At 44.7% G+C, this 286,435-nt stretch overlaps 1 long non-coding RNA gene and 61 other non-coding genes across 64 annotated transcripts; 61 read left to right on the top strand and 1 right to left on the bottom strand.

Moving 5' to 3' along the window:
• The first annotated feature begins 56,516 nt into the window (after positions 1-56,516).
• On the top strand, positions 56,517-56,590 carry trnai-aau (transfer RNA isoleucine (anticodon AAU)). Its single transcript has one exon. It is a non-coding gene; the product is annotated as a tRNA-Ile (tRNA).
• A 2,011-nt stretch (positions 56,591-58,601) lies between these two features.
• trnai-aau (transfer RNA isoleucine (anticodon AAU)) lies at positions 58,602-58,675 on the top strand. Its single transcript has one exon. It is a non-coding gene; the product is annotated as a tRNA-Ile (tRNA).
• A 2,011-nt stretch (positions 58,676-60,686) lies between these two features.
• trnai-aau (transfer RNA isoleucine (anticodon AAU)) lies at positions 60,687-60,760 on the top strand. Its single transcript has one exon. It is a non-coding gene; the product is annotated as a tRNA-Ile (tRNA).
• Positions 60,761-62,771: 2,011 nt separating this feature from the next.
• On the top strand, positions 62,772-62,845 carry trnai-aau (transfer RNA isoleucine (anticodon AAU)). The gene has a single exon. It is a non-coding gene; the product is annotated as a tRNA-Ile (tRNA).
• Positions 62,846-64,856: 2,011 nt separating this feature from the next.
• Positions 64,857-64,930, top strand: trnai-aau (transfer RNA isoleucine (anticodon AAU)). Its single transcript has one exon. It is a non-coding gene; the product is annotated as a tRNA-Ile (tRNA).
• Positions 64,931-66,941: 2,011 nt separating this feature from the next.
• On the top strand, positions 66,942-67,015 carry trnai-aau (transfer RNA isoleucine (anticodon AAU)). Its single transcript has one exon. It is a non-coding gene; the product is annotated as a tRNA-Ile (tRNA).
• Positions 67,016-69,026: 2,011 nt separating this feature from the next.
• trnai-aau (transfer RNA isoleucine (anticodon AAU)) lies at positions 69,027-69,100 on the top strand. The gene has a single exon. It is a non-coding gene; the product is annotated as a tRNA-Ile (tRNA).
• Positions 69,101-71,111: 2,011 nt separating this feature from the next.
• Positions 71,112-71,185, top strand: trnai-aau (transfer RNA isoleucine (anticodon AAU)). The gene has a single exon. It is a non-coding gene; the product is annotated as a tRNA-Ile (tRNA).
• A 2,013-nt stretch (positions 71,186-73,198) lies between these two features.
• trnai-aau (transfer RNA isoleucine (anticodon AAU)) lies at positions 73,199-73,272 on the top strand. Its single transcript has one exon. It is a non-coding gene; the product is annotated as a tRNA-Ile (tRNA).
• Positions 73,273-75,283: 2,011 nt separating this feature from the next.
• trnai-aau (transfer RNA isoleucine (anticodon AAU)) lies at positions 75,284-75,357 on the top strand. Its single transcript has one exon. It is a non-coding gene; the product is annotated as a tRNA-Ile (tRNA).
• A 2,013-nt stretch (positions 75,358-77,370) lies between these two features.
• trnai-aau (transfer RNA isoleucine (anticodon AAU)) lies at positions 77,371-77,444 on the top strand. The gene has a single exon. It is a non-coding gene; the product is annotated as a tRNA-Ile (tRNA).
• A 2,011-nt stretch (positions 77,445-79,455) lies between these two features.
• On the top strand, positions 79,456-79,529 carry trnai-aau (transfer RNA isoleucine (anticodon AAU)). Its single transcript has one exon. It is a non-coding gene; the product is annotated as a tRNA-Ile (tRNA).
• A 2,011-nt stretch (positions 79,530-81,540) lies between these two features.
• Positions 81,541-81,614, top strand: trnai-aau (transfer RNA isoleucine (anticodon AAU)). Its single transcript has one exon. It is a non-coding gene; the product is annotated as a tRNA-Ile (tRNA).
• Positions 81,615-83,627: 2,013 nt separating this feature from the next.
• Positions 83,628-83,701, top strand: trnai-aau (transfer RNA isoleucine (anticodon AAU)). Its single transcript has one exon. It is a non-coding gene; the product is annotated as a tRNA-Ile (tRNA).
• A 2,011-nt stretch (positions 83,702-85,712) lies between these two features.
• Positions 85,713-85,786, top strand: trnai-aau (transfer RNA isoleucine (anticodon AAU)). Its single transcript has one exon. It is a non-coding gene; the product is annotated as a tRNA-Ile (tRNA).
• Positions 85,787-87,799: 2,013 nt separating this feature from the next.
• trnai-aau (transfer RNA isoleucine (anticodon AAU)) lies at positions 87,800-87,873 on the top strand. Its single transcript has one exon. It is a non-coding gene; the product is annotated as a tRNA-Ile (tRNA).
• A 2,011-nt stretch (positions 87,874-89,884) lies between these two features.
• trnai-aau (transfer RNA isoleucine (anticodon AAU)) lies at positions 89,885-89,958 on the top strand. The gene has a single exon. It is a non-coding gene; the product is annotated as a tRNA-Ile (tRNA).
• A 2,011-nt stretch (positions 89,959-91,969) lies between these two features.
• trnai-aau (transfer RNA isoleucine (anticodon AAU)) lies at positions 91,970-92,043 on the top strand. Its single transcript has one exon. It is a non-coding gene; the product is annotated as a tRNA-Ile (tRNA).
• A 2,011-nt stretch (positions 92,044-94,054) lies between these two features.
• On the top strand, positions 94,055-94,128 carry trnai-aau (transfer RNA isoleucine (anticodon AAU)). Its single transcript has one exon. It is a non-coding gene; the product is annotated as a tRNA-Ile (tRNA).
• Positions 94,129-96,142: 2,014 nt separating this feature from the next.
• On the top strand, positions 96,143-96,216 carry trnai-aau (transfer RNA isoleucine (anticodon AAU)). The gene has a single exon. It is a non-coding gene; the product is annotated as a tRNA-Ile (tRNA).
• Positions 96,217-98,227: 2,011 nt separating this feature from the next.
• trnai-aau (transfer RNA isoleucine (anticodon AAU)) lies at positions 98,228-98,301 on the top strand. The gene has a single exon. It is a non-coding gene; the product is annotated as a tRNA-Ile (tRNA).
• A 2,011-nt stretch (positions 98,302-100,312) lies between these two features.
• On the top strand, positions 100,313-100,386 carry trnai-aau (transfer RNA isoleucine (anticodon AAU)). The gene has a single exon. It is a non-coding gene; the product is annotated as a tRNA-Ile (tRNA).
• A 2,014-nt stretch (positions 100,387-102,400) lies between these two features.
• trnai-aau (transfer RNA isoleucine (anticodon AAU)) lies at positions 102,401-102,474 on the top strand. The gene has a single exon. It is a non-coding gene; the product is annotated as a tRNA-Ile (tRNA).
• A 2,011-nt stretch (positions 102,475-104,485) lies between these two features.
• On the top strand, positions 104,486-104,559 carry trnai-aau (transfer RNA isoleucine (anticodon AAU)). The gene has a single exon. It is a non-coding gene; the product is annotated as a tRNA-Ile (tRNA).
• Positions 104,560-106,572: 2,013 nt separating this feature from the next.
• On the top strand, positions 106,573-106,646 carry trnai-aau (transfer RNA isoleucine (anticodon AAU)). The gene has a single exon. It is a non-coding gene; the product is annotated as a tRNA-Ile (tRNA).
• A 2,011-nt stretch (positions 106,647-108,657) lies between these two features.
• Positions 108,658-108,731, top strand: trnai-aau (transfer RNA isoleucine (anticodon AAU)). Its single transcript has one exon. It is a non-coding gene; the product is annotated as a tRNA-Ile (tRNA).
• A 2,011-nt stretch (positions 108,732-110,742) lies between these two features.
• On the top strand, positions 110,743-110,816 carry trnai-aau (transfer RNA isoleucine (anticodon AAU)). Its single transcript has one exon. It is a non-coding gene; the product is annotated as a tRNA-Ile (tRNA).
• A 2,011-nt stretch (positions 110,817-112,827) lies between these two features.
• On the top strand, positions 112,828-112,901 carry trnai-aau (transfer RNA isoleucine (anticodon AAU)). Its single transcript has one exon. It is a non-coding gene; the product is annotated as a tRNA-Ile (tRNA).
• Positions 112,902-114,912: 2,011 nt separating this feature from the next.
• trnai-aau (transfer RNA isoleucine (anticodon AAU)) lies at positions 114,913-114,986 on the top strand. The gene has a single exon. It is a non-coding gene; the product is annotated as a tRNA-Ile (tRNA).
• A 2,011-nt stretch (positions 114,987-116,997) lies between these two features.
• Positions 116,998-117,071, top strand: trnai-aau (transfer RNA isoleucine (anticodon AAU)). The gene has a single exon. It is a non-coding gene; the product is annotated as a tRNA-Ile (tRNA).
• A 2,011-nt stretch (positions 117,072-119,082) lies between these two features.
• On the top strand, positions 119,083-119,156 carry trnai-aau (transfer RNA isoleucine (anticodon AAU)). Its single transcript has one exon. It is a non-coding gene; the product is annotated as a tRNA-Ile (tRNA).
• Positions 119,157-121,167: 2,011 nt separating this feature from the next.
• On the top strand, positions 121,168-121,241 carry trnai-aau (transfer RNA isoleucine (anticodon AAU)). Its single transcript has one exon. It is a non-coding gene; the product is annotated as a tRNA-Ile (tRNA).
• Positions 121,242-123,253: 2,012 nt separating this feature from the next.
• Positions 123,254-123,327, top strand: trnai-aau (transfer RNA isoleucine (anticodon AAU)). The gene has a single exon. It is a non-coding gene; the product is annotated as a tRNA-Ile (tRNA).
• A 2,011-nt stretch (positions 123,328-125,338) lies between these two features.
• trnai-aau (transfer RNA isoleucine (anticodon AAU)) lies at positions 125,339-125,412 on the top strand. Its single transcript has one exon. It is a non-coding gene; the product is annotated as a tRNA-Ile (tRNA).
• Positions 125,413-127,423: 2,011 nt separating this feature from the next.
• trnai-aau (transfer RNA isoleucine (anticodon AAU)) lies at positions 127,424-127,497 on the top strand. Its single transcript has one exon. It is a non-coding gene; the product is annotated as a tRNA-Ile (tRNA).
• A 2,011-nt stretch (positions 127,498-129,508) lies between these two features.
• Positions 129,509-129,582, top strand: trnai-aau (transfer RNA isoleucine (anticodon AAU)). Its single transcript has one exon. It is a non-coding gene; the product is annotated as a tRNA-Ile (tRNA).
• Positions 129,583-131,593: 2,011 nt separating this feature from the next.
• Positions 131,594-131,667, top strand: trnai-aau (transfer RNA isoleucine (anticodon AAU)). The gene has a single exon. It is a non-coding gene; the product is annotated as a tRNA-Ile (tRNA).
• A 2,011-nt stretch (positions 131,668-133,678) lies between these two features.
• trnai-aau (transfer RNA isoleucine (anticodon AAU)) lies at positions 133,679-133,752 on the top strand. Its single transcript has one exon. It is a non-coding gene; the product is annotated as a tRNA-Ile (tRNA).
• Positions 133,753-135,762: 2,010 nt separating this feature from the next.
• trnai-aau (transfer RNA isoleucine (anticodon AAU)) lies at positions 135,763-135,836 on the top strand. Its single transcript has one exon. It is a non-coding gene; the product is annotated as a tRNA-Ile (tRNA).
• A 4,095-nt stretch (positions 135,837-139,931) lies between these two features.
• Positions 139,932-140,005, top strand: trnai-aau (transfer RNA isoleucine (anticodon AAU)). The gene has a single exon. It is a non-coding gene; the product is annotated as a tRNA-Ile (tRNA).
• A 2,010-nt stretch (positions 140,006-142,015) lies between these two features.
• trnai-aau (transfer RNA isoleucine (anticodon AAU)) lies at positions 142,016-142,089 on the top strand. Its single transcript has one exon. It is a non-coding gene; the product is annotated as a tRNA-Ile (tRNA).
• A 4,095-nt stretch (positions 142,090-146,184) lies between these two features.
• trnai-aau (transfer RNA isoleucine (anticodon AAU)) lies at positions 146,185-146,258 on the top strand. Its single transcript has one exon. It is a non-coding gene; the product is annotated as a tRNA-Ile (tRNA).
• Positions 146,259-148,270: 2,012 nt separating this feature from the next.
• On the top strand, positions 148,271-148,344 carry trnai-aau (transfer RNA isoleucine (anticodon AAU)). The gene has a single exon. It is a non-coding gene; the product is annotated as a tRNA-Ile (tRNA).
• A 2,011-nt stretch (positions 148,345-150,355) lies between these two features.
• Positions 150,356-150,429, top strand: trnai-aau (transfer RNA isoleucine (anticodon AAU)). The gene has a single exon. It is a non-coding gene; the product is annotated as a tRNA-Ile (tRNA).
• Positions 150,430-152,440: 2,011 nt separating this feature from the next.
• On the top strand, positions 152,441-152,514 carry trnai-aau (transfer RNA isoleucine (anticodon AAU)). The gene has a single exon. It is a non-coding gene; the product is annotated as a tRNA-Ile (tRNA).
• A 2,010-nt stretch (positions 152,515-154,524) lies between these two features.
• Positions 154,525-154,598, top strand: trnai-aau (transfer RNA isoleucine (anticodon AAU)). The gene has a single exon. It is a non-coding gene; the product is annotated as a tRNA-Ile (tRNA).
• Positions 154,599-156,468: 1,870 nt separating this feature from the next.
• On the top strand, positions 156,469-156,542 carry trnai-aau (transfer RNA isoleucine (anticodon AAU)). Its single transcript has one exon. It is a non-coding gene; the product is annotated as a tRNA-Ile (tRNA).
• Positions 156,543-158,412: 1,870 nt separating this feature from the next.
• On the top strand, positions 158,413-158,486 carry trnai-aau (transfer RNA isoleucine (anticodon AAU)). The gene has a single exon. It is a non-coding gene; the product is annotated as a tRNA-Ile (tRNA).
• Positions 158,487-160,500: 2,014 nt separating this feature from the next.
• On the top strand, positions 160,501-160,574 carry trnav-aac (transfer RNA valine (anticodon AAC)). Its single transcript has one exon. It is a non-coding gene; the product is annotated as a tRNA-Val (tRNA).
• Positions 160,575-162,586: 2,012 nt separating this feature from the next.
• trnav-aac (transfer RNA valine (anticodon AAC)) lies at positions 162,587-162,660 on the top strand. Its single transcript has one exon. It is a non-coding gene; the product is annotated as a tRNA-Val (tRNA).
• A 2,013-nt stretch (positions 162,661-164,673) lies between these two features.
• On the top strand, positions 164,674-164,747 carry trnav-aac (transfer RNA valine (anticodon AAC)). The gene has a single exon. It is a non-coding gene; the product is annotated as a tRNA-Val (tRNA).
• A 2,013-nt stretch (positions 164,748-166,760) lies between these two features.
• Positions 166,761-166,834, top strand: trnav-aac (transfer RNA valine (anticodon AAC)). The gene has a single exon. It is a non-coding gene; the product is annotated as a tRNA-Val (tRNA).
• Positions 166,835-168,847: 2,013 nt separating this feature from the next.
• Positions 168,848-168,921, top strand: trnav-aac (transfer RNA valine (anticodon AAC)). Its single transcript has one exon. It is a non-coding gene; the product is annotated as a tRNA-Val (tRNA).
• Positions 168,922-170,933: 2,012 nt separating this feature from the next.
• trnai-aau (transfer RNA isoleucine (anticodon AAU)) lies at positions 170,934-171,007 on the top strand. The gene has a single exon. It is a non-coding gene; the product is annotated as a tRNA-Ile (tRNA).
• A 2,012-nt stretch (positions 171,008-173,019) lies between these two features.
• On the top strand, positions 173,020-173,093 carry trnai-aau (transfer RNA isoleucine (anticodon AAU)). Its single transcript has one exon. It is a non-coding gene; the product is annotated as a tRNA-Ile (tRNA).
• Positions 173,094-175,104: 2,011 nt separating this feature from the next.
• trnai-aau (transfer RNA isoleucine (anticodon AAU)) lies at positions 175,105-175,178 on the top strand. Its single transcript has one exon. It is a non-coding gene; the product is annotated as a tRNA-Ile (tRNA).
• Positions 175,179-177,190: 2,012 nt separating this feature from the next.
• On the top strand, positions 177,191-177,264 carry trnai-aau (transfer RNA isoleucine (anticodon AAU)). Its single transcript has one exon. It is a non-coding gene; the product is annotated as a tRNA-Ile (tRNA).
• A 2,013-nt stretch (positions 177,265-179,277) lies between these two features.
• trnai-aau (transfer RNA isoleucine (anticodon AAU)) lies at positions 179,278-179,351 on the top strand. The gene has a single exon. It is a non-coding gene; the product is annotated as a tRNA-Ile (tRNA).
• A 2,012-nt stretch (positions 179,352-181,363) lies between these two features.
• Positions 181,364-181,437, top strand: trnai-aau (transfer RNA isoleucine (anticodon AAU)). Its single transcript has one exon. It is a non-coding gene; the product is annotated as a tRNA-Ile (tRNA).
• Positions 181,438-183,439: 2,002 nt separating this feature from the next.
• Positions 183,440-183,513, top strand: trnai-aau (transfer RNA isoleucine (anticodon AAU)). The gene has a single exon. It is a non-coding gene; the product is annotated as a tRNA-Ile (tRNA).
• A 2,014-nt stretch (positions 183,514-185,527) lies between these two features.
• trnai-aau (transfer RNA isoleucine (anticodon AAU)) lies at positions 185,528-185,601 on the top strand. The gene has a single exon. It is a non-coding gene; the product is annotated as a tRNA-Ile (tRNA).
• Positions 185,602-200,870: 15,269 nt separating this feature from the next.
• On the bottom strand, positions 200,871-229,698 carry LOC140487757 (uncharacterized). Of its 3 annotated transcripts, XR_011962937.1 has the most exons (7): positions 229,467-229,698; positions 229,252-229,358; positions 226,429-226,511; positions 224,234-224,335; positions 210,334-210,441; positions 205,935-206,052; positions 200,871-201,950 (listed from the first exon to the last, which is right to left on the bottom strand). It is a non-coding gene; the product is annotated as an uncharacterized lncRNA (long non-coding RNA). The 3 variants fall into 3 exon arrangements; XR_011962935.1 differs by lacking the exon at positions 200,871-201,950 and having other exon boundaries at positions 203,337-206,052; XR_011962936.1 differs by lacking the exons at positions 200,871-201,950; positions 224,234-224,335 and having other exon boundaries at positions 203,337-206,052.
• Positions 229,699-286,435: the final 56,737 nt, after the last annotated feature.

The following is a 286,435-nucleotide window of genomic DNA, read 5'->3' as shown; positions in this document are numbered from 1 at the left end:
GGCGTCCTTTGAAAGTGAGATACTGGAGTTCAAGGTCTATTTGTTACTGTGGGGGTGAAAGGAACGTTTTAAGGAATGGGGAACCCTGGATGACAAGAGATTCTTAGGCTTTCACCAGAAAAAAAAAGCAGCTCCATTACAGGCAGCTGAGATCAAGTGAATCCCTGGAGGTATAAAAGGGATACAGGAATTTACTGAAGAAGAAAATCAGAAGGGCGAATAGGGGGCATGAAAGGGGGCTGAGAAGATTGAGATGAATCCAAAGTGGTACCTTCAGTACATTAAAGGAAAAACGATAACTAGTGAGAAAATAGGGCCCCTCAAAGACCAAAGTGACATGTATGTGCGGAACCATAACAGATGGGCGAGATCATCAACAGATATTTCTACTCTATATTTAACATGGAGAAAGACACGAACACTTAGGAACTTGGCGAATTTCGTGTTGATTTCTTAAGGACAGTCCATATCACCGTATAGGAGGTACTGGACGTACTAGAATGCTTGAGGTTGGATAAATCTCGCTTTCCTTACCAGATATATCCAAGAACACTGTAAGGAGCTAGAGAAACATTTGCGGGGAACCTAGCTAATGGTTGTGATCATCATTAACCAGAGTTCAGATCCTGGGAAGCTGGAGGTTATCAAATATTGTGCCCTTACTTAAGAAGGACTGAAAAAAGAGCCTTGAAACTATGGAGCAGTTTATTTTAACATCTGTGGTAGGTACGTTACTTGAGAAAACTCTGAAAGATAAAATGTACATTAATTTGGAAATACATGGTTTGATTAGGAATATTAAGAATGGCTACGTGCTTGAATAATTGTTTAAAGTGATTTGATGATGTGACCAGGAAGGTTGTTAGGTCGGGGCGGCAGATGTCAAAAAGTGTGGATTTGGAAAAAGCACAGCAGGTCAGGCAGGAACAATAGAATCGATATTTCAGGCATAAGCCTTTCATCAGGAATGTCCAAAACATCGAATATCCTGTTCCTCGGATGTTGCCTGACCTGCCATACTTTTTCAGTACCACACTTGTGGACTCTGATCTCCAGCATCTGCAGTGCTCATTTTCTGCTAGAGTGGTAGATTTAAACAAAATTGATTTCAGTTACACCAGGACAAGATAAGGCTTTTCAATCCCTGGAGCCAGATATACAGTTACAGGAGGAGACCAATCGGCCCACTGAACCTATACAATTGTACCGAGATTATATCATGCAGCACCAGTATCCTGTTATGCAGCGACAGGATCAGTCTATTCAGCTACTTCAGGTCAGTAACACAGGAAATGGAAGAGACCACAAACTGACTGGACTCTGGGGAATGCTGGAATATAGCGAGGCTTTTTGACTCCTCAAATCTGCCCTTCCCTTCAGTAAGGACAGGGCTGATATGCTCTTGGCAGCAATTTCTCTTCAATGCCATAATCTTTGTAGCCCTCGACTCTCTCAAAATCAATTGACACCCTCCTCACCCCCTCCAAATCATTTCAGGGATGCAACTGTCTGGGATAGAGAGGTCCCAACAATTACTATCCTCTGAGAGAAGGAAAGAACCCTCACACATATACCTTGGCCTATTGACATGAACAAAAGATATGAACACAGCGTCAGAGTGACTGGCCGTGACATTACATCAAGATTTGAATGAGCAAGGTTTCAAAGGGTCGGAACAAGATTGCACTTAATAGGAATCAGTTGGAAACTCCCCACTGTTTGGGTCATTCAGAACATGATGTGGCTGGTGGACATCAATCCTCTCACTCCCTGGATATCTCTGTGTCTGATCCACAGGGTAGCTTCCTCAGCACAAATATCTTCAGCTGTTAATGTGCAGGTAACATTCGTGTGTCACCACTGCTGGACCCTGAACTTATCCACAGTATGGAAAGAGGAGCTCATTCAGCATCTCAACCTAGTTCCATTGGAATGTGAGAAAGCCATTCAGCCCATCGAAACTATTCGATAAGAAGAGACACAGCCCATTCACTGTTGTTTCTTACACAAGAAGAGATTTTTTTTTAAATCTGGAAAAGTTGAAAATCAAAGTAGATAGTCAGGACGCCCAAACAACACAACAAGATGGGCGGCTTCAGGAGGTGAGAAGTCAATGACATGAGTAAAAGCCTTCTTCAGGACTGGGGTGTGGCGCTGGGGGTTTAAGGGGGTCTACAATTAAAGAGGCGGGGTGGGGTTAATGTTTCAGGAATACAAGGAGGGATTCTGATCAAAAATATATTGAGTTTGAAAGGATCAAACAAAGTAATTTTGATAGCTGGAAAAGAGCTTTACAATGCTCTGAGAGAGACAATTACTTTGGAGGAGTTCAAAGATTCACTGCCTGACATAGTACAAGCACATTTGGAAGAGCAGAGAGTTAAAACGGCAAGGCTGGCAGTTTCAGTGGCTGATGATTATGAATTGGTCCATAAAACATGGTTTGGCTTCTAGAATCAATTTCAGTCCATGAGGGATAGAAACTGGGGCAAAGAGAAATCCTCACGTGGAAGGGAAAGGCAGATCTCGAAGAAGGTCATAAGGATAATTTCTCACCCAGGCTAAAAAGGAAACACTTGAAGGAAACAAAGAAGTTAAAAAGTTCCGGTGTTTTCATTGCAATAAATTAGGTCACATGAAATCACTGTGCTGGAGGGTTCTGGGAAAAAAATACAGATGCTGGAAAACAGGATACGCTTGGAATCTTTGTTGGGGTGGTAACAGAAAACACAGTGGAAGCTAGAAAGCTGCATCAGAATGTATAAGCTGATCAGAGGTTTGTTAAAGAGGAAGTGGCAGATCTGCTTAGAAAATATACCTGCAAAGGGAAAGTTTACAGACACAGAGCTTGTAAAGAGGATGCAATATTAAGGGACACAGGACTCTCTTCGTCTGTGATGCTGAAAGATCAGGAGATACATATTCCAGAAGGAGTATTTCCAGAAAAGGTACTGCTAAAGAGAATTCACCTTGAGACAAAAAGTGCATATTGATGTAAAGCGAGGATAGAGTGTCGAGAAAAGTGTGGAGAAATTGTGGTAGGAGTATTGGACAAACTCTCAGCTCCAGGAATACAATCTATCTTTGCAAAGCTTACAGCTGATTCACCGGTAGGAATACTGCCTACACTGGTTGAAAATCCAGTGGAGATGCAGGTAACTGAAGTAATGCAGAAGTCTAATCCTGAAAGTTTCCTGAGTGTGGGTAATGAAGCCAGTTGAAACAGGAGATATCAAAAATGTAAAGATAAGGAAGCGGAAGTGGCATTTAACGAGACTTCGTTCCATCGCATAGTTGTGAAAAAACTATTGAGCAAACAGGGCTATATTTTAGATCATTTAAACTAATTGAGTTACAGCAGAAAGATCAAAAGGTTAAAGCAATTTTATCAAAAAGCGCATACGTTAGAAATTTTGAATGTATCCCTGAGTGTTATTAACCTAGAAATGATATCCAAATGAGGAAATGTAGACTATCACATTCAAAGGAGATGATAATTGGGCAGAAGTTCATCAAATCGCATTGCCAATGGGATACAGAAAAGAGGTGATGTGAATGGCGCATGAGCTACCACTTAGAAGTCATTTAGGAGTGAGGGAAACACAGGGTGAAACACAGAGACACTTTTACTGGCCTGGACTGCAACAGAATTTAATTGAATTTTGCCAGACATGTCATTCATGTCAGGTAATTGGAAAAAAAACACAAGCGATAATAAAGCCTGATCCTTTCTAAACTATTTCTGCATTTGAAGAACCTTTTACAAGAGTCTTAATTAATTGGCTAGGTCGCCAACATCAAACAAAAAGGTGGGCACCAGTATTTGTTAACAATAATGGATGTATCGACGAGATTTCCAGAGGCCATCCCAAGATGCAGTATCACAGCTAAAAGACTTGCAAAGGAATTATTCTGTTTTTAAAAAATAGACACAGACAACCGATAGAGATACATTGAGGTCAAGGTTTAAACTTCACATTTAATTTATTCACTATGATGTCTTTGGAATAAAGCAATTCAAATAGACTGCATACGATCCAAAATTGCAGGGAGCGCTAGGAAGGTGACATTAAACATGAAAGACCATGTGAGGGCTTATGATCAGGATTATCCAGATGAGTTTTGTGATCAGTGATGCACCAAATTAACAGAGCAAATTCAATCCATTTGAATTATTTTTTGACATTATGTAATAGGACAATTAACATTGATTAAGGAGAAAATACTAAATCAGAATTCAAAGGCCACGCATTTGGACTAGGTCTCAAACTTTAGGGAACGATTAATAGTGCTGGGGAGTTGGCTGGACAGCATTTAAAAGTACTGCAGCATGCAATAAAGCAGGAAGCGGACAGGAAATCAAAAAATGCAATTTTACGATCGGGGATAAGGTATTACTGTTACTTCCAGTTATAGGTGAACCATGAAAAGCAAGGTTTGTGGACCTTATCAAAGACAACGGATATAGAGTAAGGATAACTACTTGATAGGGATTCCAGAAAGAAAGAAATCTCACAGCGTATGTCATATGAATATGCTCAAAATCTACTTTGATGGGGAAGGAAAGCCAGAGGACAAGGTGGTAATGATTACGGCTCCGAAGTATGAACCAAGTTCAGAGGATTTGAATCGGACATTCCTCAAATTAAAGTGGATAATGAGATACTTGTCTAAAATTGGGATGATTGATTGATTTACCTTCATGAGAAAAATTGAAATGATCAGAAAGAGTTATTACGATCACATGTGGAATTAGTCAGATATGAATTTGGAAGTACTCACCTAATTGTGCACAATGTAGCTATAGGAGATGTCGTTACGATTAACCAACATCCTTACAGGCATAATCCTCTCAAGGTGGCACAGACTGAGAAGGAGACTGAATGCAAACTCTAAGATGAAATAATCAAATGTGTTACAGTGACTGGAAATCACCCACAGTCATGGTGCCAAAACCAAATGGTACACAACGATTATGTGTGAACTATTGTAACGTCAATGCAGTTGAAAAGGTTGAAGTATACCCAGTTCCACAGTTGGAAAACTGTGTTGAAAATGTGGGACACGCAACTTACATTTGGTATGAAAAATGTGCCAACCACATTTCAGGGACTAACCAATAAGTAGCCGGATTATCCAACCTGTGATTTACAGTGATGACCTTGTGATCTTTAGTGACTCATGAAAAGAACACTACAGCATCTATCAAACTTGTTTGATCGACTTTGGAATGCAGACTTGGTGGTAAACCGAGCGAAAAGTGAATTTGCCAAAGCAAAAGTCACCTTCCTTGGCCATGCTATTGGCCATAGATAAATGGCATGAGATTTAAAAGTGACAGTAATTGGGGAATTTCGCATCCTGTTGACAAAAGGAGCAGTTCCTGGAATTAAGTCGATTTTATCAAATGTTTGTGCCTCATTTTCACAGTGTGACTTCTCCACTCACTGAATTGTTAAAGAAAGGCAAGAAGTTTCATTGGACAGAGGACTGTCAGAAGGCATTTGACGGCATTTGAAATATGTGTTAACCACTACCCACGATTAGACACCTGAATATGCAAAACCATTCAAGGTGGATGTAAATGCGACTGATGTGGATTTCGGTGTTGGACTCCTGCAGGAAGATGACGAGAAGACAGAGAGACCTCCTGGGTATTCCTCCAAGAAGTTTAATGCTCATTAGTAGAAATATTCAACAGTTGAGAAAGAGACAGTGAGCTTTGTGTTGGTATGACATTTTAATGTTTATATTAACAGCAACATATCGGAGACAACCATTTACACTGATCATAACTCAATGAAGTCTTTTTGAGAAATGTTAGGACAAAAATGCGAGACTGCTTATCTGGAGCCTGTTGTTACAGCCATTCAATTTGAAAAGTGTACACGTGGCAGGTCTTGAAAACATGATTTCCAATGCATTGCTGAGACTTGAGTGCCAAATGGAGGCACTCAATGATGGAAGTACCACGCACTGAATGTGGACGTAATTGTGCATGTTTGCACGTTTATAGTAAACGAATGTAGATGCTCATTGTAGAGTACAAACTACCATTTTTGGGAGTTTTGAAAACTGAAGCCATTTTGGATATTGAAGATTCAGTTTTATACTGGGGGAGTTGTCACACAGGTGGTAGCTTTACAAGGTTATGTTGTCCGTGATTTTTTTTCAGGGAGGTTCTAAATGACCCAAAGTTCCAACGTGTCTCAATTTTGAATGCTTCATTAGGGTGCTTTTTTTTACGTAACAGATAATGCCTCGGACAGAAGGCTTTCAAGCCTTTTAAATAAACTGGTGTAATCGAGGGGATGTAGCCATCTCTCCAGCTGCACAGGTCAGTTCAGTTCGAGGGTCAGTTGAGTCAGGTTCACTGTTGAAATTGGACGCTGTCCCCCTCCTTCAGTCCTCTAACTTCGTAAACTATCAGCTTTATTGTGTAATTTTTACTCTTTGTGCTCGTGGGTTTGTTTATTGGGATTGTTGCAAGTAATTTGGATCAGCATCCTTAATTCGAGGTAGCCTGTCAGTTTTGGATAGAATGAATTATTCAGGTATGGTGTTTTCGGCTCGTTGTGTTACATTCCTTATTTTTGCAAATACATTCTGTTTGTTTAAAAGTCAGCAGTCGGACCAACTAATTCACTCTGGGAATATCCACTATACAGTTACCTTCAACAAATGGCAACATTACGTGCTTAAGAATGTTGTGACGGGTCGGGCCTGGTCCATAACAATGTGTAATAACCTTGTTTATTAAAAGTCATGAATTAATGAGTAAGGAATGGAATTAATATGATAATGGCTATGAGACAGAAATGGCTGCGGCCAGTGACTGAGGAGACCTGAGGGGAGTGCAGTAATATCTCCCAGTCACTAGTATTCAGCCATCACTGATTCTGACAAATGGAATGAAATGCAGTGCAGAGCAAGATTACAGATGACCTTTGGTACACAGAATGTTGAACGACAATGTGAATGGAATAGGACAATTTTAAATGTGATGTATATAATTATATTTTATACATAGACCGTTTAATCACAGGTTATATGGGTTGTTAAGATTGTTTATATCAAGACGGGATATACAGAAATAAAAACAGAAACAGATTACAAAATGTGTTGATTTACAGTGAGTTCCAGCGGAGTAAGAGTAAAGACACAGCTCATACTGAGCTGGTACAGAGATGATGGGCTGCTTGACAACCATCATGGTTTTAATTATTCAGAGAAACGTATTGAAAATGTGCAGAGACTGATGAGACAAGTCTAGTCATAAAACGCACAGGTAATATCGTAATTAATAAACTATTCCTACTTTTCATCAAGTGTAGCTGTCTCTAAAAGGCCTTTAAATCAAAATCACATTGGTGAGATCCGCGTATTTATTTTCAGAACTTAAAGAAGAAACAGACTGCAGTGTAATATATGTGTCACTGGCAAGAGTGATAGGAACAGGAATGGAGCATATTGTCCAACATCCAGACCAATCAAGAAAAAGCAAAATATGAGAGAGAGTGGAAATCTGAAATGCAAATTCAAAATGATGGAGATAAGCAACAGATGATACAGGATCTGGGCAGAGAAACAGAGTTATCAAGTCTTATATGAAACTATCTTGAACAAGTTATGTTGGACTCAAAAAAAGTTAAATCCATTTTTCTCTGCTCCGAAACTGGCTAAACTGTCGGGTTTCTCTCCAGCACTTTCAATTGGGTGCAATGACAGGAAACAGAGTAATGGTGGGCGGTTGCTTTTCGAACTGAAGGCTTGTGTCCAGCAGTGTTCCACAGAAGTTGGTTCTGAGTTTTCTTTGTTTGTCATTTATGTAAATGATTTGCGTGAGAATATCGGTGTGGATGACACCAAAACTGGTGGCACAGTGGACAGTGAAGAATGTTGAATAAGAATACAAAAGGATCTTGATGAAATGGGTCAAAAGACTGACAGATAGCAGATAGAGTTCAAGCTGGGTGAATGTGAGGTGCATGCAATAGTGTGTGTTTGTTGCTGTCTGTTGCACCGGGAATGGGATGATTTTATGTCCCATCTCCTGGGTTCAAAACATCGATATCCTTCATGATCTTTGAGAGGCCTAATCCTCTCTAAGGTTACCCTCTTGCTGTTAATGTAGTTGCACAATATGTTTGGATTATCCTGAACCTTATCTGCCCATGCTATCTCATATCTCCTTTTTGCTTTCCTGATATCCCTCGAAATAATGCCCCACATTCTTTATATTGTCTAAGAGATTAAATTGAATAAAGTTGTCTATATCTAAAGTAAGGTTTTCTTTGATTCTTGAATAAAAGCTCAATAACTGTAGTTGTCCATTGTTCCTTAATCTTCCCTTCACTCTAACAGGTATATAATGCCTCTCAACTCCCGTCGTCACACTGTTGAATGCCTCCCACTTGTCAGACATTGTTTAACCTGCTGACAGTCTACTCCAATCAAACTTGATAAGTCCTTGTCCCATGCCATTAAAATTTATGGTACTGCAATTTAAAAAAAAGTAATGAAAGGCTTATTCTTTTCCATAACCATTATGAAACTAATAGAATTATGACTGCAATGCCCAAAACATTCCCTCACTTTTACCTCTGTCACTTGCCCTGCTTTTGCACAAAAGAAGGCTAGTTTTGCTCCTTCTCTGATAGAATCATCCGGATATTTATGAAGAAAAATTTTGTGAACATATTTGACAAATTCTTCACCATCCAACCCTTTAACGCTGTGGTAGTCCCAATCAGTTTTAAGAAAATTAAAAGCCCCCATTATTACAACCTTATTAAGCTTATATATATCCGAGATTTCCCAACATGTTTGCTTCTCAATTTCGTTCTTACTGTAGGAGAGCATATGGTACAATACAATCAATGAGTTCTTTCCTTTCTTCTTTTTAATTTCGACAAATATATTTTCACTGGACGGTTTTTCACAAAAGAACATTTAGTGTTATCTGTTCAAAGTGAACTTAATTTTCTTATTTTTAATATTACCTGCATATTTAACTGGATAATGTTTCAGAAATGTCTTCCCCAGATCCAGCAATAATTTATTCCTTAATCAAAAATGGCAAACCGCCCCCTCCCTGCCCTCCGCATATATTTTCCACCTTTTCTATGACGCTTAACAGCTGTAACATTGAATTGCCATCTCTCGGCTTGAACATCTCTCAGGCGAAAGTGAGGACTGCAGATGCTGGAAGTTAGAGTGGAGAGTGTGGTGCCGGAAAAGCACAGCAGGTCAGGTAGATTCCAAGGAGCAGGAAAATCGACATTTCAAGCAAAAGCCCTTCATCAGCCCATTCCGGATCAAGGGCTTTTGCCCAAAACGATGATTGCCCTGCGCCTCACATGCTGCCTGACCTGCTGTGCTTTCCCAGCACTGCATTTCCGAGTTGATCGTCTCTCAACCAATTTTCTGTAATACATATGATGTCCCAATCCCATGTTCTTAAACATGCCCCGAGTTCATTAGCCTCCCCTGTAAGACCCCTCACATTGAAATAAATGCAATATCGTGCTTCAGATTTACTATATACTTTTGATTCTCTCGTTTTTCTTATCTAATTGATGTGCACTCCTCACATTCATAAACTTCTCCATCTATCCTACCATTTGTAATTCTACTTGGAATATCCCCCTTGTCAACTCTATCAACATAAAGTCTCCCTACAAAGAAGGAGCAAATTTCCCTGCTAAGATATTGGTTGCTTTCCAGTTTAGATTAGACGAATCCTTTCTGTACAGGTCAGTTCTATTCTAAAATAGATTCCAATTTCCCCAAAATCGAAATCCCTCAATAACATAGTAGCTCTTCAGCCGTTGTTTTTACTCTGTTAATCTTTTGTTCTTTCCCAGTTGGGTTTTGCATTGGGAGTAAACCAGAAAGTATTGCTTTAAAGGTTTTATTATTAATATTCTACCTCACCTCTTAAGTTCACTCTGTACTGCTTTAATTTTTCCCTAAAAAAGACATTCCTGCCAATATCTACAAAATGATTGGCTACTCAATCTCACCTTTAACAACGTGCTTGAAATGTTTCAAGACGTTCTTAATCCTAGCACAGGGAAAGCAACAAACCCTCCTCAATTACCAGACACTGCCCCAGAATCTCCTGTTAATGCCCCTGATAGAAAAGTCCACTGAAGCAATAATTCTACTAAATCTCCTCGAACGCTGCTGAACATAAGAATCATTCCAAGTGTCCAATAATTGACTGCTCTTCCATTTTCCAGAGAGAGACAATCCCCTTCAGCTGTTCTAAAAGCTGAAAAGCATTTTGATAGAGGAATAGCCACCGGAGAATTTTGAAATACTTTCTTATCTTTCCTGAATGCCACACTTCTATATGACTGATATGCTGGATAATATTTTTTTTCTAAATCTTCCAGCCATCCTCTCTGTGCCTTATATTAGACCTTAATAATATTATGCCTAAATGCAGAATTTTTACGACACCTTCTGTTACCTTTCATTACCTACAGACAATAATGTTAAAATTGAAAAATATATGCATATAGGTATCAAACAGAAAAATTAAACAAAATCAACCATTTAGCTAATTAAATTAATAAAAATCTTCCTCTTCAATAAATTCCGAGAAAAAAAATAGTCTTCTCCAGAGCTGAAAATGTGTAGGATTCTCCGGAAGGAAGGTACACCTCCTTATTTTAATTAATTAATTTTACAAAACAAAAAAACTTCTGCAGTGTAATAAAAGAAACCATTTAAAACAAAAATGGACATTTTGTTTTTTTTGGTAAACCATCCTTAAAAAACTCTTTTAAAAAAAGTTCGGTTGAAAGAAAATCGTGAGTTTTTTGCTGTTTTGTTTGTTTTTGAATGTTAATAAAACAAATAGAAATAATTACTTTAAATTAATAAACTATAATATCAACTGCAAAAAGGCTATATTAAATATTCAACTGCCTGCAATCCCAGGAGCATCAATATGAAGAAGAGTGGGCATATGATTTAATAATTTGTTTCCAGTTCAAGGTAGACTTGACGATATGATTTGATCTCCTACTGCGATTCTATATATAGAATTTAGTTGAATCTTTATCCTCATCACTCCAACTCTTTCAAACAAAATTATGAATCTGTCTCTATCGTAGAGACGGAAACTTCCTTCAGCTCTGACTATTGCAGAGAACGATACAAAGAACATTATCCAGTCCACATGGAACACAAATGCTGCAATGAAAGCCATCTAAACTTAATCCAATACTAATTACGTACAAGCTAAATTAATAAAAAATACAGAGGAGCATAGTATAAAAGTAGAATTCAGGTGCATGTTCAAAATAAAATTTGTGGCTCCCTCATTAAAAAAAGAACTCAACTGCATTACGCTGTAAATTCACCAAAATAGGGAAAAAACAAGAGAATGGAATTCTCAATGCTTTCCCTGAAAACAACGTCGGCAGAACAGGAGAAAATCAGGGCTTAGTTGTGAACTACATAAACGATGATGATGAGAATGGGAGGGAATGATAAATTATTTTGTGAGTGACAGAAAGATGAGCTGGTGGTTCACAGTGAGGAGGAACGTGTGAGGGGACAGGATAATATAACCCGGTTGTTCAGGTGGACAGATCAATCGCTAATGAAATTTAACACTGATACCTTTCAGAAGTAAGAAGACAATTGTGTACTCAAACTGAAGAGAGGCTAAATTTACTTGATTTTACTTTTAAACAAAGAAGGCTGAGAGGTGCTCCTGATGGAGGTGTTTCACAACATGAGGGGTCTAGACAAGGAAAACAAAGAGTAGCTCTTCCCCTTTCTCGAAGGCTCAATAATAAGGAAATAATTCATTGAAATAATACATTGTTTTTTTTTCCATTCAACTCGTCATTGTGCTCAAACACAGGCACATTCTCCTAATATGATCCAAAGACCAATGTTTGCCCGTTCCTTGTCTTGCCTAGACCTATATAAAGATTTAAAAGCGACTTACCTCGGGAGTTGGGCCTCCATTTGCTGAGAGGTGTGAGGGAGGAGCTAACGACTTCTGGGAAGTCATATATTTGTGTGGTTGCATTACCTGAAACACTACTCCGGTAGTGTCTCCCACACATCTCCTCCTCTGACCGAAAAAAAGCTTCTGTCCGTAGCGAGTTTATTATTTATTCCATATTTTTCAACAGTCTCTTTGGGAAATTAGAATCATGAGAATGGAGGTCAGGCCAGTTGAATGTTCCTCTTGCAGATTGTGGGAGGTAAGGGACACCACTAGTGTCCCTGCTGACTACATCTGCGGTAAGTGCACCCAACTCCAGCTCCTTGAAAACCGCATTAGGGAACTGGAGCTGGAGCTGCATGAACTTCGGATCATTAGGGACGCAGAGGGGGTTATTGAGAGGAGGTACAGGGAGGTAGTCACTCCTCAGGTACAAGAAAAAGGCAAATGCGTTACAATCAGGGGATGGAAAGGGAACCGGCAGGCAGTGCAGGGATCCCCCGTGGCCATTCCCCTCAACAATAAGTATACTGTTTTAGATACTGTTGGGGGGGGGGGGTACTAACCAGGGGAAAGCAGTGGGGCACATGGCTCTGGCACAGAGTCTGTCCCTGCTGCTCAGAAGGGATGGGGAAGAGGAGCTGAGCAGTAGTCACTGGGAACTCCATAGTTAGGGGGACAGATAGGATGTTCTGTGGGGACTAGAGATACTGACAGTTGGTGTGTTGCCTCCCAGGTACCAGGGTTCGCGATGTCTCTGATCGAGCTTTGGGATCCTTAAAGGGGAGGGCGAGCAGCCCCAAGTAGTGGTCCACATAGAGACCAACGACATAGGTAGGAAGCAAGATGGAGATTTAAGGCAGAAATATAGGGAGCTACGATGGAAGCTTAGAGCTAGGACGAACAGTGTTGTTGTCTCTGGTTTGTTGCCCGTGCCACGTGCTAGTGAGTCTCGGAACAGGGAGAGAGAGGAATTGAACACGTGGCTACAGGGATGTTGCAGGATGGAGGGTTTTAGTTTCTTGGATAATTGGGGCTCTTTCTAGGGTAGGTGGGACCTCTACAAGCAGGATGATCTTCATCTGAATCAGAAAGGTACCAATATCCTGTGGAGGGGTGGTGGAATTCGCTAAGGCTATTCGGGTGGGATTAAACTAATCCAGCAGGCGGATGGGAAGCAAGATAGTTGAGAGTAGGGAGGTCCGAAATCAAGTTTCAGGGACGCAAGATGACACCAGCAAGCAAGAGGTTGGTTTGAAGTGTGTCAAATTTGTAGGGCGGCACGGTGGCACAGTGGCACAGTGGTTAGCACTGCTGCCTCACAGCACTAGAGACCCGGGTTCAATTCCTGCCTGAGGCGACTGACTGTGTGGAGTTTGCACGTTCTCCCCGTGTCTGCGTGCGTTTCCTCCGGGTGCTCCGGTTTCCTCCCACAGTCCAAAGATGTGCAGGCCAGGTGAATTGGCCATGCTAAATTGCCCGTAGGTAAAGGGTAGATGTAGGGGAAGGGTGGGTTGCGCTTCGGCGGGGCGGTGTGGACTTGTTGGGCGGAAGGGCCTGTTTCCACTATTGTAAGTAATCTAACTTCAACGCCAGGAGCATCCAGAATAAGTTGGGTGAACTTGCAGCATGGTGTGGTACCTGGGACTTCGAGAGACATTTCAGAGACATGGTTAGAGCAGGGACAGGAATGGTTGTTGCAGGTTCCAGGGTTTAGATTTTTCAGTAAGAACAGAGAAGATGGTAAAAGAGGGGAGGTGTGGCATTGTTAGTCAAGGACAGTATTACAGTTGCGGAAAGGATGTTTGGGGACTCGTCAACTGATGTAGAATGGGCTGAGGTTAGAAACAGGAAAGGAGATGCCATCCTGTTGGGAGTTTTCTATAGGCCTCCGAACAGTTCCAGAGATGTAGAGGACAGGATAGTAAAGATGACTCTCAATAGGATTGAGAGAGACAGGGTAGTTGTCATGGGGGACTTCAACTTTCTAAATATTGACTGGGAACACGATAGTACGAGCAATATAGATGGGTCAGTTTTTGTCCAGTGTGGGCAGGAGGGCTTTTTGCCACTGTATGTTGACAGGCCAACAAGGGACAAAGCCACATTAGATTTGGTACTGGGTAATGTGCCCGGCCAGGTGTTAGAAAAGGAAGTAGGTGAGCACTTTGGTGATAGTGATCGCAATTCTGTTATATTTACTTTAGTGATAGAAAGGGATAGGTGGAGACCACTGGGTAAGAGTTACAACTGGGAGAAAGGCAATTACGATGCGATAAGGCAAGATTTAGGAAGCATACGATGGAGAAGGAAACTGCCGGGGATGGGCACATTAGAAAAAATGAGCTTATTCAAGGAAAAGCTCCTGAGTGTCCGAGATAAGTATGTAGCTGTCAGGCAGGAAGGAAGCTGTAGTGCGTGGGAGCCGTGGTTTATGAGGGGAGTGTAATGTCTTGTCAAGAGGAAGAAGAAGGCTTATGTTCGGATGAGATGTGAAGGCTCAGTGAGGGCGCTTGAGGGAGACTAGTTAGCCAGGAAAGACCTAACGAGAGAGCTCAGAAGAGCTGGGAGGAGACATGAGAAGTTGTTGGCGGATAGGATCAGGGTAAACCCTAAGGCTTTTTCTAAGTATTTAAGGAAATAAAGAATAAAGAGAGGAAGATTAAGGAGGTAAAAACAATAACTGCAGATGCTGGAAACCAGATTCTGGATCAGTGGTGCTGGGAGAGCACAGCAAGGTTTCGCTGCTCATTGGATGCTGCCTGAATTGCTGTTTTCTTCCAGCACCACTGATCCAGAGTAAGATTAAGACCAATCAAGGATAGTGGAGGGAAGTTGTGTGTGGATTCAGAGTAAATAGAGGAAGCACTAAATGAATATTTTTCGACAGTATTCACTCTAGAAAACGACAATGTTGTCGAGGAGAATACAGAGGTACAGGCTACTAGACAAGATGTGATTGAGGTTCACAAGGAAAAGGTATCAGAAATCCTGCAGAGTGTGAAAATAGATAAGTTCCCTGGGCAGGATGGGATTTATCCTAGGATCCTCTGGGAAGCCAGGGAGGAGATTCCGAGCCTTTGACATTGATCCTTCAATCGTCATTGTCTACAGGAATAGTGCCAGAAGACTGGAGGATAGTAAATGTGGTGCCCCTGTTCAAGAAGGGGAGTAGAGACAACCCTGGTAATTATAGACCAGTAAGCCTTACTTCAGTTGTTGGAAAAGTGTCGGAAAAGGTTATAAGAGATAGGATTTATAATCATCCAGAAAAGAATAATTTGATTAGGGATAGTCGGCACGGTTTTGTGAAGGGTAGCTCGTGCCTCACAAACCCTATTGAGTTCTTTGAGAAGGTGGCCAGACAGGGAGATGAAAGCAAACCGGTTTATGTGGTGTATATGGATTTCAGCAAGGCGTTCGATAAGGTTCCCCACACTAGGCTGTTATACAAAATGCGGAGGAATGGGATTGTGGGAGATAAATCAGTTTGGTTCAGTAATTAGCTTGCTGAAATAAGACAGAGGGTGGTGGCTGATGGGAAATGTTCATCCTGGAGTCCAGTTACTAGTGGTGTACCGCAAGGGTCCGTGTTGGGTCCACTGCTGTTCGTCATTTTTATAAACGACCTGGATGAGGGCATAGAAGGGTGGGTTAGTACATTTGCAGATGACACTAAGGTCAGTGAAGTTGTGGATAGTGACAAAGGATGTTATAGGTTACAGAGAGACATAGATAAGCTGCAGAGCTGGGCTGAGAGGTGGAAAATGGAGTTTAGTGTGAGGTGATTCACCTTGGTTCGAGTAAACGGAATGCAAAGTAATGGTAAGATTCTTGGTACAAAGTTAAAAATCACACAACACTAGGTTATAGTCCAACAGGTTTAATTCGAAGCACACTAGCTTTCGGAGCGAAGCTCCTTCATCAGGACAATCACCTGATGAAGGAGCGGTGCTCCAAAAGCTAGTGTGCTTCCAATTAAACCTGTTGGACTATAACCTGGTTTTGTGTCATTTTTAACTTTGTACACCCTAGTCCAACACTGGCATCTCCGAATCATGAGGTAAGATTCTTGGTCGTGTAGATGAGTAGAGAGATCTCGGTGTCCAGGTACACAGATCCTTGAAAGTTGCCACCCAGGTTGACAGGGTTGTAAAGAAGGCAAACAGTGTTTTAGCTTTCATTAATAGAGGATCGAGGTCTGGAGCCATGAGGTTATGCTACAGCTGTACAAAACTTTCGTGCAGCCGCACTTGGAGTATTGCATACAGTTCTAATCACCACATTATAAGAAGGATGTGGAAGCTTTGGAAAGGCTGCAGAGGAGAGTTACTCGGATGTTGCCTGGTATGGAGGGTAGTTCTTACGAAGAAAGGCTGAGGGACTTGAGGCTGTTCTTATTGGCGAGAAGAAGGTTGAGAGGAGACTTAATAGAGACATATAAAATAATCAGAGGGTTAGATAGGGTGGACAGTGAGCGCCTTTTTCCAAGTATGATGACAGCCAGCACGAGGGGGCATAGTTTTAAATTGAGGGATGATAGATATAGGACAGATGTCAGAGGTAGTTTCTTTCCTCAGAGAGTAGAAAATTATGGAATGCTTACCTCCAACTGTAGTAGGTTCGCCAACTTTAAGTACATTTAAGTCGTCATTGGACAAGCATATGGACGTACATGAATAGTGTAGGTTAGATGGGCTTCAGATTGGTATGACAGGTCGGCGCAACATCGAGGGCCGAAGGGCCTGTACTGCAATAATGTTCTATGTTCTCTGACTTATATCCACTTCACATATTCCTTTTCTAACCAATTCAATGTTTGTATTCTCCCACAATACCTTCAACACATTTTTCATAAGATATAGATTAATGGACACTTTCTAACAAAATTAATGAAATAATATTTTTGCTCAATATCTAACCTATAAATTTGCAACAATGCTGAACTGTTTTGTTGTCCTACCACCCAGTTCCCAGACTGCAGTTGCAGCAAATAGTCATTAAATCTCAAAAGAATTGCCAAGTCTTTACTTCTGATCTAAGTGGCCACTTGTCCCTTTATTATGAAATGGGCATATTAATTATGGACTGTCTGTCTGACTGTAACATTTTGATGTGGATTACTCCAGGCAATTAAACATCAGGAGGTAAGAACAGGGATAGGCCATCTGTTTGCCAGGCCTGCTGTGGGAATCAACAAGGCCTCCACATTAGTGTCTTGCTCCAGACACACAGAGCAACCTGCATCTCCCTCAACCAAACCTCTCGACTCCTGCAACCCCAGCCACCAGCGGTGAATAAAATTCAAAGAACTGTAGGTGCTGCAACACAAGAAAATAGAAATTATGAGTGGCGGTAGGAAATTCAACTGTGCAGTTATCCACATTAAACACCATCAGCCAGATATAGCAATCTGCCCCATTTTCTAACCCTACCATTATTCATCTGTAAACTCTTTAGCTCCTCATTACAGCCTGTTTTACCACCTAGTTTAATACCATTTGTGAATGTAGTTGCTACACTCTGTGTCTCCTTCCAGGTCAGTTGGACAGATTCTAAACAATTGAGGGCTGAGAACTGAACTTGCAGCACCTCACGACTTTCAGTTCACCAGGGAAAGACCATTTATCGCAATGCTCTGCTTTCTGTTAGTCAGTCAATCTTCTATCCAATTCAATACTCTACCCTTAACCCCTCGGTTCTAACCACCTAGATCAGTCCTTTATGCAGCACCTTGTCAAATGCCTTCTGAAGTTCAGATGTCCAGCAGTTACTGCATCCCCACTATCCACCTTGCTGGTTGTATTCTCAAAGAACTCCAGCAGGTTTGTCAAGCACAACCTGCCCATCATGAAACTGTTCTGCTGAATTGAGCTTTGTTTTTCCAAGTGTTCAGTTATTTCATACTTGTCGGTTACTGAAGAAATTTCCCCACTACAGAGGTTAAACTCACTGGTCTGCAGTTTGTGAATTTTTGCCTATCTCCTGTTTTGGGAACGAGTACTACAGTATTAATTTTCCAACACACCGGTACCGTTCCAGAATTCAAGGATGTTTTGAATATCCTAACTAACACATCCACTATCTGTGCTTTATATCCTTTAATATAATATACTGCAGGCCGAGAGTCTGACCTGTCTATAATCCCATCAATGTATTTAATATCTTCTTCCTCGTCATCGTGCTTCCATCATGATCCTTTGCAGTTGTTTTAAATTTTGGGATGAAATTATCTTGCACTGTGAAAACAGAAAGTGTTGGTTTTGCCGCTGCCATTTCGGAGTTTCCCATTATTACCTCGCCATTTTCATCCTCCCAGAGGCCAACATTTACTTTCAGCATTTTAAAACTTTTTGTCTACTCAGAGAAGTGTTCTTTATCATTTCTTATGTTTTCTCCTCATTTTCCTTCATAGCCATTTTGATTATGTTTTTAGTATCTGTTTGCTGACAATTAAAGTGTTTTTCTTTAATTCCTTAAATGATGAGGGTAACGCTGGTTAGACAGCACTCATTGTCTGTCTCTAATTGCCCAGAGGGCAGTTAAGCGTCAACCAAATATGTTGAAGTCACATGTCGGTCAGACCAGGTAAGGGTGGTGTTTTCCAGTCCTAAAGGATATTCATGAAACATATACGTGTTTCCAACCATGACCGATGGATTCATTGCCACCAATAGACTCTTAATTCCACGTTCATATTGGATTTAAATTCGACCATCTGCCATGGCGGCATTTGAAGCCATGTCCCCAGAACATTATCTGGATTAGCTATCAGCGATAATGCCACCAGACAAGAACCTTCATGCTATTGTTGACTTCCTTGTTAAGACATGGATCGCTTTTCACCTTTTTACAATTCCTCTTCCACTCAGGATTACACTTTATTTGAGGGAGTTGGACTATCTTCCTAAGAAGTTGCCACTGTTCTTCAAATGTCTTGCACTTTAATCTTTTTGACATGTCCACTCAGGCCAAGCTATTCCTCAGGCCAGTAAAACTATCATTGTCCAACACTTAACCTCTCCTATGTGACTCTGCCTTCGCTGTTACAGTCTGAATGTGAAACTCCAACATGTTGTGGTCACTCTTTCTAAGATGATCCTGTACTAGAATATGATTTATCACTCCTTCCTCATTACATAATGCCAAAGCCAGTTCTCTGTTTGGTTCCATGACATGTTACTCGAAGAAATAATCCATCGTATATTCGACGAATCGTTCTTTGAGACTCCCCTTGCCAAATTGATTAATCCAAGCAAATTGCATGCTTACATTACCATAATCACTCTTGTGCTCTTGTCTCAAGCCATCGTTATTTCCTGGTTCATGCTATTCCCTACTTTGAAAATAATTTGTCGGGGGAGGGGTGGGAGGTAGTTTGTGGGCTGGAAATGCTCCTACCAATAGGTTTCTTTCAACGTGTTTTATTTCAAACCAGACTGATTCATCAGATTTGTCCCACGTGCTAATATCATTTCTTAATAAAACCTTGACATAATCCTTAACGAATACAGGCACTCCACCTGCTGTTCCTTCTTGTCTGAATACTGAGTAGCCTTGGACATTTAACACCCTAGTCCTGACCTTCATGTAACCACATTTCAGTCATGCCCACCATGCCATACCTATTTATACCTGTTAGCGCTATCAGCTCATTCATTTTATTCCAAATACTGCACACATTTAGTTAGAAAACATTTAACATAAGTTCTATCGATTTGTCTTTCTCTTTTAATACTTGTGTGCACAGGCGCTCCATCCTTACTTATTGATCCCTGATAATAGTGAGCCTATCATTTACTCCAACTTGCAACTCACATTTTTAAAATTGTGATTATTTCCCTCAGCATGGTCATTAAAATGGCTCTGCATGTTTATTTGACAAACCTTTACTTTCTGCTCATTTTCAGACCTGCTCTTTTGTATCCCATCCTTCTCTATCATTACCTTAAATCTGCATGATCACACCTCCCTTCCAGGATGTTGGGACCCCTCCAGTTAAAGTGTACACTTTCCTTTCTGTACAGTTCCCACCTGCACTAAACGCGATCCGAATCATCCAAAAAATCAGAAACCCTCCTCCCAAACTAGCTCTTTGCCACGTATTCAACTCGACTATCTTCCTCTTCCATGTCTCACTTCCAGATGCCGAGAGTAATCCCAAGAACATAATCCTGAAGATCCTGCTTTTAAACTCACTCCTAACTCCCCGAACTTCCTTTGTAGGACCTTTTGCTCTTCTTACATATATCATTGGTGTCAATGTGAACCACGACCGCTGGCTGTTTACCCTCCCACTTCAATATGCCCTGAGCGTGCTCGGAGACATTCTTGATCCTGGCACCGACCCCCTTCTTATGAACAAATCATTGAATCATAGAATCCCTACTTTGGGAAAACAGGCCATTTCAAACAGCACGTCCACGCTGACACTTTGGAAAGTATATGGACCGGAAAGCTGGACAATCTGTCAGTGCTTAGAGAGACAGGAACAGCAATAGAGCCTGGAGACACTAATACAGATAGGGAGTATTGCAGACACTGGAGGAGATTCCTGCTTTAGGGATGGTTGTAGGGGAGTGTGACGTTGACACAGTTAGGGGTGTAAGAGCTAAAGAAGGTTATGGAGATGATTAGATTGGTGGGGAGACTGGAGGAGCTTACATTGACAAGGCTGGTGATAGCGATGGGAAGATGTTACATAGATAGTAAGTCTTGTAGAAACTGATCGGGAGAGTCACAAGCATTGGATCGGGGTTTTACAGGGTCCTGAGAGGATTACACAGATAGGGAGGTTTGTAGGATGTCTACATTTTCAGAGTGTTTCAGGAATGGAAAATGTTACACAGTTAAGGAGGGATGTTGGAGCTGTGGGAGTTCACAGAGACTCGGAAGTTTGAAGAGTTTGGGGCTGATTATGGATTGAGGGATATATTTACGCAGAGGGATAGTTTAGATTAGATTCCCGACAGCATGGGAACAGGTATTCTGCCCAACAAGTCTACACCAACTCTCCAAAGAGTAACCCACCCACACCCACTTCTCTCCGACAATGCACCTAACACTATGGGCAATTTAGCATGGCTGATTCACCTGACCTGCACATCTTTGGACTGTGGGAGGAAACTGGATCACCCGGAGGAAACCCACGCAGACACGGGGAGAATGTGCAAACTCCACACAGACAGTCACCAAATGCTGGAATCAAACTTGGGTCCCTGGCGCTGTGAAGAACCATTGCTCACCACTGAGCCACTGTGATGCCCAAATTGTAGAATTACATAAAGAGAGAGAGTTTGAGGAGCTGGGGGGACTGCAGGGAGTGGATTAGCAAACAGAGATGTGGAGTGCTGTTGTGGCTTGAAAAGGGTCTGGAGGTGTTTGCATCCGTAAGGAGGTCGGTAAGAATGGGAGAAGTTTACTGAGGTCGTGTGGTGCTATTGGCCAGGAGGCAGGTTTGTTATCGAGCCTGCAGAAGGTTACAGTGATATCATGTTCTCTTGAGGTTTGAGGAAGGTACACAGGTGGATAATTTGGTACAGACTGGATGATTTTACAGAGACGGGGGCACTGTAAGTATTGTGCAAAACGACAGAAATAGGGATCATTGTACAGAGTGCAGGATGCAATTATTGAGATTGGGCATGTTATCGACACTGGAGCAATTTACGCTTAGGGATAGTCGTCAGCATTGGAGTAGGTTTCAAATATACAGCAGGAATATGGGAGGCTGGAGGTTACAGAAATAGGAAAATTTCTGGGAATTACAAGCATTCAAGACATTGGCACAAACAAGTTGGACCAAAAGGCATGTTCCCTTGCTGTATGACTGTATCACATGACAATAGACAGTGTGAGGAGGGAATACAGAACAGAAAGATCCAAGGATTAAATGCGATCTCCTTGAGGGAGTCATGATTTGGAGATGCCAGTGTTGGACTGGGGTGTACAAAGTTAAAAATCACACAACACTCGGTTACAGTCCAACAGGTTCAATGGGAAGCACACTAGCTTTCGGAGCAATGCTCCTTCATCAGGTGATAGTGGAGGGCTCGATTCTAACACACAAAATTTATAGCAAAAAATTAAAGTGTGATGTAACTGAAATTATACATTGAAAAATTGATTGTCTGTTAAGCCTTTCATCTGTTAGAATACACTGATAGTTTCACTTCTTTCATGTGTAAATCACAAAAGCTTTTTTTAAAACAAAGTTACATTCTCGGGTTAGCTGTTAACAATGGTGACAGCTAGACAATATGTTGAAGGTGTTGGCCCCCTGTATTCTCTGTCTATGCCATAATGCTTACATTGATTCTAATCTAAAAAGTGAGATAATGGAGTTTTACATAAATTCATGCAGTTTTTGAGCTCAGAGTTCTACATGAATGCATGCAGTTTTTGAGTAAAGTACAATGTAACCCTGAAAGTTCAAATTCACCCCACAAAATATATGTGTGCATGTGGGTCTTTGTCTGTCTGTGTGCATGTGTCTGCCTGGCTTGGGGGTTGTGAGTGTGAGAAAGTGTATGTGTGTGTAGTGAGTGCAGAGTGTCTTAAGTCTGTGAGGGGATGCATGTGTGAGTGTGGAAGTATGTGTGTCTGTAAGGGTTTGTGTGGGTATCTGTGTGCGCGTCTGTGTGTACGTGTGTCCGTGTGTATGTGTGAGAGCGTGTGTGTAGGAGTATCTGTGTGTGTGTGTGTGTACAGTGCAATGGTGGTCACCTAAAATGTGACATGAACCCAAGGTCCCGGTTGAGGCCCTCTATATGGGTACCGAACTTAGCTATCAGTCTCTGCTCGGCCACTTTTCTCTGCTGCCTGTCTCGAAGTCCACCTTGGAGGATGGTCACCCGAAGGTCCGAGGCTGAATGTCCTGGACCACTGAAGTGTTCCCCAACTGGAAAGGAACCCTCATATCTGTTGATTTTTGTGCGGTGCCCATTCATCAGTTGTCGTAGCCTTTGCTCGGTTTCCCCAATGTACCTTGCCTGCAACGTATAAGATAGACAACGTTGGCTGAGTGACATGAGTACCTGCCATGTACAAGGTGGGAGGTGTCCCGACGTGTAATGGTAGTATCTATGTCCACACTCTGACACGTCTTTCAGTGTCCAACGTGACAAAAAGGTTTTGTGATTTACACATGAAAGAAGTGAAACTATCACTGTATTCTAACAGATGAAAGGCTTAACAGACAATCAATTTTTCAATGTATAATTTCAGTTATATCACACCGTAAATATTTGCTATATATTCTGTGTGTTAGGATTGAGCCCTCCACTATCACCTGATGAAGGAGCATCGCTCCGAAAGCTAGTGTGCTTCCAATTAAACCTGTTGGACTATAACCTGGTGTTGTGTGATTTTTTTATCCTTGCGGGAGGCCTGCTTTCCCCCCTGTTGTACTGATCCTCAGTAAGACAGTACAGGCCTGGATTGATGACTGTCAACTTCCTCTATTGACATAGGAAGGCTCAGTACAGCAGATATGAAAATTAACAAAAGGGTGTGGAATGAGCCTGGGACAAATCGTGCTCTGTGTTCGTTCTTCAACACTGTATCTATGTCATGCCTTCTGGAACAAATTTCAATCCCTAAAATACACTCTGCTCTGTTCACTGTGAGTGATCTTACCGATCTGCAGGATTTACTGAAGGCTCCAGATCTAACTGTCCATCTCTCTGTCTGACCAACTGTCTTCAGTGTGATGATGGACGAAACAGGAATTGGGAATTCTGCTGAGTCAGGAGCATCCTGATTACCTACAGGAGACAGAGGATCAGACTGAATGGGAAATTAGACTGATGCAGCGAGGGTTACACATGAAAAAAGCCACCAAGTCCCAAGATCTGAAAAATCCCAATCTCCCTCCCTGGTCTGTGATGCTGTGTCTCCCTGGAGTGGATAATTCTGTTGGCTCAGGATCTGGAGTAGCTGCAAAAGGTGCAGTCAGCGGTAGCAATTAAACCCTCACGGTGACAGATACCACATGGAGTGAGACTGTGTGATATCACCAGAGTGCAGGAAAGCATCACGATCAATCCACGGTCAGGAAGGAGGTGGACTGGGATCGCACGGTACGCACGGATGAGGGAGCTATCAGTGGGCCAGGCAATGGCCTAGTGTTACTCTCACTCAACTGTTCATCTAGAATTCAATGCTGGTAGCATCTGACTGCTTAATACCCTTTAAGTAAGGAAATCTGTTATAGGCTGCCGGTCTGGCCTACATATGAATCCAGACCCAGAGCAAGGAAGTTGACTCAACTGCCCCCAGGAATGACCTGGAAAGCCACTCAGCTCAAGGGACGCTCTGGGGTGGACATGAAATGCTGGCCAGCCAGAGACAGCAACATCCCACGAGTGAATTAAAAACAACTCTGCTGGGAGCAGTGTCCTGGCCAATCATATCGTCAGGTTTATGGACAGGGCTTTGAACTGACAGAGAGGATGCAGGGACAGGGTTCAGGTGAAAGGAGCTTTCCAAATCCAAATATAAAAAAGGTGACGCATCAGAACAGCATGGGGATGTGACTGAAGACAAGCAGAAAGGAACGGGAAGGCACAGAGTTTAAATAAAACTGTACATAAGTGAATTAGGCTGTGACAGGACATTCTGGGAAAAAGTCAATTACAGTTTTTTTTGGAATAGTCAAACTATCAGCAATAACTTGTGACACAGGGATAAATATTATTTGGTCACCAGAAAGATGTGGTTACAGGAGAAACTATGCTGTACTGTTCTGTGTTCTAAACAGAGAGGGTTACAACAGCAGGAAGAGGTTTCAGGACGCTGGAGAGGATGGGATCTGAATGAATAGACACAATTAGGATGGTTTTCTTGGAGTGCCAAAGGTAACAGAAACACCAATGGCCTGATCTGAAGCAGATGACCCAGACTGGGATGGGTGTGGGGATTGGAGGTGGTTTCACAGGGAGGGAGGACGATAGAGGCCACAGGAAGTTACAGAAATGCAGAGAGCTGTATGGCCTGCAGGAGTTCATGGAGGTGGGGAGGTTGGGAGGGATGGTCCAGTTTACAGGGATAAGGATGTTGGTCGAATGGAGTAGTTTACACAGTCAGGAATGTTTTAGGCGATTCGAGCAGATTACAGCGATAAAGTGGGTTGTATCGACTGGAGGAACAAACAGAGATATGGAGGGTAGTCATGGCTGAAGATGTTTATAGATACAGGAAGGTTTAGACTCTGCAGATTATTTAGATATGGAGGGTGTGGAGTCTGACAGATTTTCCAGAATGGCACTAATTTTAGTTGTAGACAGTTTCACAGATGAGGGAGCATTTGTAACTATCTCCAGAATGGTCAAAATGGGAAGGGTTGTAGGGGATTTTCCCTTCACACTAACGGGGACATACTATTGAGATCACACTTTTAAAAACCTCCCATTTGCCAGTAATTCATTTTCATTCAAAAATACCAACCCATGATTTGGACGTGCCGGTTCTGGACTGGGATGGGCAAAGTTAAAAACTACACAACACCAGCTTAAAGGAGCAATAGGTCTATTTAGAGGCACTAACTTTCGAAGTGCTGTTTCTTCATCAGGTGGTTGTGGAGCACAGTCATAGGACACATAATTGATAGCAACAGGATGGCAGTGTCATGGAATGAAATATTAAACAGGTTTTGATTAATTCTTTCATCTTTTAGAATGATCACCAGCGCTTGTAAATCTAGCGCTTCCAAACACAGAGGGTCCTCGATTATCCAAATATCAATTAGCTGAATATCGGATTATCCAAAGGAGATCTCGAGGTCCCGATAGAAATATTACATCAAAGAGCTGATTCAACCGTGATTGTGTTTGTTTTGTTCGCACGGATTAAAACCGATCTCGGCTCACAGAAATCCTGCTGAGAACAGTCCTGGACATTGAGCCCAGGTACCGTCTCCAAATGACTGACGTCCTACCATCTCTGGCTCTCCCCACACTTAGCCTGGAGTTCTACATAGAGGTAAATCCTAAACCACCCCCCCCCCCCCACTTCCCTAGATATTCTCTCGAACATTGTCCTGTATAGTGCAGAGGTGGAACGTTTCGAAATGTTGCAGTAAAAAGTTGTGTGCGCGACTGTGTGTGCGTGTGTATGTGTGCATGCGCTATTTAGAGATTTAACCACCAAAGGCAGCAGCTGTCTTACTGTTGGTGTCCACTCCGGCTACCCAGGAGGGGGAGGAGATGACGGGGGCAGGGGCGCACAAGGGGTGGGACAGCCGGGGGTATGGGCGCAAACGGCGGGTGAGGCGGGCGGGGGTGCAGTGTTGGACGGGTTTGGGACTGGAGCGGCATTGTTGGAGGCAGACGTGGGCAGTGTTTGACAGGTTTTGGGCGGGCTGAGGGTGACGTTGGATGGGTTTGGGGGTGGGCGGGGAGCAATGTTGGAGGTGGGCAGAGGATGGTGTTGGATGGGTTTGGGGGCAGGGGCGGGTGGCGAGTGGAGGGTGGCGTTGGACGGTTTTGGTGACGGGGGCAGGCGTGGGTCTCTGTTGGATGAGTTTGGGTCTGGCGGGGAGGGCGACGTTGAGGGGTGGGTGGTGATGGTGTTGAAGGGTTTGGGGGCAAGCAGCGGGGTGTTTTTGGGGGCTGGCTGGGCGTAAAGGTTCACACATGGTTTGGTGCTGCCGAGTCACCTCAACGGGGACTAGATATTACCGAAAACCCCGAGCCAAAGTGGAAAGGCATTGAATTGAGTAATTGAATCATCAATTGTCTGAATGAACAATTGCCTGCCCATCTCGTACAGATAATCGAGGTTCCTGTGTACACCAGCTGGATGATAGCCTGGTGTTGTGTGACTGTTACCTTCACCATGCTCGATCCTACTGAATGTCCCCAATATTGGCCCTGTTCCAGTTTTCCTCTTCAATCTGTGGACCTGTCTGATCTTTTTCCATAACTATGTTAAAACAAAGACAGTTGTGGTCACTGGACCCAAAGCGCTCTCTGACTGATACTTCAGTTACTTGCCCGACCTCGGTTTCTGAGGGGAGTTCCAGTGTTGCATCCGTCTGAGTAGCGTAGAGCTCTCTACATTTTGGTTTAGGAAACTTTCTTCGACATATTTGACAGATTCCACCCCATATGGTCCTTTCACACTCTGGGTGATCCAGTCAATCCAGGGGAAGTTACAATCTCCAACCAATGCTACTCAATTATTGTTATAGGTACCTGCAATCTCACTACACATTTTCTCCTCTCGTACCCGCTGGCTATTTGGGGGTCTAAAACACGATCCCAGCAGACTGACCAACCCTTTTTGTTTCTAACTTTTAAATATATGGCCTCATTTGAGGACCGCTTAACAATATTGTCTCTAAGCACTGTTGTAATGTCCACCCTAATCAAAGGGACAACTCCCCCTCCTCACCTACTTGTCCTTCTGTGACGCCTGTAGCTTCTGTATCCTGGAACACTGAGCTGCCAGTCCTGTCCTTCTCTCAGACATGTTTCTGTTATGCCTATAGTATCCCAGTCCCCAGAGCTAATCCATGGTCTGAACTTGTCTGCCTTACCAGTCAGGCCTCGTGCATTGTAATTAATGCCCTTTGAAGTCGAAGTCTTTTCCCTCCCTATACTGTGCCCCGGATATCCTGGATAGGAAACGTGTTCTTGATGGCTGATGCATTTTCCCCTGACGAGTTGATGGCCCCTGTCTTATTCAGAGTCTCAACTCCTTGCCAAACTAGTTTAAAGCCTGCCTGGGTAACACGAGCAAATCTCCTCCCAGGGATACTGGTGCCCCTCTGCATCCAGTGCCATCCATCCCCCTGGTACAGGTCCCCTCTATCCCAGAAGAGATCCCAATGACCCATGAACTGAAAACCCTGCCCCCTATCCCAGCTCCTCAGGCACACATCCATCCGGCCTACCTTTCTATTTCTATCCTCACTGGCACTTGGCACTGGGAGTAATCTGGAGATCATTAAGGTCAATATTCTGCTTTTTAAACTTCTTACCTAACTCCCTGTACTCATTTTACAGGACGCCATCCTTTTGTCTACCTCTGTCATACGGGCCGATGTGCACAATGACCTCTGGCTATTTCCCCTCCACCTTCAGAATGTTCATTAACCGCTCAGAGCCATCCTTGACCCTGGTACCCGGGAGGTAGCACACCATCCTGGGGTCTCTTCTGCAGCCACACAGTCTCCTGTCTGTCCCCCTCACAACTGAGTCTCTTATCAGTATCACTATCATTAGACAGGATCTGGAAAACAGAGACAGGGAGGAACTCCCTGCAGTTGGGTCCATATTAGGAAAGTGGAGTATTTTAAATTGATGCAGTGAGAACGCAAGGCCAGTGTGCTCCTTGAAGAGTGAATAGTAAAGGCAGCCATTCCAGGGAATACTGATCAAGTGATATCGTCAGTTTGATAAAGAAAATACAGTGCAATAAAATCAGGTGAAGCCCTTCACAAGTATAGAGAGTGCAAGGGGATTGTGGAAAATGAGGGACAAATAATAGTCGTAAAATATATTTGGCAGATACGATTGTGGAAAAGCCACAGGTATTTTATCAGCATTGTGAGAGTAAGAGGATTCCCAGCGAAAGAGGGAGGCCTGTGAGAAACCAGAGGGACATTCTGTGCATGGAACCAGAGGAAGTAGGTGAGGTCTTCAATGAATACTTCCCACCTGTATTCACACAGGAGAAAGGCATCGTAGCGAGGGATTTCAGTCAGGATGGTGAGGTTCTAGAACATGTTAAGATCAGTAAGGAGGAGGTATTAAATGTTTTCACAGGCATAAAGGTGGAGAAATCCTCAGTACCCAATAAAATGTATCCCAGTCTGCTATGGGAGGTAAGGGAGGAGATTGATGGGGCCCTGGTGGATATATTTAATACTCTGCTGGCCATAGGTGAAGTGCCGATTGACTGGAGGATCGCTAATGTGATTCCTTTATTCAGGAAGGGCAGCAGGGATACGCCAGGTAATTACAGAGCAGATAGTCTGACAGCAGGGAGAGGGATATTGGGAACAATTCTGAGGGACAGTTTGAATCAATAACTGGAAAGGCAGGGATCGATTAGTGATAGTCAGCATGGATTTGGAAGAGGAAGATAATGTCTGATGAAATCAGCTGAGGTTTCTTTGAAATTACGCTTGAAGATATTGATGAGGGCAGTGCAGATGTTGTGGTTTACATGGAGTTCATTTAGGCCTTTGACAAGGTCCCAAGTGGAAGGCTGGTCCAGAAGGGAAGAGCCCATGGGATCCAAGGAATGTTGGCAAATTGGATCCGAAATTGTTGGACGGTTGTTTTTGTGATTGAAAGCCTTTGCCCAGCGGGTGTAAAACAGGGATCTTTGCAGGAACCGTTGCTGTTTCTTATGGGCATTAGTCACTTGGATGTGAAAGCAGAAGGTATCACGAGTGGGTTTGTAGATGACATGAACGGTGAGGGTGTTGTTCACAGTGAGGGGGGTGGTCTTAGGTTACAGTCTGAAGGTTGGGGCTGGGACAGAATTTCAAGTGAGTCATTTCAATTGACAAGGCAGGCAAGACCACAGCAGGCAATTAAGGAAACCAGATCAATTAAACTTTATTTACTTTGATGTAAAAGATCTAACAGGTCATACAGATGAACACACGGCATGGATTGGAGCATGGGACAGGGTTATCACAGGAATTACGGAAATATAGCTGAGGGAGGGGCAGGACAGGCAGCTCAATGTTCCAGGGACAGATGCTTTAGGAAGGATAGAAGGGGAGGCAAGAGAGGAAGGGGATTGGTGTGTTTTGATCAGTGAAAACATCACTGAGGCACTGAGAGAGGATATTACTGGGGATCGTCCAGCGAAGCTATGTTAGTGGAACTGAGAAATTACACTTGATGACCAGTTTGATCTGACGGTACTACAGTCAGTGGGAAATTGAGCAGCAAATATGTTGGGGATATCAGATATCTGTAATAATGATAGGGCTGTAATGGTCAGGGATTTTAACTTTCTAAACCGAGACTGGTATTGCCAGAATGTTCACAGCTTGGATAGAAGAAAATTGTTCAGTGTGTTCAAGAAAACCGTCTCAGTCAGTCTGTAACTGGTCCGACTGGAGAAAGGGATAAAACCTGACCTCCCTTCGGGAAAGGGACTGAAGTGTTTATGGGGGAGCACTTTGGCAAAGTCACCACAATTCTATTAGTTTAGAAATAGCGATGGAAAAGGACAGGTCTGGTCCACAAGTTAAAGATCAAAAGTGGCCTTGCCCCAGTCTAGAAGGTATAAGGCAAGACTGTTCAAAAGTTGATTCGTGGAGGCTATATGAAAGTAAAGAGACGTCGGGCAAGTGGGATTCTTTCAAAAGAGAGATAAATTAAGATTTCAGGGGCAGCATATTCCTATTCGTAAGAAGGACAATGCTGACACAAATGGGAAACACTGGATGACTTGGGATATTGAGGTTCTGGTCCACACAAAAGGGGGCACATGTCCTATATAGCCAGCTGGATTAAGTCAATCCCTGAAAGAACATTGTGGGTGTAGTAATACTCTTAAGAGGGAAACCATGAGGGCCTAAAGGGGAACTGACAGAGCTTTGGCAGATAAGGTTCAGGAAATTCCAGAGATTCTCCAAGTATATTAACAACAGAAGATTGACTCGAGACAAAATGTGACCCCTGAAAGATCAATGAAGCCATCTGTGTCTGAACCAACAGGAAATGGACAAGATTTGAAACAAAAATTTCACGTCAGAACTTACTGTTGAAAACACACTGGGGAAGCAGGGAAATAAACAGTGATGTATTCAAAAGAGTCCACATTGGAGAACAGGAGGTGCTGAACGTTTTAAAATGTATTAACGTCAAACAACTCCCAGGGAACTAATCAAGTACATCCCAGGACATTGGGGTAAGTTAGGGAAGAAACTTACAAAGATATTTCCATCACTGACAGCCACGGGTGGTGCGATGGGAGCCTGGAGGGTGGCTAATGTTGTGCCAGCATTTAGGAAAGGCTGCGAGGGAAAGCCAGGGACATCAACACCAATTAGCTTGATGTCAGTGGTGCCAATGTTGTTGGAAGCGATTCTGCGGGACAGGAGTCACATGCATTTGGAAAGGCAATGATTGATTAGGGATAGTCAGCATAGTTTTGTGCGTACAAAGGGGTGTCTCTCAAAATTGATAGAGTTTGTTGAAGAGGTGACCAAGGAGATGGATGAAGACAGAGCAGTAGACGTTGTCTATCCTGACTTCAGCAATGCCTTAGACAGGGTTTATCGTGGTGCACTGGTTAGTAAGATTAGATCGCATGGGATCAGGGAAAGCAAGCCAAACAAACACAAAATGGGCTTGACAGTCGGAGACAGAGGATGGTGGGAGATGGTTGTTGTGCAGACTGGGGGCCTCGGACCAGCGGTGTGCCATGAGGATTGGTGCAGCGTCCATAAATGTGTATTATTGACATAAACGAGAATATATGAATTAGTGTTAGCATGTTTGTGGATAGTAAAATAGGTGTTATAGTGGGCAATGAATATAGTTATCAAAGGTGATCTTAACCAACTGAGCCGTGGGTCAAGAAATGAAAGGTGGAGTTGAATTCAGGTGTTGGATTTTGTTAAGACAAACCAGGGAGGACTAACACAGTTAATGGCAGTGCTCTGTTCAGTGTTGTCTAACGGAGAGAGACCAAGGTGTGCAGTTACATTGTTCCTTGGATGCTGCCTGACCTGCTGCGCTTTTCCAGCAACATATTTTCAGCTCTGAGGGGTGACCTTATAAAGATTTATGAAACCATGAGGGGTATATTTAATGTGAATAGTAAAGGTTTCTATCCCAGGGTAGAGGAATCCATTACTAGAGGGCAGAAATATGACGTGAGAGAAGAAATACTTAAAAGTGACCAGAGGAGAACATTTCCACATAGAGAATGGTGCATGTATGGAATGAGCGTCTGGGGAAGGGGTAGAGAAAAGTAAAGTTACAACATGGAAAAGACATTTGGGCAGATATAGGGAGAAGAGAATGTTTGAAGGGATATGGAGCAAACACATGCAAATGCGACTTGTTCATGAACAGTAGTCAGCATGGACTAGTTGCATGGAAGGATAGTAAATGCAGTACATTTCAAATATGGGGAGGGACAATAGGGAATGTGGACGTTACAGGGACAGGCACTGTTGTAGGAGTTACAAATTATTGAAGACACTGGTCCACGAGACATGGAATATGTACAGTGTTGGAGGAGGAACACAGAACAGAAAGATCCCAGGCAGCTTTCCCACCCACTCATGGGAAGCCTGCTTTCCCCTCTGTTGTCCTGATCCTCACTAAGACATCACAGGCATGGATTGATAACCGTGACACTCCTGATACTGTCTCAGAACAACAAAACTTACAGTAGACGTGGCGATTGAGCCTGGGGTGTGTCTGTACACTGCTCCCCCTCCAGCAACGTCAGCTGATGTTTGGAGCCCTCTCGCTGCTCTCTGCACGGTGAGTGATCTTACCTCAGTGCAGGGTTTACTGAAGGCTCCAGATCTCCCTGCCCTTTGACTCTCTGCCTGACCAACCATCTACAACGTGGTGATGGATGGGACACCCAGCAGCTGGGAAATCTATTGAGTCAGGAACTTCCTGAGTACCTACAGGAGACAGAGAAATAGACAGAATGGGAAATTAGACTGATGTAGTGAGGGTTACACATGGACAATAGTACTGTGTCCTATGGAGATCTGGAAAATCCCAGTCTCCATCCCTGGCCTGTGCAGAATTCTGCTGGTTCAGAATCTGGAGCAGCTGTAAGAGTTGATAGACATTGACAGAGGCAGCATTTAGACCCACACATTGAGGGATACCACATGGAGAGAGGCTGAGTGATATCACCAGAGTGCAGGAAGGTATCAGGAACAAACAATCATGAAGGAAAACAGGTTTAGCTCCATGATACACTGGTATCAGTATTTAGGGATAAATAGCCTGTGAGCAGACAAAGTAATGGCCTGTTGATATTGTTGCTAGAGCATGTATCCCAAACCTCAGCTAATGTTCAGGAGAGGCAGGTTTGAACCACATTTTCTGAAATGGTGGAATTTGAAATAAATTATTTTAAAAATAGTAATTGACCATCTATAAATACCATTACTGATGTACAATAAATCCAAACACTTATCATTCAGAGAAGGACATCTGCCCACCCTCACGTGGTCTGCACGACATAGCCACAGCAAAGTGTTTGCCTCCAAATTACCCTCTGAAATGGCCGAGCAAGCTACTCAGCTCAAGGGCAGCTAGGGCTGGGCAAGAAAGGCTGGTCAGCCAGAGACACCCACATCCCATACCTGATTTTAAAAATAATCCATTAGGATGGGGTCTCACTGGAACTGAGCTGGGACCAGTGTCCTGGCCAATCATGTCGGTAGGTTTGTGGACAGGTAAACCGAGAGGGTTCAGGTGAAAGGAGCTTTCCAAGTCCAAATAGAAAAGTGATGCATATGAACATCACGGGGATGTGGCCGAAGACAAGCAGAAAGGAACAGGAAGGGACAAATTTTAACTAAAACTGTATATCAGTGAATCGATTTGTGACAGGAAATTGTGGGAAAGAGTAAATTATCTTTTTTTTTGGAATGGAAAACGTCTCTGCAGCAAGGTAGACTGATTTGTGACAAAGAGATAAAAGAGATTTAGACACCAGGGAGACATTGTTACAGGACGAACAACAGTTGGAACATCAATATTCAATGGTTCACAACCTTGTGGAAACTCAGGCAAAATGGGTAACACTAACAATAATGGAGAACAAAGGTATTACAGAGAATGCATTTGGCATCAGATCATGAAGTAGAGTCAGTGTGAATGTAAATTCTGGCTACTACTTGGCAAGGACACAAGCGGCAGAACAGTTTTTGGCTACTTAACAACATTTCATTGCTCATCATTTGCATTAAAGAAGAACTCATTGGCATTTTTAATAAAGGCATTGTGATAATTTAGTGAAACTTGAATATTCATATAATCTTGGCAATCATACTGGCATCAGTGATATTCGAAGAACAGATTGTGGAATTTTTTTTCAGTGTTTCTTTGAATAACACATTATGCAACTGGCTAGGGACGTCACGATCTCAGTGCGACCATTGTGTCATGAAACTTAGTGAGTAATGTCACCTGGGGAGATCCTCTGGGAAATTGTGTAAAGTGCAGTTTAAAGAAATACAAAGTTTTAAAGTGAATCACAGAAAGGACAAGCTACATCAGGAAACAAAAACAGCCAATTACATGATTTTGAGAGAACTGACCAAGGTAAACAGGCTAAACAGACTGAAACATGTGTCTGCAAATGAACAGTGGAAAACATTTGAAGAAATAGTGTAAAACATTCAACAAAAGGACGTTCCATTGAAATAGAAAATCCTCAGCAAGAAATTCCCACCCATCCCTCACTCAGGACAAAATGGATCATATCAGATTATGGGGCTTAGGCGATTACCACAAAGTACTTAAAATCCTGAAATGAGAGAAAGTTTAAGCAGTAGGTTTTAAAGGAATTGCAAAGGGTCTGCTAGCAGGGAGGAGGACAATGGAAAGGCGAATCATTGTCAGGGTTTAATGACAGAATAGGAACAGGGAGAGGTGAAGATGCTGGTGGTGGTGAGAGAGTGGTCCGGGCCTGAAGAGTGTGACAAAGCCAGCTGCAGCTGGAGGGGTTTGCAAAGGTAGGGAGGGACGTATGTATTTTTATTTATTCATTCATTCATGGCATGAGGGTGATTGGACCAGCATTCTTTGCCCCACTGCTAATTACCCAGAGGGTAGCTCAGAGTCAACCATATTGCTGTGGGTCTGGAGTCACATGTCAGCCAGACCAGGTTGGAATGTCAGATGTCCTTCCCTAAAAGAAGCTCAGTGAACCAGATGAGTTCTTCCTACAGATCAACAATGCTTTTATGGAGGCCGCACTCATGTGCTGTACAGCCACAACATGACCTCTCAACTCCTACTCTCAATGCTTTACTCTATGAAGGTAACCATCCCAAACACCTGCTTCACCAGCCTGTATACCAGTATTGCCAATCTCAAGGAAGTGTGTACTTGCATCCCTGGGTGTCTGACTGATAACACAGGGCCCGAACATTAACTGGACAAGTCCCACCCTGGTTTGTTTCACCAAAATGGAACACCTTACCTTTATCTAATTAAACTCCATCTGCTATTCTTCAGCCCACTATCCCAGCAGTATTGTCCATCCTGTTGTTTCATAGATAACCTTCTTCACCGTCCACTTTACCACCAATTTCAATGTCACCCAAAAGACTTACTTACCAGGAAATCAATATTCCCATCCAAACCATTTATCCAAATGGCAAACAACAGTGGACCCACTCCACCGCTGGTCACATGCCTCCAGTCAGAAAAACAACATGTCTCCCATCACCCTCTGTCTCCTACCATCAAGCCCAATTTTGTATCCAGTTTCCTCGCTCCTCCTGAATGCCGTATCCTTTTACAATGGTCTAGGCTTCTTACCCAGTTTACCACACGGAACGTAGAACACAGAACAGTGCAGTACAAAACTCTTCGGCCATGATGCCATGCCAACCTTTTATCCGTCTGTTAGATCAAACTAACCTACATACCCTTCATTTTACTGCCATCCGTGTGCCTATTCAAGAGTCTATTAAATGTCCCTCATGTATCTGACGCTCCTACCACTGCTGGCAGTGCTTTCCAACTACGAAACACTCTTTGTGTAAAGAACCTTTTTGTGAATTTTCTCCTTACCCATCCAACAAGCACCTTAAAATTATTTATGCCCACTGACAATAGCCATTTATGCCATGGTATAAAGAAGTCTCTCACTATTCACTCTATCTATGTCTCACATCATCTTGATCACCTCTAACAATCGCCCCTCACCCTTCTTCACTTCAATGATCAAACGCTTACCTCCCTGAACCTTTCTTCATAAGACATGCTCTCCAGTACAGGCAGCATTCTGGTAAACCTCCAATTTACCCTCCATAAAGCTTCCACTGCCTTCCTGTAATGAGGGGATCAGAACTGAACACAATATTCCAAGTGGGGTCTAACCATGGCTCTATAGAGCTGCAGCATAGGCTCTATAGAGCTGCAGCACAGGCTCTATAGAGCTGCAGCATAACCTCACGGCTTGAAAACCCAATCCCCCAGCAATTGAAAGGCAACACAACATATTCCTTCTCAACAACCCTGTCAGCTTGGATGGCAACTTTGAAGGATAGATAGATGTGGAACCCAAGATCTCTCTGTTCCACAACACTACCAAGTATTCTGCCTTTAACCCTGTATTCTGCATTCAGGTTTGACATTCCAAAATGAATCATTTCACACTTTTCCAGATTAAACTCCATCTGTCACTTCTCAGCCCAGCTCCACATTCTGTCAAAATCCTGCTGCAACCTACAACAGACCTCCACACTATCCACCACTCCACCAACCTCCATGTCATGGGCAAAATTACTAACCCATTCTTCCACAACCACATTCAAGTAGTTTATAAAAAAGAATCAAAAAGAGCAGAGTTCCTGCAACTGATCCCTGCAGAACACCACTGGTCACCGAGCTCCATGCTGAATGCTTTCCATCTATCATCACCCTCTGTCTTCTGTGAGGCAGGACTTCCATATCCAGACAGACAGGTTTCCTGTATCCCATGCCTCTGTATTTTCTGAATGAGCCATAAATGCGTTTTGTCAGATTCTCGAAGGATTCAATAAGATTTGTAAGGCATGACCTGTTCCTTACAAAGCCATGCTGACTATCTCTAATCAAACTATGGTTTTCTACGGAGTCATAAAGCCGCTCTCTCAGAGTACACTCCAATAAGTTGCATACCACAGACATAAGAAAGTGGAGGTCTGTAATTCCCAGGATTAGCCCTATTCCCTTTCTTGAACAAGGGAGCAACATTTGCCGCCCTGCAATCATCTGGTATGACTCTGGTGGACAGTGTGGGTGCAAAGTTGAAAAATGTGTTGATGGAAAAATACAGCAGGCCAGGCAGCATCCAAGGAATTGGAGAATCGACGTTTCTGGCATAAGCTCTTCTTCAAGCCCTTTCTCCTAGTGTGGGTCCAAAGGTCATCGCCAAAGGCAATCCCTTCTCTTGCAGTAACTTTGGGCATATCTGGTCTGGTCCAATAGACTTATCTATCTTTATGTTTTACACAATCCTCAGCATATCCTCCTTCTCAACATCAACCTATTCACATATATCAGTCCTTTACACGCTGTCTTCACAAATGACAAAGTCTCTCTTAGAAGTGAATACTGAAGCAAAGTATTCATTAAGGTCCTCCCCTACCTCCTGTGACTCCAGGCACACGTTCCCTCCACTATGCCTGACTGGCCCTACCCTCACACTGACCATCCTCTTGTTCCTCACATAAGTGGAAAATGCCTTACGGTTTTCCTTAGTCCTTCCCAAAAAGGATTTTTCATGTCCCATTCTAGCTGTCCTAAGTCCATTCTTCAGTTCCTTCCTGGCTACCTTTAGTGAGTCCCCAGGTTGTGGAAACAGATCATTTGGCCCAAAAACTCCATACGGACCCTCTGAAGAACATCCCGACCAAAACCATTCCCCCACCCTATTACTCTCCATTTACTCTAACTAATGTGTCAATCCTGCACATCTCTGAACACTATGGGTAATTTACCATGGCTGATTAACCTAATCTGCACATCTTTGGGTGGAAACTGGAGTACCTGGAGGAACCCTATGCAGACATAGGGAGAACGTGTAAACTCCACACAGACAGTCGCCCAGGACTGGAATCGAAATCGGGTCCCTGGTGCTTTCAGGCAGCCGTGCTAACCACTGAGCCATCGTGCCGCCCTCATATAACCCTGTAGAGGTCTAACGATCCTAGCGTCCTCAACCTGAAGTAAGCTTCCTTCTTCCTCTTGACGAGATGTTCTACATCCCTTTGAACATTGTTAAATGCTTTGCTGAAGTTCATGTAGACAACGCTGACTGCTCTGCCTTCATCTATCGCTTGGTCAACTCCTCGAAGTGTCAATCCGGTTTGTGAAACACAGTTTCCCACTCACAAAGCCATGGTGACTATCTCTAATCAGCCCTTGACTTTGTAAATATAAGGAGCTCCTTTCTCTCAGAATCCCCTCCAACAACTTCCCCATCACTGGGCTCACGGGGCTTTAATTTCCTGGCTTTTCCCTGCAGTCCTTTAGTGATGGAGCAGCATTAGCCGATATCCAGTCTTTCGGCACATCACTGCGTCTGTTGATAATATAAATTAAAATATCTCTGTTAGGGACACTGCAATCTTTTCCCTAGCTTCCCACAATATTCTCAGATCGACCTAGTTAGCTACTAAGAATATATCTACATTTACTTGTTTTAATATTCCAGCACTTTCTCTTCTCTGTTGAGGATTCTTTCCAACACATCGCAATTTATTTCCCAACTTTCCGGAGCTTTCATGTCTTTCTCCAGAGTAAATACTGACAAGACTTTTTTTTTTGTTTAATATCTCACCCACCTACTCTGGTTCCACACATAGGTGACCTTATTGATATGTAAGGGGCCCTATTCTCTATCAAGTTACTCCTTAGCCCTTATTGAAACTTGCACAAAGGCTTCTGAAAATTCAAATAAACAATATTCTCCATACCATCACACCCCCCCCCCCCCCCACCCCACCAAGACCCTTATCTATTCTGCCATTTATATTCACACCAACAAATAAATCCAACAGGCTCAAAAACAAATTATCTTTTATAAAATGCGTTTCTAAGGGTCCAGTTATTTTTTATTGATATGCCGTTTCTTACTCATTTCAGAATGCTCCTGACTTACTGTCAGGCTAACAGTATTTGGTTTTAGACTGGAAACATAAAGGGTTGTGGGAGTTCTTGTTTATCAATCTGAAAAGTAGCAGCTTACAGGGTCGTCAAGTAATAGAGAAGGCAAATCAAATGCTGCCATTTATTACAAAGGGACTGGAGTCTAAATATAGGGAGGTCTTTCTAAAACGATGCAAGGTACAAGTCAGACTACACCTAGAATATTATGAACAGTGTGTGTGCCCGAAGGAAAGATATTCTCGTATCAGAGGCAGGCCAGAGAAGGTCCACTCGGCTGATGTTGGAAATGGAGGGATTATATAATAAGAGGTGGAATAGATTGAGAATGAACCCATTGATGTTGAGAAAAATTAGAGAGAAACTGAACTGAATGAAATAGGCAAGATTCTGAAGTGCTTTGATCGGTTAAATGATGGGAAGTTAGAAACTAGAACAGTGCAGCAATAGGCCCTTCGGCCCACCTTGATATCATTCTCAACTCATCCCATCTGTATGTACATGGTCCATGTCCCTCTATTCTCTGCCCGTTCATGTTTCTGTCTAAATGTCACTTCAAAACTTTACTCACTTTTCTGTTTCTATGACCCCACTTGGCAACTTCCACTCTCCTCCAACCCCAACCTCACTATCAAATCGGCAGACAAGGAAGGTGCAGTGGTACTTCGGCGCACCGACCTTTACACCGCTGAGGCTCAACGCCAGCTCGCAGACACCTCCTCCTACTGCCCCTTGACCATGACCCCACCTCCCACCACCTCCGCCTAGGAACCCTCCAACCACAAGGGATAAACTCAAATTTCTCCAGTTTCCTCATTTCCCCTCTCTCCACCTTGTCTCAGTCAAATCCCTCAAACTCAGCACCGCCTTCCTAACCTGCAATCTTCTTCCAGACCTCTCCACCCCCGCCCCCACTCCGGCCTATCACCCTCACCTTGACCTCCTTCCACCTATCGCATTTCCAATGCCCCTCCCCCAAGACCCTCCTCCCTACCTTTTATTTTAGCCTGCTGGACACACTTTACTCATTCCTGAAGAAGGGCTCATGCCCGTAATGTCGATTCTCCTGCTCATTGGATGCTGCCTGACCTGCTGCGCTTTTCCAGTAAACACATTTTCAGCTTTGATCTCCAGCATCTGAAGTCCTCACTTTCTCCTCGAAAACTTCCACTCTCTGTAAAGAAAAAAAACTTGCCTCATTTAAACGCACCTCATTTAAACTTTCTTTCTCACCTTAAACCTCTGCACTCTAGTATTTGAAACTTACACACTGGAAAAGTGATTCTGACTATCCACATTATCTGTCCCTGTCCTAATGTTATATCCCTGTACCTGGTCGCCTGTCAGCCTCTGATACTCTCACAAAGCAATCCAACTTTGTTTAATTTCCTCTTAACACCTAAAACATCCTTAAAAACCCTAACACAGGTAACATGCTGATAAACCCCTTTTGTACCCTCTCCAAACTTCCACATCCTCCCTATTGTGTGGAGATGAGAACTGCACACAGTACTCCAAATGTGGCTAAACAGACGTTTTGTACAATTACAACATCAGATGTAACCCACTATACCCAACTTTGTGACCGATGAAGGCCAGTGTTCCATTTGCTTTCTTTCCCATCTGAAACATTTCTGTTGCCATTTTCAGGGAGTTACTGACTTGCACCAAGATCCTTCTGTATATCAATGTCCCTCAGTATCTTAACTTTCATCTTGAATTTGACATCATCTCACACTTGTCCAGATTGAACTCAATTTGTCATTTCTCTGCACATCGTTCCAACTGATCAGTAACCTCCTGCAGCCTTGGATCACCTTATTAAACCCAACTCCACCAATTTTCATTTCACCTGCAATAATTATATTTGTCACTACCTTTCATTTCAATTGTGTGAGAATCTGTAACCAGATGGCAGAAAATCCCAGCAATGGCTCACCCATTTAAGATGGAGATGAGGAGGAATGTCTTCACTCAGAGGATAGTGACTCTGTGGGAATTCCTGACTGCAGGGGGCTGCCAATGCTGCGTCCTTAAGAATATTTACAGCAGAGATGGTCAGATTTTAATTAAACAGAGAAACAAGATTTTTGTAGAAAAGGCAAGTAAATAGAGTAGAGGATCATCAGATCAACCATGATCTGTCTGAAGGGCAGAGCATATGCAGTGGGCCAAATGGCCTGATTCCGCTCCTACATCTCGTGGTCTGAACTCAAACTCAGTATGTCTTGCATAACATTATGGGTCTCTGCTCACAAAACTCCTTTATAATGGCATTATTGGATATTTATTATTACACAGCATTTAATCTACACAAGACAATTTTGTTGATGGTTCCTTGATATTATGTTATAGAAAACCATCTCGTATACAATTCAGGAATCTATCCATTCCAGCCCTGATACTCATTAGTTATCCAGTTGGGATGGACACCACTGTCACACACAGTCACTGTACTGCCTTTGCTACAAGTACATTCAGTGTCCTGACTGTAATCACATTGACATTACCATCACTGGTTGGTGCATATAAAAGAATTCCTGCTAATGATTGTTGCTGCTTGCTTATTCTCAGCTCCACTCAACTGGACTCCAACTTTACATCTTCAGATCCACGTAACTGTCTCATTAATGCATTAACCTCATCCTTTCTTCACAACTTGTTGATGTTTTGCCTAGTCTGCCTCTCGGGACTAGATTGGGTGGGGATATCTGGTTGGCATGGATGGGTTGGACTGAAGGATCTGTTTCCATGCTGTACATCTCATTGACTCTATGACTCAACCCCACAACACTTCAATATTCCCTTCCCAGCGATGGTGATTCTGCAGCTACATCTCCGGAATGACAGTTCCATCATATCTGTTCACGGTCATTCCACCTGCCTTGTGGCGAATACAGGGAGTCATTCCTCAGTAGTGGGGGGTTGAACAGATGGGTAGAGGTTCCAGAGATAGGGAGGCTTACAGGGGCTCGAGGCTGTTAGAGTTAAACAGAGTTACATCTGGTCAAGAAGGTCAGTGGGACAAAGGGATTTGGGGATTGGAGAAATTTACAGAGATAGAGGGAGCTGGATTAGATTCTGGAGATAGAGATAGGGATGGATGTAGGGAGAGGCAGGCAGTCTGAAAGGCAGAGACTGTGGGTGTTTCAGGGAGAAGTGTATTGTATATACTATCAGAGATATGGAACGTTGTAGTGACGGAACACATTGACAGCTATAAGGCAGCTTCCAGGTTCTGAAGGCTACATAGATAGGAAGGCAATGGAGAATGCCAGGTTACTGGGTTGGAGAGAGTTACACAGATAGGGAAGATTGCACAAACTGAAAGAGGTTCCTGTGGTCAGGAGGGTTGAGGGATGGGGGTGGGGGGGGGAAGGTTTAAATAGATTAAGATCAAAAAATTAGAGAAGGATAAGGAGGTTACAGATGTATGGATTGGGTGAGCTGACATTGAAAGTGAGTCTCATGAGAACTGGAGAGTCACAAAGATTAGGGTTTGTGCTAAGATCGGGAAATTGTCAGGGATTCCAAGGGATTACCCAACAAGTGAAGATTAAAGGGGCTGCATAGATTGGGGTGTTGTCAGGATTAGACGAGGTTACACAGAAAGGGAGGGCTTTAAGTGTTGTAGATGTTTATGGAGATAGTGGCATGGCTGAAGCAGTTTGCAGTGACATGAAAACTTTTAGGACAGTTCTAAGATATACAGGCTTTAGTTAGTGCAAGAATGGGAAACTTAATGGGACTGGAGGAGCGACGAAAGGTACAGACCGCAGTGGTGGCTGCAGATGTTAACGGATTATAGAGAGAGTTCCAGGTTAGAGAGAGTGTGGGCTTCAGATTATGATAGACATTGTTCGAAGTGGAGTAGCCTTGGAAAATGGCGAGTTTGCAACTATAAAAGGTGCTGAAGGAACTGGAAGTTGTAAAAAATGTAGTGATAGTTGGGGAAGCAGTTGGTGGTTAGAGATAGGGAGCATTGCAGAGACTGTAGGGGATCATACAGACAGGGGGGATTTCAAAGAGCAGGGGAAAATAACAGAAATAGACGAAGTGCAGTGCCTGAAGAGGGTTCAGCAACCAGGAGGTTTCAAGGTGCAGGACAAAGTTACAAAGACTGGGACAGCTCTAGGGATTGGAGGAGCAAAGATAGGGAGGGCTTTCAACCCTGTACGACGGTATGTTACAGACATGGGGAGAGTTTCACAACTAAAGGGAGTTAGAAAGGTAAGGAGGATTTGAGGTTATTGCAGCAGCTTTAACTATATAGTTTCTCCAGAGATAGGGAGGGTTGTGGAGACTTGAACAGGTGACATAGAGACGGAGGGTTTTAAGAATAATAAGGACTTTTCAGAGAAACGGAAGGATGTAGGGATGGAACATGGTGAGAGTCACAGTGACAATTACAGCAGCTCATGAAGGTAACAGAAATAACTAGTGTAGTGATAAGGGGAGCACATTAAAGGCATAAAGATTTGTAATGTCTGAAGGAGATTACATGCACAGCAAGGCGAGTAGGGACTACTAGAGTTTAGAGAGACTGATTCTGATTGAGAGAGGAAGAGTTTATTGGCATCATTAGGATTGTAGAGACTAAATCCATGATAGGGATGGTAGAACTGCCATGGAGGATATTAACAGGTGGAGGAGGTTCCTAAGGTCAGGATTCCTTTGGAGATTTCACATATAGTGAGATTCTCAGGTAGGAGCCTGACATAGTTATAAAGACAGGGAGGTATTTCAGGTCTGGAAGGGATTACAGAGTTCTGGACAGCTCAATGGACTGAATAATTTTTCACAGATAAGGAAGGGTTGGAGGAGCTGGCGAAGTTTACCCAGATAGGGACGGATGGAGAGGTTAAAGGCAAATGCATTGACATGGGGGGTGGTATTGGTAGGAGGAGCTTACAGGGATAGACAGGACTGTCAGGGTTTACAGGGATGAGGAATTTAGTATCTACTGGAGGAGTTTAGGGATTAGGGTTTTAGGGGTTAAAGAACCTGACAGAGACAGAAAGCAGTGTATGGACTAGAGGAGATTCCAAACACAGGAAGGATTATCGGGACTGGAGAATATTACAGAGATCACTAATGCAGCATGGACTAGGATTAATGCCTGGACCCTCCTGTGCTGTCTCAGTGAGGACCGTACAGCAGAGGGGAAAGCAGGACCCTCACAAGATGGTGGGATTGAAGCCTTGAATGTAGCTGTTCCTTGCCCAGCATTGTATCTATGTCCTATATCTGTCAGCCATGTTTCTGTTTCGCTAGAATATCCCAGTCCACAGAGCCAATCCATGCTCTGAGCTCATCTGCCTTACCAGTCAGGTCTCGTGCGTTGCCAGTCAGCCAACCTTACCCCCACCCCCAACCAAGGGATACTGATTTCCCTCTGGTTCAAGTCCAACCCGCACCCCCCGTTGACAGGTCACCTCTACCCCAGAAGAGATCCCAATGATCCAAGAACTGAAAATCCTGACCCCGACATCTGTTCCTCATCCACACATCCATCCGTCCTATCTTTCTATGTCTATCCTCACTGGTACGTGGCACTGGGAGTAATCTGGAGATCACTACACTTGAGGTCCTGCTTTTCAACTTCTTACCAAACACCCAATACTCATTGCACAGTACCCCATCACTTTGTCTACCTCTGTCATGTGGACCGATGTGCACAATGACCTCTGGCTGTTCACCCTCCCCTTCAGAATGTTCAGTAACCGCTCAGAGACATCCTTGACCCTGGTACCCGGGAGGCAGCACACCACCCTGGGGTCTCTTCTGCAGCCACACAGTCTCCTGTCTGTCCCGCTCACAACTGAGTCTCCGATAATGAAACAGGATGTGGCAAACAGAGACTGGCTTGAACTATTTGCAGTTACGGCTATATGTGGAAAGCGGAATATGTTAAAGTGAAACAGTGAGAATCCATGGCCAGTGTGCTAATAAAATGGGAATGACAAAGGCAGCAAGTCCAGTGAATACTGATCAAGTGATATCGTGAGTTTGATAAAGAACATACAGTGCAATAAAATCAGGTGAAGTCATTCACAAGTATAGAGAGTGCAAGAGGTCCTTAAAAAATAAGGGGCAAGCAATGGCCATGAAATATCCCTGGTAGACAGTATTAAGGAAAAGCTACAGGATATTTTGTGACTATAGACAGAAGATTCCCAGGTAAAGACTGCATCTTGCTGGAAACCAAAGGGACAATCTGTGCATGGAGCCAACGGAAGTAGGTGATGTTCTTCAATGAATACTTCCCATCTGTGTTCACACCGGAGAAAGGCATTGTAGCCGGGGATTTCTGTTGATATGGTGAGGTTCGAGAATATGTTTAAGATCAATAAGGAGGAGGTATTAAATGTTTTCTCAGGTATAAAGGCGGAGAAATCACCAGAGCCCAATGAAATGTATCCCAGTCTGCTATGGGAGGTAAGGGAGGAGATCGCTGGGGCCCTGGCGGATATATTTAACACTTTGCTGGCCACAGGTGAAGTGCTGAATGACTGGAGGATCGCTAATGTGGTTCCTTTGTTCAAGAAGGGCAGGAGGGATAGGCCAGGTAATTACAGAGCAGATAATCTGACAGCAGGGGGAGGGATATTATTGGAAACAATTGTGAGGGACAGAATGAATCAATAATTGGAAAGGCAGGAAACAATTAGGGATAGTCAGCACGGATTTGGTAAAGGAAGATCCTGTCTGATAAATTCAGCTGAGTTTTCTTTGAAATCACGAATAAAAATATTGATGAGGGCTGTGCAGATGATGTGGATTCCTTGGAGTTCACTATGGCCTTTGACAAGGTTCCACATGGAAGGCTGGTCCAACAGACCAATGGGATCCAAGGCAAGTTGGTAAATTGGATCCACAATTGGTGGAGTGTTGGTTTTATGTCTGAAATTCTTTCATCAGTGGGTATACCACAGGGATCTGTGCAGGAGCCATTGCTGTTTGTATGTACATGAATACCTTGGATGTGAAAACAGAAGGTATCATTATCAGGTTTGCAGATGATATGAAAGGTGAGTGTGTTGCCCACAGTGAAGGGGATGGTTTCAAGCTACAATCTGAAGGTTGAGGCTGGGACAGAATTTCAAAAGAGACATTTAAATAGACAAGGCAGGCAAGAGCACAGCAGGCAATGAGAGAAAACTGATCAATTAAACTACTTTATTTCAACATAACAGGCCTAACAGGAAAGGCAGATGAACTTGGTGCATGGACGAGTACATGGGCCTGAGACACCATAGATATTACAGAAATAAAGCTGAGGGAGGGACAGGACTGACAGGTCTATGTTCCAGGGTACAGATTCTACAGGATGGAAGGAACAGGAGGTGAGAGCGGAGGAGGAGTGCAGTTTTTGATCAGTGAAGCATCTCTGCAGCACTTAGAGAGGATATTCCTGGGGATCGCCCAGTGATGCTGTAATGGTGGAAATGAGAAATTAAAAATTGGTCATCACTTTGGTATGACTGCACTACAGGCTCTCAATGGTCAGTGGGAAAATTGAGCAGCAAATATGTCGGGAGATCTCAGATATCTGTAAGAATGATAGGGTTGTAATGGTCGGGGATTTTAACTTTCCAAACTTAGACTGGGACTGCCAGAGTGTTCAGAGCTTGGATGGGAGGGATTTGTTAGGCATGTTCAACCAAACTGTCCCAGTCAGAATGTCAATGGTCGGACTGCAGGAAGGGGTATAACCTGACCTTCGCTTGGGAAACAAGGTAGAGAAAGGGACTGAGGTGTTCGTGGGGAAACACTTTGGCAAGTCACAACAATCATATTAGTTTGAAAATAGCAATGGAAAAGAACATGCCTGGTTCACAAGTTAATGATCAGAACTGGCCTTGCCTGAATCTAGAAGGTACTAGTCAAGAGCATTTAACAATTGATTGTGGAGTCTATTTGCTAGTAAAGGGACGTCAGGCAGATGGGAAGCTTTCAAAATTGAGATAAAATGAGAGAGTTCAGGCCAGCATATTCCTGTTAGTGTGAAGGGTAATGTTGATACAAGTGAGAAACACTGAATGACTGGAGATATTGAGGTTCTCATCAAGAGAAAGGGAGCACGTGCCACATATAGCCAGCTGGATTAAGGGAATCCATTGAAGAACATTGCGGTGGAGTAATACACTTAAGTGGGAAATCAGGAGGGCCCAAAGGGAACCACAGAAAGCTCTCGCAGATCAAACTGAGGAAAATTAAGTATATTAACAACAGAAGATTAAATACGGATGGAATATGGTTCCTTAATGATCAATGGGGCCAAACCAGAGGAGATGGCTGAGATCCTAAACGAACATTTCACGTTTCAACTTACTGTGAAGAAAGACTGGCAAAGTCAGGGAAATAAGCAATGATGTCTTCAAAAGCGTCCACATTACAGAACAGGAGGTACTGGAGGTTTTAAAATGCATAAAAGGTAGACAAATCCCTGGGAATTAATCAAGTACATCCCTGGATATTGTAGGAAGCTCAGGAAGAAATTGTGTGGTCCCATAAAGAGATTTTTCTATCACTGACAGCCAGGGGTGATGAGCTGGAAGCCTGGAGGGTGGCTGATGTGCCAATATTTAGAAAGGTCTGCGAGGGAAAGCCAAGGACATAAACACCAATTAGCTTGATGTCAGTGGTGCGTAAGTTGTTGGGAGTGATTCTGCTGAACAGGAGATACATGCATTTGCAAAGCAAGGATTAATTGGGGGTAGTCAGCACAGCTTTGGAGTATTAGATAGAATTCTGATCATCCTGATTTAGGAAGCATTATCTGAAATTGTAATTGGAGCAAAGATTGACGAAGATGTTACTGATGCTGGAGAGTTTGACAGAATCCGAGAATCTGGATAAGCTGGAAAGCAACATGGGGTAATGTGATAGCTTTGGCAGAAAAGATTAAGGAGAATGCAAAGAGTTTTCTATAGCATACAAGGACAAAAAAAAACAAATGGAGAGACAATAGGGCCACTCAAAGATCAGTGAGGCCACCCATATGTGGAACCACAGGAGATGGCGCGATCCTAAATGAATATTTCATATCAGAACGCACTGTGGACAAAGACTAAGAAACAAAGGGAAAGAAACAGTGATGTCTTGAAAAGAGACGCCATTACAGAAGAGGGGGTGCTGGCGGTCTTATAACACAAAGGTAGAAAAAGCCCTAGGTCCTGAACAGGTGTACCCCAGAACATTGTGGCAAAGTCGTGGCAGGGACACGAGCAGAGATATTTCTATCATTGTCCTTTGTATTTCCATTGGGTGTAGGTGGCTGAGGGGTAATCATATAAAGGTTTAGAAAACCATGAGGGATAAAGGTAATTTGATTAGCCAACACCTTTACCCCAGGCTAGATGGGAGTCTATAACTAGATGGGATTGAAGTGCAGAAGGAGGAGATGTTAGCAATTCTGCAAAGTGTAAAGCCAGCTAAGTCCCCTGGGCTGGGTAGGATTTATCCTCGTATTCTCTGCGAAGCCAGGAAGGAGGTTGCCGAGCCTTTGGCTTTGATCTTTATGTTGTCATTGTCTATAGGAATAGTGCCAGAAGGCTGGAGGATAGCAAATGTTGTCCCCTTGTCCATGAAAGGAAGCAGAGAAAACCCTGGTAATTATACGAGCTGTGAGCCTTACTTTGATTCTGGGTGAAGTGTTGGAAAGGCTTATAAGAGATAGGATTTATCACCATCTGGAGATGAATATGTTGATGAGGGATAGTCAACACGGTTTTTTGAAGGATAGGTCGTGCATCGCAAACCGCTGAGTTCTTTGAGAAGGTGAGCAATGAGGTGGATCAGGGTAAAGCAGTTGATGTAGTGTTTTTGGATTACAGTAAGGCTTGTTTGATAAGTTTGTTAAGGCTCCCCATGGTAAGTTATTGCAGACAATACAGAGGCATGGAATTGTTGGTAATTTCGCAGTTGGGATCGAAATTGGCTCGATGAATGTTGACAGAGAGTAGTGGTTGATGGGAAATATACATCCTGGAATTCAGTTACTCGTGGGGAAACACCACGATGTGTTTTGGATCCACTGTTGCTTGTCATTTATATAAATGACCTGAATGAGAGCATTGAAGGATGGATGAGTGAAGTTGCGGATTACACTAAAGTTGGTAGTTTTGTGGATAGTGATGCAGGATGTTGTAGGTTACAGAGAGGCATAGATAAACTGCCGAGCTAAACTGAGAGTTCGCAAATGGAGTTTAATACGGAAAAGTGTTAGGTGATTCACTTTGGAAGGAGTAACAGGAGCACGGAGTACTGGGCTAACGGTAAGAGTCTTGGTCGTGTCGGTGAACAGAGAGATCTCAGTGTCTATGTACATTGATCCCTGAAAATTGACACTCAGGTTGATAAGTTTGTTCAGAAGGCATTCGGTAGGTTAGCTTTTATTGGTAGAGGGATTGTGTTTCGGAACAATGAGATCATGCTGCAGCTGTACAAAACTAGTGGGTGGCCACATCTGGGGTATTGATTCCAGTTCAGGTCACTACATTACAGCAAGGATGTGAGAGCTTTGGAAAGGGTTCAGAGGAGATTTACTAGGATGTCACTTGGTCTGGAGGGAAGGTCTGACAAGGAAAGGCTGAGGGACTTGAAGCTGTTTTCGTTCGAGAGAAAATGTTTGAGGCGAATTAATTGAGGCATATAAGATAAGCACAGGGTGAGATGGGTTAAGAGGCTTTTCCCTCGGATGGCAATGCCTTGCATGAGGGGAGATAGGTGTAGGACAGATATCAGAGGTAGATTATTAATTCAGAGAGTAGTAGGGGGCATGGAACGCACTGTCTGCAACAGTAGTAGACTCACCAACTTTAAGGGTATTTAAATGGTCATTGTATAGGCATATGGACGATAATGGAATACTGTTGGTTAGATGGGCTTCAGATTGGTTCCAGAAGTTGGCACAATATTGAGGGCCGAAGGGCATGTAGTGTGCTGTCATGTTCTATGGTCTAGAGGGCATAAATATAAGGTGAGAGAGGAAAGACTTTAAAGGAACGGGAGAACATTTTTCACACAGAGAATGGTGCAGGTGTGGAATGAACTTCCGGGGGAAATGGTAGAGAAAAGTAGAATAGCAACATGTAAACGACATTTGGGCAGGTACATGGAGAGGAGAAGGTTTGAAGGTATATGGGTCAAATGTAGAGAAACGCGTCTCATTCAGGGACTCTTGTTAGCATGGAGTGGTTGGATCAAAAGAACTGTTTCCGTGCTGCATGCCTCTGTCTCCAGTTATTGGAGGAGGAGACTACCGAGATAAAGCATGTTGTAGACACTGAAGCAAGTTACAGAGAAAGGGATGGTAGGTTGGAATGCAGTGTGTTTCAAATATGTGGAGGGACTATTGGGAAGGAGGAGGTTACAGAGATAGGAAATGGCATACGAATTAAAAATTATTAAAGACACTGGACCACAAGACATGCCACAGATACAGTGTTGCAGAGTAGTGAGTCTTAATACAACAGAACTTACAGTAGGGGTGGTGATTGAGCCTGGGGTGTGCGTGTACTGTGCTCCCCTCCAACACTGTATCAATGTCATGTCTTGTTCACAGATGTTTGGAGCCCTCTCATTGTTCTTTGCTCTGTGCACTGTGAGCGATCTTACCTCACTACAAGATTTATTGAAGGCTCCAAATCTCTTTTCCCTTTGTCTGTCTCTGGCTGACTAACTGTGATCAATGTGGTGATGGACGATTCACCCCGCAGTTGGGAAGACTATTGAGTCAGGATCTTCCTGAATACATACAGGAGACAGAGGAATAGACACAATGGGGAATTAGACTGATGTAGTGAGGGTTACACAGGGAGAATGGCATTGAGTCCCACAGAGATCTGGAAAATGGAGCGATATTAAGTAAGAGCACCAGATTGCTGGAAGATGTCAGGATCACGCAATTATGTCAGGAGAATGGGTTTAGCTTCATGATGCCCTGGTATCAGTGCTCAGGGATGAGCACCCAGTGAGCAGGTGAAGTGATGGCCGTGTGGTATTATTGCTACAGGATGTATCCAAAACCTCAGCTAATGTTCAGGGAGGCAGGTTTAAATCCCACCATCTGAAATTGAGACATTTGAAATCAATAGTTATAAAACTAATAATAATCCATAAATAAGTATGAGCCCATTGCTGATGGACAAAAAAACCCAAACGCTTGTCCTTTCGAGAAGGACATCTTCCCATCCTCACGTGGTCTGCACGACATCCCCAAAGCAAAGTGTTTGCCTCTCAATGACCCTCTGAAATGGCCGAGCAAGTTACTCAGTTCAAGGGCAGCTAGGGCTGGGCAAGAAAGGCTGGTCAGCCAGGGACACCCATATCCCAGACCTGATTTACAAAATAATCCATTAGGATGGTCCCACTGGAATATGCTGGGAGCAGTGTCCCGGCTAATCATGTCGGGAGGTTTATGGACAGAGCTTTAAACTGACAGAGAGGATGCAGGGACAGGGTCCAGGTGAAAGGAGCTTTCCAAATCCAAAGAGAAAAGGTGAAGCATCAGAACAGCACAGGGATGTGGCTGAAGACAAGCAGAAAGGAACAGGATAGGACAAAGTTTAACTAAAACTGTACATCAGTGAATAGATTTGTGACAGAAAATTGTAGGAAAGAGTAGGTTATGTTATTTTTTTAAATGGATAATGTCGTTGTAATCAGGTAGATGGATTTAAGACTCAGAGATAAAAGAGATTTAGACACCAGAGAGACATGCTTCCAGGGCGATCAAAAGTATTGAATGGTTCACAACCTTGTGCAAACTCAGGCAAAATGGGCAATGCTAACAATAATGGGTAACAAAGGCATTACAGAGAAAGCATTTGACCTCAGATGATGAAGTAGAGTCAGTCTGAATGCAAATACTGGCTACTACTTGCCAAGAACTCAAGCAGCAGAACAGTTTTAGCCACCGAACAGCATTCCATTTTTCATCACTGCATTACACAGGAGCTCATTGGAATTTTTGATAAAGGCATAATGATAATTCAGTGAAACTTCAAAATTCATATAATCTGGGACAATCACCCTGACAAGAGTGATATTGGAAGAGGAGTTCAGAGAATTTTTTCAGTATTTCTTTGAATAAAACATTGTACAACCGGGTCGGGATGTCACTATCTCAGACCCACCGTTGCGCGATGAAACTGAGTGAATGCTTAATTTCACCTGGAGAGCTCCTCCACCAAATTGTGATAAAGTGCAGTTTTAAGGAATATAACATCTTAAAGTAAATCACAGAAAGGACAAGCTGCATCTGAAAACAAAAACAACCAATTACATGAGTTTGAGAGGATAACTGACCAAGGTAAACAGGCTAAATAGACCGAAATATGTGTCTGTAAATGAATAATGGAAAACATTTGAAGGAATAGTGTAAAACACTCAACAAAAGGAAATTCCATTGAAACAGACAAAACCTCAGCAAGAAATCCCCACTGGCCCCTCATTCAGGACAAAGTGGAACATACTAGATTATGAGGCTGACAATGTCACCAAAAATACTTAAAATCGTGAACTGACAGAGTGTTTTAGGAGTAAGTATTAAAGGGATTACAAAGGGTCTGCTAGCAGGAGGAGGGCAGTGGCAAGGGGAATCATTGTCACAGTTTATTGGCACAATAGGAACAGGGAGAGGTGAAGATGCTGTAGGTGGTGAGAATGTTACAGAGAGTGGTCAGGGCCTGAACACAGCTAGTACGGATCGCTGCAGCTGGAGGGGTTTGCAGAGGTAGGGATGGACATAATCATTTTATTTATTCATTCATGCAATGTGGGTGTCACTGCCTGGACCAGCATACATTGCCCCACTGGTAATTATCCAGAGGGTAGCTCAGAGTCAGACATATTGCTGTGGGTCTGGAGTCACATGTTAGCCACACCAGGTTGGAAGTTCAGATGTCCTTCCCGAAAGGAGGTAAGTGAACCAGATGAGTACTTCCTACTGATCAACAATGTTTTTATGGTGGCTGCACCAATGTCTTGTACAGCCACAACATAACATCCCAACTCCCACTCTCAATGCTCTACCCAATGAAGGTAACCATCCCAAACGTCTGCTTCACCAGCCTGTCTACCTGTGACACCACTTTCAAAGAACTGTGTACCTGCATCCCTGGGTCTCTACCAGACAACACTACCAGGGTCCGAGCATTAACTGTACAAGTCCCATCCTGGTTTGTTTCAATAAAATAGAACACTTCACCTTTATCTAATTAAACTCCATCTGCTATTCTTCAGCCCACTATCCCAGCAGTACTGTCCATCCTGTTGTTTCATAGATAACCTTCTTCACTATCCACTTTCCCACCAATGTCAGTGTCACCCAAAAAAAGCTTACTTACCTGGAATCAAATACTCCCATCAAAACCATTTATCCAAATGACAAACAACAGGGGACCCACTCCACCGCTGGTCACATGCCTCCAGTCAGAAAAACAACATGTCTCCCATCACCCTCTGTCTCCTACCATCAATCCCAATTTTGTATCCAGTTTCCTAGCTCCTCCTGAATGTCATAACCTTTTACATTGATCAGAGCTTATTACCCAGTTTACCACATGGAAAGTAGAACACAGAACAGTACAGCACAAGACCCTTCGGCCACGATGCCACGTCAATCTTTTATCTGACTGTAAGATCAAACTAACCTACATATTCTTCATTTTACTGCCATTCATGTGCCTATCCAGAAGTATATTAAATGTTCCAAATGCATCTAATTTTACTGCCACTGCTGGCAGTGCATTCCACTCACCCACCACGCTGTATGTAACGAACCTACCTCGGAAATCTCCCCTTAACCACTGGCTAATCACCTTAACATTGGACTCCCTTGTAATAGCTAGTTATGTCAAGGTGAAAAATGTCTCTCAATATTCACTCTCTCTGTGCCTCTCATCACCTTGTTCACCTCTACCAAGTCATCCCTCACCCATCTTCACTCCAATGAGAAAAGCCTTAGCTCCCTCAACCTTTCTTCATAGGACATGCCCTCCAGTACAGGCAGCAACCTGGTAAATCTCCTCTTTACCCTCTCTAAAGCTTCCACATCCTTCCTGTAATGAGGGGACCTGAACTGAATACAATATTCCAAGAGTGGTCTGACCAGAGTTCTATAGAGCTGCAGCATAACCTCACAGCTTTAAAACTCAATCCCCAAACTAATGAAATCCCACACAATATATTCCTTCTTAACAAGGCTCTCAGCTTGGGTGGCAACTTTAAGGGATCTAGGGACTTGGAACCCAAGATCCCTCTGTTCCTCCACACTGCCAAGGATCCTGCCTTTAACCCTGCATTCTGCATTCAAATTCAACCTTCCAAAATGAAGGACTTCACACTTTTCCAGATTGAACTCCATCTGCCACTTCTCAGCCCGGCTCTACATCCTGTCAATGCCCCGTTGCAACCTACAACAGCCCTCCACAGTATCAACCACTCCACCAACCCTCGTGTGATTGGCAAAATTTCTAACCCACTCTTCCACTCACACATTCACGTAATTCCTAACCTCACAAAGTGATGAGGTCCTGTAACCTCTCCCTGCAGAAAACCACGAGTCACTGAGCTGCAGAATGAATGCTTTCCATCTATCATCACCCTCTGTCTTCTGTGAGCCAGTAATTCCGTATCCAGACAGACAGGTTCCCCTGTATTCCATGCTTCCGTACTTTCTGAATAAGCCATAAAAGTGTTTGTCATATTCTCAAGATATTCAATAAGATTTGTGGTGAATCTCCTCCAACAACTTCTCCATCACTGGGCTCACGGGTGATGACTGGTGGATGTTGTCGGCAGCAAAACAACCAGTCTCAGTTGTTTTCGCCAACAAATGCAAAACATGAAATATGGCCAGTATTCGGCAGACCTGGCACAGTCTCGGAGGAGAACCAGAGTTCAGGCTTCAATTCAATCAAAGATTCGTTCGTGTTATTTTCCTGGATCTCTGTTAATACTCGTCACACGACTTCCAGAGGCAATTCGTTCGCTTGCTCACCTCTCATGCATCGACACTGGAGTTATCATATCACCAGCAATACCATAGAGCCATTAATAAAAGCAAATTACTGCGGATGCTGGAATCTGAAACCAAAAGAGAAAATGCTGGAAAATCTCAGCAGGTCTGGCACCATCTGCAAGGAGAGAAAAGAGCTGACGTTTCGAGTCTAACGGATTTAAGGTAAAGATAAAAACAAAGGGGGAGTATTATGGAGCTGTTTCTACCACGCTGAGAGGAGGTGAGTCAAGGCTCCAGATGCAAAGGTGATAATGACAGTGCATGGAGAGATTAAAGGGAGATTAAGAGGCGTGAATGACCCAGGCTGAAGCCAGCGCTATGTGACAAAATAAGTGAGGGATGGGTGAAGCAGAGACAAAATGGAAAACAGGGGAGAAGGGTAGCAAAGCGGGAAGAGGAGAGGAAAAAGGTATTGAGAGAGTGGGGAGCGAGAGAAAGAGAGACAGTCAAGAAATAAGAGATACACAACAGTGGCAAAAAAACACAACTAAAAAAGATAAATAAAATAATTGAAATAAAATTACCTGAAGTTATTTGAATTCAACAACTTCAGACAATTTTACTTCGTTTTTTTATTTATCTTTTTTATCATTTCACCTGCACTATCATAGAGCCATTAGATGTGGACAGCACTGAAAACACAGTCTTCGGTCGCACTCGTCCATTCCGAACAGATATCCTCAACTCATCCAGTCGCGATTGCATGCACTTGACCCATTTCTCTCTCAACCCTTCCTATTCAAGTACACGTCCAGATTCCTTAACAGTATTGGAATTATACCATCCATCACCAGCTCGACTGGTAACTTATTCCAGAAACGCACCACCCTCTGCGTGCAGCCGTTGCCCCTCACTGCCTTTCGAATTCTCACCCTCCCACACCAGATTTATACCCTCTAGTTCTGAACTGCCCCACCTGAGCGAAAGGAACTTGTCTATTTACCCGATTCATTCCCCTCATGATTGAAAAACCTCCGTAAGATCAGCTCCCAGCCTCTGACGCGCCAGGCGAAATCGTGAGCGAGTGTTCAGCCTGTAAACGTTTGCACCTTTTCCATTTTCAAATGTAGATGGTAGCATGCTGTCTGAAGCAGTCGTTTTAGCAGCTGACCTGTGGCTGACAAACTCTGCAGGAAGGCCTGATAACTTGCTGTCAAACGAAGATTGCATAAGCAACATGAGTCATTGAGCAAAACGTGCAGTTGACTTCTGAGCTGTTGCTGACACCAAAGCAACTGCGTCGTTTGGAAGCAGAAAGAACCTCACTGATAGATTACAATTCCAATGCCTTTCGCATAAGGTGCGTAGTAGTTAATCAGCAGCACATAACCCTGACTCCAAAGGTCTGTGAGTATCCAGAAGAACAGTGAGCGATCGGTGAAGGTACGGTTCTCCAGACGAAATTTGTCAACGTGAGAAGCTGCAGCTGAGCTGGTGGCGTTGCGATTGAAATTGCATGCGTCGGGACATTGTGCTTCATTTTAGATATCAGAGCAAATGTTTAACTCGAGTATGCGCGTTCGGAAAAGTAAATGTTTTTTTTTGTTGAAAAGCTTTGCAACGAAAGGAAATACTTCAGACTATCGTGCGATCGATGAGAAGCAGAAAATGCAGAGCAGCCGTGGTTGTGGGCACCGGCAATATAGGCATTTGCTCTCGCTGAGCTGCCAGCGTTGGTCGGTTAGCTCAGCTGGTTAGAGCGTGGTGCTAATAACGCCAAGGTCGTGGGTTCGATCCCCACACTGACCACATGCAGCGCTTGTGCGGTTGCTGTGTTTCCAAACGACGTGCTCCACCAAGCCGGAAGCGCCACCTTCGCAATAAAACATTTGACACGGATAGACGCACGACTTGATCGCCTGACTGGGTGGATGTGTCGGCCGCAAAACAACCAGTCTCAGTTGTTTTGGCCAACAAATGCAAAACATTGTGCAGTATTAGGCAGACCTGGCACAGTCTCGGAGGAGAACCAGAGTTCAGGCTTCAATTCGTTCGTGTTATTTTCCTGGATCTCTGTTAATACTCGTCACACGACTTCCAGAGGCAATTCGTTCGCTTGCTCACCTCTCATGCATCGACACTGGAGTTATCATATCACCAGCAATACCATAGAGCCATTAATAAAAGCAAATTACTGCGGATGCTGGAATCTGAAACCAAAAGAGAAAATGCTGGAAAATCTCAGCAGGTCTGGCACCATCTGCAAGGAGAGAAAAGAGCTGACGTTTCGAGTCTAACGGATTTAAGGTAAAGATAAAAACAAAGGGGGAGTATTATCGAGCTGTTTCTACCACGCTGAGAGGAGGTGAGTCAAGGCTCCAGATGCAAAGGTGATAATGACAGTGCATGGAGAGATTAAAGGGAGATTAAGAGGCGTGATTGACCCAGGCTGAAGCCAGCGCTATGTGACAAAATAAGTGAGGGATGGGTGAAGCAGAGACAAAATGGAAAACAGGGGAGAAGGGTAGCAAAGCGGGAAGAGGAGAGGAAAAAGGTATTGAGAGAGTGGGGAGCGAGAGAAAGAGAGACAGTCAAGAAATAAGAGGTACAGAACAGTGGCAAAAAAACACAACTAAAAAAGATAAATAAAATAATTGAAATAAAATTACCTGAAGTTATTTGAATTCAACAACTTCAGACAATTTTACTTCGTTTTTTTATTTATCTTTTTTATCATTTCACCTGCACTATCATAGAGCCATTAGATGTGGACAGCACTGAAAACACAGTCTTCGGTCGCACTCGTCCATTCCGAACAGATATCCTCAACTCATCCAGTCGCGATTGCATGCACTTGACCCATTTCTCTCTCAACCCTTCCTATTCAAGTACACGTCCAGATTCCTTAACAGTATTGGAATTATACCATCCATCACCAGCTCGACTGGTAACTTATTCCAGAAACGCACCACCCTCTGCGTGCAGCCGTTGCCCCTCACTGCCTTTCGAATTCTCACCCTCCCACACCAGATTTATACCCTCCAGTTCTGAACTGCCCCACCTGAGCGAAAGGAACTTGTCTATTTACCCGATTCATTCCCCTCATGATTGAAAAACCTCCGTAAGATCAGCTCCCAGCCTCTGACGCGCCAGGCGAAATCGTGAGCGAGTGTTCAGCCTGTAAACGTTTGCACCTTTTCCATTTTCAAATGTAGATGGTAGCATGCTGTCTGAAGCAGTCGTTTTAGCAGCTGACCTGTGGCTGACAAACTCTGCAGGAAGGCCTGATAACTTGCTGTCAAACGAAGATTGCATAAGCAACATGAGTCATTGAGCAAAACGTGCAGTTGACTTCTGAGCTGTTGCTGACACCAAAGCAACTGCGTCGTTTGGAAGCAGAAAGAACCTCACTGATAGATTACAATTCCAATGCCTTTCGCATAAGGTGCGTAGTAGTTAATCAGCAGCACATAACCCTGACTCCAAAGGTCTGTGAGTATCCAGAAGAACAGTGAGCGATCGTTGAAGGTACGGTTCTCCAGACGAAATTTGTCAACGTGAGAAGCTGCAGCTGAGCTGGTGGCGTTGCGATTGAAATTGCATGCGTCGGGACATTGTGCTTCATTTTAGATATCAGAGCAAATGTTTAACTCGAGTATGCGCGTTCGGAAAAGTAAATGTTTTTTTTTGTTGAAAAGCTTTGCAACGAAAGGAAATACTTCAGACTATCGTGCGATCGATGAGAAGCAGAAAATGCAGAGCAGCCGTGGTTGTGGGCACCGGCAATATAGGCATTTGCTCTCGCTGAGCTGCCAGCGTTGGTCGGTTAGCTCAGCTGGTTAGAGCGTGGTGCTAATAACGCCAAGGTCGTGGGTTCGATCCCCACACTGACCACATGCAGCGCTTGTGCGGTTGCTGTGTTTCCAAACGACGTGCTCCACCAAGCCGGAAGCGCCACCTTCGCAAAAAAACATTTGACACGGATAGACGCACGACTTGATCGCCTGACTGGGTGGATGTGTCGGCCGCAAAACAACCAGTCTCAGTTGTTTTGGCCAACAAATGCAAAACATTGTGCAGTATTAGGCAGACCTGGCACAGTCTCGGAGGAGAACCAGAGTTCAGGCTTCAATTCGTTCGTGTTATTTTCCTGGATCTCTGTTAATACTCGTCACACGACTTCCAGAGGCAATTCGTTCGCTTGCTCACCTCTCATGCATCGACACTGGAGTTATCATATCACCAGCAATACCATAGAGCCATTAATAAAAGCAAATTACTGCGGATGCTGGAATCTGAAACCAAAAGAGAAAATGCTGGAAAATCTCAGCAGGTCTGGCACCATCTGCAAGGAGAGAAAAGAGCTGACGTTTCGAGTCTAACGGATTTAAGGTAAAGATAAAAACAAAGGGGGAGTATTATCGAGCTGTTTCTACCACGCTGAGAGGAGGTGAGTCAAGGCTCCAGATGCAAAGGTGATAATGACAGTGCATGGAGAGATTAAAGGGAGATTAAGAGGCGTGATTGACCCAGGCTGAAGCCAGCGCTATGTGACAAAATAAGTGAGGGATGGGTGAAGCAGAGACAAAATGGAAAACAGGGGAGAAGGGTAGCAAAGCGGGAAGAGGAGAGGAAAAAGGTATTGAGAGAGTGGGGAGCGAGAGAAAGAGAGACAGTCAAGAAATAAGAGGTACAGAACAGTGGCAAAAAAACACAACTAAAAAAGATAAATAAAATAATTGAAATAAAATTACCTGAAGTTATTTGAATTCAACAACTTCAGACAATTTTACTTCGTTTTTTTATTTATCTTTTTTATCATTTCACCTGCACTATCATAGAGCCATTAGATGTGGACAGCACTGAAAACACAGTCTTCGGTCGCACTCGTCCATTCCGAACAGATATCCTCAACTCATCCAGTCGCGATTGCATGCACTTGACCCATTTCTCTCTCAACCCTTCCTATTCAAGTACACGTCCAGATTCCTTAACAGTATTGGAATTATACCATCCATCACCAGCTCGACTGGTAACTTATTCCAGAAACGCACCACCCTCTGCGTGCAGCCGTTGCCCCTCACTGCCTTTCGAATTCTCACCCTCCCACACCAGATTTATACCCTCCAGTTCTGAACTGCCCCACCTGAGCGAAAGGAACTTGTCTATTTACCCGATTCATTCCCCTCATGATTGAAAAACCTCCGTAAGATCAGCTCCCAGCCTCTGACGCGCCAGGCGAAATCGTGAGCGAGTGTTCAGCCTGTAAACGTTTGCACCTTTTCCATTTTCAAATGTAGATGGTAGCATGCTGTCTGAAGCAGTCGTTTTAGCAGCTGACCTGTGGCTGACAAACTCTGCAGGAAGGCCTGATAACTTGCTGTCAAACGAAGATTGCATAAGCAACATGAGTCATTGAGCAAAACGTGCAGTTGACTTCTGAGCTGTTGCTGACACCAAAGCAACTGCGTCGTTTGGAAGCAGAAAGAACCTCACTGATAGATTACAATTCCAATGCCTTTCGCATAAGGTGCGTAGTAGTTAATCAGCAGCACATAACCCTGACTCCAAAGGTCTGTGAGTATCCAGAAGAACAGTGAGCGATCGTTGAAGGTACGGTTCTCCAGACGAAATTTGTCAACGTGAGAAGCTGCAGCTGAGCTGGTGGCGTTGCGATTGAAATTGCATGCGTCGGGACATTGTGCTTCATTTTAGATATCAGAGCAAATGTTTAACTCGAGTATGCGCGTTCGGAAAAGTAAATGTTTTTTTTTGTTGAAAAGCTTTGCAACGAAAGGAAATACTTCAGACTATCGTGCGATCGATGAGAAGCAGAAAATGCAGAGCAGCCGTGGTTGTGGGCACCGGCAATATAGGCATTTGCTCTCGCTGAGCTGCCAGCGTTGGTCGGTTAGCTCAGCTGGTTAGAGCGTGGTGCTAATAACGCCAAGGTCGTGGGTTCGATCCCCACACTGACCACATGCAGCGCTTGTGCGGTTGCTGTGTTTCCAAACGACGTGCTCCACCAAGCCGGAAGCGCCACCTTCGCAAAAAAACATTTGACACGGATAGACGCACGACTTGATCGCCTGACTGGGTGGATGTGTCGGCCGCAAAACAACCAGTCTCAGTTGTTTTGGCCAACAAATGCAAAACATTGTGCAGTATTAGGCAGACCTGGCACAGTCTCGGAGGAGAACCAGAGTTCAGGCTTCAATTCGTTCGTGTTATTTTCCTGGATCTCTGTTAATACTCGTCACACGACTTCCAGAGGCAATTCGTTCGCTTGCTCACCTCTCATGCATCGACACTGGAGTTATCATATCACCAGCAATACCATAGAGCCATTAATAAAAGCAAATTACTGCGGATGCTGGAATCTGAAACCAAAAGAGAAAATGCTGGAAAATCTCAGCAGGTCTGGCACCATCTGCAAGGAGAGAAAAGAGCTGACGTTTCGAGTCTAACGGATTTAAGGTAAAGATAAAAACAAAGGGGGAGTATTATCGAGCTGTTTCTACCACGCTGAGAGGAGGTGAGTCAAGGCTCCAGATGCAAAGGTGATAATGACAGTGCATGGAGAGATTAAAGGGAGATTAAGAGGCGTGAATGACCCAGGCTGAAGCCAGCGCTATGTGACAAAATAAGTGAGGGATGGGTGAAGCAGAGACAAAATGGAAAACAGGGGAGAAGGGTAGCAAAGCGGGAAGAGGAGAGGAAAAAGGTATTGAGAGAGTGGGGAGCGAGAGAAAGAGAGACAGTCAAGAAATAAGAGGTACAGAACAGTGGCAAAAAAACACAACTAAAAAAGATAAATAAAATAATTGAAATAAAATTACCTGAAGTTATTTGAATTCAACAACTTCAGACAATTTTACTTCGTTTTTTTATTTATCTTTTTTATCATTTCACCTGCACTATCATAGAGCCATTAGATGTGGACAGCACTGAAAACACAGTCTTCGGTCGCACTCGTCCATTCCGAACAGATATCCTCAACTCATCCAGTCGCGATTGCATGCACTTGACCCATTTCTCTCTCAACCCTTCCTATTCAAGTACACGTCCAGATTCCTTAACAGTATTGGAATTATACCATCCATCACCAGCTCGACTGGTAACTTATTCCAGAAACGCACCACCCTCTGCGTGCAGCCGTTGCCCCTCACTGCCTTTCGAATTCTCACCCTCCCACACCAGATTTATACCCTCCAGTTCTGAACTGCCCCACCTGAGCGAAAGGAACTTGTCTATTTACCCGATTCATTCCCCTCATGATTGAAAAACCTCCGTAAGATCAGCTCCCAGCCTCTGACGCGCCAGGCGAAATCGTGAGCGAGTGTTCAGCCTGTAAACGTTTGCACCTTTTCCATTTTCAAATGTAGATGGTAGCATGCTGTCTGAAGCAGTCGTTTTAGCAGCTGACCTGTGGCTGACAAACTCTGCAGGAAGGCCTGATAACTTGCTGTCAAACGAAGATTGCATAAGCAACATGAGTCATTGAGCAAAACGTGCAGTTGACTTCTGAGCTGTTGCTGACACCAAAGCAACTGCGTCGTTTGGAAGCAGAAAGAACCTCACTGATAGATTACAATTCCAATGCCTTTCGCATAAGGTGCGTAGTAGTTAATCAGCAGCACATAACCCTGACTCCAAAGGTCTGTGAGTATCCAGAAGAACAGTGAGCGATCGTTGAAGGTACGGTTCTCCAGACGAAATTTGTCAACGTGAGAAGCTGCAGCTGAGCTGGTGGCGTTGCGATTGAAATTGCATGCGTCGGGACATTGTGCTTCATTTTAGATATCAGAGCAAATGTTTAACTCGAGTATGCGCGTTCGGAAAAGTAAATGTTTTTTTTTGTTGAAAAGCTTTGCAACGAAAGGAAATACTTCAGACTATCGTGCGATCGATGAGAAGCAGAAAATGCAGAGCAGCCGTGGTTGTGGGCACCGGCAATATAGGCATTTGCTCTCGCTGAGCTGCCAGCGTTGGTCGGTTAGCTCAGCTGGTTAGAGCGTGGTGCTAATAACGCCAAGGTCGTGGGTTCGATCCCCACACTGACCACATGCAGCGCTTGTGCGGTTGCTGTGTTTCCAAACGACGTGCTCCACCAAGCCGGAAGCGCCACCTTCGCAAAAAAACATTTGACACGGATAGACGCACGACTTGATCGCCTGACTGGGTGGATGTGTCGGCCGCAAAACAACCAGTCTCAGTTGTTTTGGCCAACAAATGCAAAACATTGTGCAGTATTAGGCAGACCTGGCACAGTCTCGGAGGAGAACCAGAGTTCAGGCTTCAATTCGTTCGTGTTATTTTCCTGGATCTCTGTTAATACTCGTCACACGACTTCCAGAGGCAATTCGTTCGCTTGCTCACCTCTCATGCATCGACACTGGAGTTATCATATCACCAGCAATACCATAGAGCCATTAATAAAAGCAAATTACTGCGGATGCTGGAATCTGAAACCAAAAGAGAAAATGCTGGAAAATCTCAGCAGGTCTGGCACCATCTGCAAGGAGAGAAAAGAGCTGACGTTTCGAGTCTAACGGATTTAAGGTAAAGATAAAAACAAAGGGGGAGTATTATCGAGCTGTTTCTACCACGCTGAGAGGAGGTGAGTCAAGGCTCCAGATGCAAAGGTGATAATGACAGTGCATGGAGAGATTAAAGGGAGATTAAGAGGCGTGATTGACCCAGGCTGAAGCCAGCGCTATGTGACAAAATAAGTGAGGGATGGGTGAAGCAGAGACAAAATGGAAAACAGGGGAGAAGGGTAGCAAAGCGGGAAGAGGAGAGGAAAAAGGTATTGAGAGAGTGGGGAGCGAGAGAAAGAGAGACAGTCAAGAAATAAGAGGTACAGAACAGTGGCAAAAAAACACAACTAAAAAAGATAAATAAAATAATTGAAATAAAATTACCTGAAGTTATTTGAATTCAACAACTTCAGACAATTTTACTTCGTTTTTTTATTTATCTTTTTTATCATTTCACCTGCACTATCATAGAGCCATTAGATGTGGACAGCACTGAAAACACAGTCTTCGGTCGCACTCGTCCATTCCGAACAGATATCCTCAACTCATCCAGTCGCGATTGCATGCACTTGACCCATTTCTCTCTCAACCCTTCCTATTCAAGTACACGTCCAGATTCCTTAACAGTATTGGAATTATACCATCCATCACCAGCTCGACTGGTAACTTATTCCAGAAACGCACCACCCTCTGCGTGCAGCCGTTGCCCCTCACTGCCTTTCGAATTCTCACCCTCCCACACCAGATTTATACCCTCCAGTTCTGAACTGCCCCACCTGAGCGAAAGGAACTTGTCTATTTACCCGATTCATTCCCCTCATGATTGAAAAACCTCCGTAAGATCAGCTCCCAGCCTCTGACGCGCCAGGCGAAATCGTGAGCGAGTGTTCAGCCTGTAAACGTTTGCACCTTTTCCATTTTCAAATGTAGATGGTAGCATGCTGTCTGAAGCAGTCGTTTTAGCAGCTGACCTGTGGCTGACAAACTCTGCAGGAAGGCCTGATAACTTGCTGTCAAACGAAGATTGCATAAGCAACATGAGTCATTGAGCAAAACGTGCAGTTGACTTCTGAGCTGTTGCTGACACCAAAGCAACTGCGTCGTTTGGAAGCAGAAAGAACCTCACTGATAGATTACAATTCCAATGCCTTTCGCATAAGGTGCGTAGTAGTTAATCAGCAGCACATAACCCTGACTCCAAAGGTCTGTGAGTATCCAGAAGAACAGTGAGCGATCGTTGAAGGTACGGTTCTCCAGACGAAATTTGTCAACGTGAGAAGCTGCAGCTGAGCTGGTGGCGTTGCGATTGAAATTGCATGCGTCGGGACATTGTGCTTCATTTTAGATATCAGAGCAAATGTTTAACTCGAGTATGCGCGTTCGGAAAAGTAAATGTTTTTTTTTGTTGAAAAGCTTTGCAACGAAAGGAAATACTTCAGACTATCGTGCGATCGATGAGAAGCAGAAAATGCAGAGCAGCCGTGGTTGTGGGCACCGGCAATATAGGCATTTGCTCTCGCTGAGCTGCCAGCGTTGGTCGGTTAGCTCAGCTGGTTAGAGCGTGGTGCTAATAACGCCAAGGTCGTGGGTTCGATCCCCACACTGACCACATGCAGCGCTTGTGCGGTTGCTGTGTTTCCAAACGACGTGCTCCACCAAGCCGGAAGCGCCACCTTCGCAAAAAAACATTTGACACGGATAGACGCACGACTTGATCGCCTGACTGGGTGGATGTGTCGGCCGCAAAACAACCAGTCTCAGTTGTTTTGGCCAACAAATGCAAAACATTGTGCAGTATTAGGCAGACCTGGCACAGTCTCGGAGGAGAACCAGAGTTCAGGCTTCAATTCGTTCGTGTTATTTTCCTGGATCTCTGTTAATACTCGTCACACGACTTCCAGAGGCAATTCGTTCGCTTGCTCACCTCTCATGCATCGACACTGGAGTTATCATATCACCAGCAATACCATAGAGCCATTAATAAAAGCAAATTACTGCGGATGCTGGAATCTGAAACCAAAAGAGAAAATGCTGGAAAATCTCAGCAGGTCTGGCACCATCTGCAAGGAGAGAAAAGAGCTGACGTTTCGAGTCTAACGGATTTAAGGTAAAGATAAAAACAAAGGGGGAGTATTATCGAGCTGTTTCTACCACGCTGAGAGGAGGTGAGTCAAGGCTCCAGATGCAAAGGTGATAATGACAGTGCATGGAGAGATTAAAGGGAGATTAAGAGGCGTGAATGACCCAGGCTGAAGCCAGCGCTATGTGACAAAATAAGTGAGGGATGGGTGAAGCAGAGACAAAATGGAAAACAGGGGAGAAGGGTAGCAAAGCGGGAAGAGGAGAGGAAAAAGGTATTGAGAGAGTGGGGAGCGAGAGAAAGAGAGACAGTCAAGAAATAAGAGGTACAGAACAGTGGCAAAAAAACACAACTAAAAAAGATAAATAAAATAATTGAAATAAAATTACCTGAAGTTATTTGAATTCAACAACTTCAGACAATTTTACTTCGTTTTTTTATTTATCTTTTTTATCATTTCACCTGCACTATCATAGAGCCATTAGATGTGGACAGCACTGAAAACACAGTCTTCGGTCGCACTCGTCCATTCCGAACAGATATCCTCAACTCATCCAGTCGCGATTGCATGCACTTGACCCATTTCTCTCTCAACCCTTCCTATTCAAGTACACGTCCAGATTCCTTAACAGTATTGGAATTATACCATCCATCACCAGCTCGACTGGTAACTTATTCCAGAAACGCACCACCCTCTGCGTGCAGCCGTTGCCCCTCACTGCCTTTCGAATTCTCACCCTCCCACACCAGATTTATACCCTCCAGTTCTGAACTGCCCCACCTGAGCGAAAGGAACTTGTCTATTTACCCGATTCATTCCCCTCATGATTGAAAAACCTCCGTAAGATCAGCTCCCAGCCTCTGACGCGCCAGGCGAAATCGTGAGCGAGTGTTCAGCCTGTAAACGTTTGCACCTTTTCCATTTTCAAATGTAGATGGTAGCATGCTGTCTGAAGCAGTCGTTTTAGCAGCTGACCTGTGGCTGACAAACTCTGCAGGAAGGCCTGATAACTTGCTGTCAAACGAAGATTGCATAAGCAACATGAGTCATTGAGCAAAACGTGCAGTTGACTTCTGAGCTGTTGCTGACACCAAAGCAACTGCGTCGTTTGGAAGCAGAAAGAACCTCACTGATAGATTACAATTCCAATGCCTTTCGCATAAGGTGCGTAGTAGTTAATCAGCAGCACATAACCCTGACTCCAAAGGTCTGTGAGTATCCAGAAGAACAGTGAGCGATCGGTGAAGGTACGGTTCTCCAGACGAAATTTGTCAACGTGAGAAGCTGCAGCTGAGCTGGTGGCGTTGCGATTGAAATTGCATGCGTCGGGACATTGTGCTTCATTTTAGATATCAGAGCAAATGTTTAACTCGAGTATGCGCGTTCGGAAAAGTAAATGTTTTTTTTTGTTGAAAAGCTTTGCAACGAAAGGAAATACTTCAGACTATCGTGCGATCGATGAGAAGCAGAAAATGCAGAGCAGCCGTGGTTGTGGGCACCGGCAATATAGGCATTTGCTCTCGCTGAGCTGCCAGCGTTGGTCGGTTAGCTCAGCTGGTTAGAGCGTGGTGCTAATAACGCCAAGGTCGTGGGTTCGATCCCCACACTGACCACATGCAGCGCTTGTGCGGTTGCTGTGTTTCCAAACGACGTGCTCCACCAAGCCGGAAGCGCCACCTTCGCAAAAAAACATTTGACACGGATAGACGCACGACTTGATCGCCTGACTGGGTGGATGTGTCGGCCGCAAAACAACCAGTCTCAGTTGTTTTGGCCAACAAATGCAAAACATTGTGCAGTATTAGGCAGACCTGGCACAGTCTCGGAGGAGAACCAGAGTTCAGGCTTCAATTCGTTCGTGTTATTTTCCTGGATCTCTGTTAATACTCGTCACACGACTTCCAGAGGCAATTCGTTCGCTTGCTCACCTCTCATGCATCGACACTGGAGTTATCATATCACCAGCAATACCATAGAGCCATTAATAAAAGCAAATTACTGCGGATGCTGGAATCTGAAACCAAAAGAGAAAATGCTGGAAAATCTCAGCAGGTCTGGCACCATCTGCAAGGAGAGAAAAGAGCTGACGTTTCGAGTCTAACGGATTTAAGGTAAAGATAAAAACAAAGGGGGAGTATTATCGAGCTGTTTCTACCACGCTGAGAGGAGGTGAGTCAAGGCTCCAGATGCAAAGGTGATAATGACAGTGCATGGAGAGATTAAAGGGAGATTAAGAGGCGTGATTGACCCAGGCTGAAGCCAGCGCTATGTGACAAAATAAGTGAGGGATGGGTGAAGCAGAGACAAAATGGAAAACAGGGGAGAAGGGTAGCAAAGCGGGAAGAGGAGAGGAAAAAGGTATTGAGAGAGTGGGGAGCGAGAGAAAGAGAGACAGTCAAGAAATAAGAGGTACAGAACAGTGGCAAAAAAACACAACTAAAAAAGATAAATAAAATAATTGAAATAAAATTACCTGAAGTTATTTGAATTCAACAACTTCAGACAATTTTACTTCGTTTTTTTATTTATCTTTTTTATCATTTCACCTGCACTATCATAGAGCCATTAGATGTGGACAGCACTGAAAACACAGTCTTCGGTCGCACTCGTCCATTCCGAACAGATATCCTCAACTCATCCAGTCGCGATTGCATGCACTTGACCCATTTCTCTCTCAACCCTTCCTATTCAAGTACACGTCCAGATTCCTTAACAGTATTGGAATTATACCATCCATCACCAGCTCGACTGGTAACTTATTCCAGAAACGCACCACCCTCTGCGTGCAGCCGTTGCCCCTCACTGCCTTTCGAATTCTCACCCTCCCACACCAGATTTATACCCTCCAGTTCTGAACTGCCCCACCTGAGCGAAAGGAACTTGTCTATTTACCCGATTCATTCCCCTCATGATTGAAAAACCTCCGTAAGATCAGCTCCCAGCCTCTGACGCGCCAGGCGAAATCGTGAGCGAGTGTTCAGCCTGTAAACGTTTGCACCTTTTCCATTTTCAAATGTAGATGGTAGCATGCTGTCTGAAGCAGTCGTTTTAGCAGCTGACCTGTGGCTGACAAACTCTGCAGGAAGGCCTGATAACTTGCTGTCAAACGAAGATTGCATAAGCAACATGAGTCATTGAGCAAAACGTGCAGTTGACTTCTGAGCTGTTGCTGACACCAAAGCAACTGCGTCGTTTGGAAGCAGAAAGAACCTCACTGATAGATTACAATTCCAATGCCTTTCGCATAAGGTGCGTAGTAGTTAATCAGCAGCACATAACCCTGACTCCAAAGGTCTGTGAGTATCCAGAAGAACAGTGAGCGATCGTTGAAGGTACGGTTCTCCAGACGAAATTTGTCAACGTGAGAAGCTGCAGCTGAGCTGGTGGCGTTGCGATTGAAATTGCATGCGTCGGGACATTGTGCTTCATTTTAGATATCAGAGCAAATGTTTAACTCGAGTATGCGCGTTCGGAAAAGTAAATGTTTTTTTTTGTTGAAAAGCTTTGCAACGAAAGGAAATACTTCAGACTATCGTGCGATCGATGAGAAGCAGAAAATGCAGAGCAGCCGTGGTTGTGGGCACCGGCAATATAGGCATTTGCTCTCGCTGAGCTGCCAGCGTTGGTCGGTTAGCTCAGCTGGTTAGAGCGTGGTGCTAATAACGCCAAGGTCGTGGGTTCGATCCCCACACTGACCACATGCAGCGCTTGTGCGGTTGCTGTGTTTCCAAACGACGTGCTCCACCAAGCCGGAAGCGCCACCTTCGCAAAAAAACATTTGACACGGATAGACGCACGACTTGATCGCCTGACTGGGTGGATGTGTCGGCCGCAAAACAACCAGTCTCAGTTGTTTTGGCCAACAAATGCAAAACATTGTGCAGTATTAGGCAGACCTGGCACAGTCTCGGAGGAGAACCAGAGTTCAGGCTTCAATTCGTTCGTGTTATTTTCCTGGATCTCTGTTAATACTCGTCACACGACTTCCAGAGGCAATTCGTTCGCTTGCTCACCTCTCATGCATCGACACTGGAGTTATCATATCACCAGCAATACCATAGAGCCATTAATAAAAGCAAATTACTGCGGATGCTGGAATCTGAAACCAAAAGAGAAAATGCTGGAAAATCTCAGCAGGTCTGGCACCATCTGCAAGGAGAGAAAAGAGCTGACGTTTCGAGTCTAACGGATTTAAGGTAAAGATAAAAACAAAGGGGGAGTATTATCGAGCTGTTTCTACCACGCTGAGAGGAGGTGAGTCAAGGCTCCAGATGCAAAGGTGATAATGACAGTGCATGGAGAGATTAAAGGGAGATTAAGAGGCGTGAATGACCCAGGCTGAAGCCAGCGCTATGTGACAAAATAAGTGAGGGATGGGTGAAGCAGAGACAAAATGGAAAACAGGGGAGAAGGGTAGCAAAGCGGGAAGAGGAGAGGAAAAAGGTATTGAGAGAGTGGGGAGCGAGAGAAAGAGAGACAGTCAAGAAATAAGAGGTACAGAACAGTGGCAAAAAAACACAACTAAAAAAGATAAATAAAATAATTGAAATAAAATTACCTGAAGTTATTTGAATTCAACAACTTCAGACAATTTTACTTCGTTTTTTTATTTATCTTTTTTATCATTTCACCTGCACTATCATAGAGCCATTAGATGTGGACAGCACTGAAAACACAGTCTTCGGTCGCACTCGTCCATTCCGAACAGATATCCTCAACTCATCCAGTCGCGATTGCATGCACTTGACCCATTTCTCTCTCAACCCTTCCTATTCAAGTACACGTCCAGATTCCTTAACAGTATTGGAATTATACCATCCATCACCAGCTCGACTGGTAACTTATTCCAGAAACGCACCACCCTCTGCGTGCAGCCGTTGCCCCTCACTGCCTTTCGAATTCTCACCCTCCCACACCAGATTTATACCCTCCAGTTCTGAACTGCCCCACCTGAGCGAAAGGAACTTGTCTATTTACCCGATTCATTCCCCTCATGATTGAAAAACCTCCGTAAGATCAGCTCCCAGCCTCTGACGCGCCAGGCGAAATCGTGAGCGAGTGTTCAGCCTGTAAACGTTTGCACCTTTTCCATTTTCAAATGTAGATGGTAGCATGCTGTCTGAAGCAGTCGTTTTAGCAGCTGACCTGTGGCTGACAAACTCTGCAGGAAGGCCTGATAACTTGCTGTCAAACGAAGATTGCATAAGCAACATGAGTCATTGAGCAAAACGTGCAGTTGACTTCTGAGCTGTTGCTGACACCAAAGCAACTGCGTCGTTTGGAAGCAGAAAGAACCTCACTGATAGATTACAATTCCAATGCCTTTCGCATAAGGTGCGTAGTAGTTAATCAGCAGCACATAACCCTGACTCCAAAGGTCTGTGAGTATCCAGAAGAACAGTGAGCGATCGGTGAAGGTACGGTTCTCCAGACGAAATTTGTCAACGTGAGAAGCTGCAGCTGAGCTGGTGGCGTTGCGATTGAAATTGCATGCGTCGGGACATTGTGCTTCATTTTAGATATCAGAGCAAATGTTTAACTCGAGTATGCGCGTTCGGAAAAGTAAATGTTTTTTTTTGTTGAAAAGCTTTGCAACGAAAGGAAATACTTCAGACTATCGTGCGATCGACGAGAAGCAGAAAATGCAGAGCAGCCGTGGTTGTGGGCACCGGCAATATAGGCATTTGCTCTCGCTGAGCTGCCAGCGTTGGTCGGTTAGCTCAGCTGATTAGAGCGTGGTGCTAATAACGCCAAGGTCGTGGGTTCGATCCCCACACTGACCACATGCAGCGCTTGTGTGGTTGCTGTGTTTCCAAACGACGTGCTCCACCAAGCCGGAAGCGCCACCTTCGCAATAAAACATTTGACACGGAGAGAGGCACGACTTGATCGCCTGACTGGGTGGATGTGTCGGCCGCAAAACAACCAGTCTCAGTTGTTTTGGCCAACAAATGCAAAACATTGTGCAGTATTAGGCAGACCTGGCACAGTCTCGGAGGAGAACCAGAGTTCAGGCTTCAATTCGTTCGTGTTATTTTCCTGGATCTCTGTTAATACTCGTCACACGACTTCCAGAGGCAATTCGTTCGCTTGCTCACCTCTCATGCATCGACACTGGAGTTATCATATCACCAGCAATACCATAGAGCCATTAATAAAAGCAAATTACTGCGGATGCTGGAATCTGAAACCAAAAGAGAAAATGCTGGAAAATCTCAGCAGGTCTGGCACCATCTGCAAGGAGAGAAAAGAGCTGACGTTTCGAGTCTAACGGATTTAAGGTAAAGATAAAAACAAAGGGGGAGTATTATGGAGCTGTTTCTACCACGCTGAGAGGAGGTGAGTCAAGGCTCCAGATGCAAAGGTGATAATGACAGTGCATGGAGAGATTAAAGGGAGATTAAGAGGCGTGAATGACCCAGGCTGAAGCCAGCGCTATGTGACAAAATAAGTGAGGGATGGGTGAAGCAGAGACAAAATGGAAAACAGGGGAGAAGGGTAGCAAAGCGGGAAGAGGAGAGGAAAAAGGTATTGAGAGAGTGGGGAGCGAGAGAAAGAGAGACAGTCAAGAAATAAGAGGTACAGAACAGTGGCAAAAAAAACACAACTAAAAAAGATAAATAAAATAATTGAAATAAAATTACCTGAAGTTATTTGAATTCAACAACTTCAGACAATTTTACTTCGTTTTTTTATTTATCTTTTTTATCATTTCACCTGCACTATCATAGAGCCATTAGATGTGGACAGCACTGAAAACACAGTCTTCGGTCGCACTCGTCCATTCCGAACAGATATCCTCAACTCATCCAGTCGCGATTGCATGCACTTGACCCATTTCTCTCTCAACCCTTCCTATTCAAGTACACGTCCAGATTCCTTAACAGTATTGGAATTATACCATCCATCACCAGCTCGACTGGTAACTTATTCCAGAAACGCACCACCCTCTGCGTGCAGCCGTTGCCCCTCACTGCCTTTCGAATTCTCACCCTCCCACACCAGATTTATACCCTCTAGCTCTGAACTGCCCCACCTGAGCGAAAGGAACTTGTCTATTTACCCGATTCATTCCCCTCATGATTGAAAAACCTCCGTAAGATCAGCTCCCAGCCTCTGACGCGCCAGGCGAAATCGTGAGCGAGTGTTCAGCCTGTAAACGTTTGCACCTTTTCCATTTTCAAATGTAGATGGTAGCATGCTGTCTGAAGCAGTCGTTTTAGCAGCTGACCTGTGGCTGACAAACTCTGCAGGAAGGCCTGATAACTTGCTGTCAAACGAAGATTGCATAAGCAACATGAGTCATTGAGCAAAACGTGCAGTTGACTTCTGAGCTGTTGCTGACACCAAAGCAACTGCGTCGTTTGGAAGCAGAAAGAACCTCACTGATAGATTACAATTCCAATGCCTTTCGCATAAGGTGCGTAGTAGTTAATCAGCAGCACATAACCCTGACTCCAAAGGTCTGTGAGTATCCAGAAGAACAGTGAGCGATCGGTGAAGGTACGGTTCTCCAGACGAAATTTGTCAACGTGAGAAGCTGCAGCTGAGCTGGTGGCGTTGCGATTGAAATTGCATGCGTCGGGACATTGTGCTTCATTTTAGATATCAGAGCAAATGTTTAACTCGAGTATGCGCGTTCGGAAAAGTAAATGTTTTTTTTTTGTTGAAAAGCTTTGCAACGAAAGGAAATACTTCAGACTATCGTGCGATCGATGAGAAGCAGAAAATGCAGAGCAGCCGTGGTTGTGGGCACCGGCAATATAGGCATTTGCTCTCGCTGAGCTACCAGCGTTGGTCGGTTAGCTCAGCTGGTTAGAGCGTGGTGCTAATAACGCCAAAGTCGTGGGTTCGATCCCCACACTGACCACATGCAGCGCTTGTGTGGTTGCTGTGTTTCCAAACGACGTGCTCCACCAAGCCGGAAGCGCCACCTTCGCAATAAAACATTTGACAGGGATAGAGGCCCGACTTGATCGCCTGACTGGGTGGATGTGTCGGCCGCAAAACAACCAGTCTCAGTTGTTTTGGCCAACAAATGCAAAACATTGTGCAGTATTAGGCAGACCTGGCACAGTCTCGGAGGAGAACCAGAGTTCAGGCTTCAATTCGTTCGTGTTATTTTCCTGGATCTCTGTTAATACTCGTCACACGACTTCCAGAGGCAATTCGTTCGCTTGCTCACCTCTCATGCATCGACACTGGAGTTATCATATCACCAGCAATACCATAGAGCCATTAATAAAAGCAAATTACTGCGGATGCTGGAATCTGAAACCAAAAGAGAAAATGCTGGAAAATCTCAGCAGGTCTGGCACCATCTGCAAGGAGAGAAAAGAGCTGACGTTTCGAGTCTAACGGATTTAAGGTAAAGATAAAAACAAAGGGGGAGTATTATCGAGCTGTTTCTACCACGCTGAGAGGAGGTGAGTCAAGGCTCCAGATGCAAAGGTGATAATGACAGTGCATGGAGAGATTAAAGGGAGATTAAGAGGCGTGAATGACCCAGGCTGAAGCCAGCGCTATGTGACAAAATAAGTGAGGGATGGGTGAAGCAGAGACAAAATGGAAAACAGGGGAGAAGGGTAGCAAAGCGGGAAGAGGAGAGGAAAAAGGTATTGAGAGAGTGGGGAGCGAGAGAAAGAGAGACAGTCAAGAAATAAGAGATACACAACAGTGGCAAAAAAACACAACTAAAAAAGATAAATAAAATAATTGAAATAAAATTACCTGAAGTTATTTGAATTCAACAACTTCAGACAATTTTACTTCGTTTTTTTATTTATCTTTTTTATCATTTCACCTGCACTATCATAGAGCCATTAGATGTGGACAGCACTGAAAACACAGTCTTCGGTCGCACTCGTCCATTCCGAACAGATATCCTCAACTCATCCAGTCGCGATTGCATGCACTTGACCCATTTCTCTCTCAACCCTTCCTATTCAAGTACACGTCCAGATTCCTTAACAGTATTGGAATTATACCATCCATCACCAGCTCGACTGGTAACTTATTCCAGAAACGCACCACCCTCTGCGTGCAGCCGTTGCCCCTCACTGCCTTTCGAATTCTCACCCTCCCACACCAGATTTATACCCTCCAGTTCTGAACTGCCCCACCTGAGCGAAAGGAACTTGTCTATTTACCCGATTCATTCCCCTCATGATTGAAAAACCTCCGTAAGATCAGCTCCCAGCCTCTGACGCGCCAGGCGAAATCGTGAGCGAGTGTTCAGCCTGTAAACGTTTGCACCTTTTCCATTTTCAAATGTAGATGGTAGCATGCTGTCTGAAGCAGTCGTTTTAGCAGCTGACCTGTGGCTGACAAACTCTGCAGGAAGGCCTGATAACTTGCTGTCAAACGAAGATTGCATAAGCAACATGAGTCATTGAGCAAAACGTGCAGTTGACTTCTGAGCTGTTGCTGACACCAAAGCAACTGCGTCGTTTGGAAGCAGAAAGAACCTCACTGATAGATTACAATTCCAATGCCTTTCGCATAAGGTGCGTAGTAGTTAATCAGCAGCACATAACCCTGACTCCAAAGGTCTGTGAGTATCCAGAAGAACAGTGAGCGATCGGTGAAGGTACGGTTCTCCAGACGAAATTTGTCAACGTGAGAAGCTGCAGCTGAGCTGGTGGCGTTGCGATTGAAATTGCATGCGTCGGGACATTGTGCTTCATTTTAGATATCAGAGCAAATGTTTAACTCGAGTATGCGCGTTCGGAAAAGTAAATGTTTTTTTTTGTTGAAAAGCTTTGCAACGAAAGGAAATACTTCAGACTATCGTGCGATCGATGAGAAGCAGAAAATGCAGAGCAGCCGTGGTTGTGGGCACCGGCAATATAGGCATTTGCTCTCGCTGAGCTGCCAGCGTTGGTCGGTTAGCTCAGCTGGTTAGAGCGTGGTGCTAATAACGCCAAGGTCGTGGGTTCGATCCCCACACTGACCACATGCAGCGCTTGTGCGGTTGCTGTATTTCCAAACGACGTGCTCCACCAAGCCGGAAGCGCCACCTTCGCAATAAAACATTTGACACGGATAGACGCACGACTTGATCGCCTGACTGGGTGGATGTGTCGGCCGCAAAACAACCAGTCTCAGTTGTTTTGGCCAACAAATGCAAAACATTGTGCAGTATTAGGCAGACCTGGCACAGTCTCGGAGGAGAACCAGAGTTCAGGCTTCAATTCGTTCGTGTTATTTTCCTGGATCTCTGTTAATACTCGTCACACGACTTCCAGAGGCAATTCGTTCGCTTGCTCACCTCTCATGCATCGACACTGGAGTTATCATATCACCAGCAATACCATAGAGCCATTAATAAAAGCAAATTACTGCGGATGCTGGAATCTGAAACCAAAAGAGAAAATGCTGGAAAATCTCAGCAGGTCTGGCACCATCTGCAAGGAGAGAAAAGAGCTGACGTTTCGAGTCTAACGGATTTAAGGTAAAGATAAAAACAAAGGGGGAGTATTATCGAGCTGTTTCTACCACGCTGAGAGGAGGTGAGTCAAGGCTCCAGATGCAAAGGTGATAATGACAGTGCATGGAGAGATTAAAGGGAGATTAAGAGGCGTGAATGACCCAGGCTGAAGCCAGCGCTATGTGACAAAATAAGTGAGGGATGGGTGAAGCAGAGACAAAATGGAAAACAGGGGAGAAGGGTAGCAAAGCGGGAAGAGGAGAGGAAAAAGGTATTGAGAGAGTGGGGAGCGAGAGAAAGAGAGACAGTCAAGAAATAAGAGGTACAGAACAGTGGCAAAAAAAACACAACTAAAAAAGATAAATAAAATAATTGAAATAAAATTACCTGAAGTTATTTGAATTCAACAACTTCAGACAATTTTACTTCGTTTTTTTATTTATCTTTTTTATCATTTCACCTGCACTATCATAGAGCCATTAGATGTGGACAGCACTGAAAACACAGTCTTCGGTCGCACTCGTCCATTCCGAACAGATATCCTCAACTCATCCAGTCGCGATTGCATGCACTTGACCCATTTCTCTCTCAACCCTTCCTATTCAAGTACACGTCCAGATTCCTTAACAGTATTGGAATTATACCATCCATCACCAGCTCGACTGGTAACTTATTCCAGAAACGCACCACCCTCTGCGTGCAGCCGTTGCCCCTCACTGCCTTTCGAATTCTCACCCTCCCACACCAGATTTATACCCTCTAGCTCTGAACTGCCCCACCTGAGCGAAAGGAACTTGTCTATTTACCCGATTCATTCCCCTCATGATTGAAAAACCTCCGTAAGATCAGCTCCCAGCCTCTGACGCGCCAGGCGAAATCGTGAGCGAGTGTTCAGCCTGTAAACGTTTGCACCTTTTCCATTTTCAAATGTAGATGGTAGCATGCTGTCTGAAGCAGTCGTTTTAGCAGCTGACCTGTGGCTGACAAACTCTGCAGGAAGGCCTGATAACTTGCTGTCAAACGAAGATTGCATAAGCAACATGAGTCATTGAGCAAAACGTGCAGTTGACTTCTGAGCTGTTGCTGACACCAAAGCAACTGCGTCGTTTGGAAGCAGAAAGAACCTCACTGATAGATTACAATTCCAATGCCTTTCGCATAAGGTGCGTAGTAGTTAATCAGCAGCACATAACCCTGACTCCAAAGGTCTGTGAGTATCCAGAAGAACAGTGAGCGATCGGTGAAGGTACGGTTCTCCAGACGAAATTTGTCAACGTGAGAAGCTGCAGCTGAGCTGGTGGCGTTGCGATTGAAATTGCATGCGTCGGGACATTGTGCTTCATTTTAGATATCAGAGCAAATGTTTAACTCGAGTATGCGCGTTCGGAAAAGTAAATGTTTTTTTTTTGTTGAAAAGCTTTGCAACGAAAGGAAATACTTCAGACTATCGTGCGATCGATGAGAAGCAGAAAATGCAGAGCAGCCGTGGTTGTGGGCACCGGCAATATAGGCATTTGCTCTCGCTGAGCTACCAGCGTTGGTCGGTTAGCTCAGCTGGTTAGAGCGTGGTGCTAATAACGCCAAAGTCGTGGGTTCGATCCCCACACTGACCCCATGCAGCGCTTGTGTGGTTGCTGTGTTTCCAAACGACGTGCTCCACCAAGCCGGAAGCGCCACCTTCGCAATAAAACATTTGACAGGGATAGAGGCCCGACTTGATCGCCTGACTGGGTGGATGTGTTGGCCGCAAAACAACCAGTCTCAGTTGTTTTGGCCAACAAATGCAAAACATTGTGCAGTATTAGGCAGACCTGGCACAGTCTCGGAGGAGAACCAGAGTTCAGGCTTCAATTCGTTCGTGTTATTTTCCTGGATCTCTGTTAATACTCGTCACACGACTTCCAGAGGCAATTCGTTCGCTTGCTCACCTCTCATGCATCGACACTGGAGTTATCATATCACCAGCAATACCATAGAGCCATTAATAAAAGCAAATTACTGCGGATGCTGGAATCTGAAACCAAAAGAGAAAATGCTGGAAAATCTCAGCAGGTCTGGCACCATCTGCAAGGAGAGAAAAGAGCTGACGTTTCGAGTCTAACGGATTTAAGGTAAAGATAAAAACAAAGGGGGAGTATTATCGAGCTGTTTCTACCACGCTGAGAGGAGGTGAGTCAAGGCTCCAGATGCAAAGGTGATAATGACAGTGCATGGAGAGATTAAAGGGAGATTAAGAGGCGTGAATGACCCAGGCTGAAGCCAGCGCTATGTGACAAAATAAGTGAGGGATGGGTGAAGCAGAGACAAAATGGAAAACAGGGGAGAAGGGTAGCAAAGCGGGAAGAGGAGAGGAAAAAGGTATTGAGAGAGTGGGGAGCGAGAGAAAGAGAGACAGTCAAGAAATAAGAGATACACAACAGTGGCAAAAAAACACAACTAAAAAAGATAAATAAAATAATTGAAATAAAATTACCTGAAGTTATTTGAATTCAACAACTTCAGACAATTTTACTTCGTTTTTTAATTTATCTTTTTTATCATTTCACCTGCACTATCATAGAGCCATTAGATGTGGACAGCACTGAAAACACAGTCTTCGGTCGCACTCGTCCATTCCGAACAGATATCCTCAACTCATCCAGTCGCGATTGCATGCACTTGACCCATTTCTCTCTCAACCCTTCCTATTCAAGTACACGTCCAGATTCCTTAACAGTATTGGAATTATACCATCCATCACCAGCTCGACTGGTAACTTATTCCAGAAACGCACCACCCTCTGCGTGCAGCCGTTGCCCCTCACTGCCTTTCGAATTCTCACCCTCCCACACCAGATTTATACCCTCCAGTTCTGAACTGCCCCACCTGAGCGAAAGGAACTTGTCTATTTACCCGATTCATTCCCCTCATGATTGAAAAACCTCCGTAAGATCAGCTCCCAGCCTCTGACGCGCCAGGCGAAATCGTGAGCGAGTGTTCAGCCTGTAAACGTTTGCACCTTTTCCATTTTCAAATGTAGATGGTAGCATGCTGTCTGAAGCAGTCGTTTTAGCAGCTGACCTGTGGCTGACAAACTCTGCAGGAAGGCCTGATAACTTGCTGTCAAACGAAGATTGCATAAGCAACATGAGTCATTGAGCAAAACGTGCAGTTGACTTCTGAGCTGTTGCTGACACCAAAGCAACTGCGTCGTTTGGAAGCAGAAAGAACCTCACTGATAGATTACAATTCCAATGCCTTTCGCATAAGGTGCGTAGTAGTTAATCAGCAGCACATAACCCTGACTCCAAAGGTCTGTGAGTATCCAGAAGAACAGTGAGCGATCGGTGAAGGTACGGTTCTCCAGACGAAATTTGTCAACGTGAGAAGCTGCAGCTGAGCTGGTGGCGTTGCGATTGAAATTGCATGCGTCGGGACATTGTGCTTCATTTTAGATATCAGAGCAAATGTTTAACTCGAGTATGCGCGTTCGGAAAAGTAAATGTTTTTTTTTGTTGAAAAGCTTTGCAACGAAAGGAAATACTTCAGACTATCGTGCGATCGATGAGAAGCAGAAAATGCAGAGCAGCCGTGGTTGTGGGCACCGGCAATATAGGCATTTGCTCTCGCTGAGCTGCCAGCGTTGGTCGGTTAGCTCAGCTGGTTAGAGCGTGGTGCTAATAACGCCAAGGTCGTGGGTTCGATCCCCACACTGACCACATGCAGCGCTTGTGCGGTTGCTGTGTTTCCAAACGACGTGCTCCACCAAGCCGGAAGCGCCACCTTCGCAATAAAACATTTGACACGGATAGACGCACGACTTGATCGCCTGACTGGGTGGATGTGTCGGCCGCAAAACAACCAGTCTCAGTTGTTTTGGCCAACAAATGCAAAACATTGTGCAGTATTAGGCAGACCTGGCACAGTCTCGGAGGAGAACCAGAGTTCAGGCTTCAATTCGTTCGTGTTATTTTCCTGGATCTCTGTTAATACTCGTCACACGACTTCCAGAGGCAATTCGTTCGCTTGCTCACCTCTCATGCATCGACACTGGAGTTATCATATCACCAGCAATACCATAGAGCCATTAATAAAAGCAAATTACTGCGGATGCTGGAATCTGAAACCAAAAGAGAAAATGCTGGAAAATCTCAGCAGGTCTGGCACCATCTGCAAGGAGAGAAAAGAGCTGACGTTTCGAGTCTAACGGATTTAAGGTAAAGATAAAAACAAAGGGGGAGTATTATCGAGCTGTTTCTACCACGCTGAGAGGAGGTGAGTCAAGGCTCCAGATGCAAAGGTGATAATGACAGTGCATGGAGAGATTAAAGGGAGATTAAGAGGCGTGAATGACCCAGGCTGAAGCCAGCGCTATGTGACAAAATAAGTGAGGGATGGGTGAAGCAGAGACAAAATGGAAAACAGGGGAGAAGGGTAGCAAAGCGGGAAGAGGAGAGGAAAAAGGTATTGAGAGAGTGGGGAGCGAGAGAAAGAGAGACAGTCAAGAAATAAGAGGTACACAACAGTGGCAAAAAAACACAACTAAAAAAGATAAATAAAATAATTGAAATAAAATTACCTGAAGTTATTTGAATTCAACAACTTCAGACAATTTTACTTCGTTTTTTTATTTATCTTTTTTATCATTTCACCTGCACTATCATAGAGCCATTAGATGTGGACAGCACTGAAAACACAGTCTTCGGTCGCACTCGTCCATTCCGAACAGATATCCTCAACTCATCCAGTCGCGATTGCATGCACTTCACCCATTTCTCTCTCAACCCTTCCTATTCAAGTACACGTCCAGATTCCTTAACAGTATTGGAATTATACCATCCATCACCAGCTCGACTGGTAACTTATTCCAGAAACGCACCACCCTCTGCGTGCAGCCGTTGCCCCTCACTGCCTTTCGAATTCTCACCCTCCCACACCAGATTTATACCCTCCAGTTCTGAACTGCCCCACCTGAGCGAAAGGAACTTGTCTATTTACCCGATTCATTCCCCTCATGATTGAAAAACCTCCGTAAGATCAGCTCCCAGCCTCTGACGCGCCAGGCGAAATCGTGAGCGAGTGTTCAGCCTGTAAACGTTTGCACCTTTTCCATTTTCAAATGTAGATGGTAGCATGCTGTCTGAAGCAGTCGTTTTAGCAGCTGACCTGTGGCTGACAAACTCTGCAGGAAGGCCTGATAACTTGCTGTCAAACGAAGATTGCATAAGCAACATGAGTCATTGAGCAAAACGTGCAGTTGACTTCTGAGCTGTTGCTGACACCAAAGCAACTGCGTCGTTTGGAAGCAGAAAGAACCTCACTGATAGATTACAATTCCAATGCCTTTCGCATAAGGTGCGTAGTAGTTAATCAGCAGCACATAACCCTGACTCCAAAGGTCTGTGAGTATCCAGAAGAACAGTGAGCGATCGGTGAAGGTACGGTTCTCCAGACGAAATTTGTCAACGTGAGAAGCTGCAGCTGAGCTGGTGGCGTTGCGATTGAAATTGCATGCGTCGGGACATTGTGCTTCATTTTAGATATCAGAGCAAATGTTTAACTCGAGTATGCGCGTTCGGAAAAGTAAATGTTTTTTTTTGTTGAAAAGCTTTGCAACGAAAGGAAATACTTCAGACTATCGTGCGATCGACGAGAAGCAGAAAATGCAGAGCAGCCGTGGTTGTGGGCACCGGCAATATAGGCATTTGCTCTCGCTGAGCTGCCAGCGTTGGTCGGTTAGCTCAGCTGATTAGAGCGTGGTGCTAATAACGCCAAGGTCGTGGGTTCGATCCCCACACTGACCACATGCAGCGCTTGTGTGGTTGCTGTGTTTCCAAACGACGTGCTCCACCAAGCCGGAAGCGCCACCTTCGCAATAAAACATTTGACACGGAGAGAGGCACGACTTGATCGCCTGACTGGGTGGATGTGTCGGCCGCAAAACAACCAGTCTCAGTTGTTTTGGCCAACAAATGCAAAACATTGTGCAGTATTAGGCAGACCTGGCACAGTCTCGGAGGAGAACCAGAGTTCAGGCTTCAATTCGTTCGTGTTATTTTCCTGGATCTCTGTTAATACTCGTCACACGACTTCCAGAGGCAATTCGTTCGCTTGCTCACCTCTCATGCATCGACACTGGAGTTATCATATCACCAGCAATACCATAGAGCCATTAATAAAAGCAAATTACTGCGGATGCTGGAATCTGAAACCAAAAGAGAAAATGCTGGAAAATCTCAGCAGGTCTGGCACCATCTGCAAGGAGAGAAAAGAGCTGACGTTTCGAGTCTAACGGATTTAAGGTAAAGATAAAAACAAAGGGGGAGTATTATGGAGCTGTTTCTACCACGCTGAGAGGAGGTGAGTCAAGGCTCCAGATGCAAAGGTGATAATGACAGTGCATGGAGAGATTAAAGGGAGATTAAGAGGCGTGAATGACCCAGGCTGAAGCCAGCGCTATGTGACAAAATAAGTGAGGGATGGGTGAAGCAGAGACAAAATGGAAAACAGGGGAGAAGGGTAGCAAAGCGGGAAGAGGAGAGGAAAAAGGTATTGAGAGAGTGGGGAGCGAGAGAAAGAGAGACAGTCAAGAAATAAGAGGTACAGAACAGTGGCAAAAAAAACACAACTAAAAAAGATAAATAAAATAATTGAAATAAAATTACCTGAAGTTATTTGAATTCAACAACTTCAGACAATTTTACTTCGTTTTTTTATTTATCTTTTTTATCATTTCACCTGCACTATCATAGAGCCATTAGATGTGGACAGCACTGAAAACACAGTCTTCGGTCGCACTCGTCCATTCCGAACAGATATCCTCAACTCATCCAGTCGCGATTGCATGCACTTGACCCATTTCTCTCTCAACCCTTCCTATTCAAGTACACGTCCAGATTCCTTAACAGTATTGGAATTATACCATCCATCACCAGCTCGACTGGTAACTTATTCCAGAAACGCACCACCCTCTGCGTGCAGCCGTTGCCCCTCACTGCCTTTCGAATTCTCACCCTCCCACACCAGATTTATACCCTCTAGCTCTGAACTGCCCCACCTGAGCGAAAGGAACTTGTCTATTTACCCGATTCATTCCCCTCATGATTGAAAAACCTCCGTAAGATCAGCTCCCAGCCTCTGACGCGCCAGGCGAAATCGTGAGCGAGTGTTCAGCCTGTAAACGTTTGCACCTTTTCCATTTTCAAATGTAGATGGTAGCATGCTGTCTGAAGCAGTCGTTTTAGCAGCTGACCTGTGGCTGACAAACTCTGCAGGAAGGCCTGATAACTTGCTGTCAAACGAAGATTGCATAAGCAACATGAGTCATTGAGCAAAACGTGCAGTTGACTTCTGAGCTGTTGCTGACACCAAAGCAACTGCGTCGTTTGGAAGCAGAAAGAACCTCACTGATAGATTACAATTCCAATGCCTTTCGCATAAGGTGCGTAGTAGTTAATCAGCAGCACATAACCCTGACTCCAAAGGTCTGTGAGTATCCAGAAGAACAGTGAGCGATCGGTGAAGGTACGGTTCTCCAGACGAAATTTGTCAACGTGAGAAGCTGCAGCTGAGCTGGTGGCGTTGCGATTGAAATTGCATGCGTCGGGACATTGTGCTTCATTTTAGATATCAGAGCAAATGTTTAACTCGAGTATGCGCGTTCGGAAAAGTAAATGTTTTTTTTTTGTTGAAAAGCTTTGCAACGAAAGGAAATACTTCAGACTATCGTGCGATCGATGAGAAGCAGAAAATGCAGAGCAGCCGTGGTTGTGGGCACCGGCAATATAGGCATTTGCTCTCGCTGAGCTACCAGCGTTGGTCGGTTAGCTCAGCTGGTTAGAGCGTGGTGCTAATAACGCCAAAGTCGTGGGTTCGATCCCCACACTGACCACATGCAGCGCTTGTGTGGTTGCTGTGTTTCCAAACGACGTGCTCCACCAAGCCGGAAGCGCCACCTTCGCAATAAAACATTTGACAGGGATAGAGGCCCGACTTGATCGCCTGACTGGGTGGATGTGTCGGCCGCAAAACAACCAGTCTCAGTTGTTTTGGCCAACAAATGCAAAACATTGTGCAGTATTAGGCAGACCTGGCACAGTCTCGGAGGAGAACCAGAGTTCAGGCTTCAATTCGTTCGTGTTATTTTCCTGGATCTCTGTTAATACTCGTCACACGACTTCCAGAGGCAATTCGTTCGCTTGCTCACCTCTCATGCATCGACACTGGAGTTATCATATCACCAGCAATACCATAGAGCCATTAATAAAAGCAAATTACTGCGGATGCTGGAATCTGAAACCAAAAGAGAAAATGCTGGAAAATCTCAGCAGGTCTGGCACCATCTGCAAGGAGAGAAAAGAGCTGACGTTTCGAGTCTAACGGATTTAAGGTAAAGATAAAAACAAAGGGGGAGTATTATCGAGCTGTTTCTACCACGCTGAGAGGAGGTGAGTCAAGGCTCCAGATGCAAAGGTGATAATGACAGTGCATGGAGAGATTAAAGGGAGATTAAGAGGCGTGAATGACCCAGGCTGAAGCCAGCGCTATGTGACAAAATAAGTGAGGGATGGGTGAAGCAGAGACAAAATGGAAAACAGGGGAGAAGGGTAGCAAAGCGGGAAGAGGAGAGGAAAAAGGTATTGAGAGAGTGGGGAGCGAGAGAAAGAGAGACAGTCAAGAAATAAGAGATACACAACAGTGGCAAAAAAACACAACTAAAAAAGATAAATAAAATAATTGAAATAAAATTACCTGAAGTTATTTGAATTCAACAACTTCAGACAATTTTACTTCGTTTTTTTATTTATCTTTTTTATCATTTCACCTGCACTATCATAGAGCCATTAGATGTGGACAGCACTGAAAACACAGTCTTCGGTCGCACTCGTCCATTCCGAACAGATATCCTCAACTCATCCAGTCGCGATTGCATGCACTTGACCCATTTCTCTCTCAACCCTTCCTATTCAAGTACACGTCCAGATTCCTTAACAGTATTGGAATTATACCATCCATCACCAGCTCGACTGGTAACTTATTCCAGAAACGCACCACCCTCTGCGTGCAGCCGTTGCCCCTCACTGCCTTTCGAATTCTCACCCTCCCACACCAGATTTATACCCTCCAGTTCTGAACTGCCCCACCTGAGCGAAAGGAACTTGTCTATTTACCCGATTCATTCCCCTCATGATTGAAAAACCTCCGTAAGATCAGCTCCCAGCCTCTGACGCGCCAGGCGAAATCGTGAGCGAGTGTTCAGCCTGTAAACGTTTGCACCTTTTCCATTTTCAAATGTAGATGGTAGCATGCTGTCTGAAGCAGTCGTTTTAGCAGCTGACCTGTGGCTGACAAACTCTGCAGGAAGGCCTGATAACTTGCTGTCAAACGAAGATTGCATAAGCAACATGAGTCATTGAGCAAAACGTGCAGTTGACTTCTGAGCTGTTGCTGACACCAAAGCAACTGCGTCGTTTGGAAGCAGAAAGAACCTCACTGATAGATTACAATTCCAATGCCTTTCGCATAAGGTGCGTAGTAGTTAATCAGCAGCACATAACCCTGACTCCAAAGGTCTGTGAGTATCCAGAAGAACAGTGAGCGATCGGTGAAGGTACGGTTCTCCAGACGAAATTTGTCAACGTGAGAAGCTGCAGCTGAGCTGGTGGCGTTGCGATTGAAATTGCATGCGTCGGGACATTGTGCTTCATTTTAGATATCAGAGCAAATGTTTAACTCGAGTATGCGCGTTCGGAAAAGTAAATGTTTTTTTTTGTTGAAAAGCTTTGCAACGAAAGGAAATACTTCAGACTATCGTGCGATCGATGAGAAGCAGAAAATGCAGAGCAGCCGTGGTTGTGGGCACCGGCAATATAGGCATTTGCTCTCGCTGAGCTGCCAGCGTTGGTCGGTTAGCTCAGCTGGTTAGAGCGTGGTGCTAATAACGCCAAGGTCGTGGGTTCGATCCCCACACTGACCACATGCAGCGCTTGTGCGGTTGCTGTATTTCCAAACGACGTGCTCCACCAAGCCGGAAGCGCCACCTTCGCAATAAAACATTTGACACGGATAGACGCACGACTTGATCGCCTGACTGGGTGGATGTGTCGGCCGCAAAACAACCAGTCTCAGTTGTTTTGGCCAACAAATGCAAAACATTGTGCAGTATTAGGCAGACCTGGCACAGTCTCGGAGGAGAACCAGAGTTCAGGCTTCAATTCGTTCGTGTTATTTTCCTGGATCTCTGTTAATACTCGTCACACGACTTCCAGAGGCAATTCGTTCGCTTGCTCACCTCTCATGCATCGACACTGGAGTTATCATATCACCAGCAATACCATAGAGCCATTAATAAAAGCAAATTACTGCGGATGCTGGAATCTGAAACCAAAAGAGAAAATGCTGGAAAATCTCAGCAGGTCTGGCACCATCTGCAAGGAGAGAAAAGAGCTGACGTTTCGAGTCTAACGGATTTAAGGTAAAGATAAAAACAAAGGGGGAGTATTATCGAGCTGTTTCTACCACGCTGAGAGGAGGTGAGTCAAGGCTCCAGATGCAAAGGTGATAATGACAGTGCATGGAGAGATTAAAGGGAGATTAAGAGGCGTGAATGACCCAGGCTGAAGCCAGCGCTATGTGACAAAATAAGTGAGGGATGGGTGAAGCAGAGACAAAATGGAAAACAGGGGAGAAGGGTAGCAAAGCGGGAAGAGGAGAGGAAAAAGGTATTGAGAGAGTGGGGAGCGAGAGAAAGAGAGACAGTCAAGAAATAAGAGGTACAGAACAGTGGCAAAAAAAACACAACTAAAAAAGATAAATAAAATAATTGAAATAAAATTACCTGAAGTTATTTGAATTCAACAACTTCAGACAATTTTACTTCGTTTTTTTATTTATCTTTTTTATCATTTCACCTGCACTATCATAGAGCCATTAGATGTGGACAGCACTGAAAACACAGTCTTCGGTCGCACTCGTCCATTCCGAACAGATATCCTCAACTCATCCAGTCGCGATTGCATGCACTTGACCCATTTCTCTCTCAACCCTTCCTATTCAAGTACACGTCCAGATTCCTTAACAGTATTGGAATTATACCATCCATCACCAGCTCGACTGGTAACTTATTCCAGAAACGCACCACCCTCTGCGTGCAGCCGTTGCCCCTCACTGCCTTTCGAATTCTCACCCTCCCACACCAGATTTATACCCTCTAGCTCTGAACTGCCCCACCTGAGCGAAAGGAACTTGTCTATTTACCCGATTCATTCCCCTCATGATTGAAAAACCTCCGTAAGATCAGCTCCCAGCCTCTGACGCGCCAGGCGAAATCGTGAGCGAGTGTTCAGCCTGTAAACGTTTGCACCTTTTCCATTTTCAAATGTAGATGGTAGCATGCTGTCTGAAGCAGTCGTTTTAGCAGCTGACCTGTGGCTGACAAACTCTGCAGGAAGGCCTGATAACTTGCTGTCAAACGAAGATTGCATAAGCAACATGAGTCATTGAGCAAAACGTGCAGTTGACTTCTGAGCTGTTGCTGACACCAAAGCAACTGCGTCGTTTGGAAGCAGAAAGAACCTCACTGATAGATTACAATTCCAATGCCTTTCGCATAAGGTGCGTAGTAGTTAATCAGCAGCACATAACCCTGACTCCAAAGGTCTGTGAGTATCCAGAAGAACAGTGAGCGATCGGTGAAGGTACGGTTCTCCAGACGAAATTTGTCAACGTGAGAAGCTGCAGCTGAGCTGGTGGCGTTGCGATTGAAATTGCATGCGTCGGGACATTGTGCTTCATTTTAGATATCAGAGCAAATGTTTAACTCGAGTATGCGCGTTCGGAAAAGTAAATGTTTTTTTTTTGTTGAAAAGCTTTGCAACGAAAGGAAATACTTCAGACTATCGTGCGATCGATGAGAAGCAGAAAATGCAGAGCAGCCGTGGTTGTGGGCACCGGCAATATAGGCATTTGCTCTCGCTGAGCTACCAGCGTTGGTCGGTTAGCTCAGCTGGTTAGAGCGTGGTGCTAATAACGCCAAAGTCGTGGGTTCGATCCCCACACTGACCCCATGCAGCGCTTGTGTGGTTGCTGTGTTTCCAAACGACGTGCTCCACCAAGCCGGAAGCGCCACCTTCGCAATAAAACATTTGACAGGGATAGAGGCCCGACTTGATCGCCTGACTGGGTGGATGTGTTGGCCGCAAAACAACCAGTCTCAGTTGTTTTGGCCAACAAATGCAAAACATTGTGCAGTATTAGGCAGACCTGGCACAGTCTCGGAGGAGAACCAGAGTTCAGGCTTCAATTCGTTCGTGTTATTTTCCTGGATCTCTGTTAATACTCGTCACACGACTTCCAGAGGCAATTCGTTCGCTTGCTCACCTCTCATGCATCGACACTGGAGTTATCATATCACCAGCAATACCATAGAGCCATTAATAAAAGCAAATTACTGCGGATGCTGGAATCTGAAACCAAAAGAGAAAATGCTGGAAAATCTCAGCAGGTCTGGCACCATCTGCAAGGAGAGAAAAGAGCTGACGTTTCGAGTCTAACGGATTTAAGGTAAAGATAAAAACAAAGGGGGAGTATTATCGAGCTGTTTCTACCACGCTGAGAGGAGGTGAGTCAAGGCTCCAGATGCAAAGGTGATAATGACAGTGCATGGAGAGATTAAAGGGAGATTAAGAGGCGTGAATGACCCAGGCTGAAGCCAGCGCTATGTGACAAAATAAGTGAGGGATGGGTGAAGCAGAGACAAAATGGAAAACAGGGGAGAAGGGTAGCAAAGCGGGAAGAGGAGAGGAAAAAGGTATTGAGAGAGTGGGGAGCGAGAGAAAGAGAGACAGTCAAGAAATAAGAGATACACAACAGTGGCAAAAAAACACAACTAAAAAAGATAAATAAAATAATTGAAATAAAATTACCTGAAGTTATTTGAATTCAACAACTTCAGACAATTTTACTTCGTTTTTTAATTTATCTTTTTTATCATTTCACCTGCACTATCATAGAGCCATTAGATGTGGACAGCACTGAAAACACAGTCTTCGGTCGCACTCGTCCATTCCGAACAGATATCCTCAACTCATCCAGTCGCGATTGCATGCACTTGACCCATTTCTCTCTCAACCCTTCCTATTCAAGTACACGTCCAGATTCCTTAACAGTATTGGAATTATACCATCCATCACCAGCTCGACTGGTAACTTATTCCAGAAACGCACCACCCTCTGCGTGCAGCCGTTGCCCCTCACTGCCTTTCGAATTCTCACCCTCCCACACCAGATTTATACCCTCCAGTTCTGAACTGCCCCACCTGAGCGAAAGGAACTTGTCTATTTACCCGATTCATTCCCCTCATGATTGAAAAACCTCCGTAAGATCAGCTCCCAGCCTCTGACGCGCCAGGCGAAATCGTGAGCGAGTGTTCAGCCTGTAAACGTTTGCACCTTTTCCATTTTCAAATGTAGATGGTAGCATGCTGTCTGAAGCAGTCGTTTTAGCAGCTGACCTGTGGCTGACAAACTCTGCAGGAAGGCCTGATAACTTGCTGTCAAACGAAGATTGCATAAGCAACATGAGTCATTGAGCAAAACGTGCAGTTGACTTCTGAGCTGTTGCTGACACCAAAGCAACTGCGTCGTTTGGAAGCAGAAAGAACCTCACTGATAGATTACAATTCCAATGCCTTTCGCATAAGGTGCGTAGTAGTTAATCAGCAGCACATAACCCTGACTCCAAAGGTCTGTGAGTATCCAGAAGAACAGTGAGCGATCGGTGAAGGTACGGTTCTCCAGACGAAATTTGTCAACGTGAGAAGCTGCAGCTGAGCTGGTGGCGTTGCGATTGAAATTGCATGCGTCGGGACATTGTGCTTCATTTTAGATATCAGAGCAAATGTTTAACTCGAGTATGCGCGTTCGGAAAAGTAAATGTTTTTTTTTGTTGAAAAGCTTTGCAACGAAAGGAAATACTTCAGACTATCGTGCGATCGATGAGAAGCAGAAAATGCAGAGCAGCCGTGGTTGTGGGCACCGGCAATATAGGCATTTGCTCTCGCTGAGCTGCCAGCGTTGGTCGGTTAGCTCAGCTGGTTAGAGCGTGGTGCTAATAACGCCAAGGTCGTGGGTTCGATCCCCACACTGACCACATGCAGCGCTTGTGCGGTTGCTGTGTTTCCAAACGACGTGCTCCACCAAGCCGGAAGCGCCACCTTCGCAATAAAACATTTGACACGGATAGACGCACGACTTGATCGCCTGACTGGGTGGATGTGTCGGCCGCAAAACAACCAGTCTCAGTTGTTTTGGCCAACAAATGCAAAACATTGTGCAGTATTAGGCAGACCTGGCACAGTCTCGGAGGAGAACCAGAGTTCAGGCTTCAATTCGTTCGTGTTATTTTCCTGGATCTCTGTTAATACTCGTCACACGACTTCCAGAGGCAATTCGTTCGCTTGCTCACCTCTCATGCATCGACACTGGAGTTATCATATCACCAGCAATACCATAGAGCCATTAATAAAAGCAAATTACTGCGGATGCTGGAATCTGAAACCAAAAGAGAAAATGCTGGAAAATCTCAGCAGGTCTGGCACCATCTGCAAGGAGAGAAAAGAGCTGACGTTTCGAGTCTAACGGATTTAAGGTAAAGATAAAAACAAAGGGGGAGTATTATCGAGCTGTTTCTACCACGCTGAGAGGAGGTGAGTCAAGGCTCCAGATGCAAAGGTGATAATGACAGTGCATGGAGAGATTAAAGGGAGATTAAGAGGCGTGAATGACCCAGGCTGAAGCCAGCGCTATGTGACAAAATAAGTGAGGGATGGGTGAAGCAGAGACAAAATGGAAAACAGGGGAGAAGGGTAGCAAAGCGGGAAGAGGAGAGGAAAAAGGTATTGAGAGAGTGGGGAGCGAGAGAAAGAGAGACAGTCAAGAAATAAGAGGTACACAACAGTGGCAAAAAAACACAACTAAAAAAGATAAATAAAATAATTGAAATAAAATTACCTGAAGTTATTTGAATTCAACAACTTCAGACAATTTTACTTCGTTTTTTTATTTATCTTTTTTATCATTTCACCTGCACTATCATAGAGCCATTAGATGTGGACAGCACTGAAAACACAGTCTTCGGTCGCACTCGTCCATTCCGAACAGATATCCTCAACTCATCCAGTCGCGATTGCATGCACTTCACCCATTTCTCTCTCAACCCTTCCTATTCAAGTACACGTCCAGATTCCTTAACAGTATTGGAATTATACCATCCATCACCAGCTCGACTGGTAACTTATTCCAGAAACGCACCACCCTCTGCGTGCAGCCGTTGCCCCTCACTGCCTTTCGAATTCTCACCCTCCCACACCAGATTTATACCCTCTAGTTCTGAACTGCCCCACCTGAGCGAAAGGAACTTGTCTATTTACCCGATTCATTCCCCTCATGATTGAAAAACCTCCGTAAGATCAGCTCCCAGCCTCTGACGCGCCAGGCGAAATCGTGAGCGAGTGTTCAGCCTGTAAACGTTTGCACCTTTTCCATTTTCAAATGTAGATGGTAGCATGCTGTCTGAAGCAGTCGTTTTAGCAGCTGACCTGTGGCTGACAAACTCTGCAGGAAGGCCTGATAACTTGCTGTCAAACGAAGATTGCATAAGCAACATGAGTCATTGAGCAAAACGTGCAGTTGACTTCTGAGCTGTTGCTGACACCAAAGCAACTGCGTCGTTTGGAAGCAGAAAGAACCTCACTGATAGATTACAATTCCAATGCCTTTCGCATAAGGTGCGTAGTAGTTAATCAGCAGCACATAACCCTGACTCCAAAGGTCTGTGAGTATCCAGAAGAACAGTGAGCGATCGGTGAAGGTACGGTTCTCCAGACGAAATTTGTCAACGTGAGAAGCTGCAGCTGAGCTGGTGGCGTTGCGATTGAAATTGCATGCGTCGGGACATTGTGCTTCATTTTAGATATCAGAGCAAATGTTTAACTCGAGTATGCGCGTTCGGAAAAGTAAATGTTTTTTTTTGTTGAAAAGCTTTGCAACGAAAGGAAATACTTCAGACTATCGTGCGATCGATGAGAAGCAGAAAATGCAGAGCAGCCGTGGTTGTGGGCACCGGCAATATAGGCATTTGCTCTCGCTGAGCTGCCAGCGTTGGTCGGTTAGCTCAGCTGGTTAGAGCGTGGTGCTAATAACGCCAAGGTCGTGGGTTCGATCCCCACACTGACCACATGCAGCGCTTGTGCGGTTGCTGTGTTTCCAAACGACGTGCTCCACCAAGCCGGAAGCGCCACCTTCGCAATAAAACATTTGACACGGATAGACGCACGACTTGATCGCCTGACTGGGTGGATGTGTCGGCCGCAAAACAACCAGTCTCAGTTGTTTTGGCCAACAAATGCAAAACATTGTGCAGTATTAGGCAGACCTGGCACAGTCTCGGAGGAGAACCAGAGTTCAGGCTTCAATTCGTTCGTGTTATTTTCCTGGATCTCTGTTAATACTCGTCACACGACTTCCAGAGGCAATTCGTTCGCTTGCTCACCTCTCATGCATCGACACTGGAGTTATCATATCACCAGCAATACCATAGAGCCATTAATAAAAGCAAATTACTGCGGATGCTGGAATCTGAAACCAAAAGAGAAAATGCTGGAAAATCTCAGCAGGTCTGGCACCATCTGCAAGGAGAGAAAAGAGCTGACGTTTCGAGTCTAACGGATTTAAGGTAAAGATAAAAACAAAGGGGGAGTATTATGGAGCTGTTTCTACCACGCTGAGAGGAGGTGAGTCAAGGCTCCAGATGCAAAGGTGATAATGACAGTGCATGGAGAGATTAAAGGGAGATTAAGAGGCGTGAATGACCCAGGCTGAAGCCAGCGCTATGTGACAAAATAAGTGAGGGATGGGTGAAGCAGAGACAAAATGGAAAACAGGGGAGAAGGGTAGCAAAGCGGGAAGAGGAGAGGAAAAAGGTATTGAGAGAGTGGGGAGCGAGAGAAAGAGAGACAGTCAAGAAATAAGAGGTACACAACAGTGGCAAAAAAACACAACTAAAAAAGATAAATAAAATAATTGAAATAAAATTACCTGAAGTTATTTGAATTCAACAACTTCAGACAATTTTACTTCGTTTTTTTATTTATCTTTTTTATCATTTCACCTGCACTATCATAGAGCCATTAGATGTGGACAGCACTGAAAACACAGTCTTCGGTCGCACTCGTCCATTCCGAACAGATATCCTCAACTCATCCAGTCGCGATTGCATGCACTTGACCCATTTCTCTCTCAACCCTTCCTATTCAAGTACACGTCCAGATTCCTTAACAGTATTGGAATTATACCATCCATCACCAGCTCGACTGGTAACTTATTCCAGAAACGCACCACCCTCTGCGTGCAGCCGTTGCCCCTCACTGCCTTTCGAATTCTCACCCTCCCACACCAGATTTATACCCTCCAGTTCTGAACTGCCCCACCTGAGCGAAAGGAACTTGTCTATTTACCCGATTCATTCCCCTCATGATTGAAAAACCTCCGTAAGATCAGCTCCCAGCCTCTGACGCGCCAGGCGAAATCGTGAGCGAGTGTTCAGCCTGTAAACGTTTGCACCTTTTCCATTTTCAAATGTAGATGGTAGCATGCTGTCTGAAGCAGTCGTTTTAGCAGCTGACCTGTGGCTGACAAACTCTGCAGGAAGGCCTGATAACTTGCTGTCAAACGAAGATTGCATAAGCAACATGAGTCATTGAGCAAAACGTGCAGTTGACTTCTGAGCTGTTGCTGACACCAAAGCAACTGCGTCGTTTGGAAGCAGAAAGAACCTCACTGATAGATTACAATTCCAATGCCTTTCGCATAAGGTGCGTAGTAGTTAATCAGCAGCACATAACCCTGACTCCAAAGGTCTGTGAGTATCCAGAAGAACAGTGAGCGATCGGTGAAGGTACGGTTCTCCAGACGAAATTTGTCAACGTGAGAAGCTGCAGCTGAGCTGGTGGCGTTGCGATTGAAATTGCATGCGTCGGGACATTGTGCTTCATTTTAGATATCAGAGCAAATGTTTAACTCGAGTATGCGCGTTCGGAAAAGTAAATGTTTTTTTTTGTTGAAAAGCTTTGCAACGAAAGGAAATACTTCAGACTATCGTGCGATCGATGAGAAGCAGAAAATGCAGAGCAGCCGTGGTTGTGGGCACCGGCAATATAGGCATTTGCTCTCGCTGAGCTGCCAGCGTTGGTCGGTTAGCTCAGCTGATTAGAGCGTGGTGCTAATAACGCCAAGGTCGTGGGTTCGATCCCCACACTGACCACATGCAGCGCTTGTGTGGTTGCTGTGTTTCCAAACGACGTGCTCCACCAAGCCGGAAGCGCCACCTTCGCAATAAAACATTTGACACGGAGAGAGGCACGACTTGATCGCCTGACTGGGTGGATGTGTCGGCCGCAAAACAACCAGTCTCAGTTGTTTTGGCCAACAAATGCAAAACATTGTGCAGTATTAGGCAGACCTGGCACAGTCTCGGAGGAGAACCAGAGTTCAGGCTTCAATTCGTTCGTGTTATTTTCCTGGATCTCTGTTAATACTCGTCACACGACTTCCAGAGGCAATTCGTTCGCTTGCTCACCTCTCATGCATCGACACTGGAGTTATCATATCACCAGCAATACCATAGAGCCATTAATAAAAGCAAATTACTGCGGATGCTGGAATCTGAAACCAAAAGAGAAAATGCTGGAAAATCTCAGCAGGTCTGGCACCATCTGCAAGGAGAGAAAAGAGCTGACGTTTCGAGTCTAACGGATTTAAGGTAAAGATAAAAACAAAGGGGGAGTATTATGGAGCTGTTTCTACCACGCTGAGAGGAGGTGAGTCAAGGCTCCAGATGCAAAGGTGATAATGACAGTGCATGGAGAGATTAAAGGGAGATTAAGAGGCGTGAATGACCCAGGCTGAAGCCAGCGCTATGTGACAAAATAAGTGAGGGATGGGTGAAGCAGAGACAAAATGGAAAACAGGGGAGAAGGGTAGCAAAGCGGGAAGAGGAGAGGAAAAAGGTATTGAGAGAGTGGGGAGCGAGAGAAAGAGAGACAGTCAAGAAATAAGAGGTACAGAACAGTGGCAAAAAAAACACAACTAAAAAAGATAAATAAAATAATTGAAATAAAATTACCTGAAGTTATTTGAATTCAACAACTTCAGACAATTTTACTTCGTTTTTTTATTTATCTTTTTTATCATTTCACCTGCACTATCATAGAGCCATTAGATGTGGACAGCACTGAAAACACAGTCTTCGGTCGCACTCGTCCATTCCGAACAGATATCCTCAACTCATCCAGTCGCGATTGCATGCACTTGACCCATTTCTCTCTCAACCCTTCCTATTCAAGTACACGTCCAGATTCCTTAACAGTATTGGAATTATACCATCCATCACCAGCTCGACTGGTAACTTATTCCAGAAACGCACCACCCTCTGCGTGCAGCCGTTGCCCCTCACTGCCTTTCGAATTCTCACCCTCCCACACCAGATTTATACCCTCTAGCTCTGAACTGCCCCACCTGAGCGAAAGGAACTTGTCTATTTACCCGATTCATTCCCCTCATGATTGAAAAACCTCCGTAAGATCAGCTCCCAGCCTCTGACGCGCCAGGCGAAATCGTGAGCGAGTGTTCAGCCTGTAAACGTTTGCACCTTTTCCATTTTCAAATGTAGATGGTAGCATGCTGTCTGAAGCAGTCGTTTTAGCAGCTGACCTGTGGCTGACAAACTCTGCAGGAAGGCCTGATAACTTGCTGTCAAACGAAGATTGCATAAGCAACATGAGTCATTGAGCAAAACGTGCAGTTGACTTCTGAGCTGTTGCTGACACCAAAGCAACTGCGTCGTTTGGAAGCAGAAAGAACCTCACTGATAGATTACAATTCCAATGCCTTTCGCATAAGGTGCGTAGTAGTTAATCAGCAGCACATAACCCTGACTCCAAAGGTCTGTGAGTATCCAGAAGAACAGTGAGCGATCGGTGAAGGTACGGTTCTCCAGACGAAATTTGTCAACGTGAGAAGCTGCAGCTGAGCTGGTGGCGTTGCGATTGAAATTGCATGCGTCGGGACATTGTGCTTCATTTTAGATATCAGAGCAAATGTTTAACTCGAGTATGCGCGTTCGGAAAAGTAAATGTTTTTTTTTTTGTTGAAAAGCTTTGCAACGAAAGGAAATACTTCAGACTATCGTGCGATCGATGAGAAGCAGAAAATGCAGAGCAGCCGTGGTTGTGGGCACCGGCAATATAGGCATTTGCTCTCGCTGAGCTACCAGCGTTGGTCGGTTAGCTCAGCTGGTTAGAGCGTGGTGCTAATAACGCCAAAGTCGTGGGTTCGATCCCCACACTGACCACATGCAGCGCTTGTGTGGTTGCTGTGTTTCCAAACGACGTGCTCCACCAAGCCGGAAGCGCCACCTTCGCAATAAAACATTTGACAGGGATAGAGGCCCGACTTGATCGCCTGACTGGGTGGATGTGTCGGCCGCAAAACAACCAGTCTCAGTTGTTTTGGCCAACAAATGCAAAACATTGTGCAGTATTAGGCAGACCTGGCACAGTCTCGGAGGAGAACCAGAGTTCAGGCTTCAATTCGTTCGTGTTATTTTCCTGGATCTCTGTTAATACTCGTCACACGACTTCCAGAGGCAATTCGTTCGCTTGCTCACCTCTCATGCATCGACACTGGAGTTATCATATCACCAGCAATACCATAGAGCCATTAATAAAAGCAAATTACTGCGGATGCTGGAATCTGAAACCAAAAGAGAAAATGCTGGAAAATCTCAGCAGGTCTGGCACCATCTGCAAGGAGAGAAAAGAGCTGACGTTTCGAGTCTAACGGATTTAAGGTAAAGATAAAAACAAAGGGGGAGTATTATCGAGCTGTTTCTACCACGCTGAGAGGAGGTGAGTCAAGGCTCCAGATGCAAAGGTGATAATGACAGTGCATGGAGAGATTAAAGGGAGATTAAGAGGCGTGAATGACCCAGGCTGAAGCCAGCGCTATGTGACAAAATAAGTGAGGGATGGGTGAAGCAGAGACAAAATGGAAAACAGGGGAGAAGGGTAGCAAAGCGGGAAGAGGAGAGGAAAAAGGTATTGAGAGAGTGGGGAGCGAGAGAAAGAGAGACAGTCAAGAAATAAGAGATACACAACAGTGGCAAAAAAACACAACTAAAAAAGATAAATAAAATAATTGAAATAAAATTACCTGAAGTTATTTGAATTCAACAACTTCAGACAATTTTACTTCGTTTTTTTATTTATCTTTTTTATCATTTCACCTGCACTATCATAGAGCCATTAGATGTGGACAGCACTGAAAACACAGTCTTCGGTCGCACTCGTCCATTCCGAACAGATATCCTCAACTCATCCAGTCGCGATTGCATGCACTTGACCCATTTCTCTCTCAACCCTTCCTATTCAAGTACACGTCCAGATTCCTTAACAGTATTGGAATTATACCATCCATCACCAGCTCGACTGGTAACTTATTCCAGAAACGCACCACCCTCTGCGTGCAGCCGTTGCCCCTCACTGCCTTTCGAATTCTCACCCTCCCACACCAGATTTATACCCTCCAGTTCTGAACTGCCCCACCTGAGCGAAAGGAACTTGTCTATTTACCCGATTCATTCCCCTCATGATTGAAAAACCTCCGTAAGATCAGCTCCCAGCCTCTGACGCGCCAGGCGAAATCGTGAGCGAGTGTTCAGCCTGTAAACGTTTGCACCTTTTCCATTTTCAAATGTAGATGGTAGCATGCTGTCTGAAGCAGTCGTTTTAGCAGCTGACCTGTGGCTGACAAACTCTGCAGGAAGGCCTGATAACTTGCTGTCAAACGAAGATTGCATAAGCAACATGAGTCATTGAGCAAAACGTGCAGTTGACTTCTGAGCTGTTGCTGACACCAAAGCAACTGCGTCGTTTGGAAGCAGAAAGAACCTCACTGATAGATTACAATTCCAATGCCTTTCGCATAAGGTGCGTAGTAGTTAATCAGCAGCACATAACCCTGACTCCAAAGGTCTGTGAGTATCCAGAAGAACAGTGAGCGATCGGTGAAGGTACGGTTCTCCAGACGAAATTTGTCAACGTGAGAAGCTGCAGCTGAGCTGGTGGCGTTGCGATTGAAATTGCATGCGTCGGGACATTGTGCTTCATTTTAGATATCAGAGCAAATGTTTAACTCGAGTATGCGCGTTCGGAAAAGTAAATGTTTTTTTTTGTTGAAAAGCTTTGCAACGAAAGGAAATACTTCAGACTATCGTGCGATCGATGAGAAGCAGAAAATGCAGAGCAGCCGTGGTTGTGGGCACCGGCAATATAGGCATTTGCTCTCGCTGAGCTGCCAGCGTTGGTCGGTTAGCTCAGCTGGTTAGAGCGTGGTGCTAATAACGCCAAGGTCGTGGGTTCGATCCCCACACTGACCACATGCAGCGCTTGTGCGGTTGCTGTATTTCCAAACGACGTGCTCCACCAAGCCGGAAGCGCCACCTTCGCAATAAAACATTTGACACGGATAGACGCACGACTTGATCGCCTGACTGGGTGGATGTGTCGGCCGCAAAACAACCAGTCTCAGTTGTTTTGGCCAACAAATGCAAAACATTGTGCAGTATTAGGCAGACCTGGCACAGTCTCGGAGGAGAACCAGAGTTCAGGCTTCAATTCGTTCGTGTTATTTTCCTGGATCTCTGTTAATACTCGTCACACGACTTCCAGAGGCAATTCGTTCGCTTGCTCACCTCTCATGCATCGACACTGGAGTTATCATATCACCAGCAATACCATAGAGCCATTAATAAAAGCAAATTACTGCGGATGCTGGAATCTGAAACCAAAAGAGAAAATGCTGGAAAATCTCAGCAGGTCTGGCACCATCTGCAAGGAGAGAAAAGAGCTGACGTTTCGAGTCTAACGGATTTAAGGTAAAGATAAAAACAAAGGGGGAGTATTATCGAGCTGTTTCTACCACGCTGAGAGGAGGTGAGTCAAGGCTCCAGATGCAAAGGTGATAATGACAGTGCATGGAGAGATTAAAGGGAGATTAAGAGGCGTGAATGACCCAGGCTGAAGCCAGCGCTATGTGACAAAATAAGTGAGGGATGGGTGAAGCAGAGACAAAATGGAAAACAGGGGAGAAGGGTAGCAAAGCGGGAAGAGGAGAGGAAAAAGGTATTGAGAGAGTGGGGAGCGAGAGAAAGAGAGACAGTCAAGAAATAAGAGGTACACAACAGTGGCAAAAAAACACAACTAAAAAAGATAAATAAAATAATTGAAATAAAATTACCTGAAGTTATTTGAATTCAACAACTTCAGACAATTTTACTTCGTTTTTTTATTTATCTTTTTTATCATTTCACCTGCACTATCATAGAGCCATTAGATGTGGACAGCACTGAAAACACAGTCTTCGGTCGCACTCGTCCATTCCGAACAGATATCCTCAACTCATCCAGTCGCGATTGCATGCACTTGACCCATTTCTCTCTCAACCCTTCCTATTCAAGTACACGTCCAGATTCCTTAACAGTATTGGAATTATACCATCCATCACCAGCTCGACTGGTAACTTATTCCAGAAACGCACCACCCTCTGCGTGCAGCCGTTGCCCCTCACTGCCTTTCGAATTCTCACCCTCCCACACCAGATTTATACCCTCCAGTTCTGAACTGCCCCACCTGAGCGAAAGGAACTTGTCTATTTACCCGATTCATTCCCCTCATGATTGAAAAACCTCCGTAAGATCAGCTCCCAGCCTCTGACGCGCCAGGCGAAATCGTGAGCGAGTGTTCAGCCTGTAAACGTTTGCACCTTTTCCATTTTCAAATGTAGATGGTAGCATGCTGTCTGAAGCAGTCGTTTTAGCAGCTGACCTGTGGCTGACAAACTCTGCAGGAAGGCCTGATAACTTGCTGTCAAACGAAGATTGCATAAGCAACATGAGTCATTGAGCAAAACGTGCAGTTGACTTCTGAGCTGTTGCTGACACCAAAGCAACTGCGTCGTTTGGAAGCAGAAAGAACCTCACTGATAGATTACAATTCCAATGCCTTTCGCATAAGGTGCGTAGTAGTTAATCAGCAGCACATAACCCTGACTCCAAAGGTCTGTGAGTATCCAGAAGAACAGTGAGCGATCGGTGAAGGTACGGTTCTCCAGACGAAATTTGTCAACGTGAGAAGCTGCAGCTGAGCTGGTGGCGTTGCGATTGAAATTGCATGCGTCGGGACATTGTGCTTCATTTTAGATATCAGAGCAAATGTTTAACTCGAGTATGCGCGTTCGGAAAAGTAAATGTTTTTTTTTGTTGAAAAGCTTTGCAACGAAAGGAAATACTTCAGACTATCGTGCGATCGATGAGAAGCAGAAAATGCAGAGCAGCCGTGGTTGTGGGCACCGGCAATATAGGCATTTGCTCTCGCTGAGCTGCCAGCGTTGGTCGGTTAGCTCAGCTGATTAGAGCGTGGTGCTAATAACGCCAAGGTCGTGGGTTCGATCCCCACACTGACCACATGCAGCGCTTGTGTGGTTGCTGTGTTTCCAAACGACGTGCTCCACCAAGCCGGAAGCGCCACCTTCGCAATAAAACATTTGACACGGAGAGAGGCACGACTTGATCGCCTGACTGGGTGGATGTGTCGGCCGCAAAACAACCAGTCTCAGTTGTTTTGGCCAACAAATGCAAAACATTGTGCAGTATTAGGCAGACCTGGCACAGTCTCGGAGGAGAACCAGAGTTCAGGCTTCAATTCGTTCGTGTTATTTTCCTGGATCTCTGTTAATACTCGTCACACGACTTCCAGAGGCAATTCGTTCGCTTGCTCACCTCTCATGCATCGACACTGGAGTTATCATATCACCAGCAATACCATAGAGCCATTAATAAAAGCAAATTACTGCGGATGCTGGAATCTGAAACCAAAAGAGAAAATGCTGGAAAATCTCAGCAGGTCTGGCACCATCTGCAAGGAGAGAAAAGAGCTGACGTTTCGAGTCTAACGGATTTAAGGTAAAGATAAAAACAAAGGGGGAGTATTATGGAGCTGTTTCTACCACGCTGAGAGGAGGTGAGTCAAGGCTCCAGATGCAAAGGTGATAATGACAGTGCATGGAGAGATTAAAGGGAGATTAAGAGGCGTGAATGACCCAGGCTGAAGCCAGCGCTATGTGACAAAATAAGTGAGGGATGGGTGAAGCAGAGACAAAATGGAAAACAGGGGAGAAGGGTAGCAAAGCGGGAAGAGGAGAGGAAAAAGGTATTGAGAGAGTGGGGAGCGAGAGAAAGAGAGACAGTCAAGAAATAAGAGGTACAGAACAGTGGCAAAAAAAACACAACTAAAAAAGATAAATAAAATAATTGAAATAAAATTACCTGAAGTTATTTGAATTCAACAACTTCAGACAATTTTACTTCGTTTTTTTATTTATCTTTTTTATCATTTCACCTGCACTATCATAGAGCCATTAGATGTGGACAGCACTGAAAACACAGTCTTCGGTCGCACTCGTCCATTCCGAACAGATATCCTCAACTCATCCAGTCGCGATTGCATGCACTTGACCCATTTCTCTCTCAACCCTTCCTATTCAAGTACACGTCCAGATTCCTTAACAGTATTGGAATTATACCATCCATCACCAGCTCGACTGGTAACTTATTCCAGAAACGCACCACCCTCTGCGTGCAGCCGTTGCCCCTCACTGCCTTTCGAATTCTCACCCTCCCACACCAGATTTATACCCTCTAGCTCTGAACTGCCCCACCTGAGCGAAAGGAACTTGTCTATTTACCCGATTCATTCCCCTCATGATTGAAAAACCTCCGTAAGATCAGCTCCCAGCCTCTGACGCGCCAGGCGAAATCGTGAGCGAGTGTTCAGCCTGTAAACGTTTGCACCTTTTCCATTTTCAAATGTAGATGGTAGCATGCTGTCTGAAGCAGTCGTTTTAGCAGCTGACCTGTGGCTGACAAACTCTGCAGGAAGGCCTGATAACTTGCTGTCAAACGAAGATTGCATAAGCAACATGAGTCATTGAGCAAAACGTGCAGTTGACTTCTGAGCTGTTGCTGACACCAAAGCAACTGCGTCGTTTGGAAGCAGAAAGAACCTCACTGATAGATTACAATTCCAATGCCTTTCGCATAAGGTGCGTAGTAGTTAATCAGCAGCACATAACCCTGACTCCAAAGGTCTGTGAGTATCCAGAAGAACAGTGAGCGATCGGTGAAGGTACGGTTCTCCAGACGAAATTTGTCAACGTGAGAAGCTGCAGCTGAGCTGGTGGCGTTGCGATTGAAATTGCATGCGTCGGGACATTGTGCTTCATTTTAGATATCAGAGCAAATGTTTAACTCGAGTATGCGCGTTCGGAAAAGTAAATGTTTTTTTTTTTGTTGAAAAGCTTTGCAACGAAAGGAAATACTTCAGACTATCGTGCGATCGATGAGAAGCAGAAAATGCAGAGCAGCCGTGGTTGTGGGCACCGGCAATATAGGCATTTGCTCTCGCTGAGCTACCAGCGTTGGTCGGTTAGCTCAGCTGGTTAGAGCGTGGTGCTAATAACGCCAAAGTCGTGGGTTCGATCCCCACACTGACCACATGCAGCGCTTGTGTGGTTGCTGTGTTTCCAAACGACGTGCTCCACCAAGCCGGAAGCGCCACCTTCGCAATAAAACATTTGACAGGGATAGAGGCCCGACTTGATCGCCTGACTGGGTGGATGTGTCGGCCGCAAAACAACCAGTCTCAGTTGTTTTGGCCAACAAATGCAAAACATTGTGCAGTATTAGGCAGACCTGGCACAGTCTCGGAGGAGAACCAGAGTTCAGGCTTCAATTCGTTCGTGTTATTTTCCTGGATCTCTGTTAATACTCGTCACACGACTTCCAGAGGCAATTCGTTCGCTTGCTCACCTCTCATGCATCGACACTGGAGTTATCATATCACCAGCAATACCATAGAGCCATTAATAAAAGCAAATTACTGCGGATGCTGGAATCTGAAACCAAAAGAGAAAATGCTGGAAAATCTCAGCAGGTCTGGCACCATCTGCAAGGAGAGAAAAGAGCTGACGTTTCGAGTCTAACGGATTTAAGGTAAAGATAAAAACAAAGGGGGAGTATTATCGAGCTGTTTCTACCACGCTGAGAGGAGGTGAGTCAAGGCTCCAGATGCAAAGGTGATAATGACAGTGCATGGAGAGATTAAAGGGAGATTAAGAGGCGTGAATGACCCAGGCTGAAGCCAGCGCTATGTGACAAAATAAGTGAGGGATGGGTGAAGCAGAGACAAAATGGAAAACAGGGGAGAAGGGTAGCAAAGCGGGAAGAGGAGAGGAAAAAGGTATTGAGAGAGTGGGGAGCGAGAGAAAGAGAGACAGTCAAGAAATAAGAGATACACAACAGTGGCAAAAAAACACAACTAAAAAAGATAAATAAAATAATTGAAATAAAATTACCTGAAGTTATTTGAATTCAACAACTTCAGACAATTTTACTTCGTTTTTTTATTTATCTTTTTTATCATTTCACCTGCACTATCATAGAGCCATTAGATGTGGACAGCACTGAAAACACAGTCTTCGGTCGCACTCGTCCATTCCGAACAGATATCCTCAACTCATCCAGTCGCGATTGCATGCACTTGACCCATTTCTCTCTCAACCCTTCCTATTCAAGTACACGTCCAGATTCCTTAACAGTATTGGAATTATACCATCCATCACCAGCTCGACTGGTAACTTATTCCAGAAACGCACCACCCTCTGCGTGCAGCCGTTGCCCCTCACTGCCTTTCGAATTCTCACCCTCCCACACCAGATTTATACCCTCCAGTTCTGAACTGCCCCACCTGAGCGAAAGGAACTTGTCTATTTACCCGATTCATTCCCCTCATGATTGAAAAACCTCCGTAAGATCAGCTCCCAGCCTCTGACGCGCCAGGCGAAATCGTGAGCGAGTGTTCAGCCTGTAAACGTTTGCACCTTTTCCATTTTCAAATGTAGATGGTAGCATGCTGTCTGAAGCAGTCGTTTTAGCAGCTGACCTGTGGCTGACAAACTCTGCAGGAAGGCCTGATAACTTGCTGTCAAACGAAGATTGCATAAGCAACATGAGTCATTGAGCAAAACGTGCAGTTGACTTCTGAGCTGTTGCTGACACCAAAGCAACTGCGTCGTTTGGAAGCAGAAAGAACCTCACTGATAGATTACAATTCCAATGCCTTTCGCATAAGGTGCGTAGTAGTTAATCAGCAGCACATAACCCTGACTCCAAAGGTCTGTGAGTATCCAGAAGAACAGTGAGCGATCGGTGAAGGTACGGTTCTCCAGACGAAATTTGTCAACGTGAGAAGCTGCAGCTGAGCTGGTGGCGTTGCGATTGAAATTGCATGCGTCGGGACATTGTGCTTCATTTTAGATATCAGAGCAAATGTTTAACTCGAGTATGCGCGTTCGGAAAAGTAAATGTTTTTTTTTGTTGAAAAGCTTTGCAACGAAAGGAAATACTTCAGACTATCGTGCGATCGATGAGAAGCAGAAAATGCAGAGCAGCCGTGGTTGTGGGCACCGGCAATATAGGCATTTGCTCTCGCTGAGCTGCCAGCGTTGGTCGGTTAGCTCAGCTGGTTAGAGCGTGGTGCTAATAACGCCAAGGTCGTGGGTTCGATCCCCACACTGACCACATGCAGCGCTTGTGCGGTTGCTGTATTTCCAAACGACGTGCTCCACCAAGCCGGAAGCGCCACCTTCGCAATAAAACATTTGACACGGATAGACGCACGACTTGATCGCCTGACTGGGTGGATGTGTCGGCCGCAAAACAACCAGTCTCAGTTGTTTTGGCCAACAAATGCAAAACATTGTGCAGTATTAGGCAGACCTGGCACAGTCTCGGAGGAGAACCAGAGTTCAGGCTTCAATTCGTTCGTGTTATTTTCCTGGATCTCTGTTAATACTCGTCACACGACTTCCAGAGGCAATTCGTTCGCTTGCTCACCTCTCATGCATCGACACTGGAGTTATCATATCACCAGCAATACCATAGAGCCATTAATAAAAGCAAATTACTGCGGATGCTGGAATCTGAAACCAAAAGAGAAAATGCTGGAAAATCTCAGCAGGTCTGGCACCATCTGCAAGGAGAGAAAAGAGCTGACGTTTCGAGTCTAACGGATTTAAGGTAAAGATAAAAACAAAGGGGGAGTATTATCGAGCTGTTTCTACCACGCTGAGAGGAGGTGAGTCAAGGCTCCAGATGCAAAGGTGATAATGACAGTGCATGGAGAGATTAAAGGGAGATTAAGAGGCGTGAATGACCCAGGCTGAAGCCAGCGCTATGTGACAAAATAAGTGAGGGATGGGTGAAGCAGAGACAAAATGGAAAACAGGGGAGAAGGGTAGCAAAGCGGGAAGAGGAGAGGAAAAAGGTATTGAGAGAGTGGGGAGCGAGAGAAAGAGAGACAGTCAAGAAATAAGAGGTACAGAACAGTGGCAAAAAAAACACAACTAAAAAAGATAAATAAAATAATTGAAATAAAATTACCTGAAGTTATTTGAATTCAACAACTTCAGACAATTTTACTTCGTTTTTTTATTTATCTTTTTTATCATTTCACCTGCACTATCATAGAGCCATTAGATGTGGACAGCACTGAAAACACAGTCTTCGGTCGCACTCGTCCATTCCGAACAGATATCCTCAACTCATCCAGTCGCGATTGCATGCACTTGACCCATTTCTCTCTCAACCCTTCCTATTCAAGTACACGTCCAGATTCCTTAACAGTATTGGAATTATACCATCCATCACCAGCTCGACTGGTAACTTATTCCAGAAACGCACCACCCTCTGCGTGCAGCCGTTGCCCCTCACTGCCTTTCGAATTCTCACCCTCCCACACCAGATTTATACCCTCTAGCTCTGAACTGCCCCACCTGAGCGAAAGGAACTTGTCTATTTACCCGATTCATTCCCCTCATGATTGAAAAACCTCCGTAAGATCAGCTCCCAGCCTCTGACGCGCCAGGCGAAATCGTGAGCGAGTGTTCAGCCTGTAAACGTTTGCACCTTTTCCATTTTCAAATGTAGATGGTAGCATGCTGTCTGAAGCAGTCGTTTTAGCAGCTGACCTGTGGCTGACAAACTCTGCAGGAAGGCCTGATAACTTGCTGTCAAACGAAGATTGCATAAGCAACATGAGTCATTGAGCAAAACGTGCAGTTGACTTCTGAGCTGTTGCTGACACCAAAGCAACTGCGTCGTTTGGAAGCAGAAAGAACCTCACTGATAGATTACAATTCCAATGCCTTTCGCATAAGGTGCGTAGTAGTTAATCAGCAGCACATAACCCTGACTCCAAAGGTCTGTGAGTATCCAGAAGAACAGTGAGCGATCGGTGAAGGTACGGTTCTCCAGACGAAATTTGTCAACGTGAGAAGCTGCAGCTGAGCTGGTGGCGTTGCGATTGAAATTGCATGCGTCGGGACATTGTGCTTCATTTTAGATATCAGAGCAAATGTTTAACTCGAGTATGCGCGTTCGGAAAAGTAAATGTTTTTTTTTTGTTGAAAAGCTTTGCAACGAAAGGAAATACTTCAGACTATCGTGCGATCGATGAGAAGCAGAAAATGCAGAGCAGCCGTGGTTGTGGGCACCGGCAATATAGGCATTTGCTCTCGCTGAGCTACCAGCGTTGGTCGGTTAGCTCAGCTGGTTAGAGCGTGGTGCTAATAACGCCAAAGTCGTGGGTTCGATCCCCACACTGACCCCATGCAGCGCTTGTGTGGTTGCTGTGTTTCCAAACGACGTGCTCCCCCAAGCCGGAAGCGCCACCTTCGCAATAAAACATTTGACAGGGATAGAGGCCCGACTTGATCGCCTGACTGGGTGGATGTGTTGGCCGCAAAACAACCAGTCTCAGTTGTTTTGGCCAACAAATGCAAAACATTGTGCAGTATTAGGCAGACCTGGCACAGTCTCGGAGGAGAACCAGAGTTCAGGCTTCAATTCGTTCGTGTTATTTTCCTGGATCTCTGTTAATACTCGTCACACGACTTCCAGAGGCAATTCGTTCGCTTGCTCACCTCTCATGCATCGACACTGGAGTTATCATATCACCAGCAATACCATAGAGCCATTAATAAAAGCAAATTACTGCGGATGCTGGAATCTGAAACCAAAAGAGAAAATGCTGGAAAATCTCAGCAGGTCTGGCACCATCTGCAAGGAGAGAAAAGAGCTGACGTTTCGAGTCTAACGGATTTAAGGTAAAGATAAAAACAAAGGGGGAGTATTATCGAGCTGTTTCTACCACGCTGAGAGGAGGTGAGTCAAGGCTCCAGATGCAAAGGTGATAATGACAGTGCATGGAGAGATTAAAGGGAGATTAAGAGGCGTGAATGACCCAGGCTGAAGCCAGCGCTATGTGACAAAATAAGTGAGGGATGGGTGAAGCAGAGACAAAATGGAAAACAGGGGAGAAGGGTAGCAAAGCGGGAAGAGGAGAGGAAAAAGGTATTGAGAGAGTGGGGAGCGAGAGAAAGAGAGACAGTCAAGAAATAAGAGATACACAACAGTGGCAAAAAAACACAACTAAAAAAGATAAATAAAATAATTGAAATAAAATTACCTGAAGTTATTTGAATTCAACAACTTCAGACAATTTTACTTCGTTTTTTAATTTATCTTTTTTATCATTTCACCTGCACTATCATAGAGCCATTAGATGTGGACAGCACTGAAAACACAGTCTTCGGTCGCACTCGTCCATTCCGAACAGATATCCTCAACTCATCCAGTCGCGATTGCATGCACTTGACCCATTTCTCTCTCAACCCTTCCTATTCAAGTACACGTCCAGATTCCTTAACAGTATTGGAATTATACCATCCATCACCAGCTCGACTGGTAACTTATTCCAGAAACGCACCACCCTCTGCGTGCAGCCGTTGCCCCTCACTGCCTTTCGAATTCTCACCCTCCCACACCAGATTTATACCCTCCAGTTCTGAACTGCCCCACCTGAGCGAAAGGAACTTGTCTATTTACCCGATTCATTCCCCTCATGATTGAAAAACCTCCGTAAGATCAGCTCCCAGCCTCTGACGCGCCAGGCGAAATCGTGAGCGAGTGTTCAGCCTGTAAACGTTTGCACCTTTTCCATTTTCAAATGTAGATGGTAGCATGCTGTCTGAAGCAGTCGTTTTAGCAGCTGACCTGTGGCTGACAAACTCTGCAGGAAGGCCTGATAACTTGCTGTCAAACGAAGATTGCATAAGCAACATGAGTCATTGAGCAAAACGTGCAGTTGACTTCTGAGCTGTTGCTGACACCAAAGCAACTGCGTCGTTTGGAAGCAGAAAGAACCTCACTGATAGATTACAATTCCAATGCCTTTCGCATAAGGTGCGTAGTAGTTAATCAGCAGCACATAACCCTGACTCCAAAGGTCTGTGAGTATCCAGAAGAACAGTGAGCGATCGGTGAAGGTACGGTTCTCCAGACGAAATTTGTCAACGTGAGAAGCTGCAGCTGAGCTGGTGGCGTTGCGATTGAAATTGCATGCGTCGGGACATTGTGCTTCATTTTAGATATCAGAGCAAATGTTTAACTCGAGTATGCGCGTTCGGAAAAGTAAATGTTTTTTTTTGTTGAAAAGCTTTGCAACGAAAGGAAATACTTCAGACTATCGTGCGATCGATGAGAAGCAGAAAATGCAGAGCAGCCGTGGTTGTGGGCACCGGCAATATAGGCATTTGCTCTCGCTGAGCTGCCAGCGTTGGTCGGTTAGCTCAGCTGGTTAGAGCGTGGTGCTAATAACGCCAAGGTCGTGGGTTCGATCCCCACACTGACCACATGCAGCGCTTGTGCGGTTGCTGTGTTTCCAAACGACGTGCTCCACCAAGCCGGAAGCGCCACCTTCGCAATAAAACATTTGACACGGATAGACGCACGACTTGATCGCCTGACTGGGTGGATGTGTCGGCCGCAAAACAACCAGTCTCAGTTGTTTTGGCCAACAAATGCAAAACATTGTGCAGTATTAGGCAGACCTGGCACAGTCTCGGAGGAGAACCAGAGTTCAGGCTTCAATTCGTTCGTGTTATTTTCCTGGATCTCTGTTAATACTCGTCACACGACTTCCAGAGGCAATTCGTTCGCTTGCTCACCTCTCATGCATCGACACTGGAGTTATCATATCACCAGCAATACCATAGAGCCATTAATAAAAGCAAATTACTGCGGATGCTGGAATCTGAAACCAAAAGAGAAAATGCTGGAAAATCTCAGCAGGTCTGGCACCATCTGCAAGGAGAGAAAAGAGCTGACGTTTCGAGTCTAACGGATTTAAGGTAAAGATAAAAACAAAGGGGGAGTATTATGGAGCTGTTTCTACCACGCTGAGAGGAGGTGAGTCAAGGCTCCAGATGCAAAGGTGATAATGACAGTGCATGGAGAGATTAAAGGGAGATTAAGAGGCGTGAATGACCCAGGCTGAAGCCAGCGCTATGTGACAAAATAAGTGAGGGATGGGTGAAGCAGAGACAAAATGGAAAACAGGGGAGAAGGGTAGCAAAGCGGGAAGAGGAGAGGAAAAAGGTATTGAGAGAGTGGGGAGCGAGAGAAAGAGAGACAGTCAAGAAATAAGAGGTACACAACAGTGGCAAAAAAACACAACTAAAAAAGATAAATAAAATAATTGAAATAAAATTACCTGAAGTTATTTGAATTCAACAACTTCAGACAATTTTACTTCGTTTTTTTATTTATCTTTTTTATCATTTCACCTGCACTATCATAGAGCCATTAGATGTGGACAGCACTGAAAACACAGTCTTCGGTCGCACTCGTCCATTCCGAACAGATATCCTCAACTCATCCAGTCGCGATTGCATGCACTTGACCCATTTCTCTCTCAACCCTTCCTATTCAAGTACACGTCCAGATTCCTGAACAGTATTGGAATTATACCATCCATCACCAGCTCGACTGGTAACTTATTCCAGAAACGCACCACCCTCTGCGTGCAGCCGTTGCCCCTCACTGCCTTTCGAATTCTCACCCTCCCACACCAGATTTATACCCTCCAGTTCTGAACTGCCCCACCTGAGCGAAAGGAACTTGTCTATTTACCCGATTCATTCCCCTCATGATTGAAAAACCTCCGTAAGATCAGCTCCCAGCCTCTGACGCGCCAGGCGAAATCGTGAGCGAGTGTTCAGCCTGTAAACGTTTGCACCTTTTCCATTTTCAAATGTAGATGGTAGCATGCTGTCTGAAGCAGTCGTTTTAGCAGCTGACCTGTGGCTGACAAACTCTGCAGGAAGGCCTGATAACTTGCTGTCAAACGAAGATTGCATAAGCAACATGAGTCATTGAGCAAAACGTGCAGTTGACTTCTGAGCTGTTGCTGACACCAAAGCAACTGCGTCGTTTGGAAGCAGAAAGAACCTCACTGATAGATTACAATTCCAATGCCTTTCGCATAAGGTGCGTAGTAGTTAATCAGCAGCACATAACCCTGACTCCAAAGGTCTGTGAGTATCCAGAAGAACAGTGAGCGATCGGTGAAGGTACGGTTCTCCAGACGAAATTTGTCAACGTGAGAAGCTGCAGCTGAGCTGGTGGCGTTGCGATTGAAATTGCATGCGTCGGGACATTGTGCTTCATTTTAGATATCAGAGCAAATGTTTAACTCGAGTATGCGCGTTCGGAAAAGTAAATGTTTTTTTTTGTTGAAAAGCTTTGCAACGAAAGGAAATACTTCAGACTATCGTGCGATCGATGAGAAGCAGAAAATGCAGAGCAGCCGTGGTTGTGGGCACCGGCAATATAGGCATTTGCTCTCGCTGAGCTGCCAGCGTTGGTCGGTTAGCTCAGCTGGTTAGAGCGTGGTGCTAATAACGCCAAGGTCGTGGGTTCGATCCCCACACTGACCACATGCAGCGCTTGTGCGGTTGCTGTGTTTCCAAACGACGTGCTCCACCAAGCCGGAAGCGCCACCTTCGCAATAAAACATTTGACAGGGATAGAGGCCCGACTTGATCGCCTGACTGGGTGGATGTGTCGGCCGCAAAACAACCAGTCTCAGTTGTTTTGGCCAACAAATGCAAAACATTGTGCAGTATTAGGCAGACCTGGCACAGTGTCGGAGGAGAACCAGAGTTCAGGCTTCAATTCGTTCGTGTTATTTTCCTGGATCTCTGTTAATACTCGTCACACGACTTCCAGAGGCAATTCGTTCGCTTGCTCACCTCTCATGCATCGACACTGGAGTTATCATATCACCAGCAATACCATAGAGCCATTAATAAAAGCAAATTACTGCGGATGCTGGAATCTGAAACCAAAAGAGAAAATGCTGGAAAATCTCAGCAGGTCTGGCACCATCTGCAAGGAGAGAAAAGAGCTGACGTTTCGAGTCTAACGGATTTAAGGTAAAGATAAAAACAAAGGGGGAGTATTATCGAGCTGTTTCTACCACGCTGAGAGGAGGTGAGTCAAGGCTCCAGATGCAAAGGTGATAATGACAGTGCATGGAGAGATTAAAGGGAGATTAAGAGGCGTGAATGACCCAGGCTGAAGCCAGCGCTATGTGACAAAATAAGTGAGGGATGGGTGAAGCAGAGACAAAATGGAAAACAGGGGAGAAGGGTAGCAAAGCGGGAAGAGGAGAGGAAAAAGGTATTGAGAGAGTGGGGAGCGAGAGAAAGAGAGACAGTCAAGAAATAAGAGGTACAGAACAGTGGCAAAAAAACACAACTAAAAAAGATAAATAAAATAATTGAAATAAAATTACCTGAAGTTATTTGAATTCAACAACTTCAGACAATTTTACTTCGTTTTTTTATTTATCTTTTTTATCATTTCACCTGCACTATCATAGAGCCATTAGATGTGGACAGCACTGAAAACACAGTCTTCGGTCGCACTCGTCCATTCCGAACAGATATCCTCAACTCATCCAGTCGCGATTGCATGCACTTGACCCATTTCTCTCTCAACCCTTCCTATTCAAGTACACGTCCAGATTCCTTAACAGTATTGGAATTATACCATCCATCACCAGCTCGACTGGTAACTTATTCCAGAAACGCACCACCCTCTGCGTGCAGCCGTTGCCCCTCACTGCCTTTCGAATTCTCACCCTCCCACACCAGATTTATACCCTCCAGTTCTGAACTGCCCCACCTGAGCGAAAGGAACTTGTCTATTTACCCGATTCATTCCCCTCATGATTGAAAAACCTCCGTAAGATCAGCTCCCAGCCTCTGACGCGCCAGGCGAAATCGTGAGCGAGTGTTCAGCCTGTAAACGTTTGCACCTTTTCCATTTTCAAATGTAGATGGTAGCATGCTGTCTGAAGCAGTCGTTTTAGCAGCTGACCTGTGGCTGACAAACTCTGCAGGAAGGCCTGATAACTTGCTGTCAAACGAAGATTGCATAAGCAAGATGAGTCATTGAGCAAAACGTGCAGTTGACTTCTGAGCTGTTGCTGACACCAAAGCAACTGCGTCGTTTGGAAGCAGAAAGAACCTCACTGATAGATTACAATTCCAATGCCTTTCGCATAAGGTGCGTAGTAGTTAATCAGCAGCACATAACCCTGACTCCAAAGGTCTGTGAGTATCCAGAAGAACAGTGAGCGATCGGTGAAGGTACGGTTCTCCAGACGAAATTTGTCAACGTGAGAAGCTGCAGCTGAGCTGGTGGCGTTGCGATTGAAATTGCATGCGTCGGGACATTGTGCTTCATTTTAGATATCAGAGCAAATGTTTAACTCGAGTATGCGCGTTCGGAAAAGTAAATGTTTTTTTTTGTTGAAAAGCTTTGCAACGAAAGGAAATACTTCAGACTATCGTGCGATCGATGAGAAGCAGAAAATGCAGAGCAGCCGTGGTTGTGGGCACCGGCAATATAGGCATTTGCTCTCGCTGAGCTGCCAGCGTTGGTCGGTTAGCTCAGCTGGTTAGAGCGTGGTGCTAATAACGCCAAGGTCGTGGGTTCGATCCCCACACTGACCACATGCAGCGCTTGTGCGGTTGCTGTGTTTCCAAACGACGTGCTCCACCAAGCCGGAAGCGCCACCTTCGCAATAAAACATTTGACACGGATAGACGCACGACTTGATCGCCTGACTGGGTGGATGTGTCGGCCGCAAAACAACCAGTCTCAGTTGTTTTGGCCAACAAATGCAAAACATTGTGCAGTATTAGGCAGACCTGGCACAGTCTCGGAGGAGAACCAGAGTTCAGGCTTCAATTCGTTCGTGTTATTTTCCTGGATCTCTGTTAATACTCGTCACACGACTTCCAGAGGCAATTCGTTCGCTTGCTCACCTCTCATGCATCGACACTGGAGTTATCATATCACCAGCAATACCATAGAGCCATTAATAAAAGCAAATTACTGCGGATGCTGGAATCTGAAACCAAAAGAGAAAATGCTGGAAAATCTCAGCAGGTCTGGCACCATCTGCAAGGAGAGAAAAGAGCTGACGTTTCGAGTCTAACGGATTTAAGGTAAAGATAAAAACAAAGGGGGAGTATTATGGAGCTGTTTCTACCACGCTGAGAGGAGGTGAGTCAAGGCTCCAGATGCAAAGGTGATAATGACAGTGCATGGAGAGATTAAAGGGAGATTAAGAGGCGTGAATGACCCAGGCTGAAGCCAGCGCTATGTGACAAAATAAGTGAGGGATGGGTGAAGCAGAGACAAAATGGAAAACAGGGGAGAAGGGTAGCAAAGCGGGAAGAGGAGAGGAAAAAGGTATTGAGAGAGTGGGGAGCGAGAGAAAGAGAGACAGTCAAGAAATAAGAGGTACAGAACAGTGGCAAAAAAACACAACTAAAAAAGATAAATAAAATAATTGAAATAAAATTACCTGAAGTTATTTGAATTCAACAACTTCAGACAATTTTACTTCGTTTTTTTATTTATCTTTTTTATCATTTCACCTGCACTATCATAGAGCCATTAGATGTGGACAGCACTGAAAACACAGTCTTCGGTCGCACTCGTCCATTCCGAACAGATATCCTCAACTCATCCAGTCGCGATTGCATGCACTTGACCCATTTCTCTCTCAACCCTTCCTATTCAAGTACACGTCCAGATTCCTGAACAGTATTGGAATTATACCATCCATCACCAGCTCGACTGGTAACTTATTCCAGAAACGCACCACCCTCTGCGTGCAGCCGTTGCCCCTCACTGCCTTTCGAATTCTCACCCTCCCACACCAGATTTATACCCTCCAGTTCTGAACTGCCCCACCTGAGCGAAAGGAACTTGTCTATTTACCCGATTCATTCCCCTCATGATTGAAAAACCTCCGTAAGATCAGCTCCCAGCCTCTGACGCGCCAGGCGAAATCGTGAGCGAGTGTTCAGCCTGTAAACGTTTGCACCTTTTCCATTTTCAAATGTAGGGTGTAGCATGCTGTCTGAAGCAATCGTTTTAGCAGCTGACCTGTCGCTGACAAACTCTGAAGGAAGGCCTGATAACTTGCTGTCAAACGAAGATTGCATAAGCAACATGAGTCATTGAGCAAAACGTGCAGTTGACTTCTGAGCTGTTGCTGACACCAAAGCAACTGCGTCGTTTGGAAGCAGAAAGAACCTCACTGATAGATTACAATTCCAATGCCTTTCGCATAAGGTGCGTAGTAGTTAATCAGCAGCACATAACCCTGACTCCAAAGGTCTGTGAGTATCCAGAAGAACAGTGAGCGATCGGTGAAGGTACGGTTCTCCAGACGAAATTTGTCAACGTGAGAAGCTGCAGCTGAGCTGGTGGCGTTGCGATTGAAATTGCATGCGTCGGGACATTGTGCTTCATTTTAGATATCAGAGCAAATGTTTAACTCGAGTATGCGCGTTCGGAAAAGTAAATGTTTTTTTTTGTTGAAAAGCTTTGCAACGAAAGGAAATACTTCAGACTATCGTGCGATCGATGAGAAGCAGAAAATGCAGAGCAGCCGTGGTTGTGGGCACCGGCAATATAGGCATTTGCTCTCGCTGAGCTGCCAGCGTTGGTCGGTTAGCTCAGCTGGTTAGAGCGTGGTGCTAATAACGCCAAGGTCGTGGGTTTGATCCCCACACTGACCACATGCAGCGCTTGTGCGGTTGCTGTGTTTCCAAACGACGTGCTCCACCAAGCCGGAAGCGCCACCTTCGCAATAAAACATTTGACACGGATAGACGCACGACTTGCTCGCCTGACTGGGTGGATGTGTCGGCCGCAAAACAACCAGTCTCAGTTGTTTTGGCCAACAAATGCAAAACATTGTGCAGTATTAGGCAGACCTGGCACAGTCTCGGAGGAGAACCAGAGTTCAGGCTTCAATTCGTTCGTGTTATTTTCCTGGATCTCTGTTAATACTCGTCACACGACTTCCAGAGGCAATTCGTTCGCTTGCTCACCTCTCATGCATCGACACTGGAGTTATCATATCACCAGCAATACCATAGAGCCATTAATAAAAGCAAATTACTGCGGATGCTGGAATCTGAAACCAAAAGAGAAAATGCTGGAAAATCTCAGCAGGTCTGGCACCATCTGCAAGGAGAGAAAAGAGCTGACGTTTCGAGTCTAACGGATTTAAGGTAAAGATAAAAACAAAGGGGGAGTATTATGGAGCTGTTTCTACCACGCTGAGAGGAGGTGAGTCAAGGCTCCAGATGCAAAGGTGATAATGACAGTGCATGGAGAGATTAAAGGGAGATTAAGAGGCGTGAATGACCCAGGCTGAAGCCAGCGCTATGTGACAAAATAAGTGAGGGATGGGTGAAGCAGAGACAAAATGGAAAACAGGGGAGAAGGGTAGCAAAGCGGGAAGAGGAGAGGAAAAAGGTATTGAGAGAGTGGGGAGCGAGAGAAAGAGAGACAGTCAAGAAATAAGAGGTACACAACAGTGGCAAAAAAACACAACTAAAAAAGATAAATAAAATAATTGAAATAAAATTACCTGAAGTTATTTGAATTCAACAACTTCAGACAATTTTACTTCGTTTTTTTATTTATCTTTTTTATCATTTCACCTGCACTATCATAGAGCCATTAGATGTGGACAGCACTGAAAACACAGTCTTCGGTCGCACTCGTCCATTCCGAACAGATATCCTCAACTCATCCAGTCGCGATTGCATGCACTTGACCCATTTCTCTCTCAACCCTTCCTATTCAAGTACACGTCCAGATTCCTTAACAGTATTGGAATTATACCATCCATCACCAGCTCGACTGGTAACTTATTCCAGAAACGCACCACCCTCTGCGTGCAGCCGTTGCCCCTCACTGCCTTTCGAATTCTCACCCTCCCACACCAGATTTATACCCTCCAGTTCTGAACTGCCCCACCTGAGCGAAAGGAACTTGTCTATTTACCCGATTCATTCCCCTCATGATTGAAAAACCTCCGTAAGATCAGCTCCCAGCCTCTGACGCGCCAGGCGAAATCGTGAGCGAGTGTTCAGCCTGTAAACGTTTGCACCTTTTCCATTTTCAAATGTAGATGGTAGCATGCTGTCTGAAGCAGTCGTTTTAGCAGCTGACCTGTGGCTGACAAACTCTGCAGGAAGGCCTGATAACTTGCTGTCAAACGAAGATTGCATAAGCAACATGAGTCATTGAGCAAAACGTGCAGTTGACTTCTGAGCTGTTGCTGACACCAAAGCAACTGCGTCGTTTGGAAGCAGAAAGAACCTCACTGATAGATTACAATTCCAATGCCTTTCGCATAAGGTGCGTAGTAGTTAATCAGCAGCACATAACCCTGACTCCAAAGGTCTGTGAGTATCCAGAAGAACAGTGAGCGATCGGTGAAGGTACGGTTCTCCAGACGAAATTTGTCAACGTGAGAAGCTGCAGCTGAGCTGGTGGCGTTGCGATTGAAATTGCATGCGTCGGGACATTGTGCTTCATTTTAGATATCAGAGCAAATGTTTAACTCGAGTATGCGCGTTCGGAAAAGTAAATGTTTTTTTTTGTTGAGAAGCTTTGCAACGAAAGGAAATACTTCAGACTATCGTGCGATCGATGAGAAGCAGAAAATGCAGAGCAGCCGTGGTTGTGGGCACCGGCAATATAGGCATTTGCTCTCGCTGAGCTGCCAGCGTTGGTCGGTTAGCTCAGCTGGTTAGAGCGTGGTGCTAATAACGCCAAAGTCGTGGGTTCGATCCCCACACTGACCACATGCAGCGCTTGTGTGGTTGCTGTGTTTCCAAACGACGTGCTCCACCAAGCCGGAAGCGCCACCTTCGCAATAAAACATTTGACAGGGATAGAGGCCCGACTTGATCGCCTGACTGGGTGGATGTGTCGGCCGCAAAACAACCAGTCTCAGTTGTTTTGGCCAACAAATGCAAAACATTGTGCAGTATTAGGCAGACCTGGCACAGTCTCGGAGGAGAACCAGAGTTCAGGCTTCAATTCGTTCGTGTTATTTTCCTGGATCTCTGTTAATACTCGTCACACGACTTCCAGAGGCAATTCGTTCGCTTGCTCACCTCTCATGCATCGACACTGGAGTTATCATATCACCAGCAATACCATAGAGCCATTAATAAAAGCAAATTACTGCGGATGCTGGAATCTGAAACCAAAAGAGAAAATGCTGGAAAATCTCAGCAGGTCTGGCACCATCTGCAAGGAGAGAAAAGAGCTGACGTTTCGAGTCTAACGGATTTAAGGTAAAGATAAAAACAAAGGGGGAGTATTATCGAGCTGTTTCTACCACGCTGAGAGGAGGTGAGTCAAGGCTCCAGATGCAAAGGTGATAATGACAGTGCATGGAGAGATTAAAGGGAGATTAAGAGGCGTGAATGACCCAGGCTGAAGCCAGCGCTATGTGACAAAATAAGTGAGGGATGGGTGAAGCAGAGACAAAATGGAAAACAGGGGAGAAGGGTAGCAAAGCGGGAAGAGGAGAGGAAAAAGGTATTGAGAGAGTGGGGAGCGAGAGAAAGAGAGACAGTCAAGAAATAAGAGGTACAGAACAGTGGCAAAAAAACACAACTAAAAAAGATAAATAAAATAATTGAAATAAAATTACCTGAAGTTATTTGAATTCAACAACTTCAGACAATTTTACTTCGTTTTTTTATTTATCTTTTTTATCATTTCACCTGCACTATCATAGAGCCATTAGATGTGGACAGCACTGAAAACACAGTCTTCGGTCGCACTCGTCCATTCCGAACAGATATCCTCAACTCATCCAGTCGCGATTGCATGCACTTGACCCATTTCTCTCTCAACCCTTCCTATTCAAGTACACGTCCAGATTCCTTAACAGTATTGGAATTATACCATCCATCACCAGCTCGACTGGTAACTTATTCCAGAAACGCACCACCCTCTGCGTGCAGCCGTTGCCCCTCACTGCCTTTCGAATTCTCACCCTCCCACACCAGATTTATACCCTCCAGTTCTGAACTGCCCCACCTGAGCGAAAGGAACTTGTCTATTTACCCGATTCATTCCCCTCATGATTGAAAAACCTCCGTAAGATCAGCTCCCAGCCTCTGACGCGCCAGGCGAAATCGTGAGCGAGTGTTCAGCCTGTAAACGTTTGCACCTTTTCCATTTTCAAATGTAGATGGTAGCATGCTGTCTGAAGCAGTCGTTTTAGCAGCTGACCTGTGGCTGACAAACTCTGCAGGAAGGCCTGATAACTTGCTGTCAAACGAAGATTGCATAAGCAACATGAGTCATTGAGCAAAACGTGCAGTTGACTTCTGAGCTGTTGCTGACACCAAAGCAACTGCGTCGTTTGGAAGCAGAAAGAACCTCACTGATAGATTACAATTCCAATGCCTTTCGCATAAGGTGCGTAGTAGTTAATCAGCAGCACATAACCCTGACTCCAAAGGTCTGTGAGTATCCAGAAGAACAGTGAGCGATCGTTGAAGGTACGGTTCTCCAGACGAAATTTGTCAACGTGAGAAGCTGCAGCTGAGCTGGTGGCGTTGCGATTGAAATTGCATGCGTCGGGACATTGTGCTTCATTTTAGATATCAGAGCAAATGTTTAACTCGAGTATGCGCGTTCGGAAAAGTAAATGTTTTTTTTTGTTGAAAAGCTTTGCAACGAAAGGAAATACTTCAGACTATCGTGCGATCGATGAGAAGCAGAAAATGCAGAGCAGCCGTGGTTGTGGGCACCGGCAATATAGGCATTTGCTCTCGCTGAGCTGCCAGCGTTGGTCGGTTAGCTCAGCTGGTTAGAGCGTGGTGCTAATAACGCCAAGGTCGTGGGTTTGATCCCCACACTGACCACATGCAGCGCTTGTGCGGTTGCTGTGTTTCCAAACGACGTGCTCCACCAAGCCGGAAGCGCCACCTTCGCAATAAAACATTTGACACGGATAGACGCACGACTTGCTCGCCTGACTGGGTGGATGTGTCGGCCGCAAAACAACCAGTCTCAGTTGTTTTGGCCAACAAATGCAAAACATTGTGCAGTATTAGGCAGACCTGGCACAGTCTCGGAGGAGAACCAGAGTTCAGGCTTCAATTCGTTCGTGTTATTTTCCTGGATCTCTGTTAATACTCGTCACACGACTTCCAGAGGCAATTCGTTCGCTTGCTCACCTCTCATGCATCGACACTGGAGTTATCATATCACCAGCAATACCATAGAGCCATTAATAAAAGCAAATTACTGCGGATGCTGGAATCTGAAACCAAAAGAGAAAATGCTGGAAAATCTCAGCAGGTCTGGCACCATCTGCAAGGAGAGAAAAGAGCTGACGTTTCGAGTCTAACGGATTTAAGGTAAAGATAAAAACAAAGGGGGAGTATTATGGAGCTGTTTCTACCACGCTGAGAGGAGGTGAGTCAAGGCTCCAGATGCAAAGGTGATAATGACAGTGCATGGAGAGATTAAAGGGAGATTAAGAGGCGTGAATGACCCAGGCTGAAGCCAGCGCTATGTGACAAAATAAGTGAGGGATGGGTGAAGCAGAGACAAAATGGAAAACAGGGGAGAAGGGTAGCAAAGCGGGAAGAGGAGAGGAAAAAGGTATTGAGAGAGTGGGGAGCGAGAGAAAGAGAGACAGTCAAGAAATAAGAGGTACACAACAGTGGCAAAAAAACACAACTAAAAAAGATAAATAAAATAATTGAAATAAAATTACCTGAAGTTATTTGAATTCAACAACTTCAGACAATTTTACTTCGTTTTTTTATTTATCTTTTTTATCATTTCACCTGCACTATCATAGAGCCATTAGATGTGGACAGCACTGAAAACACAGTCTTCGGTCGCACTCGTCCATTCCGAACAGATATCCTCAACTCATCCAGTCGCGATTGCATGCACTTGACCCATTTCTCTCTCAACCCTTCCTATTCAAGTACACGTCCAGATTCCTTAACAGTATTGGAATTATACCATCCATCACCAGCTCGACTGGTAACTTATTCCAGAAACGCACCACCCTCTGCGTGCAGCCGTTGCCCCTCACTGCCTTTCGAATTCTCACCCTCCCACACCAGATTTATACCCTCCAGTTCTGAACTGCCCCACCTGAGCGAAAGGAACTTGTCTATTTACCCGATTCATTCCCCTCATGATTGAAAAACCTCCGTAAGATCAGCTCCCAGCCTCTGACGCGCCAGGCGAAATCGTGAGCGAGTGTTCAGCCTGTAAACGTTTGCACCTTTTCCATTTTCAAATGTAGATGGTAGCATGCTGTCTGAAGCAGTCGTTTTAGCAGCTGACCTGTGGCTGACAAACTCTGCAGGAAGGCCTGATAACTTGCTGTCAAACGAAGATTGCATAAGCAACATGAGTCATTGAGCAAAACGTGCAGTTGACTTCTGAGCTGTTGCTGACACCAAAGCAACTGCGTCGTTTGGAAGCAGAAAGAACCTCACTGATAGATTACAATTCCAATGCCTTTCGCATAAGGTGCGTAGTAGTTAATCAGCAGCACATAACCCTGACTCCAAAGGTCTGTGAGTATCCAGAAGAACAGTGAGCGATCGGTGAAGGTACGGTTCTCCAGACGAAATTTGTCAACGTGAGAAGCTGCAGCTGAGCTGGTGGCGTTGCGATTGAAATTGCATGCGTCGGGACATTGTGCTTCATTTTAGATATCAGAGCAAATGTTTAACTCGAGTATGCGCGTTCGGAAAAGTAAATGTTTTTTTTTGTTGAGAAGCTTTGCAACGAAAGGAAATACTTCAGACTATCGTGCGATCGATGAGAAGCAGAAAATGCAGAGCAGCCGTGGTTGTGGGCACCGGCAATATAGGCATTTGCTCTCGCTGAGCTGCCAGCGTTGGTCGGTTAGCTCAGCTGGTTAGAGCGTGGTGCTAATAACGCCAAAGTCGTGGGTTCGATCCCCACACTGACCACATGCAGCGCTTGTGTGGTTGCTGTGTTTCCAAACGACGTGCTCCACCAAGCCGGAAGCGCCACCTTCGCAATAAAACATTTGACAGGGATAGAGGCCCGACTTGATCGCCTGACTGGGTGGATGTGTCGGCCGCAAAACAACCAGTCTCAGTTGTTTTGGCCAACAAATGCAAAACATTGTGCAGTATTAGGCAGACCTGGCACAGTCTCGGAGGAGAACCAGAGTTCAGGCTTCAATTCGTTCGTGTTATTTTCCTGGATCTCTGTTAATACTCGTCACACGACTTCCAGAGGCAATTCGTTCGCTTGCTCACCTCTCATGCATCGACACTGGAGTTATCATATCACCAGCAATACCATAGAGCCATTAATAAAAGCAAATTACTGCGGATGCTGGAATCTGAAACCAAAAGAGAAAATGCTGGAAAATCTCAGCAGGTCTGGCACCATCTGCAAGGAGAGAAAAGAGCTGACGTTTCGAGTCTAACGGATTTAAGGTAAAGATAAAAACAAAGGGGGAGTATTATCGAGCTGTTTCTACCACGCTGAGAGGAGGTGAGTCAAGGCTCCAGATGCAAAGGTGATAATGACAGTGCATGGAGAGATTAAAGGGAGATTAAGAGGCGTGAATGACCCAGGCTGAAGCCAGCGCTATGTGACAAAATAAGTGAGGGATGGGTGAAGCAGAGACAAAATGGAAAACAGGGGAGAAGGGTAGCAAAGCGGGAAGAGGAGAGGAAAAAGGTATTGAGAGAGTGGGGAGCGAGAGAAAGAGAGACAGTCAAGAAATAAGAGGTACAGAACAGTGGCAAAAAAAACACAACTAAAAAAGATAAATAAAATAATTGAAATAAAATTACCTGAAGTTATTTGAATTCAACAACTTCAGACAATTTTACTTCGTTTTTTTATTTATCTTTTTTATCATTTCACCTGCACTATCATAGAGCCATTAGATGTGGACAGCACTGAAAACACAGTCTTCGGTCGCACTCGTCCATTCCGAACAGATATCCTCAACTCATCCAGTCGCGATTGCATGCACTTGACCCATTTCTCTCTCAACCCTTCCTATTCAAGTACACGTCCAGATTCCTTAACAGTATTGGAATTATACCATCCATCACCAGCTCGACTGGTAACTTATTCCAGAAACGCACCACCCTCTGCGTGCAGCCGTTGCCCCTCACTGCCTTTCGAATTCTCACCCTCCCACACCAGATTTATACCCTCCAGTTCTGAACTGCCCCACCTGAGCGAAAGGAACTTGTCTATTTACCCGATTCATTCCCCTCATGATTGAAAAACCTCCGTAAGATCAGCTCCCAGCCTCTGACGCGCCAGGCGAAATCGTGAGCGAGTGTTCAGCCTGTAAACGTTTGCACCTTTTCCATTTTCAAATGTAGATGGTAGCATGCTGTCTGAAGCAGTCGTTTTAGCAGCTGACCTGTGGCTGACAAACTCTGCAGGAAGGCCTGATAACTTGCTGTCAAACGAAGATTGCATAAGCAACATGAGTCATTGAGCAAAACGTGCAGTTGACTTCTGAGCTGTTGCTGACACCAAAGCAACTGCGTCGTTTGGAAGCAGAAAGAACCTCACTGATAGATTACAATTCCAATGCCTTTCGCATAAGGTGCGTAGTAGTTAATCAGCAGCACATAACCCTGACTCCAAAGGTCTGTGAGTATCCAGAAGAACAGTGAGCGATCGTTGAAGGTACGGTTCTCCAGACGAAATTTGTCAACGTGAGAAGCTGCAGCTGAGCTGGTGGCGTTGCGATTGAAATTGCATGCGTCGGGACATTGTGCTTCATTTTAGATATCAGAGCAAATGTTTAACTCGAGTATGCGCGTTCGGAAAAGTAAATGTTTTTTTTTGTTGAAAAGCTTTGCAACGAAAGGAAATACTTCAGACTATCGTGCGATCGATGAGAAGCAGAAAATGCAGAGCAGCCGTGGTTGTGGGCACCGGCAATATAGGCATTTGCTCTCGCTGAGCTGCCAGCGTTGGTCGGTTAGCTCAGCTGGTTAGAGCGTGGTGCTAATAACGCCAAGGTCGTGGGTTTGATCCCCACACTGACCACATGCAGCGCTTGTGCGGTTGCTGTGTTTCCAAACGACGTGCTCCACCAAGCCGGAAGCGCCACCTTCGCAATAAAACATTTGACACGGATAGACGCACGACTTGCTCGCCTGACTGGGTGGATGTGTCGGCCGCAAAACAACCAGTCTCAGTTGTTTTGGCCAACAAATGCAAAACATTGTGCAGTATTAGGCAGACCTGGCACAGTCTCGGAGGAGAACCAGAGTTCAGGCTTCAATTCGTTCGTGTTATTTTCCTGGATCTCTGTTAATACTCGTCACACGACTTCCAGAGGCAATTCGTTCGCTTGCTCACCTCTCATGCATCGACACTGGAGTTATCATATCACCAGCAATACCATAGAGCCATTAATAAAAGCAAATTACTGCGGATGCTGGAATCTGAAACCAAAAGAGAAAATGCTGGAAAATCTCAGCAGGTCTGGCACCATCTGCAAGGAGAGAAAAGAGCTGACGTTTCGAGTCTAACGGATTTAAGGTAAAGATAAAAACAAAGGGGGAGTATTATGGAGCTGTTTCTACCACGCTGAGAGGAGGTGAGTCAAGGCTCCAGATGCAAAGGTGATAATGACAGTGCATGGAGAGATTAAAGGGAGATTAAGAGGCGTGAATGACCCAGGCTGAAGCCAGCGCTATGTGACAAAATAAGTGAGGGATGGGTGAAGCAGAGACAAAATGGAAAACAGGGGAGAAGGGTAGCAAAGCGGGAAGAGGAGAGGAAAAAGGTATTGAGAGAGTGGGGAGCGAGAGAAAGAGAGACAGTCAAGAAATAAGAGGTACACAACAGTGGCAAAAAAACACAACTAAAAAAGATAAATAAAATAATTGAAATAAAATTACCTGAAGTTATTTGAATTCAACAACTTCAGACAATTTTACTTCGTTTTTTTATTTATCTTTTTTATCATTTCACCTGCACTATCATAGAGCCATTAGATGTGGACAGCACTGAAAACACAGTCTTCGGTCGCACTCGTCCATTCCGAACAGATATCCTCAACTCATCCAGTCGCGATTGCATGCACTTGACCCATTTCTCTCTCAACCCTTCCTATTCAAGTACACGTCCAGATTCCTTAACAGTGTTGGAATTATACCATCCATCACCAGCTCGACTGGTAACTTATTCCAGAAACGCACCACCCTCTGCGTGCAGCCGTTGCCCCTCACTGCCTTTCGAATTCTCACCCTCCCACACCAGATTTATACCCTCCAGTTCTGAACTGCCCCACCTGAGCGAAAGGAACTTGTCTATTTACCCGATTCATTCCCCTCATGATTGAAAAACCTCCGTAAGATCAGCTCCCAGCCTCTGACGCGCCAGGCGAAATCGTGAGCGAGTGTTCAGCCTGTAAACGTTTGCACCTTTTCCATTTTCAAATGTAGATGGTAGCATGCTGTCTGAAGCAGTCGTTTTAGCAGCTGACCTGTGGCTGACAAACTCTGCAGGAAGGCCTGATAACTTGCTGTCAAACGAAGATTGCATAAGCAACATGAGTCATTGAGCAAAACGTGCAGTTGACTTCTGAGCTGTTGCTGACACCAAAGCAACTGCGTCGTTTGGAAGCAGAAAGAACCTCACTGATAGATTACAATTCCAATGCCTTTCGCATAAGGTGCGTAGTAGTTAATCAGCAGCACATAACCCTGACTCCAAAGGTCTGTGAGTATCCAGAAGAACAGTGAGCGATCGGTGAAGGTACGGTTCTCCAGACGAAATTTGTCAACGTGAGAAGCTGCAGCTGAGCTGGTGGCGTTGCGATTGAAATTGCATGCGTCGGGACATTGTGCTTCATTTTAGATATCAGAGCAAATGTTTAACTCGAGTATGCGCGTTCGGAAAAGTAAATGTTTTTTTTTGTTGAGAAGCTTTGCAACGAAAGGAAATACTTCAGACTATCGTGCGATCGATGAGAAGCAGAAAATGCAGAGCAGCCGTGGTTGTGGGCACCGGCAATATAGGCATTTGCTCTCGCTGAGCTGCCAGCGTTGGTCGGTTAGCTCAGCTGGTTAGAGCGTGGTGCTAATAACGCCAAGGTCGTGGGTTCGATCCCCACACTGACCACATGCAGCGCTTGTGTGGTTGCTGTGTTTCCAAACGACGTGCTCCACCAAGCCGGAAGCGCCACCTTCGCAATAAAACATTTGACACGGATAGAGGCCCGACTTGATCGCCTGACTGGGTGGATGTGTCGGCCGCAAAACAACCAGTCTCAGTTGTTTTGGCCAACAAATGCAAAACATTGTGCAGTATTAGGCAGACCTGGCACAGTCTCGGAGGAGAACCAGAGTTCAGGCTTCAATTCGTTCGTGTTATTTTCCTGGATCTCTGTTAATACTCGTCACACGACTTCCAGAGGCAATTCGTTCGCTTGCTCACCTCTCATGCATCGACACTGGAGTTATCATATCACCAGCAATACCATAGAGCCATTAATAAAAGCAAATTACTGCGGATGCTGGAATCTGAAACCAAAAGAGAAAATGCTGGAAAATCTCAGCAGGTCTGGCACCATCTGCAAGGAGAGAAAAGAGCTGACGTTTCGAGTCTAACGGATTTAAGGTAAAGATAAAAACAAAGGGGGAGTATTATGGAGCTGTTTCTACCACGCTGAGAGGAGGTGAGTCAAGGCTCCAGATGCAAAGGTGATAATGACAGTGCATGGAGAGATTAAAGGGAGATTAAGAGGCGTGAATGACCCAGGCTGAAGCCAGCGCTATGTGACAAAATAAGTGAGGGATGGGTGAAGCAGAGACAAAATGGAAAACAGGGGAGAAGGGTAGCAAAGCGGGAAGAGGAGAGGAAAAAGGTATTGAGAGAGTGGGGAGCGAGAGAAAGAGAGACAGTCAAGAAATAAGAGGTACACAACAGTGGCAAAAAAACACAACTAAAAAAGATAAATAAAATAATTGAAATAAAATTACCTGAAGTTATTTGAATTCAACAACTTCAGACAATTTTACTTCGTTTTTTTATTTATCTTTTTTATCATTTCACCTGCACTATCATAGAGCCATTAGATGTGGACAGCACTGAAAACACAGTCTTCGGTCGCACTCGTCCATTCCGAACAGATATCCTCAACTCATCCAGTCGCGATTGCATGCACTTGACCCATTTCTCTCTCAACCCTTCCTATTCAAGTACACGTCCAGATTCCTTAACAGTATTGGAATTATACCATCCATCACCAGCTCGACTGGTAACTTATTCCAGAAACGCACCACCCTCTGCGTGCAGCCGTTGCCCCTCACTGCCTTTCGAATTCTCACCCTCCCACACCAGATTTATACCCTCCAGTTCTGAACTGCCCCACCTGAGCGAAAGGAACTTGTCTATTTACCCGATTCATTCCCCTCATGATTGAAAAACCTCCGTAAGATCAGCTCCCAGCCTCTGACGCGCCAGGCGAAATCGTGAGCGAGTGTTCAGCCTGTAAACGTTTGCACCTTTTCCATTTTCAAATGTAGATGGTAGCATGCTGTCTGAAGCAGTCGTTTTAGCAGCTGACCTGTGGCTGACAAACTCTGCAGGAAGGCCTGATAACTTGCTGTCAAACGAAGATTGCATAAGCAACATGAGTCATTGAGCAAAACGTGCAGTTGACTTCTGAGCTGTTGCTGACACCAAAGCAACTGCGTCGTTTGGAAGCAGAAAGAACCTCACTGATAGATTACAATTCCAATGCCTTTCGCATAAGGTGCGTAGTAGTTAATCAGCAGCACATAACCCTGACTCCAAAGGTCTGTGAGTATCCAGAAGAACAGTGAGCGATCGTTGAAGGTACGGTTCTCCAGACGAAATTTGTCAACGTGAGAAGCTGCAGCTGAGCTGGTGGCGTTGCGATTGAAATTGCATGCGTCGGGACATTGTGCTTCATTTTAGATATCAGAGCAAATGTTTAACTCGAGTATGCGCGTTCGGAAAAGTAAATGTTTTTTTTTGTTGAAAAGCTTTGCAACGAAAGGAAATACTTCAGACTATCGTGCGATCGATGAGAAGCAGAAAATGCAGAGCAGCCGTGGTTGTGGGCACCGGCAATATAGGCATTTGCTCTCGCTGAGCTGCCAGCGTTGGTCGGTTAGCTCAGCTGGTTAGAGCGTGGTGCTAATAACGCCAAGGTCGTGGGTTCGATCCCCACACTGACCCCATGCAGCGCTTGTGCGGTTGCTGTGTTTCCAAACGACGTGCTCCACCAAGCCGGAAGCGCCACCTTCGCAATAAAACATTTGACACGGATAGACGCACGACTTGATCGCCTGACTGGGTGGATGTGTCGGCCGCAAAACAACCAGTCTCAGTTGTTTTGGCCAACAAATGCAAAACATTGTGCAGTATTAGGCAGACCTGGCACAGTCTCGGAGGAGAACCAGAGTTCAGGCTTCAATTCGTTCGTGTTATTTTCCTGGATCTCTGTTAATACTCGTCACACGACTTCCAGAGGCAATTCGTTCGCTTGCTCACCTCTCATGCATCGACACTGGAGTTATCATATCACCAGCAATACCATAGAGCCATTAATAAAAGCAAATTACTGCGGATGCTGGAATCTGAAACCAAAAGAGAAAATGCTGGAAAATCTCAGCAGGTCTGGCACCATCTGCAAGGAGAGAAAAGAGCTGACGTTTCGAGTCTAACGGATTTAAGGTAAAGATAAAAACAAAGGGGGAGTATTATGGAGCTGTTTCTACCACGCTGAGAGGAGGTGAGTCAAGGCTCCAGATGCAAAGGTGATAATGACAGTGCATGGAGAGATTAAAGGGAGATTAAGAGGCGTGAATGACCCAGGCTGAAGCCAGCGCTATGTGACAAAATAAGTGAGGGATGGGTGAAGCAGAGACAAAATGGAAAACAGGGGAGAAGGGTAGCAAAGCGGGAAGAGGAGAGGAAAAAGGTATTGAGAGAGTGGGGAGCGAGAGAAAGAGAGACAGTCAAGAAATAAGAGGTACAGAACAGTGGCAAAAAAACACAACTAAAAAAGATAAATAAAATAATTGAAATAAAATTACCTGAAGTTATTTGAATTCAACAACTTCAGACAATTTTACTTCGTTTTTTTATTTATCTTTTTTATCATTTCACCTGCACTATCATAGAGCCATTAGATGTGGACAGCACTGAAAACACAGTCTTCGGTCGCACTCGTCCATTCCGAACAGATATCCTCAACTCATCCAGTCGCGATTGCATGCACTTGACCCATTTCTCTCTCAACCCTTCCTATTCAAGTACACGTCCAGATTCCTTAACAGTGTTGGAATTATACCATCCATCACCAGCTCGACTGGTAACTTATTCCAGAAACGCACCACCCTCTGCGTGCAGCCGTTGCCCCTCACTGCCTTTCGAATTCTCACCCTCCCACACCAGATTTATACCCTCCAGTTCTGAACTGCCCCACCTGAGCGAAAGGAACTTGTCTATTTACCCGATTCATTCCCCTCATGATTGAAAAACCTCCGTAAGATCAGCTCCCAGCCTCTGACGCGCCAGGCGAAATCGTGAGCGAGTGTTCAGCCTGTAAACGTTTGCACCTTTTCCATTTTCAAATGTAGATGGTAGCATGCTGTCTGAAGCAGTCGTTTTAGCAGCTGACCTGTGGCTGACAAACTCTGCAGGAAGGCCTGATAACTTGCTGTCAAACGAAGATTGCATAAGCAACATGAGTCATTGAGCAAAACGTGCAGTTGACTTCTGAGCTGTTGCTGACACCAAAGCAACTGCGTCGTTTGGAAGCAGAAAGAACCTCACTGATAGATTACAATTCCAATGCCTTTCGCATAAGGTGCGTAGTAGTTAATCAGCAGCACATAACCCTGACTCCAAAGGTCTGTGAGTATCCAGAAGAACAGTGAGCGATCGTTGAAGGTACGGTTCTCCAGACGAAATTTGTCAACGTGAGAAGCTGCAGCTGAGCTGGTGGCGTTGCGATTGAAATTGCATGCGTCGGGACATTGTGCTTCATTTTAGATATCAGAGCAAATGTTTAACTCGAGTATGCGCGTTCGGAAAAGTAAATGTTTTTTTTTGTTGAAAAGCTTTGCAACGAAAGGAAATACTTCAGACTATCGTGCGATCGATGAGAAGCAGAAAATGCAGAGCAGCCGTGGTTGTGGGCACCGGCAATATAGGCATTTGCTCTCGCTGAGCTGCCAGCGTTGGTCGGTTAGCTCAGCTGGTTAGAGCGTGGTGCTAATAACGCCAAGGTCGTGGGTTCGATCACCACACTGACCACATGCAGCGCTTGTGCGGTTGCTGTGTTTCCAAACGACGTGCTCCACCAAGCCGGAAGCGCCACCTTCGCAATAAAACATTTGACACGGATAGACGCACGACTTGATCGCCTGACTGGGTGGATGTGTCGGCCGCAAAACAACCAGTCTCAGTTGTTTTGGCCAACAAATGCAAAACATTGTGCAGTATTAGGCAGACCTGGCACAGTCTCGGAGGAGAACCAGAGTTCAGGCTTCAATTCGTTCGTGTTATTTTCCTGGATCTCTGTTAATACTCGTCACACGACTTCCAGAGGCAATTCGTTCGCTTGCTCACCTCTCATGCATCGACACTGGAGTTATCATATCACCAGCAATACCATAGAGCCATTAATAAAAGCAAATTACTGCGGATGCTGGAATCTGAAACCAAAAGAGAAAATGCTGGAAAATCTCAGCAGGTCTGGCACCATCTGCAAGGAGAGAAAAGAGCTGACGTTTCGAGTCTAACGGATTTAAGGTAAAGATAAAAACAAAGGGGGAGTATTATCGAGCTGTTTCTACCACGCTGAGAGGAGGTGAGTCAAGGCTCCAGATGCAAAGGTGATAATGACAGTGCATGGAGAGATTAAAGGGAGATTAAGAGGCGTGAATGACCCAGGCTGAAGCCAGCGCTATGTGACAAAATAAGTGAGGGATGGGTGAAGCAGAGACAAAATGGAAAACAGGGGAGAAGGGTAGCAAAGCGGGAAGAGGAGAGGAAAAAGGTATTGAGAGAGTGGGGAGCGAGAGAAAGAGAGACAGTCAAGAAATAAGAGGTACACAACAGTGGCAAAAAAACACAACTAAAAAAGATAAATAAAATAATTGAAATAAAATTACCTGAAGTTATTTGAATTCAACAACTTCAGACAATTTTACTTCGTTTTTTTATTTATCTTTTTTATCATTTCACCTGCACTATCATAGAGCCATTAGATGTGGACAGCACTGAAAACACAGTCTTCGGTCGCACTCGTCCATTCCGAACAGATATCCTCAACTCATCCAGTCGCGATTGCATGCACTTGACCCATTTCTCTCTCAACCCTTCCTATTCAAGTACACGTCCAGATTCCTTAACAGTATTGGAATTATACCATCCATCACCAGCTCGACTGGTAACTTATTCCAGAAACGCACCACCCTCTGCGTGCAGCCGTTGCCCCTCACTGCCTTTCGAATTCTCACCCTCCCACACCAGATTTATACCCTCCAGTTCTGAACTGCCCCACCTGAGCGAAAGGAACTTGTCTATTTACCCGATTCATTCCCCTCATGATTGAAAAACCTCCGTAAGATCAGCTCCCAGCCTCTGACGCGCCAGGCGAAATCGTGAGCGAGTGTTCAGCCTGTAAACGTTTGCACCTTTTCCATTTTCAAATGTAGATGGTAGCATGCTGTCTGAAGCAGTCGTTTTAGCAGCTGACCTGTGGCTGACAAACTCTGCAGGAAGGCCTGATAACTTGCTGTCAAACGAAGATTGCATAAGCAACATGAGTCATTGAGCAAAACGTGCAGTTGACTTCTGAGCTGTTGCTGACACCAAAGCAACTGCGTCGTTTGGAAGCAGAAAGAACCTCACTGATAGATTACAATTCCAATGCCTTTCGCATAAGGTGCGTAGTAGTTAATCAGCAGCACATAACCCTGACTCCAAAGGTCTGTGAGTATCCAGAAGAACAGTGAGCGATCGGTGAAGGTACGGTTCTCCAGACGAAATTTGTCAACGTGAGAAGCTGCAGCTGAGCTGGTGGCGTTGCGATTGAAATTGCATGCGTCGGGACATTGTGCTTCATTTTAGATATCAGAGCAAATGTTTAACTCGAGTATGCGCGTTCGGAAAAGTAAATGTTTTTTTTTGTTGAAAAGCTTTGCAACGAAAGGAAATACTTCAGACTATCGTGCGATCGATGAGAAGCAGAAAATGCAGAGCAGCCGTGGTTGTGGGCACCGGCAATATAGGCATTTGCTCTCGCTGAGCTGCCAGCGTTGGTCGGTTAGCTCAGCTGGTTAGAGCGTGGTGCTAATAACGCCAAGGTCGTGGGTTCGATCCCCACACTGACCACATGCAGCGCTTGTGCGGTTGCTGTGTTTCCAAACGACGTGCTCCACCAAGCCGGAAGCGCCACCTTCGCAATAAAACATTTGACAGGGATAGACGCACGACTTGATCGCCTGACTGGGTGGATGTGTCGGCCGCAAAACAACCAGTCTCAGTTGTTTTCGCCAACAAATGCAAAACATTGTGCAGTATTAGGCAGACCTGGCACAGTCTCGGAGGAGAACCAGAGTTCAGGCTTCAATTCGTTCGTGTTATTTTCCTGGATCTCTGTTAATACTCGTCACACGACTTCCAGAGGCAATTCGTTCGCTTGCTCACCTCTCATGCATCGACACTGGAGTTATCATATCACCAGCAATACCATAGAGCCATTAATAAAAGCAAATTACTGCGGATGCTGGAATCTGAAACCAAAAGAGAAAATGCTGGAAAATCTCAGCAGGTCTGGCACCATCTGCAAGGAGAGAAAAGAGCTGACGTTTCGAGTCTAACGGATTTAAGGTAAAGATAAAAACAAAGGGGGAGTATTATCGAGCTGTTTCTACCACGCTGAGAGGAGGTGAGTCAAGGCTCCAGATGCAAAGGTGATAATGACAGTGCATGGAGAGATTAAAGGGAGATTAAGAGGCGTGAATGACCCAGGCTGAAGCCAGCGCTATGTGACAAAATAAGTGAGGGATGGGTGAAGCAGAGACAAAATGGAAAACAGGGGAGAAGGGTAGCAAAGCGGGAAGAGGAGAGGAAAAAGGTATTGAGAGAGTGGGGAGCGAGAGAAAGAGAGACAGTCAAGAAATAAGAGATACACAACAGTGGCAAAAAAACACAACTAAAAAAGATAAATAAAATAATTGAAATAAAATTACCTGAAGTTATTTGAATTCAACAACTTCAGACAATTTTACTTCGTTTTTTTATTTATCTTTTTTATCATTTCACCTGCACTATCATAGAGCCATTAGATGTGGACAGCACTGAAAACACAGTCTTCGGTCGCACTCGTCCATTCCGAACAGATATCCTCAACTCATCCAGTCGCGATTGCATGCACTTGACCCATTTCTCTCTCAACCCTTCCTATTCAAGTACACGTCCAGATTCCTTAACAGTATTGGAATTATACCATCCATCACCAGCTCGACTGGTAACTTATTCCAGAAACGCACCACCCTCTGCGTGCAGCCGTTGCCCCTCACTGCCTTTCGAATTCTCACCCTCCCACACCAGATTTATACCCTCCAGTTCTGAACTGCCCCACCTGAGCGAAAGGAACTTGTCTATTTACCCGATTCATTCCCCTCATGATTGAAAAACCTCCGTAAGATCAGCTCCCAGCCTCTGACGCGCCAGGCGAAATCGTGAGCGAGTGTTCAGCCTGTAAACGTTTGCACCTTTTCCATTTTCAAATGTAGATGGTAGCATGCTGTCTGAAGCAGTCGTTTTAGCAGCTGACCTGTGGCTGACAAACTCTGCAGGAAGGCCTGATAACTTGCTGTCAAACGAAGATTGCATAAGCAACATGAGTCATTGAGCAAAACGTGCAGTTGACTTCTGAGCTGTTGCTGACACCAAAGCAACTGCGTCGTTTGGAAGCAGAAAGAACCTCACTGATAGATTACAATTCCAATGCCTTTCGCATAAGGTGCGTAGTAGTTAATCAGCAGCACATAACCCTGACTCCAAAGGTCTGTGAGTATCCAGAAGAACAGTGAGCGATCGTTGAAGGTACGGTTCTCCAGACGAAATTTGTCAACGTGAGAAGCTGCAGCTGAGCTGGTGGCGTTGCGATTGAAATTGCATGCGTCGGGACATTGTGCTTCATTTTAGATATCAGAGCAAATGTTTAACTCGAGTATGCGCGTTCGGAAAAGTAAATGTTTTTTTTTGTTGAAAAGCTTTGCAACGAAAGGAAATACTTCAGACTATCGTGCGATCGATGAGAAGCAGAAAATGCAGAGCAGCCGTGGTTGTGGGCACCGGCAATATAGGCATTTGCTCTCGCTGAGCTGCCAGCGTTGGTCGGTTAGCTCAGCTGGTTAGAGCGTGGTGCTAATAACGCCAAAGTCGTGGGTTCGATCCCCACACTGACCACATGCAGCGCTTGTGTGGTTGCTGTGTTTCCAAACGACGTGCTCCACCAAGCCGGAAGCGCCACCTTCGCAATAAAACATTTGACAGGGATAGAGGCCCGACTTGATCGCCTGACTGGGTGGATGTGTCGGCCGCAAAACAACCAGTCTCAGTTGTTTTGGCCAACAAATGCAAAACATTGTGCAGTATTAGGCAGACCTGGCACAGTCTCGGAGGAGAACCAGAGTTCAGGCTTCAATTCGTTCGTGTTATTTTCCTGGATCTCTGTTAATACTCGTCACACGACTTCCAGAGGCAATTCGTTCGCTTGCTCACCTCTCATGCATCGACACTGGAGTTATCATATCACCAGCAATACCATAGAGCCATTAATAAAAGCAAATTACTGCGGATGCTGGAATCTGAAACCAAAAGAGAAAATGCTGGAAAATCTCAGCAGGTCTGGCACCATCTGCAAGGAGAGAAAAGAGCTGACGTTTCGAGTCTAACGGATTTAAGGTAAAGATAAAAACAAAGGGGGAGTATTATCGAGCTGTTTCTACCACGCTGAGAGGAGGTGAGTCAAGGCTCCAGATGCAAAGGTGATAATGACAGTGCATGGAGAGATTAAAGGGAGATTAAGAGGCGTGAATGACCCAGGCTGAAGCCAGCGCTATGTGACAAAATAAGTGAGGGATGGGTGAAGCAGAGACAAAATGGAAAACAGGGGAGAAGGGTAGCAAAGCGGGAAGAGGAGAGGAAAAAGGTATTGAGAGAGTGGGGAGCGAGAGAAAGAGAGACAGTCAAGAAATAAGAGGTACACAACAGTGGCAAAAAAACACAACTAAAAAAGATAAATAAAATAATTGAAATAAAATTACCTGAAGTTATTTGAATTCAACAACTTCAGACAATTTTACTTCGTTTTTTTATTTATCTTTTTTATCATTTCACCTGCACTATCATAGAGCCATTAGATGTGGACAGCACTGAAAACACAGTCTTCGGTCGCACTCGTCCATTCCGAACAGATATCCTCAACTCATCCAGTCGCGATTGCATGCACTTGACCCATTTCTCTCTCAACCCTTCCTATTCAAGTACACGTCCAGATTCCTTAACAGTATTGGAATTATACCATCCATCACCAGCTCGACTGGTAACTTATTCCAGAAACGCACCACCCTCTGCGTGCAGCCGTTGCCCCTCACTGCCTTTCGAATTCTCACCCTCCCACACCAGATTTATACCCTCTAGTTCTGAACTGCCCCACCTGAGCGAAAGGAACTTGTCTATTTACCCGATTCATTCCCCTCATGATTGAAAAACCTCCGTAAGATCAGCTCCCAGCCTCTGACGCGCCAGGCGAAATCGTGAGCGAGTGTTCAGCCTGTAAACGTTTGCACCTTTTCCATTTTCAAATGTAGATGGTAGCATGCTGTCTGAAGCAGTCGTTTTAGCAGCTGACCTGTCGCTGACAAACTCTGCAGGAAGGCCTGATAACTTGCTGTCAAACGAAGATTGCATAAGCAACATGAGTCATTGAGCAAAACGTGCAGTTGACTTCTGAGCTGTTGCTGACACCAAAGCAACTGCGTCGTTTGGAAGCAGAAAGAACCTCACTGATAGATTACAATTCCAATGCCTTTCGCATAAGGTGCGTAGTAGTTAATCAGCAGCACATAACCCTGACTCCAAAGGTCTGTGAGTATCCAGAAGAACAGTGAGCGATCGGTGAAGGTACGGTTCTCCAGACGAAATTTGTCAACGTGAGAAGCTGCAGCTGAGCTGGTGGCGTTGCGATTGAAATTGCATGCGTCGGGACATTGTGCTTCATTTTAGATATCAGAGCAAATGTTTAACTCGAGTATGCGCGTTCGGAAAAGTAAATGTTTTTTTTGTTGAAAAGCTTTGCAACGAAAGGAAATACTTCAGACTATCGTGCGATCGATGAGAAGCAGAAAATGCAGAGCAGCCGTGGTTGTGGGCACCGGCAATATAGGCATTTGCTCTCGCTGAGCTGCCAACGTTGGTCGGTTAGCTCAGCTGGTTAGAGCGTGGTGCTAATAACGCCAAGGTCGTGGGTTCGATCCCCACTCTGACCACATGCAGCGCTTGTGTGGTTGCTGTGTTTCCAAACGACGTGCTCCACCAAGCCGGAAGCGCCACCTTCGCAATAAAACATTTGACAGGGATAGAGGCCCGACTTGATCGCCTGACTGGGTGGATGTGTCGGCCGCAAAACAACCAGTCTCAGTTGTTTTGGCCAACAAATGCAAAACATTGTGCAGTATTAGGCAGACCTGGCACAGTCTCGGAGGAGAACCAGAGTTCAGGCTTCAATTCGTTCGTGTTATTTTCCTGGATCTCTGTTAATACTCGTCACACGACTTCCAGAGGCAATTCGTTCGCTTGCTCACCTCTCATGCATCGACACTGGAGTTATCATATCACCAGCAATACCATAGAGCCATTAATAAAAGCAAATTACTGCGGATGCTGGAATCTGAAACCAAAAGAGAAAATGCTGGAAAATCTCAGCAGGTCTGGCACCATCTGCAAGGAGAGAAAAGAGCTGACGTTTCGAGTCTAACGGATTTAAGGTAAAGATAAAAACAAAGGGGGAGTATTATGGAGCTGTTTCTACCACGCTGAGAGGAGGTGAGTCAAGGCTCCAGATGCAAAGGTGATAATGACAGTGCATGGAGAGATTAAAGGGAGATTAAGAGGCGTGAATGACCCAGGCTGAAGCCAGCGCTATGTGACAAAATAAGTGAGGGATGGGTGAAGCAGAGACAAAATGGAAAACAGGGGAGAAGGGTAGCAAAGCGGGAAGAGGAGAGGAAAAAGGTATTGAGAGAGTGGGGAGCGAGAGAAAGAGAGACAGTCAAGAAATAAGAGATACACAACAGTGGCAAAAAAACACAACTAAAAAAGATAAATAAAATAATTGAAATAAAATTACCTGAAGTTATTTGAATTCAACAACTTCAGACAATTTTACTTCGTTTTTTTATTTATCTTTTTTATCATTTCACCTGCACTATCATAGAGCCATTAGATGTGGACAGCACTGAAAACACAGTCTTCGGTCGCACTCGTCCATTCCGAACAGATATCCTCAACTCATCCAGTCGCGATTGCATGCACTTGACCCATTTCTCTCTCAACCCTTCCTATTCAAGTACACGTCCAGATTCCTTAACAGTATTGGAATTATACCATCCATCACCAGCTCGACTGGTAACTTATTCCAGAAACGCACCACCCTCTGCGTGCAGCCGTTGCCCCTCACTGCCTTTCGAATTCTCACCCTCCCACACCAGATTTATACCCTCCAGTTCTGAACTGCCCCACCTGAGCGAAAGGAACTTGTCTATTTACCCGATTCATTCCCCTCATGATTGAAAAACCTCCGTAAGATCAGCTCCCAGCCTCTGACGCGCCAGGCGAAATCGTGAGCGAGTGTTCAGCCTGTAAACGTTTGCACCTTTTCCATTTTCAAATGTAGATGGTAGCATGCTGTCTGAAGCAGTCGTTTTAGCAGCTGACCTGTGGCTGACAAACTCTGCAGGAAGGCCTGATAACTTGCTGTCAAACGAAGATTGCATAAGCAACATGAGTCATTGAGCAAAACGTGCAGTTGACTTCTGAGCTGTTGCTGACACCAAAGCAACTGCGTCGTTTGGAAGCAGAAAGAACCTCACTGATAGATTACAATTCCAATGCCTTTCGCATAAGGTGCGTAGTAGTTAATCAGCAGCACATAACCCTGACTCCAAAGGTCTGTGAGTATCCAGAAGAACAGTGAGCGATCGGTGAAGGTACGGTTCTCCAGACGAAATTTGTCAACGTGAGAAGCTGCAGCTGAGCTGGTGGCGTTGCGATTGAAATTGCATGCGTGGGGACATTGTGCTTCATTTTAGATATCAGAGCAAATGGTTAACTCGAGTATGCGCGTTCGGAAAAGTAAATGTTTTTTTTTGTTGAAAAGCTTTGCAACGAAAGGAAATACTTCAGACTATCGTGCGATCGATGAGAAGCAGAAAATGCAGAGCAGCCGTGGTTGTGGGCACCGGCAATATAGGCATTTGCTCTCGCTGAGCTGCCAGCGTTGGTCGGTTAGCTCAGCTGGTTAGAGCGTGGTGCTAATACGCCAAGGTCGTGGGTTCGATCCCCACACTGACCATATGCAGCGCTTGTGCGGTTGCTGTGTTTCCAAACGACGTGCTCCACCAAGCCGGAAGCGCCACCTTCGCAATAAAACATTTGACAGGGATAGACGCACGACTTGATCGCCTGACTGGGTGGATGTGTCGGCCGCAAAACAACCAGTCTCAGTTGTTTTGGCCAACAAATGCAAAACATTGTGCAGTATTAGGCAGACCTGGCACAGTCTCGGAGGAGAACCAGAGTTCAGGCTTCAATTCGTTCGTGTTATTTTCCTGGATCTCTGTTAATACTCGTCACACGACTTCCAGAGGCAATTCGTTCGCTTGCTCACCTCTCATGCATCGACACTGGAGTTATCATATCACCAGCAATACCATAGAGCCATTAATAAAAGCAAATTACTGCGGATGCTGGAATCTGAAACCAAAAGAGAAAATGCTGGAAAATCTCAGCAGGTCTGGCACCATCTGCAAGGAGAGAAAAGAGCTGACGTTTCGAGTCTAACGGATTTAAGGTAAAGATAAAAACAAAGGGGGAGTATTATGGAGCTGTTTCTACCACGCTGAGAGGAGGTGAGTCAAGGCTCCAGATGCAAAGGTGATAATGACAGTGCATGGAGAGATTAAAGGGAGATTAAGAGGCGTGAATGACCCAGGCTGAAGCCAGCGCTATGTGACAAAATAAGTGAGGGATGGGTGAAGCAGAGACAAAATGGAAAACAGGGGAGAAGGGTAGCAAAGCGGGAAGAGGAGAGGAAAAAGGTATTGAGAGAGTGGGGAGCGAGAGAAAGAGAGACAGTCAAGAAATAAGAGGTACACAACAGTGGCAAAAAAACACAACTAAAAAAGATAAATAAAATAATTGAAATAAAATTACCTGAAGTTATTTGAATTCAACAACTTCAGACAATTTTACTTCGTTTTTTTATTTATCTTTTTTATCATTTCACCTGCACTATCATAGAGCCATTAGATGTGGACAGCACTGAAAACACAGTCTTCGGTCGCACTCGTCCATTCCGAACAGATATCCTCAACTCATCCAGTCGCGATTGCATGCACTTGACCCATTTCTCTCTCAACCCTTCCTATTCAAGTACACGTCCAGATTCCTTAACAGTATTGGAATTATACCATCCATCACCAGCTCGACTGGTAACTTATTCCAGAAACGCACCACCCTCTGCGTGCAGCCGTTGCCCCTCACTGCCTTTCGAATTCTCACCCTCCCACACCAGATTTATACCCTCCAGTTCTGAACTGCCCCACCTGAGCGAAAGGAACTTGTCTATTTACCCGATTCATTCCCCTCATGATTGAAAAACCTCCGTAAGATCAGCTCCCAGCCTCTGACGCGCCAGGCGAAATCGTGAGCGAGTGTTCAGCCTGTAAACGTTTGCACCTTTTCCATTTTCAAATGTAGATGGTAGCATGCTGTCTGAAGCAGTCGTTTTAGCAGCTGACCTGTGGCTGACAAACTCTGCAGGAAGGCCTGATAACTTGCTGTCAAACGAAGATTGCATAAGCAACATGAGTCATTGAGCAAAACGTGCAGTTGACTTCTGAGCTGTTGCTGACACCAAAGCAACTGCGTCGTTTGGAAGCAGAAAGAACCTCACTGATAGATTACAATTCCAATGCCTTTCGCATAAGGTGCGTAGTAGTTAATCAGCAGCACATAACCCTGACTCCAAAGGTCTGTGAGTATCCAGAAGAACAGTGAGCGATCGTTGAAGGTACGGTTCTCCAGACGAAATTTGTCAACGTGAGAAGCTGCAGCTGAGCTGGTGGCGTTGCGATTGAAATTGCATGCGTCGGGACATTGTGCTTCATTTTAGATATCAGAGCAAATGTTTAACTCGAGTATGCGCGTTCGGAAAAGTAAATGTTTTTTTTTGTTGAAAAGCTTTGCAACGAAAGGAAATACTTCAGACTATCGTGCGATCGATGAGAAGCAGAAAATGCAGAGCAGCCGTGGTTGTGGGCACCGGCAATATAGGCATTTGCTCTCGCTGAGCTGCCAGCGTTGGTCGGTTAGCTCAGCTGGTTAGAGCGTGGTGCTAATAACGCCAAAGTCGTGGGTTCGATCCCCACACTGACCACATGCAGCGCTTGTGTGGTTGCTGTGTTTCCAAACGACGTGCTCCACCAAGCCGGAAGCGCCACCTTCGCAATAAAACATTTGACAGGGATAGAGGCCCGACTTGATCGCCTGACTGGGTGGATGTGTCGGCCGCAAAACAACCAGTCTCAGTTGTTTTGGCCAACAAATGCAAAACATTGTGCAGTATTAGGCAGACCTGGCACAGTCTCGGAGGAGAACCAGAGTTCAGGCTTCAATTCGTTCGTGTTATTTTCCTGGATCTCTGTTAATACTCGTCACACGACTTCCAGAGGCAATTCGTTCGCTTGCTCACCTCTCATGCATCGACACTGGAGTTATCATATCACCAGCAATACCATAGAGCCATTAATAAAAGCAAATTACTGCGGATGCTGGAATCTGAAACCAAAAGAGAAAATGCTGGAAAATCTCAGCAGGTCTGGCACCATCTGCAAGGAGAGAAAAGAGCTGACGTTTCGAGTCTAACGGATTTAAGGTAAAGATAAAAACAAAGGGGGAGTATTATCGAGCTGTTTCTACCACGCTGAGAGGAGGTGAGTCAAGGCTCCAGATGCAAAGGTGATAATGACAGTGCATGGAGAGATTAAAGGGAGATTAAGAGGCGTGAATGACCCAGGCTGAAGCCAGCGCTATGTGACAAAATAAGTGAGGGATGGGTGAAGCAGAGACAAAATGGAAAACAGGGGAGAAGGGTAGCAAAGCGGGAAGAGGAGAGGAAAAAGGTATTGAGAGAGTGGGGAGCGAGAGAAAGAGAGACAGTCAAGAAATAAGAGGTACACAACAGTGGCAAAAAAACACAACTAAAAAAGATAAATAAAATAATTGAAATAAAATTACCTGAAGTTATTTGAATTCAACAACTTCAGACAATTTTACTTCGTTTTTTTATTTATCTTTTTTATCATTTCACCTGCACTATCATAGAGCCATTAGATGTGGACAGCACTGAAAACACAGTCTTCGGTCGCACTCGTCCATTCCGAACAGATATCCTCAACTCATCCAGTCGCGATTGCATGCACTTGACCCATTTCTCTCTCAACCCTTCCTATTCAAGTACACGTCCAGATTCCTTAACAGTATTGGAATTATACCATCCATCACCAGCTCGACTGGTAACTTATTCCAGAAACGCACCACCCTCTGCGTGCAGCCGTTGCCCCTCACTGCCTTTCGAATTCTCACCCTCCCACACCAGATTTATACCCTCTAGTTCTGAACTGCCCCACCTGAGCGAAAGGAACTTGTCTATTTACCCGATTCATTCCCCTCATGATTGAAAAACCTCCGTAAGATCAGCTCCCAGCCTCTGACGCGCCAGGCGAAATCGTGAGCGAGTGTTCAGCCTGTAAACGTTTGCACCTTTTCCATTTTCAAATGTAGATGGTAGCATGCTGTCTGAAGCAGTCGTTTTAGCAGCTGACCTGTCGCTGACAAACTCTGCAGGAAGGCCTGATAACTTGCTGTCAAACGAAGATTGCATAAGCAACATGAGTCATTGAGCAAAACGTGCAGTTGACTTCTGAGCTGTTGCTGACACCAAAGCAACTGCGTCGTTTGGAAGCAGAAAGAACCTCACTGATAGATTACAATTCCAATGCCTTTCGCATAAGGTGCGTAGTAGTTAATCAGCAGCACATAACCCTGACTCCAAAGGTCTGTGAGTATCCAGAAGAACAGTGAGCGATCGGTGAAGGTACGGTTCTCCAGACGAAATTTGTCAACGTGAGAAGCTGCAGCTGAGCTGGTGGCGTTGCGATTGAAATTGCATGCGTCGGGACATTGTGCTTCATTTTAGATATCAGAGCAAATGTTTAACTCGAGTATGCGCGTTCGGAAAAGTAAATGTTTTTTTTGTTGAAAAGCTTTGCAACGAAAGGAAATACTTCAGACTATCGTGCGATCGATGAGAAGCAGAAAATGCAGAGCAGCCGTGGTTGTGGGCACCGGCAATATAGGCATTTGCTCTCGCTGAGCTGCCAACGTTGGTCGGTTAGCTCAGCTGGTTAGAGCGTGGTGCTAATAACGCCAAGGTCGTGGGTTCGATCCCCACTCTGACCACATGCAGCGCTTGTGTGGTTGCTGTGTTTCCAAACGACGTGCTCCACCAAGCCGGAAGCGCCACCTTCGCAATAAAACATTTGACAGGGATAGAGGCCCGACTTGATCGCCTGACTGGGTGGATGTGTCGGCCGCAAAACAACCAGTCTCAGTTGTTTTGGCCAACAAATGCAAAACATTGTGCAGTATTAGGCAGACCTGGCACAGTCTCGGAGGAGAACCAGAGTTCAGGCTTCAATTCGTTCGTGTTATTTTCCTGGATCTCTGTTAATACTCGTCACACGACTTCCAGAGGCAATTCGTTCGCTTGCTCACCTCTCATGCATCGACACTGGAGTTATCATATCACCAGCAATACCATAGAGCCATTAATAAAAGCAAATTACTGCGGATGCTGGAATCTGAAACCAAAAGAGAAAATGCTGGAAAATCTCAGCAGGTCTGGCACCATCTGCAAGGAGAGAAAAGAGCTGACGTTTCGAGTCTAACGGATTTAAGGTAAAGATAAAAACAAAGGGGGAGTATTATGGAGCTGTTTCTACCACGCTGAGAGGAGGTGAGTCAAGGCTCCAGATGCAAAGGTGATAATGACAGTGCATGGAGAGATTAAAGGGAGATTAAGAGGCGTGAATGACCCAGGCTGAAGCCAGCGCTATGTGACAAAATAAGTGAGGGATGGGTGAAGCAGAGACAAAATGGAAAACAGGGGAGAAGGGTAGCAAAGCGGGAAGAGGAGAGGAAAAAGGTATTGAGAGAGTGGGGAGCGAGAGAAAGAGAGACAGTCAAGAAATAAGAGATACACAACAGTGGCAAAAAAACACAACTAAAAAAGATAAATAAAATAATTGAAATAAAATTACCTGAAGTTATTTGAATTCAACAACTTCAGACAATTTTACTTCGTTTTTTTATTTATCTTTTTTATCATTTCACCTGCACTATCATAGAGCCATTAGATGTGGACAGCACTGAAAACACAGTCTTCGGTCGCACTCGTCCATTCCGAACAGATATCCTCAACTCATCCAGTCGCGATTGCATGCACTTGACCCATTTCTCTCTCAACCCTTCCTATTCAAGTACACGTCCAGATTCCTTAACAGTATTGGAATTATACCATCCATCACCAGCTCGACTGGTAACTTATTCCAGAAACGCACCACCCTCTGCGTGCAGCCGTTGCCCCTCACTGCCTTTCGAATTCTCACCCTCCCACACCAGATTTATACCCTCCAGTTCTGAACTGCCCCACCTGAGCGAAAGGAACTTGTCTATTTACCCGATTCATTCCCCTCATGATTGAAAAACCTCCGTAAGATCAGCTCCCAGCCTCTGACGCGCCAGGCGAAATCGTGAGCGAGTGTTCAGCCTGTAAACGTTTGCACCTTTTCCATTTTCAAATGTAGATGGTAGCATGCTGTCTGAAGCAGTCGTTTTAGCAGCTGACCTGTGGCTGACAAACTCTGCAGGAAGGCCTGATAACTTGCTGTCAAACGAAGATTGCATAAGCAACATGAGTCATTGAGCAAAACGTGCAGTTGACTTCTGAGCTGTTGCTGACACCAAAGCAACTGCGTCGTTTGGAAGCAGAAAGAACCTCACTGATAGATTACAATTCCAATGCCTTTCGCATAAGGTGCGTAGTAGTTAATCAGCAGCACATAACCCTGACTCCAAAGGTCTGTGAGTATCCAGAAGAACAGTGAGCGATCGGTGAAGGTACGGTTCTCCAGACGAAATTTGTCAACGTGAGAAGCTGCAGCTGAGCTGGTGGCGTTGCGATTGAAATTGCATGCGTGGGGACATTGTGCTTCATTTTAGATATCAGAGCAAATGGTTAACTCGAGTATGCGCGTTCGGAAAAGTAAATGTTTTTTTTTGTTGAAAAGCTTTGCAACGAAAGGAAATACTTCAGACTATCGTGCGATCGATGAGAAGCAGAAAATGCAGAGCAGCCGTGGTTGTGGGCACCGGCAATATAGGCATTTGCTCTCGCTGAGCTGCCAGCGTTGGTCGGTTAGCTCAGCTGGTTAGAGCGTGGTGCTAATACGCCAAGGTCGTGGGTTCGATCCCCACACTGACCATATGCAGCGCTTGTGCGGTTGCTGTGTTTCCAAACGACGTGCTCCACCAAGCCGGAAGCGCCACCTTCGCAATAAAACATTTGACAGGGATAGACGCACGACTTGATCGCCTGACTGGGTGGATGTGTCGGCCGCAAAACAACCAGTCTCAGTTGTTTTGGCCAACAAATGCAAAACATTGTGCAGTATTAGGCAGACCTGGCACAGTCTCGGAGGAGAACCAGAGTTCAGGCTTCAATTCGTTCGTGTTATTTTCCTGGATCTCTGTTAATACTCGTCACACGACTTCCAGAGGCAATTCGTTCGCTTGCTCACCTCTCATGCATCGACACTGGAGTTATCATATCACCAGCAATACCATAGAGCCATTAATAAAAGCAAATTACTGCGGATGCTGGAATCTGAAACCAAAAGAGAAAATGCTGGAAAATCTCAGCAGGTCTGGCACCATCTGCAAGGAGAGAAAAGAGCTGACGTTTCGAGTCTAACGGATTTAAGGTAAAGATAAAAACAAAGGGGGAGTATTATGGAGCTGTTTCTACCACGCTGAGAGGAGGTGAGTCAAGGCTCCAGATGCAAAGGTGATAATGACAGTGCATGGAGAGATTAAAGGGAGATTAAGAGGCGTGAATGACCCAGGCTGAAGCCAGCGCTATGTGACAAAATAAGTGAGGGATGGGTGAAGCAGAGACAAAATGGAAAACAGGGGAGAAGGGTAGCAAAGCGGGAAGAGGAGAGGAAAAAGGTATTGAGAGAGTGGGGAGCGAGAGAAAGAGAGACAGTCAAGAAATAAGAGGTACACAACAGTGGCAAAAAAACACAACTAAAAAAGATAAATAAAATAATTGAAATAAAATTACCTGAAGTTATTTGAATTCAACAACTTCAGACAATTTTACTTCGTTTTTTTATTTATCTTTTTTATCATTTCACCTGCACTATCATAGAGCCATTAGATGTGGACAGCACTGAAAACACAGTCTTCGGTCGCACTCGTCCATTCCGAACAGATATCCTCAACTCATCCAGTCGCGATTGCATGCACTTGACCCATTTCTCTCTCAACCCTTCCTATTCAAGTACACGTCCAGATTCCTTAACAGTATTGGAATTATACCATCCATCACCAGCTCGACTGGTAACTTATTCCAGAAACGCACCACCCTCTGCGTGCAGCCGTTGCCCCTCACTGCCTTTCGAATTCTCACCCTCCCACACCAGATTTATACCCTCCAGTTCTGAACTGCCCCACCTGAGCGAAAGGAACTTGTCTATTTACCCGATTCATTCCCCTCATGATTGAAAAACCTCCGTAAGATCAGCTCCCAGCCTCTGACGCGCCAGGCGAAATCGTGAGCGAGTGTTCAGCCTGTAAACGTTTGCACCTTTTCCATTTTCAAATGTAGATGGTAGCATGCTGTCTGAAGCAGTCGTTTTAGCAGCTGACCTGTGGCTGACAAACTCTGCAGGAAGGCCTGATAACTTGCTGTCAAACGAAGATTGCATAAGCAACATGAGTCATTGAGCAAAACGTGCAGTTGACTTCTGAGCTGTTGCTGACACCAAAGCAACTGCGTCGTTTGGAAGCAGAAAGAACCTCACTGATAGATTACAATTCCAATGCCTTTCGCATAAGGTGCGTAGTAGTTAATCAGCAGCACATAACCCTGACTCCAAAGGTCTGTGAGTATCCAGAAGAACAGTGAGCGATCGGTGAAGGTACGGTTCTCCAGACGAAATTTGTCAACGTGAGAAGCTGCAGCTGAGCTGGTGGCGTTGCGATTGAAATTGCATGCGTCGGGACATTGTGCTTCATTTTAGATATCAGAGCAAATGTTTAACTCGAGTATGCGCGTTCGGAAAAGTAAATGTTTTTTTTTGTTGAAAAGCTTTGCAACGAAAGGAAATACTTCAGACTATCGTGCGATCGATGAGAAGCAGAAAATGCAGAGCAGCCGTGGTTGTGGGCACCGGCAATATAGGCATTTGCTCTCGCTAAGCTGCCAGCGTTGGTCGGTTAGCTCAGCTGGTTAGAGCGTGGTGCTAATAACGCCAAGGTCGTGGGTTCGATCCCCACACTGACCACATGCAGCGCTTGTGCGGTTGCTGTGTTTCCAAACGACGTGCTCCACCAAGCCGGAAGCGCCACCTTCGCAATAAAACATTTGACAGGGATTGAGGCCCGACTTGATCGCCTGACTGGGTGGATGTGTCGGCCGCAAAACAACCAGTCTCAGTTGTTTTGGCCAACAAATGCAAAACATTGTGCAGTATTAGGCAGACCTGGCACAGTCTCGGAGGAGAACCAGAGTTCAGGCTTCAATTCGTTCGTGTTATTTTCCTGGATCTCTGTTAATACTCGTCACACGACTTCCAGAGGCAATTCGTTCGCTTGCTCACCTCTCATGCATCGACACTGGAGTTATCATATCACCAGCAATACCATAGAGCCATTAATAAAAGCAAATTACTGCGGATGCTGGAATCTGAAACCAAAAGAGAAAATGCTGGAAAATCTCAGCAGGTCTGGCACCATCTGCAAGGAGAGAAAAGAGCTGACGTTTCGAGTCTAACGGATTTAAGGTAAAGATAAAAACAAAGGGGGAGTATTATGGAGCTGTTTCTACCACGCTGAGAGGAGGTGAGTCAAGGCTCCAGATGCAAAGGTGATAATGACAGTGCATGGAGAGATTAAAGGGAGATTAAGAGGCGTGAATGACCCAGGCTGAAGCCAGCGCTATGTGACAAAATAAGTGAGGGATGGGTGAAGCAGAGACAAAATGGAAAACAGGGGAGAAGGGTAGCAAAGCGGGAAGAGGAGAGGAAAAAGGTATTGAGAGAGTGGGGAGCGAGAGAAAGAGAGACAGTCAAGAAATAAGAGATACACAACAGTGGCAAAAAAACACAACTAAAAAAGATAAATAAAATAATTGAAATAAAATTACCTGAAGTTATTTGAATTCAACAACTTCAGACAATTTTACTTCGTTTTTTTATTTATCTTTTTTATCATTTCACCTGCACTATCATAGAGCCATTAGATGTGGACAGCACTGAAAACACAGTCTTCGGTCGCACTCGTCCATTCCGAACAGATATCCTCAACTCATCCAGTCGCGATTGCATGCACTTGACCCATTTCTCTCTCAACCCTTCCTATTCAAGTACACGTCCAGATTCCTTAACAGTATTGGAATTATACCATCCATCACCAGCTCGACTGGTAACTTATTCCAGAAACGCACCACCCTCTGCGTGCAGCCGTTGCCCCTCACTGCCTTTCGAATTCTCACCCTCCCACACCAGATTTATACCCTCCAGTTCTGAACTGCCCCACCTGAGCGAAAGGAACTTGTCTATTTACCCGATTTATTCCCCTCATGATTGAAAAACCTCCGTAAGATCAGCTCCCAGCCTCTGACGCGCCAGGCGAAATCGTGAGCGAGTGTTCAGCCTGTAAACGTTTGCACCTTTTCCATTTTCAAATGTAGATGGTAGCATGCTGTCTGAAGCAGTCGTTTTAGCAGCTGACCTGTGGCTGACAAACTCTGCAGGAAGGCCTGATAACTTGCTGTCAAACGAAGATTGCATAAGCAACATGAGTCATTGAGCAAAACGTGCAGTTGACTTCTGAGCTGTTGCTGACACCAAAGCAACTGCGTCGTTTGGAAGCAGAAAGAACCTCACTGATAGATTACAATTCCAATGCCTTTCGCATAAGGTGCGTAGTAGTTAATCAGCAGCACATAACCCTGACTCCAAAGGTCTGTGAGTATCCAGAAGAACAGTGAGCGATCGGTGAAGGTACGGTTCTCCAGACGAAATTTGTCAACGTGAGAAGCTGCAGCTGAGCTGGTGGCGTTGCGATTGAAATTGCATGCGTCGGGACATTGTGCTTCATTTTAGATATCAGAGCAAATGTTTAACTCGAGTATGCGCGTTCGGAAAAGTAAATGTTTTTTTTTTGTTGAAAAGCTTTGCAACGAAAGGAAATACTTCAGACTATCGTGCGATCGATGAGAAGCAGAAAATGCAGAGCAGCCGTGGTTGTGGGCACCGGCAATATAGGCATTTGCTCTCGCTGAGCTGCCAGCGTTGGTCGGTTAGCTCAGCTGGTTAGAGCGTGGTGCTAATAACGCCAAAGTCGTGGGTTCGATCCCCACACTGACCACATGCAGCGCTTGTGTGGTTGCTGTGTTTCCAAACGCCGTGCTCCACCAAGCCGGAAGCGCCACCTTCGCAATAAAACATTTGACAGGGATAGAGGCCCGACTTGATCGCCTGACTGGGTGGATGTGTCGGCCGCAAAACAACCAGTCTCAGTTGTTTTGGCCAACAAATGCAAAACATTGTGCAGTATTAGGCAGACCTGGCACAGTCTCGGAGGAGAACCAGAGTTCAGGCTTCAATTCGTTCGTGTTATTTTCCTGGATCTCTGTTAATACTCGTCACACGACTTCCAGAGGCAATTCGTTCGCTTGCTCACCTCTCATGCATCGACACTGGAGTTATCATATCACCAGCAATACCATAGAGCCATTAATAAAAGCAAATTACTGCGGATGCTGGAATCTGAAACCAAAAGAGAAAATGCTGGAAAATCTCAGCAGGTCTGGCACCATCTGCAAGGAGAGAAAAGAGCTGACGTTTCGAGTCTAACGGATTTAAGGTAAAGATAAAAACAAAGGGGGAGTATTATGGAGCTGTTTCTACCACGCTGAGAGGAGGTGAGTCAAGGCTCCAGATGCAAAGGTGATAATGACAGTGCATGGAGAGATTAAAGGGAGATTAAGAGGCGTGAATGACCCAGGCTGAAGCCAGCGCTATGTGACAAAATAAGTGAGGGATGGGTGAAGCAGAGACAAAATGGAAAACAGGGGAGAAGGGTAGCAAAGCGGGAAGAGGAGAGGAAAAAGGTATTGAGAGAGTGGGGAGCGAGAGAAAGAGAGACAGTCAAGAAATAAGAGATACACAACAGTGGCAAAAAAACACAACTAAAAAAGATAAATAAAATAATTGAAATAAAATTACCTGAAGTTATTTGAATTCAACAACTTCAGACAATTTTACTTCGTTTTTTTATTTATCTTTTTTATCATTTCACCTGCACTATCATAGAGCCATTAGATGTGGACAGCACTGAAAACACAGTCTTCGGTCGCACTCGTCCATTCCGAACAGATATCCTCAACTCATCCAGTCGCGATTGCATGCACTTGACCCATTTCTCTCTCAACCCTTCCTATTCAAGTACACGTCCAGATTCCTTAACAGTATTGGAATTATACCATCCATCACCAGCTCGACTGGTAACTTATTCCAGAAACGCACCACCCTCTGCGTGCAGCCGTTGCCCCTCACTGCCTTTCGAATTCTCACCCTCCCACACCAGATTTATACCCTCTAGTTCTGAACTGCCCCACCTGAGCGAAAGGAACTTGTCTATTTACCCGATTCATTCCCCTCATGATTGAAAAACCTCCGTAAGATCAGCTCCCAGCCTCTGACGCGCCAGGCGAAATCGTGAGCGAGTGTTCAGCCTGTAAACGTTTGCACCTTTTCCATTTTCAAATGTAGGGTGTAGCATGCTGTCTGAAGCAATCGTTTTAGCAGCTGACCTGTGGCTGACAAACTCTGCAGGAAGGCCTGATAACTTGCTGTCAAACGAAGATTGCATAAGCAACATGAGTCATTGAGCAAAACGTGCAGTTGACTTCTGAGCTGTTGCTGACACCAAAGCAACTGCGTCGTTTGGAAGCAGAAAGAACCTCACTGATAGATTACAATTCCAATGCCTTTCGCATAAGGTGCGTAGTAGTTAATCAGCAGCACATAACCCTGACTCCAAAGGTCTGTGAGTATCCAGAAGAACAGTGAGCGATCGGTGAAGGTACGGTTCTCCAGACGAAATTTGTCAACGTGAGAAGCTGCAGCTGAGCTGGTGGCGTTGCGATTGAAATTGCATGCGTCGGGACATTGTGCTTCATTTTAGATATCAGAGCAAATGTTTAACTCGAGTATGCGCGTTCGGAAAAGTAAATGTTTTTTTTTGTTGAAAAGCTTTGCAACGAAAGGAAATACTTCAGACTATCGTGCGATCGATGAGAAGCAGAAAATGCAGAGCAGCCGTGGTTGTGGGCACCGGCAATATAGGCATTTGCTCTCGCTGAGCTGCCAGCGTTGGTCGGTTAGCTCAGCTGGTTAGAGCGTGGTGCTAATAACGCCAAGGTCGTGGGTTCGATCCCCACTCTGACCACATGCAGCGCTGGTGTGGTTGCTGTGTTTCCAAACGACGTGCTCCACCAAGCCGGAAGCGCCACCTTCGCAATAAAACATTTGACAGGGATAGAGGCCCGACTTGATCGCCTGACTGGGTGGATGTGTCGGCCGCAAAACAACCAGTCTCAGTTGTTTTGGCCAACAAATGCAAAACATTGTGCAGTATTAGGCAGACCTGGCACAGTCTCGGAGGAGAACCAGAGTTCAGGCTTCAATTCGTTCGTGTTATTTTCCTGGATCTCTGTTAATACTCGTCACACGACTTCCAGAGGCAATTCGTTCGCTTGCTCACCTCTCATGCATCGACACTGGAGTTATCATATCACCAGCAATACCATAGAGCCATTAATAAAAGCAAATTACTGCGGATGCTGGAATCTGAAACCAAAAGAGAAAATGCTGGAAAATCTCAGCAGGTCTGGCACCATCTGCAAGGAGAGAAAAGAGCTGACGTTTCGAGTCTAACGGATTTAAGGTAAAGATAAAAACAAAGGGGGAGTATTATGGAGCTGTTTCTACCACGCTGAGAGGAGGTGAGTCAAGGCTCCAGATGCAAAGGTGATAATGACAGTGCATGGAGAGATTAAAGGGAGATTAAGAGGCGTGAATGACCCAGGCTGAAGCCAGCGCTATGTGACAAAATAAGTGAGGGATGGGTGAAGCAGAGACAAAATGGAAAACAGGGGAGAAGGGTAGCAAAGCGGGAAGAGGAGAGGAAAAAGGTATTGAGAGAGTGGGGAGCGAGAGAAAGAGAGACAGTCAAGAAATAAGAGATACACAACAGTGGCAAAAAAACACAACTAAAAAAGATAAATAAAATAATTGAAATAAAATTACCTGAAGTTATTTGAATTCAACAACTTCAGACAATTTTACTTCGTTTTTTTATTTATCTTTTTTATCATTTCACCTGCACTATCATAGAGCCATTAGATGTGGACAGCACTGAAAACACAGTCTTCGGTCGCACTCGTCCATTCCGAACAGATATCCTCAACTCATCCAGTCGCGATTGCATGCACTTGACCCATTTCTCTCTCAACCCTTCCTATTCAAGTACACGTCCAGATTCCTTAACAGTATTGGAATTATACCATCCATCACCAGCTCGACTGGTAACTTATTCCAGAAACGCACCACCCTCTGCGTGCAGCCGTTGCCCCTCACTGCCTTTCGAATTCTCACCCTCCCACACCAGATTTATACCCTCCAGTTCTGAACTGCCCCACCTGAGCGAAAGGAACTTGTCTATTTACCCGATTCATTCCCCTCATGATTGAAAAACCTCCGTAAGATCAGCTCCCAGCCTCTGACGCGCCAGGCGAAATCGTGAGCGAGTGTTCAGCCTGTAAACGTTTGCACCTTTTCCATTTTCAAATGTAGATGGTAGCATGCTGTCTGAAGCAGTCGTTTTAGCAGCTGACCTGTGGCTGACAAACTCTGCAGGAAGGCCTGATAACTTGCTGTCAAACGAAGATTGCATAAGCAACATGAGTCATTGAGCAAAACGTGCAGTTGACTTCTGAGCTGTTGCTGACACCAAAGCAACTGCGTCGATTGGAAGCAGAAAGAACCTCACTGATAGATTACAATTCCAATGCCTTTCGCATAAGGTGCGTAGTAGTTAATCAGCAGCACATAACCCTGACTCCAAAGGTCTGTGAGTATCCAGAAGAACAGTGAGCGATCGGTGAAGGTACGGTTCTCCAGACGAAATTTGTCAACGTGAGAAGCTGCAGCTGAGCTGGTGGCGTTGCGATTGAAATTGCATGCGTCGGGACATTGTGCTTCATTTTAGATATCAGAGCAAATGTTTAACTCGAGTATGCGCGTTCGGAAAAGTAAATGTTTTTTTTTGTTGAAAAGCTTTGCAACGAAAGGAAATACTTCAGACTATCGTGCGATCGATGAGAAGCAGAAAATGCAGAGCAGCCGTGGTTGTGGGCACCGGCAATATAGGCATTTGCTCTCGCTGAGCTGCCAGCGTTGGTCGGTTAGCTCAGCTGGTTAGAGCGTGGTGCTAATAACGCCAAGGTCGTGGGTTCGATCCCCACACTGACCACATGCAGCGCTTGTGCGGTTGCTGTGTTTCCAAACGACGTGCTCCACCAAGCCGGAAGCGCCACCTTCGCAATAAAACATTTGACACGGATAGACGCACGACTTGATCGCCTGACTGGGTGGATGTGTCGGCCGCAAAACAACCAGTCTCAGTTGTTTTGGCCAACAAATGCAAAACATTGTGCAGTATTAGGCAGACCTGGCACAGTCTCGGAGGAGAACCAGAGTTCAGGCTTCAATTCGTTCGTGTTATTTTCCTGGATCTCTGTTAATACTCGTCACACGACTTCCAGAGGCAATTCGTTCGCTTGCTCACCTCTCATGCATCGACACTGGAGTTATCATATCACCAGCAATACCATAGAGCCATTAATAAAAGCAAATTACTGCGGATGCTGGAATCTGAAACCAAAAGAGAAAATGCTGGAAAATCTCAGCAGGTCTGGCACCATCTGCAAGGAGAGAAAAGAGCTGACGTTTCGAGTCTAACGGATTTAAGGTAAAGATAAAAACAAAGGGGGAGTATTATGGAGCTGTTTCTACCACGCTGAGAGGAGGTGAGTCAAGGCTCCAGATGCAAAGGTGATAATGACAGTGCATGGAGAGATTAAAGGGAGATTAAGAGGCGTGAATGACCCAGGCTGAAGCCAGCGCTATGTGACAAAATAAGTGAGGGATGGGTGAAGCAGAGACAAAATGGAAAACAGGGGAGAAGGGTAGCAAAGCGGGAAGAGGAGAGGAAAAAGGTATTGAGAGAGTGGGGAGCGAGAGAAAGAGAGACAGTCAAGAAATAAGAGATACACAACAGTGGCAAAAAACACAACTAAAAAAGATAAATAAAATAATTGAAATAAAATTACCTGAAGTTATTTGAATTCAACAACTTCAGACAATTTTACTTCGTTTTTTTATTTATCTTTTTTATCATTTCACCTGCACTATCATAGAGCCATTAGATGTGGACAGCACTGAAAACACAGTCTTCGGTCGCACTCGTCCATTCCGAACAGATATCCTCAACTCATCCAGTCGCGATTGCATGCACTTGACCCATTTCTCTCTCAACCCTTCCTATTCAAGTACACGTCCAGATTCCTTAACAGTATTGGAATTATACCATCCATCACCAGCTCGACTGGTAACTTATTCCAGAAACGCACCACCCTCTGCGTGCAGCCGTTGCCCCTCACTGCCTTTCGAATTCTCACCCTCCCACACCAGATTTATACCCTCCAGTTCTGAACTGCCCCACCTGAGCGAAAGGAACTTGTCTATTTACCCGATTCATTCCCCTCATGATTGAAAAACCTCCGTAAGATCAGCTCCCAGCCTCTGACGCGCCAGGCGAAATCGTGAGCGAGTGTTCAGCCTGTAAACGTTTGCACCTTTTCCATTTTCAAATGTAGATGGTAGCATGCTGTCTGAAGCAGTCGTTTTAGCAGCTGACCTGTGGCTGACAAACTCTGCAGGAAGGCCTGATAACTTGCTGTCAAACGAAGATTGCATAAGCAACATGAGTCATTGAGCAAAACGTGCAGTTGACTTCTGAGCTGTTGCTGACACCAAAGCAACTGCGTCGTTTGGAAGCAGAAAGAACCTCACTGATAGATTACAATTCCAATGCCTTTCGCATAAGGTGCGTAGTAGTTAATCAGCAGCACATAACCCTGACTCCAAAGGTCTGTGAGTATCCAGAAGAACAGTGAGCGATCGGTGAAGGTACGGTTCTCCAGACGAAATTTGTCAACGTGAGAAGCTGCAGCTGAGCTGGTGGCGTTGCGATTGAAATTGCATGCGTCGGGACATTGTGCTTCATTTTAGATATCAGAGCAAATGTTTAACTCGAGTATGCGCGTTCGGAAAAGTAAATGTTTTTTTTTGTTGAAAAGCTTTGCAACGAAAGGAAATACTTCAGACTATCGTGCGATCGATGAGAAGCAGAAAATGCAGAGCAGCCGTGGTTGTGGGCACCGGCAATATAGGCATTTGCTCTCGCTGAGCTGCCAGCGTTGGTCGGTTAGCTCAGCTGGTTAGAGCGTGGTGCTAATAACGCCAAGGTCGTGGGTTCGATCCCCACACTGACCACATGCAGCGCTTGTGCGGTTGCTGTGTTTCCAAACCACGTGCTCCACCAAGCCGGAAGCGCCACCTTCGCAATAAAACATTTGACAGGGATAGAGGCCCGACTTGATCGCCTGACTGGGTGGATGTGTCGGCCGCAAAACAACCAGTCTCAGTTGTTTTGGCCAACAAATGCAAAACATTGTGCAGTATTAGGCAGACCTGGCACAGTCTCGGAGGAGAACCAGAGTTCAGGCTTCAATTCGTTCGTGTTATTTTCCTGGATCTCTGTTAATACTCGTCACACGACTTCCAGAGGCAATTCGTTCGCTTGCTCACCTCTCATGCATCGACACTGGAGTTATCATATCACCAGCAATACCATAGAGCCATTAATAAAAGCAAATTACTGCGGATGCTGGGATCTGAAACCAAAAGAGAAAATGCTGGAAAATCTCAGCAGGTCTGGCACCATCTGCAAGGAGAGAAAAGAGCTGACGTTTCGAGTCTAACTGATTAAAGATAAAGATAAAAACAAAGGGGGAGTATTATGGAGCTGTTTCTACCACGCTGAGAGGAGGTGAGTCAAGGCTCCAGATGCAAAGGTGATAATGAGGAGAGGAAAAAGGTATTGAGAGAGTGGGGAGCGAGAGAAAGAGAGACAGTCAAGAAATAAGAGGTACACAACAGTGGCAAAAAAACACAACTAAAAAAGATAAATAAAATAATTGAAATAAAATTACCTGAAGTTGTTTGAATTCAACAACTTCAGACAATTTTACTTCGTTTTTTTATTTATCTTTTTTATCATTTCACCTGCACTATCATAGAGCCATTAGATGTGGACAGCACTGAAAACACAGTCTTCGGTCGCACTCGTCCATTCCGAACAGATATCCTCAACTCATCCAGTCGCGATTGCATGCACTTGACCCATTTCTCTCTCAACCCTTCCTATTCAAGTACACGTCCAGATTCCTTAACAGTATTGGAATTATACCATCCATCACCAGCTCGACTGGTAACTTATTCCAGAAACGCACCACCCTCTGCGTGCAGCCGTTGCCCCTCACTGCCTTTCGAATTCTCACCCTCCCACACCAGATTTATACCCTCTAGTTCTGAACTGCCCCACCTGAGCGAAAGGAACTTGTCTATTTACCCGATTCATTCCCCTCATGATTGAAAAACCTCCGTAAGATCAGCTCCCAGCCTCTGACGCGCCAGGCGAAATCGTGAGCGAGTGTTCAGCCTGTAAACGTTTGCACCTTTTCCATTTTCAAATGTAGGGTGTAGCATGCTGTCTGAAGCAATCGTTTTAGCAGCTGACCTGTCGCTGACAAACTCTGCAGGAAGGCCTGATAACTTGCTGTCAAACGAAGATTGCATAAGCAACATGAGTCATTGAGCAAAACGTGCAATTGACTTCTAAGCTGTTGCTGACACCAAAGCAACTGCGTCGTTCGGGAGCAGAAAGAACCTCACTGATAGATTACAATTCCAATGCATTTGGCATAAGGTTCGTAGCAGTTAATCAGCAGCACATAACCCTGACTCCAAAGGTCTGTGAGTATCCAGAAGAACAGTGAGCGATCGTTGAAGGTACGGTTCTCCAGACGAAATTTGTCAACGTGAGAAGCTGCAGCTGAGCTGGTGGCGTTGCGATTGAAATTGCATGCGTCCGGACACTGTGCTTATTTTTAGATAACAGAGCAAATGGTTAACTCGAGTATGCGCGTTCGGAAAAGTAAATGTTTTTTTTTGTTGAAAAGCTTTGCAACGAAAGGAAATACTTCAGACTATCGTGCGATCGATGAGAAGCAGAAAATGCAGAGCAGCCGTGGTTGTGGGCACCGGCAATATAGGCATTTGCTCTCGCTGAGCTGCCAGCGTTGGTCGGTTAGCTCAGCTGGTTAGAGCGTGGTGCTAATAACGCCAAGGTCGTGGGTTCGATCCCCACACTGACCACATGCAGCGCTTGTGCGGTTGCTGTGTTTCCAAACGACGTGCTCCACCAAGCCGGAAGCGCCGCCTTCGCAATAAAACATTTGACACGGATAGACGCACGACTTGATCGCCTGACTGGGTGGATGTGTCGGCCGCAAAACAACCAGTCTCAGTTGTTTTCGCCAACAAATGCAAAACATTGTGCAGTATTAGGCAGACCTGGCACAGTCTCGGAGGAGAACCAGAGTTCAGGCTTCAATTCGTTCGTGTTATTTTCCTGGATCTCTGTTAATACTCGTCACACGACTTCCAGAGGCAATTCGTTCGCTTGCTCACCTCTCATGCATCGACACTGGAGTTATCATATCACCAGCAATACCATAGAGCCATTAATAAAAGCAAATTACTGCGGATGCTGGGATCTGAAACCAAAAGAGAAAATGCTGGAAAATCTCAGCAGGTCTGGCACCATCTGCAAGGAGAGAAAAGAGCTGACGTTTCGAGTCTAACTGATTAAAGATAAAGATAAAAACAAAGGGGGAGTATTATGGAGCTGTTTCTACCACGCTGAGAGGAGGTGAGTCAAGGCTCCAGATGCAAAGGTGATAATGAGGAGAGGAAAAAGGTATTGAGAGAGTGGGGAGCGAGAGAAAGAGAGACAGTCAAGAAATAAGAGGTACAGAACAGTGGCAAAAAAACACAACTAAAAAAGATAAATAAAATAATTGAAATAAAATTACCTGAAGTTGTTTGAATTCAACAACTTCAGACAATTTTACTTCGTTTTTTTATTTATCTTTTTTATCATTTCACCTGCACTATCATAGAGCCATTAGATGTGGACAGCACTGAAAACACAGTCTTCGGTCGCACTCGTCCATTCCGAACAGATATCCTCAACTCATCCAGTCGCGATTGCATGCACTTGACCCATTTCTCTCTCAACCCTTCCTATTCAAGTACACGTCCAGATTCCTTAACAGTATTGGAATTATACCATCCATCACCAGCTCGACTGGTAACTTATTCCAGAAACGCACCACCCTCTGCGTGCAGCCGTTGCCCCTCACTGCCTTTCGAATTCTCACCCTCCCACACCAGATTTATACCCTCTAGTTCTGAACTGCCCCACCTGAGCGAAAGGAACTTGTCTATTTACCCGATTCATTCCCCTCATGATTGAAAAACCTCCGTAAGATCAGCTCCCAGCCTCTGACGCGCCAGGCGAAATCGTGAGCGAGTGTTCAGCCTGTAAACGTTTGCACCTTTTCCATTTTCAAATGTAGGGTGTAGCATGCTGTCTGAAGCAATCGTTTTAGCAGCTGACCTGTCGCTGACAAACTCTGCAGGAAGGCCTGATAACTTGCTGTCAAACGAAGATTGCATAAGCAACATGAGTCATTGAGCAAAACGTGCAATTGACTTCTAAGCTGTTGCTGACACCAAAGCAACTGCGTCGTTCGGGAGCAGAAAGAACCTCACTGATAGATTACAATTCCAATGCATTTGGCATAAGGTTCGTAGCAGTTAATCAGCAGCACATAACCCTGACTCCAAAGGTCTGTGAGTATCCAGAAGAACAGTGAGCGATCGTTGAAGGTACGGTTCTCCAGACGAAATTTGTCAACGTGAGAAGCTGCAGCTGAGCTGGTGGCGTTGCGATAGAAATTGCATGCGTCCGGACACTGTGCTTATTTTTCGATATCAGAGCAAATGGTTAACTCGAGTATGCGCGTTCGGAAAAGTAAATGTTTTTTTTTGTTGAAAAGCTTTGCAACGAAAGGAAATACTTCAGACTATCGTGCGATCGATGAGAAGCAGAAAATGCAGAGCAGCCGTGGTTGTGGGCACCGGCAATATAGGCATTTGCTCTCGCTGAGCTGCCAGCGTTGGCCGGTTCGCTCAGCTGGTTAGAGCGTGGTGCTAATAACGCCAAGGTCGTGGGTTCGATCCCCACACTGACCACATGCAGCGCTTGTGCGGTTGCTGTGTTTCCAAACGACGTGCTCCACCAAGCCGGAAGCGCCACCTTCGGCAATAAAACATTTGACAGGGAATTGACGCACGACTTGATCGCCTGACTGGGTGGATGTGTCGGCCGCAAAACAACCAGTCTCAGTTGTTTTCGCCAACAAATGCAAAACATTGTGCAGTATTAGGCAGACCTGGCACAGTCTCGGAGGAGAACCAGAGTTCAGGCTTCAATTCGTTCGTGTTATTTTCCTGGATCTCTGTTAATACTCGTCACACGACTTCCAGAGGCAATTCGTTCGCTTGCTCACCTCTCATGCATCGACACTGGAGTTATCATATCACCAGCAATACCATAGAGCCATTAATAAAAGCAAATTACTGCGGATGCTGGGATCTGAAACCAAAAGAGAAAATGCTGGAAAATCTCAGCAGGTCTGGCACCATCTGCAAGGAGAGAAAAGAGCTGACGTTTCGAGTCTAACTGATTAAAGATAAAGATAAAAACAAAGGGGGAGTATTATGGAGCTGTTTCTACCACGCTGAGAGGAGGTGAGTCAAGGCTCCAGATGCAAAGGTGATAATGACAGTGCATGGAGAGATTAAAGGGAGATTAAGAGGCGTGAATGACCCAGGCTGAAGCCAGCGCTATGTGACAAAATAAGTGAGGGATGGGTGAAGCAGAGACAAAATGGAAAACAGGGGAGAAGGGTAGCAAAGCGGGAAGAGGAGAGGAAAAAGGTATTGAGAGAGTGGGGAGCGAGAGAAAGAGAGACAGTCAAGAAATAAGAGGTACAGAACAGTGGCAAAAAAAACACAACTAAAAAAGATAAATAAAATAATTGAAATAAAATTACCTGAAGTTGTTTGAATTCAACAACTTCAGACAATTTTACTTCGTTTTTTTATTTATCTTTTTTAACATTTCACCTGCACTATCATAGAGCCATTAGATGTGGACAGCACTGAAAACACAGTCTTCGGTCGCACTCGTCCATTCCGAACAGATATCCTCAACTCATCCAGTCGCGATTGCATGCACTTGACCCATTTCTCTCTCAACCCTTCCTATTCAAGTACACGTCCAGATTCCTTAACAGTATTGGAATTATACCATCCATCACCAGCTCGACTGGTAACTTATTCCAGAAACGCACCACCCTCTGCGTGCAGCCGTTGCCCCTCACTGCCTTTCGAATTCTCACCCTCCCACACCAGATTTATACCCTCTAGTTCTGAACTGCCCCACCTGAGCGAAAGGAACTTGTCTATTTACCCGATTCATTCCCCTCATGATTGAAAAACCTCCGTAAGATCAGCTCCCAGCCTCTGACGCGCCAGGCGAAATCGTGAGCGAGTGTTCAGCCTGTAAACGTTTGCACCTTTTCCATTTTCAAATGTAGGGTGTAGCATGCTGTCTGAAGCAATCGTTTTAGCAGCTGACCTGTCGCTGACAAACTCTGCAGGAAGGCCTGATAACTTGCTGTCAAACGAAGATTGCATAAGCAACATGAGTCATTGAGCAAAACGTGCAATTGACTTCTAAGCTGTTGCTGACACCAAAGCAACTGCGTCGTTCGGGAGCAGAAAGAACCTCACTGATAGATTACAATTCCAATGCATTTGGCATAAGGTTCGTAGCAGTTAATCAGCAGCACATAACCCTGACTCCAAAGGTCTGTGAGTATCCAGAAGAACAGTGAGCGATCGTTGAAGGTACGGTTCTCCAGACGAAATTTGTCAACGTGAGAAGCTGCAGCTGAGCTGGTGGCGTTGCGATTGAAATTGCATGCGTCCGGACATTGTGCTTATTTTTAGATATCAGAGCAAATGGTTAACTCGAGTATGCGCGTTCGGAAAAGTAAATGTTTTTTTTTGTTGAAAAGCTTTGCAACGAAAGGAAATACTTCAGACTATCGTGCGATCGATGAGAAGCAGAAAATGCAGAGCAGCCGTGGTTGTGGGCACCGGCAATATAGGCATTTGCTCTCGCTGAGCCGCAAGCGTTGGTCGGTTAGCTCAGCTGGTTAGAGCGTGGTGCTAACAACGCCAAGGTCGTGGGTTCGATCCCCACACTGACCACATGCAGCGCTTGTGCGGTTGCTGTGTTTCCAAACGACGTGCTCCACCAAGCCGGAAGCGCCACCTTCGCAATAAAACATTTGACAGGGATAGACGCGGGACTTGATCGCCTGACTGGGTGGATGTGTCGGCAGCAAAACAACCAGTCTCAGTTGTTTTCGCCAACAAATGCAAAACATTGTGCAGTATTAGGCAGACCTGGCACAGTCTCGGAGGAGAACCAGAGTTCAGGCTTCAATTCGTTCGTGTTATTTTCCTGGATCTCTGTTAATACTCGTCACACGACTTCCAGAGGCAATTCGTTCGCTTGCTCACCTCTCATGCATCGACACTGGAGTTATCATATCACCAGCAATACCATAGAGCCATTAATAAAAGCAAATTACTGCGGATGCTGGGATCTGAAACCAAAAGAGAAAATGCTGGAAAATCTCAGCAGGTCTGGCACCATCTGCAAGGAGAGAAAAGAGCTGACGTTTCGAGTCTAACTGATTAAAGATAAAGATAAAAACAAAGGGGGAGTATTATGGAGCTGTTTCTACCACGCTGAGAGGAGGTGAGTCAAGGCTCCAGATGCAAAGGTGATAATGACAGTGCATGGAGAGATTAAAGGGAGATTAAGAGGCGTGAATGACCCAGGCTGAAGCCAGCGCTATGTGACAAAATAAGTGAGGGATGGGTGAAGCAGAGACAAAATGGAAAACAGGGGAGAAGGGTAGCAAAGCGGGAAGAGGAGAGGCAAAAGGTATTGAGAGAGTGGGGAGCGAGAGAAAGAGAGACAGTCAAGAAATAAGAGGTACAGAACAGTGGCAAAAAAAACACAACTAAAAAAGATAAATAAAATAATTGAAATAAAATTACCTGAAGTTGTTTGAATTCAACAACTTCAGACAATTTTACTTCGTTTTTTTATTTATCTTTTTTAACATTTCACCTGCACTATCATAGAGCCATTAGATGTGGACAGCACTGAAAACACAGTCTTCGGTCGCACTCGTCCATTCCGAACAGATATCCTCAACTCATCCAGTCGCGATTGCATGCACTTGACCCATTTCTCTCTCAACCCTTCCTATTCAAGTACACGTCCAGATTCCTTAACAGTATTGGAATTATACCATCCATCACCAGCTCGACTGGTAACTTATTCCAGAAACGCACCACCCTCTGCGTGCAGCCGTTGCCCCTCACTGCCTTTCGAATTCTCACCCTCCCACACCAGATTTATACCCTCTAGTTCTGAACTGCCCCACCTGAGCGAAAGGAACTTGTCTATTTACCCGATTCATTCCCCTCATGATTGAAAAACCTCCGTAAGATCAGCTCCCAGCCTCTGACGCGCCAGGCGAAATCGTGAGCGAGTGTTCAGCCTGTAAACGTTTGCACCTTTTCCATTTTCAAATGTAGGGTGTAGCATGCTGTCTGAAGCAATCGTTTTAGCAGCTGACCTGTCGCTGACAAACTCTGCAGGAAGGCCTGATAACTTGCTGTCAAACGAAGATTGCATAAGCAACATGAGTCATTGAGCAAAACGTGCAATTGACTTCTAAGCTGTTGCTGACACCAAAGCAACTGCGTCGTTCGGGAGCAGAAAGAACCTCACTGATAGATTACAATTCCAATGCATTTGGCATAAGGTTCGTAGCAGTTAATCAGCAGCACATAACCCTGACTCCAAAGGTCTGTGAGTATCCAGAAGAACAGTGAGCGATCGTTGAAGGTACGGTTCTCCAGACGAAATTTGTCAACGTGAGAAGCTGCAGCTGAGCTGGTGGCGTTGCGATTGAAATTGCATGCGTCCGGACATTGTGCTTATTTTTAGATATCAGAGCAAATGGTTAACTCGAGTATGCGCGTTCGGAAAAGTAAATGTTTTTTTTTGTTGAAAAGCTTTGCAACGAAAGGAAATACTTCAGACTATCGTGCGATCGATGAGAAGCAGAAAATGCAGAGCAGCCGTGGTTGTGGGCACCGGCAATATAGGCATTTGCTCTCGCTGAGCCGCAAGCGTTGGTCGGTTAGCTCAGCTGGTTAGAGCGTGGTGCTAACAACGCCAAGGTCGTGGGTTCGATCCCCACACTGACCACATGCAGCGCTTGTGCGGTTGCTGTGTTTCCAAACGACGTGCTCCACCAAGCCGGAAGCGCCACCTTCGCAATAAAACATTTGACAGGGATAGACGCAGGACTTGATCGCCTGACTGGGTGGATGTGTCGGCAGCAAAACAACCAGTCTCAGTTGTTTTCGCCAACAAATGCAAAACATTGTGCAGTATTAGGCAGACCTGGCACAGTCTCGGAGGAGAACCAGAGTTCAGGCTTCAATTCGTTCGTGTTATTTTCCTGGATCTCTGTTAATACTCGTCACACGACTTCCAGAGGCAATTCGTTCGCTTGCTCACCTCTCATGCATCGACACTGGAGTTATCATATCACCAGCAATACCATAGAGCCATTAATAAAAGCAAATTACTGCGGATGCTGGGATCTGAAACCAAAAGAGAAAATGCTGGAAAATCTCAGCAGGTCTGGCACCATCTGCAAGGAGAGAAAAGAGCTGACGTTTCGAGTCTAACTGATTAAAGATAAAGATAAAAACAAAGGGGGAGTATTATGGAGCTGTTTCTACCACGCTGAGAGGAGGTGAGTCAAGGCTCCAGATGCAAAGGTGATAATGACAGTGCATGGAGAGATTAAAGGGAGATTAAGAGGCGTGAATGACCCAGGCTGAAGCCAGCGCTATGTGACAAAATAAGTGAGGGATGGGTGAAGCAGAGACAAAATGGAAAACAGGGGAGAAGGGTAGCAAAGCGGGAAGAGGAGAGGCAAAAGGTATTGAGAGAGTGGGGAGCGAGAGAAAGAGAGACAGTCAAGAAATAAGAGGTACAGAACAGTGGCAAAAAAAAACACAACTAAAAAAGATAAATAAAATAATTGAAATAAAATTACCTGAAGTTGTTTGAATTCAACAACTTCAGACAATTTTACTTCGTTTTTTTATTTATCTTTTTTAACATTTCACCTGCACTATCATAGAGCCATTAGATGTGGACAGCACTGAAAACACAGTCTTCGGTCGCACTCGTCCATTCCGAACAGATATCCTCAACTCATCCAGTCGCGATTGCATGCACTTGACCCATTTCTCTCTCAACCCTTCCTATTCAAGTACACGTCCAGATTCCTGAACAGTATTGGAATTATACCATCCATCACCAGCTCGACTGGTAACTTATTCCAGAAACGCACCACCCTCTGCGTGCAGCCGTTGCCCCTCACTGCCTTTCGAATTCTCACCCTCCCACACCAGATTTATACCCTCTAGTTCTGAACTGCCCCACCTGAGCGAAAGGAACTTGTCTATTTACCCGATTCATTCCCCTCATGATTGAAAAACCTCCGTAAGATCAGCTCCCAGCCTCTGACGCGCCAGGCGAAATCGTGAGCGAGTGTTCAGCCTGTAAACGTTTGCACCTTTTCCATTTTCAAATGTAGGGTGTAGCATGCTGTCTGAAGCAATCGTTTTAGCAGCTGACCTGTCGCTGACAAACTCTGCAGGAAGGCCTGATAACTTGCTGTCAAACGAAGATTGCATAAGCAACATGAGTCATTGAGCAAAACGTGCAATTGACTTCTAAGCTGTTGCTGACACCAAAGCAACTGCGTCGTTCGGGAGCAGAAAGAACCTCACTGATAGATTACAATTCCAATGCATTTGGCATAAGGTTCGTAGCAGTTAATCAGCAGCACATAACCCTGACTCCAAAGGTCTGTGAGTATCCAGAAGAACAGTGAGCGATCGTTGAAGGTACGGTTCTCCAGACGAAATTTGTCAACGTGAGAAGCTGCAGCTGAGCTGGTGGCGTTGCGATTGAAATTGCATGCGTCCGGACATTGTGCTTATTTTTAGATATCAGAGCAAATGGTTAACTCGAGTATGCGCGTTCGGAAAAGTAAATGTTTTTTTTTGTTGAAAAGCTTTGCAACGAAAGGAAATACTTCAGACTATCGTGCGATCGATGAGAAGCAGAAAATGCAGAGCAGCCGTGGTTGTGGGCACCGGCAATATAGGCATTTGCTCTCGCTGAGCCGCAAGCGTTGGTCGGTTAGCTCAGCTGGTTAGAGCGTGGTGCTAACAACGCCAAGGTCGTGGGTTCGATCCCCACACTGACCACATGCAGCGCTTGTGCGGTTGCTGTGTTTCCAAACGACGTGCTCCACCAAGCCGGAAGCGCCACCTTCGCAATAAAACATTTGACAGGGATAGACGCAGGACTTGATCGCCTGACTGGGTGGATGTGTCGGCAGCAAAACAACCAGTCTCAGTTGTTTTCGCCAACAAATGCAAAACATTGTGCAGTATTAGGCAGACCTGGCACAGTCTCGGAGGAGAACCAGAGTTCAGGCTTCAATTCGTTCGTGTTATTTTCCTGGATCTCTGTTAATACTCGTCACACGACTTCCAGAGGCAATTCGTTCGCTTGCTCACCTCTCATGCATCGACACTGGAGTTATCATATCACCAGCAATACCATAGAGCCATTAATAAAAGCAAATTACTGCGGATGCTGGGATCTGAAACCAAAAGAGAAAATGCTGGAAAATCTCAGCAGGTCTGGCACCATCTGCAAGGAGAGAAAAGAGCTGACGTTTCGAGTCTAACTGATTAAAGATAAAGATAAAAACAAAGGGGGAGTATTATGGAGCTGTTTCTACCACGCTGAGAGGAGGTGAGTCAAGGCTCCAGATGCAAAGGTGATAATGACAGTGCATGGAGAGATTAAAGGGAGATTAAGAGGCGTGAATGACCCAGGCTGAAGCCAGCGCTATGTGACAAAATAAGTGAGGGATGGGTGAAGCAGAGACAAAATGGAAAACAGGGGAGAAGGGTAGCAAAGCGGGAAGAGGAGAGGCAAAAGGTATTGAGAGAGTGGGGAGCGAGAGAAAGAGAGACAGTCAAGAAATAAGAGGTACAGAACAGTGGCAAAAAAAAACACAACTAAAAAAGATAAATAAAATAATTGAAATAAAATTACCTGAAGTTGTTTGAATTCAACAACTTCAGACAATTTTACTTCGTTTTTTTATTTATCTTTTTTAACATTTCACCTGCACTATCATAGAGCCATTAGATGTGGACAGCACTGAAAACACAGTCTTCGGTCGCACTCGTCCATTCCGAACAGATATCCTCAACTCATCCAGTCGCGATTGCATGCACTTGACCCATTTCTCTCTCAACCCTTCCTATTCAAGTACACGTCCAGATTCCTGAACAGTATTGGAATTATACCATCCATCACCAGCTCGACTGGTAACTTATTCCAGAAACGCACCACCCTCTGCGTGCAGCCGTTGCCCCTCACTGCCTTTCGAATTCTCACCCTCCCACACCAGATTTATACCCTCTAGTTCTGAACTGCCCCACCTGAGCGAAAGGAACTTGTCTATTTACCCGATTCATTCCCCTCATGATTGAAAAACCTCCGTAAGATCAGCTCCCAGCCTCTGACGCGCCAGGCGAAATCGTGAGCGAGTGTTCAGCCTGTAAACGTTTGCACCTTTTCCATTTTCAAATGTAGGGTGTAGCATGCTGTCTGAAGCAATCGTTTTAGCAGCTGACCTGTCGCTGACAAACTCTGCAGGAAGGCCTGATAACTTGCTGTCAAACGAAGATTGCATAAGCAACATGAGTCATTGAGCAAAACGTGCAATTGACTTCTAAGCTGTTGCTGACACCAAAGCAACTGCGTCGTTCGGGAGCAGAAAGAACCTCACTGATAGATTACAATTCCAATGCATTTGGCATAAGGTTCGTAGCAGTTAATCAGCAGCACATAACCCTGACTCCAAAGGTCTGTGAGTATCCAGAAGAACAGTGAGCGATCGTTGAAGGTACGGTTCTCCAGACGAAATTTGTCAACGTGAGAAGCTGCAGCTGAGCTGGTGGCGTTGCGATTGAAATTGCATGCGTCCGGACATTGTGCTTATTTTTAGATATCAGAGCAAATGGTTAACTCGAGTATGCGCGTTCGGAAAAGTAAATGTTTTTTTTTGTTGAAAAGCTTTGCAACGAAAGGAAATACTTCAGACTATCGTGCGATCGATGAGAAGCAGAAAATGCAGAGCAGCCGTGGTTGTGGGCACCGGCAATATAGGCATTTGCTCTCGCTGAGCCGCAAGCGTTGGTCGGTTAGCTCAGCTGGTTAGAGCGTGGTGCTAACAACGCCAAGGTCGTGGGTTCGATCCCCACACTGACCACATGCAGCGCTTGTGCGGTTGCTGTGTTTCCAAACGACGTGCTCCACCAAGCCGGAAGCGCCACCTTCGCAATAAAACATTTGACAGGGATAGACGCGGGACTTGATCGCCTGACTGGGTGGATGTGTCGGCAGCGAAACAACCAGTCTCAGTTGTTTTCGCCAACAAATGCAAAACATTGTGCAGTATTAGGCAGACCTGGCACAGTCTCGGAGGAGAACCAGAGTTCAGGCTTCAATTCGTTCGTGTTATTTTCCTGGATCTCTGTTAATACTCGTCACACGACTTCCAGAGGCAATTCGTTCGCTTGCTCACCTCTCATGCATCGACACTGGAGTTATCATATCACCAGCAATACCATAGAGCCATTAATAAAAGCAAATTACTGCGGATGCTGGGATCTGAAACCAAAAGAGAAAATGCTGGAAAATCTCAGCAGGTCTGGCACCATCTGCAAGGAGAGAAAAGAGCTGACGTTTCGAGTCTAACTGATTAAAGATAAAGATAAAAACAAAGGGGGAGTATTATGGAGCTGTTTCTACCACGCTGAGAGGAGGTGAGTCAAGGCTCCAGATGCAAAGGTGATAATGACAGTGCATGGAGAGATTAAAGGGAGATTAAGAGGCGTGAATGACCCAGGCTGAAGCCAGCGCTATGTGACAAAATAAGTGAGGGATGGGTGAAGCAGAGACAAAATGGAAAACAGGGGAGAAGGGTAGCAAAGCGGGAAGAGGAGAGGCAAAAGGTATTGAGAGAGTGGGGAGCGAGAGAAAGAGAGACAGTCAAGAAATAAGAGGTACAGAACAGTGGCAAAAAAAACACAACTAAAAAAGATAAATAAAATAATTGAAATAAAATTACCTGAAGTTGTTTGAATTCAACAACTTCAGACAATTTTACTTCGTTTTTTTATTTATCTTTTTTAACATTTCACCTGCACTATCATAGAGCCATTAGATGTGGACAGCACTGAAAACACAGTCTTCGGTCGCACTCGTCCATTCCGAACAGATATCCTCAACTCATCCAGTCGCGATTGCATGCACTTGACCCATTTCTCTCTCAACCCTTCCTATTCAAGTACACGTCCAGATTCCTGAACAGTATTGGAATTATACCATCCATCACCAGCTCGACTGGTAACTTATTCCAGAAACGCACCACCCTCTGCGTGCAGCCGTTGCCCCTCACTGCCTTTCGAATTCTCACCCTCCCACACCAGATTTATACCCTCTAGTTCTGAACTGCCCCACCTGAGCGAAAGGAACTTGTCTATTTACCCGATTCATTCCCCTCATGATTGAAAAACCTCCGTAAGATCCGCTCCCAGCCTCTGACGCGCCAGGCGAAATCGTGAGCGAGTGTTCAGCCTGTAAACGTTTGCACCTTTTCCATTTTCAAATGTAGGGTGTAGCATGCTGTCTGAAGCAATCGTTTTAGCAGCTGACCTGTCGCTGACAAACTCTGCAGGAAGGCCTGATAACTTGCTGTCAAACGAAGATTGCATAAGCAACATGAGTCATTGAGCAAAACGTGCAATTGACTTCTAAGCTGTTGCTGACACCAAAGCAACTGCGTCGTTCGGGAGCAGAAAGAACCTCACTGATAGATTACAATTCCAATGCATTTGGCATAAGGTTCGTAGCAGTTAATCAGCAGCACATAACCCTGACTCCAAAGGTCTGTGAGTATCCAGAAGAACAGTGAGCGATCGTTGAAGGTACGGTTCTCCAGACGAAATTTGTCAACGTGAGAAGCTGCAGCTGAGCTGGTGGCGTTGCGATTGAAATTGCATGCGTCCGGACATTGTGCTTATTTTTAGATATCAGAGCAAATGGTTAACTCGAGTATGCGCGTTCGGAAAAGTAAATGTTTTTTTTTTGTTGAAAAGCTTTGCAACGAAAGGAAATACTTCAGACTATCGTGCGATCGATGAGAAGCAGAAAATGCAGAGCAGCCGTGGTTGTGGGCACCGGCAATATAGGCATTTGCTCTCGCTGAGCTGCAAGCGTTGGTCGGTTAGCTCAGCTGGTTAGAGCGTGGTGCTAACAACGCCAAGGTCGTGGGTTCGATCCCCACACTGACCACATGCCGCGCTTGTGCGGTTGCTGTGTTTCCAAACGACGTGCTCCACCCAGCCGGAAGCGCCACCTTCGCAATAAAACATTTGACAGGGATAGACGCGGGACTTGATTGCCTGACTGGGTGGATGTGTCGGCAGCAAAACAACCAGTCTCAGTTGTTTTCGCCAACAAATGCAAAACATTGTGCAGTATTAGGCAGACCTGGCACAGTCTCGGAGGAGAACCAGAGTTCAGGCTTCAATTCGTTCGTGTTATTTTCCTGGATCTCTGTTAATACTCGTCACACGACTTCCAGAGGCAATTCGTTCGCTTGCTCACCTCTCATGCATCGACACTGGAGTTATCATATCACCAGCAATACCATAGAGCCATTAATAAAAGCAAATTACTGCGGATGCTGGGATCTGAAACCAAAAGAGAAAATGCTGGAAAATCTCAGCAGGTCTGGCACCATCTGCAAGGAGAGAAAAGAGCTGACGTTTCGAGTCTAACTGATTAAAGATAAAGATAAAAACAAAGGGGGAGTATTATGGAGCTGTTTCTACCACGCTGAGAGGAGGTGAGTCAAGGCTCCAGATGCAAAGGTGATAATGACAGTGCATGGAGAGATTAAAGGGAGATTAAGAGGCGTGAATGACCCAGGCTGAAGCCAGCGCTATGTGACAAAATAAGTGAGGGATGGGTGAAGCAGAGACAAAATGGAAAACAGGGGAGAAGGGTAGCAAAGCGGGAAGAGGAGAGGCAAAAGGTATTGAGAGAGTGGGGAGCGAGAGAAAGAGAGACAGTCAAGAAATAAGAGGTACAGAACAGTGGCAAAAAAAACACAACTAAAAAAGATAAATAAAATAATTGAAATAAAATTACCTGAAGTTGTTTGAATTCAACAACTTCAGACAATTTTACTTCGTTTTTTTATTTATCTTTTTTAACATTTCACCTGCACTATCATAGAGCCATTAGATGTGGACAGCACTGAAAACACAGTCTTCGTTCGCACTCGTCCATTCCGAACAGATATCCTCAACTCATCCAGTCGCGATTGCATGCACTTGACCCATTTCTCTCTCAACCCTTCCTATTCAAGTACACGTCCAGATTCCTTAACAGTATTGGAATTATACCATCCATCACCAGCTCGACTGGTAACTTATTCCAGAAACGCACCACCCTCTGCGTGCAGCCGTTGCCCCTCACTGCCTTTCGAATTCTCACCCTCCCACACCAGATTTATACCCTCTAGTTCTGAACTGCCCCACCTGAGCGAAAGGAACTTGTCTATTTACCCGATTCATTCCCCTCATGATTGAAAAACCTCCGTAAGATCAGCTCCCAGCCTCTGACGCGCCAGGCGAAATCGTGAGCGAGTGTTCAGCCTGTAAACGTTTGCACCTTTTCCATTTTCAAATGTAGGGTGTAGCATGCTGTCTGAAGCAATCGTTTTAGCAGCTGACCTGTGGCTGACAAACTCTGCAGGAAGGCCTGATAACTTGCTGTCAAACGAAGATTGCATAAGCAACATGAGTCATTGAGCAAAACGTGCAATTGACTTCTAAGCTGTTGCTGACACCAAAGCAACTGCGTCGTTCGGGAGCAGAAAGAACCTCACTGATAGATTACAATTCCAATGCATTTGGCATAAGGTTCGTAGCAGTTAATCAGCAGCACATAACCCTGACTCCAAAGGTCTGTGAGTATCCAGAAGAACAGTGAGCGATCGTTGAAGGTACGGTTCTCCAGACGAAATTTGTCAACGTGAGAAGCTGCAGCTGAGCTGGTGGCGTTGCGATTGAAATTGCATGCGTCCGGACATTGTGCTTATTTTTAGATATCAGAGCAAATGGTTAACTCGAGTATGCGCGTTCGGAAAAGTAAATGTTTTTTTTTGTTGAAAAGCTTTGCAACGAAAGGAAATACTTCAGACTATCGTGCGATCGATGAGAAGCAGAAAATGCAGAGCAGCCGTGGTTGTGGGCACCGGCAATATAGGCATTTGCTCTCGCTGAGCTGCCAGCGTTGGTCGGTTAGCTCAGCTGGTTAGAGCGTGGTGCTAATAACGCCAAGGTCGTGGGTTCGATCCCCACACTGACCACATGCAGCGCTTGTGCGGTTGCTGTGTTTCCAAACGACGTGCTCCACCAAGCCGGAAGCGCCACCTTCGCAATAAAACATTTGACAGGGATAGACGCAGGACTTGATCGCCTGACTGGGTGGATGTGTCGGCAGCAAAACAACCAGTCTCAGTTGTTTTCGCCAACAAATGCAAAACATTGTGCAGTATTCGGCAGACCTGGCACAGTCTCGGAGGAGAACCAGAGTTCAGGCTTCAATTCGTTCGTGTTATTTTCCTGGATCTCTGTTAATACTCGTCACACGAATTCCAGAGGCAATTCGTTCGCTTGCTCACCTCTCATGCATCGACACTGGAGTTATCATATCACCAGCAATACCATAGAGCCATTAATAAAAGCAAATTACTGCGGATGCTGGGATCTGAAACCAAAAGAGAAAATGCTGGAAAATCTCAGCAGGTCTGGCACCATCTGCAAGGAGAGAAAAGAGCTGACGTTTCGAGTCTAACTGATTAAAGATAAAGATAAAAACAAAGGGGGAGTATTATGGAGCTGTTTCTACCACGCTGAGAGGAGGTGAGTCAAGGCTCCAGATGCAAAGGTGATAATGACAGTGCATGGAGAGATTAAAGGGAGATTAAGAGGCGTGAATGACCCAGGCTGAAGCCAGCGCTATGTGACAAAATAAGTGAGGGATGGGTGAAGCAGAGACAAAATGGAAAACAGGGGAGAAGGGTAGCAAAGCGGGAAGAGGAGAGGCAAAAGGTATTGAGAGAGTGGGGAGCGAGAGAAAGAGAGACAGTCAAGAAATAAGAGGTACAGAACAGTGGCAAAAAAAACACAACTAAAAAAGATAAATAAAATAATTGAAATAAAATTACCTGAAGTTGTTTGAATTCAACAACTTCAGACAATTTTACTTCGTTTTTTTATTTATCTTTTTTAACATTTCACCTGCACTATCATAGAGCCATTAGATGTGGACAGCACTGAAAACACAGTCTTCGGTCGCACTCGTCCATTCCGAACAGATATCCTCAACTCATCCAGTCGCGATTGCATGCACTTGACCCATTTCTCTCTCAACCCTTCCTATTCAAGTACACGTCCAGATTCCTGAACAGTATTGGAATTATACCATCCATCACCAGCTCGACTGGTAACTTACTCCAGAAACGCACCACCCTCTGAGTGCAGCCGTTGCCCCTCACTGCCTTTCGAATTCTCACCCTCCCACACCAGATTTATACCCTCTAGTTCTGAACTGCCCCACCTGAGCGAAAGGAACTTGTCTATTTACCCGATTCATTCCCCTCATGATTGAAAAACCTCCGTAAGATCAGCTCCCAGCCTCTGACGCGCCAGGCGAAATCGTGAGCGAGTGTTCAGCCTGTAAACGTTTGCACCTTTTCCATTTTCAAATGTAGGGTGTAGCATGCTGTCTGAAGCAATCGTTTTAGCAGCTGACCTGTGGCTGACAAACTCTGCAGGAAGGCCTGATAACTTGCTGTCAAACGAAGATTGCATAAGCAACATGAGTCATTGAGCAAAACGTGCAATTGACTTCTAAGCTGTTGCTGACACCAAAGCAACTGCGTCGTTCGGGAGCAGAAAGAACCTCACTGATAGATTACAATTCCAATGCATTTGGCATAAGGTTCGTAGCAGTTAATCAGCAGCACATAACCCTGACTCCAAAGGTCTGTGAGTATCCAGAAGAACAGTGAGCGATCGTTGAAGGTACGGTTCTCCAGACGAAATTTGTCAACGTGAGAAGCTGCAGCTGAGCTGGTGGCGTTGCGATTGAAATTGCATGCGTCCGGACATTGTGCTTATTTTTAGATATCAGAGCAAATGGTTAACTCGAGTATGCGCGTTCGGAAAAGTAAATGTTTTTTTTTGTTGAAAAGCTTTGCAACGAAAGGAAATACTTCAGACTATCGTGCGATCGATGAGAAGCAGAAAATGCAGAGCAGCCGTGGTTGTGGGCACCGGCAATATAGGCATTTGCTCTCGCTGAGCTGCCAGCGTTGGTCGGTTAGCTCAGCTGGTTAGAGCGTGGTGCTAATAACGCCAAGGTCGTGGGTTCGATCCCCACACTGACCACATGCAGCGCTTGTGCGGTTGCTGTGTTTCCAAACGACGTGCTCCACCAAGCCGGAAGCGCCACCTTCGCAATAAAACATTTGACAGGGATAGACGCAGGACTTGATCGCCTGACTGGGTGGATGTGTCGGCAGCAAAACAACCAGTCTCAGTTGTTTTCGCCAACAAATGCAAAACATTGTGCAGTATTCGGCAGACCTGGCACAGTCTCGGAGGAGAACCAGAGTTCAGGCTTCAATTCGTTCGTGTTATTTTCCTGGATCTCTGTTAATACTCGTCACACGAATTCCAGAGGCAATTCGTTCGCTTGCTCACCTCTCATGCATCGACACTGGAGTTATCATATCACCAGCAATACCATAGAGCCATTAATAAAAGCAAATTACTGCGGATGCTGGGATCTGAAACCAAAAGAGAAAATGCTGGAAAATCTCAGCAGGTCTGGCACCATCTGCAAGGAGAGAAAAGAGCTGACGTTTCGAGTCTAACTGATTAAAGATAAAGATAAAAACAAAGGGGGAGTATTATGGAGCTGTTTCTACCACGCTGAGAGGAGGTGAGTCAAGGCTCCAGATGCAAAGGTGATAATGACAGTGCATGGAGAGATTAAAGGGAGATTAAGAGGCGTGAATGACCCAGGCTGAAGCCAGCGCTATGTGACAAAATAAGTGAGGGATGGGTGAAGCAGAGACAAAATGGAAAACAGGGGAGAAGGGTAGCAAAGCGGGAAGAGGAGAGGAAAAAGGTATTGAGAGAGTGGGGAGCGAGAGAAAGAGAGACAGTCAAGAAATAAGAGGTACAGAACAGTGGCAAAAAAACACAACTAAAAAAGATAAATAAAATAATTGAAATAAAATTACCTGAAGTTGTTTGAATTCAACAACTTCAGACAATTTTACTTCGTTTTTTTATTTATCTTTTTTATCATTTTACCTGCACTATCATAGAGCCATTAGATGTGGACAGCACTGAAAACACAGTCTTCGGTCGCACTCGTCCATTCCGAACAGATATCCTCAACTCATCCAGTCGCGATTGCATGCACTTGACCCATTTCTCTCTCAACCCTTCCTATTCAAGTACACGTCCAGATTCCTTAACAGTATTGGAATTATACCATCCATCACCAGCTCGACTGGTAACTTATTCCAGAAACGCACCACCCTCTGCGTGCAGCCGTTGCCCCTCACTGCCTTTCGAATTCTCACCCTCCCACACCAGATTTATACTCTCTAGTTCTGAACTGCCCCACCTGAGCGAAAGGAACTTGTCTATTTACCCGATTCATTCCCCTCATGATTGAAAAACCTCCGTAAGATCAGCTCCCAGCCTCTGACGCGCCAGGCGAAATCGTGAGCGAGTGTTCAGCCTGTAAACGTTTGCACCTTTTCCATTTTCAAATGTAGGGTGTAGCATGCTGTCTGAAGCAATCGTTTTAGCAGCTGACCTGTCGCTGACAAACTCTGCAGGAAGGCCTGATAACTTGCTGTCAAACGAAGATTGCATAAGCAACATGAGTCATTGAGCAAAACGTGCAATTGACTTCTAAGCTGTTGCTGACACCAAAGCAACTGCGTCGTTCGGGAGCAGAAAGAACCTCACTGATAGATTACAATTCCAATGCATTTGGCATAAGGTTCGTAGCAGTTAATCAGCAGCACATAACCCTGACTCCAAAGGTCTGTGAGTATCCAGAAGAACAGTGAGCGATCGTTGAAGGTACGGTTCTCCAGACGAAATTTGTCAACGTGAGAAGCTGCAGCTGAGCTGGTGGCGTTGCGATTGAAATTGCATGCGTCCGGACATTGTGCTTATTTTTAGATATCAGAGCAAATGGTTAACTCGAGTATGCGCGTTCGGAAAAGTAAATGTTTTTTTTTGTTGAAAAGCTTTGCAACGAAAGGAAATACTTCAGACTATCGTGCGATCGATGAGAAGCAGAAAATGCAGAGCAGCCGTGGTTGTGGGCACCGGCAATATAGGCATTTGCTCTCGCTGAGCTGCCAGCGTTGGTCGGTTAGCTCAGCTGGTTAGAGCGTGGTGCTAATAACGCCAAGGTCGTGGGTTCGATCCCCACACTGACCACATGCAGCGCTTGTGCGGTTGCTGTGTTTCCAAACGACGTGCTCCACCAAGCCGGAAGCGCCACCTTCGCAGTAAAACATTTGGCAGGGATAGACGCACGACTTGATCGCCTGTCTGGGTGGATGTGTCGGCAGCGAAACAACCAGTCTCAGTTGTTTTCGCCAACAAATGCAAAACATTGTGCAGTATTAGGCAGACCTGGCACAGTCTCGGAGGAGAACCAGAGTTCAGGCTTCAATTCGTTCGTGTTATTTTCCTGGATCTCTGTTAATACTCGTCACACGACTTCCAGAGGCAATTCGTTCGCTTGCTCACCTCTCATGCATCGACACTGGAGTTATCATATCACCAGCAATACCATAGAGCCATGAATAAAAGCAAATTACTGCGGATGCTGGGATCTGAAACCAAAAGAGAAAATGCTGGAAAATCTCAGCAGGTCTGGCACCATCTGCAAGGAGAGAAAAGAGCTGACGTTTCGAGTCTAACTGATTAAAGATAAAGATAAAAACAAAGGGGGAGTATTATGGAGCTGTTTCTACCACGCTGAGAGGAGGTGAGTCAAGGCTCCAGATGCAAAGGTGATAATGACAGTGCATGGAGAGATTAAAGGGAGATTAAGAGGCGTGAATGACCCAGGCTGAAGCCAGCGCTATGTGACAAAATAAGTGAGGGATGGGTGAAGCAGAGACAAAATGGAAAACAGGGGAGAAGGGTAGCAAAGCGGGAAGAGGAGAGGAAAAAGGTATTGAGAGAGTGGGGAGCGAGAGAAAGAGAGACAGTCAAGAAATAAGAGGTACACAACAGTGGCAAAAAAAACACAACTAAAAAAGATAAATAAAATAATTGAAATAAAATTACCTGAAGTTGTTTGAATTCAACAACTTCAGACAATTTTACTTCGTTTTTTTATTTATCTTTTTTAACATTTCACCTGCACTATCATAGAGCCATTAGATGTGGACAGCACTGAAAACACAGTCTTCGGTCGCACTCGTCCATTCCGAACAGATATCCTCAACTCATCCAGCCGCGATTGCATGCACTTGACCCATTTCTCTCTCAACCCTTCCTATTCAAGTACACGTCCAGATTCCTTAACAGTATTGGAATTATACCATCCATCACCAGCTCGACTGGTAACTTATTCCAGAAACGCACCACCCTCTGCGTGCAGCCGTTGCCCCTCACTGCCTTTCGAATTCTCACCCTCCCACACCAGATTTATACCCTCTAGTTCTGAACTGCCCCACCTGAGCGAAAGGAACTTGTCTATTTACCCGATTCATTCCCCTCATGATTGAAAAACCTCCGTAAGATCAGCTCCCAGCCTCTGACGCGCCAGGCGAAATCGTGAGCGAGTGTTCAGCCTGTAAACGTTTGCACCTTTTCCATTTTCAAATGTAGGGTGTAGCATGCTGTCTGAAGCAATCGTTTTAGCAGCTGACCTGTGGCTGACAAACTCTGCAGGAAGGCCTGATAACTTGCTGTCAAACGAAGATTGCATAAGCAACATGAGTCATTGAGCAAAACGTGCAATTGACTTCTAAGCTGTTGCTGACACCAAAGCAACTGCGTCGTTCGGGAGCAGAAAGAACCTCACTGATAGATTACAATTCCAATGCATTTGGCATAAGGTTCGTAGCAGTTAATCAGCAGCACATAACCCTGACTCCAAAGGTCTGTGAGTATCCAGAAGAACAGTGAGCGATCGTTGAAGGTACGGTTCTCCAGACGAAATTTGTCAACGTGAGAAGCTGCAGCTGAGCTGGTGGCGTTGCGATTGAAATTGCATGCGTCCGGACATTGTGCTTATTTTTAGATATCAGAGCAAATGGTTAACTCGAGTATGCGCGTTCGGAAAAGTAAATGTTTTTTTTTGTTGAAAAGCTTTGCAACGAAAGGAAATACTTCAGACTATCGTGCGATCGATGAGAAGCAGAAAATGCAGAGCAGCCGTGGTTGTGGGCACCGGCAATATAGGCATTTGCTCTCGCTGAGCTGCCAGCGTTGGTCGGTTAGCTCAGCTGGTTAGAGCGTGGTGCTAATAACGCCAAGGTCGTGGGTTCGATCCCCACACTGACCACATGCAGCGCTTGTGCGGTTGCTGTGTTTCCAAACGACGTGCTCCACCAAGCCGGAAGCGCCACCTTCGCAGTAAAACATTTGGCAGGGATAGACGCACGACTTGATCGCCTGTCTGGGTGGATGTGTCGGCAGCGAAACAACCAGTCTCAGTTGTTTTCGCCAACAAATGCAAAACATTGTGCAGTATTAGGCAGACCTGGCACAGTCTCGGAGGAGAACCAGAGTTCAGGCTTCAATTCGTTCGTGTTATTTTCCTGGATCTCTGTTAATACTCGTCACACGACTTCCAGAGGCAATTCGTTCGCTTGCTCACCTCTCATGCATCGACACTGGAGTTATCATATCACCAGCAATACCATAGAGCCATTAATAAAAGCAAATTACTGCGGATGCTGGGATCTGAAACCAAAAGAGAAAATGCTGGAAAATCTCAGCAGGTCTGGCACCATCTGCAAGGAGAGAAAAGAGCTGACGTTTCGAGTCTAACTGATTAAAGATAAAGATAAAAACAAAGGGGGAGTATTATGGAGCTGTTTCTACCACGCTGAGAGGAGGTGAGTCAAGGCTCCAGATGCAAAGGTGATAATGACAGTGCATGGAGAGATTAAAGGGAGATTAAGAGGCGTGAATGACCCAGGCTGAAGCCAGCGCTATGTGACAAAATAAGTGAGGGATGGGTGAAGCAGAGACAAAATGGAAAACAGGGGAGAAGGGTAGCAAAGCGGGAAGAGGAGAGGAAAAAGGTATTGAGAGAGTGGGGAGCGAGAGAAAGAGAGACAGTCAAGAAATAAGAGGTACAGAACAGTGGCAAAAAAAACACAACTAAAAAAGATAAATAAAATAATTGAAATAAAATTACCTGAAGTTGTTTGAATTCAACAACTTCAGACAATTTTACTTCGTTTTTTTATTTATCTTTTTTAACATTTCACCTGCACTATCATAGAGCCATTAGATGTGGACAGCACTGAAAACACAGTCTTCGGTCGCACTCGTCCATTCCGAACAGATATCCTCAACTCATCCAGTCGCGATTGCATGCACTTGACCCATTTCTCTCTCAACCCTTCCTATTCAAGTACACGTCCAGATTCCTTAACAGTATTGGAATTATACCATCCATCACCAGCTCGACTGGTAACTTATTCCAGAAACGCACCACCCTCTGCGTGCAGCCGTTGCCCCTCACTGCCTTTCGAATTCTCACCCTCCCACACCAGATTTATACCCTCTAGTTCTGAACTGCCCCACCTGAGCGAAAGGAACTTGTCTATTTACCCGATTCATTCCCCTCATGATTGAAAAACCTCCGTAAGATCAGCTCCCAGCCTCTGACGCGCCAGGCGAAATCGTGAGCGAGTGTTCAGCCTGTAAACGTTTGCACCTTTTCCATTTTCAAATGTAGGGTGTAGCATGCTGTCTGAAGCAATCGTTTTAGCAGCTGACCTGTGGCTGACAAACTCTGCAGGAAGGCCTGATAACTTGCTGTCAAACGAAGATTGCATAAGCAACATGAGTCATTGAGCAAAACGTGCAATTGACTTCTAAGCTGTTGCTGACACCAAAGCAACTGCGTCGTTCGGGAGCAGAAAGAACCTCACTGATAGATTACAATTCCAATGCATTTGGCATAAGGTTCGTAGCAGTTAATCAGCAGCACATAACCCTGACTCCAAAGGTCTGTGAGTATCCAGAAGAACAGTGAGCGATCGTTGAAGGTACGGTTCTCCAGACGAAATTTGTCAACGTGAGAAGCTGCAGCTGAGCTGGTGGCGTTGCGATTGAAATTGCATGCGTCCGGACATTGTACTTATTTTTAGATATCAGAGCAAATGGTTAACTCGAGTATGCGCGTTCGGAAAAGTAAATGTTTTTTTTTTGTTGAAAAGCTTTGCAACGAAAGGAAATACTTCAGACTATCGTGCGATCGATGAGAAGCAGAAAATGCAGAGCAGCCGTGGTTGTGGGCACCGGCAATATAGGCATTTGCTCTCGCTGAGCTGCCAGCGTTGGTCGGTTAGCTCAGCTGGTTAGAGCGTGGTGCTAATAACGCCAAGGTCGTGGGTTCGATCCCCACACTGACCACATGCAGCGCTTGTGCGGTTGCTGTGTTTCCAAACGACGTGCTCCACCAAACCGGAAGCGCCCCCTTCGCAATAAAACATTTGACAGGGATAGACGCAGGACTTGATCGCCTGACTGGGTGGATGTGTCGGCAGCAAAACAACCAGTCTCAGTTGTTTTCGCCAACAAATGCAAAACATTGTGCAGTATTAGGCAGACCTGGCACAGTCTCGGAGGAGAACCAGAGTTCAGGCTTCAATTCGTTCGTGTTATTTTCCTGGATCTCTGTTAATACTCGTCACACGACTTCCAGAGGCAATTCGTTCGCTTGCTCACCTCTCATGCATCGACACTGGAGTTATCATATCACCAGCAATACCATAGAGCCATGAATAAAAGCAAATTACTGCGGATGCTGGGATCTGAAACCAAAAGAGAAAATGCTGGAAAATCTCAGCAGGTCTGGCACCATCTGCAAGGAGAGAAAAGAGCTGACGTTTCGAGTCTAACTGATTAAAGATAAAGATAAAAACAAAGGGGGAGTATTATGGAGCTGTTTCTACCACGCTGAGAGGAGGTGAGTCAAGGCTCCAGATGCAAAGGTGATAATGACAGTGCATGGAGAGATTAAAGGGAGATTAAGAGGCGTGAATGACCCAGGCTGAAGCCAGCGCTATGTGACAAAATAAGTGAGGGATGGGTGAAGCAGAGACAAAATGGAAAACAGGGGAGAAGGGTAGCAAAGCGGGAAGAGGAGAGGAAAAAGGTATTGAGAGAGTGGGGAGCGAGAGAAAGAGAGACAGTCAAGAAATAAGAGGTACAGAACAGTGGCAAAAAAACACAACTAAAAAAGATAAATAAAATAATTGAAATAAAATTACCTGAAGTTGTTTGAATTCAACAACTTCAGACAATTTTACTTCGTTTTTTTATTTATCTTTTTTAACATTTCACCTGCACTATCATAGAGCCATTAGATGTGGACAGCACTGAAAACACAGTCTTCGGTCGCACTCGTCCATTCCGAACAGATATCCTCAACTCATCCAGTCGCGATTGCATGCACTTGACCCATTTCTCTCTCAACCCTTCCTATTCAAGTACACGTCCAGATTCCTTAACAGTATTGGAATTATACCATCCATCACCAGCTCGACTGGTAACTTATTCCAGAAACGCACCACCCTCTGCGTGCAGCCGTTGCCCCTCACTGCCTTTCGAATTCTCACCCTCCCACACCAGATTTATACCCTCTAGTTCTGAACTGCCCCACCTGAGCGAAAGGAACTTGTCTATTTACCCGATTCATTCCCCTCATGATTGAAAAACCTCCGTAAGATCAGCTCCCAGCCTCTGACGCGCCAGGCGAAATCGTGAGCGAGTGTTCAGCCTGTAAACGTTTGCACCTTTTCCATTTTCAAATGTAGGGTGTAGCATGCTGTCTGAAGCAATCGTTTTAGCAGCTGACCTGTGGCTGACAAACTCTGCAGGAAGGCCTGATAACTTGCTGTCAAACGAAGATTGCATAAGCAACATGAGTCATTGAGCAAAACGTGCAATTGACTTCTAAGCTGTTGCTGACACCAAAGCAACTGCGTCGTTCGGGAGCAGAAAGAACCTCACTGATAGATTACAATTCCAATGCATTTGGCATAAGGTTCGTAGCAGTTAATCAGCAGCACATAACCCTGACTCCAAAGGTCTGTGAGTATCCAGAAGAACAGTGAGCGATCGTTGAAGGTACGGTTCTCCAGACGAAATTTGTCAACGTGAGAAGCTGCAGCTGAGCTGGTGGCGTTGCGATTGAAATTGCATGCGTCCGGACATTGTGCTTATTTTTAGATATCAGAGCAAATGGTTAACTCGAGTATGCGCGTTCGGAAAAGTAAATGTTTTTTTTTTGTTGAAAAGCTTTGCAACGAAAGGAAATACTTCAGACTATCGTGCGATCGATGAGAAGCAGAAAATGCAGAGCAGCCGTGGTTGTGGGCACCGGCAATATAGGCATTTGCTCTCGCTGAGCTGCCAGCGTTGGTCGGTTAGCTCAGCTGGTTAGAGCGTGGTGCTAATAACGCCAAGGTCGTGGGTTCGATCCCCACACTGACCACATGCAGCGCTTGTGCGGTTGCTGTGTTTCCAAACGACGTGCTCCACCAAACCGGAAGCGCCCCCTTCGCAATAAAACATTTGACAGGGATAGACGCAGGACTTGATCGCCTGACTGGGTGGATGTGTCGGCAGCAAAACAACCAGTCTCAGTTGTTTTCGCCAACAAATGCAAAACATTGTGCAGTATTAGGCAGACCTGGCACAGTCTCGGAGGAGAACCAGAGTTCAGGCTTCAATTCGTTCGTGTTATTTTCCTGGATCTCTGTTAATACTCGTCACACGACTTCCAGAGGCAATTCGTTCGCTTGCTCACCTCTCATGCATCGACACTGGAGTTATCATATCACCAGCAATACCATAGAGCCATGAATAAAAGCAAATTACTGCGGATGCTGGGATCTGAAACCAAAAGAGAAAATGCTGGAAAATCTCAGCAGGTCTGGCACCATCTGCAAGGAGAGAAAAGAGCTGACGTTTCGAGTCTAACTGATTAAAGATAAAGATAAAAACAAAGGGGGAGTATTATGGAGCTGTTTCTACCACGCTGAGAGGAGGTGAGTCAAGGCTCCAGATGCAAAGGTGATAATGACAGTGCATGGAGAGATTAAAGGGAGATTAAGAGGCGTGAATGACCCAGGCTGAAGCCAGCGCTATGTGACAAAATAAGTGAGGGATGGGTGAAGCAGAGACAAAATGGAAAACAGGGGAGAAGGGTAGCAAAGCGGGAAGAGGAGAGGAAAAAGGTATTGAGAGAGTGGGGAGCGAGAGAAAGAGAGACAGTCAAGAAATAAGAGATACACAACAGTGGCAAAAAAACACAACTAAAAAAGATAAATAAAATAATTGAAATAAAATTACCTGAAGTTGTTTGAATTCAACAACTTCAGACAATTTTACTTCGTTTTTTTATTTATCTTTTTTAACATTTCACCTGCACTATCATAGAGCCATTAGATGTGGACAGCACTGAAAACACAGTCTTCGGTCGCACTCGTCCATTCCGAACAGATATCCTCAACTCATCCAGTCGCGATTGCATGCACTTGACCCATTTCTCTCTCAACCCTTCCTATTCAAGTACACGTCCAGATTCCTTAACAGTATTGGAATTATACCATCCATCACCAGCTCGACTGGTAACTTATTCCAGAAACGCACCACCCTCTGCGTGCAGCCGTTGCCCCTCACTGCCTTTCGAATTCTCACCCTCCCACACCAGATCTAGTTCTGAACTGCCCCACCTGAGCGAAAGGAACTTGTCTATTTACCCGATTCATTCCCCTCATGATTGAAAAACCTCCGTAAGATCAGCTCCCAGCCTCTGACGCGCCAGGCGAAATCGTGAGCGAGTGTTCAGCCTGTAAACGTTTGCACCTTTTCCATTTTCAAATGTAGGGTGTAGCATGCTGTCTGAAGCAATCGTTTTAGCAGCTGACCTGTGGCTGACAAACTCTGCAGGAAGGCCTGATAACTTGCTGTCAAACGAAGATTGCATAAGCAACATGAGTCATTGAGCAAAACGTGCAATTGACTTCTAAGCTGTTGCTGACACCAAAGCAACTGCGTCGTTCGGGAGCAGAAAGAACCTCACTGATAGATTACAATTCCAATGCATTTGGCATAAGGTTCGTAGCAGTTAATCAGCAGCACATAACCCTGACTCCAAAGGTCTGTGAGTATCCAGAAGAACAGTGAGCGATCGTTGAAGGTACGGTTCTCCAGACGAAATTTGTCAACGTGAGAAGCTGCAGCTGAGCTGGTGGCGTTGCGATAGAAATTGCATGCGTCCGGACACTGTGCTTATTTTTAGATATCAGAGCAAATGGTTAACTCGAGTATGCGCGTTCGGAAAAGTAAATGTTTTTTTTTGTTGAAAAGCTTTGCAACGAAAGGAAATACTTCAGACTATCGTGCGATCGATGAGAAGCAGAAAATGCAGAGCAGCCGTGGTTGTGAGCACCGGCAATATAGGCATTTGCTCTCGCTGAGCTGCCCGCGTTGGCCGGTTCGCTCAGCTGGTTAGAGCGTGGTGCTAATAACGCCAAGGTCGTGGGTTCGATCCCCACACTGACCACATGCAGCGCTTGTGCGGTTGCTGTGTTTCCAAACGACGTGCTCCACCAAGCCGGAAGCGCCACCTTCGGCAATAAAACATTTGACAGGGAATTGACGCACGACTTGATCGCCTGACTGGGTGGATGTGTCGGCAGCAAAACAACCAGTCTCAGTTGTTTTCGCCAACAAATGCAAAACATTGTGCAGTATTAGGCAGACCTGGCACAGTCTCGGAGGAGAACCAGAGTTCAGGCTTCAATTCGTTCGTGTTATTTTCCTGGATCTCTGTTAATACTCGTCACACGACTTCCAGAGGCAATTCGTTCGCTTGCTCACCTCTCATGCATCGACACTGGAGTTATCATATCACCAGCAATACCATAGAGCCATTAATAAAAGCAAATTACTGCGGATGCTGGAATCTGAAACCAAAAGAGAAAATGCTGGAAAATCTCAGCAGGTCTGGCACCATCTGCAAGGAGAGAAAAGAGCTGACGTTTCGAGTCTAACTGATTAAAGATAAAGATAAAAACAAAGGGGGAGTATTATGGAGCTGTTTCTACCACGCTGAGAGGAGGTGAGTCAAGGCTCCAGATGCAAAGGTGATAATGACAGTGCATGGAGAGATTAAAGGGAGATTAAGAGGCGTGAATGACCCAGGCTGAAGCCAGCGCTATGTGACAAAATAAGTGAGGGATGGGTGAAGCAGAGACAAAATGGAAAACAGGGGAGAAGGGTAGCAAAGCGGGAAGAGGAGAGGAAAAAGGTATTGAGAGAGTGGGGAGCGAGAGAAAGAGAGACAGTCAAGAAATAAGAGGTACAGAACAGTGGCAAAAAAAACACAACTAAAAAAGATAAATAAAATAATTGAAATAAAATTACCTGAAGTTGTTTGAATTCAACAACTTCAGACAATTTTACTTCGTTTTTTTATTTATCTTTTTTATCATTTCACCTGCACTATCATAGAGCCATTAGATGTGGACAGCACTGAAAACACAGTCTTCGGTCGCACTCGTCCATTCCGAACAGATATCCTCAACTCATCCAGTCGCGATTGCATGCACTTGACCCATTTCTCTCTCAACCCTTCTTATTCAAGTACACGTCCAGATTCCTTAACAGTATTGGAATTATACCATCCATCACCAGCTCGACTGGTAACTTATTCCAGAAACGCACCACCCTCTGCGTGCAGCCGTTGCCCCTCACTGCCTTTCGAATTCTCACCCTCCCACACCAGATTTATACCCTCTAGTTCTGAACTGCCCCACCTGAGCGAAAGGAACTTGTCTATTTACCCGATTCATTCCCCTCATGATTGAAAAACCTCCGTAAGATCAGCTCCCAGCCTCTGACGCGCCAGGCGAAATCGTGAGCGAGTGTTCAGCCTGTAAACGTTTGCACCTTTTCCATTTTCAAATGTAGGGTGTAGCATGCTGTCTGAAGCAATCGTTTTAGCAGCTGACCTGTCGCTGACAAACTCTGCAGGAAGGCCTGATAACTTGCTGTCAAACGAAGATTGCATAAGCAACATGAGTCATTGAGCAAAACGTGCAATTGACTTCTAAGCTGTTGCTGACACCAAAGCAACTGCGTCGTTCGGGAGCAGAAAGAACCTCACTGATAGATTACAATTCCAATGCATTTGGCATAAGGTTCGTAGCAGTTAATCAGCAGCACATAACCCTGACTCCAAAGGTCTGTGAGTATCCAGAAGAACAGTGAGCGATCGTTGAAGGTACGGTTCTCCAGACGAAATTTGTCAACGTGAGAAGCTGCAGCTGAGCTGGTGGCGTTGCGATAGAAATTGCATGCGTCCGGACACTGTGCTTATTTTTAGATATCAGAGCAAATGGTTAACTCGAGTATGCGCGTTCGGAAAAGTAAATGTTTTTTTTTGTTGAAAAGCTTTGCAACGAAAGGAAATACTTCAGACTATCGTGCGATCGATGAGAAGCAGAAAATGCAGAGCAGCCGTGGTTGTGGGCACCGGCAATATAGGCATTTGCTCTCGCTGAGCTGCCAGCGTTGGTCGGTTAGCTCAGCTGGTTAGAGCGTGGTGCTAATAACGCCAAAGTCGTGGGTTCGATCCCCACACTGACCACATGCAGCGCTTGTGCGGTTGCTGTGTTTCCAAACGACGTGCTCCACCAAGCCGGAAGCGCCAATAAAACATTTGACAAGGATAGACGCAGGACTTGATCGCCTGACTGGGTGGATGTGTCGGCAGCAAAACAACCAGTCTCAGTTGTTTTCGCCAACAAATGCAAAACATTGTGCAGTATTCGGCAGACCTGGCACAGTCTCGGAGGAGAACCAGAGTTCAGGCTTCAATTCGTTCGTGTTATTTTCCTGGATCTCTGTTAATACTCGTCACACGAATTCCAGAGGCAATTCGTTCGCTTGCTCACCTCTCATGCATCGACACTGGAGTTATCATATCACCAGCAATACCATAGAGCCATTAATAAAAGCAAATTACTGCGGATGCTGGGATCTGAAACCAAAAGAGAAAATGCTGGAAAATCTCAGCAGGTCTGGCACCATCTGCAAGGAGAGAAAAGAGCTGACGTTTCGAGTCTAACTGATTAAAGATAAAGATAAAAACAAAGGGGGAGTATTATGGAGCTGTTTCTACCACGCTGAGAGGAGGTGAGTCAAGGCTCCAGATGCAAAGGTGATAATGAGGAGAGGAAAAAGGTATTGAGAGAGTGGGGAGCGAGAGAAAGAGAGACAGTCAAGAAATAAGAGGTACAGAACAGTGGCAAAAAAACACAACTAAAAAAGATAAATAAAATAATTGAAATAAAATTACCTGAAGTTGTTTGAATTCAACAACTTCAGACAATTTTACTTCGTTTTTTTATTTATCTTTTTTAACATTTCACCTGCACTATCATAGAGCCATTAGATGTGGACAGCACTGAAAACACAGTCTTCGGTCGCACTCGTCCATTCCGAACAGATATCCTCAACTCATCCAGTCGCGATTGCATGCACTTGACCCATTTCTCTCTCAACCCTTCCTATTCAAGTACACGTCCAGATTCCTTAACAGTATTGGAATTATACCATCCATCACCAGCTCGACTGGTAACTTATTCCAGAAACGCACCACCCTCTGCGTGCAGCCGTTGCCCCTCACTGCCTTTCGAATTCTCACCCTCCCACACCAGATTTATACCCTCTAGTTCTGAACTGCCCCACCTGAGCGAAAGGAACTTGTCTATTTACCCGATTCATTCCCCTCATGATTGAAAAACCTCCGTAAGATCAGCTCCCAGCCTCTGACGCGCCAGGCGAAATCGTGAGCGAGTGTTCAGCCTGTAAACGTTTGCACCTTTTCCATTTTCAAATGTAGGGTGTAGCATGCTGTCTGAAGCAATCGTTTTAGCAGCTGACCTGTCGCTGACAAACTCTGCAGGAAGGCCTGATAACTTGCTGTCAAACGAAGATTGCATAAGCAACATGAGTCATTGAGCAAAACGTGCAATTGACTTCTAAGCTGTTGCTGACACCAAAGCAACTGCGTCGTTCGGGAGCAGAAAGAACCTCACTGATAGATTACAATTCCAATGCATTTGGCATAAGGTTCGTAGCAGTTAATCAGCAGCACATAACCCTGACTCCAAAGGTCTGTGAGTATCCAGAAGAACAGTGAGCGATCGTTGAAGGTACGGTTCTCCAGACGAAATTTGTCAACGTGAGAAGCTGCAGCTGAGCTGGTGGCGTTGCGATAGAAATTGCATGCGTCCGGACATTGTGCTTATTTTTAGATATCAGAGCAAATGGTTAACTCGAGTATGCGCGTTCGGAAAAGTAAATGTTTTTTTTTGTTGAAAAGCTTTGCAACGAAAGGAAATACTTCAGACTATCGTGCGATCGATGAGAAGCAGGAAATGCACAGCCGCATTTGCTTTCATCGCACCAGCTGCGCTCATCAGTCAGCTCAGCTCTAACCAGCACGCATACGCTGCACATGGTCAGTGTGGGGATTGAACCCACATTATTGGCGTTATTCGCACCACGCTCTAACCAGCTGAGCTCACCGACCAGCGTATGCCACGTTGCGAAAGGAAATGCCCATATTGCCAGTGTTCAAAATCACGGTATCAGGGTGTCCTGCCCCGGGGAGCCACCAGGAACTCTTGATAAATTGGAAGGTGGGACCCTGTGGGGAAGAGGTAGGCTTCCTAGTAGATACGGGGGCAGCATTGTCGTCGCTGAATTTTAAACCAAAGATAGTCGGAATGTCAACGCGGTCAATTACTGTTTCCAGGGGTTCAAGGGGAAAAATTTACTGTTCCAGTATTTGAACCTGTGATGATAGAAGGTCCGAATGATACAGTTTCAGGGGAACAGTTGTATATCCCTGATATAGGAAGTAACTTACCAGGGAGAGATTTAATTACCCTCTTAGGACAGGAGATTTGAATTCAGGAAAAAAGAATTAGTTGTACAAATGGCAATGTTGACAGAAGATGTGGAGAGAGAGAGGTAGACCCTATTATATGGGCTAGAGAAGGCAATCGTGGTAAAATACAGATCCGTCCCTTAGAAATAAGTTTAAAAAGGAAAGGGGATGTTGTTTATGATCGACCATATCCCATGTCCATAGAAGGTAAACGAGGATTGCAGCCAGTAATTGAGGAGCTAGAGATGGACTGTTGGAGCTAAGTATGTCTCCTTATAATATCCTCATTCTACCAGTGCGTCAATCCGATCGAAGTTATCGATTGGTGCAGGAGTTGAGAATATTGAATTGTACGTTATTAAGTACGATCCCTCTTGACCACAAATGGTTTAGTGCGATAGATTTAAAGGATGCCTTTTGGGAGGAAAGTCGGAATTTTTTGCCTTTGCATGGAAAGATCCCAAAAAAAAGACGGAAACACCAATACCAGTGGACCGTGCTCCCCCAGGGGTTTATGCAATCCCCAAATTTATTTGGACAGATGTTAGAACAAATATTGGAGAAATGTAGCAGCCGCAAGGGAACTACCCTGTTGCAGTATGTAGCCGACCTCTTAGCAACAGGAAAGAGAAGAGAAAGAGTAGTAGAAGCCACGAAAAAAAATTGAATTTCCTGGGTCAGCAGGGACCGTGGGTATCTAAAAACAAATTACAATATGTGGAGCGAGAAGTGAAATACTTGGGACATTTAGTTCGTGAGGGAAGCGAAAGGGAAGCCTGGAAGGGTTAAATGGAATAGTGGGGAATCTGCTGCCAGGAATAAACGGGAATATCATAATTTTGGGGGTTTAACGGGATATTGCAGATTGTGGATTGATTCTTATGCTCAAAAGACGAATAAATTATATCTCAAACCATTAGAGGAGGAACAAAGTGTCTGAGTTGGGAAGAAGAGGAAAAATAACTATTTAAGAATTCAAAAGAGATCTGATCCATGCCCCCGGGTCAGCCTTACCTTCTCTAGATAAACCTTTCCAGCTCTTTGCTACCGTAGATAAGGGAGCGGCTTTGGGAGTATTAACCCAGAGATGGGGAGGAATGAAACAGCCAGTAGCATATCTTTCAAAGCTGTTGGATCCAGTATCCTGGGGGTGGCCTGAGTGTGTGCAGGCTGTGGCTGCCACAGCACTGTTGATGGAGGAAAGCAGGAAGCTTACACTTGGGGGAGCCCTAATAGTAAGCACTCCACACCAACTGAGAACGATCCTAAACCAAAAAGCTGGGTGATGGTTGACAGACTCGCAGGTTCTTAAATATGAGGCATTATTAGTAGAAAAGGATGATCTAGTGTTGGTCACGGACAATTGTTTAAATCCAGCTGCCTTTCTTTGGAAAGGGGAAGGAGAATCTCCTTAGAATCCAGAGCACGACTGCCTTGACATTATAGAATACCAAACTAAGGTCTGCATGGACCTGAGAGATGTTCCGCTTCATGCAGGAGCCTGACTGTTTATAGACAGATCATCCCGGGTGACTGAAGAGAAAAGACATAATCGGTATGCAGTTGTAGACGGGATGGAAGGTGGTGTGGTAGAGGCAGGAAGGTTGCCAAATGGGTGGTCAGCTCAGACCTGCGAACTCTATGCATTGGAAAGTGTCCTTAGGGCGTTAGAAAATAAAGAGGGAGCAGCATACAGTGACTCTAAATATGTATTTGGTGTTGGCACTTTTGGAAAGATATGACAGGAAAGAGGACTGATCAATAGCCGGGGGAAGGAATTTGCACACGAGGTGTTGATTAAACGGGTCTTGGAATCCCTATTACTCCCCTGAGAAATAGCGGTAGTGCATGTAAATGGTCATCAGAAAGGAAATGAACCAGAAGTTAGGGGGAATAGATTCGGGGATAAAGTGGCTAAGGAAGCAGGCATGGACACACAAGGAGTGCTAATTCATTCCCTAATATCTCCTGTTCCTGATCCCCGGAAGCTCTTATATTTACTGAAAGAATTGAAAAAGAATTGACAGATTTTGGGGCTGAAAAAAAACAGCAGATGGGCATTGGATTTTACCTGATGGAAGGGAAATGTTAAACAAAATGATGATGCGAGAAATTATGTGTGTCCTACATCAAGTCAGCCATTGGGCAGTACAAGCAACGTATCTTTTAGTTCTTAGGGAATATGGATGTAAAGGAATATATACAATTGCTAAACACATATGTGAGGGATGTATCATATGCAGAAAGGTAAATAATAAGGTCTTGAGAAAACAGACCCCGGGAGGAAGAGACCCGGGATTGAGACTCTTCCAGAGTATACAAGAAGATTATACTGAACTACCCAGAGTAGGAAGACTAAAATATATACTGGTCATAGTAGATCATCTATCTGGTTGGGTTGAGGCATACCGCCGAGCTACTGCCACTGTGAGTGTGGTGTGTAAATCAATATTGGAGCACATAATTCCCCGATATGGGCTAGTGAACCATTTAGATTTCGACCAAGGAACTCATTTTACCTCTAAAGTGTTACAGGAGATAATGAAAGGGTTGGGAATTTCCTGGGAGTACCATAATCCATGGCACACACCATCATCGGGAAGGTTTGAGAGAATGAACCAAACACTCAAACGACAGCTCTCTAAATTGATAATAGAAACCAGACTCCCTTAGACCAAATGTTTACCTATAGCTCTCTTGCATGTCCAAAAAGCCCCAAGGAAAAATTTGGGACTATCCCCTATGAAATCATATTTGGATTACCTTATCTGGGAATGAACGGAGAATTGACAATTCCCAAAACTGAAGACTTATTCTAAAGAAATATTACACTGGGCTTGTCTGCCTCTTTGTCTCTCCTCAGGAAACAGAGTTTATTGGCACAGACTCCACCCCTTGAATTCACCATTCATCCCATCCGGCCGGGAGATTGGGTCTTAGTAAAATCATGGACAGAGACTAAATTGAAGCCGGACTGGGAAGGGACATATCAGGCTCTTTTGATTACCGAAACGGCAATAAGGCTGGACTCACTACACTCGGATCAAAGGGCCAGTAGAATCTCCAGTTGGGAAGAAGTCTGGACAGTTGAATCAACGGAAGACCCGCTGAAACTCAGGCTGAACAGACTTAGAGTAACTGATTATACAGTGGTGACACAAGTGCGGGATTATTTCTGTAGGATTGTGTATTAAGTTTTATTGTACTTCAGCAGAATTTTTAGAATGCTGGGGATCTTAGAGTTATGATGCTAGCTCTCTTAGTATTGGGATTTTGTCAAATATAATTTCATATGTATTATTAACGGTCCCTGCATCAGATAATCCACATGAAATAGACGCTGATGCATGCAGTTTAGTAAATTGTGGGATGTAGATAATCAGAGACAGTACCGCAGCTCAGAGATACATCTTAAGTCCTTTGGGGATGGTACTTGGTATTATGGTCTTTTAACAATACACAGGGCCACCTTCTGGTTTTCTCCCACAATCCAAAGATATGCAGGTTAGGTAAATTGGCCATGCTAAGCTGCATGTTCTGTTCAGGGATGTGTAGGTTATATGCATTAGTCAGGAGTAAATGTCCAGTAATTTGAGAGCAGAATGGTGCTGAGTGGATTATTCTTTGGAACGTCAGTGTCGACTTGTTGGGCCAAATGGCCTGTTTCCACACAGTAGGGATTGTATAAACTTAGAATTGTGTTTTGCCTAATAAAACTGACAATGTTTTAAAACTGTTGCATTTAAAACTTACCTTTAACTGTCAATTGTCAATATGTTAAATATCTCAATGTTACTGAAATCAATGTTCAAACAAAACACTGCACATAAAGTCGCACAAAGATCCTCATGACCATCTAATTACTGTTCAGAGAATAATCACAGTAAAATTTTATTGTTTCTGAGATCAATCGCACTATCACAGTAAGGATCTGGTTATCATTCCCTTCAATAAATGCAATCGTTGTCCTCTGGTATTTCAGTTCAGTCGTTATACACTATCCTGGTTGTTCAAAGCATGGTTATTCTTTATCATGAAGGGCCAAGTGTTCTAACGGTAAGAGATGTTGTTCGATCTGATTTGATGCATGTTCTCAAACAAGTTTTCACTATAAATATTGCAAAAAATGTGTTTATTTGGTATTGTTCAGCTGCTGATGCTAACATTTTCAGTTCATGTTCATTAAGCATGTTTGGAGAAAGTGAGGAAAGCTGTGGTGTTGCAAAAGTGCAGGCACATTCAAAGAGCAGGAGTATCGAAAAGATTCCTGATGAAGGGCTTATGCCCAAAACATCGATTCTGCTTCTCCTTGAATGCTGCCTGACCTGCTGTGCTTTACCGGTACAACGCTCTTGCCATTAGAAATATTTGACTAAATATTCAGAGACAATACTAAAAGTTCCCTCTGTCAATTTAATTTACTGTGCTTTCTATTCACTGAACGTTTGATGTTAATCGCTCCTCTTTTTCTTCTTAAATCTGATACAAATTTCAAAATACAGAACACATTAAAATTCACATGAATTATAAATTTACATTCTCGACAAGAAAACCAATAGAAGGCGATATAGAATTTTTGAACAGCCTACACATTTGAATGAAAAAGCAATTCCTTCGAAAAAATGTTTCCATGTCTGTATCTTTTTCTCAATTCAATAAACCTGCAAGTTTATAATTGTCAGTTGATCTCTCTGAATGAGTACCTAATCAATGTCAATGCAACAGCTGAAACATTAACAACAGATTGATAACTGGGTGGTAAAGACCTTATTTGAAGCCAACAAATGTTTGATATTTCCTAGAATTCCACCAGAAAACATACTTGAATCGTAATACAAGAAGTAAGATGTGCAAACATTATTTTTAAATGAACAAATTCCAATATTTCCAAAGCATTTCAATCTTACGGTCAAAATGAACAGGTGAATGAAAAAATAAAAACAAATTTCTGACAATTCATAAACTGAACAACAATTACAAATTCACTTTGATCAAAGGACAGAGTAATATATAGATGAATCACAACATTTTGTAACAAAGTAGGTAATCAGCTGACTGACAAGTAATACGTGGTAGCATTTGTTAGTTTACTGAAGAAGATATCAACTTTATTTTCAATTTATACAACGACAGAATAATGTTTAATGTGTTTCAAATTTTTGGACTTGCCCCTTTGCAGCAATAAAAGATCAATCTCATTACTTAGACATCGTAATCTTTAATTCTGCAACATTTTCAAATATTCTGCAGGAATTTATAAGCGACAGAATTAGATACAGGTCTCCCCACTATCCGAAAGTAAAGCGTTATTATGAAACCTGACATAAACTGAAAAGGCGTTCGTCGAAGAAGCATTCACTTCGTAAAAGTGAAAATCCTCTTCAGATTTCTTCCAGTCAGAGAAAACAGGGACAGATGTAAGTCTTTTGTAAAAGCAAAGTGGCTAAAGCGAATTTTCCAACACATATTTCTTGGTAACCTGACACAAATAAGCATCAGATTTTGTGATTATTGATAGAATAGATAAAAGCAGATCTCATGTTGGATTGAAAAGCAGTTCAATCTGTGCTTAGCTACTCTCTAATCTCCATTCAGAGCAGCTCTTGATATATTTGTGGTGAAGGAGTGATTTGAAACCTTCCCTCGGGTCTAGTAATAGAGACACTGCCACAGCTCCACAGGCTCCTTTCGTATGTTCCCACTCAGGACGGCAGGACTACAATATTATGTTTAATATGGTTACTCAAATGAAAACTAATCAGCTGTTTATTGTAGTAAGTTGAATGGGAATTAATTAGGTAGTTTCTGTGTGTAATGGACTGGAAATTAAACAATATTTTACACAAACAATAGAATAAATGAATGATAGTCTTAAATAAAGAGAATCTCATGACAATTCTTTGAAAGACAAATTGACAAAACTGCGTGATCATTGTACTTTAATTTTAAAAATGCATCAGTCATTCAATATGAACATTAAGCCGAAGACAAGTTCCCTTCCTGTCAACAACGTACAATTTCCACAATTTCAAAATGAACAGTCATTGATAAAGTAAGGAACAAACAGATGCAAATTCTATTTTCTTCACATAAACGTGCGATGAATTTTAAGTAGGTTTCATATATGTAAAAAGGAAACTCTTATTGTGGCTCTAAATAAAATAAATGTTAGCATGAAGTGAAACATAATCAAATCAATTTAACTGTGTTTTCTCAGTTAAAATACCGTTCAATATTCAAAGTAGTCGAGTGATTGTACACTGCAATCTCTTTACATTAATTCAGTGCTGAGACATAATTCCACATTTATACCCCTTATAGTGAAGCAAACTTGTGCCAGGAGTCTGAGCAGGTAGGGGAGGTCTTTACTGAGTACTTTGCTTCAGTATTCACAAGTGAGTGGGACCTTGTTCCTTGTGAGGACAACGTGAAACAGGTTGATATGGTGGAACAGGTCGATGTTAAGACAGAGAATGTGCTGAAAATATTTAAAAATCATGGGGATAGATAAGTGCCCTGGGCCAGAAAGGAGATAACCTATGTTGTTATGGGAAGGGAGGCAAGTGATTACTGTGTTTTGGCAATGATCTTTGCACCCTCACTGTCCACTGGAGTCATACCAGATGATTGGAGGGTGGCAAAGTTATTCCCTTATTGAAGAAAGGCAATTGAGATGATCCTGGGAATCATCGATGAGTCAGTCGTACATCAGTTGTGGGCAAATTCTTGGAGAGAATTCTGAGAGACAGGATTTATGATTATTTGGAAAAGCATAGATTGATTAGAGATGGTCAACATGGCTTTATGAGCGGCAGGTTATGCCTCACAAGCCTTATTGAATTATTTGAGGTTGTGGCAAACACATTGTTGAGGACAGAATAGTGGATATGGTGTATAAGGATTTTAGCAAGATGTTTGATAAGGTTCTCCATGGTAGGCTCATTCAGAAAGTAATGAGACATGGGATATAGGGAAACCTGACTGGTTAGATAATAAATTGGTTGACCCATAGAGGACAGGGTGAGATTAAATGAATAGTTTTCAGCTTGGAGCACGGTTACCAATGGTGTTCTGAAGGGATCAGTTATGGGACCTCTGCTCTTTGTGATTTTTACAAATGACTTGGATGAGGAAGTGGAAGGGTGGGTTAGGAAGTTTGCCAATGACACGAGGGTTGGTGGAGTTGTGGATAGTGTGGAGGGCTTTTGTAGGTTGTTAGAGGACATTGACAGGATGCAGAGCTGGGCTGAGAAGTGGCAGGTGGAGTTCAACCTCGGAAAATGTGAAATTATTCATTTTGGAATTTCAAATTTGAATGCATATTTTTCAGATTAAATACAGGATTCTTGACAATGTGAAGGAACAGAGGGATCGTGGGGTGCATGTCCATACATCCCTCATAGCTGACATCTAAGGTGATAGGGCTATTAAGACAGTGCATAGCGTGTTGGCTTTCATGAATGGGGAGGTTGAGTTTAAGAGCCACGAGATTATGCTGCAGCTCTATGGATCCCTGATGAGACTATACTTGGAATATTGTGTTCTGTTCTGATCACCACATAAGACATAGGATGTGGAAGCTTTAGAAAAAGTGCAGATGAGATTTATCAAAATGTTGTCTGGACTGGAAGGCATGTCTTATGAATAAAGGTTGACAGAGCTGGGGCTTTGGTCATTGCAATGAAAGAGGATGATAGTTTACTTGATAGCTTTGGGTAAGTTGATGAGAGGCATAGATAGAGTGGATAATGAAAGACTTTTCCCTACAAAGTGGCATAATTTTAAGATGAATGGGGGAAGTTGTGCGGAGATGTCAGAGATAGTTTCTTTATAGATAGTGGTGAGTGTGTGGAATGCACTGCCAGTGGTGGTAGTAGATTCAGATCCATCAGGGACATCTAAGCGACTCTTGGATAGGCACATGGATGATAGTAAATGAAGGGCATGTTGGTTAGTTTGATCTTAGAGTTGGATAAAATGTCGGAACAACATCGTGGCCAAAGGGCCTGTACTGTGCTGTACTGTTCTATATTCTTTGGATTGAAATTAACAATTATTTTTTATTAACAACATATAGATTTTCAAAACTCTATTACCATACTTAAGAATAATGATAAATTTCATCTTGTTATTTGACTGTGCTATCTGCAGAAATGAACGGAATTATTGCAGGGAAAAGTAATTAGGATTTTCTAAATTTATAAAGCTGGAATTACACAGATCATTCAAATGAGCAAAAGTCATATTTTTGACAGTGCGCATTGCATCAGAAATAATGGATTCTTTTGTAGGTGTGTTGATTGGAAATAAAATGGATTTTTATATTACTGTATAGGTACTAGGGAAGATTGGATTAAATTCAAATATAAACTTCACTGTAGTTGTTAGCAAGACTAAACTAAAGTATACTATAATTATTATCATGCAAATGCATTAACAGTTACTGTTAGAATCCTGAATAAATGATATATTGCACCATTTTTCAAAAAGTCAATAAATTAAATTGTGAACCTCCGTACACTTGTTACCCAGGCCAATTATTATGCAATTATTGTAATGGTAATGACTTGATAACTAATGCTAAAACCTAAACAGATAAATAGGTTCAATACTTTATCAGCATGTTCCTCTGAAATTGATTGGATATTTATGAAGATCGGTAAACTGAGGGACAAAATATTTATTGATTGATTTGAAGGAAAAAATGAGACAGTGTCTATTGAGCAGGATTGTTTTTGTTTAAAAATGCAGTTGATGCAAGAATAGTATATTTTCCTCCATTGGTTTTCTTGTAGATACATTTTTTAAAAAATTGTCATGATTCAAGGTTGAGACACTTATGTCAGAGTCTGCAAAGGGGAGAGTGAGAGAATAAGAAATTCTGAAAAAGCAGAAAGGAAAGGAACTGGCGAGCAGAGGAGCTGCAACTGTAGTGTCTCACCCTGCTAACATCTTATTGGGTAATTTGGAACGCAGTCTCGTCAAGCAACAAGCTGACACAGTCATACGCACAGAATCATAGCTTACAATGCCCTAGACACCATCGTCACCATCCCTGTCTGTCCTGTCCCACCGGCTGAACATGGATGTAACTGAATTGCTGGAACATGCAGGGTAATGGACTAAGATCTGCAGAATATGATCAATGTGATTTATTTGACATTTCTCCAGAATATTAAACTCCAGTACAAATTGAAAAGTTACTAGCGCCATCAGACTTGAACTACAAATGTCAGAAAAAGAAATATCAGAACGTTACAGCCCACTTGGCCAATCCTGGGTATGTGTTGGCTGTAATAGAACTCCCCAGGCTTTACAGCTTTTTGTACTCACCATTGAGAGCAACGATTTCAGACTGAACTCTGCCCTCTATGCTTTTATAATCTGTTTTTAACATGTTACTTTGGCAGCTGGACACCTTGTTTCCTTGTTTCTTTCCCAGCTCTAACTCCATTCCCCGTGGCCTTGAGGGACGACCATTTCTGCTGTTTAATCTCTCCTGCCTTCCCCCATGTGACAGACTGTCTTTATGTCCTTGTCTCACCCCCACCTTGCTCACAACCTGTTACATTTCTGATGGTTCCCAGACCTCTGTAACTTTCACTGCACCCCCTGGGTGAATGGCGCGAGTTTTGAATTCTCTTCCTCCTGAAATAATCAGAAATTTCTCCGGTTGCAGTGTCCCCCAGATTTTATTTTGAAAAGCAGAGCATTTGTGTCAGAGTCAAGTATTTGTGAGCCTCCATCCACAATTCCTAGCATTTGGATGTAATTTGTGACCCTCCCACAGATGTGTAACGTTACTGGATTGGGCATGCTAACATGATCCCAGTGTGCAATTTAGGTGGGTTGGGCTGGCCATGGTTAATGTGTGGTTATTGTGGTAGCGTGGGTGAGCAGGTCATTGCAGACTCGATGGGCCGACTAGAGTCTTTCTGCACCCACGGGATTCTGTGATTCTAACTAGTTGTGATTGTTGTCATGTTTTCCTCATGCCAGGTTCATTCAACTCAGATACACATGCTTCCTTTATGATTCTGTGGGTGCTCACTCACTCATTTCCTTCAGTTTTACATCAATTTCACACTGTATGAGAGGGTGGGAATGGATTTGTAAATATAAATACTCCAACCAAAACCCCTCACAGGTCAGGAACTGTTTCTGCTACTTTCATCACTCACAAGGAAGAGGAAAATAAAGGTTCTGTCACGGATCTTACAGGACCATAGCGGTTATACTCACCAGAAAAGGCTGACCAACTCAAAACGCTTTTCTCAAGGAAAGAGGAGGTTCAGAGACAAGCTGTTACAAGTAGAAAGCTTTGTGTCTGTGTTTTCAGAGGTTTGTGTTTGAAATCATTGGTTTGGAAGCATGTTTCATTGCCCCAGATCATCAAAGGTGCTGTCTAAATATGCATATTTCTTTCTATCTGTCTGAGTTAACAATCAGATGGACAGGTCAATGTCTGAGTGTCCTACCAAATCCCTGATTGAATCTGTCTCCGCCCACAAACCCAGGTGCCTCACCACTCACTGGGTCACGGAGAAACTCTGCCGTTACAATGAGAACTGTCTTTGCTGTCACCGCTCCTCGTACTTCCGCCTAATCCCCACTTCCCTTCATTATATCCCAGCTGCCTCTCGTCCACCCACATGGACACGTTGAGGAGCATGACAGGAGATTGGATTGAAACCGAGAGTTCAATAGCCCGAATGAAATAGGAAGAAGGAAATAAACAGTGATTGTTGATCCCAGGGGATACAGACTCCAGGATTAGTCCTTGTGGGCATTCCTGCAGTAATACGAGACAGCATTCCATGATGAGAGTTAGACCCGGGTGGCAGGAGAGGGAGTCACTGAACATTAGCAAGTTAATTTCAAACACAGGAGGTTTGTTCAGTCAGTAACAATGTGTTCGACATGGAGGTGAAGTGAGCAGTGAGGGGAAATGTTGCCACAAGCTGACAATGGATAACTTTCATTGGAACAGGAGGAGGCCATTCAGCCCCTTGACCTTGCTCTGCCGTTCATGATGATCATAGCTGATGTGTGACCTAATGTACAATTTTCAAAACCCTCTAATTTCATCAATAATCTCCTCTGCAACAGACAAGATGAGTATTGGAAAACTAAACATCTGCAAATGCTGGGAAATCAGAAAAAAAACACAGAAATCGCTGGAAAAATTCAGCAGATCTGGCAGCATCTGTGGAGAGTGAACCTTTCAGGACCAGTGACCGGTCAGGTGACCAGCTGCAGCTGACCATTCTGCCTGTTCTGGAACACACTCTGGAACAGGTTCTGGTGTGAGATTGTCAATAATAACTGAGAGAAACAGGAGGACGGGTTCAATCAGAAGAAGGAATTCACTTAACCCTTCCAGTGGAACACTCACCGACACAGTTACACTGCGGAGAGGCCGTTCACCTGCCCCACGTATGGGAAGTGATTTACTCGATCTTACAATCTGCTGAGGCACCAGAGATAGCACAGTTGGTTTAGACCCTTCACCTGCTCCATCTGTGAGAAAGGATTCATTCAAATCTCTCACCTGCGGAGACATTGGTGCATTCCCACCGGGGAGAGGCCATTCACCTGCTCAGTGTGTGGGAAAGCATTCACTCAGTCCTCTGACCTGCTTAAACACCAGCGAGCTCACTCTGGGGAAAAGGTCATTCACTTGTTCCCAGTGTGGGGGGAGATTCACTCAAATGCAGCACCTGTGGAGTCCCCAGTGAGCCCACACAGGGGGAGAGGCCATTCAGATGGTCAGTGTGTGAGAGGGGATTCAGTTTTTCATCCTGCCCCCTGAGACCCCAGTGAGCCCACACAGGGGGGAGAGGCCATTCAGATGCTCAGTGTGGAAGAAGGGATTCAGTGATTCATCCCATCCCCTGAGACCCCAGCAAGTTCACACTGGATAGGAGCTGTTCACCCCTCTGTGAGACAAGGTATTTGCTGCGTCTTCAACACGATTGAGAGACCAGTGAGTGCTCACAGGGAAGTGGTCATCCCCCTGCTCCATGTGGACTGCAGGACTCTGATTCTGATGTTACTGCCCATCAGAGTCAGGAGTGGACCTTGTACATGATGACACTGCTGGAGTATTGATGTTGTTGTTAACCACATTAACTGGGCTAGAGGTGACTGAACTAACGTTGCCACTTTCTAAACCTCAGGATGTCTCTCTGGGCAGTAAGTCTCCACAAACAGCAATGTGACAATGAGCAGGGATCATTTTTTGATTTAAATTGTGACTATCGCACGGCTGCTTCACAGCATCAGGTACAAGGTTGGAGTCCAGCCTTGTCCAACGGCCTGTGTGGAGTTCCCACATTCTCCCCATGATAGTGTGGGTCCCCTCCAGGTGCTCTGGTTTCCTCCCATAGTCCAAAGATGTGCAGGTTAGGTGGATCAGTCGTGCTAAAATGTCCACAGGATCCAGGATTGTGCAGACTAGGTGGATCAGCCATGGGAAATGCAGTGTTACAGTGATAGAGTGCTCTGGGTGTGATGTTCTTCGGATGGTCGGTGGCGTTTGATGGGCCAATGCTCTCCTCCCACACTGTAGGGATTTTATTTACTGACTGAGGATAAATGCTACAGAGCAGGGTGCCTTAGAGAAGGAGCATGTGGTGGGCATCAATGCTGTCTATGCCTTTAGATAGAGGTGGGCACCGTAGGGGATATAGTGCTTTATCTCCACCTCTGCCCTCTCCCCACAACTCTACTTCGATTTAGTCCCTTCTCACTTTGTCACTTGTAATGGTTTGCTTGGCCCGTAATGGGCTTTGTTTGGAGATATTCTATTAGTCACACGAATGGTTTACTGCTGGTGATGATATGTCTAGATTAGAGTGGTGCTGGAAAAGCACAGCAGGTTAAGCAGGATCCGAGGAGCTGGAAAATGAATGATTTGGCAAAAGCCCTTTTCCAGCACCACTCTAATCTAGGCTCTGGTTTCCAGCATCTGCAGTCCTCACTTTTGCACTGCTGGTGATTATATGTTAAGCAAAAGCAAAATGGCATAATGATGATTTTGATTGTGGGAAGTTTGCTGTGATAATATTTCTGGGTCGGAGAAAAGGGGAAAAAGAACACTTCACAGCTCACAGAAAGAAAACTGAAAAGCAGTTAAATCAAACCAAAGGTTCAGACAAGGAGGGAATATTTCCCTGGAGTTTGAGTAGCTGGAAAGTGATGGTGTCTGGGAATAGACAGGATTTTGTTTTTAAAAGGTTGAAAGTTTTAAAACTGTTATATTCAGACAGTTTACGTTATTTTATTTAACTTAATTTGCTGTGCAAAAAACTTTTACAACATTTTAAAACCAAAATTTACAAACCTTATGTTAAAGATAAATGTTAAATAAAATCCATCAAACCAGCCCTCACTGAAAACTGTTGTGAAAGTGCAATCTCCTGGAGAATCCCTGCCCACTTCTTCCTACCCGGGCTCCATGACTATATACATACCTGGGAGATAGCAGCAGGAGGAGCCTATTCAGCCTGCTCCACCATTCAATGGGAAACAGCTGACCATCCAGCTCAGTCTCCTGTTCCTGCTGTGTTCCAATCCCTTTTCATGACTTTACCTCGAAGAACTGTGTCTAAGCCCTCCTTTGGCTTCACTGTCTTTTGTTCCAGCGACGTTGCTGTGTTACTGTGTGGGTGTAGGCGGGGGTAATGTGATGGTGCGGCCTCCTGGATGATGCACTCAGCATCCCTCATCATCCTGCAGTAACATCAACTGGGTTTCAGCAATTAGAGATAGAAACCATTCCGAGGATATGGGCATCACTGGCTCAGCCAGCATTTATTCCCCATCTCTAGTTACCCTTGAGAAGATGGTAGGGAGCTGCTGTCTTGTAAAATCCACAGTGCATTTGGTGCAGAGAGATCGACAATGCTGCGAGGAGAGTGTTGCAGGATTTTGGCCCAGTGATTCTCTATTTTTGCTTCTTCAAATGCTGGTTAACTTAATCATGATCTGCACATGATTTTGAGATTTCAGTTTGCAAATCTTCACCATCTAGCAGCCTGTATAAAGGAATATGCACAGGTTAGAAATTCAGAAGACAATTCTAGTTTCTCTGGAATATTTTCCCCTTTCTTCCCCCAAAGCTGTAACCCTCCAGTCCACTTACTCTCTCCCACCATTCTGACTCTGCTACCCCCTAATGTACACCCGCCACATTCTCATGGAGTAACTGATAAACAGATCCATGCCACCACTTCCCGTCCCTGGTTAGACTCTGCACCCTTTCTGGGTTCACTTCCTTTCCCTTCAGTTGCTGCAAGTCAATAATGTAACAGCAGAATGAAACAAAAGGAAACAGAAAGGGAGGTGGCAGATCCTGGACAGAAAAGGAACCTGCAGTCTGGGAGAATGGGTCAGATCCTTCTTCGTTCCCCATTAGTTGATTCCCACCATTATAATGAATTGGGGATGAAGAGTGGTCCTACATGGGCGTAGTGACACATTGACCCCCTCCCCCAACAGATCAATACTATGAGCAGATACATTCGTCCTCCAGCCAATCATAGTGTGAAAAACTTTCTGCAAAGTATATTTACCCAAGGCACATGCTCCAATGTCCGCCCACATTCTGTACATTTACAGTGCCAGGTTTCCCCACACATGTGTGATCCCTGCCTCAGGGTTTGTGGGAGTTGTCGTCCCCATGAAGCCACTGCAGCCCTGTCTCTGGAAAGTCAATGAAAATTGTGGACTGGAGGGTGTTGTGAAAGGATCCCCATTCAGACACACAGAGCATATGGACTGTCACTGGGTTTGACTGAGACATCTGCTTCCACAATCTGATTTTCTGATGTGAGGAATATAGATTCAGCCAACTGGGGCGTGGGGTGGTTAATAGGAGGAGCAGATTTTAAGTAAAGGTGGCTCAATGGTTAGCGTTGCTGACTCACAGCGTCAGGGACCTGGATTTGATTCAGCCTTAGGTGACTGTGCGGAGTTTACACGTTCTCCCAGTGTCTGTGCGGGTTTCCTCTGGGTGCTCCAGTTTCATCCCACAGTCCAAAGATGTGCAGGTTAAGTGGATTGCTTATGCGAAATTCCCTGTGTCCATGCATGTGCAGGTTAAGCCATGAACCACGGGAAATACAGGGAATGGGTGACTCTGAATGGGATGCTCATCATAGGGTTAGTGTGGACTCCATGGACGATTACCCTGTTTCTGCACTGTAGGGATTCTATTCTATTCTCATGAAGAAGAATGTACCTATCTCAATGTGCTATGAATCTGTGGAATTCCCTGTTCAAAATGTGGTGGATGCCAGGACAATGAGCAAATTTACTGAAGAGATATAGATGTTTATTTTGCAATGAGTTGAAGGGTGAGAGACAGCAGGTGGGAAAATCCAGCTCAATCATCACCGTATGAAATGGTGGAGCTGGTTCGAAGGGCTGCATTGCCTCTCCTGTGCCCAGGGCTTATCATCTTACCGTAATAACTGGAAAACTGAATCCAAAACTCACCACCTTCACCAAAGGAGATTTTCAGAAAATGTAGGATAGTCAGGTGGATTAGCATTTCAAACTTAGATAGCAAGGAAGCATGTGAGAGATAATGATTTTACAATTTTAAACTGAGGGGAGTTAAAAATCAACAACAACAGGTTATAGTCCAACGGATTTAATTGGATCATGATGAAGGAGCGTCGCTCCGAAAGCTAGTGTGCTTCCAATTAAACCTGAGGGACTATAACCTGGTGTTGAGATTTTTAAATTTATACATCCCAGTCCAACATCGGCATCTCCAAATCATGTAAACTGAGGGGAGACAGTTATTTATGGTTTCAGACTGTGTAGTACATTCACACTGTCCAGAATACTCTGTTGTGAATATCTATCCTGTACTTTATTACAAAGCCTAGGTCTCTGACAATGAAAACCAAAACACCCAGGTAACATCGCCTCACCTCGTAATCTGATAAAAGACTTGTGTTAAGTATGGTTGAATTTAGAATACAGTTGGAAAGGGGGAAGATTAAATCCAATCCCAAGATCCTGTGCTTAAACAAAGGAGACTACAATAGGATGAGGCAGGAGTTGGCTAATGTAGACCGGAAGCAAAGACTTTAAGGTGGGACAGTTGACAGACAGTGGAGGAATATCAATGAATTTTTCAAACTGCTCAGCAAAAGTATATATCAGTGAAAAGGAAGGACTGTAGGAAAAGGAATAATCTGACACGGGTGGCTCAGGAAATAAGGGAGTCTATCAAACTGAAATAGAAAGCATACAAATTGGCAAAGACCAAGGAGAAACTAGGAGATTAGAAAAACTTTAAAAATCAATAGAAAGCTATATGGGATTGGGGGAGAAAAGTGATGAGTAGCTATCCCCAGGGCCAGAATAGCAGTTTACACTGCTAGAGGGGAACCTATTGTGTGGGGAACATATGGCCTCTGTCATTGTTGAAGCACTTAACTGTTACCATAGAGATAATCCTGATCAAGTTAAAAATCACAGGACACGCCAAAAGCTTGTACTTCCAAATAAACCTGTTGGACTATAACCTGGTGATTTGTGGCTTTTAACCTTGCCCACCCCGCTCTAACCCCGGCTCCTCCACATCAGAATCCTGACAGACAGCCCCACTGAAACTGAAGTGCCTGTCAGATACCTGACTGAGCCAGAGGACTGTGGGGGAGGTGTATGTGATTTAACCACAAAGTGTTGAGCTGAACTCAACTTTTTTAACTGCCATTGCCATGGACATAATATTGAGAGACAGCGTCCATTCAAAACCACAAACCACAAAGGTATAAGAATTGGAGCCATACATCGGACAGGCGGGGAGTTACCTGATGCTACCTGGAGGTGTTCTGTCTGTACACTATCCAGGTAACTGCCATGTCTCATCAATAAAGACTCAAAGACGACCTCTCAGAGTTCTGTGCCTAGTTATTCCTATCCAGCAGGGTTCAGGAATATGAGTACACAGCAGTCAGTCTTCACAGTGGAGGATACGAAGAACATGCCAGTAATTGATAAGGAGACTGAGGAAGGCGAGGACCAAAGAACAACCATTATCACAAAAGTGTTAGAGCTGGGTAAGCTAATGGAGCTAAAGGTAGACAAGTCTCTTTGCCCTGATGGAATACATCCCAGGGTGCTACCAGAGATAGCGGGAGAAATAGTAAATATATTTGGAGTCAGAGTCCTACAGCAGGGACAGGCCCTTTGGCCGAAACTGGTCCATACCGGCCAATATGTCCATCCACGCTAACCCCATTTCCCTGCACTTGGCCCATCTGCTTCTGACTCTTTGCTATCCATGTATTTGTCCAAATGTCTTTTACATGTGAATGCACCCACCCCAACCACTTCCACTGTCAGCTCAGTCCATATACATACCACCCTCTGTGTAAAACAGGTGCCCCTCAGGTTCCCTTTCATAATTTCTCCTCTAACCTTAAACTGATGTCCTCCACTCCTTGATTTCCTGGGAAAATGACTGAGTGCATTCACCTTACCTAAGCCTGTCATGATCTTATACACTTCCAGAAATAGGACTCCCCTCTGTTTCCTCTGCTCTAAACAAAAAAAAATCCTGGCTTGTCCAACCTCTCCCTCTAACTCAGACCCCTGAGCCCATTTCTTCTGCACCTTATCCAGTTGAATAACTGAAACCTTCACTGCATTCATCACATTTCCAGTGTCGGCCCACGGTGCTGGAACTGACGTGACATCGCCAATGGATTACAAGCCATGATCGATAATTAACCCCTTTACAACAATACGATTTTCATAGTATTTTCCATGATACAGGTATCCTTGTTTCTTTTTGGTTGCATGATTAATTTAAAACTTGTCCTCATACAAAGCAAATCTGTAGCTTAATTGTTCCTGGGAAATGTGCCATGTTTTCAGACTTTTAAAAACAAATGAAATCTCTCTCCACATTCACCACGCGGACATGGACTTGGCTGTGTCTCAGTACTTTTGCAGTCACACTGAGATTTGAAATATTCGCCCACGGACAGAGTGCACACCTTTCCTTCCAGATGAAAAGGCCAATGATATTCAGATCGGCACGGATCAAGTAACCATCAAAACTGAACAGGAAGTTCAATTTGAATTTCTCATCCACGAATCCGCCCTTTCAGTACTCTACAACAGAGAAAACAAGTCACTACCGTTAATACAGGATGGAAATTCATAAAACAATTATACTATTAAATTGTAGTTTCTTTGTTTCTCCCAAAGCTTTAATTGTCAGTCTCACAATTTCTCCCTTCTGTGTACTTAAATCCAAGCCAATTGCCTCACTACTTTCCTCCACACCCAGTTCTAATACTTTCGCCTCTCATTGAATTCAGCTTCCTAGCTCCTGCCTGCAGACTAAGGACCAAAACAAAGGTGTGGCACGATGGCGCTGCTGCCCCACAACACTAGGGTCCCAGGTTCGGTTCCAGCCTTGGGTGACTGTCTGTGTGGAATTTGCACATTCTCTCCATGTCTGCGTGAGTTTCCTCCGGGTGCACCGGTTTCCTCCCACAATCCAAAGATGTGTAGGTGAGGTGAATTAGCCATGCTAAATTGCCCATAGTGTTAGGTGCATTAGTCAGAGGGAAATGAGTCTGTGTGGGCTACACTTCAGAGGGTCGGTGTGGACTGGTTGGGCCGAAGGGCCTGTTTCCACACTGCAGGAAATCTAGTCTAATCAAATCAATGAATCTGATTCGGAGCCTCCTGGGTGTTGGCGAAACCTCCCCACACCTTCAAGGGTTTCCTTCCTGGTCAGACCCAAACTGATTTTTTTTCCCTAATCTGGAACCTCTTATTTATTTCCCCACACCAACCCTCTGATGAGAACCATCTTGCACACACTGGACAAATCATATCTGGTTGAACTAAAACGAATCAAATTAGAACTTTAATTGCAGGCCCACCTTTGTTCCTTTCCATAACATTCCTGAACCTTCACCCGAGTTCTGATAACTTTCTGCAAAATGCTCCCCCCACAGATACGCCGACCACTTGTCACGATACCAGGGCAGGGACCATTCCCCTGGGTCCTGTTCTCAGAGGGAGGGAGGGAGGGAGCTGGCAATGACAGATTAATCCCACACAGCCACAGCCTCCCTCGCTGGCACTGACCCATACTGCACATACGTCAACAATTGGCCAGCACTGCGCCCGTGCACTGGTCTCCCCTCCTACAGAGCATGCATCCAGATCACACAGGATCCTGGGTGATTGACAGCAGCTGTGCCCAATAGAGTGGAGGGGGCGGGGCTGGAGGACTGGGACAATGGGAGTGTAAACAACAAAAGAATGTGGAGGACACTGGGGGATGGACAGGTCAGTGAGGGACAGGAGCAGTGCAGCAGCAGGAGGGGATCCTGGACAAACTGAGCAATGGGAGAGTCTGACAGGAGAGAAACTACAGGATGGTTCTGTTTGGAGGCTCAGGCTGGGACAGCTGGGAGACAGTATGGCCTGGAGGCTTGGGCATGTTTTCCAATCAGCCTCTTCAAAGCCACTGTTCCCAAACTCTGAAACCGATTCTCTTGGTCCAGAGGTAAGGACACTACCACCATTTCTTGGTGGGCTAGTGGAAAGAAGGGAAGATTTTCTCAATCTCACTCACATTGAAATTCTATGAGCTCCTCCCACTTACTGTCTACGGTGGGGAAGGAGGAGACAGAGCAGATGGAAGGGGGTTTAGGGATATAAGGACTGCCTTTCAAAAGGAACTCACCTGTGTTGGTGATATCAACAAGACTCAATACACAGTCACTAACACAAAGCTGGTGTTCGTGAACTTTATCCAGAATATTAACTCCTATAACTGGGTGACACAGACCCCAATGTACAGAGTTAAGTCCTGGATATTAATAACAGCTGTGTGTGTGAGAAATCACGTCTCATGAACTTGAGCCAATTTTTTTTGAAGTAACAACAAAGAGGATTGATGAGGGCAAAGCGGTGGAAATGATCCACATGGACTTCAGTAAGGCATTCAACAAGGTTCCACATGGGAGACTGGTTAGCAAGGTTAGATCTCATGGAACACAGAGAGAACTAGCCATTTGGATACAAAACTTGTTCAAAGGTTGAAGACAGATGGTGGCGAAGGTTGCTTTTCAGATTGGAGAACTGTGACCAGTGTGGTGTCACAAAGGATCGGTGTTGAATCCACTAATTTTCATCATTTATATAAATGATTTGGATGTGAATATAGGAAGTAATGTTAGTAAGATAATACCAAAATTGGAGGTGTAGTGGACAGTGAAGAGGATTACCTCAGATTATAACGGGATCTTGATCAGATGGTTGAATGTGCTGAGGACTGGCAGACCCAGTTCAATTTAGATAAATGTGAGGTGCTGCATTTTGGAAAAGCAAATACTAGCAGGGTGTATACACTTAATTGTAAAGTCCTCGGGGGTGCTGCTGAACAAAGAGACCTTGGAGTGCAGGTTCATAGCTCCTTGAAAGCAGAATCGCAGGTAGATAGGATAGTGAAGAAGGTGTTTAGTATGCTTTCCTTTATTGGTCAGAGCACTGAGTGTAGGAGTTGGGAGGTCATATTGCGGCTGTTCAGCACATTGGGTAGGTCACTCTTGGAATATTGCATGCAATTCTGGTCTCCTTCCTATCAAAACAATATTGTGAAACTAGAAAGGGTTCAGAAAAGAATTACAAGCATGTTGCCAGGGTTGGAGGATTTGAGCTACAGGGAGAGGCTGAATACACTGTTTTCCCTGGAGCTTCAGATGCTGATGGGTGACCTTATAGAGGTTTATAAAATCAGTAGGGGCATGGATAGGGTAAATACACAAGGTCTTTTCCCTGCGGTGGGGGAGGAGGCACAAGGGGTGTGGGAGACCGAGGCGGGGGGAGAAACCGAGAGGCGAGGGAGACAGTTATGTTATTGATCTGCAACACAACCCTGTTCCTGTTTTCTCTCTGTCCCCTTCAATCCCTCTGAAGGGCTCAGAACAAGTGCATAGTCCCTGAAAGTAGAGCTTCAGGTTGGTCAAGTGCTGAAGGTTGCATTTGGGACGCTGACCTTTATTGGTCTGTGCACTTATGAATAAATGGATCTGGGTCCAATTCCACTGTCCTGGATTCATTCTGTGGGCACAGACACGCCTGTCTCTGACCCTGACTACTAAATCCCCTGTCCCTATACCTCTGCCATTCTCCTTCCTCCCGTTCTGTGCAGCGGAGCTATCTGTGGTGTCATGAACCTGGCTGTTGCTGATTTCCCCTGAGAGTCCACCCCACCTGTTCCCCCCCTTACAGAATCCCAAGCGATGCACAATATCTGTTTGAGAAGGGGAATGATTACTGGGGAGGCCTGCACTTCCTTCCTGAGCTTTTTACTTGATCTGATGGTCACCCATTCCATTTCTGCCTGTGTAACCCTCACCTGCAGTGTGACTAACTCACTAACCATGCTGTCCACAACATTCTCAGTATTGCTCCACAGTGAGTCCACTCTCAGCTCCACGTCTGATAAACAGTTTCGCAGTAGCTACAGATGGGCACACTGCCTGCACAATAGCCATCACGGACACTGGAAGCATCCCTTATTTCCCACATTGTGCAAGAGGAGCACACCACGGGTCTGAGGTCTCCTGTCACAACGTCTCTCTACATTCATCTAGTTACTCCCATTAAGAGAATTTAAATGAGTGAGTAACCTTCCTACCCTTCAAACATGGCCATTATAATAAAAAAAACTTTACTTAAGCTGATATGTCGTACTTTTAAAAACTTAAATACTCCGCAGGTATCACTGACAAATTGGCTATTCCCATTGGGACTGTGAATTTCTGATTAGCCTGAAGTAAAACGGAGTTTCAGCTTCACCTTCTCCCTGTCTCACCTCACTCTGTTTACACCCAACTCCAAAACACTCTCATTGAGCCAAGCAGCCCTCACAGTGCAGCCCTGTCATTTTCATTGTCTGCTCACACCTACACTGCCCTCAGCCTCCTGTACTGTTCCAATGCATCTCAATGGGAGCTCAGGGACAGCACCTCATCTTTCAATTCAGCCCTTTGTAACCCCAGAGTCAACATGGACCTCAGCAATTTCTGAATGAATAGACAGTTGTCAGAATCTGGAATATCCCACCTGAAATGGTGCTGGAATTTGAGTCCACAAGGAATTTCAATGAGAAATTTGCAGGGAATTGGAAGTAGGGAGTTTACAGATTAACATAAAGTGGATGATTGGGACTAAATCTGACAGTTCCTGCAAAGAGACGAGGTGTAATATGGATAAATCTGCACTCTCTCTCAGGCCAATACCTCCTTCCACAGCTACAGGGCCAAGAATTAAACACATACCCAAAGGGTGATCCAACAATGAACTTGAACATCGTTCTGCTTTTTGCTTGACAAAAATATTGAAAATATTTTCCCACAGACAAACCTTTCTCCTTTCACAGTTAAATGCCAATGATATTCAGATCGTGATGATTCTGTGGACTGTAGAATCTTGCTTTTGAGATCCCAGTCTCAATTATTCTCAATTAAGATCCTACAAAATGAATTCACAAAACAAAGCTCATAGTCAGTGCAAGGTGAATAGTGAAGGCAAACACTTCTTTTGGTATGTGTTGGATGCTCCTCTTCAAATCACCCCGCCCCCACCCAGGAAGAGGACACGTGCATGCTCCTTGCTGTACCTTGGCCCAAGATAAAGATGGCGGCCATAACCCAGCACCATAACCCAGCACCTCTCACTGCCTGAGGCCTAAGCCATCTTCCACTTTGCTGCAAACGTGGGACCAGGAGTTTCTAATTCAGATTAACGACCTGCACAGAGTGTAATTAAATCCTCCCAGTCTACACTGATACATTTCATTCAGTTTCTGCTGCAACTCTCCCCTTTCCTATTTCCTCCTCCTGCACACACCAAGGGTCATCATGAGTTCAGTGACCCTTCCTCAGAACCGATGGCAGCTGGGAAAATTAGAATCCCCACAGGAAACAGGCCCTTCGGCCCAACAATTCCACACCCACCCAGACTCCTTCCCCTACCCTATTACTCACCATTTCCCCGGACTAATGCACATCCCTGAACACTACGGGTAATTTAGCTGGGCCAATTCTCCTAACCTGCACATCTTTGGACTACAGGAGATAGGGGTTAAAAGAGTAAATAATAGGTGGGGACAGAGCCCAAAGAGAGACTGGAACATTTGGAAAGACAAGGGTGGATAATGATCCGGCTGGGAGGGCGGAAAGCAGTTAATGGAGGAGACAAAAGCCTGGTAGCATCTCAGTAGCAGTGGTGGAAATGGCGGCTGATGATCTATGTTCTGCTGCAAAAAAAGACCTTGAGCATCCAGTTGCTCGCCACTTTAACACACAAGACTGTTCCCGGGCCAACATCTCTGTCTCATGCTTACTGCAGTGTTCCAGTGAAGCTTGATGCAAGCTGGCAGAACACTTCAGAACATACCAAATGGCCTCCAATTTCAAGAACTGCAATTTCCCCTCCCGTGTATCTCCTCCACTTCCCACACCACTGCCCTTGGCACCCACACCTCCAGCTGCAACAAGGATGGAATCCCCCTAGTCCTCACCTTCGACCCAGACACAATGCATCATCCTCTGCCATTTCAACCACCTACAATCAGACCTCACCAACAGAGATATATTTCCCTCCCCACCCCTTTCAGTATTCCAGAGACCATTCCCTCTGTGACTTTCTCATTAGATCCATGCTCCCCACCAAACTATCCTCCACTCCCAGCACCTTCACTTGCCACCTGTGCCCACACCTCCCACCTCAACTCCATCCAAGGCACCACAGGATCCTCCCACATCCAACAGAGATTTTCCTGCACATCCAAATACCTCACCTTTTGTGTCCTTTGCTCTCAATGTGGTCTCCTCTACAGTGGGGAGTCAGGATGCCAACTTGTGGAATATTTCAGGGAACATGCACCAACCAACCCCACCGCCCTGTGGCCAACCACTTCAGGTACTCCCCTCCGCCGCCACACTGCCAAGGACATGCAATTCTTGGGTGTCCTCCACCCTCAAATCCGAGCCACCCAACCCCTGGAGGAAGAGCACCTCATCTTCCATCTTGGGACCTTTCAACCACGCGGCATCAAGGTTTCCTCATTTCCTCTCCCCCACCTTATCACAGATTCAACTCTCCAACTCAGCACTGGCCTCTTGAACTGTCCCACCTATCCATCTTCATTCCCAATTATCCATTCCACCCTCTCACCACTACCCCCATCTACATCTACCTAGTCTCTTCCTAGCTCCCTTCCCCCCAACCGCACACACCCCTCCCTATTTATCTCTCAGCCCACTTCGCCCACTCCCACATTTCTGATGAATTGCTTACATGCCCAATATGTCGATTCTCCCGTTCTTTGGATGCTGCCTGAATTGCTGTGCTTTTCCAGCGCCACACTTTAAAGCAAGCTGGAAGAACAATACCTCATCTCCCACTCGGGGACTCTGCAATCCTCTGGTTTCAACATCGAATTCAATAATTTTAGGTCCTGAACTCTCCTACGTTCTAGTTTCTTTGCCCCCTACCTCACATACCAGGTCTTGTTATTACATAGCCTGCTATTACACACTACCTATGGATAACCACTAACAGTCCCCATAAACAGCTATTTACCCTCCCCCAACCAGGTTGATATCCACTCCTTTGTCCAACTGCTCCTCTCTCTCTTTGGACTCTATCCCCACATATTATTTACTCCTTAACCATACCTTCTCCATATAAACCAATAGTTTTTTTCTCAGTAATATCAGTACTTGAGGTAGGGTCACTGGATCCAAAATGCAAACTGATTTCTCTTTACAGATGCTGTCAGATTTGCAGAGCTTTCCCAGTACCTTCTGGTTGTTGTGTGTGATTTACAGCATCCGCAGTTCTTTTGATTTTAATTTACCCCAAGTATTTTTTTCAGATCTAGCAGACTGAAACAGTGTTTATCAACCCTCCCAGTCCACACTAACTCCTATCTCTCTCCCAGTCCCTTCACACTCACTGCGACCCCTCCCCCCTCACAGTGACACTGCGCCTGCAAAGCTCATGGTCAGGTGTTGGCCTGCTGGACCCACCCCTCATTCACTTCTATTGGCTGGAGGATCACACCAACTGTCCTATTGGTCTGAAGTGGTGTCAATCAGCCAGGCCCCATTGTGACCTGAGTGGTGGGATCCTCCCAGGTGCATCAGAGGCTGAGGGGTGACCTCATAGAGGTTTATAAAATCATGAGGGGCATGGATAAGATAAATAGACAAGGTACCTTCCCTGGGATGGAGAAGTCCAGAGCGAGTGGGCTTAGGTTTAAGATGAGAAGGGAAAGATTTAAAATGGATCTGAGGGGCAATTTCTTTCACACTGGAGTTGGTGCGTGGATGGAATTTTCTCTCTGGAAGTGGAGGAGGTTGGTACAATTATACCATTTGGCATCTGGATGGGTATATGAATAGTAAGGGAGTACAGGGATATGTGCCAAGTGTTGGCAAATGGGACTAGATTAGGTTGGGATATCTGGTCGGCATAGACCAGTTTAACCAAAGAATGTGTTTTCATGCTGTACATGTCTATGACTCTGCCCTGTGATGACCTTCATCATTCACAGTGAATGGGTCAGTATTTCAGAGCACAGGAGTTTGGGGCTATTCAGCCCAATGGGGCTGTACACTCTCCCTCTGGAGATGGTGCCAGTCAGTCCCAACTCACCTTCCATTTGGACTTGGCCCTCCAAGTCCTTCCTTTAAAAAGGAAAATTGCAAATTTGTTTTGACAATAACTACTGAATCTGCATCCAGCTGTCGATCAAACTGTTCCAGATGCTCAGAACTTACTGAGTAAAATAATCTTCAAGTTTTTACCCTGCATTATTTGCCAGTTTCCTGAAAGTAGTTCATAACAACTGTGACAATGTTAATAATTGCTCACGCTGTCTCTCTGTAAATTAAATTTTCTGGAAACAATTCTGCTCCTCGTTGAAATCACTGCTTAACCTTCCCAGCTCCAAGGAGAATTTTCTGACCTTCTGCTATCTCTACATAAAAGAGGACCCGATCTTAATTTTAATTTATTAGTGTCAGAGAAATGTACAGCACAGAAACAGACCCCTTGGTCCAACTAGACCATGCGCACCAGATATCCTAAACTAATCTCATCCCATTTGCCAGGACTTGGCTCATACCCTTCTCAAAATTGCCTAATTACATATCCAATCAGAATGCCTCTTAAATGTTGCAATTGTACCAGCCTCCACACTTTCTCTGGCAGCTCATTCCATGCACATACCATGTTCAGCTTGAAAACATTGCCCCTCACATCCCTTTTAAATCTTTTCCCTTACACATTAAGCCTGTGCTCTCTGGTTTTGGACCCACCTAATGTGGAAAAAAGACCCTGACTGTTCACCCTAACCATGTCCCTCACGAGTGTATCAACCATCCGATGCTCCAGGGAAAACTGCCCCAGCCAATTCAGCCTCTCCCTATATCTCAAACTCTCAACACTGGCAATATCTTTGTGCATCTTTTCTGAATCCTTTTAAGTTTCACAACATCATTCCTAATGCGGGGAGACCAGGACTGAAAGCAGAATTTGAGAAGTAGATGAATCAATGCCCTGGACAGCCCCAAAATAATGTCGCAACTCCTATACTCAATACAAAACACCTTCTTCACTCGCCTACCTAAGATTCCACTTTCAAGGAAGTACGAACCTGCATTCCAAGGTCTCTTTGTTCAGCAACACTCCCCAGGACCTCCTCATTAAGTGTACAAGCCCTGCTCTGATTTGCTTTTCCAAAATGCAGAACCTCATATTTATCTAAATTAAACCCATCTGCCCCTCCTTAGCCGATTTGATTGAAGTCCCATTGTACTGAGGTAACCTTTTTCACTGTCCGTTACACCTCCAATTTGGTGTCTACTGTAAACCTCCTAACCATATCTCATATATTCATATAGAAATCGTTGATATAAATGTCAAAAAGCAGTCGACTCAGCACCCTTTCTCACACAGTTGTTGGGTTGGGTAAGTTGCTGGCATGGACGGTACGGACTGAAGGGTCTGTTTCCATGTTATACATCTGTATCACCTTCTAGACAATTCTGTATCTAAATAGCTAGTCCTCCCTGTATTCTACAGTCTCAAACATGCTAACCAGTCTGTTATGTAGAACCTTGTCTTCCTGGAGTCCAAGTTAGTGACTTCGATGTACAAAGCCATGCTGCCTCTCCCTCATCACTTCTTGCCTTTCCAATTACATGTAAATCATGTCCATGAGAATCACATCCAACAACTTCTCTGCCACTAATTTCAGGCTCACTGGTGTATTGTTCCCTGGCCTTTCCTTCCCACCTTTCTCAAATAATTGCGCCCATCTTCCAGCACCTCACCTGTGACTATCAATGACACAAATATCTCAGCGAGAGGTCCAGCAAACACTTCCCTCGATTCCCACAAAGTTCTGGGTTACACCTGAGCAGGTCCCAGGGATTTATCCACCTTGCTACCGTTTAAGACATCCTGTACCCCCTCCTCTGTAATATGGACACTTATCACGTTATCACTATTTATTTCTCCAAACACTCGAGCTGCCACATCCTTTTTCAGTAAAAGAATCTCATATAGAATCTCTCCACAGAAGGCCTTGATGATTTTTGCGGGTACCTATTCTCTGCCTGGTTACTCGTTCGTCCTTAGTGCATTTGTACAATCACTTTGGATTCTCCTTAAACCTATTTCCTAAAGCTATCTCATGTCCTCTTTTTGGCCTCGTGGGTTACCTCGAGTATACTCCTACTGCCCCTACACTTCTCTAGGGAGTCACACAAACCCAGCTGTCTGTATCTGCCATATCCCTCCTTCATTTTCTTGACCAGGCCCTCAATTTCTCTCGACAGGCAGCATTCTCTACACCTAACAGCCTTGGCTTTAACAGGAACATACTGTCTATGTACTCTGATTGTCGCAGGCCTATGGAGGCAATGCAGATGAGGACAGAAAAGCAATCATTCTCAGTAAAGAGGTAATGTTGGGAAAGATAACAGCCTAAAGATAGATGGGTCTCCTGGCCCTGATGGAATGCATCCCAGGGGGGAAAAAAGATGGCGGTGGGAATAGCAAATACAACTCGTAATAATTCACTAAAATTTGTTAGATTCTGGGATGGTTTTGTCAGACTGGAAGCTGCAAATGTGGTGCCACTATTTTTCAAAAAGGACCCGTTAGCTTAACTTCTGTAGTGGAGAAAATGCTTGAAACTCTCAAGGAAGTAGTAGTGAGATATCTGGGTAGAAATTGTCTCATTGAGCAGACACAGCATGGATTCATGAAAGGCAGGTCATGGATAACGCATTTACTGGAATTATTTGAAGATACAACAAGCGCGTTGGACAAGGGGTACTTGGTGGAGGTGGTGTATCTGGATTTCCAGAAGGTATTCGACAGGTTGCCATACAAAAGGCTACTGTATAAGGTAAAGATGCATGGCATCGTGGGTAATGTATTTTCATTGATACAGGATCGGTTAACCAACAAAAAATAAAGAATGGGGATAAATAGGTGTTTGGATTACTGTTGGCACTACCACTGTTTATAATTTTACTCAAATGTTTTGGAGTTGAGGACCAAGTGTACGGTGTCAGAGTTCACATTTGATACAAAGATGATGTAGAGCAATGTCTGCAGAGGCCACTGTGAGTCTGCACAGGGATACAGATAGGTTAAGTGAGTGGGTAAGGGTCTGGCAGATGGTGGACAATGTTGGGATATGTGAGGTCATCCATTTTGTTCGGACTAACAGCAAACTGGATGATGAAATTGTGAAAATGTACAGCAGGCTGCTGTACAGAGGGAGCTGGGTGTCCTTGTGCATGAATCACAGGAAGTTGGTTTGCAGGTGCAGCAGGTAATTAAGGCAGTGAAGGGAATATTGTCCTTCATTGCTAGAGTGATGGTTATGCTGCAGCTGTACAGGGTGCTGGGGAGGCCACACCTGGAGTACTGTGTACAGGTTTGGTCCCCTTACATTAGCAAGGATGGACTGGCACTGGAAAGAGTACAGAGAAGGTTCACTAGTTGAGTTGGGAGTTGAGAGGGTTGGTGTATGTGGAGAGATTGAGAAAACTGGTTCTTTAGTCATTGTAATTTAGAAGAATGGGAGGTTGGAGAGGAAAAAATAAAATTATGAACTGAGTAGATAAGATAGAAGTAGGGAGGTTATTTCCTCTGGGGGCGGGTGAAACTAGAGCATCACCTCAAAATAAGGGGGAGCAAATTTAGGACTGAGTTCAGGAGGAGGTTCTTCAGCTAAAGGGTTGTGAATCTGTGGAATTCCCTGCGAGTGCAGGATTTGACGTTATCAAATTGAATGCCTTTAAGGCAAAATGTAGATTTGTGAACAGGAAAAGAATTAAGGGTTATGGTGAGAGAGCAGGAATGTGGAGCTGAGGCCATGAAAAGATCAGCCCTGATCTTATTGAATGGCAGAGCAGGCTTGAGGGGCCAGATGGCTAACTCCTGCTCTTATTCCCTATGTGTTTATGTTCCCACTTTCCAGCCATCCCTTTCCCTGGGAATAACCTCCCGCAAACAAATTTTGAAAGTGCTGTCAAAATTGGCCTTTGTCTAATTTAGAAACTTAACTTATAGATATGGTCTATTATTTTCTGTAACTATTATAAAACTAGTAGAATTATCAGAGAATCCCGACAGTGGGGAATGAGACAATTCAGCCCATCACATCGACACTGACTCTCAGAGCCGCCTAACCTCCCCCTGTAATGTTGCATTTCCCAGGGCCACCCAACCGACACATCCCTGAACACTTAGGGCAATTCAGCCTGGATAATTCACCCAACCTACACATCCCTGAACACTGAGGGAAATTCAGCCTGGATAATCCAGGAGGTAAAAACAATGACTGCTGATGTTGGAAACCAGATTCTGGATTAGTGGCGCTGGAAGAGCACAGCTCTTCAGGCAGCATCCAAGTAGCTTCGAAATCGACGTTTCGGGCAAAAGCCCTTCTAGAAACGTCGATTTCGAAGCTACTTGGATGCTGCCTGAACTGCTGTGCTCTTCCAGCACCACTAATCCAGAGCCTGGATAATCCACCCAACCTGCACATCCCTGAACACTGTGGGCAATTCAGCCTGGATAATCCACCCAACCGACACATCCCTGAACACTGTGGGCAATTCAGCCTGGATAATCCACCCAACATACACATCCCTGAACACTGTGGGCAATTCAGCCTGGATAATCCACCCAACATACACATCCCTGAACACTGTGGGCAATTCAGCCAGGATAATCGAACCTACCCAGCATTCCTTTGCACTGTGGGAGGAAACCAGAGCACCCAGATGAGACCCACACGACAACCCAAATAAGGAGATCATCCCTTCCTTATTTCCCTGTTCCACCCAAATAAATACATTGGACATACTCCCAGGAATGTCCTCCCTCAGCATAACCATAATGCTGTCCCTAATCAAAAATGCCACTCCCCCTCCTCTTGTACTCCTTTCTATCCTTCCTATAGCATCTATACCCGGAAACATTAAGCTGCCAGTCCTTTCCATCCTGAGCCACGTTTCTATAAGACCCATGATATCCCAGTGCCATGTTCAAAACCATACCCTGAGCTCATTTGCCTTCCCTGTCAGGCCTCTTGCATTGAAATAAATGCAGTGTAACTGCTAAATCCCACCTTGTTTTGTGCCTTGCCCTTGCCTGCAATGACTATTTGCCTTCTGAACTGTACCAGCCTCAGAGATACCTCTTTTCTCACTATTTGCGATCACACCCACCCCTCGCTGGTTTACTGCCTCCCAAGTAACATTAACAAATATCCCTGCCTCAATATTAGACACCTTCCAAATCAGGTACAATCCATCCTTCGTATGCAGGTCAATTCTACTCGAGTTGATCACAATGATCCAAAAATGTGAATCATTTTCCCCTGCACCAGCTCCTTAGCCACTCATCCAGCACCACCTCCTCCTCTGTAATATGGACTTTTTTCAAGATAACACCATTTATTTCCCCACATTCTATATCTCCCATGTACTTCTTCACAGTAAACACTGATGCAAAATACTTGTTCCCCTATCTCGCCCATCACCTGCAGCTCCACACAATGGCTGCCTTGCTAATCTTTGAGAGTCTCTATTTTCTCCCTCGTTAGTCTTTTGTTCTTCATGTATTTATAAAAGCCCTTTGGATTATCCTTAACCCTATTTTCCAAAGCTATCTCACATCCCCTTTTTGCCTCCTGATTTCCCTCTTAATTATACTCCTTAATTATACTTGGAATAAATGCAAAATATTACATCTTGATAAAACAAACGAAGGCAGGACTTACACTCTTTAAAAGTAAGGCGTTGAGTAGTGATATAGAACAAAGAGACCGAGGGCTTCATGTCTTTGAAGTTTGTGTTACATGTAGACAGGGTGGTTAAGAAGGTGTTCAAGCACACTTACCTTCATTTTTCACACCTTTGAGTATAGGAATTGGGACGTTATGTTGAGGTTGTACAGGATGTTGGGGAGGCCTCTTCTGGAATTCTAAACCCAGCTCTGGTTGTGCTGTTATAGGAAGGATATCATTAAATATCCTTCCTATTCAGGATTTACTGGAATGTTAATGGGAATGGAGGGATTATGTTATCAGGACAGGCTGGGAGTTTTTTTCACTGGAGTGTAGGAGGTTGAGGGGTGACCTTATTAAAAGGTTTATGAAATCGTGAAGAGTGTAGATAAAGGTGAATGGCCGGGAGAGAGGGGAATTCAAAATTCGGGTGCATTCATTTTGAGAAGAGACGAGAAAGATTTGAGAAAAGATATTAGGGTTTTTTAAAAAAATTACACGTGTGGAATGAACTTCCAGAGCAAGTGGTAGTTGTGAATACAATTACAATATTTAAAATATATTCAGATAAGTACGTAAATAGGAAATATTTGGATGGATCTGGACCAGAGGCAGGAACAAATATTTCAGTTTGGAATTATGGTCGCCATGGACTGGTTGGACCACAGGACCCATTTCCTTGGACTCTAATTCTCTTAATAGGACTCTAATTCTCACTATCTCCACATTCCTCCATCCTCACAACTCTCCCGATCACTATCACCTCATCCAGCCTCACAACTCTTCCTTATTTATATGATTCCTCTCCAGCCACAGAACGCTCCCTGTCTCTAATCTCCTTCAGTTTCTCAAATCTCTGCTACATGTGCCTTTCTTTAATTCCAGCCTTAAGGATACCCTCATTCACTCCGATTGGTTGGAAGACAAACTGGTCCTGCCTGGTCCTCCAGTCCCATCCTCTGCCTCCTATTGGCCTGCGCTGACATCAATCACCTGAGGCCCATTGTGAGGTGAGTGGTGGTATCCTCTCTCTCTGCCCTGGGATAAGCTTCATCATTCACAGTGAATGGGGCAGTATCACAGAGCACAGGGGCTGGGGCTATTCAGCCCATTGGGGCTATACTCTCTCCCTCTGGAGATGCTGCATATCTGTCCCAACTCCCCTCCCATTTGCCCATAGCCCCCCAAATCTTTGCTTAAAAAGTAAAATTCCAAAACTGTTTATGAATAACTGCTGAATCTGTGTCCAGCTGCCATTCAGACTGTTTCAGATGCTCAGAATTTACTGAATAAAATAATGTTCACATATTCATCCTGCATTAGTTGCCAATTACTTGAAAATAGTTCTTAAAATTGTGACATTGTTAACAATTCCTCTCTCTCTCTGTAATTAAATACCTTGGAAACAAATCTGCACCTGGTCAAAATCATTGCTTAACCTTCTCAGCTCCAAGGATAATTATCTGTGCTTCTGCTAGCTCTCCACAAAAGAGGAACACATCTTATTTTCATTTATTAGTGTCAGAGATGTACAGCACAGAAACAGACCTTTGGTCCAATTGGTCCATGCCAACTCGGAATCCGAAACTAATGGGGTCCGGTTTGTCAGCTATTGGTCCGTATCATTCGAAGCCCTTCCTATTCATATACCCAAATCGGATGCCTTTTAAATGTTGTAATTCTATCAGCCTCCACTACTTCATCTGGCAGCTCATTCCACACAGCTCAGCTTGAACACATGGCCCCTTAGATCCCTTGTAAACTTTTGCCCTCTCAACTTAAGCCCATGTGCTCTTGTTTTGGACCCATCTAACCTGGGGGGGAAAGACTCTGGCTGTTCACCATATCCATGCCCCTCGTGATTTTATAAATCTCTGTAAAATCACCTCTCAGTCTTTGACTCTCCAGGGAAATTAACCCTAGCCTATTCAGCCTCTCCCTTTAATTCAAATCCTCCAACCTGGCAAAATGGTTGTAAATCTTGTCTGAACTCTTTCAAGATTCACAACCCCCTTCCCACAACAGGGAATTTTGAACTTAAAACAAAATTCCTGAATGGCTTAATCAATGTCCTGTCCAGCCACAATATGACGTCCCAGCTTCTGTATTCAATGCATTGACCAACAAATATAAGTGTACCAAACGCCACCTTCACTAGCCTTCCTACCTGCAACACCACTTTCAAGGAACAATGAAACTGCACACCATGGTTTCTTTGTTCAACAACACTCCCAAGGACCTTACCATTAAGTGTATACGTCCTGTCCTGATTTGCCTTTCCAAAATACAACAGCTCACATTTATCTAACTTGAACTCCATCTGCCATTCCTTGCTCCATTGGCCCATCTGATCAACATCCTGTTGTATTCTGAACTAACCTACTTCGTTGTCCACTACACCTCCAATTTTGGTGTCTTCTGTAAACCTACTGACCATACCTCATATTCACATCCAAGTAATTTATTTAAGGACCCCATATCCATTCCTGCAGCACACTGCTGCTCACAGACCTCCAGTCCACAAAGCAACCCTCCATCACCATCCTCTGCCGCCTACCTTCAAGCCAGTTTTGTATCCAAATGTCTGGTTCTCCCAACATTCAATGTTATCTAACCTTGCTAACCAGTCTGCTTTGTGGAACATTGTTCAGTGTCCATATAGACAACGTCCACAGTCTGCCTTCAAAAAAACTCAATCAAGTTAGAGAAAGAGACTTTCCCACACACAAAGCCACGTTGACTATCACTAATCATTCCTCGTCTTTCCAAATACACGTAAATCCTATCCCTCAGAATCCCTTCCAACAAGTTGCCTGCCACTGATGTCAGGGTGACTGACTGTCCTCTTGCTCCCTGGCCTTTCCTTACCACTTTTAAAAATAATGGCACACATCTTCCAGCACCTCACCTGTCACAAACGATGATATAAATATCTCAGGGAGGGGCACTGCTATCACTTTCCTAGCTTTCCACAAATTTCTGGGATACACCTTGCTACGATCCAGTACATCCACCTCTGTAATATGGACACTTTTCAAGTTATCACTATTATTTCTCCAAACTCTCTCGAACAGAATAGCACAGTATCTCTCCCACTTCCTGTTGTTACATAGATGGCCTTGTTGATCTTTAAGGGGTCCTATTCTCTGCCTGGTTATTCTTTTATCCTTGATGTATTTGTAGAATCTCTTTGGATTCTCCTTAAACCATTTCCGAGAGATATGTCATGTCCCCTTTTTGCTCTCCTGATTACCCTTGAGTATATTCCTGTAAAAACGTGATCCTGTACTCTCAATTCCTCTGCTTCTGGCATATCTGCTCCCAGGAGAAGCAATTCCACTCCAGGACATCCCAGAAAGGTTTCCTATTTCAAGGACCACATCTTCCTTCCACGTGATCAACAATGCCCTTCAATGCATATCCTCCACTTCCTGCACCTTCACCTTTACACCACCCCTCCAACCACAAGAAGAATATAATCCACCGGTCCTCACTTGCCACCCCACTTATCACCAGATACAGCGCATTAACCTCTGCCATTTCTGCTACCTACAGTCAGACCCCACCACCAGGAATATATTTCCCTCTCCAGCCCTTTCTATGTTCCACAGAGACCATGGGAATTTTGGTACTGATGTGTTGTCCTACGGATACCTCAGTCACTCACCCTGCCAAATGGCCTAATGATATTTTCGCTAAACGGATAATCCAGATACCCAGATAACGTTCTGGAGCCCTGGGTGGGAATCCTGCCACGGCAGATGGTGGAATGTGAATTCGATAAAAATTTGGAATTAGGAATCTATGAAAGACTATGAATCCATTGTTGCGAAAAAAAACCCCATCAGATTCACTAATATCCTTCAGGGAAGAAATCTGCCATCCTTACCAGGTCTGGCCTACATGTGACTCCAGACCCACAGCAATGTGGTTGACTCTTTACTGCCCTATGGGCCCAGCCAGTGATACCCTCATCCTGTGAATGAATAAAAAAGGTCAAGTCTTGTATACAACCATACTATTCTTACAGATAAGTGATGTCTTCGTAAATTTGCTTCTCAATTCCCTGCTGACTATTGGGGAAGGGGTGAGGAGAGATCAATAATACAATCCCAATAAGGAGATCATCCCTTTCTTATTTCTCAGTTCCACCTGTATAACTTGCCTCGATATACTCCCAGGAATACCCTCTTGAAACCCAGCTGGAATGTTATACCTAATGAAAAATACCGCTTCCCCTGCTCTGTTGCCCCCTTTCTATCTTTGCTATAGCATCTATACACTGGAACATTAAGCTGCTAGCCCTATCCATCCCTGAGTCATGCCTCTGTAATTGCGATAATATCCCAGTGCCATGTTCAAAACTATGCCTTGAGCTCATCTGCCTGACCTATCAGGCCTCCTGCATTGAAATAAATGCAGGGTAACTGCTCAGTCCTACCTCATTCTCTGCCATACCTTTGCCTGCCTTGACTATTTGACGTCTGAACTGTACCAGCCTCAGACGGAGCTCTTCCCTCACTCTCTCTCTGGGTTCACCCACATTCCTTCACTGGTTTAATGCCTCCTGAATAGCACTAGCAACTGTTCCCTTCCAGTGCCAGTACAATCCATCCTTCTGATGGAGGTCAATTCTACCCCACGAGAGATTCCAATGATCCAATAATGTGAACTCTTCTATTCCTATGTCATTGATACCAATAAACAACAGCCTCCCTTCAAAATGGTTATTCTCCCCTTTAAGAATATTCTGCTCCCTCTCTGAGACATCCTTATACAAAAATTACACATTCGAATAATAAACTTTACACTCATCACGTCATCATAAAAGGATTACATGACACATTGAAGGTTTGGAGAGACCTTTCGAGAGAATGCAATGATTCCAAGGAGAATTTTTAAGCAGCAAATGGGATTGATCTGGAACACAATACTCACACACACAATGCGAATATCCAGATCCTGATATACTGAGTAATTCAATCAGAGTTTGGCAAAACATTAACTGAGATTACCATCTGAATGTCCACCTATAATATCCTGTAATACAAGTTTATAAAATCTGTCACTATCAGTTCAAGTTAGAAACCCACACCATCCCCTCCTCGTGGCCCAGGATTACTGTACATATTACCCTTGAGGACATCAGCAGTCAACTCAGAGGGAAATCTGTGGGTTTCTAGGAGATTCCAACTTGCGATCTCATGTGACTGAACACAGCAGTTCTTTGACACATTGGAGAAAATGATCCAAGCGTCAGTGAGATATGGGGAACAAGAATGACTTTCTTTTCTTTCATTCCGTGCTGCCGCTCTGCCTCATCAATAAGACACGGGTGTGAAAGGCTAATGCCTAACGATGGGCAAGTTGTCTCCATCCTGACCAACGGGTAGGAAGATCCTCTCAATCACTCCAAAGTGTATCCCTAAAAAGATGGCAACTCTGCCTGCTTCCCACTGCCCAGTGCTCCCAGTAAATGTTTGGAAGAATGGGAAGGGGGGATATCTCCTAGAAAAGGCATAACTGTAAAGGTCTAAGAGGATTATGAAAAGGGAGAGATGCACAGGAGAAGGGGGCAACAAGTTGCCAGATGGGTTGTAACTTGGGAAAAATGGGAAGTTGCTCATTTTGGAGGAGATAATAAAAGAACAAAGTACTATTTAAATGGTGGAAACTGTAGAAAGCTGCACCACAAAGGGACCAGAGGTAATTGTTCAGGAAACACAGAAAGCTACCACACAGTTACACCAGGGAATCAGGAAGGGGAATCGAATGTTTTGTTTCAAAAGTCTTCAGTATTAGAGTTTGGAGTATATACCAGAGAGTAATGTGTGGAAGTGCTGGTGAGACCACCATATCTGCAGGAATGAGAGCAGTTTTGGTCCCTTTAGAGAAGGAAATGTGTCACTTTATTGGAGGCATTTCAGGGAAGATTCAATGAGATGATCCCTGGTTTGGAGGGATTATCTTTTAAATAAAGGCTGAAAAGGTTGGGACTCTACTCACTGGATTTTGGAGAAAGAGAGGTGATCTCATTGAGACAGATGGGATTCTTAAGGGGTTTGGCAGGATAAATACAGAGGGGATGTGTCTGAGGGTAAATACTGAGAGGGGAGTCTGAAACCAGATTTTTAGTCACGGAATCAAGGGTTCTGTTTTGGATTCAAGTTTAAGGCGACACAGACGCGGGTAAGGGGTTTCAGTAGCAATAGAGCTGGGGTTAGGTGGAGAAAAGCAACGTTTAAGAGATTGGAATTCCTGATGTTGTGATTGTGTGGATGTCTGATCAGAAGGTCATTTTGAGGTCAGATATAACAGCAATATTGTGAAGAGTGTCATTCTGCCTCAGAGTTCCCAGTGGGAGGGAGGGGCTCAGCAGTAAGGTAAAGGTAAGGCAATAAGTTTAACCGTGACAATGTTTCATTGGAGGAAACTGCAGCTAATCGAGTAGTGGGAGCGTGGTAAGCAGTTTGATAACTGAGTAACAGTGGAGTAATGGAGAGGGATGATGGGGAGGGCGAGCTGGGCATCGTCAGTGTACATGTCAAACCTAACAGTATTTTTGGATATCACCTCCTGGCACTATGTACGTGAGATACAGGAGAGACCAAGGATAGATCGTTGAGGGACACCAAATGCAAGGAATTCAGAAAGGAAAGGGAGAATGGAGATGGAGCAGGATTTTCCAACAACGGTGAGGTCAAATATTAGTTTTTCACAGAATGGGAGAGAAGGACATAACCAAAAAAGACCAACAGACAGAACAAGGAACAATATCTATGAATTGGCGAGGGGGGAGTGATGAGGCGGCAGCGGAGGAAAGAGAGTTGGAAAGGGAGTTTAGAGAGATTAGGGTAAAGGGTCAAGGTGAGCTCTGATAAGGCTTGACAAGAGACTGGAGCAAGATGTAGGTTTAGGATGAAAACCAGGAACACCACGTGAGGCAGTTTGACTCAGTGGGCTAGTGGGAGGGAGAGAAACAGCAGACCGGATTATCTCAGTCTTAGTGACAGAGAAACTCCATGTGCTCCTCACTCGTTGTTGGAGGGGAGGATGGAGGAGACAGGATGATGGGCAGTGTTTTACAAAGAAACAAAACCAGGGTTAGTGATATTTAAAATGAGTGAACAAACCTGGTGTATTTAGGTTTTATCCATAATATTAAAACAAACGACTGAAGTCTTGGTTCGAATCCCATCTTGGCAGATGGTGGAATCTGAATTCAAGAAAAAAAAACAACGTATTAGGAATCTCCTGATCTCCATGGAACCATTGTCAATGGCGAAACAAATCCTGCCAACCTGAAAGCGGCCCAGCCAGCTACTCACTGTATTAATCACTGCAAAGTCTCAATACAGGAATGAAACTGGATGGACCAGTTGGCAACTAACAAGGCACCAGAAATTACAACCACAGAATCAGCCCTCTGAATGGTGCAACGTCCTCCTCACTAACATATGGTTTTTGGTGCCAAAATGTGGAGAGCTGTCTGACAGACTAGTCAAGGAACAGCCTGACATAGTCATACTCACGGAATCATCCCTTACAGACAATGACCAGACACCACCATCACTATCCCTAGATCGAGAGTGTGGTGTTGGAAAAGCATAACACCAGGCAGCATCCGAGGAGCAGGAGAATCGACGTTTCGAGCCTAAGCCCTTCATCAGCCTGACCTGTTGTGCTTTTCCAGCACCAGACTCTTGACTCTGATCTCCAGCATCTGCAGTCTTCACTTTCTCCTGAAATCTCTGGATATGTCCTGTCCCACCAGCAGGACAGATCAGGCAGAGTTGGTGGCACAGTGGTGTACAGACAGGGAGGATTTGCCCTCGGAGCACTCAGCATTGGCTCCGGAGACCAGGAAGTCTCATGGCTTCTGTTGATTACCACGTCCCGTCCTCCCTTGGCGAATGAATCACTTCTGCTTCATGTTGAACAACATTTGGAGGAAGCACTGAGGCAATAAAATGGAGTCAAACTTACTCTGGGTACAGGATTTCAATGTCCAAAATCGAGACTAGCTCTGCAACAGAATTACTGACTGAGCTGGCCAGGTCCGAAAGGATATAGCTGCTCAACTGAGTCTACAGCGGGTGGTGAGGGAACCAACAACAGTGTAAAACATACTTGATCTCATTGTTATGAATTGACCAGCGGCAGATACATCTGGCCATGACAGTTTCAATACGAGCGACCATCACACATTCCTTTTGGAGTCACAAGTCTTGCCTTAAAGTTGAGAAAAACCTCCATTGTGTTGAGTGACACTATCACCGTTCTAAATGGGACAGACTTCGAAGAGATGTAGGATCTCAAACTGGGTATCTCTGAGGCACTGTGGGACATCAACAGCAGCAGAACTGTACTCCAGCACAATCTGTAATCTCATGGGTTTGTAAATCCCGCTCTCACCCATTACAATGGACAGGAAAGGAGGGCATGCCATGAGCAGCACCAGGCAGACCTAAAAATGAAGTGCCAACCTGTTGAAGCTATCAAACAGGACTATTTGCACATCAAACAGCATCAGCAGCAAATGATAGAGCTAAGTGATCCTACATCCAATGGAACAGATCGGAGCTCTGCAATTCTGCCACACCCAGTTGTGAACGGTGATGGATAATTAAACAACTCACTGGAGGAAGCATCGCAGATATCCCCACCCTTACTGATTGAGGGGCCTCACACATCCACGCACCAGATAAGATGACAGCATTTGCTGCAATCTTCAGCCAGAAGTGAAAAGTGGGATGATCCATCTTAGCCTTCTCCAGTGGTTTCCAACATCACAGATGTGAGTTTTAAGCCAGTTCGATTCAGTTTGAATAACATCAAGAAATGGTTAAGTCGTGCAAAGGCTACAGGCCCTGCCAATATTCTGGCAATAATACAGATGGCTTGTGCTCCAGAACTTGCCACCCACCAAGCCAAGTACCACTTAGCACTGGCACCTATCGACAATGTGGAACATTGCCCAGGGATGTTCAACGCAAAAACACAGGGCAATCCAACCCAGGCAATTTCCATCTATCAGTCCACACTCGATCAGCAGTAAAGTGATGGAAGATGTCATCAACAGGGCTACCAAGCAGCAACTGCTCAGCAACAGTCAGCTGAATGACACTCATTTTAGGCTCCACCCGGGCCACTCAGCTCCCGATTGTGTTACCGCCCTGATTCACAATCTGGCCACCAGCTGAATCCCAGAGGCGAGGTGAGGGTGACAGCCCAGTCCCACTCCAAGATCACTAATTCTAGCTGATTCCACCCTCATCTCAGCTCATTTACTAAAACTCTCATCCATCGTGTGTTATCTCCAGACTTCATTATCCAAACACACTCAGGGCCAGCTTCCCACATTCAACCTCCCTGTAATCTCAAGAAAGTCTAAATCTCTGCTTGTTGATTCATCAAAAGGCTCCTAATTAGAATCAACAGCATACAGCCATAGAGAGGTACTGCAAGGAAACAGACCCTTCGGTCCAACCCATCCATGCCGACCAGATACCCCAACCCAATCTAGTCTCACCTGGCCAATATCCCTCAATTTAAAATTCTCACACTTGATTTAATTCCTGACTATAATAATCCCTGCACCACACACACTTTGAGACCTCGACAACCTATTTTCTTTGAGACTCCCAACCATTTGTTAATTCATTACTTCACCTGTGTGGCTGTTTCTACAGTGGCTGAAGCAGCATGGTCTGAAATTCGCAGCCAAAACCTCTCAGTTCTGCTTTCCACCTTTAAGACATCGCTCAAAACCTGCTTTTTGGCAATGCTTTTGGTCACCTGACCTAATATCTCCATCTCTGGCCTTATGTCTAAAGTTCTCAATAGCACTTTTGTGAAATTATAAGCACGATAATAAAAATACAAATTGTTATTGATTTGGACATTATTTTCAAATCATCACTGTTGCTGAATGAATAATCTATAATGCCACTTACCAAACCACATTGTAGGAGCACCTTCACCACACAAACTGCAGCTGTACAAGAAAGTCAAACATCACCCTCTCCACAAGCAACAGGGCTTTGGCATTAATCACTGGTATCTGTGGAAGGAGAAACACAGTTGATGTTTCAGGGAGTGCAAAATGGATTACAGGGAATGAAAATGGTGCAGAATTTGATAATCAGAAATGGAAGGAAAATACACTTGCTTGTTGGAAAAAAGAATTCTTGACTCTCAAAAATATTCAAGAAAAAAGCAATCTGACAATAGAGCAGTACATGGTCAGGGGCTGGGCAGCAGTGAAAAACTCATTTACAAAGGGTCTATAAAAGTAATAATACAGTAGTAAACAGACCAAAAATACACCCATGGTTCGAGACTAGATATTGACAAAGTGGTTATGAGGGAGCCCAGAGGTGAATCAGAGCAGTATTGGCTGCTATGATCCCAACGACTCTGAACGAGAGAAAGGCTGCACATGCGCCTGGCTGAACCTTGCCCCCTACAAAGATGGCGGCTCCTCACGTGTCCAGTGAATTGTTGTCCTGAATAAAGATGGCGGCGCTCACTCAGGCCTGCAGTCGCGCTGAGGCCATTCCCCATTTACTGCAAACACGGGACTGGGACGTTCAAATGTGTTTTACGACGAGCACAATTTGTTTGTAAAACTTCTCGGCTCACAGCAACACAGTTTTTCTCCCGTTTCCCTGTTTATTTCTTTCCTTACCGTGTCCTTTCTCTCCATAACTTCCCGAACATTCATTACAACGACTCTGCGCTGCGCGTGAGGTTGATCACATGGTTTAGTTTAGCTCCGCCCTTCATTCACTTTGATTGGTTGGAGGACCAACATCACGCTAGGTCCTCCAGATCCGCCCACAGTCCTTTCATTGGTCCGGAGCTGACATCAATCACCCGCGGGTCACTTTGTTGGCTAGAGCATGCGCAGTGCGTCCTGCTTAACTGATATGTTGGGTAATGTGATGGGAGAGTTTAATGAGGGTAAGAATTCCCTTTGTGTGAGCTCTGCAGTAGATTTCCTTTATTCATGGAGGGAATTGCCTTCCTACTCATGACTGTATAGCTGTGATTGATGAGTCAATGCCATCTGAATCATTACATAAACACCCCATTTTCACTGCTTTTCACAACATCTGAGATCTTTAGCACACTGTATCACGCTCTTCTTTGGAAACAAAAAAACATGAAACGGAGCCTCAAGGAATCGGAGCAGGAGTAGGGCACTCATTCCCTTCAGCTTGTTCCCCCATTCGATCAGATCATGGCTTGGCCAACCCAGACCTCAACACCTCTTTTATGCTTGATCCGTATAGCCCTCAACTGCTCAATATTTCAAAAGTATATCTGCCCTCTTTTAAAATAATTTGAGATAGAATCACAGATTCCCTACTATGTGGAAACAGGCCCTTCAGCCTAACAAGCCAGAACAACCCTCCGAAGAATAACCCAACCATTCCCCTCCCACATTTAACTTTCACAATTTTTTGGGCGAGAAAATTCTAGCCATTCACTGAGAGAAAAAAATTCTTTACTTTTCCTAAAATGAATGTTCCCTTATGTAATGTCCCCTGGTTTGAGACTTCACTGGTGCTAAAAGATCTAGTCAACATCTACCATGTCAAGCTCCTCAGAATCTTGTTTCCATAAGATCACTCCTGCTTATCTATTCTTGATAGGTCAACCCTTTCGTCCTCAAAGCAGCTAAGTGAATCTTTCTTGAATGGTCTCCGATGTTAGTTTATTCTTTATTAAATATGGGAGCTAACATTGTATACAGTACTCCAAGTGAGGACTCAGCAACAGCCAGTGTTGTTAACCAATCCTCAGTCCATACTAATACATTACGCCGATACCATGAGCTCCTAAATTGTGCAATTAACTTTTATGTAGCACCTTATCATTTACATTTATAAAATCCAAATACAGAGCATCATTGGATTGCCCTTTATCAGCCCTGCTTGTTATCTCCTCAATGAACTGTCATAAATTTGTCAAATATAGTTTCTCTTTCACAAAACCCAGTCTACCATGTTTAATGATAAGCTTTTCTAAATATCCTGCAATTTCTTTCTTTAATATTTGACTCTGTAGATTATTTCAGTAAATTTGCTAAGTATGATTCCCTTCTCTTAAATCCATGCAGACTCTGTCCAATCCTGTCACTGTTCAGTAAGAAATTTGACTGTACTCCAATATAGTTAGTAAATGTATCTGTATTTATTTTTAAAAACTGATTACTTATAAATGCTGGACCCATGCAATATCAATGAATTAATGACTCTGAATTGGGGTTATAATTTTTTTTTGTTAGTTCCTTTTCGTACTGTGTTATGCAGACAGCACCAAGTGATCACTCTTAATTGTGAGGAACTTTGAAAATAATATATTTTAAAAATGACATCCCAAAATGCTGCCTCATTAGTGTGCAAGGAGGATTTTGCATTCAATAGTTTGCAGATAAAATTGAACAGATTTTTGCTGCAATTTGGCCAGACTGCAGGTTACACCAAAGTGGCAACTCTGTTGTCAAATTCTTACTTGACACTGCCCGAGGCGATACTGATGGGACTTCACTTTGCCATTCTTGTTCGCCAGCTTTATTTCCAGGTTTAATCGTATAATCATCTAGAGCTTGTAATTTTAGACAACTTCTCTTTTAGGAACATATGTAAGTATCATACTGAAATGTTGCACTGAATGGTACCAAATCTGAAATTAGTCTCTAATCTGATAGTAACATGCTCTGACCCTTCTCCGTATGTATTGGCATAAGTCTATGCCAGTTATTTTTCTGAAGCCTGTGATTCCTGATGAAGGGCTTATGCCCGAAACATCAACTCTCCCGCTTCTCGGATGCTGCCTGACTTGCTGTGCTTTTCCAGCATGACACTTTTCGACTCTGAATTGGTTCCTATTGCACTTTGAGAAGATTAAACCAAGAATAATTTTTGTTGATCAAAGGAGAAAGTGATGACCATAGGAACCAATTCATGAAATTCAGATATCTCATATTTACCTTAACTATGTGAAGGCTAAATTATTGTCAGTAATTGAAACCGTGCTGACAAACTTGTGCAGTATCAGTGCCTCAGTTTTAGAGTGTTCCCAGATATCGGGCAGCTGCAGTATTTCGTTTTCCACTCAGCTATAAGTTGTTCTCACTTGTTTCTTTGTGAAAGATTACAAAATTAACTTGGATGCATGAACTTATGATTTCTTTAACCAATGTCGGGAGAATAAAATGTCAGTATTTCAAGTGCTGATAAAGTAAAATAAACTGATAATCAGTAGAAAGGGTTTAAGATGGTTATGGAACAAATGCTCGCAAATGGGACTAGATTAATTTTGGATATCTGCTCAGCATGGCCAAGTTGGACTGAAGGGTCTGATTTTGTGTTGTACAACTATGATTTCATTCTCTCAGTTATTCAAGAAGTTAAATACTTCGAGGAGGAAAAGGAGAATTTATGCAGAGAATGCACCTGAAATGATGATTGAGGGATATCAAACTCACATTGTTGCATGACCTTTTCCTCTGGGTTCTTCAATGAACAAATTTGTTTTATTATCTGAATAACTATGTATCATGTGATTTGTTTCGCACAAAATATTTCGTTAGGATCTGGTGAACTATTAAGAAGTGTTCAGGTTTAAAATTTAGGCAGCGTGATTGTTCAGCAAGAAAAGGTTGGCGTTTTACTCCCACTGAATCATTGCTCTATAAAAGGTAACAAGCTTTTTATCTGTTCTGGGCACAGAATATATGAAAATCAATTCTGAAGGAAAAAATCCTTGTTTGTAACGTTCCCACATTTGTGGAGTAATTGCTTCTGGTCAGTCTTCAGGTTATAGAGGCTCGGAAAGAAATGAGTTGGCCAAAGTTAGCAACATCATTTGGATGGACTCTGCTCATTGGGGAAACTTGCTGGATCTGTAGAAGAAACACGTGTTTCAGAGTGTATGCAATAAACCTGAACATTGTTATTTTTTTCACAGAGCTTGGGACCCAACTGGAGCAGCAATGAAGCTTGTATTGTTTCTTGATTTCCGAGCTTGCCAAATTATTGTTGGTAAATGCAGGTGACTTTATCAAAGCACATTTCACACTCCCCAGCCAGGAACTTGATCCCAATTCTGTCAGTCCATCCATTCCTATGGTTAACAGGTATTTTAAATGTGTGCACTCCATTTAACTATTTGAATCGAATACTTCAGTGGTTATGTCCTCTTGGATTCTTAATTTTAAATTACTCAATGTGATTTTTTGTCCCCCCTGAATTTGCCAAGCACTGGGCAGTTCTGGAATATTGTAAAACATTTACAATAGATGCATTCACACTATTGAAGGCAACCTGACAGATTTGAATACCATTCAGGTAGTCAACAACGATACATAAGTAACTTTATGAATTGCTTACTGTACACCAACAACGCAAGCCAAGTATTAGTGAAACCACAGTTGTCTCCTGTGGATTCCCAAATCTAAACAGTGCATTCCAGATATGCTCACTATCACCATCTGGGAGCAGTCTCCCAAAGTGCTCCCAGAATTTAGAAAGTGCATACACTGCCGCCCAAAGCTAAATCTGCTGTCACAGGCATCACTCTTCTTGTATACAATGACATTTATTGTCCAGTTCTTTAACGTGACAAATGAGTTTACAAACAATTTATAAAATACTTTAAATCCAGAAGAAATGTGATGTCAGCCCTTTGTAGAAGTGAATGGAAAGTGTGATGTTTGTTTGACCTTTGGCTCTATGTATCAGACTGAACTGAACCTTTAGTAAGATGTGGGATGTTTCCCACACACTTTGTTTAAAAAACAAAGATTATGCTCTGAGATTTAAATGTTCAATCAGGTTTAATAAAAATCAGTCCAAAAATTGAGTTTGACTTCAGCTCCTTTAAAGAGACATGCTCTTGGCCTTCAATTTTGTGACATGTGATTATTCTCTGGTAAAGGTGGCTGTGTGTAACACTGCAGGATATTGTACTGAAGTGCCTCATTGGGTGGATGAGCTTTATTACTGGTGTAACTTGGCTAATTTTGAGATGAAATATTATTGTGAGTTAAATCTTGTTTTTAAACTGAGACGTGCTTGTGTAACTCAAGTGTGGAAACTATGCTCATGTTTGCAATGAACCTTTCACTTTTGGAGATTATTTACAAAACAGATCGGAAAAATACTAAAGTTCACTATAGAAAGCAGAGTGCTGGAGAACTGCAGGTCCAGCAGCATCTCTGAGGGGAATAAAACATTGGAAGCTCCAAGTCTCATGACCATTTGTCCGTTCATACGAAGAGTCACTGAAATTGAAATGTAACATTATGTTTCTCTTCACCGATGCCCTCAGAACTGCTGAATTTCTCCAACACCTTGTTTTCGAGGTTCAGATCTCCAGCATCTGCAGTTTATTGTTTTGTTATAGATCCTATGATTTGACTTGGGGAGCGAGAGGCAGCAACTGTGATCAACTAGGATAAAACTCTCCAACCATGGAAAGCAAACACATAGTTCTTTATACTTTGCAAAACATGACTGTAAATAAGAAATGCAATTAAGCTAAGTGCAAGGCGGCATACCACTGGCCTTGTCTCAAACTTGCTATTCATCTTTGAGAACTAATCTGTCAGAATTGTGTTTGCTCGCTTCCTTTGAGATCACAGTCCACAAATGTCCCAGTTCCAATTCCTGGGCCGGGCCCGATTACCACATTGCAGTGGGGTGGGGAGCTTTGTGTCAGCCTGAAGTTTTTGTTAATAACAACATTGCAGGTTGAAGTTGACGGTTTTGACGAATATTGCATCATCAAACTTGGAGGAAATCCTTCCGAATGTATTGATTAACTGGACTGAGCCTGTTTACATGCAGCCCTGTTAGTAGTGCTGTAATATTCTCAGTTAATAATCACACAACACCAGGTTATAGTCCAACAGGTTTAATTGGAAGCACACTAGCTTTCGGAGCACCACTCCTTCATCAGGTGATTGTGGAGGGCACAATTCTAAGGCATAGAATTTATAGCAAAAATTTAGTGTGATGTAACTGAAATTATTCATTGAAAAATGCCTTGATTGTCTGTTGAGTCTTTCATCTGTTCGAATACCATGATCGTTTCACTTCTTTCATGTGTAAATCACAAAACCTTTTTTTAAAAGTTGCATTCCTGACAGTGGCCCATCAAATCACTCATTGTATTAATCACTGCACAGTCTCAACAAAGGAGTGAAACTGGATGGTCCACATTACATCTACCAATGCACTGGAAAATACAACAACACAATCAGCCCTCTTGACCCTGCAACTTCTGCCTCACTGTGGGCCAAAACAGCAGCAGAACTGTACTCCAGCCCAATCTGAAATCTCATGGCCTGGTATATTCCCCACTCAACCATTAACATTAAGCCAGGGGAATCAACCCTAGTTCAGTAGAGAGTTCCGCAGGGCATGCCAGGAGCATACCAGGCATACCTAAAAATGTGGTGCCAACCTGGTGAAGCTACCTAACCTGCATGCCAAACAGCACAAGCAACACCAAATAGAACTATGTGATCCAACAACCAATGGATCAGATCTGAGCTCTGCAGTTCTGCCACACCTAGTCAGGAATGGTGATGGGCAATTAAACAACTCACTGCAGGAAGCATCACAGATATCCCCACCCTTACTGTTGGAGGGATCTCACACAACCATGCAACAGACCAACAGCATTTGCAGCAATCTTCAGCCAGCAGTGCCAAGTGGATGAGCCTTCTACATTGGTCCCCGACATCACAAACGTGAATCAACTTGGTTGAAAACTTATTTCAAATCAGATCAAGAAACGGAGTAGTAGTGTAAAGGCTGTCGGCCCTACCAACATTGTGGCAATAATACTGATGGCTGTGCTCCAGAAATTGCTGCCCACCAAGACAAGTCCAGCACTGGCACCTACTGACATTGTGGAATATTTCCTAGGGATGTTCAACACAAAAACACAGGACAGAGCCAGCCCAGCCGATTTCCCTCCATCAGTCGACACTCGTGCAGCAGTGAAGTGATGGAAGGTCTCATCAACAGTGCTGTCACGCAGCTGCTCAGCAATAACCTTCTGTGACACCCAGTTTGGGTTCTGCCAGGACCACTCAGTTCCTGATCTTGTTACAGACTTGATTCACAAACTGACAAACAGCTAAATTCCAGAGGTGAGGTGAGGGTGATAGCCCAGTCCCACTCCAAGACCACTATTTCGACTTCAGTGATAGCACTGGACCTCACCACAGTCTCAGGTCATTTTTTGAAACACTCATTCATTCATTTTGTTGACTCTAGATTTCATTATCTGAACCCACTCCTGGCCAGCATCCCACAATCACCCTCCCTATAATATCCAGAATATTGAAAACTCAACCGCCCAAGTGCTCACTTGTACCAGAACTTGCTGATCCATCAAAAGGCTCCCATTTATAAGCAACAGCAATTTACTTTCACACACTTGATTTAATTCCTGGCTGTAATCATTCCTATCTTCCTGCACCACACACCCTTTCATATTTCAATAACTCATTTTAGTTTAGACTCCCAATGATGTGTTTATTTTTGAGTTCAGCTGTGTAACTGTTTCTATAGATTCCAAGGCAACACGGTCTGGAATTCCCACCCTCTAAGATCTGCTTTCTTCCTTTAAGGCATTCCTGAAAAATTGCTTATTTGGCAATGGTTTTGGTCACTGGACATAATATTCTCCAGCTGTGGCCTTATGTCAAAAGTTCTCAATATTTTTGTGAAATTAAAAACATGTTGATTTGTACAGATATCTTCTACTTTTCACTATCGCTGAGTGAATAATCTGTAATGTCTCTTACCCAACCATGTTGTGGGAGCGCCTTCACCATACAAACTGCAGCTGTACAAGGAAGTCAAACATCACCCTCTCCACAGGCAACAGGGCTTTGGCAATGATCACTGGTATCTGTGGAAGGAGAAATACACAATGTTTCAGGGAGTGCAATATGAATTATAGGGAATGAAAATGGTGCAGAATTTGACTGTCAGAAATGGAAGAAAAATCCACTCACTATTGGAAAACAAGAATTCTTGACTGTCAAAGATATTGTGGAAAAAATAACCGGATAATGGAGCAGCATACGGTCAGGAGTCGGGCAGCAGTGGACAATCCATTTACAAAAAGGTCTGTGAACGTAGTAGTAAAATACTAAACAGAGCAAAAATACTCTCACGTGAGACTGAGGAAGCTAGATAACGAACAAGTGGACATCAAGGAGCCCAGAGGTGAATCAGAGCAGTGTTCACTTTTATGATCCCACAGTCAGAGATGTCTAGCACAAAAACAGTCTCTTCAGTCCAACCTATCTATGCAAACCAGATATTCTAAACTATTCCCATTCGCCAGCACTTGACCGACATCCCTCTGAACCCTTCCTATTCAAATGCCTTTGAAATGTTTCCATTTTGGTTGCCCTTTCGGCTCCTTTTGAATTTTTCGATGTGCACCAAATGTTTGTAAAACCTCTCAGCCCATACCAACACCATTTCCCTCCCACTTCCAGCTATTTATTTTTCCTTACCAACAGCTCTCCATCCACACGTCCCGCACATCCGCGTCCACCGTGAAGATGATCACGTGGTATAGTCTAGTCCCGTCCCTCATTTACTCTGATTGGTCGGAGGACCAAATGCCCCGCCAGGTCTTCCAGTTGTGCCCCTGTCTTTCCATTGGTCTTCCTCTGACATCAAACAACCAGGGGCCCCATTGTTGCCTGGAGCATGCGCACTGCTTCGTGGCTTTTGTTGCTGTTTATCAGTTACAAGAGTGAGACACAAAGTTAAAAATCACACAACCACCTGATGAAGAAGCTGCAAAGCGAGTGCTTCCAAATAAACCTGTTGGACTATAACCTGGTGTTCTGTGAATTTTAATTTTGTCCATCCTAATCCAACACCAGCACCTGAAAGTCAAGAGTGCGGGAGGAATTCAATATATAACAACAAAAGAACCAGGAACAGGAGAAGGCCGTCCTGCCCTTTGAGCCTGCTCTGCCATTCATTAAGATCATGGCTGATCATTTCATGGACGCAGAACCATTTTCCAACGTTCTCACCATATCCCTGAATTAATTAATTATTTCTTTTTTAAAAAAAGTTTTCTTAGCTTTAAAAACGTTTACTGAACTAGCATCAACTACTTCCCTGGGCAGTGAATTCCATCGAGGTCAAGAAGTTCCTTCCCAATTCAGTCCTAAATTTGCTGCCTGTAATCTTGAGGTGATGCCCTCTTGTCCTGGCTTCATCTGCCAGTGGAAACACTCTCTCTACTTCTATTTTATCCACTCCATTCATTATTTTATATGTTTCCCATTCTTCTGAATTCCAATCAATATAATCCCAATCTACTCAGTCTCTGTTAAGCCAACCCCCTCAACTCTGGAATCAACCTAGTTAACCTCCTGTGCATCCCGTCTAGTGCCGGTTTCTCCTTGAGAAAGTAAGGAGACAAAAACTGCATGCAGTACTCCAGGTGTGGCCTCACCGGCACCCAATACAGCTGGAACATAACCTCTGCTTTTAAACACAGTCCCTTCAGCAATGAAGGCCAAAATTCCATTTGCTTTCTGAATTGATTGTTGTACCTGGTGACCAACCTTCATGCAGAAGGATACTCAGGTGCCCCTACATAGCAAATGATGCAACTTTTTAAAACTCAAGTAATAATCTTTTTTTTAATGTTACTCCAACCAAACAGTATGACTTTACATTGATGAACATTCTATTCCAAATGCCAGACCATTGCCCACTCACTCAATGTATTTAGGTTCCTCTGCAAAGTTTCACAGTCCTCCGCACACTTTGTTCTGCTACTCATCTTAGTGTCATATGCAAACTTTGACACCCTACATGTGGTCCCCAACTCCAAATCATCTGTATCAATTCTAAATAATCACAGTCCCAACACTGATCCCTGAGGCATACTATTAATCACTGATTGCCAGCCAGAATAGTTCTGATTTATCCCACACTTTGCTTCCTGTTAGTCAACCAATCTTCTATCCATGCTAATACGCTACTCCTCAGACCATGCACCTTTATATTATGCAACAGCCTCTTGCACAGCACCTTGTTGAAGGCCTTTTGGAAATCCAGGTACACTGCATCCACTGGGTCCCCGTTGTCTACCTTGCTGGAAATGTCTTCATAGAATTCCAAAAGATGTGTGAAGCATGACCTGCCCTGCATGAACCCATGCTCTGTCAGTCTATGGGACAATTTCTATCAAGATTCCCTGCTATTTCTTCCTTGATAATAGGCCTAAGGAAGTTTCCCACTACAGAGAATAAGCTAACTTGTATATAATTCCCCACCTTTTCTCCACCTCCTTTTTATAAAAGTGGCGTCACTTTTGCTGCTTTCCAATCTGCTGGGACTGCCAGAGTCCAGTGAATTCTAGAAAATTACTGCCAGTGCATTTGCTATTTCTCCTGGCATCTCCTTTAGTACCCTGGGATGCATTCCATCAGGGTCTGAAGACTTTTCTGTCATTAGCTCAATTACCTCCAACAGTCCAACACTAGCTGTTCCGTAATAATGATCGTTTCCAAATCCTCACCTATCTTTGTCTCTTTGCTAATTATTGGCAAGATATTAGTGTCCTCCACTGTGATATCCCATAATTAAATGTTCCTTCTCATTTTCCAAAGGACCAACATTTACTTTAGCCACTCTTTTCTCATTTAATATAAAATTTTGCTGTCTGTCTTTATGGTCTGTGCTAGTTTATTTTTCTCATGTTCTATCTTACTTTTCTTTATAGCTCCTCTCTTGCTTTCTGTTGACCTTTAAAGTTTTCCCAGTTCTAGTTTCAGGCTGTTTTTGGCCACTTTGCACACCTTCTCTTTCAATTTGATCGTTTTCCTTAGATACCCATCACAGAGTATGCCTTTTCTTAAAGTCCCTCCTTTTCACTGGAATATGCCATTGTTGAGCACTTTGTAAAGTGCCTTTGAAAATATTCCACTGTTCATCAACTGTCCCACCATAAAATCTTTGTTTCCAGTCTACTTTATCCAGGTTCTCCCTCATTCTATTATAGTTTCCTGTGTTGAAGCACAGGACCCAGGTATTAGATTTTATCTTCACACTCTCCATATGTATTCTAAGTTCAACCATACAGTGATCACTTCTTTCAAGAGGATCCCTAACTCTGAGGTCATTAATTATTCCTGTCCCATTGCACAGGGCCAGATGCTGGATAGATTGCTCCCTTGTCAGTTCCATTTCATACTGTTCAAGAAAACTATCATGGATACACTTAATAAACTCAAGGCTACTCTGACTGAGCTGGTTCGATCAATCTACATGTAGATTAAAATCGCCCATGATAATAGCCATACCATTTTTACGGGCAATAGTTATTTCTTTGTTTATTGCCCATCCCAACGTGATGTTATTATTTGGTGGCCTGCACACTACACCTATCAGTGACTTTCTTATTAGAATTTTGAATGCATCATTCCTGTTTCTCCTACTGTACAGCAATAACAACAACTACTTGCATTGTATGGAATCTTTTACAATGGCAAATCTCCTAAGGTGCTTCATGGATGATCAAAATGTTGATTAAAGAGAATGATTTTAAAATACATCTTAAAGGAGGATAGAGAAGGTTAGGGAGGGTATTCCACAGATTTCTGCCCTTGACGGCACCACTCGTGGAGTGATGCAGGTGGGGTGGGTTGGAAAGGGAACATGTAAAGGGGAAATGGAGGAGCACAGGCAGTGCATAAGGTCTTAAGGACAGAGGTGGTTCCAGACTGAGTCTGTCTGTCAGAGAGTATGGCTGCCTCATGGAGTTTGAAGCACTGCAATGTGTCCATGCATGTCATGTTAGTCAAGGAGAGTATAACGGTGGCTGAGAGAACTTTTGATGAGGACTAGTCTCCTGAGGTAGAGTGGGCTGAGGTTGGAAACAGAAGAGGAGAGGTCACACTGCTTGGAGGTTTTTTTATAGGCCTCCGCAGAGTTCCAGGGAGGTGAAAGAGAGGATTAGCAAAATTATTCTGGATAGGAGTGAAAGTAACAGGGTGGTCATTATGGGGGACTTTAACGTCTCCAAAATTGACTGGAAATGCTATAACTCTAATACGTCGGATGGATCAGTTTTATCCAATGTGTACAGGAGGGCTTCCTGATACAGTATGTCGAAGGGCCGACAAGAGGGGAGGCCACATTGGATCTGGTCCTTGGTAATGAACCAGACTAGGTGTTTGATTTAGTAGTAGGTGAGTACTTTGGAGAGAGTGACCATAATTCAGTTAAGTTTAGTTTAGTGATGGAAAGGAATTAGTACATGCCACAGGTCAAGGGCAATTATAATGCTATTAGGCAATGCAGGGGATGCAGACAATGAAATTGTGGAGCTGGTTTAAGGAACAGATATTGCGTGTCCTTGATAGGTATGTCCCTGTTAGGCAGGAGGAAGTGATAAAGTAAGGGAACCTTGGTTTCCTGTGGAAACTGCATCTCTTGTTACGAAGAAGAAGGAGGCTTAGGTGTTGATGAGGCAAGATGGTTCAGATGAGGCGATGGAGAATTACAGATCAGCTAAGGAGGATTTAAAGAGAGAGTTAAGAAGAGCAAAGAGACGACACAAGCGGTATTTAACAAATAGATTAAAGGAGAACCTTAAAGCTTTCTATAGGTATGTGAGGAATAAAAAGATGATTAGGGTAGGATTAGGGCCAATCACAGACAGAATGGGAAGATGAGTGTTGACCCTGTGGAGATCGAAGAGATGCTAAATGAACATTTCTCATTGGTTTTCACTCAGGAAAAGGAGAATATTGTAGAGGAGGAGAATGAGGTATGAGATATTAGACTAGAAATTATCAAGGTTAGTTATGAACTGCTGGAAGGAGTGAAAATAGACAAGTCCCCTGGGCTGGATGGGATTTATCCGAGGATTCTCTGGGATGCTAAGGAGAAGGTAGCATAGCCTTTGGCTTGGATATTTGAGTTGTCATTGTCTGCAGATTTGGTACCAGAGTACTGGAAGATTGCAAATGTTGTGCCCTTGTTCAAGAAGGGCAGTAGAGATGACCCAGGTCATTTTTGACCATTGAACCTTACTTCTGTTGTAGGAAAGGTTTAGGAAAGGATTATAAGAGATAAGATTTATAATCATCTGGCAAATATCAATTTGATTTCAGATAGTTTACTTGGTTTTGTCAAGGGCAGGTCATGTCTCACAAACCTCATTGAGATTTTTGAGAAGGTCACCAAGCTTGTAGATGAGGGTAGGGCATTTGACGTGGTACACATGTAAAAAAGTAAAGCCTTTGACAAGGTTCCACATGGTAGGCTGTTGGAGAAAATGCAGAGGCATAGAATTGAGGGTAATTTAGCAGTTTGGATGAGAAACGTGCTTTCTGAAAGAAGGCAGCGAGTGGTGGTTGATGGAAAATATTCAGCCTGGAGTCCAGTTACTAGTCATGTGCCACCAGGATCTGTTTTGGGACCACTGCAGGTATAGGTGAATGGATTAGGAAATTTGCAGACGACACTAAAGTCAGTGTAGTAGTGGACAGTGTGGAAGAATGTTACAGGTTGCAATGGGGCTTGGATAAACTGCAGAATTGGGCTGAGAGGTGGCAAATAGAGTTCAATGCAACTAAAAGTGAGGTGATGCACTTTGAAAAGAATAACAGGAAGGCTGAATACTGGGTCAATGGAAAGATTCTTGTTAGTGTTGGTGTGCAGAGAGATCTTTGAGTCCTTGTACATAGATCCCTGAAAGTTGCCACCCAGGATGATAGTGCTGTTAAGAAGGCAAATGGTGCATTAGGTTTCATTCGTGGAGGGATTGAGTTCCGAAGTTGAAATACTATACAAAACACTGGTGCAGCCACACTTGGAATATTGTGTTCAGTTCTGGTGCCCATATTTCTGGTGCCCCCATTCCCCCCACTCCAGTTACAGGCTCCGCCCCCACTCTCAGCTCCACACCCACACCAGATCCCAGCTCCCAGCCCTGCTGAGTTTTCACCATCCCTCCAGACCTTCCCCTCACTGAGGACAAACGATCAGCCCTCAGCAAACGAATCACTTTCATCCCCCTCTGTCCACACATCAATGAATTTAATACATGCCGTGACGTTGAACAATTCTTCCGTTGCCTCCGTCTCTGAGCTTACTTTCACAGTCAGGACTCCTGCCCACCTTCCGAGGATCCCTTCGCCCACGTCCAACACACTGCATTCACCTGGACACCCCGCGCTGGCCTATTACCTGCCCTCGACCTCTTCATTTCCAACTGCTGCCGGGACATTAACCCCCTCAACCTGTCTACCCTCCCTCCCCCACTCCAACCTCTCACCCTCACAATGCGCAGCCTTCCAATCTTTCTGCTCCAATCCCAACCTCACCATTTCACCAGCAGATAAAGGGGGCGCAGTGGTAGTCTGGCGCACTAACCTTTACACCGCTGAAGCCAAACACCAACTCGAGGACACCTATTCTTCCTGCCCCCTCGACCATGACCCCCCCCCCCCCCCATCACCAAACCATCATCTCCCAGACCATACAGAACCTCATCACCTCAGGAGGTCTCCCACCCACAGCTTCCAATCTCATAGTCCGGGAACCCCGCACTGCCCGGTTCTACCTCCTTCCCAAGGTCCACAAGCCTGACCACCCTGGCCGACCGATTGTCTCAGCATGCTCCTGCCCCACTGAACTTATCTCTACCTACCACGACACTGTCCTATCCCCCTAATCCAGGAACTCCCCACATACGTTCGAGACACCACCCACACCCTCCACCTCCTCCAAGACTTCCGTTTCCCCGGCCCCTAATGCCTCATCTTCACCATGGATATTCAATCCTTCTACACCTCCATCCACCATGACCAGGGCCTCCAAGCCCTCCGTTTTTCCCTCTCCCGACGTCCCCAACAGTACCCTTCCACCGACACTCTCATTCATTTGACTGAACTGGTCCTCATCCTTAACAATTTCTCCTTCGAATCCTCCCACTTCCTCCAGACCTAAGGGGTAGCCATGGGAACACGTATGGGCCCCAGCTATGCCTGTCTCTTTGTTGGCTACGTAGAACAGTTTATCTTCTGTAATTACACCGGCACCCCTCCCCAAATCTTCCACTGCTACATTGATGACCGCATTGGCGCCACCTCATCAACTTCACCAACACATTCCACCCTGACCTTACATTTACCTGGACTATCTCTGACACCACCCTCCCCTTCCTGGGCCTCTCCATCTCCATTAATGATGATCGACTTGACACTGATATTTTTTACAAACCCACCGACTCCCACAGCTACCTGGATTACACCTCTTCCCACCCTACCTCTTGCAAAAATGCCATCCCGTATTCCCAATTCCTCCTCCTCTGCCGGATCTGCTCCCAGGAGGATCAGTTCCACCACAGAACACACCAGATGGCCTCCTTCTTTAGAGACCGCAATTTCCCTTCCCACGTGGTAAAAGATGCCCTCCAACACATCTCGTCCACAACCCGCACCTCCGCACTCAGACCCCACCCCTCCAAACGTAACAAGGACAGAACACCCCTGGTGCTCACCTTCCACCCCACTAACCTTCGCATGAACCAAATCATCCGCCGACATTTCCGCCACCTCCAAAGACTCTAGCACCAGGGATATATTTCCCTCCCCACCCCTTTCTGACTTCCGCAAAGACCCTTCCCTCCATGACTACGTGGTCAGTTCCACGCCCCCCACAACCCACCCTCCCAACCTGCCACCACAGGAATTGCAAAACCTGCACCCACAGCTCCTCCCTCACCTCTATCCCAGGCCCGAAAGGAGCCTTCCAATTCCCTCAAAGTTTTACCTGCACATCCAGTAATATCATTTATTGTATCCGTTGCTCCCGATGCGGTCTCCTCTACATTGGGGAGACTGGACACCTCCGAGCAGAGCGCTTTAGGGAACATCTCTGGGACACCTGCATCAATCAATCCCACTGCCCTGTGGCCCAATATTTCACCACTCCCTCCCACTCTGCCGAGGACATGGAGGTCCTGGCCTCCTTCACCGCCACTCCCTCACCACCAGACGCCTGGAGGAAGAACGCCTCATCTTCCGCCTCGCAACTCTTCAACCCCAGTGCAACCTTCAATAGTTTCCTCATTTCCCCTTCCCCCACCTCATCCCAGTTCCAAACTTCCAGCTCAGCACTGTCCCAGCGACTTGTCCTGACTTGTTCTACCTGCCTATCTTCTTTTCCACCTATCCACTCCATCCTCCGACTGCTCCCGACCTATCACCTTCATCCCCTCTCCCACTCACCTATTGTACTCTATGGTACATTTTCCCCAACCCCACCATCCTCTAGCTTATCTCTCCACGCTTCAGACTCTCTGTCTTTATTCCTGATGAAGGGCTTGTGCCTGAAACGTTGATTTTACTGCTCCTCGGATGGTGTCTGAACGTCTGTGCTCTTCCAGCACCACTAATCCAGAATCTGTACCCCACCACATCACTTTGCCCCACAATCGTGGTATCTGGCTGTGCACAAAGAGAAGTGGCACAGTCTGTACTGGGATGCACTGGGGCCCTGAAACACATGGTAAAGACTAAAATCACCAGAGCACTGAGAGCCCCACCACATTGTTTGCATGTTCTATTGTTTTTACACTGTTCCTGCCTTCCCTTGTTTTTTCTTAATAAAGTTGTTATTACACACACCGGCACAATCTGTGAAATGAACTCAGGCCTCTTGATCCAAGATTCAGGATATTTTCACCACATCACAAGGCATCGACTGTAACTTCCCTTGTGCCTTAGCCTGCTGAGTCGCGCCTGTATCAACTCCGCAATTCGGAGGAAGGGGCGGAACAGGAGGACCGAGCAGCGGCTGGTCGTCTAACCAGAGTGAGTGAGGAGCGGGGCCAAAGCATTCTCGGAGAGTGAATGCTTCATGATTGATCATTCTCACTACATAGTGGAGCATTAAGCCTGTCCCACGAATCAATGTGAGATTTTTAAGAAATAGTTGAGATGTAAATCGGATAACGTACATTAGGGAGATTTAAACAATCCTTAGATAAACACATGGGTGATTTTGCAATAGTGTAGGGGGACGAGCTGAGAATAATTCATAGGGCGGCATGAATAATTCACAGGTCGGTTTACACAACTCGAGTAAGAAACTTATTTTCAAACTCCCAGGACGATTGGTAATTTACATCCTTGGCTAGTATGGTTAAGTTAGACCGACCAATTTATTTACATATTAATCATCTCAATGACTAACTCGACATAGCAATTGTTAATGATTATTATTTCACCCATGATCCTGTGCAGTTATGAATATTCTCTGTAAATTCACTGATAACCTCAGACGCACGCGCAGTTTGGTTTCCATACAGAGCATGCGCAGTGTCATATTGATCAGCTCATGGAGAAAGATAGACATGGAGCTGATTTTTCTGGCAGCGGCTGCGATCAGCTTCAGAGAGCGGCGCTCGGAGCCGGTGTGTGAGAGCTCGCTGGGAGAAAGGAGCGGAGAGATTTCACAAGTCCTGGATACAGGTTAAAAATAACTTGAAAAAGACCCTCCAGGCCCGGGTAAGGAGGCGGCGGTCTCTGATCAGGGAAGTGGCATAGGGTCACGGCCGCCATTTGTTTGAGGGAAAGAGGGAGCGCGGACCTGAGGGCCGCCATCTTGAGAAGGTCAAGGTGCAGGAGGGCGGGGTTATCGGGGTCTGTAGAACAATCCGAGGAAAAGGCAGACCCATTGTTATTGATTAATTCCACGAACACAGCTTCACTGGGCGATCCTGCAGGAATATCCTCTCTCAGTCCTGCTGGGATGTTTCACCCAATCAGAACCAGCAGCTCTCCTCCTCTCTCAGCTCCCCTTCTGTCCTTCCTGCAGCATCTGTCCCCTGGAACATTGAGCTGCCTGTCCTGTCCCTCCCTCAGCTGTTGTTTCTGTAATACCTGTGATATCCCAGGCCCATCTTCGATTACTTCACTAAAGACACGCATGTACCCAATGACTTTTTCTTAACATCAGCAATTGTTTAATACTCATTTACAGGTTTTTAATTACATCATTTTTGAAGCATTTACTTCACATTCAATCATTTGCAATGGTGGGATTTGAACCTGTGTCCAGAGAACACTTGCTGAGTTTCTGGATAAATTTTCACACAATAATGCCACTAGGCCATCACTTCGCTATAAACCTTTATAGCATCATGTCTCAACCTCCAGGCTCCAGTGAAAAAAGACTCCGCTTATCCAGTCATTTTTCAGATCTCAAGCCTTCCATACCCAGCAATATCCTGGTAAGTCTCTTCTGAATGCCCTGCAGCTTAATAATATCCTCCCTGTTAACTGGGCGACCAGAACTGGACAGAGTATTGCAGAACAGGCCTCACAAATGTCTGTGCAATCTCAACATGACGTCCCAAATCCTCCACTCAATGGACTGAGCAATAGTCAGGCATGCCAAGCACTGTCTTATCCATCCTGTGAGGCAAGCTTCAAGGATTATGTACCTGAACCCGGACGTCCCTCTGCTCTAAAACACTAACTGAAGCCTGAACATTAATTGTATAAGCTCTCTCCTTGTTTGTTTTACAAAATGCATTACCTCGTATTTATTCAGATTGAATTCCATCTACTGTTTTTCAGCCCATTCACCCATTTCATCAAGATCCCTTTGTAATCTCAGAAAACATCCTTCACTGTCCATGATGCCACCCTCCATCCTGCCAGCCCATCACACATGGCTGTCTGTAGTACACATACCTTTGCTAGGGGCTCCACAATTTCTTCCCTTGCATCCCACAGTGTCCTGTGATACACTTAATCAGGTTCTGGGACTTGCCATAGTTTTGTGTTTTAAAACCTCCAGCACCACCTCTTCTATAAAATGCACTCTTTTCAAGTCATAGAGATCTACAGCATAGCAACAGACCCTTCAGTCCCCAACTCGTCCAGGCTTCCCAGAAGATCTAAATAAATCCATTCCCTTTTCCAGCATTTGGCCCATATATGTCTACACCCTTACTATTCAGATGCCCATCCAGATATCTTTTAAATGTAATTGTATCAGTCTCCATTACTTTCTCAGCTCATTCCATACACACATCACCATGTGTGTGAAGAAGCTGTCCCTTCAGTCCCTCTGTAAACCATTCACCTCTAACCTTAAACTTATGCCCTCTAGTTTTGGACTCCCCAACTTCTAGGAAAAGGCCTTGAATGCTTACCCTATCCATACCGCTCATGTTTATATAAACCTCTGTAAGGTCATCCCTCAGTCTCCGATTCTCCAGTGACAGTAACCCCAGCTTATTCACCAACAATCCAGGCAATATCTTGTTAATCTTTTCTGAGCCCTTTCAAGTCTCACAACATCCTTCTTGTAGCAGAGAGATTTGAATTGCAGAGAACTCCAGTTGTGGTCTAACATATTACTCTTGTTCCCTGAGTTCCCCAGTCTTTCTCCACAGTAAGTTCTGGAGTGAAAAAAATAGTTTACGATCTTAGCAAATATCCTGCATTTCCAAACATCGATGGCCTGATTCATCTTTAATGGACACTATTTTGTCCCGAGTTACTTATGCACTCTCAATATACTGATACAATCACTTTTGGATTCCCCTTTCCTTCTCTGCTGAGGATATTTCATTTAGCCTTTCTCCATTGCTGTTTTCTACTCAAAGTGTATTCCTACAGCACCTGTATATCCTCAGGGATTCCCTTGATCCAGCTGGCTATACCTGACATGTTGCCCCCTTTTCCTTGACCAGACCCTCAGTAGACAGCCAGTGTTTCCGAATGCTGTCAGCATTGACCTGCTCACAATCAGGAACATGCTGGCGGTGATCGCTCAATTTATCTCACTTTTAAAATATTCTCTTTTGCCAAACTTCCCTTTCCCTGTAAATAATTCCCTTCCCCCAATCACATTTTGAAAGTTCCTGGCTAATACAATCAAGATTGGTCAGGCTCCATTTTATAACTTGCACTTGTGGACCAGGCCTGTCCTTTTCCAAAGCTGTTTTCAAACTACTAGAACTGTGGTCACTTTGGCAAAATGCTTTCCAAGAAGGTGGGGCGGGGGGGGTGGTCACTTTGTTGGGACTGTATTGTAGACTGTCGTAGACCCAACAGATACCAGAGGAGCAGCTGTGTAGAGAGATTGCAGATAACTATAGGAATAATAGAGGAGTGCAGGCTGGAGATTTTAATATTCCCTGTATTGACTGGGCCACCTCGAGTATAAAAAGAACTGGACAGAGGGCAATTTTTCAAATGTGTCCAAGGAAGGTTCCTAAATCAATATGCAGAGGGCCCTACTCTACTCAGGCAGGTGCAACACTGGACCTCCCCTCAGAAAACGAGGTCGGGCAAGTGACTGAAGTGTCATTCAGAGAGCACTTTGGGTCCAATGCCCACAACTGTCTTCGTTTTAACATCGTTGTGGAAAAAGATCAACAGGTCCACAGATTGAAGAGGAAAACTGGAACAGGGCCAGGTTTGGGGTCATTCTGCAGGATCTGCCCAGCGTCAATGCTGTGAATTTAAAATTGCACAATGCCCAGCTATATTCCAACTCGCTTTGGAAGCGCTGGTGATCACTGTAACAGATGAAAGGCTTAAACTAAATTTGTTTGGTATTATATTCCATGACACTGCCATCCTGTTGCTATAAATTCTGTACCTTAGGATTGTGCTCCACAACCACCTGATGAAGAAACAGTGCTTTTAAATAAACCGGTTGGACTGGAACCGAGTGTAGGGTGATTTTTATTTTAGTACACCCCCAGTCCGACACCGGCACCTCCACATTATGATTCCAATTGATTGGGTGAGTCTGTTTGAAGGAAAAGGAACAACTGGCAAATGGGAGGCTTTTCAAAGTGTGATCTCAAGAATCCAGGACCAGTATGCCCCATTGGGGTAAAGGGAAAAGCTGGCAGGGTTAGGGATCCTTGGCTGATGAGGGATAAATAAGGCTCTTGTCTTGAAATGAAGACTGCATACATTGGGTTTAAGATTTCCGTATCTACATATTCTTAAAGACACGATCAATCTGTGGAGACCCTACAATCCTCTCAGTCCCTGTAATACTCCCAATCTACAGAAGTCATTCCAATGCCTGTGACTCTTTCAATACAATTTCTACAAGACCCACTATCGATGTGATATCTTTTCATTGCCAGCACCCACCCTGTCAATGTAAGCTCCTCCAGTGTCTCCATCCATCTACTCATTTCCATAATTTTCTCCAGCTCTTCCATGTGTAAACATCACCCTCCCCTACAACCCTTCCCACTCTGACCAAACTGGAGGAGGTTACTAATGCTCCCTAATCTGTGAAACTGTCTCCAACCAAAATTGCTGTCTTTACGACTTAGAGAATCTATCTGATTCCACACCCCCTTTATCTAAATAACCTGCAGAACCTAAGTGTCTATAAATATCTTCAGTGACGACTACCCTCCATACATCTATTTGGTTTTCCAACCTGTACAACCAACTTTACCTCTGTAATCAGCTCCATTCACCTGAAACATTCCTGTCTGTGTAAAACACCCCATCCTACCAACATCCATATCCCTGTAAACTGCTCCATTCCTCCCAACCTCCCCATCTCCATGAACTCCTGTAGGGCCGACAGCTCTCCACATTTCTGTAACCTCCTGTGGCTCTATGCTCCTCCCTCCCTGTGAAAGCACCTCCAGTCCCCACAATTCTCCCAGTCTGGGTCATCTGCTCCAGATCAGACCATTGCTGTCTCTGTTACCTCATACAACCTGAGCAACGCCTCCTATTTGTGTCACTTCATTCAGATCGCATCCTCTCCCACTTCCCGAAACCTCTTGCTGCCATCATAACCCTTGCTATTTAGAACATGGAATAGCACATTCCAGAACAAGCCCTTCCACCCTCAATATTGTGCTGGCCTTTTATCCTACTCTGAAGATGAAACAAACCTACATACCTTACATTTTACTATCACTGATGTGCCTATCCAAGAGTTGCTTAGATGTCTGTAATGTGTCTGAATCTACAACCATGGCTGGCAGTCCATTCCACGCACCCACCACACTCTGTGTAAAAATTAGACGTACCAGTCCCTTCCATGCCAACAGGATATCCCAACCCAATCTAGTCCAACCTGCCAGCACCTGGCCCATATCCCTCTGATATCTAAGCTAAACCTTCTGCCAATTACCTTAAACGTATCTCCCCTTGTGATAGGCATTTCGCCATGGGATGTAGTCTCTGGTTATCCACTCTATCGATGCCTCTCATTCCCTTGTAGATTAGATTAGATTAGATTAGATTTTTTTTAGATTAGATTAGATTAGATTAGATTACTTACAGTGTGGAAACAGGCCCTTCGGCCCAACAAGTCCACACCGCCCCGCCGAAGCGTAACCCACCCACACCCCTACATCTACATCTACATTTACCCCTACCTAACTTAGCATGGCCAATTCACCTGGCCTGCACATCTTTGGACTGTGGGAGGAAACCGGAGCACCCGGAGGAAACCCACGCAGACACGGGGAGAACGTGCAAACTCCACACAGTCAGTCGCCTGAGGCGGGAATTGAACCCAGGTCTCAGGCGCTGTGAGGCAGCAGTGCTAACCACTGTGCCACCGTGCCGTACACCTCTATCATGTCACCATTCTTCCTCCTTTGCTGTGATCAGAAAAGCCCTAGTTTCCACAACCTACCTTCTATGGGCATGCCCTCCAGTCCAGGCAGCATCCTGCTAATTCTCCTCTGCACTGTCTTTAAAGCTTCCACGTCCTCCCTATAATGAAGCGAACAGAACTGTTCACAATATTCGAAGTGTGGTCTAACTGGGGTTCTGTAGAGCTGCAGCAAAATCTCACATCTCTTAAATTCAATCCCCCTGCGAATGAAAGGCAACACACCATCCGCCTTCTTAACAGCCTGTCAACTTGGGTGAGAACCTGAGTGACACAGGATCCCTTTGTTCCTGCACGCTGCTGTGAATCCTGCCTTTAACCACGTAAAGGTTTTTTGCAGAATCCTCCAATCTAAATCTATCCCTTTCTGTGTAAGTTCCTCCAGTCCCTACAACACTCATAAACTGTGAAACCTCCTCAAGTCCCTATATTCTTAATGTCTGCAAAATCCTCCTGTCCTGATGTCCCTCCATTTCTCTGTAACCCCCACCATCGTCCAGTGCTCTTCTGGGGAACATTGCAGAGGAAGGAGGAGTTGGAGAGTCTGGGCCATGTTACGAGGTATGAAGGGCTGCAGAACCTGGAGGATGGTACAAATGTCGGAAGGGACGTGGGACTTGCAGAAGGTTAGAGGTTCCGGGATTCATTGAAACTGCAAGATGGGACAGGGGATGGCTTGAGGAACCTGGAGGATATTATGATTTGAACCACAGGTAATTTTTGATTGGACCATTCAGCTGATCTTACAGTCATAGAGATGTACAGCATGGAAACAGACCGTTCATTCCAACCCGGCCATGGCGACAGGATATTCTAACCCAATCTAGTCCCACCTGCAAGTACCTGGTCTATCTCCCTCCAAACCCTTTCTATTCATATATCCATCCAAATGCTTCTTAAATGTTGCAATTTTATCATCTGTATGATTGGGGGAAAGACGCAATCAAACATTACCTGTGGTTCAAATCATAACATCCTCCAGGTTCCACAACCCATTCATGGTCCCATCCTGCAGATCAGATATCCCAATCCAATGTAGTCCCACCTGCTAGCACCCAGCCCATCTCCCTCTAAACCCTTCCTATTCATATACCCATCCAGATGCCTTTTAACTGTTGCAGTTGTACTAGCCTCCACCACTTGCTCTGGCAGCTCATTCCATATATGTACTATCCTCTGCGTGAAAAAGTTACCCCTTTTTATCTTTTATATCTTTCTAGTCTCACCATAACCCTCCCCCTATAATTCTGGACTCGCACATCCCAGGAGAAAGACTTTGTCTATTTACCCTATCCATGCCCCTCTTGATTTTATAAACCTCTATAAGGTCACCCTCAGCCTCCGACTCTCCAGGAGAAACAACCATCACCTGTTCAAAGTCTCCCTATAGCTCATCCCTGGCAATGTTGTTGTAAATCTTTTCTGGACCCTTTCAAGTTTCACAAAATCCTTCCGATCGGAAGTAGAACAGAGTTGCATGCAGCATTCCAAAAGTGGCCTAACCACTGTCTTGTACAGCCGCAACATGACCTCCCAACTCCTGTACTCAATACTCTGACCAAGAAAGGAATGCATACCAAGTGCCTTCTTCGCTATCCTAACTACCTGTGACTCTACTGTCAAGGAGCTCTGTATTTCATTTGAATAATTGCATAGACAGTAGAGTGGCCCGAGGTCTTCTGGGTAATGCTAGTTCAGTCTAAGCTGGTAGGCAGAGCCAGTGAAGTATTTGCAGCGCTGTCTGATGAATGGTCGAGAGATAATGCACATGTCAAACAGGCTATTTTAAGTGCTTATGGATTGCTTATGAAAGGGAAGCCACTACAATTCCCTTTACTGTACCATCGCTATCTGTCAAAGCTCCTTCCGGTCTATATCCTCCGAATTGTTGAAACCTGATCTCACCATTGCAACCCCCATTATTTCCTAACATTGTTGAGTCTCTAAAAGCTTCCCTATCAGGTTAATCTCCTCCACTGCATACAACACTCCTAGCTTGTGTAATCTCTTCAATTCCTTCAGTTCCTATATACCTATGTATAGGTGTGACTGGTTTGTGGCCTTTGTATCCTCATTTATATCTGCAAAAGGCTCTGCTCACTGTAGCACATCCTATGCTCATAAGTGTATCTGGTCTCTCACAAGACTCTTTATCACTCTCTCCTCCAGTCTCTACAAGCTTCCCTATCCCTGTCGTATCATGCAGCATGCACACCACTCACTCTCTCTGACATACCTTCCAGTGCATAAATTCATCTCTCCTTCAACTGTATCCAGTCTACAACTTCATCCCTGTTCGTGCAACATTCTCCAGTCCATATACTCCTCTTTATTGCTGCAGCATTCTCCAGCTTATATCATCTTCCATGTGTTTGCAACATTCTCCAGTCAATTCTACCCACCCTTTCCCTGGAATATTCTCAAGTCCATACCATCCTCCCTATCACAGTGATATTCTCCAGATCCCACGACTGTTGTTAAAGGTACGACATCCTGGAATCCTGTGAATATTTCTACGCCCTGGTCAACATAGTCCGTATGATGATCTACAACCCTATACTCATCCCTATCTCTGGAATCTAATCAAAGATGCTTTATCTCTCTCACTTCCTCCAAACAATAAAATATTTTCTCCTGCAGACATTCTATAGCAACTGGAGCTATGCTTAACCCTGCAACATTGTCGCGCCCCCAGACATCTCTCCCACTCTATGACCTCTATCTATCCCTCAAAGGCCCTCACTTAGGTGACACGCGCCATGCACTTGCAACAAGTGGAATGACAGCATTAACTGAAGGGAACAGATATGATCGAACTGTTATTGTGGAGGTGTGGCTGCAGAATGACCATAGCTGGGATGTTATTATTGAGGGGTTGTTGGTATTTAGGCAGGATCAGCAAAAAAACCAAACAAAGTCCCGTTTTGTTGTGAAGAAAGGATGCAGTCAGTGCATTAGTGAGACAGCCAATTTAATTTGGGAATCAAAATATAGAGTCATTTTGAGTGGACAGCTTCCAAATAGCAAGGGGGATCTGGAAGATCAAATCACAATCCATGCTCGTTGGTAAGTTGGATACAATATTTTCTTGGTGATAGTAGACATGTGGAGGCATGTGGAGCGGTCAATTTCTGATTGGACGTCTGTGGCCAATGGTGTTTCACAAGGATCAGTGCTGCGATGTCCATGTGTAATTTATATCTGTGATTCAGATGAAAAGGTCAGCAGTTTGAGTGGTAATTTTGCAGACGACATTTGGAAAGGCATGTCATGATTAGGGATAGTTAGGGGAATTGTGGATAGTGAGGAAGAGTGTTCAAGGTTGCAGCAGTATGTAGATCAGCTGGAACTTTGGGCAGAGATGTGGCAAATTGAATTTCATCAGGACAGGTGTGAAGTGATGCATTTATGAAGTCAAATGGAAGAGAGAAGTACACTAATTGACTAGTTGGAAACATTGATAAACAGAGAGACATTGGAAGCAAATCCATAGCTCCCTAAAAATAACAACACAAGATGTGGTGGTAGAGGGGGAGTATGGTATGCTTACCTTTATTGGCACAATATTCAGTACAGACGTTTGCATGTCATGTTGTGACTGAATGAAACTTCAGTCGGCCATGTTTGGAAGGTTGCGTGTCGTTCTCGTTGACACACCACAGGAAGGATGTGGAGGTTTTGGGGAGGGTGTAACAGAGGGTTGGCAGAATGTTGCCTGGATGAGAATGTGTTCACTGTAAGGAGGTTGGACACAGTTGGATTGTTTTGCATGAGTATCGGAGACTGAGGGGTGACCTGGTACAGGTATATAGCATTAGGAGAGGCGTGAATAGTGTGGATAGTTGGAATCCTCCTTCCAATGTAGAAATATAAAAATACTAGGGTGCATTGGTTTAAGGTGAGTGAGAAGTTTTAAGTGAGATGAATGAGGCCAGTTGTCTTTACCGAGAGGGTGGAAGCTGCTGAGGAGGTGGGAGAGGTGGCAATGAGAGCAAACATTTGAAGGGCATTTAGACAGAAACATGAACAGGCAGAGAATAGAGGGATATCGCCCATGTGCAGGCAGATGGGATTAGTTTAGAATATCATCATGGTCAGCACAGCCATGGTGGGCCGAAGGGCCTATTACTCTGCTGTACTGTTCGATATTCTGACTTAACGACATCTAACCTGTCAAAGCCCCTCCGAATCCTGGATGTTTCATTCAATTTCTCTCCCATTCTTCAAAACCCCAATAGGTTCAAGGGCAATCTACTCCACCTCTTCTCATTGGAAAATTCCGCCAACTCCAGGATCAGCCGAGTGAACCTTCCCTGGCCTGCCTCTAATTCAAGAATGTCTTTCCTTCGGGCACACATACTGTTCATTATAATCTAGGTTGGCCTGACTTGTACCTTGCATCGTTTTAGCAAGACCTCCCTATTTTAAGACTCCATTCCCTTTGTAATAAATGGCAACATTTGATTTGCCTTCTCTATGACCTGCTGATCCTGTAAGCTACCTGTTTCAGATTGATTCACAAGGATTCCCAAAACCCTTTGTGCAGTCAGTCTGAAACCAAACGGTGTTAGCCTGACAGTAAGTCGGGAACGTGCTGGAATGTGCTATAAAGAATATGACAATAAATGTTAACTGGATGCTTAGAAACAATGGGATATGTATGATTTTATAAAAGGGGAATATTTTTAAATCTGTTGGATTCTATATTTTGGTGTGACCATAAATGCAGAATAGTTAAGGGTGGGGGAGGCTAGTTGCGGTAGAGGGATATTTGAAATTTCAGAAGCATTTTGACAAGTTTCAACAAGGGCTAAAAATTAGCTCATGAGAGAATAGGGCCTCTGAAATGTCAATGAGGCTGTCTGTGTGGAATCAGTGCTGATGGGGGAGATACTGAACACATATTTTGTGTTCGGATTTACTACTGAGAAAGACATAGAAGCTCGGGAACTTAGGAAAATACATTGTGCTGTGTTGAAAAGAATTCACATTGGAGAACAGGAGGTCTGGATGTCTTAAAATGATAAAGGTTAGATAAAACCTTGCGACATGATCAGATGTATGTCAGCGCCTTGTGAGAAGCGAGGGAGAAAATTGCAGGGCTCCTTCCAGAGATATTTGCCCCATCAACAGCCACTACAGACCAGTGAGACTGATGGCAGGGGTGGTAATTTGTTGGAGGAGATTCTGAGGGAACCAATCATCATGCATTTGGAAAGGTAAGGACAGATTAACGATCGTCAGCATGGCTTTGTGCATGGGAAATCATGCCTCAAATGTGAGTGTGGAGATAGACAAGTGAGAGATCAAAGCAGAGCAGTACACGATGTCCACATGAACTTTATCAAGCCCTTTGACAAGGTTCTGCATGACAGACTGGATAGTAAGTTTAGATCATACATAACCAGGGAGCGCTCACCAACTAGATACAAAACAGGATTGACTGTAGAAGACAGAGCATGTTCATAGAGGGTTGCTGCTCAAACTGCAGGCCTGTGACCAACGGTGTGCCATGGGGTTCGGTGCTGGGTCACTGTTGTGCATCATTTATATAAACAGTTTGGATGATAATACAGGAGTCATGGTTAGCAACTTTGTGAGTGAGACTGAAATTGGTGATAATGTGGATAGTGAAGAGGGTTATGGAAGAGTACAACGGGATCAACAGTACTGCTGGACCAGTGAGGTTAGGAATAACAGGTAGAGAAATGCAAGATGTTGTATTTTGGTAAAGCAGACCAGACTGGACTTGTACAATTAATGTTCGGGCACTGGGTACTGTTGTCAATCAGTGACCCAGGGACTCAGGTACACAGTTTTTTTGAAAGTAGCATCACGGGTAGGCAGTCTGGTGAAGCAGGTGTTTGGGAGGGTTACCCTTCATTGGGCAGAGCATTGAGAGTAGGAGTTGGGATATCATGGTGTATCTGTACAGGACATTAGTGAGGCCACTGTATGAGCATTGTTGATTATCTGGTAAAAATCAACTTGTTCACGTATGTCCTTTAGAGAGGGACATCTGGCATTCTTGCCTGGTCTGGCTCACATGTGACTCCAGTCCCACAGCAATATGGCTGACTCTGAGCTGCTTCTGGGCAATTAGCAGTGGGGTAATGTATGTTGGTCCAACCGGTGACATCCTCAGGCCATGAATGAATCAATGAAAAAAACAGATGTCCATCCCTACCTTTGCAAACAGCTCTCGCTGCAGCAATCCGTACTGGCTTTGTAACATTGTTCAGCCCTTTGCCCCTCTCTGTAACACTCTCCCCATCTCCAGCACCTTCAATTCTCCCTGTTCTGATCATCTGATTAAACGCTGACGTTTCCTCTTCCTACTGCACTCCTCCTGCTCGGACACTCCCTGGCGATCTCTTTAACAAATGTGTCCATATTTCTAAACGTTGGCTTCTTCAGGATTGAGAGTTTTTTTTTCATTTCGAAATCAAATCTGTTAAGTCCTGGGCCAAGACCGTCTGAAGTGGGGAAAGAGCATTGGGAAGGTGTTGAGCACCTCGAGACTTTCTGTGGGGAAAACGGGAATCCAGGAGAAAACAGCACAAGGAGCGCGCTGTCATATCAACGCCCCACCCACCCCCTTCCCATGGCCACCTTCTGCCCCAAATGTAACAGAGTCTGTGGAAGGCCACATCGGTCTATACAGCCAACTCAGGAACTGCACCACCCCAGAGTGGGAGAGAGTCAGCTTCGTCTGTGACCCACCACCAAAGAGATGACGAGATAGGAAGGATGAATCCCTTCACAATTATCCCAGCGCCTTTGTTACAAATTCAAACAATTCCCTGTTAATACAGTGTCTAATAATGTGCTTCACTCAGTATCTCTCCATGTGGTACCCCTCGCTGTATCATTCTATTTGCTGCCTCTGTCAGCATTTCTCCCTCTTACAGATGGTCTGAGATCCAGAGTCAACAGAATTGTCCACTCCAGAGAGATGCAGCAGCACAGGCCAGGGATGGAGACTGGGATTTTTGAGATCTCTGCTGGACTCTGTGCCACTCTGCATGAGTTATCCTCATTGCATCAGTCTAATTTCCCATTCGGTCTATTTCTGTCTCATGCAGGTAATCAGGATATTCCTAACTCCTGTCTCATCCATCACCTCATTGAAACTGGTTGGTCAGCCAGAGAGAGATGGAGAGTGAGATCTGGAGCCTTCAGTAGGTCCTGCAGCCGGTAAGATCACTGACAGTAAACAGCACAGGGTGGAGGTAGTAGACTTCTATATTCGGACCTGGAAGACCGGACATAGAAACAGAGCTGGGCAAGGAACAGCAACATTCTCGGCTTCATTCACATCATCTTGTGAGGGTCCTGTTTTCACCTCTTCTGTACTGTTCCTCAATGCGACAGCACAGGGGATCACAGGCATCGATCCTGGCCCATGCTATGTTCGTGATCTCTGTAATATCCTCCAGTCCCGATAATCCTACCTCTGTCTGGAAACTCCTCTCGTCCACACCATTCTCTCTGTCTCTCTCAGGTTCTCCAATCCCTAACACCCTAATCCTAAACTTCTGCAGTAGATACTAAATTCCTTCATCCTGGTAAACCCTGACAGTTAAATTTCACCCTCATTCCCGACACCATACCACAGGAACCTCTTTCAGTTTGTGCAACCCTCCCCATCTGTGTAACTGTCTCCATCCCAGCAACCTGGCATTCTCCATTGCCTTCCGATCTTTGTAACCTTCAGAACCGAGAAGCCTTCTTAAACTGTAAACGTCTTCAGTCACTATAATCTTCCATATGTCTGTTAGTATTCACAATACACTTCTCCCGGACACACTCCCCGTCTGTGCCTCTCAGACTGTCTGCCTCTCCCTACATCCATCCCTATCCCTATCTCCAGAATCTAATCCAGCTCCCGTATCTCTGTAAATTCCTCCAATCCCCAAACCCCTTTGTCCCTCTGACATTCTTGACCAGATGTAACTCTGTTGTACTCTAACATCCTCGAGCCCCTGTAAGCCTCCGTATCTCTGTAACTTCTACCCATCTGTTCAAACCCCCACGACTGAGGAATGTCTCCCTGTAATCGCCATAAGGGAGAAGGAATGACAGGGAACAGATATGATGGTACTGTCATTCCGGAGATTTAGCTGCAGAATGACCATCACTGGGAAGTGAATACTGAAGGGTTGTTGGGATAAAGTTATAGAGTCAGAGAGATGTACAACATGGAAACCGACCCTTCGGTCCAACCCATCCATGCTGAGCAGATATCCCAACCCAATCTAGTCCCAAAAGGCAGACTCGGCAAAAAGCCAACAAGTTGTGAAGGAAGGATGAGGTTAATGTATTAATGAGACAGTCACGTGGATCTGAATATGAAAAGTGGAGCTGAGAATAAACAAACAGCAGCAACCGTTAGCAGGAATTCATTTGTAAGCACCAGACATTGATCGGAATGTCAATATAGTTACAGTCAGGACAGTGAATGTACTTATGCCAAGGGCAGTACAGTAACTGTGTGTGACAGTGGTCTCCATGTCGACTGATACAGCACTGACGATCAGTGCTGTGATGGATAGAATCCTGGATTGTATGTGAGATGGTTTTCTATAACATCATATCATATTTGTAGATCAAATACTGTGTACTAATAAATATTCAATAATCCCATTATAAAGGAGTTCTGTGAGCAGAGACCCATAATATTATGCAGGATATAATGAGTTTGTGCTCAGACCATGAGATGTAGGAGGGGAATGAGGCCATTTGGCCCATTGAGTGCTCTGTCCTTCAATCAGATCATGGCTGATCTGATACTGTTCAACTCTACTTTCCTGCCTTTTCCACAAAACCCTTGTTTCGCTGATTCATTAACATCTGCAGGAGGTTACAGAACAGTTGGAGAGATAGACAGAAATGACAAATTGAGTTTAATCTGGGCAAGTGTGAGATAGTGTCAAATTCAATAAGAATGTTAGCATACTGAGGGATATTGATATACAGAAGGATCTTGGTGCAAGTCGGTAACTCCCAGAAAATGGCAACAGAAGTATTTCAGATGGGAAAAAAAGCAAATGGAGTACTAGCCTTCATCAGTCACAATGTTGGGGATAGTGGTTTGCATCTGATGCTGTGATTCTATAAAACGTTTGTTTGGCCACATTTGGAGTACTGTGTGCAGGTCTCATCTCCACACAATAGGAAGGATGGGGAGGCTTTGGAGAGGGTACAAAAGGGGTTTATCAGCATGTTGCCTGTGTTAGAGTATTTAAGGGTGTGTTAGGTGTAAGAGGAAATTAAACAAAGTTGGATTGTTTTGTGGGAGTATCAGAGGCTGACAGGTGACCAGGTACAGGAATATAACATTTGGAACAGGGATAAATAATGTAGATAGTCAGAATCTCTTTTCCAATGTGTACGTTTCAAATACTGGAGCGCATAGGTTTATAGTGAAAAAGAGGAAGTTTAAACGAGATGTGTGAAGCAAGTTTTTTTTACGTGGAGTGGATGTTACTGACTGAGGTCGTCGAAGCAGAAATGTGAGTAAAGTTTTGAAGTGGGATTTAGACAGAAACATGAACAGGCAGAGAATAGAGGGATATGGTATGAGTTAGAATAGTATGTTGGACAGCATAGACGTGGTGGGCCGAAGGGCCTGTTGCTGTGCTCTACTGTTCTATTTACTAACTTCCCAGCATCTGCCCGATCAGAGCCCCTCAGAATCTTGGATATTTCATTCCATTTCTCTCTCATTATCTAAACTTCAATGGATTCAACCTCCACGTCCTCCACCTCTTCTCATTAGAAAATCCCTGCATTCCCAGGATCAGCCAAGTGAACCTTCTCTGGACTGCCTGCAATGTGACAATATCTTTCCTGACGCACTCAGACTGTTCTTAATATTCGAGGTGTGGTCTGACTTGTACCTTGCATAGTTTTAGCTAGACCTGCCTATTTTTAGACTCCATTCCCTCTGTAATAAATGTTAGCATTTGATTTTCCTTCTCTATTAGCTACTGACCCTGTAAGCTACCTTTTTCAGATTGATAAGCAAGAACTCCCTCAACCCTTTCTGCTGTCAGTCTGAAACCAAATAGTGTTAGCCTGACAGTAAATCAGGAGCTGGAATGTGTTAGAAAGGATAACAATAACTGGCCGCTTAGAAAGCCAATTGATTAAAAGAGAATTTGTTTTTAAGCCTGTTGAATTTAATTTGTTGGTGTGAATATAAGTGGCAGAATTGTAATGGTGTAGGAGGGTGTGGTGGTACGGGGAATATGGTGTATTTCAATTATCAGAAGCCTTTCCGCAAGTTTCAATAAGGGCTAAAGAGTAAGTTGGTAGCGAATAGGGCCCCTTTAAGATCAATAAGGTCACCCATGTGTGGAACCAGAGGAGATGGGTGAGATATTAGACAAAATACTCTTGTCAGTATTTACTGTGCTGAAAGACACGGAAGCTCGGGAACTTGGGGAAATAAATAGTGATGTCTTGGAAAGAATCCTCACCAGAGAAGAGAAAGTGCTGAAATCTTAAAACAAATAAAGGTAGGTCAATCCTCAGTAGTTCATTGGGTCGATCCTAGAGTATTAATGGAAGCTCGGGAAGAGATTGCAGTGTCTCTAACAGATATTTATATTATTAACAGACACAATGAGGTGTTGGAAGACTGGAGGGCGGCTAATGCTGTTCCATCGCTTAATGGCTGCAGGGAAAAACCAGGAAATTACAGACCAGTGAGCCCAGTGATGGGGAAGTTGTTGGAGGAGATTCTGAGAGGAAGGAGGTCCTTACATTTACAAAGGCAAGGGCTGATTTGAGATGGTCAGCATGGCTTTGTGAGTGGGAAACCACGTTGCACAAACCGGATTGACTCTTCGAGGAGGTGGCCAAAGATAGATGAAGGCAGAGCAGTCAATGTTGTCCACATGGACTTTAGCATCTAATCAAGAGGAAGGAGGAAACTTACTTAAGATCGAGGAAGCAAGGATCAGACAGGGCTCCAGAGAGTTGCATTGGATGGAACGGTGTCTCTGTAGTTAGCACTGCGACCTCATAGCACCACGGACTCCATTTCGATTCCAGCCTCAGGTGACTGTCTGTGGGGATTTTGCACATTCTTCCCATGTTTGCGTGGTTTTCCTCCAGGTGCTCTGGTTTCCCCCCACAGCCCAAAGATATGCAGATTATGTGTCTCAGCCACGCTAAATTACCCATAGTGTTCACGGATATATAGGTGTGGCGCATTAGTCAAGACAAATGGAGAGTAATAGGGTGGGGAATGGGGCTGGGTTGGATACTGTTTGGAGGGTTGGTATGGAGGTGTTGGGCCAAATGGCCCATTTCCACACAGTAGGGATTCTCTGAAGGTACCAGGAAGGAACCGTGGAATGGACTTAGGGCAACTAGAAGGGGACGTGAAAAAGCATTGTTGGGAAGGATTAAGGAAAACAGTAAGGTATTCTCCACTTATGGGAGGAACAAGAGCATGGCCAGAGTGAGGAGAGGGCCAGTCAGGGATAGTGGAAAGAACTTATGCCTGGAGCCACAGGAGGTAGGCGAGGTCCTTAATGAATACTATGTCTCAGTATTCACTGCTGAGAGGGACCTCGTCATTTGTGAGGACAGCGTGAAACAGGCTGATGTACGTGAACAGGTGGATGTTAAGAAGGAGGATGTGCTGAGAATTTTGTAATGGATGGATGCTTCCAAAGTTACTATACGAACCGAGGGAGTGGATTACTGAGCACCTGGGTGATGACCTTTGCACCTTCACTGTCCACTGGGGTCGGACCAGATGATTGGAGGCAGGAAAATATTATTCCCTTGTTCAGGAAAGGGAATAGGGATAATCCTGGGAATTGCACACCTGTCAGTCTTATATCTGTGGAGTGCAGATTATTGGAGAGTACTCTGAGAGACAGGATTTATTATTCATTGGGAAACCATAGTTTGATCAGTGATAGTCAGCATGGTTCTGTCAGGGGCAGGTCATGCCTTACAAGTCTTATTGAATCTTTTGAGATTGTGACGAAACACCTTTATGGCTCATTCAGAAAGTACGGAGGCCTGGGATACAGGGAAACCTGTCTGTCTGGATACGGGATTACTGGCCCACAGAAGACAGAGGGTGATGATAGAAACCATTCGTCCTGGAGCTCAGTGCCCAGTGGTTTTCTGCAGAGAGTGGTTACAGGACCTCTGCTCTTTGTGAGTTTATGAATAAGTTGGATGTGTGAGTGGAAGAGTTGGTTAGCAAGTTTCCCAATGACACAAAGCTTGGTGGAGTGGTTGATAGTGTGGGGGGCTGTTGTAGGTTGCAGCGGGACATTGACAAGATGCTGAGACGTAGCAGATGGAGTTCAATCTGGAAAAGTGTGAGGTCATTCATTTTAGAAGATTGAATTTGAATGCAGAATTCCTGGTTAATGGTAGGATCCTTGGCAGTGTGAAGGAACAGATTCATAGATCGCTCAAGGTTGCCACCCAAGCTGATCAGCTTGTTAAGAAGGAATATGATTAGTTTGGGGATTTCATTAGTTTGGGGACTGAGTTTTAAAGCCGTGAGGTTATGTTGTAGCTCTATAGAGCCCTGTTGTGGTTCTGTTCGCCGAGCCTGGGAATTTGTCTTGCAAACGTTTCGTCCCCTGTCTAGGTGACATCCTCAGTGCTTGGGAGCCTCCTGTGAAGCGCTTCTGTGCTGTTTCCTCCGGCATTTATAGTGGCCTGTCTCTGCCGCTTCCGGTTGTCAGTTCGAGCTGTCCACTGTAGTGGCCGGTATATTGGGTCCAGGTCGATGTGTTTGTTGATTAAGTCTGTGGATGAGTGCCATGCCTCTAGGAATTCCCTGGCTGATCTCTGTTTGGCTTGCCCAATAATGGTAGTGTTGTCCCAGTCGAATTCATGTTGCTTGTCGTCTGTGTGTGGGGCTACTAAGGATAGCTGGTCGTGTCGTTTCGTGGCGAGTTGGTGTTTGTGTATATGGATCGTTAACTGTCTTCCTGTTTGTCCGATGTAGTGTTTTCTGCAGTTCTTGCATGGGATTTTGTACACTACATTAGTTTTGCTCGTGAGCCCTGGTTAGACCCCATTTGGAATATTGTGATCAGTTCTGGTCCCTTCATTACAGGAAGCATGTGGAAGTTTTAGAGAGGGTAAAGAGGAGATTTACCAGGATGCTGCCTGTACTGGAGAGCATGTCTTATGAAGAAAGGTTGAGGGAGTGAAGAAGGATGAGTGCTGACTTGGCAGAGGTGAGCAAGGTGATGAAAGTTATAGATAGAGTGAATAGAGATTTTTTTTACCCTGGCATAAATAGCTATTACAAGGGGTTATAATTTTCCGGTGATTAGCAGATGGTTAAGGGGAGATCTCAGAGGTAGGTTCGTTACATATAGAGTGGTGGATGTGGAATGCACTGCCAGCGGTGGCAGTAAAATTCGATGCATTAGGGACATTTAATATACTTCTGGATAGGCACATGGATGATAATAAAATGAAGGGAATGGAGGTTAGAGTCATAGAGATGTACAGCATGGAAACAGACACTTCAGTCCAACCCGTCCATGCCGACCAGATATCCCAACCCAATTTAGTCCCACCTGCCAGCACCTGGCCCATATCCCTCCAAACCCTTCATATTCATATACCCATCCAAATACCTCTTAAATGTTGCAATTGTACCAGCCTCCACCACTTCTTCTGGCAGCTCATTCCATACACGTACCACCCTATGTGTGAAAAAGTTGCCCCTTAGGTCTCTTTTATATCTTTCCCCTCTTATCCTAAACCAATGGACTTCCCAACCCCAGGGAAAATACTTTGTCTATTTACCCGATCCATGCCCTTCATAATTTTGTAAACGCCTATAAGGTCAACCCTCAGCCTCCGACACTCTAATGAAAAAAGCCCCAGCCAGTTCAGCCTCTCCCTATAGCTCAAATCCTCCAACCCTGGCAACATACTTGTAAATCTTTTCTGAACGCTTTCATGTTTCCCAACATCTTTCCAATAGTAAGGAGACCAGAATTGCACGCAATATTATAACGGTGGCCTAACCAATGTGCTGTACAGTCGCAACATGACCTCCCAACTCCTGTACTCAATACTCTGACCAATAAACGAAAGCATACCAAACGCCTTCTTCATTATCCTATCTACTGTGACTCCACTTTCAAGGTGCTATGAAGCTGAACCCTAAGGTCTCTTGGTTCAGCAACATTCCCTAGGACCTTACCATTAAATGTGTATGTCCTGCTAAGAGGTGCTTTCCCAAAATGCCGCACCTCGCATTTATCTGAATTAAACTCTATCTGCCACTTTTTTTTAACTTACGGTCGGATAAAAGATTGGCATATCATCATGGTCTTGTTCTGTACTGTTCTGTGTTCTACATGTTGTATGGTAAACTGGGTAATAAGCTCAGATCAGTGTAAAAGGTTATGGCATTCAGGAGGAGCGAGTCAACTGGACAGAAAATTGGGCTTGATGGTAGGAGACTGAGGTGAAGGGAGACATGTTGTGGCATGTGACCAGCGGTGGAGTGGGTCCACTATTGTTTGTCATTTGGATAAATGGTTTGGATGGGAATATTGTTAAGTCAGTTAAGTAAGCTTTTTGGGTGACATGAGATTGGTGGTAAACTGGACAGTGATGAAGGTTATCTGTGACACAACAGGATGGAGAGTACTGCTGGGATATTGGGCTGAAGAAAAGCAGATGGAGTTTAATTAGATAAATGTGAAGTGTTCCATTTTGGTGAAACACACCAGGGTGGGACTTGTACAGTTAATGTTCGAGCCCTGGGTCGTGTTGTCAATCAGTGACCCAGTGACCCAGGTACACAGTTCTTTAAAAGTGGTGCCACAGATAGACAGGCTGGTGAAGACGGTGTTTGGGATGGTTTCCTTCACTGGGCAGAGCATTAAAATTAGGAGTTGGGATGTCATGTTGAATCTGTACAAGACATTGGTCAGGCCACTATAAAAGCATTGTTGATCAGTGGGAAGAACTCATCTGGTTCACTGACCTCCTTTTGTGTAGAACATCTGACATTCTAACTTGGCCTGGTTAACATGTGACTCTAGACCCATTGCAACATGGCTGACTCTGAGCTGTACTCTGTGTAATTAGCAGTGACACTCACATTCCATGAATGAATAAATAAAAATACATATGTCCCTCCCTACCTCTGCAAACACCTCCAGCTGCAGCAATTCAGACAGGCTTTGTAATACCGTTCAGGCCCTGACCACTCTCTGTAACACTCTCACCACCTCTAGCACCTTCACCTCTCCATGTTCCCTTTGTGACATTAAACCCTTACAATGATTCCTCTTCCTACTGCCCAACTCCTGCGAGCAGACCCTTTGCAATTCCTTTAACACTTACTCCTAAAACTCTCTCTCACTTCACGATTTTCAGTACTTTTTGGTGATCTTCTAAACCTCATACTCTAATACGATCCATTTTGTCCCAAGTGAGGGGCTGGTGGGAATTTCTTGCTGAGATTTTGTCTGTTTCAATGGAATGTTCTTTTGTTGAGTGATTTACACTGTTCCTTCAAACTGTTCATTTACAGTCTGTTTCGCCTCTTTGCCATGGTCAGTTCTCATCTCAAACCCATGTAATTGGCCATTTTTGTTTTTAGTTGAAGCTTATCCTTTCTGTGGTTCACTTTAAAACTTTATATTTCTTTAAACTGTACTTTATCACAATTTCCCTGAGGATTTCTCCAGGTGACATTACTCATTCACTAAGTTTCACCACACAACGGTCGTTCTGAGATAGTTATGTCCCTAGTCAGTTGCACAATTTGTTATTCAAAAAAACACCGAAAAAAAAAGTTCTGAACTCCTCTTCCAATATCACTGTTGTCAGTGTGACTGTCCCAGATTATGTGAATATTGAAGTTTCCCAAAATTATCACAATGCCTTTGTTAAAAAATTCCAATGAGATCCTGTTTAATGCAGTGATGAACAATGGAATGCTGTTCGGTGGCCTAAAAACTGTTCTGCTGCTTGTGTCCTTGGCAAGTAGTAGCCAGAATTTACATTCAGACTGACTCTACTTCATGATCTGAGGTCAAATGATTTCTCTGTGATGCCTTTGTTATCCATTATTGTTAGCGTTACCCATTTTGCCTGAGTTTGCACAAGGTGGTGAACCATTGAGTATTTATGCCCACCTTTTGTTCGCCCTGTATGCATGTCTCTCTGGTGTCTAAATCTTTTATCACTTTGTCACAAATCCATCTACCTTGTTGAAGAGATATTATCCATTCCAAAAAAACATGATTTACTCTTTCCCACAATTTCCTGTCACAGACCAATTCCCTGATTTAGTTAAACTCTGTCCCATCCTGTTCCTTTCTGCTTGTCTTCAGTCACATTCCCACGCTGCTCCCATACTTCACCTTTTCTCTTTACATTTGAAAAGCTCGTTTCACCTGAACCCTGTCCCAGCATCTTCTGTGTCAGTTTAAAGCTCTGTCCCATAAACCTACCGACATGATTGGCCAGGACACTGGTTCCAGTACAGTTCCAGTGGGAACATCCTAATGGATTATTTATTAAATTAGGTATAGGATATGGGTGCCTCTGGCTGACCAGCCTTTCTTGCCCAGCCCTAGCTGCCTTCGTGCTAAGTAACTTGCTCAGTCATTTCAGAGGGTAATTGAGAGGCAAACACTTTGCTGTGGGGATGTCGTGTCGACCACGTGATGATGAGCAGATGTCCTTCTCGAAAGGACTAGTGTTTGGTTTTTTTGTACATCAGCAATGGTTTCATATTTATTTATGGATTGTTAATTACTATTTTTAATATTATTAATTTCAAACTCCACCATTTCTGATGGTGGGATTCAAACCCTCTTCCCCTGAACATTAGCTGATGTTTTGGATACATGCTCTAGCAGTAATACCACTCGGCCATCACTTCGCCTGCTCACTGGTTGCTCATCCCTGAGGCACTGATACCAGGGCATCATGAAGCTAAACCCATTCTTCCAACATGACTGTGTGATCCTGTAGTCTTCCAGCACTCTGGTGATATCACTCAGTCTCTCTCCATGTGGTATCCCTGACTGTGTGGGTCTAATTGCTGCCTCTGTCAGTGCCTCCCCTCGTCAAGTTACTCCAGATCCTGAGCCAACAGAATTCTCCACTCCAGAGAAATGCAACAGCACAACCCAGGGATGGAGTGGGATTTTCCAGATCTCTGTGGGGCTCATTTCCATTCTCCATATGTAACCCTCACTGCATCAGTCTAATTTTCTATTCTGTCTATTTCTGTGTCTCCTGTAGGTATTTAGGAAGTTCCTGACTCAATAGACCTCCCAATTGCTGGGGGTCTCATCCAACACCTCATTGAAGATAGTTGGTCAGCCAGAGAGACAAAGGGAAGGGAGATGTGGAGGCTTCAATAAATCCTGCAGCAAGGTAAGATCACTCAGAGTGCACAGAGCAGGGAGCAATGAGAGGGTTACAAACATCGCTAAGAGGACATGACATAGATACAGTGCTGGATGGGGAGCACAGTACAGTACAGACATACCCCAGACTCAATCACCACCTCTACTTTAATTTACATTGCACTGAGTCAGTATGGGGAGTTCATAGTTATCAATCCAGGCCTGTGCTGTCTTAGTGAGCATCAGGACAACAGAGGGGCAAGCAGGCCTCTGACGAGAGGTTGGGAATGGTGCCTGGGATCTTTCTGTTCTGTTCTCCCTCCATCACTGTGCTAAGACTCACTACTCTGCAACTCTGTGCCTATGGCATGGCTTGTGCACCAGTGTCTTCAGTAATTTTTAACTCCTATGATGGTTCCTGTCCCTGTAACAACGTCCCTTCCCGATAGTCCTCCACATATTTGAAATGTACTGCATTCCAGACAACCACCTTTATCGCTGTAAATTGCTTCAGTGTCTACAACATGCTTTATTTCGGTACTGTAATCCTCTTTAACTGGATACAGAGTGATACAGCACGGAAACAGAGCCTGTGGTACAACTCATCAATGCTCTCCATGTTTCCTATAATGAATGAGTCTCATTTGCCTGCGTTTGGCCCTTATCTCTTCAAACCTTCTCCCCTCCATGTACCTGCCCAAATGTCTTTTCCATGTTGTCATTGTTCTTGTTTCTCCCATGTTCCCCTGGCAGTCTGTGCACTATCCTCTGTGGATAATGTTGCCCCTCAGCTCCCTCTTTAAATCTTTGCGCTTTTACGTCCCGTTTGTACTCTCAAGTTTTGGACTCACTTACCTTTGGCTATTCACCATTCTTAGGCCCAATCCTTGTGGCACTCCACTGGTCACAAACCTCCAGTCTGATAAGCAAACCTCCACTACCACCCTCTGTCTTCTACCTTTGAGCCAGTTCTGTATCCAAATGCCTAGTTCTCCCTGTATTCCATGAGATCGAATCTTGCTCATCAGTCTCCCGTGGGGAACCTTGTCGAACGCCTTACTGAAGTCCATATAGATCACATCTACCGCTCAGCCCTCTTCAATCCTCTTTGATACTTCTTCAAAAAACTCAGTCAAGTTTGTGAGACATGATCTCCCACGCACAAATCTCTATCTCTAATCAGTCCTTGGTTTTCCAAATACATGTACATCCTATCCCTCAGGATTCCCTCCAACAACTTGCCCACCTCCGACGTCAGGCTCACTGCCTCTATAATTCCCTGGCTTGTCGTTACCACTCTTCTTAAACAGTGGCACCACGTTAGCCGACCTCCAGTCTTCCGGCACTTCACCTGTGACTATCGATGATACAAATATCTCAGCAAGAGGCCCAGTAATCACTTCTCTAGCTTCCCACAGATTTCGAGGGTACATCTGATCAGGTCCTGGGAATTTATCCACCTTTAGCATTTCAAGACATCCAGCACTTGCTCCTCTGTAATATGGGCATTTTGCAAGGTGTCACCATCTATTTCCCTACATTTTCTACTTCCATATCCTTTTCCCCAGTAAAAACTGATGCAAAATATTCGTTTAGTATCTCTGTCTTTTAAACGTTGTAATTGTAACCACGTCCACCCTTCCTCAGGAAGTTCATTCCACAATCAAAACACTCTCTGTGGAACAATTTGCCCCCATGTCTTTTTTTTTTGAACATCTCTCTCTTCTCATCTTAAAAATGTGGTCCCTCCTCTTGAGACTCCCCCATCCTACGGAAAAGGGAACTACCATTAACTCAATCTATATACCTCATTTTTTTAAAAATAAACTTTTATAACATCACATCTCAACCTCCAGGCTCCAGTGAAAAAAGAATTAGCCTATCCAGCCATTTTTCAGAACTCAAGTCTTTCATATTCAGCAACGTCTTGGTAAATCTCTTCTGAACCCCCTGCAGCTTAATAATATCCTCCCTATAACTGGGTGACCAGAACTCGACAGAGTAGTGCAGAAGAGGCCTCCTAAATGTCTGCATAATCTCAACATGACGTCCTAAATCCTCCACTCAATGGACTGAGTCATAGTCAGGCATGTCAAGCACTGTCTTATCCATCCTATGATGCAAACTTCAAGAATTATGTACCTGAACCCGGAGGTCCCTCTGCTCTAAAACACTAACCGAGGCCCGAACATTAATTGTATAAGCTCTCCCCTTGTTTGTTTTACCAAGTGCACTTCCTCGCATTTATTCAGATTGAATATCATCTACAGTTTTTCACCCATTCACCCATTTCATCAAGATCCCTTTGTAATCGCAAAAAAACCTCTTTCACTGCCACCATTATGCCACCCTCCAGCCTTTCCAGCACATCACACATGGCTGTCAATGGTACAAATATCTTTGCTCGTGGCTCCAGGATTTCTTCCCGAGCATTGCACAATGTCCTGTGATACACTTAATCAGGTCCTGGGTCTTTCCATTCCTTTGTGTTGTAAAATCTCCAGCACCACCTCTTCTATAACATACCTCTTTTTAAGTCATTGAGATGGGCAGCATGGAAACAGACCCTTTGGTCCAACTCGTCGATGCTGACCAGAAGATCTAAATAAATCCATCCCATTTATCAGCATTTGGCCCATGTATCTCTAAACCCTTATTATTCAAATACCCATCCAGATACCTTTTAAATGTTGTCATGGTATCAGTATCTGCTACTTTCTCTGTCAACTCATTCCATACACACACCATCGTGTGCATAAAAAAGCTGTCCCTTCAGTGCCGTTTAAACCTTTCCCCTTCAACCTTAAACCTATGCCCTCTAGTTTTGGACTCTCCAAGCCCTGGGAAAAGACCTTGACTGTTTACCCTATCCATACCCCTCATGTTTATATAAACCTCTGTCAGGTCACCACTCAGTCTCCGATGCTCCAGGGAAAATAACCCCAGCTTATTCAGCAACAACCCTGGAAACATCTTGTCAATCTTTTCTGAGCACTTTCAATTTTCACAACATCCTTCCTATAGCGGGGACACTGGAATTGCAGAGAACTCCAAATGTGGTCTAATGTATTACTGTTGTTCCCTGAGTTCCCCAGTCTTTGTCCACAGTAAGGTCTGGAGTAAAAAATGTGTTTAAGTTCATAGCCATATCCTGCTGTTCCACACATCAATGGTCTCATTGATCATTAAGGGACTCTATTTTGTCTCGAGTTACTCTTTTATTCAATATATTTATACGATCACTCTTGGATTTTCCTTATCATTTTCTGCTGAGGCTATTTCATGTACCCTTTCTGTATTCCTGATTTCTACCCAAAGTGTATTCCTACAGCCCCTGTGATCCTCAGGGATTCCCTTGATCCAGTTGGCTATACCTGACATGTGCCCCCTTTTCCTTGACCAGACCCTCAATAGACAGCCAGTGTTTCCGAATGCTGTCAGCATTGAGCTGCACACAAACAGGAATATGCTGGTTGTGATCGCTCAATTTATCTCACTTTTAAAATATTCTCACTTGCCAGACTTTCCTTTCCCTGCAAATAGACTCCCCAATCACCTTTTGAAAGTTCCTGGCTCGTACGATCATGATTAGTCTGGCCCCATTTTAAAACTTGAACCTGTGGACCAGCCCTGTCCTTTTCCATTGCTGTTTTCAAACTAATGGAACTGTGGTCACTTTGGCAAAATGCTTTACTCACACCTTAGTCCCTTTCCCTACCTTGTTATCCAAGGGGAGGTCAGGTTTTGCCCCTTTCTCTTTTCAGGCCATTTACATATTGATTGGGAGTTTTCTGGAACTCAATTACCAAATTCCTCCCTTAAACACTGAACACTGGCAGTCCCAGTCCAGGTTTGGAAAGTTAAAAAACCCCAACCATAACAGCCCTATTATTATAGTTGATATTTGAGATCTCCCGACATATTTGTTCCTCAGTCTGCCACGGATTATTCGGGGTCAGTAAGACAATCGTGTCAGAGTGATGACCCATTCTTATTTCTCAGTTCCACTAACATAGCTTCACTGGGCGATCCCACAGGAATATCCTCTCTAAGTACTGCTGTGATAATTCATTCCACACTGTAAGTAATCTAATCTAATCTAATGAAAACCCACCACCACGCGTCCTCTCTTGCCTCCCCTTCGATACTTCTTGTAGCATCTCCACCTTGAAACAATGAACTGCCAGTCCTGTCCCTTCATCAGCTGTGTTTCTGTGATAACTATAATATCCCAGTCCCATGTTCCAATCCATGCCCTGAGTTCGTCTTCCTTAGCTGCCAATCCACTTGTATTGAAATAAATGCAGTTTAATTATCAGTTCACCACCCCCCCCCCCTCCAATTCCCTACTATGTTCTTGCCTGCCTTGTTTGCTGAAATTGCTGTCTTTAACTTGTGCACCAACCTCAATCTTCTTTCTGGCCTTATGACTGTTTAAATTCCAACACCCTGCCAGATTAGATTATATCCTCTCAAGCAGCTCTAACAATTTGCCCCATCAGGATGTGGGTCCCCCTCCTGCTCCCAGTTCAGGTGCCTTCCCCACCCTGTCAACCTGTGCTGACACCTTCAGACATCCAGAGACTTGCCCACCTGTGCTCCTCAGTTCTCCAGGAGGACCTACCATTCATGATGTACATTCTTCGCTTATGAGACTTCGCACAGTGCATTACCTCACAGTGATCAGACGTAAACTCCATCTGCCATTACTCTGCTGAGTTTATCATCTGATTGATATCTGACTGCAGCCTGAGACCATCCTCCTCACCTTTCATGTCATCTGCACACCTACTAATGATTCCTTCAGCTTTCACATTGGAGTTATTATTCCACAGAATAACCAACAATGGTCACTGCACAGATCCCTGTGGTACACCCGATGGTGAAAGCATTTCAAACACGAAGAAGTCTATCCACTAATTTTGTATCCACATGCCTTGGATCCCAGTGGCTCTTCCCTTTTGGACCAGCCTTCCATGAGGGACCTTGTCAAAGGTCTTATTCAGGTCCATGTAAACCACATCATCTGCACTGCCCTCATCAATATTTTTACATACCATTTCAAAAAAACTGAACTGAATTCCTCAGACAGTATCTCCCTCTACCAAATCCGTGATGACGCTGCCGAGGTGATCCTTGCCTTTGGAAGTGTTGATTCATCCTCACAATTGTTCCCAATAATTTCCCTTCACCTGCTGACAGACTATCTGCTCTGTAATTACCTGGCCTATCCCTGTTGCCCTTTTTGAACAAATGACCCACATTAGCGATCCTCCAGTTATTCAGCACTTCACCTGTGGCCAGCAAAGTATTAAATATATCCACCAGGGCCCCAACAATCTCCTCCCTTACCTCCCATAGCTGCCTGGGATACATTTCATTGGGCACTGGGGATTTCTCCACCTTTATGACTGTGATAACATTTAAGACCTCCTCCTTATTGATCTTTACATGACCTCACCATCTCAACTGAAATCCCCAGCTACAATGCCTTTCTCCTGTGTGAATACAGACGGGAAGTATTCATTGAAGTTCTCACCTACTTCCTCTGGCTCCATGCACAGAGTGTCCCTTTGGTTTCTAACAGGCCTCACCGTTTGCCAGGGAATCCTCTTCCTCCAACTGTACTCACTAAATACCTTGTGGCCTCTCCTTTATAGTATCTGCCAAGGATATTTCATGCCCATTATTTGCCCGTCATTTTAAGGATCCCTTTGCATTTTTTATATGTTAATCGGTCTTTGCCTGTTTTCATCGCATTGTATTTCCATTATCAAACTCATGATATCGCTTGACCAGTATTCACTGGAGTTACTGCCTTTGTCATTCACTCTTTGGAGAACACACTGGCCTTGAATTCTCCCTGTATCACTTTAACATACTTCCTCTTTCTGAATATGAAAGAGCAAATAGTTCCTCCCAGTCTGTGTTTGGCAGATCCTGTTCCGTGATCGTGATAATGCCCAGTGATGGTGATATTCTAACGATGAGGGGGCTTCCACAAATGTGGCCTCTTCACTTCTGCCCTATCCTTATATTTTTCCAAAACGACTTTGAAACCTAGTGTTATGACCATATCACCAAAACACTATAAAAATCCTTATGTCTATCATCTTGTCTAGCACCGACAGCCCACTCTGTCTGTAACATCCAGCCCTTACTGACCTCCCCATCTGTGTACCTTTCTCCAGCCTCTCCAGCACATGATGCCACTGTAGCCTTCTCAAGTCCCCACAGCACTCGTCCATCCTGTCCTATAGCACCTCATTACCTCTAACCTTCGACCATCCGTTTCACCTCACTGTCTGTACAGAGTGTTCCAGTTCCTACAGCGTTTTCTACCAACCTTCCCTATGTGTAACGTTTGAAGCCACCTGAACGCTCCCGAGATCTATAAACTTGCCCTCTCTCTCTCTCTCTTCAATCTTCTCTGTCTCTGTGACTAACTCCCATCACTACAATATTCCTTACCTCTGAACCACCTCCAGTCACGACTAGCCTTCCGAGCTCTCAAACATCCTGCAGCCAGTAAAACCATCCATGTGCCTGAAGTATCCTCTCAATTGTTGGAACAACTCTCATTCCCAGAACTGCATCTGTCCATAACCTCAGCCAGTCCATAGAATCCTTGCTAACTCAGTAACCTCACCCAATGTGTACAACTCTGAGTATGACGAACTTCATCCAGTCTCCCCAACTGTTCCTACCTTTAATTGTAGAGATAATCCACAACCTTCCCTATTGCGTTAACCTCCTCCAGTCCCTCTCATGGACACCATCTATGTAAACTTCTCCTGTTCCTGACTATATTGGTGGGCGGCACGGTGGCACAGTGGTTAGCACTGCTGCCTCACAGCGCCAGAGACCCGGGTTCAATTCCCGCCTCAGGCGACTGACTGTGTGGAGTTTGCACGTTCTCCCCGTGTCTGCGTAGGTTTCCTCCGGGTGCTCCGGTTTCCTCCCACACTCCAAAGATGTGCAGGTCAGGTGAATTGGCCATGCTAAATTGCCCGTAGTGTTAGGTAAGGGGTAGATGTAGATGTAGGGGTAAGGGTGGGTTACGCTTCGGCGGGGCGGTGTGGACTTGTTGGGCCGAAGGGCCTGTTTCCACACTGTAAGTAATCTAATCTAATCTAATATTTTCCTCCTGTTCCAATAAACCTTTGTGACCTAGTCCAATCTCTGCAGTGCTCTGTATAATCAGCCTCACTGTGCCTGGAACCTGGATTCAATTCCAGCCTTGGCTGACTGTCTGTGTGGACTTTGCATGTTCTCCCCATGACTGTGTGGTTTTCTTCTGGGTGCTCTGGTTTCCTGCCATCGTCCAACATTTGCACGATACGTGGATTGGCCATCATAAATTGACTGTAATATTCAGGCAAGTGTGGTTTAGGTGAGTTCACCATGAGAAATGCAGGGTTTATTGGACAGGGAGAGGGATGGGTCTGGTTAGGATGCTTTTTAGAAGGTTGATGTGGACTTGTTGGGCCGAATGGCCTGTTTCCACACTGTGGAGATTCTATTCAGGTTATTGTCCAGTCCTGTCAACCGTCCCTGTCCCTTGAACCTTGCCTCATCTCCAATACTCTCCTTATATGTGTAATCTCCAACAGTCTCTAAAACATTCCTTGGTGATGTACGCTTCTCCAGTTCTTACCACGATCGATATGACTGTCACCTCTTCCTGCTTTTAGAACCGTCCCTATAACTGTTGCCATTTGTTACATCACTCCCAATCACTGTTCCACCCTGAAGCCCCCAAAAACATTTATATCTCTGTAAACCCATCTGGACTGTCTATACTTCCTTTTGACAATCCCGTTCTGAGACTTTCTCTATATCAAAAAAGTCATTAAGTGTAGGTAACCCTTATTATTGTAACCTTCCTCCAGCCTTACAGCACTGAGGATCTGTAGAAGCTCTTTTCAAACCATCAGCCATCTCTGTGTCTGTAATCTCCTCCACCCCCCATAATTAATTCTCTCTGAGCTCTTCTGTAGTCCATTCAACACTCCCTAACACTGTCTGTATCAGTGTAACTTTCTAAAAAAACACAACCTTCATCCCTACACCAGTCCCTATCCCTCTCAGCTCCGTCTAACAATACAACCCTCCATGTCTGTGTATTCACCTTCAGTCCCTACTCACCTCCCTATCTGTGTAACCTTCTCCATGCATTTTTGCTTCAGTCTCTTCAACTGTCATCCAGTCTCTGGACCCGAAAACTCCCCTCTCTTTAACTTTCTCCAGCCACACAACCCTCACTATCTGTGACCTACTCCTGTCAGAGAACCCTCCCTCTGTGAACTGCTCCAACTCTTCAACTCTCCCTAAGCTCCTGCAGCTCTTCCAGCCCTCCCTCTCTACCAAACCTCTTCCAGTCCCTAAAACGCCATCAGTCTGTGGAGACCCTACCACCATCCCTATCTGTGTTATCCTCTCAGGTCCCTGCAACACTCCCGATCTGTAGATCCCACTCCAATGCATGTGCCTCTCCTGATCCTGTTCCTACAAGACTCATTAACAATGTAACATCCTCCTGTCACTATCACCCACCCTGTCAATGTAAGCTCCTCCTGTATCTCCATCCATTTACCCATCTCCATAACCTTCTCCAGCTCTTATCCCTATCTGCGTAAACATCACTCTCCACTTGAACCCTTCCTATCACAGGAAGGTCCTCCTGTTTGTGCTATGCTCCCTTATCTGTGAAACTGTCTCCAATCAAACTTGCAACCCCAATCTCTCAAAAAAGAATCCAGATTCCACAGCCTGCATGTCTAAATAACCCCCAGAACCCATGCCTTCCTATATCTATAAACATCTTCAGTCACGATGACCCTCCATATCTCTGTTTGTTCCGCCAGATGAGACAAACTTCTTTATCTCTGTAATCTGCTAAGCTCCCTAAAACAGTCCCTGTCTGTGTAATCCAGCCCTGTCCTACAAACATCCTTATTCCTGTAAACTTCTCTATCCCTCCCAAAATTCCCAACTCCATGAACCCCTGTCAGTCCTACAGCGCTCCACATTTCGGTAACCTCCTGTGGGTCTATGGTCCTCCCTCCCTGTGAAACCACCTCCAGTCCCACATCCCTCCCAATCTGGGTCCTCTACTCCAGATCAGACCATTGCTGTCTGTGTAAACACCTCCACTCCTGACAACTCTTCCCATTTGTGTAACCTCGTTCAGACCCCATACTCTCCAACTTCCTGAATCCTCTTCATGCCATTGCGACCAAAACCACATGTTTATGTAATATCGACCAGTGCTTACACCCTTCCCAACTCAGTAACCTCTTACAGTCCTAACAAAGCAACTAAACTGTGAAACCTCTTAATTCCCTACAATCTTCCCTCCCTCCCTCCCTCCTCAAATGCCTTCATCACCATGAAACCTCACAATTACTGAAGCCTCCTTTTGGCATTTTAACCCTCCTAATGCCTGCAAAATCCTCCTGTCCTGATATTCCTCTCTATCTCTGTAACCACCACCACCCTCCAGTGCCCTTCTGGGATACATGGCAGAGGAGGGAACATTTGTAAAGTCCGGGCCATGTTACGGAGGTAGAATTCTGGGAATTACAGATTTGGTCGAATGTCTGTGGTGTGCAGATTATTGGCGAGGACTCTAAAGACAGGATTTATGACTACTTGGAAAACCATAGTTAAATTAGTGAGAGTGAGCATGGGTTTGTGAGCGGTCAGGTCATGCCTCACAAACCTGATTGAATTATTTGAGGATATGATAGAATACGTTGATGGCTCATTCAGAAAAGAAGGATAATTAGGATACAGGGAAATCTGTCTGTCTGGATACAGGATTGGATGGCCCAGAGAAGACAGAGGGTGGCAGCAGATGGACAGTATTGAGCCTGGAGCTCAGTGACCAGTGGGGTTCTGTAACAATCGGCTCTGGGACTCTGCTCTTTGTGATTTTTATAAATGACTTGGATGAGGATGTTGGAGAGTGGGTTAGTAAGTTTGCCCATCACCTGAAGGTTGGTGGAGTGGTGGGGAATGTGGAGGGCTGTTGTAGGTTGCAATGGGACATTGACAGGATGCAGAGCTGGTCTGGAAGTGGCAGATGGAGTCCACTCTGGAAACGTGTGAAGTGATTCATTTTGGAAGGTCGAACCTGAATATAGAATACAGCGTGAAAGGCAGTGTGGAGAAACAGAGAGATCATGGGGTCCGTGTCCATAGATCCCTCAAAATCGCCATGCACGTTGATAGGGTTGTTAAAAAGGCATATGTTGTGTTGGTTTTCCTTAGAAGGGGGATTGATTTCAAGAGCCGTGAGGTTTTCTGCATCTGTATAGCGTCCTGGTGAGACCACACTTGGAATATTGTGTTCAGTTCTGGTCCTCTGTTACAGGAAGGATGTGCAAGTTTTAGAGAGTGTACACAGGAGATATACCAGGATGCTGCCTGGAATCAAGGGCATTTCTTATGGAGAACGTTTGAGGGAGCTAAGGCTTTTCTCATGGGAGTGAAGAAGGGAGTGGGGCGACCTGGTAGAGGTGAACAAGGTGATGAGAATCACACAGAGAGAGTGAATTGTCACAGTCTTTTCCTCCCATGGAATAAATGGCCATTACAAAGCAGCATAATTTTAAGGTGATTGAAGGATGGATAAGAGGATAGAGAATGGTAGGTGGTTGGAATGCACTGCCAATGGTGGGAGTAAAATTAGATACTTTCGGAACATTTAATAGACTCTTGGACAGACACATGGATAACAGTAAAATGAAGGGTATGTAGGTTAGTTTGATCTTACAGTTGGATAAAAGATTGGCATGAAATCATGGCTGAAGGGCCTTGGGCTGAACTGTTCTGCGTTCTGTGTTCTGTCTGGTAAACTGGGTAATAAGCTCAGATCAATGTAAAAGGATATGGAATTACGGAGGAGCTCGTGAACAGGAAACAAAATTGGCCTGATGGTAGGAGACAGAGGGTGATGGGAGACATGTTTTTCTGACTGGAGGCATGTGACCAGCGGTGGAGTGGGTCCCCTGTTGTTTGTCATTTGGATAAATGGTTTGGATGGGAATATTGGTTTCCTGGTAAGTAAGGTTTTTGGGTGACACTGAAATTGGTGGTAAAGTGGACAGTGAAGAAGGTTATCTATTATACAACAGGATGAACAGTCCTGCTGGGATAGTGGGCTGAAGAATAGCAGATGGAGTTTAATTAGATAAAGGTGGGGTGTTCCATTTTGGTGAAACAAGCCAGGGTGGGACTTGTACAGTTAATGTTTGGGCCCTGGGTAGTGTTGTCAGTCAGTGAACCAGGTACACAGTTCTTTGAATGTGGTGTCACAGGTAGACAGGTTGGTGAAGCAGGTGTTTGGAATGGTTACCTTCATTGGGGAGAGCATTAAGAGTAAGAGTTGGGATGTCATGTTGTATCTGTAAAAGACATTGATGGGGCCACCATAAAAACATTGTTGATCAGTCAGAATAATTCATCTAGTTCACTAACCTCCTTTCGGGAAGGACATCAAATATTCTAACCTGGTCTGGCCGACATGTGACTCCAGACCCACAGCAATATGGCTGACTCTGAGCAACCCTCTCAGTAATTATCATGGGGTCAAAGAACGTTGTTCCAGGCAGTGACACCCCCATCCCATGAATGAATATATAAAAATACCTATGTCCCTCCGTACCTCTGCAAACCCTTCCAGCTGCAGCAATCCGTCCTGGCTTTGTAACACCCTGACCACTCTCTGTAACACTCTCACCACCTCCAGCACCTTCACCTCTCCCTGTTCCTATTGTGTCAATGAACCCTGACCATGGTTCCCCTTCCCACAGCCCTCCTCCTGAGAGCAGACCCATTCCAATCCATTAACATTTACTCATAAAGTACTCTCTCACTTCAGGATTTTAAGTACTTTTTGGTGATCTTCTCAGCCTCATAATCTAGTATGATCCCTTTTGTCCTGAGTGAGGGATCAGTGGGAATTTCTTGCTGAGGGTTTTACTGTTTCAATCGAATGACCTTCTGTTGTGTTTTACACTGTTCCTTCAAATGTTTGCCATTGTTCATTTCCAGCCACATATTTCAGTCTGTTTAGACTGTTTATCTTGGTCAGTTCTCCTCTCACACACATGTAATTGGCTATTTTTGTTTCTAAAGTAGCTTGTCCTTTCTGTGATTCACTTTAAAACTTTATATTTATTTAAACTGCACTTTATCACAATTTCCCGAAAGATCTCTGCAGGTGACATTACTCATTCACTAAGTTTCATTACACGGTCGCTCTGCAATAGTTATGTCTCTAGTCAATTGCACAATGTGTTTTTCAAAGAAACACTGAAAACAAAATCTCCGAGCTCCTTTTCCAATATCAATGTTGTCCGTGTGATTGTCCCAGATTATACAATTATTGAAGTTTTCCAAAATTACCACAATGCCCTTTTTAGAAAATTTCAATGAGTTCCTGTGTAATGCAGTGATGAGCAATGAAATGCTGTTCGGAGGCTAAAACTGTTCTGCTGCTTGTGTCCTTGGCAAGTAGTAGCCAGAATTTACATTCAGACTGACTCTACTTCATGATCTGAGGCCAAATGCTTTCTCTGTAATGCCTTTGTTATCCATTATTGTTTGTGTTGTCCGTTTTGCCTGAGTTTGCACAAGATTGTGAACCACTGAATATTTTTGTTCACCCTGTATTCATCTCTCCCAGCTGTCTAAATCACTTTTATCTCTGTGTCTCAAATCCATCTACCTTATTACAGCGAATTTGTCCATTTAAAAAAAAACACAACTTACTCTTTCCCACAATTTTCTGTCACAAATCTATTCGCTGATGTACAATTTTAGTTCAACTCTGTCCCTTCCTGCTCCGTTCTTTCCAGACTAATAGAACTGTGGTCACTTTGGCAAAATGCTTTCCCACTAACACCTCAGTCCCTTTCCCTACCTTGTTTCCCAAAGGGAGGTCAGATTTTGCCCAATTCTGATTTCAGGCCATTTATATATTGATTGCAAGTTTACTGGAAATCAATTACCAAATTCCTCCCTAGCAAACGCTGAACACTGGCAGTCCTGGTCTAAGATGGAAAGTTTAAAAAAAAATCTACCATAACAGCCCTATTATTATGATTGACATTTGAGATCTCCCGACATATTTGTTCCTCAGTCTGCCACTTGTTATTAGGGATTAGTAGGACAATCAAATCGAAGTGATGACCCATTCTTATTTCTCAGTTCTGCTAACATAGCTTCGCTGGGTGATCCCACAGGAATATCTTCTCTAAGTACTGCTGGGATGAATCATGCAATCAAAACACATCACCACACATCCTCTCTTGCCTCCCCTTCGATGCTTCCTGCAGTCCCTCTACCTTGAAACAATGAGCTGCCAGTCCTGCCCCTCCCTCAGCTGTGTTGCTGTAATAACTATAATCTCCCAGTCCCATATTCAAATCCATGTCCTGAGTTCATCTTCCTTAGCTGTCGGCCCCTTGCATTGAAATAAATGCAGTTTAATCATTAGTTTTCCCACATTCCCTGCTATGTTCTTGCCTGCCTTATCTCTTGAAATGGCTCTGTTTAACTTGTGTATCAGCCTCAATCTTCTTTCTGACCCTTCGACTGTTTAAGATACAACACCCTGCCAGATTAAATTATATCCTCTCAAGCAACTCTAGCAATTCGCCCCATCAGGATGTGGGTCCCTCTCCTTCTCCCAGTTCAGGTGCCTTCCCCACCCAGTACACCTGTGCTGACACCTTCAGGGATCTTTGAGTTGTCCACTGAGGTCCCTGTGTTCCTCAGCACTCCGCAAGGTCCAAGCATTCATTTTGTCTGTCCTTCGCTTATCGTACCTCCCACAGGGTATGACCTCACATTGATCAGAACTAAACTCTGCTCAGATTATCATCAGATCGTCATCAGACTGTAGCCTGAGACCATCCCCCTCACTCTGAACAACACCCTCACCTTTCATGTCATCTGCAACAGACTAATGATAACTTTTGATGTGAAAGCAGAAGATATTATTCCCCAGAATAACCAGCGATCATTCCTGCACAGATCCCTGTGGTACACCCGCTGGTGAAACAACTTCAAACACGGAAAAGATTATACACCAATTTTGTATGCAATTTGCCAACTTGCCTTGGATCCCATAGGCTCTTTCCTTTTGGACCAGCCTTCCATGTGGGAACTTGTCAAAGGCCTTAATGAACTCCATGTAACCCACATCATCTGCACTGCCTTCTTCAGTAACTTTAGACACCATTTCAAAAAATTAAACTGAATTCCTCCTACAGTATCTTCCTCTACCAAATCCGTGATGACTTATCCGAGTTGATCCTTGCATTTGCAAGTTTTGATTCATCCTCAGGGTGGTATCCAATGATTTCCCTCCCCCTGGTGTCAGACTATCTGCTCTGTAATTACCTGGCCTATCTCTGCTGCCCTTCCTGAACAAAGGAACCACATTAGCAATCCTCCAGTCATTCAGCACTTCACCTGTGGCCAGCAAAATAGTAAATATATCCACCAGAGCCCCAGCAATCTCCTCCCTTACCTCCCGTAGCAGCCTGGGATACATTCATTGGGCACTGGGGATTTCTGCACCTTTTTATGCCTGTGAAAATATTTAATACCTCCTCCTTATTGATCTTAACATGTTATTGAACCTCACCATCCTGCCTGAAATCCCCGGCTACAATGCCTTTCTCCTGTGTGAATACAGATGGGAAGTATTCATTGAAGACCTCACCTATTTCCTCTGGCTCCATGCATAGATTGTTTCTTTGGTTTCTAATAGGCCTCACCCTTTCCTCAGTTACCCTTTTATTCTAACTGTACTGACAAAGTACCTTGTGGCTTTTCCTTCATAGGATCTGACAAGGATATTTCACAGCCATTTCTAAGGACCCCGTTGCACTCCCTATCCTTGTGAATGGCTTCACCTGGTTTTATTGCACTGTGTTTTCTTCATCAAACTCACGATATCTCCTGATCTGTATTTGCTGGTCTTGCTGCCTTTACTACTCCCTCTTCATGGACACAATGTGAAATGAGTATCAGGCGTTAGGTAAGAATTAAAAAGCAGGACCCCAAGGGCAGTGATCTCTAGATTACTCCTGGTGCCACCTACCCCAGTGAGGATAGACATAGAAAGATAAGCCGGGGGGTGAATGTATGCCTGAGGAGCTGTTGGAGGGGGCAGGGTTTTCAGTTCTTGGATCATTGGGATCTCTTCTGGGATAGAGGTGACCTGTATAAGGAGGGGATAGGTTAGACTTGAACCAGAGGGGCACCAGTATCACTGCGGGGAGATTTGCTCGTGTTACCCTGGGAGGTTTAAACTACTTTGGCAGGAAATTGGGACTCTGATTAAGAGAGGGACCATCGAAAACTGAGGAGAAAATACATTAGCCATCGAGAGCAAGTTTCCTATTCAGGATATCCAGGGGCACAGACGAGGGAGGGAAAAGACTTCTGGTTTAAAGTTCATTTATTTCAATGCATGAGGCCTGACTGGTAAGGCAGATGAGCTCAGAGCATGGATTAGCTCTGGGGACTGGGATATTATAGCTATAACTGAAACATGGCTGAGAGAAGGGCCGGACTGGCAGCTCAGTGTTCCAAGATACAGAAGCTACAGGCGGGACAGAAGGACATGTAAGTGAGGAGGGGAGTTGTCCTTTCGATAAGGGAGGACATAACGCCAGTGCTTAGACAGGATACCCTTAAAGAGTCATCAAATGAGGCTACACGTTTAGAACATAGAAACAAACCAGGGGTGGTCACTCTGTTGGGACTGTATTATAGACCCCCAAATAGCCGGCAGGTACTAGAGGAGCTGATGTGTAGAGAGATTGGAAATACCTGTCGGAATAATAGAGGAGTATTGGTTGGAGATTTTAATTTTCCCAGCATTGACTGGGTCACCCACAGGGTAAAAGGCCCGTACTGAGCGCAATTTGTCAAATGTGTCCAAGAATGTTTCCTAAATCAAGATGCAACTCTAACAAGGTCCAACTCTACTCAGGCGGGTGCAACACTGTACCTCCCCTCTGAAAATGTGGTTGGCAAGTGACTGAAGTATCAGTCGGAGAGCACTTTGGGTCCAGTCACTACAACTGTCTTAGTTTTAACATAGTTACAGAAAAAGATCAGACAGATCCACAGATTAAGGTGTGAAACTGGAGCAGGGCCAGGTTTGGGGGCATGAGGCAGGATCTAGCAGAGGTCAATCGGGTGAATTAAAAATAACACAATACCAGGTTATACTCCAACAGGTTTATCTCACAGCACCAGCTTTCAAAGCGCAGATGATCATCCTAAAAGATGAAAACTTAAACTAAATGTGCTTGGTATTACATTCCATGACACTGCAATCCTGTTGCTATAAATTCTCTGCCTTATGATTGTGCTCCACAACCACCTGATGAAGCAGTGATCTGAAAACTAGTGCCTCCAAATAAACCTGCTGGACTGGAAGCTGGTGTTGTGTGATTTTTAACTTTGCCCATCCCAGTCACCACCGGCTCCTCCACATCATGCTACCGTCAACTGGGTGAGTCTGTTTGAAGGAAAAGGAATGACTGGCCAATGGGAGCCTTTTAAAAGTGTGATATTAAGAATTCAGGGCAAATCTGACCCTGTTAGACTGAAGGGAAAAGCTGGCAGGTTTAGGGATTCGTGGCTTATGAGGGATATTGAAGTTCTGGTCTGGAAAATGAAGATGGTACACATTGGATTTAAGCTTTCCATATCTCCCTCACCTTGCTCACCAGACTGATTGACACAATCAATCTGTGAAGACCCTACAATCCTCTCAGGTCCCTGCAGCATTCCGATCTGTAGAACCTGCTCCAATGCCTGTGACTCTCCCAGTCCAGCTCCTACAAAATTCCCTATCTGTGTAACATCCAACCGTGGCCAGCACACACCCTGTCAATGCAAGCTCCTCCAGTCTCTCTATCGATCCACCCATCTCTATAACCTTCTCCAGCTCTTACAACCCTATCTGTGTAAACATCACCGTCCCCTACAACACTTCCCACTTT

Source organism: Chiloscyllium punctatum, chromosome 17 (assembly GCF_047496795.1).
Source record: "Chiloscyllium punctatum isolate Juve2018m chromosome 17, sChiPun1.3, whole genome shotgun sequence".
Taxonomy (NCBI): domain Eukaryota; kingdom Metazoa; phylum Chordata; class Chondrichthyes; order Orectolobiformes; family Hemiscylliidae; genus Chiloscyllium; species Chiloscyllium punctatum.
The sequence above is the reverse complement of the archived record's forward strand: the minus strand, read 5'-3'. Positions and strand labels throughout refer to the sequence as shown.